Source organism: Poeciliopsis prolifica, unplaced genomic scaffold, assembly GCF_027474105.1.
Source record: "Poeciliopsis prolifica strain line A6 unplaced genomic scaffold, Auburn_PproV2 SCAFFOLD021, whole genome shotgun sequence".
NCBI lineage: Eukaryota > Metazoa > Chordata > Actinopteri > Cyprinodontiformes > Poeciliidae > Poeciliopsis > Poeciliopsis prolifica.
Window position 1 is genome coordinate 7,060,679 of NW_026562396.1, and position 249,375 is coordinate 7,310,053.

The 249,375-nt window shown below is 40.0% G+C and overlaps 7 protein-coding genes and 1 long non-coding RNA gene across 21 annotated transcripts; 4 read left to right on the forward strand and 4 right to left on the reverse strand.

The window, feature by feature from the left end:
• The first annotated feature begins 250 nt into the window (after positions 1-250).
• Positions 251-26,511, forward strand: csnk1g1 (casein kinase 1, gamma 1). Of its 3 annotated transcripts, XM_055044956.1 has the most exons (14): positions 251-450; positions 6,553-6,704; positions 7,343-7,748; positions 8,705-8,745; positions 9,353-9,422; positions 13,579-13,730; positions 13,818-14,052; positions 14,828-14,913; positions 15,549-15,633; positions 15,910-16,058; positions 16,140-16,247; positions 17,141-17,251; positions 18,563-18,666; positions 22,827-26,511. In XM_055044956.1, the coding sequence occupies exons 3-14, from the start codon at positions 7,568-7,570 to the stop codon at positions 22,879-22,881; spliced, it is 1,377 nt and encodes a 458-aa protein (XP_054900931.1). In that variant the 5' UTR covers positions 251-450; positions 6,553-6,704; positions 7,343-7,567; the 3' UTR covers positions 22,882-26,511. The 3 variants fall into 3 exon arrangements, with proteins under 3 accessions (XP_054900931.1, XP_054900930.1, XP_054900932.1); XM_055044955.1 differs by lacking the exon at positions 6,553-6,704; XM_055044957.1 differs by lacking the exons at positions 6,553-6,704; positions 17,141-17,251 and having other exon boundaries at positions 252-450.
• A 594-nt stretch (positions 26,512-27,105) lies between these two features.
• Positions 27,106-29,640, forward strand: LOC129369503 (40S ribosomal protein S17-like). Its single transcript, XM_055044958.1, has 5 exons — positions 27,106-27,189; positions 28,336-28,487; positions 29,098-29,203; positions 29,309-29,374; positions 29,525-29,640. Exons 1-5 carry the CDS (start codon positions 27,187-27,189, stop codon positions 29,600-29,602), a joined length of 405 nt encoding a protein of 134 aa, XP_054900933.1. The 5' UTR covers positions 27,106-27,186; the 3' UTR covers positions 29,603-29,640.
• Positions 29,641-30,592: 952 nt separating this feature from the next.
• LOC129369504 (cytoplasmic polyadenylation element-binding protein 1-like) lies at positions 30,593-41,939 on the reverse strand. 4 transcript variants are annotated; one of them, XM_055044962.1, is made up of 12 exons: positions 41,860-41,939; positions 41,457-41,628; positions 39,177-39,398; positions 37,969-38,198; positions 36,580-36,835; positions 36,368-36,481; positions 35,419-35,523; positions 34,488-34,624; positions 33,162-33,360; positions 32,975-33,069; positions 32,777-32,857; positions 30,593-32,040 (listed from the first exon to the last, which is right to left on the reverse strand). In XM_055044962.1, the coding sequence occupies exons 1-12, from the start codon at positions 41,872-41,874 to the stop codon at positions 31,930-31,932; spliced, it is 1,737 nt and encodes a 578-aa protein (XP_054900937.1). In that variant the 5' UTR covers positions 41,875-41,939; the 3' UTR covers positions 30,593-31,929. The 4 variants fall into 4 exon arrangements, with proteins under 4 accessions (XP_054900937.1, XP_054900938.1, XP_054900936.1 ...); XM_055044963.1 differs by lacking the exons at positions 41,457-41,628; positions 41,860-41,939 and adding an exon at positions 39,595-39,861; XM_055044961.1 differs by lacking the exons at positions 41,457-41,628; positions 41,860-41,939 and having other exon boundaries at positions 35,434-35,523; positions 39,177-39,861.
• A 3,030-nt stretch (positions 41,940-44,969) lies between these two features.
• On the reverse strand, positions 44,970-56,746 carry LOC129369505 (RNA-binding protein, mRNA-processing factor 2a). 4 transcript variants are annotated; one of them, XM_055044965.1, is made up of 9 exons: positions 56,632-56,746; positions 54,398-54,475; positions 53,172-53,210; positions 52,975-53,037; positions 51,895-52,045; positions 50,427-50,590; positions 48,473-48,545; positions 45,977-46,008; positions 44,970-45,884 (listed from the first exon to the last, which is right to left on the reverse strand). In XM_055044965.1, the coding sequence occupies exons 1-7, from the start codon at positions 56,683-56,685 to the stop codon at positions 48,480-48,482; spliced, it is 615 nt and encodes a 204-aa protein (XP_054900940.1). In that variant the 5' UTR covers positions 56,686-56,746; the 3' UTR covers positions 44,970-45,884; positions 45,977-46,008; positions 48,473-48,479. The 4 variants fall into 4 exon arrangements, with proteins under 4 accessions (XP_054900940.1, XP_054900941.1, XP_054900942.1 ...); XM_055044966.1 differs by having other exon boundaries at positions 45,972-46,008; XM_055044967.1 differs by having other exon boundaries at positions 44,970-46,008; positions 50,442-50,590.
• LOC129369506 (uncharacterized) lies at positions 56,325-64,368 on the forward strand. 2 transcript variants are annotated; one of them, XR_008606949.1, is made up of 3 exons: positions 56,325-56,576; positions 57,302-57,484; positions 63,888-64,368. It is a non-coding gene; the product is annotated as an uncharacterized LOC129369506 (long non-coding RNA). The 2 variants fall into 2 exon arrangements; XR_008606948.1 differs by lacking the exon at positions 56,325-56,576 and adding an exon at positions 56,746-56,875.
• Positions 64,369-78,386: 14,018 nt separating this feature from the next.
• On the reverse strand, positions 78,387-82,160 carry psma4 (proteasome 20S subunit alpha 4). 2 transcript variants are annotated; one of them, XM_055045256.1, is made up of 9 exons: positions 82,057-82,160; positions 81,637-81,662; positions 81,495-81,537; positions 80,865-81,027; positions 80,673-80,750; positions 80,472-80,560; positions 80,244-80,374; positions 78,776-78,899; positions 78,387-78,623 (listed from the first exon to the last, which is right to left on the reverse strand). In XM_055045256.1, the coding sequence occupies exons 2-9, from the start codon at positions 81,637-81,639 to the stop codon at positions 78,469-78,471; spliced, it is 786 nt and encodes a 261-aa protein (XP_054901231.1). In that variant the 5' UTR covers positions 81,640-81,662; positions 82,057-82,160; the 3' UTR covers positions 78,387-78,468. The 2 variants fall into 2 exon arrangements, with proteins under 2 accessions (XP_054901231.1, XP_054901232.1); XM_055045257.1 differs by having other exon boundaries at positions 82,086-82,147.
• Positions 82,161-84,606: 2,446 nt separating this feature from the next.
• On the reverse strand, positions 84,607-88,424 carry LOC129369537 (ubiquitin-like protein 7). Of its 3 annotated transcripts, none has more exons than XM_055045024.1 (11): positions 88,382-88,424; positions 87,847-88,029; positions 87,621-87,740; positions 87,432-87,517; positions 86,964-87,048; positions 86,824-86,881; positions 86,598-86,731; positions 85,646-85,695; positions 85,384-85,560; positions 85,153-85,266; positions 84,607-85,005 (listed from the first exon to the last, which is right to left on the reverse strand). In XM_055045024.1, exons 2-11 carry the CDS (start codon positions 88,019-88,021, stop codon positions 84,865-84,867), a joined length of 1,140 nt encoding a protein of 379 aa, XP_054900999.1. In that variant the 5' UTR covers positions 88,022-88,029; positions 88,382-88,424; the 3' UTR covers positions 84,607-84,864. The 3 variants fall into 3 exon arrangements, with proteins under 3 accessions (XP_054900999.1, XP_054901000.1, XP_054900997.1); XM_055045025.1 differs by having other exon boundaries at positions 87,847-88,078; positions 88,382-88,415; XM_055045022.1 differs by lacking the exon at positions 88,382-88,424 and having other exon boundaries at positions 87,847-88,364.
• A 577-nt stretch (positions 88,425-89,001) lies between these two features.
• On the forward strand, positions 89,002-174,284 carry cd276 (CD276 molecule). 2 transcript variants are annotated; one of them, XM_055044904.1, is made up of 8 exons: positions 89,002-89,217; positions 96,828-96,923; positions 110,447-110,797; positions 117,328-117,624; positions 144,492-144,629; positions 149,907-149,948; positions 156,010-156,048; positions 173,375-174,284. In XM_055044904.1, exons 2-7 carry the CDS (start codon positions 96,878-96,880, stop codon positions 156,030-156,032), a joined length of 897 nt encoding a protein of 298 aa, XP_054900879.1. In that variant the 5' UTR covers positions 89,002-89,217; positions 96,828-96,877; the 3' UTR covers positions 156,033-156,048; positions 173,375-174,284. The 2 variants fall into 2 exon arrangements, with proteins under 2 accessions (XP_054900879.1, XP_054900880.1); XM_055044905.1 differs by having other exon boundaries at positions 89,002-89,213.
• Positions 174,285-249,375: the final 75,091 nt, after the last annotated feature.

Genomic DNA, 249,375 nt, shown 5'->3' on the forward strand with positions numbered 1-249,375 from the left:
TGTGTTGTACTATTACAGTAGGAAAAAATGCAACTGAATTCTTATTTATTCCCGGTTGACATCCCCCCCTTATTGTCTCCTTACATAAACTGTGTAATGACATAATTCCTTATTTAGCCTTAAAAATATTTTTCGAACAAAATGTGCTACTTGTCGGCCCCAAATATTTCTTTCTTATTTTTAAGTACGATAAATAATTTGGTAGTTTCGGTTTGACCTGGAAGTGTGCCGCGAGAAGCGGGCGGTGCCGTTTTTCTCCATCCGGTGTGTTGGAACCTTTTCACGGCAGACGAAGAATGGAGAGAGTCGCTAACGGTTGTTAGCGTGAAAACCTCGGCAACAAGGAGAGCGCAGGAAAGCCTCACATGAATCCCCCCCAGCGCTCGGTTGAATTGGACCAAAGCGGAACACGAGCGGACTCCTGGTCGTGTGGATTTATCCCCCGTGAAGGTGAGCCCGTTGCGTTGTGCTCTCGCGGAGCCGGGGAAGGAGCATTTTTTAAAAGGTTTTAAGCTAATATTTTCGTTGCTAACGGGGCTAATTTCCTTGTCGCGCTCGGTCCAGCTGTCACCCAGCCATCACTTGGCCGTTTTTGTCGTTAACAAATTGTAAAGAAATATATATATATATATATATATATATATATATATATATATATATATATATATAAATCAACTATGTTTACAGGGGAAACAAATATTCCCACTCCGTTTTTCCCTCTTTTTGTTTTGTACTCAAAGTATATTTATACCAGAGCAACCTGTCGCTAAGCTATGTTTTGCTAGCGTTAGCTACACGGCTTATTATTTATGTTTAATGTTAAGAGAGGCTACATGTACTGAGTTCGTCCATGTTTATTTCGCTCCCTGCTCGGTCTGGCCTGGCTTTATGTCGGACTGCCAGTAACGGCTTTGTCCGGGACCCAGTGGTACACAGCTGCCAACACGTCTCCCCATTCTGGACCAACCGCAGGCCTCCTAAAGATCGATCATCTTCATTTTAACACGACTGAAGCGTATTTTTTACGCCCGAGCTGCTTCTCTGCTCTCGGTCTGTTTCGCGTAGACACCGGAGAGCTCGCTGGATCGGCACATTTCCTATGTCTTGAGTTAAGACGCTGAAGTTTTGTTTTTCTGACTTCTGTTTAAATGCACCTGCACATTTCCTTTGCTTGTGGTCAGGTGTTGCACCTCGACCTACATTTCCTTGTGTGGTCACACAGAAAGACTTCACAGCAGAAGCAGCAAAGCACAAAACATTACTCACATTGTCTAAAACATTGGATTAGAAGTCGTCAAAGTCAGTGTTCATTCAGGATCAGTCATGATTTCATTTTGCTGTGTGTTAATATATATATATATATATATATATATATATATATATATATATATATATATATAAACTGAGTAAGTTAAATCTAAATAAGATGAGATTTTCACACATTTTTTTTAACAAATATATAATTACAACTAAGTACTCTAAGTTAAACGATTATATTCTGCAAAAGTGTAGTTTCCACCTTCGAGTTATAATGGCAATGTCTAAAAAAAAAAAGATTTATTGGGTAGCACTCTTTGAATTTCCAAAACATAGTGAGGTTTATTAATTTCTTTTATTGTTGTTTTTATTTCCAAACAGACACATTTGTATTTCTTTATGCATCAAGCTGACCAGCAGTGCGCAGCAGGAGGTGTCTGGTTCATATCTGTTAGCCATAAGAAAACTCCATTTCCTCCTTTATCGTTTCTGTAAAACGACTTCAAACCGTTGAAACAGTAAAATAACAAGTTTGACACCAACTTTTTTTTTTCTTTTTTAAAGACTGTTGCTTGTAAACCCGCCTGTGCTGAGTCAAAATGTTTGCTCTAAATGAGATAAATGTCAAAAATTATAAAGCTTGCGCAATAGATTGAAATTAAAGTCACGATACTCGTCAGACACGATATGCAGAGATGCAGGGAAACAATAAAAACAATTCAGGACTTTAAAATATCATAAAATGTTGCCATTTGGAACCTTAGGCTTTATTTTTTACATCTTGATCGCCAGAGAAGTCAGCTCAGGCATCTAGGAATGACAAATCAAAGTTGTACACAAAAACTAATTCATTAAATGGAACTCAAGGGGGGAAAGAAGAAGAGTCTTATTAGAATTATGTATATATTTTTCTTAATCCAATGGCAGTAGCTCTTCAGCACGTTCATAACACTGACACACGTGAGATGGAGGAATTAATGGCCTCAAATTACCATGCAGTTGTGTGATTTTTCCGAGACATTTACAGTTTTGGCAGATTGTGTTCTCAACCATGCATGTATAAACATTTGCTTTAATAAGGTTTAGATGTGTTCATTAGTTCTGTGACGTTTGAGAATCGATGTATATTTGAGTAGTCAGAGTCTATATAGTGATGAGTTAGTTTATTTGGAATGATAGTCAGCTGGCACTGCCACAGCGGGGGTCTGCGCTGCTGGCAGGACCCCCTCAAACGCTGATCTTTCCACTGAAGGTTAATCACTATTCTCTGAGCATTCACGGTTTTCACTAAAGACAAAATGGGTCAGAAAGTATTTGTTGTAATGAATTCAGTTCAGCTGAAAGTGTTTAGCCGTTTACATTTGTTGAAGTTTTTAATGAAATATTTGCTATTTTTAAAAATATATAGTTTGAGAAAGTAAACTGCTGTATTTAACTCAAGGGATGCGTTTTGTTACTGATCATCGCTGTCATGGTGTTCTACTGTATTTTTTTTCACAAACTATTAACAGTCCTTTGCTGTTTTAGAGTCATTAAATAAACACTCTCAATATCATTTTCTTTATTTTACCAGATAATATTTATATCAGTTGGCATAATGATTTGATCAACTGAATTTAACTGCATTGCATTATAATTTGGGTTTAAAATTATAATAGTATCTTTAATCAGATACTGTTTGAATGTATTACGCTAAAGTGAATTTATTTTAATGATGACAATGAACAAATTATTTTGAATTGGATAAAAATTGGAGCAGTTTGGCTTCTTCATTTTATTGTTATATAGACAATTTGAAAGTCCAAAATTGCCATTAAATAGTGTTTAGCTGGGCTAAAATTCAATCAGTTACAAAACAAAACCGCAAGCCTCATTGAAACATTACATATTGCCATCACTAACAGGTATTTTACACCTTCATTCAACATGTGAGATACATTTACTACCCTTCGCCCTTGGAAAGAAGATTTTAAAAGTCTCAGAATATAATTCTCATGACAACATATGTGTACTTGTGTAAATTGACCATAGAATTAAAGCCAAAAATCTTGTGAAAATGCTAGCAGGAGCTAGTAAGATAGTATCATTATGTACAAGGAAACATGAAACATGTCCTGTATCAACATGGGCAGTGATAGGTCACTCAGCAAGGAGGAAACCATTGCTCCAAAATAAAGACAATAAATGCCAGACTGCAGTTTGTGATCTGATGAAAACAAAGTAGAGCTGTTTGGCCATTATAACCAATGTTGCGTTTGGAGGAAAAAGGGGGATCGCTTGTAATCTTGGGAGCACCGTCCCAACTGTGAATTATGGAAGTGGCAACTGCTGCATTTCATAAAGTAGATGACATCATGACGATAGAACATTATGAAGCAACCTCCGAAGACATCAACCAGGAAGTCGGAGCTTGGGGGCAGATTGGTCTTCAATTGGACAATTACCCCAAGTCAACAACTAAAGTGATTACAAAGTGTTTTAAGAACAAAACAGATGGTGCTCCAAGCAAGCTATCATGAGAAGCTTGTGGAAGGAAACCCAAAATGTTTGACTCAAGTCATACTCGGGGTTTCCTCCAGAAAACCGTCTGAGCCCTGTGGGAGGGCCAGTCCACAAGCGACTTGACGTATTTTTGTATTGAAAAGTGTTAAAAGTTACAAAAATTCGGAGGTGCACAAGCAGGCATCATAATTTGAAAATGTTAGCATGTAGGGAGCGTGTGGTTGGTGCGCACTGCCTCATGCCCAGTATAACTTATCAACTATAAACTTGGCTTAATCTGTCTCTACTGTATTAAAAAAAAGAACTATTTAAAAACAAGTAAAGCCTGGTGGCCCGCCAGGCTTATAATAAACCGTACATACAGATTAAGACGATATTCCCTAAGCAAAAGCATATAACCTTCTGAATTCTGAGAAAGAAATATAATTTGACATTCAGCAAATAGAAATAACTCCAACTGACATAAAAACAAGAAAAGTTTGGTCTGATTTAACTGCAGACAGCTGGAGGAAACTTACTTGAGTCGTGGCATTTGCAAGTTTCTTACAGACATGATAAGTTCTAGAATCCATCAGTCGATAAAAGGTCAAATCAAATGATTTGATGTGTTTTCCGTCTGAGGAATGCATTTTTCTCTAAGTTCAGCCAACAGGTGTGTGTCACGCAACACGTCCTCACTTTGTCTGGAGACGTGTTGCTTTCACAGGGACGAAGGCCGGGGATTCCCCACCGCTCATCAGGGATCACACAGTCCTGCTACACCCTTTACACAGTTCCAACTGAAAGAGATGTGCAGCACACTCAGTTTCTATTTTCAGACACCTGCTTGGCTTCCACAACACATTAGTTTGTGTCTTGACAATTTGCATGCTCAATCAGTTAAAATAACACAGGAAAACCACGGTAAAGATGTTGCAGGTTTTACCTCATGTTTACGTCTCCATGGTAGTCTTCTGGTAGGCATGTCTGGGCATGTCTGAGATCCAGAGTGACCCCAGCAATGCTGCGTGGATGAATGATGCATAAGCATGGGTCTGTGTGATAACCTGGAGTAGCAAAATTCACCAGGGTATCGTAGCATTTACACAAATATTTGGGATGGACATGCAAACCAGGGCGTAACAGAAATGCAACAGCTCTTTCCATTAAATTCAGTAACTAGACTGTTTTTTTCTTTTAATTTTTTGCCCTTTTTCTAGCCTTCTACACACAACCCTAAAATCACTGTAGCTGACCTCTCCCTTTATAAACACAAGTCATTATCTCTGTAACAACCTTGCAGCTGTAAAGTGAGCTGCGGTGCCTCCGATATAATCGTGCGGTGTGAACTGAATGAAAGCGTTTCGAGGGCCTGGCTCGTGTGTGTATGCGTGCGAAGATGAAGGCGCTCTTCCTCGGTCGCTAATCAAAACGCTTGGTTTAGAACGGCCCACAAATCATTATTTGACCAAAGGAAGCCGATTGCATCTTGGCTCTGAAAACGTATTTATTATTATTATTATTATTATTATTCATTATTATTATTGTTGTGTTATGCTCTCGGCTTTATGTAATAGCAACGGCGCTCTGTTGCCCTTGAGAGCAAACGGGCTGTCTTTGATGCTGAGATCTGTGCAAGCAACACTGAGCATGAGTCATCCAGAAGCCCACACACGCACGCGCACACACACACACACACACACACACACACACACACACACACACCACACACACACACACACACACACACAATACCATCAGCATCAGGCTTACCATGCTCAAGAATTATGCCATTGTGTTCAAAACAGTTTTTTTTTTTACACTGAATTTCTAATAGGTTTTTTAAATGATTTTTTTTTTCTTCTTTTGTGAAATGGATACTTTTGAGCAAAACCTGAATGTTTATTTTGCTGCAGTGGACCTAACTAGATGGATTGTAACACTATAAACGAAACATAACTTGTCATTATTACACAATAAAACACTGAGCTGTCTTCATCAGCAGTAATCAAGCGATTATTAGATCGGCAGTCGAGTGGAGGTAGTCGTGTCTTTATGTAACTGTTGACATAATACTCTCCTCTGGCGTTGTTCGGCGGGTTTTAGCTGTGGGTGGTGTGTGTAATGCCTTTGTGATGATATACTATGCCTTAAGCTTTGTGTTGATGCTAAAACTGCTCGCTGTGTTTTCTGTGACCACTGTGACTTGATCGCCATCTCTTAAGGACAGCAGTACTTTTTTAAGGTGAGCCACCGTTGACCTATTTGCGCAACCCGTGCTCATTTTAAAGGTGATGAATGAGTCTTTTTGTTGTTGTTGTTGTTTTTAATCGCTTTCTTTTCTAAGAACAGAAAAAGGCAGGAAGAAACGATATAGCCGATAGTTGAAATGAGGTGGATAGTTTAAATTTATTGTGCGATTAATTGATTTATTGTTTACCGCGACAGGCCTAAATATATATAGTCATATCAGCAGAAAACAGAATCCTTATAAGAATAAAAAAAACATCTTAAAAATTACAAAAGGAAAGTTGTTTTGATGAGAGAAAAGCTTAGATATCAGGATCTGATGTGACCAGATCCAAACAGGCTTTTAGTCCACTTGACACGGCGCAGTGGGAAAGCGAAAATGTAACAGATGTTGCGATTTTGGACACCAATCGAACCGAGCCTACCGGACTGTCAGGTGTGCAAAAAAATTGATTGAAAATCATAATCGCTATTGTCATCTCATTTATCACAGTTGCATATTTTCTTGATATTTTGCCGCCTTTTCTAAGGTTGATTGTTTCTGCCTTTTTCTTTATGGCGTAGCGTCGAACACCTGCACTCTTCAGGCCAGCAAACTGCCAAAACTGCTGCTCTCGTTGAGGTGATCGTCCTGTTGCTGAGCATTTTCTCAAGTTGCTTTGATTAGCAGCACATAGCCGCTACTTTTCCTCCTGCATGCTGTAGAAACAACAAGGGTATGCATACTTTTTTTTGACAGTTTTTCTACGTAATTCAATGTAAAGCAACAGAACTGGCAAAAAAAGAAGAAAAAATCGACAACAACGTGGAATTTGATGGGGTATTTTTTGATTTGTTTTAATAAGGCCTGTCCAATACAGACTTATTTTGAACATTGAAAATTATGTACTTTCTTTATGAATGAATTCTGCTAAGAAACTCTGTTCTGTTCTTCCTGTAAGTTTACACATACGCACACATGAAAGTTTAAAGCTTTAGCTTTGAACCTGATAAGTAAAGATATGTTTAAAGATATCTTTAAACGGGGTTCTTCTTCCTTGTTGGTTTCTTTCCATCGGATTCGTGTTCTTACTTTCTTGTGCTGTGTTTTTTTTTGGTAACAACTTAAGTGAAGTTGTCTTTAAAGAATTTTCTAAATAAATTTTGCTTAATTGCTGTTTTGGTGTTTAGAGGTCATTGCACAGTTTGCTTTGTGAATAAGAACTATTTAGGAAGGCTTGTCAAGCCTAGTTATTTTTTCCTACATTCTGGCCTAAATTTTTTTCAATCTACTATATTTCATCGTAACAATATAAGTTAAGCCCTTTCAGACACACATATCTGAGATCTAACCTGTTCTCTCTAATTTTTTCAGGTCTCTACCTTCCCTGTGTGACAGATGTCGAGGCCTAACAACTGATCTAGCTGAGAGGGCGAGGTCGGGGAGGCCCGCAGGTTAACAGCTCCAGTTTCTGGAGAGTGACTGTGCCATCCAGGTGCCACCAGTAACCAGGGCTGTGGCTGCTGCGGTGGGCCCGGCCCAGGAGGCCTTTTTTTGTCCGTCACTCGAGGCTCCCGCTGACCAGTGCTGCAGCACGCCATGGATCAACAAAGAGATAAATATGGCGAGCGGACGACTAGAAGCACCAAAGTTAATCAGGGAAACCGGAGTGGACACCGACCGTCGGGCTCCTCGAACACGTCCGGCGTTCTCATGGTCGGACCTAATTTTCGCGTGGGGAAGAAGATCGGTTGTGGAAACTTTGGGGAACTGAAGCTCGGTAAGTGGGGTTTCTGAAATGACGCTGAACTGAAGAAACAATCGCGGCATCAGTTGCTCAAGTCATGTTGAGTAGTCGAGGAATCTCCTGGTCAGGCCAACCTGATATTCGGGCCGGGTTGGACCAAAATTATCTCCTTGATGGTCTTTGGCACATTTAATAAGCCTACAATACACACAGCACAGATAAAGCGAAAGAGGAATGCGCAATGTAAAGCTGTGTTAATCTGCTTGATATGGAATAAACAGAGCAGCAGGCAGCCTGCCCTGTTGAGAAAAGATGGAAATGAAGGTGCAGACGTTCATTAGATTGATTTTAAATGTGCATGCAGCTCACCCTGCTCCACTCTCATCAATCACACATCCCAGATCATTTGCACCTGACTCACCCTGCAGTTACAACAAGCAACAAAATAGAGCAGGAAGATGTTTAAAAAAAAAGATGCTAAAAACAGGAAATATTGCACTTGTTAATCAAATGAATGGGCTACAATTAAAAGCAGTAAAAGCTTAATTAAAGTATTGTCTGGTTTGCTTTGGTCCTAAAATTAGTGTTAGTGTGTCGGATCGGTCTTGGTCTGTTTGGATTTTTTTAGGCCCAATCTAAACTCTATTTCTTAACTCCGTTTTTTTTCTACCTTCACCTGTACTTGTACACAAACTCTTATGCCCATTTACTTAAATATGTATGTGCTTGTTTATGGATTTATTGATTAGAACATAAAAAAATTGCTTAAATCTCAGTTTTTCAAACTAAATATTAACGTTCTATCGAATGGACATAATTTGGAATGGTCTTACATCAAGCTGTCCTGATTTGATGTAAGGTCTGGCCGAATCATCCCTAAAGTAGCCATCATCAGTGTTAAGGATACAGAATGGTGAAGGGGTGAAAAACCTACACCCAGTTGAAATGGCAGAGTTTTCATATACTTTTACTTTTCTGTCTTATTTTAGGTAAAAATCTCTACACAAATGAGTATGTAGCCATTAAACTGGTAAGTCCTCTGCACTTTAACATTTTACTCATTACTACTAATGTGCATGAATATTTTTTTAAAACCTTTGACTGTTTACATTTTAGAGGGGGAGAAAAAGGAATTTATTTTATTTAGATGTGCACCAATCAATTGCTTAGAGATCAGTTTTTGCGTTGATTAGCTTTACTCGATAAACAACAGATCAAATACCTAAATATGTGTTTGTTTGTTTTTTAGTAATTAGATGTGTTGTATCCACACTATCTTTTTGGCATATAGTTCAGTGCATTTGTTTGTTTGTTCAATAAAGGTGAGGGATATACGTTTGGATTGAAGTGGAGATACTCTTGCAATCTTTTGATTTTATAAATTTTTTTAAACTACTATTTTAAAAGTACCTGAAGTAGACTTTTCCTCTTATATGCATCTTTAGTACAAAGAGAGCAAAAATGGAATCAGACAAAAACAGGGTCAGACCTCAAGGAAAACCGACAATCAGTATAAAGAGCCTAATCAATGCTTCTTGTTTTAATAAGAGTTTTTTTGTGTGTGTGTGTGTGTGTGATTTGTTTGTTTGTTTTTTTACTATAAAATGAATGTAATCTTTTACGTGCACGTCGTGTAGGAACCAGTGAAGTCGAGGGCCCCACAGCTACATTTGGAGTACCGGTTTTACAAAAATCTTGGGACCACAGGTGAGATCAAAGATTTGGATTTAATTCCCTGCTGTGTTTATGTGTGACTGTATGATAATGATTTCATTGTTTTGGAAGATGAGGCCAGAGATTGCATCATTTCCACAACAAGTGATTACACATCTCCGAGCAGATATTGAGCTGGTTTAAGAGTTTGCTTTCATCTCCCAGGATATTGTGTGCAAAGAGTGCATGAAGGCCTACCCGTGTATTTGCTCTGTGTGGGATAGGGAGCTTTAGAGATGCCTTGTAGGGATAGTTTCTTTTATTTGAGTTGAAGTTGGGCTTCTTATTAACCTAGAAAGATACGAAGATTTTATGGTTGACTGAAACTTAAGACAGCCATTTTAAAGACAAATGATCAACCAAAAGGGAAGAGAATTTGGAAGTTTGCGTCTCGCTTGCCTCTTCTTGTTGTCTCCATCTCAGTTAGGTGTTAAAGGTTTCATCTGCCGTCTTCTTCGTTACAAATACTAGAAAATGAAATGGTTGGTCCCAAGGTTGTCGAGATAAAACCGCCTGTGTCCAGCAGAGACACTGTTTCCTTCCCAACCATTCCCAATTAATCCCAGTCATCTGTTCAAATTCCCCCCTAAAGTTTTAAACATGAAAAGCAGTCACTGATTTTCAAACTTGTCAGTAGCACCCTCAGCAGATTGAGGGTGTCACTGACATAAAATCATAGGTTTTCTGTTGTTGAGTACAGGCTGGTGTTTGTCAGGATCTCCAATTTAGAACCATTTTGAAATGCTATGATCCTGATCTGAACTTCAGCGTTAGATTTATGAAAGCCCTACATTTAGTTTTCAACACATGCTACAGCTGTTAGCTCATTTTTGAGGACTATTTTCATTCACTAGAGTGCTGCTGGTTAATTAGAAATGTTGATAAACCTCAAACATGAATGATTATGAAAGTAAAAGCAAGTTGTTGTTTTTTTTTCTTACATTATTATGTGCATAATTGTTTGGCAAGTATGTGAAAAAATAAAACACATTTTCCCATAGTAATTTATTATTTTTCGGTAAATAAAAATTTGACACAAACACTAAATTTTCCAATCAACATAAAAAAAAATAAAATAAAAGAATCTGTGAACAGTATGGCCACCCTCCTTTTCAGTAATAGTGTTAAGCCTTTCATTCATGGAGTCAATCAGGTTCTTGATCTGTTGATCAACTTGAAACTTTTCTGAATGGACTTTTTTGAAGTCCATTCATAAATTTTTACCTGCTTAGAAAGGTTTGTAGAAGCACTCTGTTTTGATGGGAGATTGGAAATTGTGCTGATTTTGTGTATTTCACACAAATCCTATTTTTATAACTCATAGCAAATCCATTTTTTGGTTATGACCTCAAAAGCATAATGTGTCAGTTTTAACCCCCCCAAAAATAGAGAGAAAACATGCCGACATTCAATAACTATGTCTGTTACAGAGTTTGATTTATAAATGTCTAAACTTATTAAAAAGTGAACAGGGCTTTAAAGCTGTTGGAAAGTTACGAATCGTGATGAGATTTTGGATTTTCGTAGGTGCACATGATGATCAGTCTGGGAGAATAATGGCTATTGTTTTGCAAAAGGCAAAGACTGGAAAAGGCCAACTGTGCGGAAACCCATTAAATATTTAGCAAGCAGGCCTTGCCTCTCTTAGCGCTAGCCCACCTCTGTCCGCTCCTCCAGATGGGATAATGTGACCTCATTTCGTCTTGGCTGCTCGCTGTACCACATTCCTCTCAGGCGAAGGGGTTGTTTGCATCTGTGCAGGCAGCATTTTTTATGAATTTATGCGGCTTTACTCTGACCCTCTGTCAGGTGTTGTTTGCTGATGTGTAACCAAATGTCCCTGGCTATTAATGAGGATGATTCCATCATGGCGTAAGAGTCGGCTTTCAGTTGCTCGACTCGAATCATACAGGAAGAGAGATGAGGATGGTGATGTTTGAGGAGGAAAGCTGTTCATCTAAGGGTTGGTTTACACAGAAGAGGTGTTAAAGGTATTATCTGCCACGTCATGAAACACTTCACTCTCCTAAGAGTGACCATCTCATTCTACAGCTTGGATTGGAATAAACATGGGAGTGAGCTTTCTGTGGGGTTTCAAGAACATCATTTTTAATTCATTAAAATCACAACTGATATCAAGGAAAGAATGGGTAAAAGGAAGATGTTTTACAGAACTGGAAAGAATTATAATCCTGTGTATTGTAAAGTGTCTTTACTTATCGTGACTGTTTTTTTCCATAAACCAATGCTCACATCATCAGTGATGTTTAGTAGCTCGCAAAAGCTTGACCAGCCTTGTTTTAACCCTCTCCACTAATTTATAGCGCGTCTTTTGTCTGAACAGTTTCTAGGCGTCCCACAGCCACCCTGGGTTTAGATCCACTCATTTCTGTGGTGCAATTAACAACCCACAGAAACTACATAATGGCACAGGATGCAGCGCAGCTTGCCTTTTTCATTCCCATGCGCCATCTACTGCCAAAAATGCCACTTTTCACAATTCATGCCTAAAGCACTGACTGAAACTAGAGGGCCATTTGGATGTCTGTCCACAATTTTCAACTAGCAGTAGAGTTCCAATCTCTGGTTCTTGAAAATCTTTCAATCTTTTTTTTTTTTTAAGCCACTTCCAGTTTCGCTTGAAGAACCATAAGACTCGCTTTGAAACTTCTCCTGGTCATTAGAATTCATTATTTATACAAGAGTCAGGGTCAACATCACACCGTGTGAGAGCTGTTGCTGTAACACAGTTGTAATATTTTGAAATAAGAACAAAATAGTTACATGAATGTTATTTCTAACCAACTTTGGGTTTTGGTTCGCATTAGCTGGTCAATAGCCTCTGTATAAAATCCCGATGTCTGATATCTGAACAGAAGTTAGTGGTTTTTTGTTTTTTGCAAAAGTTAGCATTCTTCACTCAACTAGATTCTGTTTTGCCATGTGCCTTTCTTCCCCTTGTTCTTTCTTTTTGCGCATCTGGCAGAGTGGAACTCTGAATTGTTGTCCGAATCCAAAAGTGAGGCCCAACAGGTTTATTTTCACAGGCCTTGCATTGCAGCTTTCACTGTAATATATGTTTAATTGAAATCGCTTTGGTTTTATTTTAAATGCAGTCCACACAAAGATGGGAAAAGAAAGGAGAATAGAAGAGTAGGGAAAAAGTTTAAAGGGAAACAAGGAGAGAAGTCTGCTCCTACACCTGCAGAAAGAGCAAAAAATAAAACTGAGAAATCATGGCAACATTAACATAAAGATGAAATAACAAACATAAAGATAAACATTTGTATTAACTTGTTATAATAAAGTTTATAACAAGTTAATACAAGATGTAGTTGTTGCTCCTCCATTAGGCAACTTACATATTTTTGTGAACAATTTTTAAAATCAAATTATCTTCCGAGCAAAACAAACATTGCATCCCTCGCTTCCCAGAGCCAATTTCCCAGGATTGACCACACCTTTGTTTGATAAGCTTTTATAGTAAAATGGAAGCTTTCTTTGAGCTTTCTTGGGATGACACTTTGAATAGGCACTGACTGGCAGGAAGAAGGGGTAAACTTTGAGTCATGCTTCCCTGAAGCCAATTACCAGTTTGACCTGATTTCCTGTTCTTTGAAACCACGATGCAGTCAGGATGACAGCCTCCGCTCACGGCATCTCTGCATGTGAATCCTTTGTTAAAGAAGAATTACTTTGAAGGACTTCACATGGAAGCTGCTCTGGCTTTTTTTTTTTTCTTAATGCTCTTCTGAAACAAAGAGCTTCAATGCCCAGAAGGCCACCATGACAAACAACCCAAACAGAGTAGTAAAAGGGCCTCATCTCTACCATCATTATAGTCACATTAGACTGCCCACTCAGCAGTAAACTGCTCATTGGCAAGTAATAAAATAAAGAGACGAGATGATGAATGCATGAAAATGTGAAGCAATTAGACTGAGTGGAGCTTGGAGGATATGATTGTAATGGGAGTTTGTGCTGCAAGTCTGTGAAACGATTATATTTCATCTGTACCACTACCCTCAACCCAAACCCCTGATGAGACACCGCGTTCTGTTTACTGTTATGTTGGGTAAGGGCGGGATGTGCCTTTAAACAGGTTCCTCTTTGTCTATCCTTAAGTCTTTGTGTCATTTCACTTGTCCAGCAGAGGGAGTGCCACAGGTGTTCTACTTCGGCCCCTGTGGGAAGTACAACGCCATGGTTATGGAGCTGCTGGGGCCGAGTCTGGAGGATCTCTTTGATCTTTGCGACAGGACCTTTTCACTGAAGACTGTCTTGATGATTGCAATTCAGCTGGTGGGTACCAAGTTGTTATTTTTTCCTCATTTGGAGGACGCTGGAATGTTTTCTGTGGCTGATTCCTCATGTTTCTCCCCACACCAGATTTCTCGAATGGAGTACGTGCACTCTAAAAATCTCATCTACAGAGATGTCAAGCCTGAAAACTTTCTCATCGGAAGGCAAGGGAATAAAAAGGACCACATCATCCACATCATTGACTTTGGCCTGGCCAAAGAGTACATCGACCCCGAGACCAAAAAACACATTCCATACCGGGAGCATAAGAGCCTGACTGGTACTGCCAGATACATGTCCATTAACACACACTTAGGCAAAGGTAAGACAACACCAAATCTGTGATTTTGTTGAAGTTTGATACAGTGTCGTGCTAGCACTCAACTTTTCCCCATTTTGTGTTCTTAACTTTTGAACGTTGATTTATTTTATTGGGATTTCATACAACAAAGTAATGCTAAACTTTTAAAGCGGAAGTAAAAGAGTTATGGTTTACATTTTTAATTTTTTTACAAATAAAAATCCAGAAATCATGGTGAGAATTTACATTCAGCACTCTCTACGCTAATATTTCTAAATTCATGCACCAATACGTAGTTTGATTGGTAACTTTATGGTGCGTTCACGCCAAACGTGTGGAATGTCAAACGCTCAAAACGCTTCAAATTGCGCTGCGCTAGACGCTCGAAACCCACCGCGACGGTCCTCAACGCACCTCCACATAGACTTTGAATGTAAACTGGAGGCGCCTGACGCTCAAAACGCATTTGGGGTGAACGCACCATAAGGTTTAGTGCCCTGCCCAGAGGCACGATGATATGTAGCAGGAGGAAGTTACTACTACTCTACCCACTGAGCAACAGTCCTCTGTCAAAACCTTTTAGTATTGTTTTGCTTCAACTTTACAATCATGGATTACTTTGTAACTTGTCACATGAAATCCCCAAAAAACACATTCAAGTTTGTAAATTTATCTTGACAAAATAAAGTTTCAAGGTTTACTTACAAAAGTTTTAAAAGTTGAACTTTTAAAACCTTGCTTTTTTGTAAACGGAATGTAAAAATGAAAAAAAATAAAATAAAATGTGTTGATACAGAGCAAAGCAGACGAGACGACCTGGAGGCTTTAGGGCACATGTTCATGTATTTTCTGCGTGGGAGTTTACCTTGGCAAGGACTGAAGGTATGACGAGGGAATGGCCATGTCGCCGAATCTGCCGCAGAATGTTTCATACCTTGCTTAGGAAAACATTCGTCATTAAAAAGAAAGGTGTCACAGTTGATGTAAGAGTGTATATGTTCATTTTAACCATTAGAAGTTGATACTTTGTCTTTTTTGGAACTGGCTTCACCAAATTTAGAAAATAACTAATAAAATGTATCTCTACTTTGTTGACTTATAGAGTAATGTCAATAAATGGCATAAAAACAAGACAAAAGGCTGTGCTTCTGGATTTTTACCCTTGGATCAATTTTGGACAGTTGTTGGGATGTCAAATCTTCATTCTATAAACGATGCAGATTTTGACTTGGTGTAGATTTTGTAGACTGGAATATGGGGGAGAGATGTGCAGCAAATTATTCACAATTTACTTCAAGGAATTCAGTGGGAACGTCAGATTTTCCAGTATGATGTCTTGTGGCATATTGGTCAAAAGATCCCACATTTAAAATGTTTTTTTTTTGTTTTTTCTTTCCATAAAGAGATTTCTCTAGCATGTTTATAACCATTTGTGTTATTCAATATAAAGTTAATATTTCAGATAACAGAACTGAAATGTTCTTTTATGATGATGACATTTATTTATTTATTTTTAGGCTGACACATTGAAAGAAAGATACCAGAAGATTGGTGATACAAAACGAAACACTCCTATTGAAGTCCTCTGTGAGAATTTTCCAGGTATGCTGCTGCTGATGAGTTTATGAATTCACTCTGATTATTAAAAAAAATAAAATAAATAATCTTTGTAATTCTTAAAATGAAATAGTATTTACTAGAAAAGGAAGAAATTTCAGTTAAGTTTGTTTTAAAGCTTTTGCTGTAAACACTACATTACTAGTGGGCCTGTTATGATAAACTTTTCCTGGACAATAAATTGTTTTTAGTATTTTCAAGTAATTATGTGTTAACCTGTACTCTACCCATATCAAACTTCTTTTTTGTTTCCTCACGCAGAGGAAATGGCCACCTATTTGCGGTATGTTAGGCGGTTAGACTTCTTCGAAAAGCCTGACTACGAATATCTGAGGAATCTATTTACTGAGCTGTTTGAGAGAAAAGGATACACCTTTGACTACACTTACGACTGGGTTGGGAGGCAGATAGTAAGTGAGCCGTGTTGTTTCCAAGGTTGTGCCTGAAATACGTCAATCCTCGAATTCAGCTCATTCTTTCCTTTCCGCCAGCCCACGCCGGTAGGATCTGTCAGTATAGACTCTGCTGCCTCTGCGGTAACAAGAGAGAGCCATCCTCACAGAGACCGGCCCTCGCAGCACGCTCCGGTTCGAAATCAGGTATGTTTCAGAGCAGAGAGTCAGTTCCAGTAAGGTAAAGCTGGTTAGCAACTTTACAAAGCCATGTGCAAGAATATCGAACCCAAACTGGCCTGATTTGATCTTTTAAAGGGGCAGAGTTATGTGATTTCCATTCACATAGTGATATTTTACAGCATAGTCAATTAAGTATGTTATGTTCAGTTGCTATAAAAATGTTACACATATCAAAGATGACTATAAAAAATAACTTCCTAATGTAGGGTTTTGAAATTAGGCCTCTGTCTCTAAAAACTTTCTGAATGATGGTTTTTAATGATGTGATACTTCAGAAAGTCAGCACATCATTACTCCTCTATTTAACAATAGCACTGTTACAATAATGAGACAAAATCTAAAAGTTCAAGTGGTTTGAATATTTTTTGTAAATCTGAAATCACCTTTTTTGAGGAGCGTATGTTAGTAACTTTTGTGCTATATCAAGTGAAGAGTTTAGTTCTAAGTATTTCAAAAGATTTTCATCCATATGTGGGGGGTTGAATTTCTGTACTCAGTTCGAACTGCAAGAGCTTCTGTTTTTTTTTTTTTTGTTTGTTTGTTTTTTGTTTTTTTTTTCCTTTGGCTTTAGTTCTCAGGCCTTGCTTTGATTTTTTTTCTTTCTTGTTTTAATTTATGGTTTTGTTCTTTTTTTTTTTTTACTATTTTGTTTTCTTCATTGGTCATGCTGCTTTCGCATGGTACCTTGCTTCACACACCCAAATGCCATCTTTTCTAATGCAATTATTCCATCACCCTCACCCCTCCTTCCCTCTCCCATTGCACCCCCCCCCACCCACCCACCCACCTCAACTCGTTCACCCCCGAACCCCTCTTCCCCACACACATCACTATGGCAACCCCCGACTCCCGAGCAGACGGCAGGCTCAGACCGACGAGGAGCATGGGAGGTGCAGCCCACGCGGCAAGCAAACTCTTCCTATTTGACCTCCCACCTGGCAGCGGACAGGCATGGGGGCTCAGTGCAGGTACACACCCCTTTACCCGATCAGCCAACACCCCCCGAATCCCCCACCACCACCACCACCACCCACAGTCTCCATGAAGTCAGATCTGTCTCATAAATCCAAAGTATCCCTGCACTTACAATGTAAACACAAATGATTCCCTGCATAGTTTTATTTCTTAGTGCATTTTTTGTATTATTATTTAGAGTTTTATGAGACTTTAATAAAGTCAATAAAGTATTTTTGTTGTCGTTTTACATAGTAGCTTTGCCTTTTATGTGAGACAGATCTACAGCGTTTTACTTTCTTTACCCCTGGCTGGGAAATGTTTTCTGCTCCACCGTATGCATGTGACCTGGTGCCACCCACCCCCCACATGTTCAGAGTGAATGTCCTGGTTTTTTTTTCTTTCTTTGGCATCTGGAATCCCTTTTGCATTTTGAGCTCTGGTTTCTACATTTAATGACTCTAAGGCACTTCTTTTATAAAAATCAGCACACCTTTTGCATGGCAGGATGAATTGACTCTGCCAAGGAAGTGCACGCTGGGTATGGTTTGTTGTTGCTCAAAGGGTGATTCTCGTTATTTTTGTTTATGTATTTATTATTTATTTATTTTTACCTTTACCAGGTTTGCTTAATAAGGTGTGAATATGTTGTGGGCAAATGAGAAATTACCAATAAAATTTACTTTAATTTTAGGTGCAATTTGTCAAGTAGAAATGTTTAAATCAAGTTAATAAAATATGGCTTAAAAAAAAAAGTCTACATTAGTAAATTTTTAAAAAATGTATTAAATTTTCAGCAAATGTGTTTTTAGTTAATTGTCTTTCTTTCTTAAATGGATTTGAAAAGCTATGACTTTACAGTGAAAGACATATTAAAACTGCTAAATATGTATTTTTATAGTATTTCACTAGTTTTTTGAATTATGGGGATTCATTATGCCCTTTAAACAAAGTTTAGTTTAATACTTGAGTTCATAATTGGAGCTACAAATACAGTTTCATAACTCTAAGTAGAGTTTTTTGGGGGGAGTTTTTACCCTTCATGTTAAAATCTTTGCTCAGAGTTCTTTTAGTCATATTATAAAATCTCTACCAGCATTTACCAGGTGTGTTTCTTAGCAATTACTTTAGATTGAACATTGTATTTGGCTTCTACCCTCCATGTTGTTTGGGAAGAAAACTCTTGGAAATGGGCTTTGAGACTCTGTACCAGAGCTGAGCTGCCAAAGTGTTTGTGTCTCGTGTCGTTTTCTGGCCAGCATTACTGGGTGAAACTGTGGCAGTTTCAAACTTTTAATCAGAAGTAACACCCGTCTTTGCTTCAGGTGGTCAGCTCAACCAACGGCGAGCTGAACGCAGACGACCCGCTGGCTCAATCCAACACCCCGATTACACCTCAGGCAGAAGTGGAAGTGGTCGACGAGCCCAAGTATGTATCCTGGAGCCTCCGTGCCTCTCTGCCATGTCCTTCTCTTGCTTTCCTCCTTCCAGTCTTCCTCCTTCTGTGCCTCTCTGTCCTTAGGGTGTAGGAATGTTACAGCCCAGACCTTTTGCTATAATTTACTGAACTTGAGCTTTTCTGTCATGTTATCTCAGTGAATTTCTCTTAAATACTTCAATTTGACTCAGATCAATTAATAAGATTCAAGTTTCTGTTGAGGAGCTTTATGTAGCCTTTGCTTTAAATATAGTAATTCAGTTTGACTACAAAGAACTCTGTACAAAAAGTGCTGCTGATTCCTCTTTCAGTTAGCGGAATATCTGTAAAGTTTTGCGCACAGTTTTGAATCCAACACAAAATAAAGGGATCATATTATTATTCCTATTTCGGTTTTGAAACAAATGTCCACAAAAACAAAACAAAACAAAAAACAATTAAGAAAGCAGCTCTTTTTTGTTTGTTTGTTGTTGTTTTGTTTTTTCCACATATTTGAGGAACTGTTTGTTGAAACTTGTTTAAGAAACAGGAAATATTGCTGATTATATTAAACAACTAGGATTCTGAGAATGAATTTGCTTAATGGAAACACTCCAATTTCAAATAAACTCACGTTTTTAAATAAATTTTTGAGCTAGGATAATTTAGTGCATTTTGCGAAACTGCAATGGAAACACTTTTTTCACATCACACACGTGATCAACAACTGGATGTTTCTCCTGGAAAAAGACAAAGACGACAACAGGAAGTTGCAGGAGGCCCGGCCTTTCAATGACTTGTCACATGAACAAACTTATTCAGTGTCAATTTAATTGTGTTTGATGAAAACGTGGCATTTGCAAAACTGCGTTTCCGCACATTTGTAATGGAAATGCAGCCGACATCTTCCCAACACGTAACCATCTTCACATTCACAACTCAAACACTGAAATAGAATTTTTTTGATAGTTTGTTTGGAAAGGAGGTAGGCAGAAGTGTAAACTTATTTAATCCTTTCTGCTGTACATGGCTATTATTCTTCACTTAAAGTCAGAAAAGAGAAAAGTTTACAGAAAATAAACTATTTAATGTCAATTACACTGACATACAATGGGGACAAATGTTTCTTTTCATTACTTAAGAAAGGTTACATTTTTTATTAGCCTTATCATATTGCTGTTGCAGACATCACTTGTCTTAGTTGATATGTATTTTACTTTCTTGAAAATGTGAACATTAAATGTACTTTATGTTACAGTGAACTAACAGAAGTACCAACAGAGACATAGATGAGAGGATTTTTCAGTGATACTGAGCTGATCACTCCTTTCTGAGTTACTACCTTCATTCTCAGGAGACAAACCATCATGACCAAAAACCTTCAGCAGAGGTTTCTCCCTTTTATTCAGATTGCAAGTCTCTCCACTTTGCTCGCACAAATCTTTAGCATGATGGGTGACGTATTTAAGACCTTATCAGATGGTGTGTTTCTGGTCTGCGATTAGAAACAACCTGCAATAAATGTAAACGCAGTGACCGAAGCAGCTTGGCTTTGCCTTTCGAGCTAATACCGTCTGTACCCATGAATAATTAAAACTGCACGTATGGATGGCTTTTTGACGTTTTATTTATTCATGAAGGAAAATATCATGAATGCATAAATAATCTCGCCGTTTAAAAAAGCGGTTTCCATTAGCGGTGCTTTGATTTGGACATTTCTGACACAAATTAGCTTGATCTTGATGTCCAACATTTCTTCTCATTTTAAGAACCATCAAAATGACATTGTGAACTTTTGACTTCTGCTTTTCCCTGGTAGATTTTTCCAACTTCTTGTTGGAAAAAAATCAGACCCGGGATTGGGTGGTGCTTGACTGTGCAAGTGTGGATCATCCACAATCTTCATTTTCCGTTGGATTCAAAACTTCTGCCTGCAACAGAAAAACTGCAGCATGCTTTCCTCTTGTGTTTAAAAAAAAACAAAACAAAAATTGGTCAAAACTAAACAAGAAAACTAGAAATTGATGCCATTTAGGAAACATAATTAAAACGCTCGATTCAGACTTTGTAACTTTCCAACTGCTCTCTCAAACATTTAGGAATAAAAACTTTTTCAGCAATATGCTGAAATTAATTGATTATGTCAAAAAAATTCCCTCTATATATCTCAAACTGCAGGAACTTTTCTTCCAATAAAATCCAGTTGTTGTACTTACTGTACTGGTTTCTCTCGTTTTCAAGATTTTGTGCAATTTGAGACTTTCAGAATATGAGTGTAAATGTGACTTCGACATGACGCACTAATCAGTTCAGCAGCATTAAATAAATCAGACGGAATCCTTTTGCTCTTTCAGACCATCTTTCCCTCTGTGTCCACCTGTGTTGTGTGTGTGTGCGTGTTTGTGTGGCGTTTGTGCGCCGACTCCCATAAACCTCGTCCTCCTGTATTAATCTCTTTCTTTTCTCTTTACATTCTTTCTTCTCTCTTCCTCTGTAGCTGCGTGAAAATGCTCAACCTGTGGTGAGTCCCTCTCTGCTTGTCCACATCATACTCATGGGACAGGGAGTGGACCGGCCTAGGCTGGGCCCAGTGGAGTTACTCACTAAGTTTAAGCAGACTCTCACTGGTACAATAGTGCCTTGAACCCAAATAAACAAACAGTGCGCTTTTCTATTGTTTTTTTTCTAATGAATTCAGTCATTTTAGCAACAAGTGAAGTTGTGCTTCTTCTTTTCATGATGATGTTGGAACTAGTGGCGGATCAAGGCAAAAATACTGAGCTGGTCTTTTTATTAGGCTTCTGTAGCTTCTTTACAGGCTTTAAGTATTTATTGGTTTTGGCATTATTTATCGAAAAGAACCCAGTCACTGTCCTATGTCCTGTCTCTGTGTGTCCGTACTGAGCGCTCAGGCTCGCCGTGTCTTGTGCTTTTCGTGTGCTTTTCTTTCAGCGCATAAAGGAAAAAGCGTCCCTCGCTTTTTATGCGCAGGTTTCGCTCGGTAAATGAGAGTGTCATTGAAAAGTCGAGGTCATTTCAGTCACTCGATTCAAAAGGCAGAGCCTTTAGTTGCTCTACACACACAGGAAGTGATATATCAAGCATTTGGTTCTGTTAATTTCCTATTATTACGGAAATGAATTAGGTCTGCAACTAATGATTGTTTTAATAATTGGTTGTCCTAACGATAAATCGATTAATCTGATCAAAATTGACGCAATTTGCAGATTTTTCATTTAACCACTTCAGGCTTCTTTTTATATAACATTAGAAATACATTAAAAGACACAAATAAATAGTTCACTGTCTTTTTTTAAATAAGAAAATAATCATTGTATTGCCTAAAATGCATTAATATGGCATTCAGTGTATATATTGCCCAGTTAGCGATTAATCGATTTGGAAATTAGTTGACAATTTTTTTGATAATTGATCAATTGTTTCAGCCCTCAACCTAATATCCGACTTTTGGAAACCAAACAAAATACAACCCGGTACTTCACCGACTAAACATTTTGTCCATGTATTGTGCAAATATTCTGAGCTCATTCGGTGGAGTTAGATCAGAATATTTGGTCGGAGCTTCTTTTGCATGTTTTAATGCTTTTCACGTTGGTGTGTGGAAGCTCTGGAAGCACCGAGTCCAGGCGAAGTGCACACTTTTTGAACGTCTACCAAATTTATGAATCGGCTTTTCAGAGTAAATGGCACTTTTTATTTTAGTACAGGTTTTCCTTCAACTGTTTGGTTCCAACTCTGGAATAAGTTTCTTTTGCAAGGACTTTTTTTGCTTAGCTTCAGTGACTATTTTCTGTACATCCATCCGTTAATTTCCTCATTTGTGAAAAACAAATGCACTTTTTAACACTTTCTGCATTCATTTCACACTTTGAAAGGAATTTCTGAAATAAAAGTCACTTTTTGAGGATATTCTAATTTACTGAGATGCACCTGTACATGAAAACCTTGGGAGAGAATAAGCGTCCAGACGCACAGTGGATGCCAGCGCCGACTTTCACCTTGTTCTTGATGCTAAAATGATTTTTTTTTTAAGCCACGGAAATCTTTAGCTCTTCCGTGTCGTAGCAGCGTTTCTAAGGCAACCCGCTTCCTCTGCGTCACGCGTTGCTGCTCGTACGTCCGCGTTAACGTCTCCCCCGTCTTGTCCGCAGGTGCTGCTGTTTCTTCAGGCGAAAACGGAAGAAGAACACGCCGCGGCACAAATGATGAGCCGGGGACCGGAAACGAACCGCTCCTCGTGTCCACTTAGAGTCGATTGTGATTTCAGAAACCTGGATGGTCCCACTCAGAATAAAAGAGGGAGTCAACTGAAAGATTCTGATTGAATTGTTCTCGGCCAGGACCGCTTTGACAGGAAAGAGAAAAAAAAGTGAAACACACACACACACACACAAAAAACCAAACCGTGGTTTGCGGAGATGTACAGGAAACATGTCTTATGATGGGAGTTTTTTTATTTTATTCCCCCCATTCCTCTAAGTTATATGGGATGTTTTACAGGACAGACGGCCCAAGATTATATTTTTTTTTTTCTCCGTGACAACCAAAATGTCTTTCTCTCATCATTGTTGCCATATTTCTTTCTTTTCATTAAAAAAAAAATTTTTTTTGAGAGAGAGGAAGAGACAGAATCTTCCTGTAGAATCTCGCCTCCATCGCTCCGTCAGGTCCTGTCGTTTAAACGCGATTCACCTCGCCAGGCCTCTCCGTTAGTTCACCGACTCGTTCGCTTTTTTTTTTTTTTTTTTTTTTTTTTTTTTACCTCTTCTGGATCATTTCCCGCTGCGGGACAAGCAGCTGAATACACGAAGGCGAAAAGGAGTATTAGCAGTCTCTCCGGTTCTCGCAGGACATCTTTTCGTTGAACCGAAATACACTACAGTCCCTCTTTTTACTGCTGGCGATAACGAGCAGCGACCTGATGTTTCTGCGTGGGGCTTGAAGGGGTTAGGGGAGAAATGCTATTTAGTTGCTACTACTTTTCCTACACACTGCATACACACTGAATGTATTGACAGATGAGTGAAATGACTGGAGCATTTCTATTATCTCTCCAGTGCATGGGAAGGAAGTTGCAGTTAAGAAGTTTAACAAAATTAGTTTTTTTTTTTTTTTTTTTTTTTTTTTGTCGTCATTGTTAAAAAGGAAAAAAAAAAAAAAAACACTGAGTCCAGTTCAGATTAGGAAGGGTTTCCTGGACTTTGTGACCACAGCAGCCATCAGCCGATGCCACCCTGGAAGGACAGCGTGCTCTGGAGAGTCACCGCCTCTGAAAACCGCTCTGTCCAATGCCTTAACCTCCATCCACCAAACCCGACTGACCGCCGCGTTGTTTCGCTTTGCTTTGGAGAGCAAGATGACAGCATGGTTGTGAGATTTTTTTTAAATTTTTTATTCTTTCTTTTTGTTTTATTTTTTTTGTTTGTGTGTGTGATTTCCAAATGATTAAACCCAAAGCAAGAGACTGTTTCGCAGCCATCGAAGGCCGGCCACGGCTTTTCTCTTCTTAACACGGAAATGTATTTCCCACCGAAAAGGAGGAAAACAAAAGAAAAACAAAAGCCAGAACCGAAGGCGCTCCCCTCCCACCAACGCCACCACCGCCCCTGTGCTGCAAAGAGATGTTTCGACGTCGGGGTCGCCGCTCCAACCGCGGACAGAAACTCTGCGGCGGAGGAATGCCTTGAAACAATATCTCACCTTGCCTATCATAACAGGAAAACAAAAACAAAAGATTTTCATGTGTTGTCATTCTATGCTAATGTGAATTCTGTCTAATGCAATTATATTTTTGTTGTTTTCATTCCAGTTAGCCATGGTTTTTATAGGGAAAGAGACGGGGCAAACAAAACAAAGCTTGATTATTACTGCACTACATTTGTTTGACCCCGGCTCTCCCAGAGGAGACCCTGCCTTCTTAAAAAAAACAAAACAAAACAAAAAAATCCACTTTGAACGTGCTTATTACTTTAATTGTAGCTGCCTCGTGTGCTGGTTGGGGAGGGCTCCTTGTTCGTCGTGGTGCCGTGGCCGCCCTCCACTCGGCCCTCTGTTCCCTCCACACACCGACACGTCGTCAGTGTGAGATGAAGCGACGCTCGGTGGAGCGTCCGCTTCGGCGTTTTGTGGACCTGCTCCATTAGAATGTTGTAGATGAGTCCGTATGTAAACCTGCTTCCTAGTTGTATTTACACTGTACAGCCCGGTTTTTTGTTGTTGTTGTTTTGTTTGTTTTTAAGCCCCGCCCCCCTCAACCCGGTGCGTGACTTTCTCCGGGCAGCCTAAGTTATTGTGTTATCGAAAGTACTTGAATATGTAAATCTATAGGAACACTTTTTTTGTTGTTTTTCTTTTCTTTCTTGCCTCTTCTTCTTTTTTTGCTTCTTTTGTTCGCAGTAGCTCCACGTAGAGGGTTTAATGGGGAAACAATGGGAGGCGAAGCTATTTGAATGACCGATTATTCATTTATTCGATCTGAGGTCAGGTCGTCGGTGGCAGCTGGATCCGCGTCGCTCCAGCTTCCTGCGCTCAAAAAGCATTCCGTTTATCGAGATGGAGTAATCCAGACTATTTAGCCTTCTCGTATCCCAGCCCCGGATTCCCCCGCCGAGTGCCATTTCCGAGACTACTACTGCTTTTACTACTAGTCCATGCCTTTTCCTGTGCCAGGAAAATATCAAGATGAATGTTTTCCTTTGTCACTCCACCCCCGTGTCCTTGAATGCGTCGCCTATCGTTTCTTTCTTCTTCTGCAGAGCAGCGCAGCTCGGTGCCATACCAGCCGGTGTTTTTAACGACTCGTTCCGTCTTAGAAAGTCCAAAAAAGGGAAGGGAGGGCCAAACCCACCGCCTTGTAGACCCACGCTTACGTTTCCCTGCCGAGTTTGTGACGCAGCATCTAGTTCTATAGCTTCTGGCTGAGCTGGTATATATGGCTATATTACTCTGGATTTGTCTTAAAGCGCCACACTCATTGTGAGGTGTCTCTGCATGGCGAGCGGTCTCTTTATCTCGATGTTGGATCCGCGAGACGATACAGCTTCCGCTCCTTGCGACCTTTTTCTCTTTTGTTTTTTGCTGCACATTCCAGTTCTGTTCATGTCGGTCACGGTTTATGGCTTTCGTGTGTATTTGTGTACGTGTGTAAATCAAATCAAAGCAAATGAGCGCATGAATGATCTTTCTTTTTTCTTGTTTCTTTTCTTTTGGGGTTCTCTGGCACTTTTTCTCCCCCTGCCCCTCGTTGCTGTACTGTAGGGTTGTTTGATTTACTGTACCTTGTTTCTTTGAGGGAGAGGTGGTATGTACTGCAATATTGTGTTGATTATTTGAATTGTAAATTGTACAGAGCCTCACAATTGTAGTCTTTGTTGGGAATTTCTATTAAAAAACTGATTTCTGATTTCTTTTTCTCAGACTGCGGAAAATCAAATTGTACAGCTCCAAGAATCTATCTTTCCCTCTGCGTTTTTTGTTGTTTTTTTTTTAAATAGAGCTGTGATTAAGATAAATCCTTAATCTGTAAATAAATAATATTGTGTTGAAATATGAATGTCACTTCAACAAAATGTATTTGAATGAGTTAGTCAAGGGCTTCAAGTATGAAGGACCCACCATTTCTCCTTTTTAATAATTTCATATATTTAAGTTGCAGAAAGGTAAATGGCCTTTTTATCTGAGATGACTGTTTGGTTTTTTTTCCCTTTGTTTTTCTTGGACTCATGAAATGGTGTCTCACACAATAAACCTTCGAAAAATCACTTTATTCCCTCCACACGTAAAGGGAATCTCCAATTTGCACCCTTTTTATGTAAAATAAAAGATCAGTCCACCTTTTTCAGTCTACTTGTGATTTTTCTTTTATTTTTATGACACTCATAAATCTGTGGTAAAGATCCGTAAATTGATTTCAGCCTGCATTTAATTTTTTTTTACCAGGGATGAACTCGAATCGACCTCGATTTCCTTAATTTTGGAGTCTGCTATGAGGAGAAGCTGACGTGACAGAACTGTCTACAAACTTGGCAAAAAAATAAAATACATTTTAAAAAGTATCTGACAAAATCATAATTGGCTGATCATGCTTTTTAAGCATGAAAAGTGCAATAGGTACACTTATAATTTATTCAGTTTGTTGCACAATCTTTCACACATTTTAGAGAAATCAAGCTGTTAATGTGACCACATTTATACAGTCGGGAAGAACTTTGTTGTTCCTCCTGTGAACAATTTTTATGTTAATAGTTTTAATTAAATCCCAGTCAGCCATAATTTCTTGCATGACCAAATCGGTCCTGTCTCGGTCTGACGTGGAGAAAGTTTTATTTTCGTTTTTAAAAGCGAAACAAACCTTTTAATTCCGATGTCCGCTGAGAGGTTTATCAGGTCGTTTCTCTCCTCCCACCACCAGGTGGCGGTGATGGTTTCAGCTCTGCAGCGTCTGTTTGGAGCTCCGACTATAAACATCCGGTGTCGCGCGCCGGCGTTTCTTTTCCACCGGTCAGAGCCAACATGGTGGGTACAACAGGGAACCTTTCACCTCGACTTCGGGCGCAATCCTTCCCAATCCTCCTTACGTGTTCACTCACCGAAAACTGACGACCACCACGCCGTATTTATCCATTTAAATGACCCTCTACGACCTGATTTTGTTGCCGTTAGCAGAGAGGATAACACATTAAACACGTCAACTGTGTCCCTGCTCTGATTAGCGACCCGGAGAAACGGCGGCACCTTTCGCTCCTATTTATAGTCATTTTATGTATAAAGAACAAATATTACGTACTGACAAAGCGACTGCGTCAAATGTTTACGTTGTGTTTAGTTGGTGTAAACACAAGGAACATGAAATTGACTTAATATTTATATATATGTACCCAGCTTGACCTAATTTTACTTGTAAATAAACACTTTATTTTACTGTAGAGTTTTATTTAAAGATCAGTTATAAGGCTGAAAATACAGCTGATCAAAATGTATTTTCTGGATGCATTTCAGTAAATTGGAATACAATATTGTGATTTTTTTATATTATTATTATTTAAAGAGTTAAAATGGTACACAGGTGTTTTTTAACAGCTAGTATAAACAAAGTTCAGTTCTCTAAAACATGTTTTAAACTTTGCATAGCCAGGCTGTTTTATGCAGAAATCGCACAATAATGGGGAAGACACTCAGGCCTCCTGTCAACCACTAAAGGTCATCACTATGCAAGCTGACTGGCGAGAACTGTATTGACAGAACGTTGAGTGGAAGAACAAAAACTGTTGCATTATCAAACTGACCTCACATGAACTCTAAAAGAGTCTGTGGCGGAAGATAAAACACCAGAGCCAATAATATTATCTACAGGCTGTAATTAAATCCAGATTTTTCTTGAACGCCTCAGCAGAAACTCATGTCATGCTGAAAGGGTGCAGTGAAAAAAAAAAAAACAGTTCATATACAAGCATTATTTTCAGCATGCTGTCTGTAAGCAGCATCAGTTTTTATGTAAAATTATAAAAGAGTATCTTTGTTAGCTGTACGCCAGAATCAACAGAAATGAACATTTGGCAGAAATCAATTTCTCTTGCAATAAATCCACATGCGTTTCATTTTTAAAAATTGAATTCTAAACATATCCCGTGTACGTGACGGTTTTTCATTTGCTCTCTTCAGGGACGCGTCAGGACCAAGACGGTGAAGAAGGCCGCCAGGGTCATCATTGAGAAATACTACACCCGGCTGGGCAATGACTTCCACACCAACAAGAGGGTGTGTGAGGAGATCGCCATCATCCCCAGCAAACCTCTGCGAAACAAAGTTGCAGGGTTTGTAACATTTGATCTATTTTTGTTTCTTGTGACGGTTCCAGAATATTCCCGGTGTGTGGATCTGTTCCTCCTTCTGCCTCCAAGCCTATTTACAATGTGAAAAATGATCAGGGTTGATTGTGGTGAGTTGCTGCACCACCAGTAGAAAACATCTCTGTAGACCTTCAGAAACCTGCACTTCTCCACTTCTCCTTCTGACTCTGGGACTTTTACTTCCACATAAAAAGCTGCATTTCCATTCATCCTCACATATGATGTTGGACCGGTGTGCAGTTAGACCAGGCAGGTGCAACAGGTCGGGAGTGGCCCAACACAAGGAAGGCGTCCATATTGTGGAGTTTCTCCAAACTTGTAAATGTTTAAGTTTTCCTGGAACAGGAAATTGGAAGAGCACACATTCAAACATCGTTTACTTTACGAGCACAGAAAAGATGGGTCTGCTTTGGACCAGCAGGGGGAGCAGTGGAGCATGTTGGTCTGAGCATTTTTTTTATCTTGTTGGACTGTTGAGGCTTAATATGCTGTGTGATAAATTTCAAGGTGAAGTGCAAGGTGCGTTTTATTTTCCAAGCTTCTTCCTGTAATCATGCGCTCTGCTGTGTCTCAGCTATGTGACGCACCTGATGAAACGCATCCAGCGCGGTCCTGTCAGAGGAATCTCCATCAAGCTGCAAGAGGAGGAGAGGGAGAGGAGGGACAACTACGTCCCCGAGGTACAGCAGCCATTTTGTCATAAGCTTAGGTCACAGTGGACCAGTGGTGTCCAAAGGTAGTCCGTTAGGCCCAGTGTCCTGACCAAAGCCTGTGGCGTGTTGCAGATTTCAGCTCTGGACCAAGAGATCATTGAGGTGGATCCAGATACAAAAGAAATGCTCAAGATGCTGGTAAGCCTGAAATCTGAAACCATATTGTTTTTCCAAATATAGATGTCTGAAATTTTTAAATTCTAGTTGTATGAGCAGCACATGTTGAACCAAAGTACTTCCCAGAGTGGAACATCGTAAGGCGATTCTTTGTCCTGCGTTTCTTCCTAGGATTTCGGTGCCCTGCCCAAGCTTCAGGTCACTCAGCCAACCGTGGGAATGAACTTCAAAACGCCACGAGGATTGTGAAATCATGTCAGCATCTGAATAAAGAGATGGAATTAGAACTGGTGTCTCAGTTTTATCCTTGAGAAAATTATAAAAAAATAAAATGCCTACAAGCAAAATTTGTGTGCATTGGATGCAGTTTTAAGCACAACTTCTGTGGGTCAGTGAGTCACAAGTGCTTCTAAAATAAGTTAGAACTTCTGGATTTCAGGCTGTTCAACTCTTCCAGATTCTGGGTCCTTGATTTGCTAATAAATGTGTACTTTCATCAGAATTTTGAGCCACTGAAACTGCCCAGTGCTTGTTCCTTAAATCTAGAATCTGCTTCAGGTTTTCACTTAAAAAAAATAACCCAGAGGTCTTAGATCATGTAAAATAGTCTCTCATTTTACATGATCTACCATGCAAATCATATGAACATGTCACCCACATTAAAAACAAAGCAGTTCTGCTAAAAAGTCTTGAAATCACTGACTCTTGAATCTCAAGCTCTTAAAAATGGTAGACTGCAGTTGTCCTGGTTACTTAAAAAGAAATAGAAAGTTTAGCTGTTCTTTGGCTCCAGCACCAAAAGGAAGCCGCTTTAGACGGTCAGCAGTTCTAGGCAATTTCAGTTCTGAATTAAACCAACTTGGGTTTAAACATTTCTAGAATTTAGAAATATTGCCAGTCAAAGTTGAAACATGTACAAAATCCTTTCACATGCAACTACAGCTAATGGCATCAAATTCACTTGAAAAAGGGTCAAAATATAAAAAACATAAAAACTACAAAGTATTGGGTTATTTAAAAAAAATAATTCCCTCCCATTCTTTCATTTTTCATTTGTGCCTCAGAGGGAAAATGAATTCACAAACTTCAAAGTCAGACGTAGTGAAGTTGCCATCTTAGAACGCATGCTCTATTTTTAGACAATTATAGCAACTTTTATCTGCCTTGACAAAAAAAAAAAAACTGACAATTTTGTAAAAACAAGAAAAGCAGCAAGCATTAAAAACCCAGACCAATCAGCAATGCTTAAACACCTTTATTGTGCCCAATCTGAACATACTCCACAACTGTCAAGTAGCAGCAAACTTGGCAGACCACAATGAGGTAGACTTTCAAAACTCTAAAAAGCAGCTGGGCTAAAAGACAACAAGCTCAGCATGACAAACCCAATGGATAAAGGAAAGACGCGTCGTCTTTGGCACACGGCTTATGCATTTTTGTCCAACTGGAACAGGAAGGCAAAATGGAATAAGAAAGCTCGGGATCATTCATCAGGGGAGGGAGGGTCTACTCAAGCTCTGGATAGTTTATCAGCTTAGTGGAAGTTCTTACACTCAACAGGAAACAAGCAGCTGTTCGAACATAAAGCATGTTCCCCCGCTGATGTACAAAAGTGATTAAAAACCACTGCCACCTCTCCACACGTGTAAATTAAAAAGTGCAAAAAAAAGAAAAACTTTATACAAATCAAACTATTCACTCCAGTTCAACTGGATCCATCAAGTGTTCGAAAAGTGATGGCTCACAAGTTGACATATCCAGTAGTACCGATTCACATTTAATAACTGGATCAACAAAGCAAGTTAAAGTAGTACATCCAACATTTTGTGCCCATTCAGCTGAAATTTGGGAGGGCAAATAAAAAAAAAGAAGAAAAAATTGCAACTGTATGTGGAAAAAAAAAATAAATAAAAAGGGAGGATTTTCCCTTAAACAGCCACCTGGTAGAATTGTTCAAAAATTTTCATGTCATGACTTAAAACAGTTTGTGTACAAATTAGTAAAAAACCGTAAAAATGTCTGAAATGCGACTGGTTAAATGAAGCCCAACGTTCAACTCCCGAAAAGTAAGAAACACCAGCTGGCTTGCACAGGAAAACAGACGCCAACCGGCCGAGGGGAGGGAAGAGGGGAAGAAAATAAAAATTTAAAGGCACTGTATGGCATTTGCCAATGAATGGCAATGAGACTTGCGTGATTGCTCTTCACTATGCAATACATGAAAACAAAATGATGAAAAAAAAAAAAATGAAAAAAATAGCCATTTTCATCCTCTTCTTAACCTTAGGCTGACTAACATCTGTGGCCACGCGTCGGAGAAAATGCTTTAAAGCGTGACGGGCCCCTTGTCTACTCCCAACAAGGTCACTGTGCATAGTGCCACTGTGAACAGCAAAAATGGAGCAAGTGCAAAAGTGAACATTTCCTACAGTGATATCCCCAGTGCCTGGTGGAATGCCTTGGTGCCCTCTGACTGAGGGACAACCCGGCACACGTGCTCTCCTCGGCGGGCGGCTTTCACCCCGCCAAGGGGGGTGCTCTTCCTCAGACTTCCTCAGAGTGTCAGGACTCCGGATTTAGCTGGAATCTCGGTTCTTCTGGTTGCGCATGAGGGGCCGGTGGTTGCTCAAGATGTCCATGGAGTGCTGCCAGTGCCAGCAGGAGCGGCAGTAGTACTTGAAGCAGGCCTGGGGGGGAGAGAGACGACCGACAGGAAGTGAGAGAACTACGGCTGAAACCATCGTTTATCTTATTGATCAATTAATCAGATGTCAATAATCTGAAATTCTGGACACTTTTCCATTTATACCTTTTTTAAATACTACCTGGATTGTTTATTTGCATCTTTCAACATATTTCTGATACTTTAACATTTTATGTTCTAAAATGCAACAACAGCCTCCCTTTAGTTTTGTAGCAGAGACTCATCTGCAGCTTAAAAAAAAAAAGTGAAAAGCTCAGGCCTTACTGCTTGACTAACACATTGTAGTATTAATCTGATTTTTTGATTAACCAAATTGGATAGCAAAAGGTACTTGATGAGTTTAATAATTTGAACCAGGTGAAGCAAAAACTGTCTAGTTTTGAATAGAACATTTTCACATCTTAAAGCAACAATTGAGACAAAATACTTACATTTGGGAACATACTTTCAGAATTTTTATTTTTTTTATGAGTCTGCATACACCAGTTAAGTGATTACCAAATTAGTTGACAATAACTGGCTCATTATGATCAACATCACAGGCATAATGAAAACGGGTAAAAGAAGTTTGTGTGACGGTTCCCTGGCATCCATATAGTGGGCGAAACAAAGACAGTTATGATGGGCCAGATTCGGCCCACGGGCTCCAAGTTTGACATGTTCTTCAAACAATTGTTAGAAATGCATGAAGAACGTTGTGCTGGTATTTTTCCACTGACCTGGTCTCTGCAGAAGAAAGGCCCAGGTTGACGAAGGCAAACTTGACACATGGAGTCTTCCAGGTAGGGGTCGATCTGAACCTGAAGGAAGATTCACAACTTAAAACCCTAAAAGTATAACAAGTAAATTGCAAAAAAAAAATAATAATAAAATCTTTAGTGAGGAATTTCTTAATTCTTTTAAACAGAGAATCTTACCTTTTTTGTAAACTTTGGCGTTTTTATCTCCACAAATGCTGCGCACACAGCTTTCAGATAGCTGCGCTGGTTGTTGAAGGTGACACGTCCAGAGCCTACACACACACAAACACACACACACCACCCTGGACATGAAACCTCAAGAAACCATTTCAGCGCAACTATTACCGACGGCAGCTGCCGTTACCTATGGGATACTTGTGCTTGTCCGTGTCGATGCCGGCATACATGACGCCCCCGAACAGGTCGTTCATGATGCTGGCCAGCGCCTCGGCGTTCAGCATGCCGTGCAGAGCGCCGACAAACACCGTCTTGCTGGGGTCCAGGCGCTGGGCGGGACAGCGGACGTAGTTGCTGTCAGAGATCACCCAGGGGATCACCTGCACCTGGAGCAGGAATAGACAGGTCAGGGGTCAAATTACTGAGAGCTGGGATAAAAACTCAGCTTAGAAAACTCAGAAAATCAAAAAATTGGGTAACTCAGCAAAAACACAACTTCTTGCTTCAATATCAGCAAAAGTGGGGTTGCATCTTTTTTGTTTTTGCAGCGAATTCTTGCTGCAAAAACAAAACCTCGCCAAGTAGTTTTGGTTTAGTTTCAGGTGCAAATATCTTGCAATACTTGAAATAAGACAAAAACTAAGTAAGTAACCTTTCACCAAGAGATAATTAAGTCAAATTCCTTCATTGCTAAAAAAATCTCATTGAAAAGTAGAATCTGTACGGAAACTGCAGACAGCTGTTCTTTCCTAGACATTGGGTCAATTTTGAAGTAGTGCTCAGAAGTAAACACCAATTCACTCCTCCAGGCATTCCTGAGGAGAACTGCTGCAGAACGACACTTTAGAAACTCAGCTTTTGCTACAGAGCAGAGAGACTAGTTGATACTTTTTATAATTCAACAGCATATGCCAAGCATTGCTGACTTTAAATAAGCCTCTATTTTTATTTAGTTATTGTAAATTGTGTATTTTGTAATTTTTTTTGCACACATTTCAAGCGTTCACACCAGAATATATTCAGCCTTACAGCAATAGATTCTTACACCCAACATCTGATTGTACATAGCGCTGGAAATTTAGGGAGCATCAAAATGATGTTACTGCTGCAATTAATCCAGTTTCCTCATGATTCTGAAGCCCCAACACAGTTCATATCTTCACAGTGGCTCAGAAAAGCAAGCGAATCACTTGAGTACTTTAAAGACAAACAGCTTCAAGCCAAAGAAAAAGGCATTGAAAGGTTTTGATGGAGTTCCACAGATTCCTTCCGAAGGAAAGAAATATTCAAAAATGATTGAAAAGCTAAAAATGACTGCAGTTTGAAGTGGCTCAAAGATGGAGGTTCTCTCCCGAGGAGCTTGTGATGTGTCGGTGTAGTTCATGCCGGCTGTTTACGGTTTCTGATGTGAAATCAGAACGTCACAAAGCAAATGTTTGATGCTAGAGCAGATTCTAAAGGTTTGTAAGATGTAAACCCGTCCAGCTTTGCGGCAATGCCAGCTCCTACTCACGTCTTTGCAACGCATTCTGCGGCTGGACATCTTGAAGTAATACTCCCGACTGTCCTCTGGGTGAAAAGGATCCTGGGAGCACGCCTGGAGCAGCGCCCTCACCGACTTCTCGTTTTCAAACACCAGGTAAACGTAGCCTGAAGGCATTAAAAAACTAAATAAATGGCCAACACTTATTAGCATCTTTGGTAAAATTCAACCACAAGACTACTTTCCCCATTTTGAAATAGACAAATTTGTTCAGAACATTAAATCAAAAATATGTTCTTTGCTTCAATTCCCTTCAATTTCAGAATACATTAAATACATTAACCTGATTTAACATTTTATCTAAACATTTAGCATGTCCAAAATCTGGAGTTCATGCAAATCTCCAATTTTTCTAAAAAAAAAAAAAAACCTGAAAAATTCCTATAGCAGGATATTGAGGTCACTTAAAAAAATTACAAGAAGCTGTGCAAGAATAGTCAAAATGCGAGAAAGTTATAATATGACTGTATACATAATAGTCATATCAGAACACAGCCATGAGTTGTAAGTCATGTGGTATTTTGTTATTCTCTACATTTTTATTTATTCTTAATACTCCATTGTCGTTTCCACACCAAACAGACCTAAGCGTCACATGGCAATCTTGAAACCCAGAAAGAAAACAGAAAATAAAATTATAATATGTGCAAAGTTAAACAATTTACAATCTTTACCACTATACCAACTAAAATGCATCTGCTTTTCCATTTTGATAAACTGTACTCTTTTAGAAACCAATTAGCTCCCATGTATCCCCACATTTGGCCCATTTCTATGCCTAGAGTCACCATCTAAGAGTGCCTGTAAAAGGATAAGTTCCCAGCATGCAGTGTGCTCACCACACGTGTCCACCCTAAAACCAGGAGGGAAAATGGAAATTAGCCTACCAGCTCGCGGTTACCTTTAGCCACATTACCTTTAGGCGGGCAGCGGGGATGCTTTCCATCCTTACCTGGCCACTCCACAGTCAGAGGGCCATACCCACTGAAGGTGTTGATCAGGCCAGCTGGACAAAAGCAGCAGTAGAGATGCCAGGTTTTAATCTGGTTAAATATGAGGGTTCACACACTTTCCCCATGGAATATACAAACGCTTTTCAAGCATCAACTTTGAGGCAAGTTTTCAAAGTTTTCTCCCTTTGGAGATAAAAATGCATATTTCCCAAGAAAGACTTTCAATTTACCATTAAATGTTTTCTATTGCCATTACTGCAGGGTCATGGTAATATCTGACTGGTCTGAGAACGAAAACACTAATTTAACCAAATTCCCCAATTTGAATAACATTGTTTTAAAATGTGACCTGCATTTTAATTACACTATAGACTCAGTGAGTTAAATATTCATCACTAAATAACATTCCTGCTCAAACTAAATGCTTAAATTCACAGTTGAAACTAGATGTTTTACTCAAGACTTTGTTTTTACCCAACCATCTGAACTTGGACCAAATTTAACTTGTTTTACATCCTTTAGAAACATCAAAACCATTTTCATTTCCTGAAATACCAGGAAACTTGGAGATCAGATTTGTTGTGTAGGTGTGCGAAAATATCTGGTTGCATTTTATTACAAAACTGTGCACTTTAAATAATTTAAGGACCTAAAGAAATCAAGCACTTTCCAAACCTTGAAAACTTCTAAGCATTTTTCAAGCACCCATGAGAACCATTAAATATGAATTACTCCAAGTTTAATCTCAATATCAAAACATGTATGAAGAAAAATGAAAAGTACATTTCACATTTTATTTCAACTGTGTTTCTGTGGAGTTCTATCCCACTGAAGGAGTTTAATAGAAATGTTCCATTTTGCAAATACAAAATGCGACTCGTTAATGTTGAGACGAACCTTCAGTGATGTCCCAGGGCACGCCACCAAGAAAGACCTTGCAGGAGTAAATGGGATCCTTGTTGTTTCTGGGAGGCAGCTGACCGCTCCAAGTGAATGTGGCCTCATTCACAGCTAATGCATGCAAAAAAAAAAAAAAAAAAAAAAAAAAGAAAAAGTTAAACAGTCTCATCCGATCTTCAACAGAGCTTTGAGACAAAAGAGCAGCGTACCTGCAGCCTGCCTGTGCAGACGGGCTTCCCTCTCGATGCTGAACGTGTCATCCGATTGGTCGAGCATATCGGAGCCGGGCCACGGGGAGCCGGCGCGCCAGCGGCGGGAGATGGTGGAGGAGGCGGGGCTGGCGCTGGGCGGCGGAGTCAGAGGGGAGCTCGTGTCCTGGGGGTCCAGGCGTGAGCCCAGCCGCAGCAGGTCCTTCTGCATGTTGGACGTCACGTAAGGCAGTGGAGGGGAGATCCGCAAATTAGACTGCAGAGGAAGATGTGGCTGGATTATTTCCGGAAGAGATTGAGCGGAATATTAGATTATTTACTGTGACTCTTTCTGGAAGGCTCTGGTTAAACAAAAGGCAAAAATAATCACTCTTTGATCAATGGCCTTTAGTCTACAAACCCTGAATGGGAATTTCCAGATTTTTTTAAATTATGCACTTAATGACAACTTGCTAAAGTTTCATCCTTTTACCAATGCAAGAAAAGAAAAACTCAAGTTTTGATAGTTTAAGCCTGGACGCTGTGAGGTGAAGTATTGCATTAACTTTACTGATCTCAAGATTAACAAAAAATCTCTAACAAGTAAACTGCTCAGGTAAATAAAAGCCCATTAAGCCAATAAATGTGGCAATTTTGAAAAAAAGAAAGAAAAAAAAACACTTGTAGATTTTGATTACGCTGCAAAAGTCAAATTGCTGCCCAGTGTTTTTTTTTTTTTTTTTAAAGCTCTGATGAAGAGGTCCCCTGTGTGCAATCAGAGCAATTCTTCCTGTGCTTTGTCTGCAATTATTCTGCCAATATGTCAAAGACTGAAGTCAAACCTCTGCTCTTCAATGAGGAAGGACAACCGCTCTGCTGAGCACAAAGTGGAAGAAAATACTAGTGTACTCTGAAGAAGAAACCAAGTGAAATTAGGTCTAAGCTGGAGGATATGCTCTTTCAAAATATGATGCTCATGATAATTTATTTCAGACTGACATTTCACCAACAAAAACATAAGACTTTCATGTTTATAAGTGTAAATACAATATCAAATAAACCACTTATTCTGTTACTGAGTCTGAAAAGTTTAACTTGTATAGTTATACCCCTTTTCCATTCATTAATTCATAGCATCAATAGTTTTCCTGTTACCACTATAATTAAAAAAAAACTGCCCAATAATAATAAACTATAATATTTCCTGAATCAGATGCAAATAATGCATACACCCACTGAGGGAACAATTTGCCAGCAACATTTGGACAAATCTGCTTGTCAGCATCAGCCAATGTCATTTGTTGAGCCAAATCCTTCATGAATATGCATATCAGGAAAACCCAGCTCGATTCTCGGGTGGAAAACTAAACTATTTAAAGTGTTTGAGTAAGAAGAAATGATGTGCCTTACCAGCATGTCGCAGAGGTGATCTGATCCAGAGCTGAACCCACTGGTCTCAGAGTCTTCAGGGCTGCTGGAGCGAGAGTCCAGGAAGGAGCTGGAGTCCAGCCGGTTCGCCATCCGTGCCATTCCAGGGAACTTCTCCAGGAAGTCAGCTGTCACGTTCACAGACTCATGGGGCAGATAGCCCGGAGGCTTCCCCAGGATGCTGCTGAAAGGGTTGTTCAGCATGCCCAGCACTGGCAGACGAGACATTCGGGGTGTTAAAGCAGCACAAGCTGAAGAGAACGGGACGAGCTTGCTGACTCTACAAGAACTGTTTCAAGCGGGATGCATAAAGTTTCTAAAAGATGCATCTTTCTTTCCTGCATTTTGCAACTGAACAAAGAAAAGAAAGGCAGTTGTGCTGAATTCACAGTTCAATGTTGATTTACAACAGAAAACCTGCAGTGAAACAGAGGCAGCACCAATGTGCCTACAAAGTATCAGATAAGCCAGCTGGGTGGCAAGATGATTTGTCAACCAAATTCTCTGTTTTAGGGGGAAACACGCTTTTCCTCCCCACCAATTTACTGCTTGGGTTTCCAGAGTGATATTAACCCACTCAAGAACTACTATTGTGTTTGAAGTTTCTCTTCATTTCAACTTTGAATTCAAGTCAACTCACAGAAGGAATTATTGGAATAAGTATTTTTGAAAGACTTTGTGCCATTTGTAGTTTAAGGGAAAAGGTGAGTGAAATCAAATTTGGTACAAGAAGAAATGTTAAAATTAAAGTTTATTTCTAAGCCATATTTTCCAGTCCTACTCAAAAGGACAAGGCTATAGAGGGAGAAAAACAGGTGTCAACAAATTATGGATAATCAGTAGTTTTGCTGATTATCAGGTCCAATAATTGTTCAGGTCCAATACAGATTCTTCTAATCAAAGCCAAAAACTACATTTTAAACTTGACCAACATTTAACAGCCGACTGTAGCAACATTACTGAGGTTATCAAAACAAAAGCGTGTTTTTGTAGCCCGTTCGCTTGCTACAGACGCAGCAAAGCAAAACTGCCACATCATCCTGAGCAATGCCACAGCTTGCTCCCACACACAGAACTATCACAAGTATTAAATGTACAGAAAACAACCTGAACGTTGAAAAATGAAACGAGAGAGAATCAACTCTGGAGTCTGGCTGTGAATCTTAGACGCACTCTGCTTTGCCACTTACTGGAAGAAGCGCTGCTCTGAACCTGGGAAGAGGGAGAATGCAAGTCGGCCTCCTGGCTGCTCCAGGGTCTGTCCCAGCCGGACAGACGCAGCGACTGGAGCCCGAGGCCCAGGTCCGTGACATCCGATGAGCCCCGGGGTAAAGGGATGTCCTGGGAGTTGGGTATGCTGCCGCAGTTGGGGAAAAGCATCCTCCTGCCGCCCAGAGCAGCCAGCTCCGATTCTATAGAGCCGGTTAGCAAAACGAGAGGAGAGAGAGAAGCATTAGCAAAAAAATAATAAAAACAGCAGAGGAGAGGACAGAACGAGGTCCATCTTTTTTCCCTGTGAAGAGAAAGTGAGAAAACAATAAAACTTCCCTCATCATCATCATCGTCGTCGTCACGTCTCCCCCTACCCTGGCTGACGGCGGAGCTAACCTGCTGCCTCTGTGCCTGGTGCGACTGCCATGCATCTCTGTCCGCATCACTGACCCACCTAGCAGCATGTGACATGGCTGCTGATGCACTCGCACACCCCTTCTAATGACATCAGCTTCGCCCTCCTCCGCCACCCCTGCTTTAACCGTGTAATGACAAAATTCCAGTCGAAGCTATCGGTTTGAAGATGGAAGTCCTCCCCCACCCTTTCCGCCCCCCGCTTCAGAGTGAGGAGGGCGACAGCTGCCACCGTTCCTGGCGCTGCTTACTTGGTCTAGTCTGATTTCCTGAGAGAGGCAGAAGGGGAGGGAGAGAGGGAGGAAGGGAATGACTCAGCAAACTTTTAGCTCAAAAGTACCTCACATTTTGGGACCCACAGGGACTTTATGACAAACAATCTGGATTTTGTGAATCTTCCATTAAAAAAACCACAAAAAACAAAAACAGAAGCAAATTTGCAAAAGGCTTGTTGCATCAGAAGCAGCTGACTGATCAGATGAGGTCTGTGCACACATGCGCTGCAAACTCCCACCCCTCCCCACTCCTCTGCTCTCCTCTCCTTTGCTGATTCCCCCTGATTCAGCAACGCCAAGCTCTCCGAGGCACAGGCCCCGAGCCAAAGGCAGGAGTTTTGCTATCCGTTTTGCACCAGGATCAAATTTACTTTTCTTTTTTTAAAACATTGCAAGTTGCAACATTTTACCTTTTGTGCTTCATCAGGAAAAAAAAAAAGAAAAAAAGGGGAGTAACAACACAATGAGTGCAGATGCAAAATTAGCAACTTAATTCAAGAAAGATGCTACAGTGAGCTTATTGCTTGGCTAAAATATTACTCCCTGGGCTCAGACTGCTGCATTGCTGCAGATCAGTGATTCAGCATGAATCAGCTCTTGGCAACTGAATGATGAGGTGAATAAGTTTCTATGCTTAAACGTCCAAGTAAAACTCCCATCAGCACTCACTGAACCCCAAATTTAAATATTTAAATTTAGCAATTTACACCAACTTTTAGTTTCTTCTTTAACTCTACAAAAAAAAAAAAAGATCAATACCAATCCAGGCTTCCTAAATCCGTTTTGTTTCTAAATTCATGCATTTTGTTTGACGGCATCATTTCGTCTTGCGCTTTAAAATACAATGAACTCAATTTTATGGCAAACAGATGCACATTTTATTTTGCCTACATATCAGGTTGAACCGTGGATGAAATGAACCCACTGTGAAATGAAGTACAATTCAATATTTGAGAGCTTACAGACAAGTCACATTTTTAAAAAAAATGGTACAAAAGCTACACTGTTTTCCTAGTGACTGAGTTATGCAACAATATTAAGAAATATTGATGTTATGGTTGAGTTAAGAGACTCTGACTTCTAGTAGATTTTTCATGGTGTGAAACCACAAAAATCTAGTTTCATTCAACATAAATAAACTTAAAAGCAATTAGCTTGACCTCCTGTACTTCCAGCAGCTTGCCCAACTTGAAGTCAGTTGCATAAGTCCTCTATTAATATTAAGTTGCATGAGCTGGAACTTTATACAACTTTATACACTTTTCTTTTAAAAAAACGCATTATTTGATATTAAGACCTAAAAACACATTGGTGGTTTCCCAATTTGTCATTTATAAAGCTAAATGGAGGAGGATGGGTTCAGTCCAAACTGCTTTTATTGCCAATCACCAACAAAAGTCTGTCCACAGAAAATCGGTGAATTCCAAGCTATAGTCGATTACCATTTCTACTCGATTGCAATGCTCCATTTCCGGGTTGCGGTTTTTTTTTTTTTTTTTGCACAAACACGTTGCATTTGAAAAGCCAAACAAACAGAAACAGCACCCATTGAGAGAAGCGTGTCTTTACCACAGAGCAGGTCCGGTTTGTGCTTGGTGCTGTTGGGCGTGGTGCACACACCGGTGAAGTCCAGCGCGTTGCCCAGCATGGTGTTCATCCTGCGGAAGATGTCCGCGTTGCTGCAGGTGGACAGAGCCGGGGAGTCGGTGTCCGGGCTCTCAGGCCTGCGGGAATCGTTTCTCTGCGCGAAGAAGCAGCAGAAACAAATGTGAACATGAGGGAAATGCATTGAATTGCTATATTTATGTTTCAATTTAAAAATAAAAAAAATAAAAAAGCTCAAATCTGTATTTATTAGTCGGTGCCATTAGGAGACCCGCCACGGGGTGACGAGGCGCACACAAGGTCACGTTTTACCCACGTCAACGTGGCCTTAGGTTTAAGCCGCTTCAGCGGCGGGTTTTTCACTCACCAGGGAAAACGCCATGATGCGGACAGACAGCGTAAAGGAAACGTCACAATAACGACCCCGGCCCGCAGCGCAGGGGCATCTTTATGAAGTATGCTAGCAGCTAATTAGTCCTAATCTGCTGAACGTGTGCAGGACGAATGAGTGGGCCTCGAGGGCCTCCGTCTGCTCACGTGCCCAACATCAAAGCGCTCGCCGCGAAACGCGACGACGTAGCGCGAGGCCACCGAGAATATTATGACGTGAGAACGGAGACAAAACGGTCTGTTTAGGTTTCATTTGAGATTAAATTTACGGGAATTTATAGAACAATATCTATCTATCTATCTATCTATCTATCTATCTATCTATCTATCTATCTATCTATCTATCTATCTATCTATCTATCTATCTATCTATCTCTCTATCTATCTGTCTATCTGTCTGTCTGTCTGTCTGTCTGTCTGTCTGTCTGTCTGTCTGTCTGTCTGTCTGTCTGTCTGTCTGTCTGTCTAGAATATTATTTTTCCATTTCTGTGTTAATTTAATTGGTTAGAGTTCAGGATTTTGTCTGTCTAGAATATTATTTTTCCATTTCTGTGTTAATTTAATTGGTTAGAGTTCAGGATTTTCAATTCAGTTTCACAAAATGTTATTATTGCTCAATGCAAATAAAGATGTATTATTATTATTATTATTATTATCATTATCTTTGACAATGTGAATTAAATGTGGTTGTTGTGTCTCTGAATCCTCTGTACAAAGAAATACATAATCCAAATATCAAAGTGCTTAATAATATTCAGAACGTATAGTGCAAAAAGTTTGACATGTCACTTTTAGTCCATACTTTACATCCAAACAAGAGGTACAACAATCAGGCTTTTCCTGGTTAATATAGATTTCTAGTTTTCTTAAAGATCTGAATCAGGATTTTTAACATATTCAGATTTTTTTTACTTTAAAGACCCTGGAATAAAACAAAAAAAACAAAAAAAAACCCTGTGCAGCCGGTCCATTGACAGCAGTTGAGGTCATGAATCCAAAAGAAGAGTAAATAACAGGATTCAATTCAGATTACTTATAAAGTGTACAAGTGCACTATTTATAGGAAGAGAACAAAGTTATTAACTGACTCAGCTGATGTCCCTCCTTCAGGACGGTCACAGCAGAAAGCATGAGGAGAAAAAACAAAGAGAGAACAGAATGTTAAAAGTTGAAATAACAGCAAATAATAGAAAACTGGAGAGTAGTAGGAGAAAAAAGTGGGGAAGAGTGTTCAGTATGTTGTCCTTAGCCTATGGCAGCGTAACTACATAAGAAGCTCAAGTAATCTAAGATGCTGTCTGTGATCTTCATGAAAAACAAGAGTTTTAAGTCTAGACTTAAAAGTAAACGAGCATCAATTATTTAAATTAAATTTTCAGTCACGTGTTTATGACTTTTGCCTGGTTCTCAGTAATGCGCCTTCAAGAATATGCTGACAATTAGTGCACTTGTAGACCAAAAAATATTCAAGCGGGGATGGATTTTGTGAATATGTGGGGGGAAAAAATCTAATCTGCTGATCTTTCTTATAAATAGCCCACTAACCTTTTAGTTAATGTTGTCAAGCACTAATATAGAGAAAATTGGCTCATTTGATACGTCATCGTTTCATTTCCTTCTTCAGTTCCTTATTATTGAGAACGGTCACTTTAATTCTTGACCAAAATACTTGATATTAATGTCCTCAGAGGGTGGGGACAGTCTAAAATATAATCATTTTAAAAAATGATCAAACTCACTTCAGTCTCCAGCAGGCTTGTTTATAAAAGGCTTTATGACTCCAGCCAGATCTTCAGTTGCGCCTTGATTTGTGACCAGCAGAGGGCGGCAAAGTCCGAGATGGAAAAGGGGGAAAGAACTGCTCATATTTCAGCTGTTTTTAACCCTGCCATCACTTTTTATTCAGCTGCAACAATTACCAATACACACATAAACACCTAATATAAGAAATTTTAAAAATCACCTCTTCCCTCCATCTGCTGTCTGCTTAATCTTTGCAGGAGGACCAACAGTGTGCATTTCTCCTCAACATTGCGCCAGGACACATCCTGAAGAGGTCGCCAGTCCACAGAGCCTCAATTCCCCACATGCATCCTTTAATGGTTAGTGTGTATTTTTTTTTCTTTGGAGTTCACTTGTATGTAGAATTTAGATTCTACATATAAAGAGCAATCTGCATCATCCATTATTTAAAAAACAAACAAGGAAACGTGAAATCCTGCAGCTTGGAATTCCAGTTAATTTCCTCCATGAGAATATTTAGAGGTTCTTGAATGAAAACTAAAAATGTATACAAGATGTGGCATGCGGCTATTGTCCTTGGGTGAAGCAGACCTCAGTCCATCTAATCTCTCGCACCACTTCATATCGATTTTCTGTCAATTCAAATATTCTGTGTGAGAGTGAAGTTAAATGACCTATTTTTCAGCAAAGGGCAAATGGCGAAATCTTCAGAGACCGTTTGCTTCTAGGAAGGTAGCCGTTGGGGTTTTAAGACCATTTTAAGTTTGTTTTACCAAGATAATTTTTGAAGTCATTTAGAAAATCCGTATGCTCTCGTCACTCCACTTTCACACCCCGCAACATTAAAAGGTTACGTCATGTGTGCATCATTTTGTTTTCTGGGGAAAAAAAACCCAAAACATTACACAGCTCTTGCCAAAAATTTTAATGAGCTGGTTGATCCAACCAGTTAAAACCAGCTTGGATATGCTAAATTGTACATAAATTTTAATGTGTGCACATTGAAATATAACCATGTTTGGTTTAACCACCAGCACAGTTTGGACGAGGCAGCTGGTTACACAGTACAGTCGAGTCCCTGGAGGATGCAGCATGGTTGGTTGAGCAGAGCATCCTCCCAGAACAGGAGAGGGCAGAGTGTGGAGGTCAGCGCCACAAATGATGCAAAGAGACACTAATGCAGTGATGCATTACAAATGAAAAGTTTGCATCAATAATTCACGCAAACATCTGATGGCTGGACACTCCCAGTTTTTTTTTTTACTTTTTATTGAAGTTGACCGTTTTAGCTTTGATTGGTCAGCAACGTGCAGAGAAGAAATGACAGATGCCAAACAGAGGAATGCATTCACTTATTTTATTCATAAGATGGGATTTTTTTTATTTTTTTTTTTTTACATCTTATGCACAGCAGATACAAGCACAAATATTATCTAAACCACAAACTAAATTCCTTCAGTCTAATCCTGCTAAACATTTCAAAATGCCCTCTTCCCCCAAAACCCTCCCCTTCCAAAAAAGCAACCCTTTACATTTTTAGTCCAGTTTCACATTCTGAAAGATTGCCATAAAGCAATCTCATTTTAGCAGAATGGCACAAGCCAATTCCAACATCCCTTTAAACAAATTGCACTTTTTAACTACTTCAACAGGATATAGGATCAAAAATTAACACCAAACACAAGAGACGACTAAACATCCAACTTATATAGGTTCATTATTTAGTTGCACAAAAATGCATAAATATACATTACGCAAAAAAGTACAAACATTTTTGCACTTTCCTTTGCTCAAATAATGACACACTGATAAAGAGGCCAAGGATTGTTCAAACGAAGGGGTGCATTCACAGGGTCCATGCGAGATAAGCCATTTATACAACAGCCTAGCTTACACAGAGGTAAGAGACCAAGAATCTACAGGAAGAAAAGCAAAACGTTTTGCTGTCTAGGCCAAATGGCAACATATACACGAAGAAAATTAGGATACACAGGAATCTGCACTTTAAGTTCATGCCAAAAAGACCAACATGCAAAGATTTAACACCTCTAAACCTCCCAGGAGAAGCGGCATCCCATGGAAGGACTAGCTTAACAGTAACTTCAGTTTTCCTCAGCAGGTAAGATCCATGGAGTCTGACTGGGTTTACATGAGTTCTACGTTATTCTGGAGTGCTAACGGTACCGCAGTAGTTGCCAAGGATAAGTTCAGATTGTCGACAGCAAGATTGTTTTAACTCCAACTCCCCCCAGAGACAACTGGAAGGAGATATAAATACTGTTTATAATAATGCACATTTGTCCATTAAATAAATGGGATTAAATTAAACGAAGAGCATGGCAAACCTCACTTCAGGTGGAGAAAGGTGTGGTTCACAGAGGCCTGAAAAGCACAGGGGAAACAAAGGTTAGTGAACTGAGAAAAGGGGAAAAAACAAAACTCAGATCAGAGTGTTACAATGAATCAGGAAAAAAATATTTACACATCAAAACTGAAGCCAATTGACTAATATCGCAGTCTTAAGTTGTGAACAGAGTTTGATGGGGTATATTTGATGCATCCGAACATTTAAGGAGAAAAAAATATTTTGATAGCTTGATTCTTAAGAGATTGGATGACAAAATTTGGATGTGGCCAAGAGTTTGGACAATAAAAAAAGCTCCAAAAAATTTGGAGTACTGCTGTGTTTCTAGTCTCAACAGTTCAATTAATTAAATCATCAGTTCAATGAATAATGTTCAGTTTGGAGGGCTTTTCCAACTTTACCTCAAACTCCACAAATCATAAAATTGACTTCCAGCTACACACAAGGTTTACTGCATTTTTCTGAAAAATGACCAGCTCCATTTTCAGTTTCAACACTTGTGTATCTAATAGGGGCACACCAAACAAATCCTCCCAACCCCCATTTCCTCAACTTTGGGTGATTAGCCAATATTTTTATGTGAAACCCATCTGCAGATCTCATGCTGCCGCAAAAGTCTAGGGAGAAAAAAAATAAATAAAAAAATCAGCTACTTTCTCCTTTTGCCCTGTTGTGAGAGAGGACTAAACAGACCCCACACACCACATCTAAACTTTGAATTTGTAAGGAGTTACTGTTGTTTCACAGGTCAAGAATCGTACGTCTGGTATTTTAAAGAGTGGCAATTGGAACTCCCCTTGTAGCGAAGGCTTAAAAGATTCAATTTGTGACCCGATTCTTTTTAAAATGATTGGGGGATGGTCTAATACTTGGAGCAAAAAACCTTTGAATCGAGAAGCCAAAACAGCCAATAAAATGTCCTCCTGGATTTTTTTTTGTGTTCACAGTCAACTCCAACCATTAAAAACAACTGAGCTGTTATTGGAGGGAAGGGGATTACACTTTTTGGTACCAAAACAATGAATAAAATTTAGACATTCTACCTTTCCATAATCTGAAAGTGTTTAATATTGGCTCCAAACATTCCTGACAGTGAGTTTTTCACTGAAGTACTTTCAAAATGATTAAAGGGAAAACAATCCTCCTTAAACATTGTGCACTAATGTGCACAATGTTGTGCACATTGTGCACCAATGTGCACAATGTTTAAGTAGCATTATCTAAAGAAAGCATCTGACAAAAGGAAAGTTCAAACCAGAGTCCAATATATTTTCCCACAGCAGCAAAAATGACACTTTATACATCCAGTTTCCTTCCTACTGCGGCAAATACTCATGTGGACCAATTCCACACCAATTACTACTTTACCATTTAAAAGAGTAATGTTTAGTTGGCAGTAGCAAAGCAGTCCTGTTTTAGGAAATGGACATTTTTCAAATATTGAAGAGTTTAATTCAATTCAGCAAACAGATTGGTGATATTTGAAGGATTTAGTTAAACTTTAAGTGTGGGTTACAGCCAAATAAAAACTCAAAATTCAGTTTCTCAGACAACTGTAAAGCACAATTGTTTTTAAAAATGAATGTTAAGATGCATGTTATGGCCAACACTATAATGCTAACTATTGACAATCATGGAGGCTCTCCACAAGGGCTTCCATGATTGTAAACATGGTCTTCAGAGCTAAAGAGCAGAGAATCCAAATGTGACGTTTCCAGTCGATTTGGACAGATTTGGGTTTTATCAAGTCCAAAGTTATAGAAGCCATTTGACAGGAAAACACTTTGTTTCTGTTTACAGTTTTATGAAGATTGATTCATTTTGAAGCAGGCTATCGCACTTGTCCATGCTAGCCCACCCAACCTAAACCCCAAAGAAGAATCAATGGCGTATTCTTAAGGAGAGTTGACACCAGAGCAACCATGAGACAAGCTGATTTAAAGCAAACTAGGCTCCAAAGCTTTCATGCCACAGTGCATTGTAATTCAAAATGCAAGCCCAGGAAATAACTTGTGATTATGTACTGCAGATAGTACTATAATAAGCTCAGGTCTGCATGAAAAGTGTTCAGGGTCTTTTGTAGTATTGAAAACAGAGACTGAATTGTGGGTTTTCATTGCAAGCACCAACAAATTTTTTTTTTGAAACATCTACATGCTAAATGTATGCAACAACTCAAATTAGATTGAAACACTTTAAATTAACTTCATTACCATTTATTCTGAAGCACCATTAAGTTATTGGAAAATATAATCTGTAAGATATTCCTTAATACAATTTTTGGACCAAGATGCAGAAATTATAAGTGCTCAGGTTATATAGTTGCTTAGAAATTGTTTACAGCAAATAACATTTTAACATTGGGTCAGTTGAATATTGCATTTCCAATTATTTATTCATTTATATTTACCTCTGGTTAGCAAAGAATTTAGGGACTGCTCAGGAAAAAAAATAATAAAACCCCCCAAAGAGATTACTCACTAAATATCTAACAAAACTGTCGGGACTTCCATCCAGGCTGGGAAGTCTCAGAGGGAGTAGGGTACCAGCGCATCTAAAGAAACACAGACAAAGTCATGTACACCAGACCAACACCAAGCTTTAGTTGCAACTCCTGCAGAAATGCTTTAAAAAAAAAGAAGAAAAAAAAATCACTTTGAATAGACACAAAAACAGAGGACTGCCCCTTTAAGCCCAGCTCACTGAAGCCATGGGAATGTGTAGCTGCTTAACGAGGACAATTGTCCAAGCAATTACCAGCATAGAAACGTGGAGAACTGAACCTCTGTTTGTCTGACATATTTACGTTCCAATAAACCCATCAATAACACGAGCCCTCAACTCACTTTCCTCCTTCACTACCACTGAACAACCTGGCAGATTTAATACCATCAGAAGCCATTTAGAGACTGAGTAACAGTATTATGGGAAGGAGTTAGTGGAGGAGCGTTTGGCGAGGCCAGGGCACTTTAAGGATCTTTCATCAGAATCCAATTAGAAGTGCAGCTACCCAGTCAGCTTCTGCGCCAACCAGAAGGTGGACAGTTAGATGGCACCTTCAGAGAAGATCAACAAGTCGGACAATTTCTCCCGAGTCAAATGCATTCCTCTGCCTCGAGTCAGGTGAAACGGGCTTTGACTCTCTACTCTGCAGAGCAGCACTACCCTGGAGGAAGCTAGCTGGCAGTGAACTTTGAATGACCCAACATGAGAAATATTTTCCATTGCTATTGTTACAAGTCCTGCCTGTTTCTTTATTGGGAGCTGCTGTATGTCTGGATGACATAATGCCATGTAGCTTTTTTCACACATGTAATGAGCTTATTTTACAGAAAAAATAAGATCCTAGATGCTGGCATGTCAAAACAGATGAAGTGCCACTTAAGATTAAATATACAACTATAATTTTAGGCACAAATACTTTGCTTTGTATTCCAGAAAGCTGTACTTTCAGATCAGGAAGCACAATTTTTTAACTCTTCAGCTGATAAGGTGGGTATGTGCAGCACTCTGTTAAAGAAAAATAAGTTGTATGTGCTCCAGATTTAAAAAAAGCATGAAGGAATTCAAATTCAACTGCATTGGAAGAAATATTTCTGCACTTCAGAAAATATATCACCCATTTTATCAGGTATACCATTTCATTTCTTGTCGGCACAACTGCCAAGTTACACAGCAGAGACTTGATGCTTTTAGACACCAAGTTGTGGTGAAGATGACTTGCTGAAGTTAAAGCCAATCAAAAAGAACCGCTTGATCTGCTGGTGGTCTAACAGAATAGACTGGCAGGTTGAGAAATTTGCAAATTTCAAAATAGACAGCAACTCAAACAATGACTTATTACAACAAAGATATTTAACTCATGTTGTTTGCCAATAACAGGGAACTGCTACAATTCAGACTCAAACTTTTCAAAAGTTCCAACATTAAGATTGTATAATTGGCTCCAACTGACAACTGCTTAAATGGCACAGCCTGCCCAAGTATTTCTGCCAATAGCTTTTTGTCCAAAGTGTACCCATCTTCCAATGGCCAGTTCCAAAACCATAACAGTTTTAGTCACTTTAAGCAGGTTCGTGAACATAGTTCACTGTACTTCAGTCATATCAATTTATTATGAAACATTTGGTGAAAATGTAATGATGGTGGATTTCCAGCTGACAAATCTATAGGCCAAAATTTTAAAGGGAGCGCTTCAAACATTTAGTCCGAAAAAGGTGGCCCAACCACTAGGTAGATGTCTAATAAAGTGACCGTGAGCATCACCCATCAGTTGAACGTCCACAAAGCTTTCTGGCTCATATCTATACTGGGCTCCACCGCAGTGGCCAAAAACCTGCAGAGCCTATTTGGATTATAGACAATTTATATCTATACACCCCCCCATTGTATTTTCAGAGTACAAAAGGTTAGTTTAAGAAGAAGAGGAACACACCGGTTGCTCCCTCACCTGGGCGTGGAGCGCTGCAGCGGCAGCAGCAGCTGCTGGGTAGGTGAAGGCTGCATGTGGGAGGCCTGGAGTCAGCTCAGTGGTGTAGAGCGGGTACGGAGTCCAGGCATCCGGTGATGCTGGGATCAGTGCTGCCCCTGTCAGATCATCTGGGGAAGTACAGGACGGTAGTAGTAGAAAAAGCTGACTGCACTGCTGCATTTGCTCAAACTATGAAGGTGTGCGTTTTCTAAAAATCAGTGGATGCTAATGACCAAATACACTGTCAAAGTGTAACCGAGTAAGTCTGATGTCCCTTACAGGGCTGGTCAATGGTACTGAAATGCCGCCTGTTTGTACTGCTGAAAATGCAGTCTTATTGCTGCAGGAATATGAAACTTTTGGAGAAATATAGATATTCACATATTTGTGAAAAGTTTCTTGTGGCAACATGAGACTGAATCTATAGGGGAAATAAAAGCTCCCATCCCCTCCCAGTGCTACTGCTGTCCCTTGAAGAAATTCACAGCTGCTGATCAAAAACAACCAATCAGAGCCATGCAGAGGGTCTTGGCGCTGTAAATCAAACACATGTACATGCTTCTAACTGTGATTATGAGAGAAACTGGAATGGTAAGTTCTGTCATGCTAACTAGCTTTAGCATTCATGACAGACTATCTGGATTGAGGATGTGCAACGTGTACACAAGATGATTAACAGTGTCAAGACCTCCTCCTGGCTTTGGTCGGATGTTTCTAGTTAGCACCAGCAGAAAGCAGATGAGTTTGATTTTTTTTCCCCCACATATTATCCATCTCAAGTTTATAGTTTCAAATGTGTAAAAAAAAATAAGTTGCATCATACTGCAGCTTTAAGGTAAATGAACCATTTTGTCATTTAAATAGTAGTGGTTATTCTTTGGTGCACTAAAAGCATAAATCTCTTTTTAAACAAACTTGGAAGTACATTTTTTAAATGTACCAAACCTGTTGAGTAAAGTATCTAAGATTTACTGTTTTTATACGCCAGCTTCAGTCTCCCCACTTGACCCTCCCTCCCCCAAAACCCTCACTTAAGGCAATCTGCCACACCACAACAGTAAATTTATCCAGGCGGGATCTGGCTTTAATGAAGCTCATCACTTGTCAACCACTACTGGTCTCAAACTAATGAATCAAGCAGATGTTTGGACAAAGAGCAGAGACGTCACTGCTGCCTAAAACCTGAGAAAGGAATTTTCCCCACTGTACAGAAGCAAAAAGGAACTGGCTGAAGAATCGAGATGACACATGCACGTGAAGGTGAGTTAGTCCTTTAATTTGTTAGAAAACCTGTCGCACCCCTCCTAAACCATGGAAGTTAATCCCATAACATCTGTAGGTCTTAAAAAGAGGACAACAAGGGCCACTGAGCACTGACACTACCAAGGTGAGTGTGGATGAGGGCCTAGAATAGTGAAGCCGTACAACTTACATGGGTCCCGTGCAATGAAGTGTGCTCCTAGAGCGGGGTGGATATTTGTGGGGTTCGGTGTGGCCATCAGCTTACTCTTTGCCATCTTCGTGTTGGCTTTAGCAAACTCTAAGCGCAGGGTCTGGGGACTTTCGGGATCAAAACGGATACCCTGAGAGGAGAGACGGAGGAGGGAGGAGGAGGACATATGATTGTAAGGGAGGCGAGCTGAGTTCAGGGGGGGCTTAGTTTAAGCAGTCTCGCCAGGACCCCCACCCCTTCCTGAAAGCGGTGTTTCAATGCTCAGGGTGCATCTTTCAAGCCTCTGACAAAGGATGCCAAAACACCATCTGAAGGATACACTTCTGGCATTTCGACACGCTTGCGTCTCCTTTTCCTCGTGACAAATCGAGAGCAGAGGCGACTGGCGGATGAGCGCGGCCTCTGCACGAGCCAGAAGGAGAAGGAGACGAGGAGAAGGGGCCGACAGCAAGACAGAGTGGAATTTCCTTTAGGTGGTCTAACCCTGCTTTTGTGTTTTGTGCCCTAAGCATTGTGCCCACATGCAGGTGAGTAGTATTTTGGTGTATGTGTTGTTTGTGTATGTGTGTCTCTGCTGGTGTGTCTAAGAAGTGATGCTCATAACGAATGCTAAGCTATGAGAGAGAAGTGTTAGATACTGCCAACGTGGGCTATCGAGTGAAAAAAAATGAGGTTACACTACCAAAGTTGTGTCCAAATAACTACACATGTGGCTATGAGACAGGTATTACAGTAAAGCAGTGATATGCAAAACTGAGGAAAGCTATTATCAGACTAAGAAGGATGTGTATCAAGGTCAAAGTAAACTACCGTAAGGCTACGGGATTCTGGCCTCTTTCCAAAAATGGCCCTGCCATTGAATTGTAAGAGACAAAACGGGTTGGCTTTGAGAGATTTCAGAGGGAGAGATGATGTTGCTCACAATCACATCCCAATCATTTGTGGGTTCAAACAAAAATAAAAAAGGTTAGCACAACACATGTAGAAGATGGAAAAAAACAGGGGAGCGGGGAACTGTGAAACTCTTAAAAGAAATGAAATCGGTGAATGAAAACTTACATTCAGAGCGTTTTTTGCAGCTTCGGCTCCAGAGCGACTGTCGAATGTTACAAACCCGACAGGCTGGAAGACAAAAGAAGTGCCCTGTTATGCAACGACTGGCCACAAACATGCATTTTAAAATCTAGTCAGTTGTAAAGCTATTAAGAATAAATCTGTCTGGAAGTTATCCAGAGAACTGATTGAGACCACCTCACCTGTTTTGATGTTAACTTAATCAGTGACCCTTCATAACCCTGCAGGGGAAAGAAAAAAAAAAAAGATAGCCAATTATCCACCATGAAGTCACATGAAGGAGGTCAGGCATAAAACGTCTCACTACATGAAGACCAAATCTGCCTGGACGCCATCAGAGCCATCAAAAATAAATAAAATGCACTTCACATCTGCAGTAGTCAAGCGCCAAAACTACTAAAGATAACAATTAGCAGAGCTTGTCAAAAAGCATGCTGGGATATATTCAATACTCTACGATTTTAAAAAACAGCAGGAGTAGCTGAGAAGGCAAAGATCATACAAAGTATGGTTCACTCCTGATTCAAATTTACAATCAAACTTTCCATTGCAAGTATCCAAAACTAAAATGGCCTCCAATAAACAAGGGAAACACCATCTTGGAAAGCTGTCAAGCTTTTTTTTTTTTTTTTTTTTTTTCGCCTCCCCAGTCATGAGGCCAAGTTGAAGCGACTTGCTTAAGCCGAGCTGCGTTTGTTGTGTGTTGAAATAAAAGATAAACCAAAAAGAAAAGTTACAACCAACTGAATAAGAAAAACTACAGTGGTTTCACAACGTGCAAATGTTTGGAGTGTATATCTAAATTTCCCTGCTTGTGTGAGAGCTGGGTCACAGAGCGGCTTGGCCAATCGGGAGAGCTACTCATTTACACATTCCACAGGACCATCCATGTGCGAGGGACACCACTTCCAGTTTGCTTCGTTAGGACAACAGTGGGGGGGGAGGTTATAGAACAGGACGGGGGAAAACAAAACGAAAAAAAAAAACTGATTAACAATGATGTGGCCTCATTTTTATATATGCAAATATGTGGTCTTCCATTAATGGAGGGACTACAGCTACGCAGAGATCTTCCTCCGGGAGCAGAGCGCTGGATGGTTTATGTATTACAGTGAAATGAAGAATGGCTTAAAAAGAAATGTACCTGCAATTCAGATGACAAATGCTTCCCAAATACTAAAAGTCTACCCCTCAGCACAGATAATCCCTTCACAACCACTTTCCATGACTCTGCTCCAGCAGCAGGCAAACAGCAGCTACTCCATGTTTTTCCTTTTTTTCCTCTCATTTTAAAGAGGATGGCAAATCAACTTTATTCCGTTTACACACTGAAAAGCTCGAGCTAAAAAAAAAAAAAAAAAAAAAAAAAAAGACCACCACCCTTGGAAATATATGCGCAGCAACTTGCCTTAAAAGGTCTGAAAAGAAGGTAAAGTTCCCGTGGTTTGATGTCAACCGGTAGGCCGCTGACAAACAGAGTTCGTACCTGCCAACGGAAAAAAAAACAAAAAAAAAAGGTTCTAGTCATCCTGTGACATCACAACAAAACAGATACATGCAGTTCGTCTTTTGAACAAATGTGTAACTTTCAGAATTTAACAAAAACAGTACTGCTAATATAAACCTTCCCCATCCATTTCTCACATTGAAATTTCTCCTTCGGCTTTTCCGAACCCTTTTGACAAAAAATAAAAAAAATCCCCCTCAAGTTCCAAGCCATCGATCCTCACAGTTCAATTTCAGATTCATTCAGCTTCATTTATTCAATTGAGGATCCCATTTAGAGTTTTGTGGTGTTGTTCCAGCTCTTTAGACTTACTGATAAACTGACAGATTTGACAAAACACTATAGACACACATGAAATTTGGATACATAACGCTTTATAAAGTATGAAGAAATGCTTGTGAAGAAAGGATCGGTCTGCATCAGCTGGAAGTGTAAGTGGCATATGGAGCCATTAATGCTGAGATATCCTTGAAAACACATTCTAGCATTTCTTAAATTACCCAAAGATGTGGAAGGCAAAATGGAAATAGCACTGGGAAAGACAAATCTTGACATCTTTTTTGTTCATCAGTAGAAAGGCTTCATACCCAAACACCGCTCAGCTGTCACCAAGCCGTAGGACACTGTCAGAACATATCAGCTTAATTTGGTAAATTTGAAAATGATCTGAAACACTTTTCACTGACAAATTTTAAGACCTGAAATTGTGTTTTTCCAGCAATCTGAACTGATCTTAAAAAAAAAAACTGGAATCTTTGATCCCGCCTGAAGGAAACAATGAACACCCCTTAACTGGACATTCAGTGTCTTTATTCCGGCGTATAAACAGGGAGGCCCATTAGTTGTCGGTCGGCGGGGAGGCCTGAAGTACAATGGAGCAGCCAGAGGAACAGCGTTGGACAACAGCGCACAGCATGACAGCATTTCCTTCCTCTGACCAGCGGCCCCGGCCCCGTCGGCTCTCCCGACATTTTTCAGGTGCTGCACAGCAGCAAGTCTTAGCCCTTCCTTTCTTTCTTTTTTGTTTTTTTCTTTTGTTTTTTCACATGTCAATGTATACAGCAGATTAACACCAGCTCAGCAAGGATCAAACAGTAAAGAAGTCTCAATTTATCCCACAGCAATGAGTGAGCAGCTGCAAATATGAAATTGAATAGTTGGAATAATATCTAAAAATTATTTAAAACACCCAAAATATTCTGAGGGGGCGGGGAGGAGGGGTATTACGGCAGCGTTTTAATATCCACTAAGATTTAGTCATGTCCATTTGTTTCTAAATAGGAGGGGGAAGGAAGGGGAGGTTTCAAGGCAAATTAGGAGCAAGAAAAGAGAAAAGTCAAGTGGCCAAACAAGGCTTTGTCATCGGATAATGGGAACAAAAGGAGGACCGACAAAAGGCCTGCTGCTTCCTTTAGAGCGTCTCCATGAGGAGCCATTAAGGAGGAAATAAAGCTGGCCACACAGAAAGCAGAGTGGCAGCTTTAAAACATCACCAGAAACATCATTTAATGGCTCAACAACTATAGGATTACTGTCATTTATAAAATACACCTGTTGGGCAAAAAAAAAAAAAAAAAAAAAATTAGATTCGAAGGTCAGGTTTTATTTTCAATAAAAGATATACATTTTTTTTAAAAGATTTGGACATTTTTTAATAAAGGTATTAAACAAGTTTGCTAATTTTTTAAATATATATGTATTGAATTTGCAAAGTACTTGTAATAACATAAAAGAAACTTTAAAAAAATACTGGAAGTAAAGAATTTTTTTTTTAATTTAGAAATTTTATTTGTTCACCAAAACTTGAAGAAAAAAAGGAAAAAAAAAAAATCACAGCATTTTAAAAGAAAAGGATTCAAAATGACAAGAGCCATGAAGGTTGAACACACCAAGTTCGGTTTTCAAATTGATTATAGGATTGAAAACAGTATTTTGACACTTTAACCCCGTGAAAACCCGTCACTTCCCTTTAACTTTGGCTCCTTTTCCGTCTGTCTTTTGTTTGCTTGAGGAGCCAAAACTCTGAAGCTTTAGACAGACTGAGGCTGGGTTTTGCGACCGGAAGCGACAACATGACCAGGTAGAACCGACAAGAACCAGAAAAAAAAAAAAACAACACTTGAAGTCGGACTCACCTCCTCCTCGATGGAAACGTTGTTATTCGGCTCAGAATCAGCTTTCAGACTCATGTTGGACGTCGCTCCGGCTGTGGCTAGGCGAGAGGAAGAAGAAGGGGAAAAACAAAAAAACAAAACGAAAAAAAAAAAAAAACACAGCCTCAGGTCGAGTGATGTTTTTTTCCCCCCGGCGGTAAGAAGCGCGTCTGAAGCGGCGGTGGAAACGTCCCGGTGGCGTCTGAACTTCAGAGGATGTGCGGAGGTGAGGGCGCGCGGGCGAGCTGTCCGAGTCCGGTTCGGGAGAACGCGGAACCATTCATTAAAGAGACGGGATTTTTAAAAGGAAAAAAAAGAAGAGAGGAAAGGAGGACGCAGACCGCGCTCTGGAAAACAAGCAAACGGAAAAAAGTTAAAAAAACAAAAAAAAAAAGAAAAGAAAAAAAAAAGCCAAAGGTGCGAAGGTGGATTAGGTGCTCCGTGTGTGAGGGTGAGAGATGAGGGGGGAAAGAAGTGCGCGTAAAAAACTGAAAGCGACTTGCGTTCACATCAATGCCCTCAGCTGTGTTGGGGGGGAACGGAGAGGGGAACTGTTCAGACGGAGAACAAGTAAACTTTTCTCATTGGAGCCTCTCTCTCCCTCTTTCTCTCTCTTTCTCTCTCTCCCACTCTGCTCCCGCTTTTCAATTAGGTCATCAATTATCGGAGAGTCTGCTGTGTGCTGTAATCAAGCTGCAGATCCGCCTCAGCTGTTGCGGGAGCAGCGGCCCCCCCGCCCTCCGTCGGTACACGCAACAACAGGGCCGGCCCAAAGTCAGATATGGCCCTCATCAGAATTTACACGTCACGCCATTACCTGAAAAGCTGTGAATAAGTAAGTAGAGCCGTGTTATTCCTTTGATTTACTCGTTGGTATTTGCAACAAGCTCTAAAGAGAACTAATTCGGTACCGACTAGTTGTTAAAAAAAAAAAAAAAAAAATATATATATATATATATATATATATATATATTATATATATATATATATATATATATATATATATATATATATATATATTGTGAAGACTTGTTTGCAGTTTCAGAGAAAATATTGTTGAATTAAAGTGCCATAAAATTGTGCCTCAACTTATGAAAAATTGTATACGTGTCAATTCTTTTACATTTCAACATTATTTAAATTTTATTTAAGTTTAAAATGATAAAAACTGTGGATCCAGTTTCAAAGTTGCATTTTTCATTTATTTATTTTTTTAAATTAATGTGATAACAAGCAACAGGAGCAAAACATTTACTGAGATGTATTATCTGAGAATGCAAGGAGTCTTGGGTGCCCCCTGCTGGCCTGGGTGACCTAAGAACCATATTCTTATATTTTGGGCCAGCTTATGTTTAACAAATAAAACTATTATTTCTTTCACATTTAAATAGCAAATTTAGTAATAATAATAATAATAAAAATCTATCCTATTCTTGCGATGACTTGTTTGACTGTTTTCTGCTTCTTCTCCTTGTAGACGAGATTTGATTCAAAACTCTACATTTTTAGATTACAATTTATGCATTGATCTTTGCTGACTAAACTGCTAAATAATGTTGCAAAAATAAATCAGTATAGGTGAAGGAATCCATTTTACTTGCATGGATGGTGTGAATCATGTAAAAAGTACTCAAATGAATGAGTAAAAGTCAAATTAAAAATATTCCCACTCCAAAGCAAGTAATTGCATTCAGACAAATTTATAAATCCCTCCAGTCTGATTGATTCATTTAAATACAAATAAATTATAACTCAGAATGATTTCTCCCAAATTCACTCGGTTATGAAAGGCAGAGAGAGTGCACACACATTCATCACAACAGACACGCCCGTTTGATCTCCCATGTTAAAATAAACCAACAGATAAGGGCGGATTTGTGACCAAATAACAAAATGCCAATGAAATATTAAGCTCTTAAAATCTGTTCTGAAAACATGGCGTTCGACCACAGCTGTGTGCAGCTCATTGATCAAAGCTGCTTCAGGGTGAAGGAGTTCAGCTTGCTGTCCTGTTTGACTTCACTTTAGGTAGTTATGGGACGATTTTGAAATGTAATCAAAACCATCATCATTATTAAATTGGAATGAAGAGGAAGTATGTCTAGTACGTTTCACTACATGCATCTATTTCGATGCAGCAAAATGCAGCTAATATTCTATCTTCATGGACATTTTGCTAGGCAACATTTCTCTCATAATGTATTTTATAATTCATGAAATAATAAAAAATACCAGAGATTACACCCTGGAAAATATTCATTATATTTTACCAGTCACACTTTAGCTTCTTTCCTGTGATATTATTCAAATGGAAATACTTTATATCAAAATTTAAGAGAATTCAGCATTTAAAGTCAGTTTTAGAGTAAAACTAAAATTTTATCACACACATGCAGTAATGCAGTTCTGCAGGTCCAAAAGGCTATAAAAAAAAAAAGGCAATCATTTATTTATTGTGTGTCGTTTCAAAGAACGGGCCTATCCGGACAAACGACTGCCGATAGGCATGAGATAGAAAGTGTCACAATAACGTGCAAAATAAACGATGTTGTTAGCGTTTGACTGTTTGCCTCCACGTCGATGTCAGAGGCTGTGTGGGTGGAGGGAGGCTGGCCGGGGCCGCGAGTTAAGGCTCGGCCCTGGACGCGAGCCCAGCATGCAGCGGGTTTCCTCACAACAACGCAGCTCTCAGAGGCCAGACGGTTTCCTGACTTTGTATAGGAACACAATCAGGACTGGAGGAGGAGGAGGAGGAGGAGGAGGAGATGGAGTGGACGGACGTGTTCCCACTGTATTTCTCCTTCGATTTTTTTTGGGTCTAAAAATAGCCACGATCTTGTGCGTTTCACATGTTTGAGAGACTCGGCCATGTACGTACATATATGGAGACAAAGAGGGACACTTTGCGAGACATGTTTCATGTTTCTGGAAGCAGCTCCAGCCTTTCCTTAAATGTCCGTCTTGCCGACTTCTTGGTCCATTTTTCAAGTGCAAAGACTAATAAACATGTCCATGTTCAGTCAGTTCCTCATAACTTTATCAACTCCTGAACCACTACTTACAAGTGCATATTGCACAATTTTCTTTGTAATATATATATATATATATATATATATATATATATATATATATATATATATATATATATATATATATATATATATAAAACACCACAAAAAATCTTTCATTTCTACATGTTTTTCTTTAGCTGAAACATCTGGTATATGGTACTAAGAAGGCTAGGAGGACACCACTTTTGGTTTCCGGCTCAGTCGAAAGCGTATAGGAAGAGCTTGTTTGACGTTAGATTAGAGTTTTAACATCTGAAAGTGAAGAACAGATCCGGGGTTTGAGCGCCAAGCGGAGATCTGCTTTCTGTCAGATGTGGAAGACGAACGTCATTTTACGCTCTGCTTCCCATTTCACCAGTGAAATGTTGACCGTGCCAGTGAGTGAGCGTCAACGTATCCATTGTTTGTGATGCACCTCGTGTTTGGAGACAGGAATCTTCACCCGATCATCTCTGTGTTCGTATTCTACTTAATAAAAACCAGCAAGAGCTTCTCGTCAATGCTGTAGGACTCCCTGCTTCTTGCCCAGAAGCCCCCTTACAAGAGACGTCAGCTTGAAAAAGCAAGACGCAATCAGCTACAAGAGAGCAGAGAGCAAAGAAGTGACTCACCGGAGCTCCAAACCTTTTATGCTCAGAGATGTCAGAGGCATTTTCACGGCCAAAGAAAGCCTTGTGTGGCTGCAGAGCCGTAAAATATTTCTTATTTATACGTCTCCTCGGTTGAATTTTACAGAACACTTCCAAGTTGTTTGGAGATAAAACTCCTCGGCCCCTTTCTCCTGAGTGCTGCCAAAGAGGCTCTGCATAATTGACATCTGGGATGTTGCCGGATGGAAATATCCGGAGATGCTCAAACTGAAGGCCTCCTGATTAATGAACACAAAGGGGAATGAAAGTGTTACATGAACATTTAGGATAAAAAACACCTGTCTCTAATCTCACGAGAATCACCTTGGATGGGAGGAATGGTGTGAAAGTGGAAGTGTGGCATTACAGACGCCGCTTAACTCTAAAGTCAAACAGTGAGATTGACACTTTATTTTATTTTTTTCAACCAAATCTTATGCTTTGAGTGGTTCAGGTTCTTTTGTTACAGTCATGCTACCAGAAGTTTACATACGCCCATTGTGGTAATGACTGTCGCGGTGATTCCAGGCTTTAAATGACAAAGACATTTTGGAGGGAGTGATGGGAAGCAAGAATTAGGTGAAAAAAATGTTTCAAAAAATTTTTTTTCTAAATCTGTACAGGATTAAAATTATACACACGGGCTCAAATATATGCAACTCAGGTTTTGGTGTAGCTGAAGTCAAGGCTTTCCAAGTGTTTGAAAAGCATTTGAAATTTGTAAAGAAAAAAAAAAAAGAAAAGATCAACATTTTTTGTTACCCATTTCACTTTCACGTTTCAGAAAGTGAAATTCACACAATATATAGTTCCGGTGCACCCAGCACAGCTAGAACAACTAAAAAGCCTTTCTTTCTTGTAACTTTGATGATTACGGTTTCTCAGTCTGTTTACGCAATTGCAGGAAAGACCGGTGACAGTCACTGACAGACGCCACCAGGGTGAAACACGAGACAATGCGCAGTCGAGAAGTCAAACGAAAAGAACGCCTCGTTTTCAAAATTGTTTTCCATGAAAAATCAGAGCTGTGAAAAGCGTCGGGATTTCGCCATACTTTACTCCGATGCCCTAAAAAATGCTAATAACGTTGAAAACACTGGTTTAATGTATCTTAAATTCACCCACATTTTCCTCTATTCAGATGGTATCAGGCCATCAAGTCTGACTCGTGATCGCACCCATAGGTATGACCTGAAGATGAACTGGCTGATGTGATTCACTGTGAAAAATGAACATTTCAAGTTCAAAGGAGGCACGATTTTCCCTAAACATAATTCCTGCTACAGCCAATTAATTCCCGTCAGGCAGAGAATTTAAGTCACGTTTTTGGGTGTTTGGACTTTATTTCTGAGTCCACTTAGTTCTCAATTCGGTGATCTATTGCTGCCGCTCACTTCATGTATAGCATGCAAGACAGATGGCTGAATGCATCCTCATACATGTAATTTTTTAAATCCATAATAATGTCTTTAAATTGGGGGAGAGAAATGCCCCTCTGAAAACAGATTTTAAAAAATAGCATTTAAAATAAAAGAAATCTGAAAGTTGGGTCACATGACCGATTGATTTCACACCAAGTAAACCGTAGCTCTGTCGATTTTTCTTTTCTTTTCTTACTTAGAGAAGTGGAGAAACTACAGTAGCGATAAATGCATCAAAAGATGAATAAAATTCATAGTCTTTAGTGCGCTCTTCCGATATTTAGAGCAGAGTCGACTGGTTCATTTGTCTTTCAGGGCCCCTGTGACCCCCCCAACGTACCCCTGCCTCCCTCTCTTTCCGCCCAAAAACACCTGACAGAAGCTGAGACTGTATAGTTCAGAGGCTCTGGATAAGCCTCATGTTTTATTTGCAGAAAGCGGCCCCATTGTCCCATAAGTCACCTCACACAGCACTCTTCTGCTTCACGCCACACTGAGCCCGTCTTCCTGCGTTAGCGTCACCCGCTGCTCAAGCACTTAGCTTGTGTTCTCCGCGTCCTCTGTGGTCCAGCCAAACATCCATTTGGAGGTCCGAGGAAACTTTGAAGCTTTTTCACCCACTCGCGGAGGTGCAGGAGGGGCAGCCTTTGTGACGTTTTGCGAATACTGTGTCCAATAAATAGCCCTCTTCATGAATACATTAAAGCTCCTGGAGTCTGCCAGCACATCCTTCTGAATTTATGGAAAACTGATTTCCTTTCAGCGAAGGGTCTTGCAAAGAAAACATTATCGTCTGTAATACTTTATCAACTGGCGATAAAACCATTTTACACGTTCAGGTGTGACATTTCCTGTTTTGGTCTGAAAGGACTGCAGCGGCCGGAGAAGCAGCTTCTTCTCTGGAAGTCGGCTGTGCTGCGTTCCTTTGACCTCCGAAGTTGGAACTGTGAGCTGGGAATGACATCACATTCATGTTAGCAGCACTCCAGTAGCATAGTCAAAGACGTCACAACTCTAATATGGCGATGCCCATGCAGTCATTGTTTGTACCTCTTACAAACGTTGTTTAAAGCTACACTTGCCACCTGCAAAAATTCACTTTTAATGTGTTCAGTTTAGAGTTGCAGGCGCTACATAATGTGACATTGGCTTTAGACGCACCGCTACAAGTGCATCTTGCAACATAGACACGTCTCCATCTCAGCCTGCTATTGTTGATGGGAGGAGCGGCCATGTTGGATCTCAAAGTCGGCGTTGGAGAAATTTTCAGACTTTTCGAGTGGAAACTTCGACTTTGGTGTGGGGGCTCTTCCAGTTAATTTTTTAGATTTGGATGTCAGAAATTCCAAGTTTCAACTACAAATGAAATGCGTGTTTTTTTTTGTTGTTGTTTTTTTTTAAGTTGAGGCTGTAAACAGGGTTATTGAAAATTAAAATATTGTCTGGTTATTAACTAATCAAATGCAAAAAAAAAATAAAATAAAATAGATTCACAAGATGCCCCAAACAATACAAATTAAAATTTGGTTGCTTTAACATTAATGTGCTGAAATAAATGGGTATTTGATACTGGATGCACCGATCCAACATTAGTATCAGTATCGGTATCAGTATTGAAAATAAACTAAATTGGGTATCAGAAGTGGAAAAATGCCCATTGTTTCATGCCTAATTTTTAATATTTTGGGAAGCCGAATTAAATAAAACTTACACTCAGTGTACACTGGAATTTTTCTTACCAGTTTGTCTCTGGCTGTGGAGCAGGTTGGATTCTTCAAAATTCAAAAATTGAATCTGAAGAGACGTCATATGTGTTGTTGACATTGACAACCACCTACACTAAGAGTTGTTCAGTTCCCAATCGTCACATTTTAAAGTTACCTTTGAAAAATAAAAACTGCTAATATTTTATATTATTACACACTGGGTTGAACAAAATCTCTCTCAAAGCTTTTAATGAGCTTTTGCCGAAAGGAGTTGATGCAATCTGCTGGGTTTCCTTAGCTAGGAAACCTTTAAATTTATTAGAAATACTTTATTGATCCCAAAAGGGAAGTTAAAAGTTGTTGTAACACACATTAAGAGTTATTGAGTGTTATATTCTTCTCTGCCCACAGAAAACATCTCCTGTAGCAGCCTGTGTTACAGCGAATCTGAAGAAACCCTGACTGAAGATGCTCCGTTTCATGAAGAGGATGGTCAGGGTTGTCCATCATTTTCTTTGTTTTATGTACAATTATTTTTGATATTATTTAACCATGGAATAAAAAAACATGAACTGCATTGTTTGATAACCAGGCTGAAGCTGGAACATTGTCATGTAACTTTAAATCACTCTGTGATCAGGTCTCATTAAAATCTCTCTCTAAAGTGCTTTAAGGAAACTTGTCTTGTGAATTAGAGCCATAATGTGAAGTGAACTGAATTGACTGTCAGCATACTTTTGGGGGGGATGATTTACTTGAAGTATTTTTATAGATATTTCTTACATTTGCAAGTTTTCTGGCATTGAAAATGTAGGCTATAAAGGGACAGGAAATAATCCTACAGTAATTTCCTTTTTCTTTACTTTGTAATAAAACCAACTTCTTTACTGAACTGCTTTGAGCGACTTTCTTTCTCTCTCACCTTGTGGTTCAGAGTCCGGATTCTCGCAGGCCGCTGACGGGTTAACATTAAGGATCCATAAAGAAAAATAGCCTGCCTATCTTTTGAACACAGTAACCCCAGTTCATTGCCTCCATCGCTCCAGGATTTCGCCGCTATTATGCATTTTAACAATGACAACAATATCTGTGCCAGCTGTGACTACGTTATTTGTTGTTTCACACCAAGCCGAAAACGAAAACTATGAGCTGAAAAATGTTCCCAAGGATTTGCCAACTACCGAGGCCGTGTGTGCTTTGTTGCTCTGAAACAAAAACAACCTTTACTCTCTATTTTTTTTAATTTCCTGCAAAGCTTGCGTTCTCGCAAGCCTCATTTCAGAATTTGGAGAATCATCAGGAGCCGAGACGAGTGTGGAAACGGGCTTATTTCAAAAGGCGCAGAGAAATGGCCCAGTCCAAGCATTCCTAGCAAGAGGAAATACTGGGAAAAAAAGGACCCACTGGGACCGTTTGAGCTGTAAGTTTCTCACAAACGCAAACCCAGTCCACAGAGGTTTTCTTCAACATGGGAAAGAATATGAAGCCCCATCCCCAAATTGAATAAAACATGTTAAAAAAAAAATCAAGCAGCAGAGATATGTAACAGAAAATAAAAATTAAAAATACTTCTCAAAGCCACATTGTCTCTGAGGCAGCGCAATATGCGACACGCAGTGAGTTAGTAGAGAATAAACACTTTCATAACATCCTCCCTCAGAAGTGAGGCCTTAACTTCCTGTTTGTGTACGCAATATGGGACGTGGAGGGTTATGCTATTTAAACCAAAGGGCAGCAGATTCCCAGCCAGCGAACGCTGATGGGATCTGCCAGCTCCTCAGGGGGACGAGGACTGGGGTGGGAAAAGGCAGAAAGCAGGAAAAGGAGGAAAAACAAGACGATCACACAAGAAAGGGGAAAGAATTGGAAGATAATTGCAGCAGGAGATGGGTTGTCGTGCAAGCGAACAACACGACTGAGTTTTGCACCAGTTCTTATCCGAAGAACCTGCAGCTGATTCCACAGCAGGGCTCAGTGGAAGTCTCTTACAGGCGTTTGGATTTTGCAGCAATTAAGTTTCTTTCCCCAACCCCCTGACCCCCTCCCTCCTCACGCCCATGAAAGAGTTAACAAAAATGATAAATGAGTGGATTCTTCCTCAGTAAAAACACAAACTCATGGAAGGAGTTCGACTCGCTCGCTTTCCTTTCTTTTTCAAGGGTGAGATCAGAGGATCAATATGAGTTTTGTGTCTGGGGATTTTCAGCTTCCAGCAGTGTTATGGAGCTGTTTTAGTGAAAGAGGCTCCCTGCACTTTCAGCCCGGTCTCACATCAAGATGTGTAGCTGCGGCGCTGCGCCCCGTCTCCCGTCTCGTACATTCAGGCCGCCACCAAACTCCAGACAAATCTGAGTCGCAGTCCTGGTGACTCAGATTTTCAGGCCAATCAATCACGCGATTGATTGGCCTGAAAAGAAGAATTCAAAATGGACAATGCTGCAAAAGCAGAATTTGCAAAGACCAGATCTGATGGATAAGCAAACTTGAAAGGATAATGGCACCCAAAGGGACCTGGACCAAAGCCTTCTGGGAGGAAACAATCTCTGTAATTAAGACACACCCAGTTTCTTTGTGAACTTTGTCATAAACTTGTGATGAATTCCAACATAAGTGGCTCAAATCAGTGCAGATCCTGCAGTGGAGACAAGGACGTAAATCCCATCTCATTATTAGGGGTGCGGGGGGGCTGTAAAGAGAAAAATGTGGTTTAGAAAATTTTTAAACCACATTCACAGACCAAAAATGACTAGTAATGCAGATCAAATGTGTTTTATCCTCAGTGAGCAACCTGTTGAGAAGTAAAACTGAAGTTAAATGTTGCTTCTATATGAGTTTTGTTCAGCCTCACTGATCTAATCTCTGCCGCACCTGTACAAAATCTTAAGCTTCTGAATAGTAAAGTTTTAATGAGTAACTGCTCTGAATAAAATTCCTCATAAACATTGATCTATTGAAATGGCTCCCAATACAAGTCATGGGCTGTTTTGTTAGGCTGCTTTATTTCTAAACCTTTTATAGTTTTGCCATGTCCGTGTTGACGGAGAACCAACTGGGGAGTTTTATAACTTAAACGTAACATTTAAAGCACCAGGGCTTACGTAGAAAAATATTCTGATTTTTTTTTTTGTGGCTTTAAAGGCTCGACATTGAAGACAGTGAGAAATAAAAGCACAGCTTTCTTTTTTTCCTGTCTGTTCTCGGCTCCCAGACAAGAAAAAAAAAAAAAAAAGAAGAGGTGTACCATAACCCACGTGAGACGTCTTTCAATGTCCAGTAGCTGATGGTCTGGTATTGGAAATTAATGGATTATCTTGGTGGCTCTGAAATTTTGGGCCTCCTCAGTTTTTCTTTTCTTCCTCTTTTCATTTTAGGTTAAAATGGCGAGAATGAAACTGCTAGTGGTAAGAAAATGGTTAATGGTTGGTTCTTAAAAAGTTTTTTTTCCCATAGTCTCAGTGCTCCTGGAACATTGGGATTATGTTTCATTTCTTTCATTTTGATTATTGATTAGAAATGAAAAAGACAGATCTGAGTCTCGTTTCGTATGAGACTTTTTTGTACCTCCACAGAGTTTACTCAGGAAAATATTTTCCCCTTAGAAAATGCAGAGCTCTGTATTTGTTGATTTTATGAAGATGTGATAAATATCTTGGACAGATTTGTTTGTGACCCTTACGAAAAGATTCATCTGAGTCTGGAGCTCAAGTAAACATACAGTAAGTCGTGGATACCGTCGCTGGGACTTTTATAACAACTGAAAATTACCTGAAGTTTTTCTTCTCCCTGAATTTGCAATTTTCTCCATGATGTGATTTGTTTCCACTCGTTTTAAGTACCAGAACATGCACATATTTCAGCATTTTCCCTCGTTCTCGTTCTGTTTTGGGGCTGCTTTGCTGCCCACAGTGACGACTCACCGTGACAACGAGTGGATCTCAGACGCCATAAATCTCTGATCACCAACCCCAAACACGTGATAAACACACATTCTCCTGTTCCTGTTCTGCTTTGCAGATCCTTGGTATGGCTCTCATCTTCTGCACCAGGAAGACGACAACAAAACCTTTGAGCCGTCTTATTGAAAAGAAATAACACTCAAATATTATAGGATACAATGCTTTAGGTGGGTAGATGAAATAATTAAGAGCAAGGTCAAATTATCTAGCTCCACTAATCATACATAAACCCAAAGCAATATTCCTGAGCGTTTCCCGTTGCATTTCCAGAAGTTTCCCTTTAAGGTTCAAAGAGCCCCAATAAGATCAGACTGGACAACTTCAGATTTTGCTGGCGAAAATGTCCTTGTCTCTTTGTTGAGCTCTGAACACACCCAAATCACAATGTCCGCTGTACATCCCGTTCATGTTTATTTTTATATTCGCGTGAGATAAGTAATTAGAAACGTTTGCTTCAATCCTCAACATTTCCCAAGAGTAGAACGTGGATTCGGATTCCCGCCAGCGACTTCCTGTGTGGTGTTTGAATTTTCTACCACCTCCTAAACCTTACTGGACAGCACTTAAATATGGGCTTCTTTGTAAATCCTTCTGTCCTTGCTCTGTGTTGACCTGTGATGGACTGGCAACTTGTTGTTGTAGTCTAAAACTAAATGAAATAGATGCAGACAAAAAAATGCCTTGCTTGTCTTTTGCATTTTGATCAAGCCTTATTAAAGCTCTCTTACTTTCTTCTGTTTGTGAGATCCACCAATGATGCACATCGTATCAGATTTAAGTTAATTCCAGCTACATGATTCCATTGAGCTGATTTTACGCGATTATACATGCTGTGTATGAAAAACCTGTGGTGCAAAATGAATATTCCTCCGTAGTTTTCTAAGCAGGATTTGCCATGGAAAACTGCTCCAATCTGTCCCTAATAAACAAACTTGTTTTTCAGAAGAAGAATACAAACTCTGGTTGCAGCGTTAAGCTGTGGGCATCCAGAAGACGTAAGAAGGCAGAGGCAGCGAGCAGAACTAATTTCATCAAATATTAAACCAGATTCTGGGTCTCGCCTGAGCGGCTCAAGATTTCAGGACAATTTCTCCAAAGCATGAGAGCTGACGACACGCGGGCCCGTTTAGTCATCACGGTCAGGACGTTTTAACATGTCGCCAACTCGCAAACACGTGACTCTATTTCAGACTTTTCACAACGTGGATTGTGGTTTTATTCCGACAAATTTGTCAATTAGAAATTTTGGGGTTAGGGGTTGTTAAATACAAGCATGTTTTTCTTTCTTTCTTCCCTTTTTTTTTTTTTACATTTTACTTAAGAATATGTTTGTAAAGGTCTGTCGTAACACTTGTGTTCCAGGATAAGTTTGTTTTTAGTTAACAGGTCTTAAACCTACCAAAATACTTTGACCAGAATTTAATTCAAGCTCTTGCTTCAGTTCCTGTTTGCTGTTTAGCGGAGAACGGTGATCCTGACCTGTTCATACGGATTAAGCTATGGATGAATATATAGCGTAGTTCTCATTGTTTCTGTGTTTTGGGAAAGAACTTTGATTCTCACTCTGCTTCAACTCGCTTACAGTCAGCGCCTCTCACCTACCGTATTTTTCGGTCTACAAGTCGCCACCTTCTCGCCCCCCACGCTTTGAACCGCGCGGCTTGCGAACCTTCTTCAGAGTGGCGGGCTGGCCAACCAGAATTACGTCAAGAACACGTCAACGACTCATCCAGGAAGTCACAGACGAACGCAGCATCTAAACGACACATGCCTTATTTGGCTCAGTTCAAGTCACAAAAGGGGGATCCTCTGTTTCTCAAACACATCGCGGTGATCTCCAGAAGTAACAGTGACGAATGAAACTAAGACCAGTTTCAAACAAAAGAGCTCTGAAGCATGCTGCATATGGTGATTCTGGTGCTGGCGAACGAGAACATGTCACATCACAGCGTTTTAAAAACGTCTCCCTGAACAATACTTAAGGCTGCTGAAGCCTTGAAGCTTTTGAACACCACTAGATTCTTGAAGTCAAGTCAGGTTTACTTGCACAGCACATTTCAGCAGCCGGGTATTTCAGAGCGCTTTGCATCTTAAAAGCATCATAACGTCACCAATATTGAAACAAGCAATATACATGACGTTTTGTCAAACATCCTAATCAAAATCATTAATACATTAAATATGTTGATCAATGTCCCATTTACTACTAATCAAAGGCAACTCTAAACAAGTGGAACCTCGCAGTTTTAGTTTCGCAGTTTTCTGGACGTTTGTTCCAGATTTGTGGTTTGTAGAAGCCGAATGTTATTTCTTGCATGTTTGATTCTGGTTCTGGTTCTGGGGGATGCAGAGGAGACCAGAACCGGAAGACCTCAGAGGCCTGGAAGACTGATACAACAGCAAAGTTGGTGAAGAACGCAATGGTGAAAGAAAGTTACCAAGAGACGTCAATTCTTTTAAAAAGTCCCGAGTTCCAGATTTTTGGGGTTCGTATTTTACAGTCGTCTCCTGCTCTATTCCCGCTCCAAAGAGGCGGTACGCGTTTTATTTGGAGAGAGTGGAAATTCTGCACCTCAGTTGGGCATTTTAAGGACATAATCAGTCTTGTGTAGCAAGATGGGGGTTTTATAATGGCAGAGCTGAATCAGAAAGCATGTTTTTCAGGGCACAAACCGAGTGCATTAACCACGACCGACCAATAGGTTGGCGCCATCCCATCAACCTCCATCGCCTCCGCCCAGCCCCTCCAGCTGAGGCGTACTTAGCACCATTCATAATGCATGGTCACCACCCCCAGCCCGCAAGCCTGTCATGGCTCGTTCCATTTGACAACTCGACCCGACTCTGCTTTTGCCCCTAAGAGGACGTGAGGGGCTGCATAATTTAGACGCCGCCCGCTGTTTTCAGAGCTCATCTCTTATCAAAAATGCAACAGACTGAGTTTCTGGGGGAGTTTTATCTAAAGGGGCCAATGGAAGACGCTCCACTCGAGACAATGGATGTAGGCCAAAACTTTTTCCAACTTTCAGCGCACAACTTTGGAGAAAGCCGGTGACGTCACTGAAATGCACGACTCTCCACATGCAGCCTCTTCCCGAAACTCGGAGTGAGGAACGGAGACATATTTGAAATATTTAAAGCTCAACTACCAATGAGGAAAAAAACCAAACCAAAACAAAACAAACCCCATTGCCTCCACTGAGTCATCTATTGGATTTCTTTTAATCAAAAGAAAATACAGATATATGGATCTGTTGTCGCTCTTTAGTTTCAGCTGCTGACGTAGAACGTCTATCAAAGTCCAGTTGATCCATATTCTTTACATTGCACAAATATTTAAACACACTTAATCTCAACAGATGTGGGGAAGGTGGGAAGTGTAATATTTTTAATAAGTCAGAGTACTGTTCCTGGGAAACAAAAGGGCCTATTGTAGGTGGCTCATGTGGCGGATTCGGACATCTGCAGCCGGGTAGGTCAAGGTTACTAGAGAGAACACCTGCACAAAATATCTGAAAGAAAAACAGGAGTTTACTGGATTTTTTTATTATTTATATTCTCTGGGCTTTGGGGAGTGTTTAGAAGATTTCCTTTGCTCTTCAGATACATTTTGCCAGTGTTTGACAGAACCTCCTTCCTCTAACCCATGGATATGAATCATTCAGTCATGAAAAGACGCTCAAACTCAACGTGCACCGGACTGAGAAGGTGGAAGAATCACGTGTCGGAACTTTGTTACCAGTCCCTTGGCTCATAGACGTCATTTAGTTGACTTTCCTTTGCTCCATTTGTGGAAAAAAACCAAACATGGCACAAGAATGTGACTTCATTGTTTCTCTGAAAAGCTATTTGCTAATAAACTGGTATTCTGAAGACGACATCTTTCCACTTTTTCGTTTGACGGGTTTGAGAGTTTGCATCTTTAAGATGCAGACTCCCCTCATGTTTCAGGATTTTATTTTACTTTTTGGCTTGATATGTTTTCTTATTTTCCTCAAAATAAGACTAACTCTTTAGTGTTCAGTGTCGAACAATCCACTTTCCTACTTTATTCCATATCTTTGCTATGTCCACATTTGACTTGTTTTACAGTGACTTTGCATGTCAAATGAAATCATATTTTAGTTTGTTTTTATTTTTTTTTGTCTTTATCACAAACAGAATAAAGAGCAAGTTGTGTTTTGAAACACATGAGACGACGACTGCTCCAACTCTGATTTAAAGCATTTTTATTCAAGTACCGTTTCCACAAGTCATCATTTCAATTTTGTACAAGAAGTACAACGATGTGGAGACACACGTTGTGAAAAGAAGTTGTAAAGCACGCGCTGCCACTGAGAACATAAGGTGTGCCCTCAGAAAGCAAAGACCCATTAAAATCTGTCATATGTTAAAAAAGGAGTTATTCCTTTCCACTGTCACCTCGTTCTTGCAAAAAGTCAAGTGATTGGCTTCCACAGAAAGATCACTTTCACAGTGAATTTGATTGCATTGCAGTATAAACTAGGATTACAGATTTCTATCTGAATGTGTACATTAAAAAGACAAAACTTGCCCCCGACTATGTTTTTTGCGTGTGCACCGAACCAGTTTGTCGTCAAATTACATGTGGTGTGAAGTGGTGAACTGAACCAAATGGAAATTTAAATCTCTAAGCAACTACTGGGTCATTTCGAGACTTTGTCCGACATTAAGACCGCCAGTGCCACTCTCATCTCCACCAAACCCCACAGTCGCGCTCCGTCGGCTACAATAGCTTAATTTTCCCGTCTCCATAATAGGTCACATCAGCAGCACGGCTTGTAATTACTGTTTACTGCGACTCGGCTCCATTTATGGAGAACTGTCTTGATCTGATGAGGAGAACAGAGTCTGCAATGTCCGGGATTTCAGGCTGCTCGCAAAATGAGTGTCATGGATGAGAAGTTTGCTTAATGTGCGATTCCCACTGAGGTTGGGATTTTGTACTCCAGTCAGTGAGTGGCCTTGGCTGAAAATAGGAGTGGATTGTGAGAGTAAATGTAAAAAGCTAAACAGGAGTTCCTTTGGAGACTTTAAAATTTCTCATTATTTTGTGGGGGTTTCTTAACCCGGTGTGGACTTGAAGTCTGAAAAATTATAGGCCCCACTTTATAAATACGTAATTCCAGGTAATAACAATCCAGGAAACCTCAATACGTTGCTTGGCTAAATCAGGCTGACATCCTACAGTGACACTTTAAAAGCTGATTTTCACCTTCCTGTAGAAATTCAGTTCCTGCTCTCGTCTCTGCTCAGAGTTTATCTGCACTGAATTCAAAACAGTTCAGGCACTAAAACTGTATTCGAACTCTGCGCCAAGCTACTTTTAAAAGAAACTTTATCCCCAGACTGCAGCATTCCGGCAGCCAGTCGTAATTAGAACAGAAGAAAATAAACAAAAGGTTGTGTAATGCAGGGAGGGATGCCTGGGAGCCAGTGACGATTCTCCAACTGGACGCGTGAATCTTATCTAACCCGACTCGGAAACGCGTCATGTTCGAGAATGAGGATGTCCCGGTTCACTTCCACCCGTCGGCCGACGTGAGGCTGTTGTCATAACGAATAATAAGCTGGACTGATATTAAATAATTAACTCTTAAATCCTATCTTGAGTGGCACTCTGCAATCTTTTGTTTTGTCATGCTTTTGTACATTTTTTCCCTCTCTCCGACCAGTAAAACGAGTTCCAGCCTTGTGAATGTGTTTTCCGTAACTCTCTGTTGGACTTTGCTACATTGGCATGATTCTCTGTGGAAAATGGTGGCGGCAGCATCATGCTGCGGGGGGATGCTTCACTTCAACAGAGACCAGGAGGCTGGCAAGATGGAGGAATCTGAAACACGATGGACGACCAAAACCCTTCAGAAGTGGAAAGATGTGGATATTCTCCTTCCTCCTGACCCGAAACATTACAACCAAAGCTTTAACCGGACTGGTTCAGAAGAAAAAACATTCATGTTTAACAGTTACCACGGTAGAACCAGCTGAATCTGAATAGAAGAAGAAGAACGTGGCGAGACTTCAACACTGCTATGCAGAAACACTCCGACTAATCTCACAAAGAAGAAAACACTTTATATATATATATATATATATATATATATATATATATATATATATATATATATATATATATATATATAGATTCCAGACAACTTTAAGGAGGTTTGTTCTTCAGTCACATTTAAATAAGGTTGTCATTTTCAGGTCATGGTGCCGGCACCCACCCACCCAAAAAAAAAAAAAAAAAAAAAAAAAAAAAAAAAAAATATATATATATATATATATATATATATATATATATATATATATATATATATATATATATATATATATATATATATATATATATATTTTTTTTATATATATATATATATATATATATATATATATATATATATATATATATATATATATATATATATATATATATATATATATATTTTTTTTTTTTTTTTTCAAAGCTGATGGCGTTACACTTAGGGGTGGAAATTAAAAATTTACAGGCCATTCAGACGTTTCACCGGCCACTGCTTTTTTTTTCTTTTTTTTTTATTAATTAATTTATTTTTATTCAAATGCAAACCCCACCAGCACAAGCAAATAACATAAAATACATTATTTTATTCTTAACTCCATAAAAACCAATTTACTGACAGCAACTTTACCATGCACATGTAAAATTTAACAGGGGTTCACTTGAAGCAATTACTAACGGCAAACTTTAACTACACGACATTCTTGCAATAATTTCCTGCGTTGAACATTTCCACATTTTGGATGCAAGTCCCCGAGATATTATTTACTGTCGATGTGTCTGGTCAGTTTCAGGGGGGGAGAAAGTACTCTAAAAATGTACTTAAGTGAAAGTACAAATATGCAAGACAAACAAATGCACTCGAGTAAAAGTAAAAGTACCACATTAACATTTTTACTTCAGTAAAAACAAAAAAAGCACTGTCTTTTAAACATACTGAAGTATTAAAAGTGAAAGTAATATTCCAGTCACAGCTTTAACAAGTTTTTAAAATTGTCATTATTTTTTATGGTTTTTTTAAATTATTATTTTAAATATTCAGCCAATACCATAATTTTCTGATCTGAAACATAAAGAAAAGTATTAAAAAAAACTATGTTGAGGTTGAAGGAACAAGTGTGTCTCTGCGGTTCTGTGGAGCTCGACATGCAGCAGGAGCTTTATCGCAGGTATAGATTAATCCAAATAGCCAGCAGTGGCATTAGCTGATGATGTGATAATGCAGCGCACAAAATCGCTGACTGACTTCCAGAGATTTTGCAGCTGAAAGTTTGAGGATAAGAAGATCGAGGCCTTTAAGAAGTCTCCATGTTGTGTTTCAGCTCCTCCACACGCTGGTGTTTCCCCAGTGGGGGACTGGATGGATGGATGGATGGATGGATGGCTGGCTGGCTGGCTGGCTGGATGGATGGATGGATGGATGGATGGATGGATGGATGGATGGATGGATGGATGGATGGATGGATGGATGGATGGATGGATGGATGGATGGATGGATGGATGGATGGATGGATGGATGGATGGCTGGCTGGCTGGCTGGCTGGATGGATGGATGGATGGATGGATGGATGGATGGATGGATGGATGGATGGATGGATGGATGGATGGATGGAAGGATGGATGGATGGATGGATGGATGGATGGGATGGATGGATGGATGGATGGCTGGCTGGATGGATGGCTGGCTGGCTGGCTGGCTGGATGGATGGATGGATGGATGGATGGATGGATGGATGGATGGCTGGCTGGCTGGCTGGCTGGATGGATGGATGGATGGATGGATGGATGGATGGATGGATGGATGGATGGATGGATGGATGGATGGATGGATGGATGGATGGCTGGCTGGATGGATGGATGGCTGGCTGGCTGGCTGGCTGGCTGGATGGATGGATGGATGGATGGATGGATGGATGGATGGCTGGCTGGCTGGCTGGCTGGATGGATGGATGGATGGATGGATGGATGGATGGATGGATGGATGGATGGAGGGGCTGGGTGGTGAAACTTCACTGACCTGAAGTGATGTTCTCCCTTGTTCCTGTCAGTTTCCCCTCTTTGAAACTCCTCTACTTCTTTATATTCAGTCCACTTTCCCTCCTCCTCTCATCTTCCTCCTCCTCCAGCGCTCGCAGGATAACATACCGGCTGCCTCTTGTTTGGATAAGTTAATGCTGAGATGTCAGCCTTGATTCTGATGTATACCACCTGCCTTGGCCTTCGGCTGACCTCGTTCTCCGGCTCCCACTGCAGAGACATTCCAGTGCCTTTTCTGGCGCTGTGTTTACACTGCAACAGATTGCCCCCCCACTCCTCCCCTGCTCTTCCTATCCGCTTCATCGCGGCGAGACGAACTCATCCCCAAAAATGCCCGCGCTTGTTTCGGGAAGATTTGTGAGAGGTTTCTGAAGGGCTCCTTCCAAAAAGGGTGAAATATTTGTATAAATGTATAATAATTGTTTTGTTTTTTTTTAAACAAGAGTTTGGGAGTGTTTCAGGATCTCGGGGAGGGGAGGAGGCCTGCGAGCAGCTTCGGTCATTCAGATGCCAGAATCCTCCCACTGAACGCCGCCAGAGCTCATGTGAACACCCTGACCTCACTTAGTGCGCCCTTTAAACGAGTCGGCTCTGACAATTTGCCCTCCAAGTCCAAAGAGACGCTCACAATGAGAGGCTGACATCAGTCGAAGAAACTTTTACATTTCAAGCGCCTTCATCGGAAATGTGGCTCGAGCGTCTCGCTGCTGAAAGCTGCCCAGAAATATGACTAACATATGTTTTTAAAAAATATCTATAAAACTATTACCTTATTGCAACTCAACTGTTTGTTTTCCTACTTAATGAACCTCAAAGGAAAAAAAAAATCTTTTGAGATGAGATTTGAAAATGACGTCATTGTCCTCCCGCTTGACGATTAGGTGCCACTTTGTGTCGGTCTGTCACATCACATCCCGCCATGTTCCGCTGAAATGGACGGTTGACATGTGTACTATTTTTTGTGTGTGACATACTCCTGTAGGAAGGGGCTCAAATTATTTGAAATTCCTCTCACATATATGTACCTGGGGTGCAAAGAAATATGGAGACAGCAGAGCGGAGACTCATGAAGTTTGATTCGCTCCTCTTCACTTTCTAGAAATTCCTTTAAGGCAATCTCTTATCTATCATACTAAAGAAGATCAAATGGCCATGATTCATAGTCGACTCGAGGTATCTTTTTGCTGCACAAACCAGCACAAACGTAGTTGAGTTGATTGACACAAATTTTGCCTGATTTTTTCTGAGGTGAAGGTCCGGTTGACCTTTTATGACCTCTAGTGACGTTTCTCAAAACCTTCGGAATGATAGCGGCACAAATGAAATCTGTTGCTGCACAAAGCAGCACAAATTTAGCACAAACGTTTGAGGCCCGTATTTGAAGAAGGTGGGGGTTCATTCTCCATGAAGTTGATGTTTCAGTTTCCTCCTGAAGCTTCTTCCTATTCCTGAATGTCTTGAGCCTCCCTGATTTCTCCTCTCACTACGCTATCGCTGCTGTCCAGAGCCTGCCTATTTCTTCATGCCTTCGTCCTATTGGTCAAAGCAGTTGACCTCCCTTGTTTCTCCTTCCCTTCTCAAAAAGTCGACTTCCAGTAAAACAGGAGTCATTCTTCTCGTTCTGGCAAACTGTGTCGATTGTAAATTCTTTTGCTTTAAATAATATGTTGCCATATTAATGCGTACCCCGTGAGTTTCTGTCAGGATTATTATTTATGCTCCTATGCAAAACTCATTTCACTTAATGCAGAATTCAGGAAAAAAAACTGTTTAAAAAAATTATTATAAGTTGGAATTGTGCCTCTGTGTTGCTGAACAGTGGTGAAACAAATCCTTCAGTTTACTGCCACACGGATAGCTGATACAGTAAGCCTTTTTTTTTTAATCCTCCACAGGACTCCCTAGAATTTGCTCAGGTGGCTTGAGGAATAAGAAATAATACAAATATTACGCTTTCACCAAAGGAGTGACAACACTCAACGCTCCCAGCAGCTGGTTTCGGTCCAGCCGGGGCCACCTACAGAGTAACTGTGTGTTTACGCCGCTCAGCAATACAACAGACGGTTTCTGTCACATTTACCACCTGCTCTGGACTCACAAAGTTACATTTTAGTTCAGGACACGTCTTAAAATTCAACAGTGACCCGACCTCTGGTTTACCAGCAGCTGGCCCTGGTTTGTGAGCACATGTGGGTCTTTTTCTCTCTCTCAGGGTCTCCCTGTCGCTCAAAATGAGGTGATGTATAAGACCGGCTGTCATTTCTGATCTGCTGTTATCCAGAAAAATATCAGAACCACTTTTTCCCAGACAGTGAAATTACAAATGCTGTATAACGCAAACACTATCGCCACCAAGTGGTAGTAGTAGTGAACGACAAGAAAGAAAAGCTCTCTAGGGTGTGACGTACGATGGTCTGGCCAAAAACCAAGAAAATTAGAAGACGAGAGATTTTAAGATCTTTTAGAAAAAGCCTCTGTCTTTCCTTTTTTGTTATCGTTTCTGTCTTTCTCAGCTTTTGAACATATTCACCTGCATATTCAATTAAAAACTCGTGAAGTTGTTGGCGTGTGATGCTGTTTCTCTTTCTTGAGGAACGTGTTCATCGATTTGTTAAGTGACAACGGAATGCAGCATCTCTCGCCCTTAATAGCATCCCTGGTAAGCATGTCGAAAACCTCCAGACAAATTTTCATTTTATTCTCTCAATATCATAAACTGAAATGGGAAAAAAAAAAACTTTTGAATGCAGTCAATGGCCAGTAAGTGTGATGTGTGTGGTGTATACGTCATAGTTTTTCCAACACTTCAACCGTCAAATTTCTGGGTTTCAGCCAATAGCTCAAATATAAACACATCTATTAATTTCCAAGCATTTATTGTAAAAGACAGAAACAATACAGGATTTGATGAGACAATGGAGGAACATTCTTTGCTTTCTTCTTATTTATCTTTCTCTTTCTGCTCCTTCTCCTTTTTGTCCTTTTCGGCTTTGGCCTCTTCTGCCTCGTGCTTTTTGATGAGTTCTTCCACTTCCTTCTGTTTCAGCACCTTGATTCTTGTTTTGCCATCTTCTCGCGTCAGGGTGGCGATCTCAACTGCAAGAGTCGACAAAGAGCTGCGTCACGGTGTTCAGAGGCTTGCCCGCATCATTTCGGTTTTCTATTCGTGAATTCCAAAGTTTATCGAATTTCGTTCCAATTTTAAATCAATCTGTTATCGGTAGTGAGTTAGTTTCTCTGGATCTCACCTTTCTCTGCTGAGAGCTTGCTGACGTCCATTGTTTTGTTGAGGACTTTGACAGCCAAAGCCAGGGCAGAGGACAGAGTCATCTCTCCCTCTTTGTAGTCCTGCTTCAGCATAGAAACAGCAGCCTGAAACCAAGACAAACACAATTAAATAGCATCCAAGGAAAAAATAATCCCTTGGATTATTTGAAGTTGTGCTTTTTTAGGGGTGCAAATCAACCAAGTTCATTTGTGGAGCACATTTCAGCAATAAGGCAGCTCCAAATGCTTCACATCATAAAAACACACAAAAAATGCATAGTCACAAAAACGCCACACAGACTATAATTCTGAAACATTTTGATGAGTGCCACCATCGAAATCATCAATACACATCAAATAGCTTGGACAATGTTCCACTTATTGACTTAATATTGGTTTGACGGATTATAATCAGTTCAGACTTTGATTAACTCATAGCATTCACTTAAACTTTCTGGTAGTAGTTTCGCCACCATCCAGCAGATGGCAGCAGATGGCACCACCTTAAGCAGAACCGGTTGATATAGAATTAATGACCCTAGAAAACAAAAACAATCCAAATGGAGTCTGGTGTGGGATGGAAAACGCACTTTATGTGATTCTGTTTTTATAAATATATACAATCCATAAGCTCCTTAAGTTTCAACAGAGCTTATTCAGCTGAGCTGCTGCATTACAGAGCAGAGTCAGCAGAATATAAAACATCGAGTCCTTAATGTTAAGGAAAGATGTCAGCCCTCTTGATAAAAGAGAAAACACGTTTTGTTTGTTTTAAGAAAACGGTTCCCTATCAATTAATAGTTAGTCGATTGATAAAAATCTAAGTAAGATTAAGTCATTAATCGATGACTTGCATCCCAAGCTGAAACCTTCACTTTATAAGGGAAATCCGTAGGAATTTAATCACCAGAAATTAAAACACAGTTTGCATCGAGTGCACAAACATTTATGGTTATAACTGAAGTTGTGCTGCCTCTCATCAACGTTCAGCAGAAATTTCAAACTTACAGTGGACTTGTCATGCTAAATTTTACTGGAAAATAAATTGTTCTAGAAGTTATTGCGATAAATAGTAGCATTGTGGTTTTGCATCCATTTTCAAGTAACATAATTGTAGCGGAAAAATAATCCAAGTACGCCCTCTCAAAGATAAATAAACTTTCAATTCTAATGATGCTTTAACACTGGAACTGGAAGAAATGTTAAATATCCAAAATAAATCAACAAAACGACAGATAAAAGGAATTATGAAGTCTCTGAAAACAAAATTGTTCATCAAAAAAGGGGTTAGTTGAGACCAATGAACCAGACCGGAGACTTTCATCATCCAATTTTTGGTATAAAGAGAGAGAAAAAAAAATCAATCAATAAACCAGGCAAGTGAAAATTATTGAGGTTATTTAAATTTATCATGAGAGTAATCGATATATTGCGACAGGCTTAACTTACAGCACTGTTGTTGCCGATACAGGTCGCCTTCCAGCCTCCGTAGTTACCGCTGGGGTCGCTCTGATATAACTGGAAGCCGTAGTGTTTGTCCCAGCCCATGTACAGCAAAGAGACGCCAAATGGTCTCTTACCTGTCGAGACACCAAGCGCCGGTGATCCAGTACTTCACTAAAGTCAACTTTATGCTGGGTCAGATCCACGTCTCCTTCAGTGACCTGAATATCTCACCTCCAAACTGTGTGTAGGCTTGCTTTATGTCACACAGAGCTGTGACCAGCTGTTCGCAAGGAATCGGCTCCTGGTACTGCAATAAATATCTGGAGAGAATTCAAACAGGTTAGGTACGGTTAAGAAGCAGCTTGTTCAGGATTTAGCTTTTTGAATCAATCACTGGCAGCTTTGCAACATTTTTTTATGGTCGACGCTGACCTCTGTGCAATAAGTCGCAGCTCATTTGTGAGTACGTTGGCATCTGATGTGATCCCAGCAACACTGCAAGCCATATCCCTGAAAGAATAAACACATAATTAGCTTTCCTCCAACAAAACCATAAAAAAAATGAAATCAACAGTTTTTGGGTTTTTTTTTTTGTAAGAATGGGAGTCGGTGTGTTTTCCTTACTCGTTGAGCTTGTAGATCTTCTCGGAGAAGAAAACCTCATCAAGGAGTTTGTGAATGTTGCGTCTCTCAGCTGCTAACAGCACTCCGTCGTTTGCGAGAATCCCGAGGCACGTTCCGGCGTGACCGATCGCTTCCATGGCGTACTCCACCTGGTACAGACGCCCTGCAATTTATGGGGTAAATTATATTAAAACACTGAGATAAACGCTACTCCAAAGCAGAGTTTCTAGGTCATTTGGCTAACACAGGACAGGTTAAGGAAGACCCCAAGAACTAAAATGTCCTAGTCATATCAAAACTTTTAACACAGAAATAACTAAAGCTTTAATTGTTGCTGTGCTGAATATTGTCTTCCTAATGTTCAAAATAGTGTTCAGAAATGTCAACATTAATTTCTTTGCACAATTTCTTTAGTAGCAGAATACACCAACAATAAGGAGTGGATTGATCAATAGATCAATCAATGGGTAGGAGATTGGGGTCGTCAATTTTTTCCTGATTGGTGATCAATAGATCAAATACTACAAAACCCCTCACCACTAGGTCTAAAACTCATCAACCAACACGATAATTATCATAAATCGCAATAAATCTCTTCCAAACCCTTTACAGAAAAGGAACACGACTTGCCTTCAGGTGAGAAGATGGTCGTCCGAGAGTCATATCTGCGTGACTAAACCACAACAGCCATTAATTAAATAAGTACAGACTCATTAGGTATGCTTTACATATACATGACATTTTGAATGTAAAAAGCAACTTAGCCACAAACCATTTTCCCAGGTCACTGGAAATATCCTGGAAAAACAGAGACAGGTTTTAAGCAGCAGAGATCAGGGACAAACAATGATGGCGACCGCTAAACGTTAATCTAATATTGCAGATATTGCGCATGCAGTAAGAAAAAACATGTAATATTTTGGAACAAAAAAGGCTCACGTGTGACTCTTGAGTACCATAATTACGCTTAAAACCGAACCGTCTTATAACATCCACTGGCAGCTAGCGGGTAGCTAACGAGTGCGACAGAATGAATCTGCATTATCGCAGCATGCTAATGTCTTAGCCAGCTAACTGGCTGCTTTAAATGCGTAAACGTCTACCGGATGAGCGTCATTTACAGAAAAGCTATGCTGGCGGTTGTCAAAACTAACATACTGAGACGCAAAGGCAGGCACCGACTTATTATTACCTTGAGTTAAATTCTTAAAGTCGGCGTACTTTTGCTTAGGCTTGGAGATCCAACACTTTCAGTTTGCTGTTTCCGCCTTCTGACACCGGCGTTTTGCAGCAGGGATGTCGCGGCTCAGCAGCGCCACCTGTCGGCAGGAGGACCGATCAACCTCCGGCTCTGTATCATTGCACCGGTAGTGATGCAGAGCTCCAATGGTTGCAATGTCCACTCAAAAACAACAAATAAATAAATAGTTAAATAAATAAATAAACTTTTCAGCGTTATCATGGCATTATATCAAATTGCATTCGATAAACACTTTTGATAAATTCCTACTAAAATTCATGGCTTTCTGCAGGAAAGGAGAAAAATCTTTTATTTTAATTTTTTTTACACTCAAAGGAAATTTTGATCCAGTATATTTTTCTCAGAACTGTTTTGCTGACAGTTCTGAAATGGTTTGCTCAAAAGTGTGAGCAAACCATCCTCGTTTAAAGTGCTTTCCATTTGGGGGCATCAGGTGGATGCTCCCATATTTCCCATATTAAGTACCCCTGAAAGTCCCCATGTTAAGTCCACCTGTATTTCCCATATTAAATCCTCCTGGATGTCTCCCCATGGCGCGCCAGCTTTTCTACATGGACCTGGAGCTCCAAGGGCGTGGTCAGCCAAGCTCAGTGTGGCCCTGTGGTGCCTGAATCCAGGCTAGAGAACCTCCATGAGTGCCCCTGGTTCTCTGGAGCTCCAGGACCAGGGTCTGGTTCGGTCAGAGTCCTGTTTCATGGATGGTCCTGGAGCTTTAGGGGGTGGTCAGTCAGGACACGCTGGAGGGACGATGTTTCTCGGCTGGTGTAGGAACGCCTTGGGATTCCCCCCCAGAGTATCTGGAACATGTGGCTGGGGAGAGGCATGTCTGGGCCTCCCTTCTTGAGCTGCGACCCCTGCAACCCAATCCTGGATAAGTGGAAGAAGAGGGCTGGGCGGATGGATGGACAGATGTTTTGCTCTCCAAAAGGCTAAATTATGTATTATTTCCCAACATGACTTATTAGAGTCAGTGAATTAGCAAATGTTTCTTGTAATATCACATCTGATGTTGTTGCTCCTAATTTCCGAGTCAAAGACTCGGATGAGTAAAGTACTATACTGCCATCTAGTGGATATATTGGAGGACAACATGAGCGAATCCACTCAAAGGACTCAAGTTCCTGTTGAGCTCAATGTGGTGGAGAACGTTCACAAAAACCTTTTAAACCACAGCAAAATGCACATTCAGCTTATTATAAAAGCAATGTTAGACAAACAACCTGCTGATTCTTTTTTTACTTCTATTGAATCACAAGAGAATTTACAATAAATGACCTGATACACAAATATTCAGGCTTCGCTGCCATTTTCTCTTTTAATCTAAAGAGAAGTCCGAAATTATTGCAAGATGTAAGATGTAATAAGATCTCGTCACAGATGATACATGAACTAATTAAGCAGACTTTTATATATTTTTAAAACTAGATGGCACATTGAACGTTATATACAAGCTTCTGGTATTTATTTACTTATTTTATTTTTTTACTTTTTTAAATTTATTTATTTTAAAATTGTCAATACAGTAATCAAAGCTCGAGTGAGAAACTGCTGGATGTGATCATAAAATGATATAATAAAATGAAAATAAATGTTTGGTGCTGCTGCACTAAACATTTTTCATTTAAGAAAACATAGGCTTATTATCGAAGCAAGTAACATCTTGACACATCACTGTTTTGTATATTAAAAAAAAAAAGTCTCTGTGTTTTGGCCCAGAAAAACAATACTTGGTTGAATGAAAATTAATCTCAATATGCCAGGAGTATCATTTTGGACTTAACATGAACAGGGCATGTTTTTTTTTTTTGCTATATGTTGAATAATGTAAAAAACTTTTGTGAAGAAATGCCTAATGGTGCCTGTTATTTGCTTTTCAAGACTTTAAGGCCACACGAAAACAAAGTCTCAAGGATACTTAAAGGGGTGCTTGGCTGTATTATGCATTTTGTAGGCACACAGCGCAATTTTAAAGCACATTCAAGCAACTATATTACCTTCAGTTGTAAAAATGATGTACGTATTAAAACAGAAGTAATTTAATTTCAGTGTCTGTTTAAGAAGCTCCTACCCTCTCTGACATCATGGCTAACACTCATCTATTATACTGTTTATAACCATTCTTAGGAGTGTTGGATAAAGGAGCAGATGTGCAGTTCATCAGATGTGCAGTTCCACCAGGTGTTTGGTAATTACTGTAGCTCCAAGTCTGGAGGAGCTGAGAGGAGCGGGTTTTGGGGGGAGGGCAGCTGTGTGGGACTGAAGCTTGATTTGGAGGCTGCAGCACAAAGAAGGAGCTTTGTGGAAATAGTTGGGGCTTTGTGAAAGTTCATATGGGAGATTCATAGATTCTTCAAACATGCAAGAAAGAATCAAATCACACACTTGAAGTATGTTCTTAATGACAGAATAACATAAAAACATGATGCAAAGCTTAAAAAAAATCAATGTACATAAAATCCTTTAAATAAGATAAGGCATAGATAGTTTTAAACAGTTTTATTATAGCGCATTCACATTTGTAGAAATGATCAATCAAATCAACATGGTCATCAGTTTGTACAATCTGTGGAGCGTAATTTGAACTGCTGATTAAAACCAAACGGTGCAACAGCAACGACGACCACACAGTGCAAGTCGTAAATGTCCTCGTTTGCTGGCAGTCAGGGAGCCAGATGTTTTCCTGCTCTCTCCTCCACTGTGGGTTCTGTCCGTAGGGGGGTCCTGGTGGGAGGTAAGGGCTTAGAGTCCGGGGCCTCCAGCAAATATGAGCTCCAGGGCAGCCTGGATGTCGCCATCTGTGGCCTGCAGCGCTCTCAGCATCAGCTCCTCATCCTGGATCCCCATGTCCCTGAGCTGCTGCAGCTGGGACTGCCAACGGCCCTGGCAAAGCAAAAGGAAGAAAAAAATAGAAGAAAAAAAAAAAAAAACGTGTTCAGAAAGACTAACCTTTTATCCAAATGCCACCTGGTTAACATTTTGTTTCTCATTATCCCCTAGAAGAAATGAGCGCACTGTGGGTTAGCTCACCTGTAGAGCAGACATGTTGGTTGCCTGCAGAGCTTGCTGCAGAGCCTGGCTGAAGAGATCATTACTGACTGGTGTGCCAGCTGGCATTGGGGCTGCGCCACTGGAGGGGTCCATCTTAATCAAAGAGAAAGATAGAAAAGAGTCGCAAAGCTGCCAGGATTCTGTAGAAACGAGTCTTCTCCCCTTGATAAATAAGAGGCAGCAAATCCAGGTCAGTTGTCGCTGTCTAACCTGACTCGTCGTTGTCGGGGTAACGGCGCTGCTGTCGGGTGTGCTGGCCAGGGCCAGAGCCGTTGCGAGTTCGCTTTGCGTTATCGGCCGAGGCCCCGTCGCTCCGCTGTGGCCCAGAGAGACGGGGCGCATTCCTGCCGGGAGCCCGGCTCGGCTGGAGGGACCTGCTGGACTCCCCTGTCGAAACACACTCGAATAATCAGCCCACATCCGTATTCATTACAATATCCTGTCTTTATATGAGGTGTGAGAAAAGACTTACCGAGTGGAATTCCTCCTCATCATCTGACATGCCTTCAAACATGAAGCCGCCTGCCAGAAAAGAGATCCGACTCATTTGTAGGGATGAAACGATTAATCGGATTATTCATGACGAGTCAATTACTCAAATAATCGTTGACTAATTTAGCAGGTTATCTGCGGGTTTAAGAGGGTCCAATTTAAGACCTTTTCAAAGCCACCTTGAATGAAATTCAAGACTTAAAAAACTAGACATAAAGAAAGGTTGTGGGATCCTGCTGGACTCTAATCAAGCATAACAAAAACTGGGAAACTGGGAAAACTGGGAAATACAATTGGCATACAATTGAAGGTACCTTCAACCGCCTCGAAAAGTCCCATGAAGAAAACAAACAACATATACAAAATTAAATTGTCCTGGCATTATAAAATTTAAGACCCTTGTTTAATGTATTTAATATCAACTTAGATTTTGAGACATTTCAAGGACTTATTATAAGTCACATCGATTTAAGACTTTTTAAGGATTTGCGAACACCTTGTTTAATAATCCTTTGCTAAAAAATGACTTAAATGTACTGCGTTATTGGATTTTGGGCAATAAAATGTTTGTTTTATAAATTAAAAAATGGATTGAATATTTTTGTTTATTTGAATCTTTCAATGTAGTTTTAATATTTTCTGAAGATACTGAAGTGGTTAAATGAAAAAAAAAAAAAACAGCAGAATGCACCAATTTTTAAATTCAAATCATCGATTAGTCGTCAGACTAACTGCTCACTAAAATAATCGTTAGCTGCAGCCTTGCTAATTCTAGACCATTTCAACATACACAGTGAAAAGGTTACTGTAGTCATATATATATATATATATATATATATATATATATATATATATATATATATATATATATATATATATATATATATATATATATAATTTTTTTTTTTACACATATTAATCTCATGGCTCACCTGGCATATCACTGTAAGAACCGGCAGAAACATTTCGGGAGGAGCCGGCAATGGACTGGGCCGGCATACTGCCGGCCACCGAATGCAGGACCAGGATGATGGCGTTGACCAGGGCCGGATGTGAACTGATTAATCTGCAGCAGAAAAAGCACTGCGAGTGTCATATCATTTGTCACAAAGTTGTGGGATCCTGGAAAAGATAAATAAAGCTAAGAGTCACACTCACACGTCCAGCATGTTGGGGTCCGTGAACTGTACAAAGAGATCTTTGTCTTGAAGCACTCCTGAATGTTTAAAGGGGACATGTTACAAGTTGCAATATGATGCAGAGCTATACACGTCTTGTGGAGTTCTGCTGAGTCTTACCTAGAGCAACAGGGTCCGACCTGAGCCCGGGAGTGGCTACGATGATCTGATCCAGAGACTCTTTGTTTGTCAGCATTTTATAAACCTTGGAGCAGAAGGAAAGAAACAGACATCAATATCAGCTAGGATGTTTTGTGATAGATTAGCAAAAAGGATGGGAGTTTGTGCCCATTCTTCTTCACCAAATAGCTTTATTTCATATTTAGATCAAATTACAAACAAGTAAGACGCTTAATTGAAGGGTACTGGAGGAAATGGCGCTAACGGCAAAGTTAAACCACAATTGCTTTTTGTTTTATTTGTGGAATATTAAAAAAATATAAAGCATTGTGTTTGTTTTTCTTTCATTTTGCAATTATGGGCTCCTTTTTGTTGCTCCATTACATGAAACCTCAGTAGAAAAACCAAAATGAAATATCGGGAACCAAAAACATGTAGCTGAAGCAGTATTTGTGGAAATCTACTCACCGAGTCTCTGTAGGCAGAGTTGAGCGAGTGAAGCGCAGCGTGAAACACTCTAAACTCTCTGGCTGCTGTTGCTCTGTTAACAGGCTCTGGAGAAGTGATCACACACGCATATGCATTCACAATCAGATCTTCTGTGTAATTTCCAATAGGGATTTGCCATTGTTCATTATCGATGCAGCATCCACGGACCTGGGTTGCCCTCTGGCTCCGGCCACGTCTTCTTGAGAATGTGTAAGGTGGAACCTGGCAGAACTCCACAGGCATCCAGTGTAAGATCATCCTTCAGTTTCCTCCCGCAATGAACCAGCTCTGGACAGACGGGACACTTTAGATGGGATTTACACGCGCGATAGTGTTGTAGTGTCAGTGAAGCCCAGAAAACGAAGACATTCACAGTTTATTTGTTCATACAGACCTATTAGCTCAGGATCTGGGATCGAGTCTGGAAGCTGGGCTGCTACGAGCTGCTTTAACGTGGCCACTCTGTATCCTCCTGGTGGGACGTCCCCGGGCATCATCTCCGGGAAGTGGAAGGTGGATTTGGGCTGATCCACCAGCTTTAACGACAGGTGCCAATCTGAAGAGGTCATCTTTTTGACTTGCGCACCCAAAATGCAACCACAACGCAGATTAGCAGATGACCAGCTCTGAAGACACATCAGATAACCTTACATTTAACTGACAAGCTGAACGGCTGTCAGTGCAAAGTAAAACGTTGCCTTTTCGCATTGCTTTTGACCAAATTGTTAATTTATAAATCGAAAGTCGTGCTAGCAAAGCAGCTGAGCCGCTGTTAGCTGATGCTACATAAAGAAACAATTTTAAGAAGTACAAGTGAAGGTTTCGTAATATATGATTTGTTTTTTCGCTCCAGCCCCTGTTTATAACAGATAAACACAGGTCCCGCACAGCGGCTTTTAAATGTTACAGTGAAACAAATGCACACTCACCAGTTTTCTTGTGTACAGACACCGACTTCCGGGTTTCAACCACGTGACCTGTGCTACGTTCACATCGGCCACGTGAACAAAGAAAATTCTATTTACGTAGTTGTAAACGCAAATCTATCTATCTATCTATCTATCTATCTATCTATCTATCTATCTATCTATCTATCTATCTATCTATCTATCTATCTATCTATCTATCTATCTATCTATCTATCTATCTATCTATCTATCTATCTATCTATCTATCTATCTAGATTTAAATGATTCTATTTACGTGTTGTTATGAATCTAATTTGGTTTCAGAGTACTTTAAAAGAACAAGTACTGCTTTATTTCCAGTCACACAGAACTGAATTGTAATTGTATTATATCGAAATTGTATTATTTAAAATAGTATTACTGAAGGCAAGGTCATAAAGTAATGCTACAAAAAGGAATATTACAAAGATCATTTTAGATGATGACTAAAAAAAAAAAAAAAGAACTATCAGTACTGAACGCTTGCATGTCTTGTTTCTTTTGGACCTATCGTCTTCCAGGCTGCTTTCACTAAACGGTTAAAGAGTGAAGGAGGGTCGGTACGGCGGAGCCTCCGCATGACATCACCGCTGGACAAAGCAGCAAGGAGTGGTTTCTTCCTAGGGACCCCCCCCAAATCAATGAAACAACCCAACAGGAGAAAAAAAAAATTAAATCCCTGTCATTTTATCTGCCGTCTAAATCAAAGCGCGTGGACTGCGTTTCTAGCGGTGCTTGGTCGTGGGAGAGGAATGAACCGCTCCGGAAAATAACATCGTTTGGGCAGAGGAGAGAGAGCCACCACCGCTGGACGGTCGGTGAGTTTTAACTTTCGTCTTTCTAAGACACTGAGCATGAAATGTGTGTGAGCTAAATAATAATAATAATAAAAAAACGAACAGGGAGCGTATCTCCTGTTTGCTTAAGACTCATAATAAATAACAGTAAACTTTGGTTATTTTGGAAGTAAACGCAGCACCAGCTGTGCAGCAAATGGAGCCGTGAAAACTTGGGGGGGAGATAGAGCCCGTCATAACCTCAGCAGCTCCATTCACAGGCTCCAAAGTCAGGCTTAATCCGGGTTTTTCACTCCGAAGAAGTTCAAAGCACAGGGTTCTGTTCAAAAAGGGCTAATAAGCTAACGTTAAATAGAACACGCTGCGCCCCCGCTCGGCAAAAACCACCCACTGCATCTATCAACAAAAAGGTTTGTTTGAGGCAACAGCAAAAAAAGACTTTCTTAAAAAGCAAGACGCAACAAAATCAAAAGGAAAACTGTTTATTCGTGAGCAAGCAAACGGATAAAGAAAGGGATACAAACACATAAAAGCGACATGAAACCCAGAGGATAAGTGAAAAGATGAGGAAGGTAGTTTAAAGAGATGCTGAGCAAAACCAATGATGAACTTGGAGCATTAATAGTTACTGTATACTCGGGCCGTCTGTCCTATTTTTCTTTTCCCTTCAACCTCTTATACGACTCTTATCCCCTTCTCTACCAATTCCTGAATTCCCCATTTAATTCAGGCAGTGGTCAGAAGATTCCAGACACTCCCTCAACAAGTATTTTCACTTCTCACTAATATGTACAACAGAAAAATACGTGACTTAACCCTCCCCCATGTGCTGTGTCAGCAATTAAAAGTCTTACAACACCAAATGTTTACATGCTTGTTAAGGAAAAACAAAAATGTGTTGTGTGGTTACACAGATCTATCAACCAGACTGTTTTCTTAATGGAACAAATGACGATTTTTATTTTTATATTGTAGGCTACTTAAAAGAAAGCATATACTGTGTCTTTATGTGTATAGATAGATACACATAATATAGTTGGCAAAGGTCAAGAACTTTCATGCTACCCTCATTTTAAAATAGAGCACTAATTAGTAGTGGTGCACCGATTTGTAGTTTTATGGTCGATCTTTGAAATCCTGACCTGCCAATTCCGATTTTGACTGGTAATGAAATGTTGCTAAATATATCGACAAAGTCATGAGGTTGACAACATTAAAGTGACTATTGTTAACTTTAACAACAGTTAACAATAGTTAACACCAAACAGACCTGGTGGGCGGTTCTGTCTTTGGGAAAGATGTACCGACTGGCCAATTTATTGGTGAACTCCTACTTATTAGTAGGATAAGTACTCAATAACCAGGACTCCCTTGGGAAATATGTTTCTTTAGTTTTAATGGAATATACCAAAACATAGGTCAAATAAAAAGAAAGCATTCATGTGATTAGCAACACCTGCTTATGATATGATCTCTTTGGTTAATAATCGACATGCTATTAAAGTTGAACCCATTTTTTAAATAGTTATTTGAGTTTTCAATCTTTGCTGTGATTTCAAGAAAGGCTCTAGGCTGCAGCATAACACCACCTTATCCAAAACAGACACACACAGCATGTACTTGTGTATATATATTGATCAAAACCAGTGACTCTCATACTTTGCATAACCTCACTAATTACTCAATTATTCAGTTACCTACAGTCAAGAGAATACTCAATAACTTTGGTCTCAAAATTCAATATGGCTGCCAAGTGTTTAAAACGTTGTGAAAGGAGTGATAACAAGCATTTATTTGAACTTTTGGGAGTTTGTACCTTGGGGATTCTTTCGCACAATTAAATAGATGCAAGCTGTGTTTAATTAGTCTGGTCACCGTGTTAGGCATCGGCAAATCTTTGTGATTGCTGGCAACTAGGACATGGTTAAAATATCTTTGGTGCTGTCACCTCTTATACTGACACTTATTACTGCTTCTAATCATCTCTTCTTAACATATTCTTATATTTTCTGTTTCATGGCTTATTAGCTTGAAATTAAATATTTGATACCAAGACATACACTAAAAGTCACCACTGGTAAGTGTACCACTGTTTGAGAGCCATGTATCTAAACCATTCCTAAAGCTTTACGTTTGGGTTCATTGTCTCAGGTCTTTTCCCCTTTACTACCTTTGTCCATCCAACCTACTTTGACCACTTTCAGTGTCCCTGCCGAAGAAAAACTTTCCCCTTCCTTTACATTTTCCTTGTGGCGTGTGATTTCTCCTGTCTTTCTTTCAATGGCTTGTTGATTGCTGATATTTCCCACCTGAGCAGTGGATCTGAGCAACTCCTCTAGAGCTTGCAAAGTCGTCTCGTCTGCTTCTTAAAAATAATTCTCATTTTCTTCAGCCTGGCAGTTTAATTAGATGATGATACGCTGCTTTATGAAATGTCAAAGTTTGGGTTGCTGTTTTATAAGCATATCCTGCTTTGGTTATTAAATTTTCATCCTTGAACCATTCCTGAAGCTTTTAAGTACCACCTCTTCACTAATTCTGTGATTTCTGAAGGCAGTTCATCTGACTAGATTTCATTTAGGGGTATGACATTGGAAGAGGATCAGTACATGAATAATTTTTTAACGAGGGTTGCACTGATTGCAGTTTTCTGTCCTCTTGCCAATCACCAAAATGCCTGATCTGCTGATTCCAGATTTGACCAAGGCCAATTTTTCTGTCTGAAAAGTAGCTAAATTGGTTGATTTTCATCCCTGTGCAGAGGTAGATAAGATCCAGGGATAAGATTGGTTTCACATGTAAGTATAGTAAAATTAAGGAAATTGGTACCAATTTATTGATTTTTTACTGACATTACCTACTTTGTTTTGCTCTATTACATACAGAAGATTTAACCTCTAACTTGACAAATTTTGCACATTTTCAATAATGTATTATGTATGATTTCTTCTTAAAGCAAAAGTAATATATTTGTGCACACACACGCAGAAACGTATGGAAAATAATGCCTTTTGTAGCGTGAAACCAACAAAACACAAGACAGGCCTCAGTCCATGTACTCTTAAAATCACTGCAGCAAAGGCTCTCAAACTATATTTGGGGGGAAAATGATAAAGTTTCAATCTGTTAGCCAATCTGTTAACCAATTAGCTCTGTGACAGACCTGATCAACAGTAATCCATTTGTTGCTAAATATAAACCCCCATCTTCAAAGTTTTCTTTGTTACGCAACTCTTCCGATTAGATACTCCTTTCATTTTGATGGCCCATTGTTTAATTTGACAAAGTAATATTCCAAATGACTTGAGTCATCCTGAGGGCTCATTAAATTTTGGTGGCAGTTTAAAGTGCTCGTTTTGCAGATTAGAAGTGTCCCTGTCTTCACAGGGTCAATAGTTTCGAACAGTTTAAGGAGCTTGGCTGTGAGGCAGCTCATATGCCTCCACGCTGAACACTAGCCATATTCATTAGGTCTATATTGGGGAAAAAAGAAGTGGACTAAAAAGAAGCATGGATACCAAACTGATGGAAGAAACCTAGCCCTCTGTGAAATTTCCCTAAAGCTTACCAGAGTGCCATGGCATTACTTTAAATCTTAATGATCTGTGCAAACTCCCAAAAAAAAAGTGTTTATCTTTTTTTGACCTCTAAATAAAGTTTAATAGTGCTTTACATTGTGACAAGATGAAATACATGGATGATTATGACTCATGCGCTGACAGCCAATCTCCGTAAGGAAGCCACACGTTCAGGGTGTCAGTCTTTCAGCTACTGCTTTCCTCTCAGACGTAATGGGCTTTAAATGGCACCATTATAAGCCAACGCCAGCAACATCCCCGCAAGCTGGTCATGGTTTTGACACATTGGCGTACAGCAGCGATAGCGACTATTTTCCCTGATCCTAAATACTGACCTGATTTTCTTCCGAGTTTTCCACTTGTGTGAGTTGATTCAGCTTTTTTTAATCACTTCCACTGAGGTGAGTGGTGAAATGAAAGGGAGGAAAGAGGACGCACGCTGGCAAGGTGGCGGCAAAGTGCTTGACTCATTCAGTGAAAACCCCTTTGTTGGCTTCCTGCTGTCTGGCCAGCCTGAGTCAGACTCTGTGGTCCGTTATGCTGGCAATTTTCTCCTCAGGATAGTTGTGGTATGCATCTACCCTTTTCTGTCATTGACTGTTTATTCCCTCTTCTGAATCTCCTCTCAATAAACCTTTTCCCACCCTCTCTCTGGTGGAGTTTTTTTTATTTTATTTTTATTTTTTATAATCTTACAAACATTTCTACTTGTCCTTCTGTCTGGGCCTTTGTTGAACAAACGGCAAGCAAAGCTGTGATGGAAACTGAATGCCGAGCCCAAATTTCAGCCCACATCCTTTCTGCTGAAGCTATAAAAGGAGGCGCATGGAAAATCCTTTGGGTGAACCATGGGGTGGAGCTACAGAGCTGAAATGATTCATAGCACCCAGCCATAGCAGCTGATAAGCTGAATATCCACCAGGCAGCACGTTGGGCACCATCCCAAGCAGACAGTGGTTATAGCAGCTGCTGGGTGGCTCTCGTCTTATAAGAAACAAGCCTCTGATGTTGCTGACATGTATTTATGTATGTACAAAGAAACGCTAGAAATTTATTTCTGTTAATGCTGGAATTTTTTCTTTTTGGTGCTGAAAATATGTTGCTTTTTATTTTTTCTCTTTTGAGAGATTCCTGTATTTTTTTACTTACTCAAAAATAAACTGTTTAAGCTATGTTGATATTCAATTTTGCCTGGCCTTAATATTGAATATTCTACATATATATATATATATATATTTGTCTTGATAAGAAGTTCTTTTCTGTTTAATAGCCCTCATGTGGTATGATTATGCAACAAATGACTAACAAACAGCAGGTAGGTGCATAAGTTTTAATGTAATGTGGATTTTTTCCCCATTACCCAAAATTAAACTTTGTATATACACATGCACAATAATATTTGGTTCATGGTTGCTAAGCAGGTCAGAAAGCAAACCGAATGCTTTTTGCTCTTACTAACAATGTTCTAAATATTTCATTTGATTTCTTTCCTGACACACCCTCAGCTTTTAGGTGAAATCCAAAAATGTTTCATAAAGTTGGGGTCTAGATGTTTAATGTTAGCTCGTTTGATCCATTTCTAAACTTTCTTCAATGATATTTTGTGATCTCTTCTGTGCTGGCACATTCTGTTCTCTCCAAGTTAAAACCAGTTGGAGATAAAGTCAAACGATTTGTATTTAGTCGTCTTTTTTTTTTATGAAGGTGTCCTACGGCTGTCCAAGGTGTTCCATTCTCTTTTAGTTTGTAATAAATTGCCCGAAATCTTACCCAGTGAGATTTACATAAGAACAGACCTTTGTGGATTCCAGTGTGCTTTTAATAAATTCATTAAACCTGGCTAAATACAGCAAGCATTTTCAAAGAAAGTAAACCAAATCCTGTTCTTACAGCTGAGGACAGACATTTCCTTCCCAGCCGCACATGAAGATTAATTTTCAAACAGACTTGTTTGCTGATGACTGCTGTGCAACCCTGGATGGTCCAGATGGACGCAGTAGTAGATTGTTGGTGGACGGCCACCTCGTCCCAACATGGCTGTGACATCAGCAAAGAGGTGGTGGAGTCATGCTTTGGACCAAAATCATGAGGAGAGAATCACTGTTCGGCCCCTTCAGAGTCGCTGAAGGTGTGAAAATGACCTCAGCAAAGTCAGGGACTTTCTGACTGATCACTTTCTTTCATGGTTCAAAAAGAAGAGCCGGACCCTCATTACCAAAATCATCCTCATGCATGGCGATGCACCATCTCATGGTGGAACACGGTGTATATTCTTTCCATTTTTACAAAAGGTTTAAAAAAACTTCTATGGTAATTGTAACATGTTGACATTTAGATGAGAAATTTTATTCCTGACCTATTGTCAAAAGGAAGATGAGCGAGGTCAGGTCGCTGTCAAAGCAGCCTGGACCTCCTGAACTCCTCAGCACATTCAGGGTGATCTCCTCCATGCCACGCCACATTGAATTTGTAATTCCTGCAAGTCATGCAGGAATTATTTGGCTCAACCAAATACTAAGTACATAAAAATGAAAATACTTTTCAGAAACCTAAAATGTCCTTTTTTTATTGATGTTGGGGAAGATTCTAATTTTCTGAGACACTGCTCTTTGGGTTTTCATTATCTGAGAGCCATAATCATAAAAATTACAAGAAATGAAGTCTGCAAATATTTCACTCCATGCATAATGAAGCTATGTAATTTATGAGTTTTAATATCTGAAAGGAATGACAGAAAAAATTGGAGTTTTTCACAATTTTCCAATTTTACTTTAGATGTATCTATACAATGTAATACACTTCAGAAAGAAGGAACTACTGAGATATCCCAAGTGTTTTTGCTCTCTCTTGGTTAAATGATGACTTCTTATCTCAGGGAGAGAGAAAAAAATCACAGTGAAGATTTTCCTCTTAGTAATTTATAGACAAACAGTGACCTCTACCAGTGTAGCAGAGATGGATATCGCATAAATATTGAATATATTCGAGGGTGGAGAAGAGGGAAGATAGCCTTTTCTATCTCTGTTTCCTCTTAAAGTAGTGTTTTTGTTTTTTGCTTTTTTTACTTGTAAAGCAGAGAGTGTGACTTGGCTGTTTCCACTCAACTTTGGAAGTCTCCATTTGTCATTACAGCTTTTTTGTCTGAAAGAAAAAGGAAAAGCCTAAAGGAAGCCAGAGAAAAACAAGCTGAGGTAGTCACCTTCAGAGAAACCTTCAGATCTTTTTCTTCAGAAAAACAATTTCAGCCTTCAAAGATGTTCATACTGGGTGGTACAGCACCATAGGCTTTCCACATCCTCCACGGACTAACGATGCATCCAGTTCTTTGCATGACAAAGTCATAGTATTTTTTTGGGTGGAATAAACAAAAATTGATTTTAGGCTTCAGAAGTCGGTGTAGTCTATGTTTCACTAATATGTTTGTGTTATCAGCGCTTGTGTCATCCTGAGGTGACCCATTTTTGTGTATTTATAAGTAGAGTAACGTCTCTTAAATCTAAATTCCATCTTTAAATACTTAATGTTCAGTTTTGAGCAGTTTTTAGACTTTTAACTTTTATAATTAATTACAGGTCAGAGTCTTTGAAACAGTGATAAAGCCCCTTAGTTCAGCACCAATGGGAAGTTAGCCGTTAGTTTTAGCTTGGTGGGCGGCTAATGGTAATCATGTTCTCACAGTGCCTGCTTGTCTTTTAGAAGATGCCTAATATGCTACCAGATAAATAATTTCAAAGAGGTACAGAGACCTCTTCATGTAACCAAGTGTTTCAGTAGGATAGGCGATGAGACTATCGGGGAAACAACTCAAGAATGACTTCCCTTTAGCCTTCAAAATAAAAGTCTCAAACATAAATACATGTCAACATTAAAGCTCTCACTTTCCATGAATGGGTTGCAGTCATAGCTCAAAGTACCTATAGACGTTTTTTTTGCAAAATCTTGCCCTGGGCCACACTCTGCACCACACTTCTCACCACATTGCCTTGTTTCTGTGTTGTCCTAATTATTTCAACCTTTCTCATATTGAATCTCAGTTTTTTTTCCCTTCTGCAGTGCTGTGTCTGAAGACGTGGACCCGCTGTTTGAAGCCATCCTGAAGCATCATGCTAGCCCTCCTGCTGCTTGCAATGCTGGCCATCCAGGCAATGGGTGGGTGTCTCCACTTCTCCTATCCTTTCATTACCATTGAGGGAATTACAACCGTCTGTCACCAAGCTGTAGGCTTGTAATTTTTTTTTCTCAACAAAGGCTTCATTAGGCCAAACAGCAGTTCAAATGAGGGCACTCTTCACTATAACATGCCTGTAGTCTGGGAGTCATAAACCTCCCTGTTCAAACTCTGTCCGTCTACCCAGACAGGTCTACAGAGACTTTTTTTTCTAGTCATACAGATGCGCTCGCTGTATAAGTAGTGGCCTAGTTTTCATGGGAAGCCATTTGAGTTTAGTTTTTACAGTGTTTTAAATCTTTGACATTGAGATGTTTTCTTTTTATGACTTTTTATGATTTTTGTAAAACAAAGACACTTTGACCTTTTCTGTGAGATGCAGTGGGGAGAGCTTGATGCCCTTGACGAGAAATGCTGGAAGTGCAGTTTTTCTGCTGCGACTAAGAAAGTGCAACGAGGAAGTTATCTTCTCGTACTTCAAAGTAAAAAAATAGTGGCAAGGCTGAGACTTATGGTGCAACTGAGTATTCATTCCTCACTCACACAAAGATTTTACTCCAGGAGAAGAGCTTGTGTCTTCATAAAAAACAAGAAACAAATGGCCTGGATTGGTTTGATAGCATTGCCTGACATGGTGAATAAAAAGAGACTAAGTATGTCATCATGAGGACGAAGAAGGCATAACTTTGTAACCATAAAGTTTTTCCCAGCTGGTCTGTGGCTGACACATCATCAGTCTTTGGCGAGAATACAAAATCTACAAAGAAAGTTTTATCTTTCAAATTCATGTCATTTTTCACCCCTTTTTTTCTGGTGGAATTGGCACAAGCTCCTATTGGCCATCAGCTGCACATTTCAGTCCTGACTCAGTGGACCTAAGTGTCTTCAGTGGTTCATTAGGGACCTATTCTCTCCCAGCACAAATGGGCCTGTGGCCTGCTCATTACTTGCTGCCTGGCATTCAGTGCCTAACTCGTTCTCCACACTGGGGGGGAGATGGGGAGATGGGGAGAAGGTGTCGTGGACTGATGGAGCTCTTTAACTCACAGGTAATGGGCTATTCTAGCTCACACAATGATTCACTTTCTCTCTGCTAACTGGAGCACTAAGTGAATTAGTTGAAGTCAGGTTTGATACTATAGACTTCCCTTGTATCACAGTACAATGAGACAAAAGGTACATGCAGTGTGAACCTTGTTTGGGTTATTAGAAGCTGAAAACATATCCCATCACACATTGTCAAGTAACACAGACGAATTCAGATCTTCATCTATTGAAGTTGTGGTTCATAAAATAGTATTACAATCACTGAAAGGGTGAATAAATGGTGGACAATACTGATTATCTCTACATTGTGGCACCTGTTAGTGGGTTGGATGTATTGGGCAGCTAGAGAACATTTTGTCTTCAAAGCTAATAGTTAAAAGCAAACAAAAGGATTTGAGACAATTTGACAAAGGCAGGACTGTAATGGCGAGATGACTAGGTCAAAAACATCTACAAATCTGTAGCTTGTGAGGGATATCCTCTGTCCACAGTGGTACTATCCATCGAAAGGGGACAAAGAAAGGATCACTGGTAAACTGATTACAAGTTCATGCATAGCCTTGGGTGATGTGCAGAGGAAGAAACACTTCTTCTGTGTGGTCAGATCTTAAGTAAATGAAGATCAAATTGCTTAAGATCTTGAGGTTGATTTTTATGAGAAAATACATATTGCATTTTGTTGTGTATGGGGCTACATAGCTGCAGACCAGTCAGGGACCCATGTGCACAATCCAAAGCATTAACAATTGGCACATAATCATCAGAACTAGACCAGGGTGTAAAGGGTTGACCTGGTCTGATACTTCATTTTACATCATACAGTGTCTGGGTAAGTGTGGTAGACTAATTATAAGTCTTACCCTACCCTGATGAACACCAGGGTATCACTGCTGCCTTGCAGTGATGGTGTGATAGTTTGAACAACGTTCTACTGCGAGTTTTTGAATCCTTCCATTCATGTGGACATCAAATTAGCATCCACTTAAGATCTAGCTCAGTGTGGTTGTCAACCATGTACAGTCTTTCAAGCAATCAGAATTGCTTGATGGTGTTAGCATCTTCCAACACGTAATGTACCCTGCCACAAAGCAAAAAAGAGTCAGGGATGATTCGAGGGGCACAAACCTCTGTCCAATAAAGCATCTGTGGGCCGTGCTGGACAAGCAATTCTCATCCATCGAGATCCCACCTTGTAACTTATAGAACTTAATGGCATTTGCTGCAAGTACCTTGGTGCCAGATACCACAGCACACCTTCAGAGGTCTTGTGGAGTCCATATGTAAACAGATAAGGTGTGTTTTGGCACCAAAAGAGAGTCTAAAAACAGTTAACGACTGGGTAGGTATTGAATTGCAATAAGAATGTGCATTTCTTTGTTTTTCTGCTTTCAGTCAAAGCCAACAGTCATTATCCAGAGGAATAACTAATAAAGGTCAAATTGATTATTTTTTCCTTGCAAGTCAGAAAATTGCATTCATATTTTTATTTGGGTTACCTTCTCTCGGTTATGGATTTCCATCAACCTTCTCTGTATTCCACTGTCATCATAGCCCAATAACTTCAGTGCATCCTCATGTCACTAGATACGATTTCACTTTGCGGGCTTTGTCAATAGTCACATTGTAAGAACAAAACTTGGGGGAGAAAAACAAGTAGCAACACATGAGTAGGATGTCATACAGTAAGACTCAGCCTAATCTTACTTTAGAAACCAGCCTATTAAATCTCCCTCAGTAAAACTCTTGTCTAGTACTTACCTAGTACTGCACACAGGCATAGTGGAGAGGAACTGTTGGTTTTTGTTTAAACTAATGCCGAAAAATAAGTGTTGCATTGACCTCTGACCCTTCTTAACTTTTAAAAAAGCCCAAGAGTGATTTCATCAAACATCTCCCTATTTGTTGTTATGAGTGTCAGCAAAATGGACAAAATCTCATTGTGTTACAGTAATGAGTGAGCCACAACAGTTAGCTGAGTAAAGTGATATCCTTGGCTCACGTCAGCATAACACACGGCGGTGTCAGCCAGTGGCACGGCTAACAAGAGGCTGTCTAGCTAATTGCTTGTTGTTGTCATAGTGTGTGTTCACTTAGCTCAGACGCAAGGCTGCCAGAGCACGCTGTGTTGCAACTCGTGGTACCAAAAACAGTCGAATTCATGCAAATGTAGTAACAGAAGCCTCATCCAGAAAAACGAGGGGAGTTCGAAGGTAATTCAAACCAGCTAGCATAATTGGAGAGACTGCATCTGGTGTAGTAGTGGGCAAGCAGACGGGCAGGCCCCAGAGCGTGAAAATAGCCCTCTCATGCCTTCATCTCAGGTGTACTTTTTAAAGGTCTGCTAACTATGAATACCCTCTCCCTGCCCTCCTTTTCTTTTCACAGCAATTGATTTTGCAAAGGGGGGGACACTTTAGCCTGTGCAGAAATTCAATTTAGAGTTATTACCCCGTATCAGTGATGTTCTTGCTAATTTGATTGCGTCCAGTAAAGTATCCTTTAAAAACAATCGAGGACAGGCTCAACAGAGATTGGTTTCGCTGTAGTGCATACATAATGAGCTGTCTCTGTTGGCTTGCCTCTGTATCGTTGGTTTTCAGCTTCTTTTTTTTTCACACCACTTACTCATTGAAGCAAAGTGCATTACCCAACAAGCAGCTCATGATTATTTCAACAAGTTCTAAAAAGGCTGCCTTGTGGGATCGTTAAAATATTGATACGGATTATATACTGTGATTGTTGCTCTGACCAAGGAGAAGGGCCTACAGCCATATGTTGATCTCTTTGTGTGTAGTAGGCTGTGATAAAAGGAGTTGAATGGATGCTGATCTGTGCTTGGAAAGTATCACAGCTTCCCTCTCGCTGCTGGAGCGTACCAGCTGCATCCACAGGTAGATTCCTACCTGCCGGGTAAAGTAACGCCATAATAATTAGAGTTCTGTGATTGAGACAGATCCTTGACAACAACTAGATTGTTTATTTTGCATCTCTCAATGCACGGACAGATCAGTAACTAAAAATTTCTATGTTAAAAACAATTAAGGGAGCAGAGATTAAACACATGACTAACTCAAGCCTTTTCAGCTTTAGGAATTTTGAAGTTGTTGACGCAGGTAATCCACAGTTTTTATATGGCTCATAAAACAATATGCAATGTCAAGTATTAGAAATGTAATCGTTATATTTCAAAAATAAGGTAATGAAAAAAAAAGGTTTCCATTATAGTACAGCACTTCATCAAGTCCGAGGGCTCCAAAGTGCTTTACGCAAGTCATTTGCTCATTCGTACGCACATTCACACACTGACGATGGTAAGCAAAGTTGTAGCCTGTTAAGAGTTTGTACAGCTTAATATTTCAACAGTGACTGAAATATTATCAATCATTGATATTCCCAATGGCCAAAGCTGCATTTCTTGTGAGTGACAGAAAGATGTCACTTTAAGGCAGCTGACTAGGAAATACATTGCAGTTTTGTATTGCTAACCTGTTTAGACCTTGGAATACCTGAATCTGCATAGCAGGCCGTGACCATATGAGCTTACAGCCTGTATAGTTTATGAAACGCACAATTCTATATTAACATAAGCCAATGCATTTCCAATTCGTCTAGTCTTTCTTTCTGCTTTCTTATTGTGCTTAGTGTGTCTCAAAGGAAAAAAAGAAGGGAGTTAAAACTGAGAATGCATAGAAAATGATATTACAATTTTTGCAGATTTTTCCGCTATAGAAACTTGAATTCTTTCTCAAATATTGTAATTTTAGCTATTTTGAGCCTAGCATCGTTTTTTTCTTTGCATATTGTAAACTCACACTGGCTCTTTGGAAAAACACTAGGAGATCCCAAAGTAATTTACACTTTCTAATTAATTACCTTCTGTTCATTGTCATATTTTAGCTCATAAAGTATGATTAAAGAACTTTCACATTATTATTACCTTACAAACCCTTGAGAGAACTCTGTGGCTCTTTTTATTAGCCAAATCTTGCGTTGATTTCCACTCAGGCATGTTCATTTGAGAATTATTCTGGCCCATCCTTCACAAACTCAAGCAATCAAATGGCACTTTCAAATGCAATTCTGGGTTTGAAGAAAATCAAAACCTAGGCATATCTTAGTTTGCCTAAGCAAACTTTTGCACACACCACAGTTAATTTAAATTATGTATGGCTTGTCATTGTTAGAAATTAGTCGCCCCCAGCTCTGACTGACTCCATGACTCTGCTGCTATATTTGGGTGCTCCAGTGTTCGTCACCCTTCTTTTCTGTCCTCAGCTGGCTGCTCATCAAAGGCTCTCCGTCCCTCAGGCTTGTATGCCAGAGGCTTGCCTTTATCTGCCGACTTTTCTTCTGCAGACACTTGTACCTGAATGCTAGAGTCCATTAACAGCTTATTGACGGGATATGAGATGGCGTGTATCCATGAAGAATGAAAGGCGAGGGATGGGGGAGCTGTAGAAGGGAGCAAGAACTAAAAAAAATAAATAAAAAAATAAACTTGAAAATGAAGAAGTAGCTTGTTCTTTTTATGGGCCATCACCTGTATTTCCCTTTGAGTGGGGAAACTCGCACTTCACAATGGGTTTTTTGGGAGCAAACCTGGAGGTAACTATCTTCTGTTCTTAATGTTGAGTTTTACTTTTCACACTGCAAAGGGCTCGATTATCGCACCCCTACTTTGCCTCATCACTGAGGAGGCATTTCTGCCTAGAATGCAGAAAATATTCTGTGTCTAATTTTGATCCACATCATACTAGCTAAGCACACCCATTCTTAATGATCTCCAGATGCTGCTTCTCTCTCTCCCTTTCTAGTGTTGGCATTATCTAGACGTCCGCTTTGGACGACATGAAATCAAAACCCAGTTTTCCCTTTAGACCTACACAGCCATTGGATATATCATAAGAATTATCAGTATGAAAGGACTCGCAGTTCTTTTGAGCAGACTCCTTTGAAGTGTAGCTGGTGCAAAATGCCCAGAATGACAGTGCGCTTCCCTGCAGTCCCGCTGCTCAACAGATGGGGGCAGTGTCGTAAAAGCATTTTTCTTTTTGCCCTTGCTCTTCTTCTGGCTTAACTCAAACATACGTCCATTGCAGTCTCAGTGTTTCACCTTACATATTCGTTTGCTCTGCTTTGTCAATATTGCCTCTCTAATTTGCCCTCCAATGCTAATGTTTGATTTCCTTCATGTATAAAATGCTTGTGTTTCCGACTCTGTTGCTTGCTCTGATGGAGGATGTACATACATATATGTGTATTTGCTGTAATAGACAAATGGCTTCACTAACTGTCCAAATGGAGCCACTCAGCAATTAAACGGCTTCAATTATTTTATTTATGAAGAAAGACTTGAAGGTAATGTCCTTTGTCTGGTTCAATGTTATTGAACTGATACTGAGGCTGAAATGGGGTTGCGTCTGAAGCTGGCAGATCTTCGTATCGAATTGCCAACTAAAAGATGAATGCATGCAATGCTTACATATATCGAACATACCTGCTGAATAAATCAAAGAGCTGTCAAAGTAATTATATGCTTACACGCATTGCTAAATTAAACAGCACGGCAAGCTTCCCTGTGCTGTGTTTGTTTTTGTGTGTCAAGGACAGTGCAAGGGCCCCAGCACCTGTGTACCTCTGTGTATGCGTGTGTTTGTGGGGTGCGTGCCTGTGTGTGTGTGTGTGTGTGTGTGTGTGTGTGTGTGTGTGTGTGTGTGTGTGTGTGTGTGTGTGTGTGTGTGTGTGTGTGTGTGTGTGTGTATGGGGCTGTTGCTCGTTGTGATTATGGAAGCTCCCTGCTCCAGAGCAGCTTTGTAACAGCATCTCCATTGTAGTGTCAGGATACCTCGTGTCCAATTCCTCAGACAGTGTGATGCTGTGGAGCTGTCAGCAGTAATACAAGTGTGGAATATCAATGTGCTCCCTGGCCTTTGGGTGTCTGTTTCTGCATGAAATTGGGTGTATGTGTGAGTGTGAGCCACTGTGTCCAAAGTGGAATTTTGTTAGCATTTCCTTGATGCCAGTACAATTTCTGCTTTATGAAGATAAATACCTAAAGATGTATGTTTTTTTTTCTTTCTACATTATGACAGTGGTAAGTGGAGATATGTCATGGTGTCCAGAAAGGACTTATTACTTTTTTTGGTATGCAGTTTTTTTTTTAACCTTATTTACGCCAAAATTTGCAAATTTTTTATATGTATTAATTCACTTGTTAATCCTTTCTTTGTTTTGTTTCGTCCCCACATACCAGGTGGACGCTTCTTAATATGTAACTTTGCTTTCCCTTTACCTGCTTAAATCTTTGCATTTCTCGCTCATTTACTCCACTCTTTATAATAAGGAGACAAACTTTTAAATTGCAAAATTAAAAAGATAAAATTAATATACTTATTTTCTTAAGTGAGCCAAATATGTTAATGTTGTAGCTTTGTTTTAATTTGATTTGTGCGCTTCCCCCAGAAAACTTCCCATGTTGACAGGAAATTTGAAAATGTCACTAAGTAGTTATATGTTATTGGGATACATTATTAACAATACCAAAACACCAACCATACAGTATTACTGGTTTGGTTAACATTACAATGTCCCAGTATGTTATGCAGCTACTCTGGTGTCCTTAAACTAACTCACTAACAGAAGATGTAGCCATTATTAAACTTACTAATTGCACCTTTACATTGCATATTATTAAATGTGAAGTGTGCTTGCTGAGAGGCTTTTGAAATGTGTCTTGGTTCATGCAGTGGTGAAAGCTGTTTAGGTAATTCAAACATCTGTAATCCTTTGAGAATCCCTCTGTGAGTGTATTCAAGTCCCCTTAAGTTATTATTTTTTTACTGTACACATTAGAACCACAAATTTCCACGTAGTTTATACTTAGAAATTATTAAAAAAGCATGACATGCCTTCATTTTCAGCCGCCCTCTTCAAGTCAATGTTTTGTTGAACCATATTTTACCTCAGTTAAGGCTGAACATTTTGTTTACTAACAAACTGCATTATGAGAATGAATTTCTATGAATTAGAAAGGTGAGGGATAAATTTCACCTTGAAAAGGATCCTAAACATCCAGCTACAATGGGATGGTTTTGAGCAAGACACATTTGTGTGTTAAAATGGTCCAATCAAAAGCATCAAAGTCCAGACCTAAATGCTTTTGAGAATCAAAGACTATATCCAAAAAAACATGCTCTTCATCTAATCTGATTGAGATTGAGGTATTCTGCAAAGAACTGGCAACATTTCAGTTTCCAGATCTGTAAAAATGGTGGAAAAATTACCCAAAAGACAAGCTGCTGCAATCCAAGCAAGGTGGCTCTTAAAAGTATTGATTCAAGGGAGCTGAACATCCACATAATTTTTTTACTGTTTGTTCAAAAAAAATCTTTACCGTGCCAAAATGTAAAAATGCTAAATGGGCACTGTAGTAACTCCAAGTAAAATTAAAGGCCTTGACGTCAGGAACTACTTGCTCATCATAAACCACACAGCAATAGGGTTGGATTGATTGTCAACCTAGCTCAAAATCTCTAACAACTGAAATGATCGAACCACTTGCAATCCCGCTTCCAGTAATCGGATGTGGATACTCATACTGTAAACATAAATGCACGAGGGAGCACGCGTGTGCACTTGCATGTCTACATTTCCAAGGTTAATGCCAGGTCATTTACTGAGCAAATAGCCTTGTCCATTTCCTTGCATGCAGTCTTTCTTTAATAGCTCAGATGCACATAAGTGCTGCCTTGCTTGAAACCCCGTTGCCTCTCAATCTTACAGTCAGCCTTCACACTCATCTCATGCAAAGAGAGCGGAATGGAAAAGTCCCGTGTAGAGCCAAATCTGGCAGCAGCCATGTCTTGCATATCTAAGGCTGTCAGGATGGCAAGAGCAGCTGATATTGACAAGGTGGTGGGTAGCCATGAAAGTACAAGTGGAGCGCAGTGTGAAGATCACTTGCAGCCTTATTCTAGCCGGGCCCGAGTCTGGCTGGCGAGCGGGGCCCATTGCCAACACTCGCAAAGGCTGTAATGAGTTTATTTCATGTCGGCTGTGAAAGTGCTCGTCTCCGTCTCGCAGCACTCAGACAGAGTTGAGGCCCATAAACGCAAAGTGCAGCGTGTAAATCCCCTCCGCCTGACGTCTCCCAGCCGGCCCTCCATGGCTTCTGAGCATCTCTTTATTGGGGTGAGGGAAGGAGACGCAAGATCCTCACCTGCCCCCCTGAGAAGACTCCACGGGCCTCCCTACAAGCCCCCTGCTAAAGACCACCTGTGTTGTAATCTTTAATCTCTCCGGCTCTCGCTTGTATCCTTGGAGAGAACATGTTTTTTTTGTGTGTGTTTTCTTTCCTAGGTTACCAGAGCAGAGCTGATCGCTCAGCGTCTGTACACGACGTGCTTGTTGTAAACATTGGCAGATCAAAAACAGCACACTGTGATTTGCTTTGGATCGTGGTGTTTCACCTCTGACGAGCGCATTTTCCATGACGTCTATGATCTCTGCTTGTGCGTCTGTGCTGTCCGGTCTCTCGCCCCTCCATGCAATGCAGTCTGCTCCCTTCTGTTCATTTTAATTTAGTGATAGGATTTTGAGGAAAAGACTCTATAGTTTATAGTTGTTGCCGTTTTTGTTTTTATCAGTATTTTTCCCATGTGAACAACTAAAACTGTTGTTGAAGGCCATTGGCTAAACACAATATTATGTGTTTATTTGTAAAAAAAAATATTTATCTTATTCTGGTAACAGTATTTTCTGTGTACCTTAGACATAAAATAATATCTTAAATATTGCCATAAAAACAATCTGCATTTGCATATTTCATCCCATTTGTATGAACAGCATTATTAAAGTCAACACCTAACTTAGAATAAATGAGGCCTGGGGTTCATAAAATGTCCCGGACTGTTGAAGGAATACTTTTTAGGGCCTCTCACCTTTTTTAAGGACAATCATTTCTTTATAGTCAGCTGAGCTATTTAAACTAGGATGGAATAGCAGTAAAGTAAATATACCTTTCTATTATGAAGAGACAGACGTAAATAGTCCGACATATATGACTTAAAAAAAGTCATATTTGTTTTTTCAATAGAGCAAAAACAAAACATCCAAACTAGTGATAATAGTAGACAGTAATAAATCCATTCTCTCCATTTATTGTTGTAAAATCTCCTAATTTTGTTAACAAAATTTAAAATATTTCTGTCTTTCCTCCAGGTGTTGATATTTGTTCTCACATCAGTCCAAGTGATTTTGCAGTAGAATCTCCACCACTTGCCCTCATTTTCTCACACAAATAGTGTTTTCCATCTTGTTTTGACTAAAACAAGGTGTGGTTGAATTTCACCTCCCACCATATTTATACTGTACCAGCATAGAAAAATACACTAAATTAAATGAAACTTTCCAAGATTATAATCAATTACCCAGGACCACAAGATTTATTTTTCCACAATTTGCCTTTTTTTTCTGCTTAAATCGTTACTGATGGACAAAGATCAGAAAAACAAGTTGATACAGCATTAACCTTTAACATGAGATATGACTTTTGATGCAGCAAAAGGCTCCAATTACACAGACAGATGTAACGTCTTTAAAAGCCACTTATAAAACAGTGTCATCAGCATACATGCGTAGTCTAACTGGATGATCTAGTGTCATTCCGGTTTTGGGTTAAGAAAAATGGGTTGTTCACTCAATGAATTAGCTGCTTTGCCAGTGCAGGCCAGGTTATCTGCTAAAGATCCGTATGTAAAGGTGCATCCTCTCAGGCCCATGTAGTCAAGACGGGGTCACCGGTTCGAAAACGCGAAGGAGAATGCAATATGTTTACCAAAAACGACGAGTTTCTAACCCTCCCTCTCTCTGACATGGCTTTAGTCCTGGTTGAGGGATTAGACTGTGAGCTTCCATCACGCTCTTTGTTGGCTTGTTTCTAGATATTATCTTTAAGTGTGAGCTCAGCGCCAATCTTCTCTTTTCTATTTCCCTCTCCCATTCCCCTCCCACCCCTCCCTTTGTGTATGAAGTCAGTGGTGTGAGTCATCCCAGGCTGCTCGGGGAGTGATTTAATTGCTCTCTCCCCTCCTCCTTTCAACATGCGTGCCTCGAAGAGGGCTGTCACTGACCCTTCCGCTCCTGTAAAAAAAAAACAAACAAAAAAACAAAAAAACACTTGCACAGCAATCTTTGGGCCACCCTGAAAACGCACTGGAAACATCAACTCGGCGTGCCCAGGCGATGCCGAAACAATGCTGCGTCTGCTTTGCCTTGCTGCGATAACTTTTTGGTATTGTGCAGCCCTGCTGAGTGAGTGTGAGCACAATATGGGGAGATAACCCCCACAGCAGCAGAGGAGCTTTTGTAATTGCAGTTTAGAAGTGGTGGGGAATCTTTAAGTCACTTCTACTTTGGAAGTCAAGAGAATTGTTTTTTTAAGTTGGCGCTTTGTTGGTATACACACTGTGATTTAAGCTAAAATCAAGTCATTTTAGCCCCTTCAGAGGGAGATTTACTTTTTTTTCTTTGTTTTCTTATTTACACCTTTTGATTTTATGTGTAGACGGAAAGAAATCCTTTTCTCAGACTCGGAGGCTTCCCATGAAATTGTAGCACCCATGCTGCGAGCTTCACACACTTCATCGTACCGACATCTGTGCGTTTTTCCCATTCTCCTCTCTGCATTTGTGAGGTGAGACGTGAGGTGGCACTGTTCTCGCAGACGAACAGGTTGGTGTCAGTGAGGGTGAGAGAGAGGGAGAGAGATAGAGAGTTGCCTCATTGTAGGGAATGGCAGAATGTGATTAAATATAGGGGTTTGCCTTGACTTGGCAAAACCCATTTGTAAGAAATCCTTTCAAATGGAAGAGCTGTTTGTTGTTAATGGGGGAAGTAATTCTCACACCTCTGCTGCAGCTGAATCTCCTTCACGGCGATGTGGTCCACTGCCGACATTGGCGCCAATATAGACGGAGCTCAAAATGGGGTGAGGAGGCTAAAATGCCAGCGTGATTACAACAATTAGGGAGGCTGAGCAGGAAGTAGAGTGCATTGCTCCGAGGGGTCCGCCCCGAGTGGAATTTTTCTCCCCTGTGATGCTGATGAGTGTCTCCAAGTTGTATAACAGCAGACAGGGATCAATGGAGAATGCTGACTCTTGAGAATACCATGAATGTACTCTAGCCTGCCTCAGATGGCTACTAATTCAGAATGATTATGCAGTGTGGACTTTGCTCTCTCGTCCCAGTCTAGACAAACAGTACACACAAGGGCGCACACGCACATATGCGTGTGCAAGAAGAAGAGAAAAAAAAGATTGCACATTTAATGCTTTTGATTCACATGTCTCCCTGCACCATCACCACTTTCCCAGATTTTTTTATTTATTTTTTGCTAGATTTAACTAAAGATTAAACTAAAGCCAAACAGATGTTGCCTCCGTCGCTGAGTTTTACAGCACTGAGCCATCACCAGGAGGCAAAGCTTTCAGGAATGCGAGAAAAGTCCTGATGCTTACTTTCAGATCCCCTCGCTCCTTCCCTCTCACGCTCATTTCAACTTACCCTCTTCATGCTACTGTGCCGTGGCAACCAGACGGCGCATTTGTGAAGGAGCCACAGCATACATCTCCAAATGCTGCTCTGATTTTTGTGTTCAAAGGCTCCCAGATATGTGTAGGTGTCAGTCAGTCACATCTGAACAGCGCACACCAAATTAAAGCTGTGATTCAATGAATACTGTATGTTTACACTCTGCCTGGGCCACGTGGTATTTGCTTGTTATTTATTTTATATTTTTGAATTCTTAAAGCTGCAGTATGTTACTGTTTTATAAAAAAAAACTGTTTTTGTTTGCATATTTGTTAAAGCTGTCGCTATGTTGTGACAGTATGATATCAGACAAATAATCTGCAAACATACTGAGCTCTTCTTCCTCCTCCCTGAGTTGCAATTGCCATATGAACGAAGGCAACCAGAGCCAGGAAGAATGTCTTAGAAACAACTTACTGTCTCAGGAAAACTGTCAAGATGCTGTAGGAAGCAAAGGCGATGTGGGGTATGAATGATGTGTACACAAGCTTGATTGTCAGCACCAGGATCCTCCTTTTGGCTCTGATTGGTTGTTTCTAGTTGGCACCAGGAGAAGACAGAGGAGATCAATTTCCTTTCACAGGTTTTCTGTTTCACATCATACTATCACAACGTAATGATAATTTCAACAAAAATTTATTTTTTTGTCTATACATTTTAATATACATTTGTACGTATATAAAAGTTACATACTTCAGCTTTAAGTGTCAAAAAGATGATGTAAGGTAGTAATTGATAGTAAGGACTTTTAAGCACCAATGAACTTGTAAATGAAAATGCATTGACCATTTTGCATATGAAATGATTGTCTACGTGATTGATCTTATTGATTAAATCTCACGTGTGCCTCACATCTCCTCTTGTAGCTAAGCTGGAACTGCAAGTCCCAGACCTACCAGTGGTGGCGTTGCATGGCAAAGATGTCGCCCTCAATTGCTCCTTCAGCCACACAAGTCCCTTCAATCTGTCCGACGTGACTGTGTTCTGGCAGCTGACTGACACCAAGCGCAGCGTGCATGGGTTCTCCATGGGGCAGGACCAGCTGATGGAGCAGGCAGAGAGCTACGCCAACCGGACCAGCCTCTTCCCTTCCCAGCTGACCATGGGCAACGCTTCACTCCTACTACAAAGGGTGGCGGTTGCTGACGAAGGCAGCTATACCTGCTTTGTCAGAGTGCAAGAGTACGACAGCGCTGCCTTGCTGCTGCAGGTTGCAGGTGAGTTGAGTTGTGAGATCTGTGACCGATGGGGATAGGGGGGCTGCATTTTCAGGAGCAGTGTGATCATAAATGTACTGGTGATCAAAATTAAGATCAGTTCCTGAACACTTGACAAGAGAAAAATCAGAAGTTGTAGGGCTGGACAATAAATCAATTATAACATATCACTATAGAAATGCGTTCAGTATAAATAGCTGATAGAAAATTCAATATTTTCACTGAACTCCAATCCAAAACCGCACAGCATTCTGGGGAACGTAGGCAGAAGAAAGGCTCAACCTCTCTAGGTTGGTAGCTTGTTCTTTGGTTACCTAGCAACAACCTGTCAAGTAACTTGTGCAGCAGCAGTTTCAAGTTTTGCCACCAGGCTTCAAAACTGCTTAAAAATAAGAAAGAATGATGTTTACTGCAATGACACTGACAAATATAGGAGACTTCTTTTATTAAAATCAGAATACAACGAGCTCACTACTAGCAAAATAGCAAGTAATCTATTATGGTTAAAACAATCATATTATGATCAGGGTGAGAAGGCAGGAAAACTCTTGGCTTGGAGGCTTAAAAAGTTACAGACAAATCGGGCCATAAATTTAATCAAATTAAATAATGGTGAGAATCTGGTGGATCCTATAAGTATAAATGATGCTTTTGCAAAATATTATCAAAATTTATATACATCACAATATCCAGACAACACAAACAAACAGAAGCATTTTCTGGACCAACTTCAGTTTCCAACCCTGTCAGAAGAGAGTAGAAAAAATTTGGATGAAAGGCTGAGTGTTGAAGAACTTAAAATGGCTTTAAGCCACATGAACTCTGGTAAAGCTCCTGGCCCCGATGGCCTTCCAATTGAACTTTATAAGAAATTTCCAGATAAACTACTGCCCCCTCTACTCGAAGCGTTCAATGAATCTTATGAAAAAGGCACCCTACCTCCATCATTACGTTTGGCAACTATTTCTCTTTTATTGAAGCCAGGCAAACCCCCAACAGAAATGGGCTCATATAGACCCATTTCTTTAATGTCCTGTGACACAAAAATTCTATGCAAAGCTTTGGCTCGAAGGATTGAAACGTATATCCCTAATTTAATCTCAAATGACCAAAACGGATTTGTTATTGGGCGCCAAGCCTTTCACAATACCCGCCGATTACTTAACATATTATATGCAAAACAGTTTGCTATGGATCATGCCTTTCTGTCATTAGATGCTGAAAAAGCTTTCGATAGGATTGAATGGAGTTACCTCTTTGATACCCTTAAGAGATTCGGCCTAGGAGGAAAATATTTAAAATGGATTCAGTTATTATACACTGAGCCAGTGGCTAAAGTTGCGACAAACGGTCAACTGTCAAGATGTATAAACCTCTGTAGATCGACACGACAGGGATGCCCACTGTCCCCCCTTCTTTTCTTGTTTGCCATTGAACCGCTTGCCATGGCAATACGTAAATCCTGAGATCACCGGCATTCAAATTGGGGATGTGGAGCACCGATTGTCTCTTTTTGCAGATGACATTGTTTTGTTTTTAGCTAATCTGGAAAAGTCTATTCAAGCTGTTGATAAAATCCTGAAGGAATTTGGAGAATTCTCAGGATATAAAGTCAACCAAAAGAAAAGCTCCTTGTTAATGCTGAACAGAAATAACCCTCCAATACAACGCAATTCGCATGTACCGATGAGGGCTTTACTTACCTAGGAATTAAGATTGACCGAGATATAGAGAAAATGGTTTCTATAAATTATGACCCTTTAGTGCAGAAAATATTAGTTTCCCTAGAAAGATGGAGCGAGATGCCAATCTCAATGATAGGTCGTATTAACATTATTAAAATGTCCATTCTTCCAAAGTTCTTATACCTTTTTCAGTCCATTCCTTTACACATTCCAGCTTCCTTCTTTTCTTCTTTGGATAAAGCCTTTAACAAATTTATATGGAACAATAAACGCTCCAGATTGCGACTCTCTCTTCTTTATCTACCTTACGATAGAGGTGGGCTTAGAATGCCGAACATTAAATTGTATTATTATGCTGCGCAGCTTTGTGCTGCTTCCTGTTATTTTTCAACCGGTGACATTCCCTGTTTGGGTACAAATAGAAAACAACTCGGTAACATTACCTTTGACATCCTATTTTTACTCAGCTGAACTTAAATATTTATTAAAACACCAAAAATCCTTTTCTCAAAAACACAATATCAGTTTGGCACTACTCCCATACAATTTTAGATGAGGTGTCCAAGATCTCATGTCTATCGCCTATTTGGGAAACAATAGGTTCAAACCGGGAAGAGCAGACAGGGGGTTTAGAATATGGATGAATAAAGGCTTAAATAAAATAGGGGACCTTTATAGTGAAGGAGTTTTGTTGTCCTTTGAACAACTGGTAAATAAGTACAGCCTGCCCCAAAAGCATTTTTTTAAGTATTTACAGATTAGAAGTTTTATTTTTGCCTCTCTGAAATCTACGACTGAACCTCCACTCTCTACCATAGAGAATATAGCTGTTCACCATAATCAGAGTAGAGGCCTACTTTCCAAATTTTATAATATTTTACTTTTAGCTTCAAAAGAAAATAGTCTCTCATATTTACAAGCCTGGAAACTGATCTGCAAACGGAAATTCCTGAGGATGAATGGAGTAACTCATGTTTAATGGCACAAACGCAAACTATTAACACAAGATTTAGACTATTGCAATACAAATGGTTATTTAGAACGTATATCACTCCTGTAAAACTTCATCATTTTAATTCAAATATTCCTGATATCTGTGTTAAATGTAATATAGATAAGGGTACTCTTTTCCATTGTATGTGGCAATGTGTAGAACTTCAAACTTTCTGGAAGGAGGTTATTATGTTCATCTCTCGTTTGATCGAACAGGACGTTCCAATGGACAGTAAACTTTGCTTACTGCATTTTTCCCAGATGGATTTAGAGGTCCTACAAAGAGACAGAAGCTTGTGACTTTTTGCCTCTTGCAGGCTAAACATTTAATTGCTCTGAAGTGGAGGAACACAGAAAGACCAAAGATAAATGAATGGATCAAACTATTGGGCAACAACCTGGCAATGGAAAAGCTGACATATTTAACAAAAGGGAAGCTTGAAGACTTTAAAGATATTTGGTTTCCTTTCTTACATCTTGTCAAATACTGTGATATGTAAAGCTAATTTTTCTTTTCTTTTTTTGTGTAGATGGAGTGAGCCCTGGGGTTCAGTGTTCTTTTTGGGTGGGGGGAGGGAATGCGCTGTATGTAATTTTTTTTTTTTTTTTTTTTTAGGTTCTGTTTGTTTTTGTATGTCTGTATAACAGAAAATCCTAATAAAACTATCTTGAAAAAAAAAAAAAATAAGAAAGAACGGCATAAAGTGAAATCTGGATAAAACAGAAAAAGTCAGGCCACCAATTTGACAGTATTTCAGGTGAATCAATCTGAAAATGAGTCAATATTTATTGATATCGACCAATATGAAATACTTTTTTCATGCATTTCCAACCTAATTAAATAGGCCATCTGGGGTTGGATTGACGAGCCTGGGGTTTTTGCCTCATGTCTTCTCCCTGTCTCTCTCACTGGCCAATTTCTGTCCGATTACTGTGAGTAAAGGCTACTAGAGCCTCACAAGGTCTTTATTTCTAAACAGCATCTTCATTTTGCAGCAATGACTGTGACATGGAGAACAATTACAGCTAAACTACCTGATGGATGGAACAATCAACAATTAGTCGAAAGTGTACAGGTCCTTGCTTTGAATAACCTCAGCACATCTCTAGTCTTGGTTGACCGTCTTATTATTTACGTGTTTTCACTTCCAAGGGACTGCTTTGTCTGTTTTGCTATGTGACAAACTGTTTTTCTCTGCCATGTAGATAAGAGACCCAATGCCTTTTGCACAAAACATTCTTGAAACAATAACCCTTCTACCTCCACCTTTCACTTATTTCTTTAGACTTTGTGCTCAGTCTTTTTCACAAACAGAATATTACCTTTGTGACCCAAAAACCATTACTTTGAGTGCCAAAGTAAACTTTAGATCAGCAGTAACTTTCAACCATGCTAACAAGCCAATGATAACATCATTGCACTCTGTTTCTGCTGAAATGACTTGTGAAACTCCCCTCCAACAATTCATGATTTATTATTAATTTTCTATGAATGCCAGGGAAGTCAGATGTACTACTTTTCTTTATTCTAATCAGTTTTCTTTCGTTGATGTTTTTTGTTTTTACATGGTGCCACAAAGTATGTGCAACTTAACAAAAACGTTTTGTTCGTTTCTCATTTTTGGATACTTTGGAATACGACTACAATGTGATCTTGACATTTAGGAAATTCTAGGTTGTTAATTCTGATCTCCAGAATGTAACAAAAACCTGCAATATGAATCGGTTAAATCTAAGGATACAAGAATAACTCAGGTGACAAACTTTGCGAATGCCAATGAGGATGATTGTGTTTACAAAAACAAAACATATTTTCAATTAATTAAAATTAGAAACGTATATTAAATTAAATTAATTTGGACTTTTTAATCAACTATTGAGGGCACCTCCAGATATTTCCAGCCCATAAAGTGCAGACACAGTTTCTAAGATGTGTTCACTAAAGAAACAAAATAATAAATTTTTAAGAGATCATTGCTTATTGTGATTTCTCAGACACATACACACTTATGGCGCAGTTGATTTAGGATAATTTCTTCCCATAAGAAGTAAACGGGTAATAAACACCTTCCTCTGGGCTGCAGAGGATTGTTTTTTTTTTGTCAATACGCGCTGATTGTGGTCCTTGTCATGGTCAATATGTGCTGACTTTGATTATTAGCTGTTGTCACGGTCAATCAACCATCACTAACATCTTCCGTGCTGAGACCACACTGCCCCTCTTCACAGCTGAGAGCCTTTTATTTATTTATAATGATATTGTGTGCCTTCCCTTCCTTCTCACATTTCTATATCTGTTGTGAGATTGCTTCAGATTCTCCCAGGAAGGATGTGTATTGGGAGGTGTGGATAGCTAACATTTTTTGATCTGTCAGTGTGTCCTGCAGTGACAAATTGGTTTGATTTTATGGCGCGCATTATTAGATGTTCTATTTTTGGGCCGCATTTGCGCTTAGTACTGCAAACTTTCTTCACGCTGTGCTGAAAGAAAATGAAAGCGGGCCTTGATGGAAATCTGTAAGTCAAATGCACAGCTGGAGTCGGCGCTCATTCTGTCTCAGTGTTGAGAGCCCCACTTTTTAAAAAGCAGTAAAGACAAACTTATTTAATCTCAACTTCAGCTTCTTCAGCCTTTGGTTTGCTTCCTTTCTTCCTTTTTACTTGTGTTTTACCTTTCGGGGTTGTAAAAAGATTTTACTCTCCAAGTCTGACAAAAGATCTTTCACCTCCTACCTTCTACATTTTTGGTGGCATGGCATGTGCAGTCTCAGAATCCAGATGAGATATCCATTTAGTGTTCTCCCAGGGATTGCCAGCCCTCTTTTTTGCTTCTGTTATGTGTCTAGAGGGAGCATCTTTGGAGTAAAGCAGTATGGCATTACTGCTACCTGTAGAGGTCTGTAGGATCTGAGGTTCTCTGATACACTAAGTTCCTTAAATATAATTAGAAACTTAATTGGAATCATGTCAGGCAATTTTGAGGGTGAAACTCTCTCAGACAACCTGAAAAGAAGAACACTGAGAAGGCTTTTCTGCTGTCCTTTGTCTCAGTAGACTGTTTCATAAAAGAAATGCATCACAGGTCTGCAAAAAGAAACCCTTCTCTAAGCTGCCTCTAGCAGTTTTGTCCCACAAACATGAACTTTCACAGTTGAACCACAACCAAAGGAGTTGGGGCACAGCACTCAGCAGGGTCAACTCTGTTGTTTTCTAGTCAAATTGTATGCATAATATTCTGTTTTTGGATACATTGTGATGCAAACATGGCTGATAATCCTTTTGCAAATGTCACATAAGTGTGGCACTCAGACACATGAAGACATGAGGAGGTGGCCGATTAAGAAGCACATCCAGGACTCGCTACAGAGAAGATGACCACACTATATGTAGACACGCTACAACTAAAATGAAAATGTCTCCTACAACATACAGGAGAAACTAGTTTACATGTTTTTCTCTAAAGGTGGAAGAAAACAAGCTGGCTGTTCCTTGCCAATGTCAAAGAGAGGACCGTTAAGCAAATGCTAGTGAAGTTTTTCCCTAAGAAGAATTTAGATGAAGGTACTGATGAAAAAATCTTGGGTCACATCACATCAATAATTCATTTCTAATCACAAGAGCGACAACTGTTTTGGTAGTTATCTCCAGTAACAATAGAGCTGTCTATTTCAAAATTCAGTCACCTTAACTAATGACAAATTCAGTGTCTGTTTGTGGCAAGAAATGATGCTCATGGCACATCTCCGGAGTCCTGATATGTTTTTATCTCAGACAAACCTGTCACCAGATCCTACTTGCCGTATATTATTAGCCGGCTAACTGTTAGCTATTGTTTGTGCTCTCCTCCTTCAGCTCCTTACACCAAGCCTGAGGTCACATTGGAGCCTGAATCCAACCTGCGGCCTGGGGACGAGGTGGCCCTGACCTGCGTGGCCTATGGTGGGTATCCTAAGGCCGATGTCATATGGCAGGATGGGAGTGGACGCAACCTGACAGACAACATCACAACTTCAGTGGTGGCCAATGAACAAGGGCTGTTCACCATGACCAGTGTGCTATCTGTCGTGCTGGAACCCAACAGCTCCTTCAGCTGCAGACTGATCAACCCGCTGCTTAGCGAGGAACGCTCCATCTTTGTCACAGTCACAGGTGGGTAAGGGTTTTCTCAGCTACTCTGTACTGCTTGGTGTGCATGTTTGAATTTCGTCACTGCAGAATCTACAGACCAGTCTTGTTTCCAGTGGAGCATTTCCAGAGTTTCTCATTAAAATGTCATACACTTTTGTAAACCGGTCTGTCTGCCGAGTTTTCCTGCTGTGGTGCTTTAACACTGTGTAATGTTTTTTGAAGCTGCAATGAAACCACTGGGAAATAAAGAAAATTTTTCTTGCACTCCAGTAAGCTTTACCTGTCAGCTCTTTCGCATGGTTAAGTTAGATCAGTGGGGGATATTTTCTCTAAGCGTAGTCAAGTTGCTGTTTATCAAAAACTTTAAAAGAATTAGCAGCATAATGAACTCATGCAAAAAGGAAGTGACTGGTTCTCTAGATGTTCTCTACACACATGAAGTAACCTGTCAACCATAGATCAGTTTCACATGTTTACCTTTCTCAAATCATTCATACTCTACTTGTGATGATGTTAATGGTCTTTTCAGGCTCACCTCAAGGCACCACCCAGCCGTGTCTCCCTGGCCCTGCTGGTGTATTCTCTGTGTTAAATGTGACGAGAATGCCATGTAAGGGTGGGCGAGGGCTGGGTCTCTAATGGGAGCAGCACTGTGTGAAATGGCTCATAAATAAGAGGTGGCCCAAGCTGGCTCTCTGGACTGTAGCTGGTGCTCGGCCTGTTGAGACAGAGGTCGAGGCAGAGGTCAGGGAGTGCTGCTCCACTGGGCTGGGAAATGACTGTGCTGTCTGGAAACAGGACGGCCGATTGGCAGGACTGGACGGCTGAGTGAAGGTGGCCTTTCTAACAGTTTGCTTGGCCTCAAAACAGGACAGATAACTGGTCAGAAGGACCAATAGGGAGGTGAGGGGTATTAAGCACACAATGACAAAACAAATATAACTGGAGAAAGTGTCTTGGTAGAGTGTTGCTGTGGCTACCTTTGGTTTCTCCATTTTATTAGCTTGATGCTCTTCTGTAGGTATGGCTGTACTTGTTTAGTACCACTGCTGTGCCTCTCATTCATTTAGATGGCTCATTTGTAAAATTGTTGAGTAAATAAATTAGTGACAAAACTATATTTAAACATTTTTTAGTCAACTTAATTGTGGGGTGTGTAACTAATTAATTAATTGCATTATATTCAAAAACTATATATCGACTGAGCAGCATTTTCAATTGAAAGGCCAGCTAAATTGTTGCATAAATTGACACAACAAAGATATTTATTGTTTTTAATCTGTCACACAAATACAAAGGTTCTGGCCAGAACAGAAATGTGAGTAACTGCATTAAAACTTTTATCTGTCTAATTAATTAATCGAAACGAACAATGATTTAGGTAACTTTGCATTTGCGCTGGTTTTTAATGCATGATTAGCACAGAGATTGTAAGCATGTCAAGCGAAACATTTTCCCTGTCCAGGTTTGGTTCCTTGGCATGGATGTAGAAGACACCAGTGGTGAACAGAGATACGATTCAGGGTCTTAAAATACAACAAACAATCATGGCATAAGCATAAAAGAGTCTAAAATGGTCAGCAGGAACGTTGCTCATTTTTGTTGGAGCGACAGCCAAGGGACACGCTGGAGTGGCATCAAAGGACACAGATAATCAAATATATTACTGCTGCGGCTCATAGGAAATTAATGTCATTACCTTTAGCCTGAGTGTCACGGGCCTCTTATTCCTCTGACTGATTTATTCTTGAAATTGAAAAAGAAAAATTAAACATCACAAATCATATCCTAAGAGTTATTGGTCGTTACTCTTTCTTTGGATTCAGAAGCAGTAGGTGTTAATATTTTATGTAGTTCAAATTTGACAGGCACCGATTCTTTCAATCTGATAAACTGATTCCATGTTTGACTGGTTCAGATTTTTTTCATCCAAAGAATGTAAAAAAAAATACAATAGAAATATGGTGCATGTTCCTCATAGAGTTTGTGATGTTGAATCCAACCCCAAAAAATGATTTCAATTTTATCCCCATTAAAGGATGTGTCCATTATTACCATTATGAGAGTCACTGAGCTTCAAGCCAGTGCATACAAATATTATGCATACTGTCAACCGTTGTGTTCATAGAAATCTGTTCACAAAATGGTACAAATTCTTAGTTTGATGCCTTTTTATGGGGAAAAAACTGATTGCAGTGTTTCTAATCACAAATCAGAGCTGATTGCAGGAAGATTTGCTGAGCGTAAACTCTCGCTGATTGACTGGGGGGGTTAGTTGCTGTTGTGTCTATTTGCTAGCTTAATTTCAGTGTGGTAACACAAAATAAAAAAAAAAAGTAAAAATCCAGCAAAAGCCTCATTCACAAAATAACAGATATTATTTTGAAAATAAGTGTTTGATCCCCAAACAAAACATGTCTTAGAATTGGGCAGTCAACTTTTTTTCTGACTGATAAGCAGATGTTTTACACACCTTAGGATGAATTTTGATCAACTAATGTTTTCAGAAACTTCAGGCGTATTGTTGCTTATTGACATGACTTCCACAACCCCAGTTTATTTCTTCGTTAGCCACTGCTTTGTTACCCTGTCTTGCAATGTTGTTGTCAGACTGAAAGGACAAAATCATAACTCATCTTTAGTCTTTCAAATGAGGGAAGAACATTTTTGACCAAGAGTTTTTTAAAATAGTGCGTTGAGTTCACTCTGTCACCTCTAGTGATGGGTAATATGAACTTAAGTGTTCATTGTGATGTTTTGTGTTATTCATTCCAAAAGTGAGAAATGGGATGATAAAACGTAGTAGTTTGTATAGTAATAGATGACCAACTTTCAGACGATTATATAGACTACTTCAGGACACAAACATAAAAAAAGACAAAATTTTATAGCAATTAATAGTTATTGCCACTCTCATGGAGCCTACATAAAATAAATGAAGACATAATAAGTAACAATCCCAATGATACATTTAGTTTTTTGAAGCTTGCTGTACATAATCGTTTCCTGATAATTCAAGATTCTCATGATGACAAAAATAATTCGCTGTAATAATAATTTTACACCCTTGGTTGCAGCCACTTCTGATGCCGTCTAAGTCACACTCGTTATTTCTCCTCCTACAAATGGATGGGTCAGATTGAGCTCAGTATCGGTATCATTCAACCACATCACATTCCCTCAAGCTGAATCACTGCAACGTTGTTTTGCAGAGTTGTAGACAGACATGCGTATGTTCAGTACCCAAAGGATGCAAGGTGGCAATACATTACGGCGCAGCGTCCTACCAGCTGTGTTTTGGTGATTGCCTTCATGGTAATTACGAAGCTCCTCCAGTGTTGTTACAGATTGAAAAATCTCACATGGATTTCCGGGTTTTAATAAGCAACAGCTTTCAAGCCTTTGGCAGATCTACTATCTTGTCCCTGACATCCTTGGTCCATTGTGCTGGAGAGGTTGGAGTGGAAGAAATTGATCCAGTCAAGAGGTGTACTTTAGTCACATAAAGAGTTGTGATCAGGCGTATCTGTAATTGATTTGAATTATTGATCTTTGTGCTGCATGACGACATTCTGTCTTATCGGTAGGGGGTCAAATACTTGTTTCATTTTCATTCATACCACTTTAAGAAATGGCTTTCTGTTTTTTGTTTTTTTTTTGCTGATATTCTCTCTCTTGCCATTAAAATGAAACTATTAGAAAACATTGAAACTTTTCCATTGAATAAAAGCAAATTGACAAAATAAAAAATAAAGACGCCAAGGAGTTTTCCACCTCAAGTAATCAGTTCCTATAAAACAGGCCTGTTTGTGTATGAAATGATAAAGAAAATCAGACTAAATTGCCAGACTAGGCTAAAGAAAAGAACCAAAAGCAAAGTGAAAGTCTGAAGAGAACTGAAGCTGCTTAAATGTTATGCAGCAAAGACTCTTTAAAGGGACGGCAAAGGAAACAAATCCACAAGTAGACCTTGGGAAAACCTGTAATTAAAGCGTCGGTGACTGTGGTTTCCTGCAACTGGGTGCACATGAATAAGAGTCATTTCTCAGCTGGAGTGCTGCAAGCGCAGCTTGATGATGGCCCAAGCTGTTTGTAAATACACAGAAGATTTATAGTATAGCGTGTGGCAAGATACAAGGGGGGCTTGTTTGAAATAAACCCACGTTTGCGTTTGTTTACAACAGCTGGTGTGCGCTTAACAGTTTCTGTAATTAATTTTGACCGAGCAAAACTCTTCTGCTGGAATTGCTTGGTTGGTAAAAACAAATTTGTCTGCGGTATGCACTATAAAATGAACACACAAACACACTTTCCCAGCCTCTCAGGCAGTGGTGAATCCAAATGTGGGCGTTGATGAAATCTGCTTAACATTCTGAAGAGTCCATGAAAGAAGGAGGAAAAACTGAGAGAAACTGGAGAGAGAGAGAGGGGCTGAGGCAGGTAGAGAGGGAGCAAGCATGTTAAAAATTTCACAGTCTTCCCAATCTCTGATTGAAAAATTACAATTCTAATACCAATCTCCCCCAGGCAGAACAGGAGTTTGACAAGGTTAATTCTGAGAAAATGAACCTTTTACCCATACCGAGCGGAGCACTGTGTGGCCTGCGAGTTCAGTCAACGGCAAGTCAACCAAGTTAATGTCGCCCTTTTTTCCCCCCCCAGAAGTACCACAAGTTAAACTGGTTGGCTATATCATCACGGCACATGCACTCAAAAGTTTCCAGTCGGATTTGTGAAAACGCACTGTAGAGTGCTAGTCAGGTTTTCATCAGCGGCTTGGAATGGGAAGCGTTTGTGTGTTTGGTATATTGATAGCTTTGCAGAGGGAAGCGAGGCTTGGATGCGGGGAGACCCACAGGAACAGCTGGTATTAATGGAGAGTTGAGTGATGGAAAGGAGCTGCTTCGGTCTTCAAATGAACCGTGGCCTGTCTGCATGCATGGACAATGTGTTTGAGCGCCGATTCCCTCCCTTCCATACACCCTCCGGTCTTGTGCTCCGACCCCGTTCTGAACATTTTCCTCTGCTTTAAAAGAAAGAGGGAGAAAAAAAGGCCAATGGGAGCCTTTAAAGATCCAGGTCTGCACTCTATGGGTTTTCTAAATGCGAATTTTTAATGCGTTTCATCTACAGCTGCAATGTGAATGCTGCAGTGAGCTATCTGACGGCTTGGGTTTCAGGACCTGTCACTGAATCCCCCCCGTCCCCTTTTCCCCCCCCCCGCACCAACCCCCTCCACTCCGTCTGCTTCTTCTCTCAACGAGGATGGCGCCATTTCCCTAGCATCACTCTGCTGGCGCAGCATTTACAGTGAAAAGTGTGTGGATGGAGATAGAGTGGGGAAGGGAAGTAGATACAGAGATGAGCCGGGGCGATACAGAGTGGGGTTTAGAAGAAGGAGAAGTGGATGACAGAAAGCAAGATGGAGACAACGGCATTTGCTGAGCACAGAGCTGTGATACGATGGCCTGATGGGCTTCAGATAGACTCGCTGATGAGCAGCAAGACCACCCGCCCTCCCTGCCAGAATTGTAACTGAATCCCACTCTGTGGTTTGCTGTATTCCCGCTACAACAACTTGGCCACATTTGTCCAGTTTTTGTTTTTATGTTGCGTTTTTCAAGGATATTAGTCATGCCAGTTTACAACTCAGTGTACAATTTTTGGTGACTGTGGCTCTGTGGGTAGAGTAGTGGTCTTCTGATCACGTCACATGTCAATGTGCCCCTGGGCAAGGCACTTAACCCCAAGTTGCCTACTGTGCTGCGTATTAGTGTATAAAAAGTGTGTGCGAGTGGGTAAATGTGGCTCTAGTGTAAAGCTCTTTGATATGTCAAAATGATTGGAAAAGTATTATATCAGTTCAGTCCATTTACCCTGTATTGTGAGATTCCCAAGGATTTTAACAGGTCGAAGCTAATGTGATCACTCTCAGTAGATTTACATAACTTTTTAAAATAAAATGTGCAACATAATCTAATTACTTCAATTAAAAACATAGCTTGTTACACAAATTTGAGCAACAAATTGATTAAATACAAATCACTTTAGTTTTTGAATGCCTTTTACCTTGACTGTTCAATAATTTTTTCCATTCTAACACAAGTAACACCAAGCCGACAAAGTTGGGCTAACTATTTAGCTGAGCTACTAATATCTTGCTGGCTAGGCCAACTAGCTATCCCGCTACATTGAGCTGATGTACCAGAAGCAGGTGCCATAAATACAAAATCTGTTAGTCCTTGACACAGACTGCTGCATGTCTTCCCGTCTTTATCACTTTGCCTGTTTCCTGGCTGATTCCTGTGAATAAAGGCTAGTTTTGCCAAAAGGTCTTGGAAAAATACAAAAACCCCAACATTAACTAAAGAGGAATGATGGGTTGCATCCTTTTCCACAGCATAATTGTGTTTTTCTCATGACTGGAAATATTTCCAGACAGTGTAATTTGTGTTTCTTATAAGTGCTTCTTTTACCCGGCTCGTCAGCAGTAAGCAGCGACTGGTGAGGGAGGGGCAGCTCTGCTTTACTCTTCACCCAACAAACTCCTGTCAGTCTAGCACGTTCTCCGGTGTCTAATTTTATTGAAACACAAATTTAAATAAAGGTTTTAGTTCATACGGGAAACTGACGTATGCTTTGCAGTAACTAAATGTACAGAAAATTAAATCAGGAGCACCTTGTGGCTCACTTGTGCAGTCCTCAATGGGGCTATCCTGAGTTTGATTCCCGGACCAGTCCATTTACAGCATGTCTTTCTCTCGCCTCCCCTCTTCTTTCCAGGTATGAATGATTGAATAAATAGCACTAATAAGGTCTAAAACTAAGGTCTGCTTGGAATCCAATAATTGTTGACTAACATATTCTAAGTATATTTTACATGTGTAACATTGCGTAGTATTAATTCTGTGCTAAACAGAATCTCACTTTGATGCACTTTTTTATCATGCACCTTTAATAAATGAAGAGTTTACATGGCTATTTTTTCCAACCTTTGTGATGCTCATTTCTTTTTTCAGTGAAAGTATATCAAACATGTTTGTACAAGGAATTGATTGCACTAACTAGTTCAAACTTGCACAGACTAAGCTACCTCATTAGCCTGTTTCCATTACAAATGCACGCAAAACCTTTTTGATGTTCTGCCAAAAAAAAACAAAATCTCACAATTGTGGTGTTTTATTGAATGAGAAACACAATTTCCACTTGAAGAACATTATTAAAACTCTGTTGTCTTTGTCTTTTCCGGTTGTTGATTGTTTTTTTTTTTTGTGGTGTGAAAAGTGTTTCCATTGCAGTTTTAATAGCACACTTTTCATCAAAAAATGTGTGTTTTCTTAAATTGACGTTTTCGTTAAGCAAATTTATTTTCATAATTCCAATTTGTGGCACTATGTGGTCAATGGAAGTGCTGCTACAGTCATGGTATTTTATGTGCCTCTTTAACTCCTTAACTATTTGCAGTGAAAGCCAAGCAGCATGCATGCAATATATTGCATGCATGCTGCAATAACACCATTTTGGAATATTAAAAAACTTACTGTGTTTCAGAGCTAAGTCAGAAATAGCGTTTATGGATTTTGCACAAAGTAGCAGCTTTTACTGCAGTTTTTTGAGGTTTAATTTAAAAATAAACTCCAGGAAGACAGGAAGTGGTGAGCTCATGTTTTTTTGAAATCAAACGGATCCAATATTAAACATCGTTTTTGCAATATTTTTCTAGCGCGTGTCGAACGCTTTTCATTCCTCTGGTCCAGCAAAATTATTACAGATTTAACACTCAAACCCAGTCGGACGCTCCCCACCCCTTTGAGAGCTCCTACCAATGAGCCAGAATGCTGGTGTTGTCATCCCAGAGTTAATTACTTTATTTTTAGAATTTCACCTTTCGAAACCCCTTTTTGATAGATATTTCCACAGAACACATACATTTTAAACAAGCCTTCACTCGTTAAATCAAAGTGAAAAAATCAGCTTTAATTGCCGCAGAAACATTGACCTTTGTCTTTCAGATACATTTCAATGGTGTGTAGTAATATATATTTTCTCTCTCTCCAGTATCAAAGGTTTTCTAACTTCTTCTTATCTGTTCAGAGTTTAAATCTGAAGTGACTTTACCTTCTAAATAGCTTCTGTCGTGTTATGAAAACCTTGTGTTTATGTGTTAAGCCAGCTGATTCTTCTCCAGGTAGTTTATTCAATGCAGATGAAGATGTGGGAACATAGTAAGAAGAAGTAGATACTCTAGCGATGGGTGACGTTATCGGCTAAGATTGTGCGGACACTGTCCTGAGAAATGTGCGTCCACTCGTAGAGTATCCGTACCTCAACAACTGTCTTTGGTTCTTCGCCCGACAAACTCTTTCAGTTCCACAAAGTCTTCTAATAACATTTTTTAGCAGACATTATTCTTTTCTCCTTGACACTGCAGATATCGGAGGAGAGTTTTAAACATTTATATGTCTTAAAAGCATTGCTGTAGCAGCACAGTCTTGCCAAAGGGCCAAACAGAACAATGCTGAGCAACTGTTTGGCAGAGCTCTCCGCTGTTCTGTTTGCGCACTGAGATTTACACATTCAATATTTTACAAGCATATTTGTGCCTTCTATCAACTTAGAGGCTCTTCAGTTGCACAGCCTTAGATACAAAGTTTATTTATTTATATTTTTCCCCCTTCTCGTTACCGTGCCGGTCCATGTTCTCCCTGAACAAGGACTAATTTAAATGCAATTAACAGAGCCTTCAGAGAAACAGAAAACAGCAATATAAATGGATCTGTTGTCAGTAGAGCAGCGAGCGGGCAACTTTCTCAACTAAGCACTGTATTAATTAGGGGCTGGTGAACAAATAGGTCTTGTTTCGCTTGCTGAATACAGCCTCTGTCTTATCAGGAGGCCAGCTAGGAAAACAACCAAATGGGCAGATGAAGTAATGTGGAGCATCTAAAACAAACCCAAGCAGGCAGCAATGGCTGCATTGTAAGCACATTAATTCCCATCAGGATTAATAAGTGAGGGTACTTGTAGGTGTCACTGGTGTTAAAACGTTTTGAGTGGCTTTTCCTGAGCTTCCATTACAGGAAAGTTTTATCTTTGTATTACGGCCACAACAATGCCATTTATCACAATCCCAGTTTTTTGTCCCCTGTAATTTTTGCCAACAGCTCTGAGGGACTGCTGGGTTTGATTCAGTTGTGTTCAGTTTGTGGTCTGCAAGGCTCTTTTGGAGCAGAAAAGTCAAAGAGATGAAGAGCTTCCTCTTTTTTAGGCCGGGATTTACTCTCTCTGATTATTCCACAACCATTTGTCCATCTCAACATCGAGTCTCAAAGCCTTCTGGCAATGTCTCCCTGTCAAAGTCATTTCCTTGGCACCACTCAAAGCTGAGTTCAGATTAAGAATGTTTTTGGACATTTAGCGACATATTTGCAAAGGAATTTGCATTTGTTTCAAACTGAGATCCAAGAGCAGAGCTGCTGCAACAAAGACCTCTCTACAAGTTACATGAGGCAATATGTGTACATGTTATGTTTAAGCCAAATTAAATTGATCCAGATTCTTAAACAATCACATGTGACAAATATTGTGACAAAAATATCCTCTGCTGGAAGCGGATGACGGCCTGTTTTGCAACTCTGCAAAGAACTTGTCCGGGATCTCTTCTTGTGAGCTCTGCCTAATATTTTAAATCTGATTTCATCTCAGTTCAGTTTTTTTATGTGGTGCCAATTCACAACAAATGTCGTCTCAAGATAGACATTTACAAAGAATAAATGCTGAAATTCAGAATACAAATCTTATGATTGTGGAAAGATGTCAAACATGGTGAAGACAGGGATCTCAATCAACTTAAGTCAGAGGAAACGTTTTTATTGTTATGAATGTTATGAAATCTTGTTTTTTGTGTAGACTACATTCACCATCTTGTAAATTAATGAATTTTAACGTCAGACAAAGCTTTTTATCTCCAAATCAATAAGTTAAAGATCAACTCAGTTTCTCCATAAGGGATAATTTCTGATATAGAAATCCCTTTATGATTCTCCAGTCAGATGTTGCTCATAAAGTTTTCAAAAAGACATTGTCAAATTGGTTTCTCCAAGTTCTCTTGTAATTAAAGTGATATATGCATGTATAATAATGTAATAAATCAAATCAAATTTCATTTGCACAGCACATTTCAGCAGCAAGGCATTTCAAAGTGTTTTACATAATAAAAAACTAAAACATGACATTAAGTCAAGTCATCATTAAAATTGTAATTGATTACATTTCAAATACAACTCTAAACAGGAGGGTTTTTAATCAATTTAAAGAAAGTCAGTGTTTCAACTGTTTTACAGTTTTAAATAATATCTATCATTTTGATCTCTTTTGCATGGGTTGTGTTTTCGGCTGAGGAACTGCGACCTGATGCTAAAGTTAAAAAGTTGGAAGTCATCTGCTCGATCCGATGGGCATGTTTGAGTTGGCTTGTATTCTGTGCATTCTGCACTGCGGATTCGTCTGTACAGGTTCATCGAGGAGTATCTCATTTTGGGTCATCAGCTCCTGAGTACAAGGTCTAAAAGAGAATCCATCTGCAGCAGTGGGGTCTCACCCTGCGCGGTTCCTCAAACCTCCTTGTGACATCTTTATGTCTGTTCCCAGACTAATGGAAAACTGCCTCTCTTTGTCCTCCCTGACTCGCCTTTTCAGGAAACTGTATTTACGATGCCAGTAAAGGCACAAAAGCCGTCTTTTTGTCGCCGATCAGGCTCATTTTTTTTGACTATCACTAGGACCAGCAGGGTCCTGCAGCATGCATGTCACATGGCTACCTCTAAATCCTGTAAGAGGGATTGGTTTCAGGAGGTCTGGCATCAGTCTTGGCCTCACAATATGAAATCATATTAGCTACAGCTTCCTCCGGTTAGGGTGAGGATAGCCTCAAACGAACCTCTAGGCACACCTTCAAAGTTTGGTTGTTTAATTATTCAGCCCATTCATTTGATGTTTAAACTACCCCAGATAGCACTATGACTTATTGTCCTGCGAAGGATGTTTGCACACTCCGTAAATTGCTTTGTTCTGTGCATGCAAAGAGTTCAGATTAGGGCTTAGTTTTACAAAGAGACCATTGCTCAATGCTTTAATGTGGTTTTAATTAGGAGGTGTTGAGGCATTTACCTTATTCGCAGCATAGGTGACTCTTTCTGTAATAGCCACAGAAACCAGTAATTGATTGCCAAGTGGGAAATGGAGGTCAGGGAGTCGAGTATTGCAGTCTTCCTGGGCCGGAAGAGTTTTGAGGAGGTTTAGCGATTAGCTTGCTCTCCTCCTTCTACCTGACAACTTAATGCATAAAAACCTGCAGAGATATGACGTACGAAACTCGCCCACCATAACAGCCCTTAGTTTTAAGCCCTGATGTCAAATATCACAGTAGCGACTCTGGTTAAGCTGAGCTGCAGTTGTGCTCGTTGTGATACTAGTTTGAATGCATCGCAGTCTGTTTTAATCTTCAGGAGGGATTAATATCTTCCCGCTGGTTTGGACTTTATAGCTACGCCTGTCCTCCCTTTCTTCCCCATCCACATACGCACGCACGCACGCGCGCACGCGCGCACATGCACGCACGCACGCACCTCCAGAGTCTGACAAAGTAGTGCTCATCACAGACAAACTGCTCCACTTACCTTTAATAAAATAGTCACCTGTGTTTAATTTCATCACCAGCCTTTTGCATGAGCATCGCAGCTGTAAGAGCAATTTCCCTTTCAATGGCAGACAGCTCAGTGACCCACGCCACAAGAGTGTGTCATATCCATAATGCGTCTGTCTCGGGGCTTCCACCCACTTACTCCTCCAGATGAGGAGCTGCGCTGGCTGTGGATGTGATTTTGTTTGTCCGATTGTTGTAGTTAAACAGGGGTGCGGTCTTGTGAGTGTCTCAGACTTGCATTGTGTCGGGAAATTGCTGTCCTTTTGTCTAAATGTAAGAAATCAACTTGCAGGCAACTCTAAACACCATGCTGTAAAACACCGTGCTAAAAAAGAACAATAGGTGTCAAGTGATGATTTTCTTTTTTCACCTGCTTTTGTGCCCACCTAGAGATATTGTATGTCAATTCTGGCAGACTGACGGCATGATTTGAGTCTTGGCTGCACATCAGAAGGTGCACAAAGTGTAGAGGAGGATTTTTCTTCTTTTTAACTGGCTCCATAAAAAACACAGCAATGAGTCATTTTGCTTTTCACATCATTACGTCACTTTCACGGTCAATCAATCCTAATTTCAAAGACTGTTTAAAGAATCTTGAGACACCTTAACATGCCGTCTTGTGTGGAAACACATGAAATAAATGAAAGACCTATATTCTAGAACAGGAACTAAAAATTAGTAAAGCAAAATAGATGTTAAAGATCACAATATTTCTGATGGAATGCAATGAAAACAATACAGTACAAAAATAAAAGAATAAAAATCACTTCCAAGTTTCTACACCAATGAATATGAAAAGAAAAAGATACAAATAGATAATTACTGACTTGGAAGAATAACTGTGTACCAGACTGCAGAGATGCTTTTAGTTTGTTTTTAATAACATCAACGCCATCAGCTGGCCTCGGGTCATTAGGAAGGGATCAAAGGTCAGTGGTGTAATGAGAGAAACTGTTTTAACTCTTACTGTATTTACAATAGACCCCAGGAAACCTGAGGGGTTTAGGAAAACTACAAGATAAAATTAAATCTTGGACCAACAATGATAACACAGAAGCTCTAAAACATGAAATTAATCACTGCAATTGTTGGAATAAATTCAACAGAATCGTATTAAATCTCTGTGTTTGAGTGAAAAGGAAAGCTTTAGCAATATTATTGCCCTGTAATTTCTTTGCTACCTCTTAATGACTCAGTTTGTATTGAGTGATGGCAACATAGAGCTGAAAATCAACATAGTTGTTAAAAAGAACTATATCCTCTGACAGACATGTGTCTCTATAAATCAAAATGAGTGGTACCTGAAATTGAACCCCGGGTTGCTCTTTGTCGAAAAAAGAAGAAAAAAGTCAAAAAAAATTTTAAAACTTTTTTTGTTCTGTATTGTCATTTCTTCTTTTCGTCTTTTCAAGATTTTTGTGGAAAAAAAAGGCGGTGAAAGCAAAGCAAGCCATTTTAACTGGGTCTCAGTTTCATCAGCTTTTATTGTTAGATAATCCATAGAAGTGTCTTAATATGTGTTTATGCTGATATGTTTGTCATCTCCCTTCTTTTTCTTTTGAGAAAGTTGCAGCCCATGTGGGACATTGGTGGGAACATGCCGTCTTTGATTCCTTTCCCAGCCCGAGGCTGAGCGTTTTCTCAAGCTAAATAACTTAGCTACACACAAGTTGTAAGTCTGCGATTAGCTTTGTTCCACTAAGGGAGATTTACAGAGCCATTCTCAGTCTGTCCAAGACACCATATTTTAAAAGTGCTTGAAGGAAACAAAGTATATTTAAGCAATAAGCCACAAACAGCTGTATTTGACAGCGAGTTTCAGAACAGCTTCAAGGCATTGTTAGATTTATATGAAGGAACTGACCTTCAATGGCCTTTTTGCTTCCTTCAAATAATTCCAATAAAAGCATTAATGTAAATGTTCCATAAATGTCCTAACTTAATCACTTTAATAGATTGCGATACTGTCACTAAGAGGGTAAAGGACTTCTGATTAAAACAGGCATGTTTTTTTTTACAAGAATGGAATTATTAGTCAATTAGAAGAATTTTACCAGATGCGTGAAACAGGAACAAAGCGCCTCTTTAATGATTAAACTCACTAAATGTCATTTTCAACAACAGTGCCTTTAATCAGAGTTGGCTTTACTGGCCAAGGGAATTGTAGCAGGTAGAATCACTCTGGTAATCCTTACGGACCCAACTAAGAGTAAAAGTTTTGTTTCATCCAACATTAAGCAGTACAAAAAACAAGTTTAGTTGTACAATAACTAAGGCAGACTGTAGCGCAGGGCGTTCTGGGTAAATACGACCCAAACAAATGTGCTAGTCTAGCAAACCGCACCAGCTGAAAATGTAACAAATGTTGCAATTTTGATCTTCAATCGAACACAGTCTGCCGCTCTATCAGGTGTGATTAAGTTTTGAGAAGCTAATGCTCAGGTGAGCTATAACTGTAGATGTCATGAATGTAAAACAGCTGCACATGAAGAGCAATTGGAAGAAAGTTTAAACCATGTCTAGTCTTTGGCATCATAAATGCTGAAGTGCTGCCAAGGATTCATGGGAATGTGTACATTCCCATGAATATAGCATGCTAAGAACTCGGGCTCTTTGAAAAGGATCATGTGGTTCTTTAATGTTTTGGGTAGACCTTACACTTTGTTTGTGATACAGGGTTTAGCTGAGATATATATATTTGACCAAAGAACATATTCCAGACTTCTGCTTCTCTCTCACTGGTTTTCACACTGAACCGGCAGACAGATCCTGCAGACAGGGCAGCGGCAGGAAAGTAGGCGTGCTTGTTAACAAGTGGGTTAACAATAGACATGTTACCCTGAGAGGCCTCTCTGCACTGCAGATATTTAAGCACTACCAGCAAGCTTTTTGTCCAGGCAAGTGACTCAGATAGGCTAGCTGTGTTACATGCATGTGACATAAATCAGCTGTTGACACGGTGCCATGACAGAACCACGGTAATCTCTGGAGATTTCACCTGTCACTGCTGTAGCGTGTGCTTTCCAACAACATGTCAGGAAATTATGTCTTTATTTTGTTTTTAGTCAATAAATTATTCTGCAGTGCAACAACACGTCTCCCTATAGCAATCATTGAGATGTGTTTCGGTGAAGTACAACTCGTTTCTGCATTGTTCTGTCATAGTCCTGGTAGAGGAGACGTATAGGGTTAATGGTGAGACTATTAGAACTGGATTCTATTATAGATAAATTCATGCTCACACCATGGAGTTGTCGGATACCTGGACAAATATTTATCTGCGCTTCAGGAGGCAGTATCTCTTCAAAAGAGGAGCATGTGAACACTACTCTGCAAATGTATTGAGCCACATCACATTTATTTATATATAAATATGTATGTATGTTCATTATATTAGATTTCTGAAGACATTTGACATGTGTTGGCAATGTATTAGCACATTGTTTTGTTGTTTTATTTCCCCCCAGAATTTAAATGCTGTACTGACTCTTTGGGTCTTACATTGGATTCATGTTATTTCAAAGACAGAAGATGGTCAAAATCATAAACATTTTGCACTTATACAACCCAATCAATACTATTTGATTGGGTGATTATTTCATGTGGTATTGTAATCCATAGAGAAAGTCTTAACTACACAGATCAAATTATTCATATGCTCAATTTTTTAATGTGTTTACAAGCACTTTGTGAATTCTTCCAAAATAAAGTAAGTTGAGCTAGATGCAAGTTTGAGAGCAAGATTCATCAACACCATATAAGATGGTATTAAAAGACTGAAAGTGTCAAAGAGAACTGAATCAGAAATTATGTGAATGGATTCAATGAAGCTGTATTCAGTTGCTCAGATGTTTTATTCCCATCTGAGCAACACAATAAACAGTGTGAAAGTTTGTTTGTGTTAATAAGATCAACGGCTAATAAGTCTGATTCGACCTGCAACAAAGTCGGAGCGTGGCCTAACTTGAGTGCTTTGAGGATATTCATCTGTCTCTCCTACATCCACCAAAGACTGCAGCTGAGGAAAATGAGAAATGCTGTTTTATAATGAGAGCCTTAGGCAGAAACATGTCTTTTTAAAAATCTGTCATTATATATTCTCCCAGTAATACCGCAGTGAGGGAAGCATACTAAGAACTCGGGCTCTTTGAAGAGGATCGTGTGGTTCTTTAATGTTATGGGTAGACCTTACACTTTGTTTGTGATACAAGGTTTAGCTGACATCCTTGCTATTTTGTATTCTGAGATTTTATCAGGATGAAATCTCAGAAAACAGGCACACCTCCTGTTTTTACCAGAAACGACCACTAGTCCTCAAATGCATCAAAGTTAGAAATTGGTTTCAAACATTTTCCATAAATGTAGGAAAATTTGGGACAGAAAAATGGTCCAACAGTTGCTGTGTTGCTGGGTGATAAGAGCTTTGTAGCACAATTAAGAAAACCCAAATTCAACTACTGGTATTCCAACCTAACCTTGCATGGATGCTTCAATTAGTATTATTTTAAAGTTGAAATTTTGGATGATATTTCACATCCTTTTTACAGTATCCTGATGGAAGTCTGATGCAACGTAGGGGTTGTTTCAGCAATAAGGTGCACATATAACAGTGTCTGCAGAGTAGAAAAGACCATTTTAATACGTTCAATGGAGATGTGGCTCATTCACACTGAGTGATGTTTCAGTTGCTTAACTCTGAATAATTGAAAAAAGTCAATTTATAATATTTCATTACCGGTACTTGAAGTATATTCTTTGGTGTTTATAGCACTATTTATACATGTTGTAATTCAAGGGTTTAAAGCAGTAAAAATAAGTAAAAGGAACAGCGGAAAAGAAATTTCCCTTTAAGAAAAAGAAGTATATTGAAAAACCCAAAGTAAAATTTACTTATCATGTTGGGGGGGAAGGGAAGTAAAATGCATGAAACAATAGCTGATCAGATGACTTTTGTAGAAAAGCTGCAACAGATAAAAATAGTTTTCGTCCGAGCTTAAAGGAGTCAAATTTCTGCACATCTCAGGTTTCCACATCAGAAAGGGAGAAAATAGACATAATGCAGCTGATTTCATCATTGCAATATTTACCAATACTACCACCATCAGAGGACCTTCTAATATTGTGCAGCTCTCGATATTATCTGATTTCCTGGTGTTGGTTAGAGCTGCAGCTTCCAGATTGATTTTGCAATGACCAACATGATAATCTGGCCCACGAGAAATAATATAATTTTAGTGGGTTTTGGCAGGAAACACATTTCTCTAGCAACTTTTTCAAAAATAATGGTAGTACCCTCACTGAGTCTAATTAAATGCTTTTTGGGACCAAAAACAATGATTTCTCTCTCTTTTTTTTTTAAGACCGGCGTCTCAGAGTGCTGACGTGATCCGACTGAAAAACAATTTATTTTTAAATCGATGCAGCCGAAGAGTTTTCACACATTTCGAAATGTGCAAATTTAGATTAGCACAACGATGAACTATCAGCACAAAACCACTATAGGAGCATGCTTTATCACAATTAACCATCACTTCTAAAGTGGATGTATGACGCTTCTGTTAGAGGAACTAAATGGGCCTCGCATGTTGCTTCAATCCTTTCATACCTTTTTGTCTTTGACACTTCAATGTCGGATCCTCTAAATGGCAGCATCAACCAGCCAGATAGGCTGTTTTGGCTCAGAAAGCTGTCACTAATTGTCTCCTCCACGTCGTCCGCAGCACCCTTCCTGGGCATCTCTTATTTTCAAGCTAATAAAAATTTTATACAACACTTCATTGTAAAGAGGTGATCACACCAACGCCTGACCTGCCTCGCAAATCTGGCTCGGTAAAAGAAATTGAGCAACCCAAAAAAAGAAGAAGGGGGAAAAAAAAAGATCAATAGTCCACTCTGCCTCCAACATCTTAATGCCACTCTCGGCGGAGAAGGATGTGCAAAAGTGATGGACTCTCTGTCAGTTACTTGACATCAGAAGAGTTTTTAATTGAGGCCCCAGCGGGGCAGAATGTGACGAGAGGGAGGCTGGGAGACAGTTAGCTTGGCTGGTGTTTGATGAGGTGGGCAGGGTGTTTGTGAGAGTATAAAGTCATCCACCGACAGCTCAGTACAAAATTTATACAGAAGTGTATTTTCCAAATTGATGGTAATGGCATATGTCACGTTATGTTTTTCTCATTTCATTTGCTTGTGCGTGTTAAAAGGCGAAACAAACTCTGCTGCAAGACTAATTGCATAATTACCTAAAGTTAGAATCGCTTATGATCTGCAGTCTCGGTTTACAACAAATGTAGAGGAGAGCCAGCTTGCCAAAAAAGCTTATCACACTGTGCAGCTGACACCGAGTGTGTGTGCATGCGTGTCATTTGCACCCTTGGTGCACTACAAATGTGGAATTTATTTTTTGGGTTAAATGCTTGAAAGTCTTTTTCGTGGACCAGAAATCAATGTTTTTCTCTTATTTTTTATTTTTTTGCTATGTGCTTCCACAGCTGACTTGTCCTATCATTTGGACGGGTCTGCCTGCTTTCTGCTGCTTGTGTGGCACATTTTCAAATAATCTTTTCACTTTCTGACAGGTTTCCTCATTGCTTGATCACTCAGTTGAGCTGTCTGACTCAATTTCTTCACTTGGGCCTTTTTTTTCTTTTTTTTTTTTTTTGTTTAGCATATACGTGTTTGTTTTAGAGGGAAGCTGTGCCTTATGCTCATTGGGTGACTCCCAGGGAGTTTATTCTCCTGGTGCACTTTTACGTGACATTTAAAATCCATTCTGTAGCAAAACAAATGGTGTTTTCATATCCAGATCAGGGCCTGCATCTGAACCAGTGTGAGGTTTATTTTGGTTCTTCTGCCCACTTCCACCTCAGGCTAATGTTTACATACTCCACAGCAGAGCTATTACACATTTTCACAGCCCTTTCCCTGGAACGCACTCTCTGCCCTGCTAACACAGCAGCCCTGCAGTTGTCTTGGAGCGTTATGTTCAGATAATTATCTAGTCTTATTTGGTACGTGCTTCAGTTCAGCTGTTGAGAAAATTGACCTCAGCCATGAATCTGACATATCTGTCTTTACCTTCACATTATTTGTACCTGTCTCTCAGCTGCTGGCACAATTTCAATTAGACGTATCGGTCATTCTTTTAGTGTTTGTATTCACTTAAGTAATAGAGATCTCCAGCATAGGTCAAAAAATCTCTTGGCAGAACGACTACCCGTTCCAAATCGGGCATTGATGGAAAAGCAACTAGTGTATTTTTTATTTTATTTTTTTAAATAAAATATTTAAAAAATATATTTTTTAAAATTAAGACGAGGAGTATAAAAAATTTCAAGGTCGTACAGGGCTTGGGAGATTTGTCCCGTCAGTCTGTCAATTTCCATAACCACACACACACACGCACACGCACACCCACACACACACACACACACACCAAAATAGCTAGAAAAGTGCACACGGGGTCAGTGTATGGTTAAATAAAAGTTTTAAACAAGCAATGTCAGGAAAACAGCAAACATGTTGAAGAAGGCGAAAGAAACGTGACAATTTTGTTTTCCTCCATCAAATTTGTAGCAATTTCTTTTGATTATTTGTATTGATTGTTGGCCAGAGGTCGAGTTAACTGAATATTTTCTGTATTAAACTGTTTATTTTTTTAAACGACGGAAAAATTTGGAGCCCCTCGGTCACTTTGACAGGTTATAATTCACGCCCCTTGACTGGTGCACATGCGCAGACCTTATAGACTTTATGCAAAAAGTTCATCGCAGAATCAACTAAAATCACTCAATAAAAAAGACCTTTCTGAATATTATCTCATGGACACTGAACTAAAAGCATCTTTCTGACCGGCAGCTGGCAGCGTGTTGAAGAGTTATGGACTGGACCCTTTGGAGCGTCTGGTTAGGAAACTCATTCCAACCACTGTGAAAACAGTGGTTGGAATGAATTTTTTCAATATTGTTGGTCAAGATGACGGAGAACAAAAAGGTCTAGCCCGACCTCTGACCTTGGTGTACCTTTCGTACCATGTTGCTGTCCAGCAAAACTTCTTAAGTCTGTTTAAAGACACCACTTACCTTCATCTGTATGTTTTTTAAATGTGGGAGGGATACGCCTGACCTTAAACGGGCAAACTCCACTCAACCTGAAAAGCTGTCAGGCGACATTACTCACTTCGCCACCTCTTAATGTCCCGCTGCCACATTGTCTTGTTTTATATGCACACACTGCAATCCTTTAATTCATGTCTGGGCGAACTTGCCAATCGGACCTCAAGTTCATTCGATCTCCACGTCTCCATTTAGGCATCTGTTAGTGCCGCGGCACCCTTGAACAGGAGAAAAAATTCACCTGTTGATCAGCCAGATTAAAGCCTGTCTCCTTTTATTGCTGCGGCAGCCTTCTCACATCAACTCATCATTCTAAATCTATAACCCTGCACTTAAGAAGCGCACTGCTTTTGGAGTGCAAGCCAGACTTCTTGCAGAAAAAGACCAGCTAAATGAGCCTCAGAAACAGCCTCCAAGTTTACAGTCACACCAAAAATTACTTTCTTGATCGAGATGCATTCCAGCATCCAGGCGGTCAGTCTCCTTGCTAAGCGCCATGCGGAAACACAGTTCTGCTTTTGTTTTCGTCTGCTGGGGTCACTAGGTCATTCACCCCCTTATCCTGTCCCTTCGACCTTCATGGAATCACTAACTCATCCTCCTTACTCCCTGGTGTACCCTCCATCACTTGCCCCACCACCAGCAGATGGCTTTTATAGTTCTCCCGCTGAGAAAAAAGAGGGCTGTTAGGAACTTTATTCCTATAAATGCAGAGCCATTACTCTGTTTTAATGTGCAAGTCGGCACATCACACACTCCTGTTTGCCTCAAGCCCAAAGCTTCAAGGGAAGGGCAATAATGTCAAACAAATTGTGTAAGTAAATGGGCGGTGGGTTGTCCTAGAGATGAGCACATTACCTCTCCGCATGCCAATAAGACACCAAGGTAGCATTTCACTGAAAAGCTATTTACTGAAATGCAAAAAAAGAGTGAAGGCTTGAAGCAAAGATGCTGACAGGACGGAAACCTGTCGTCATCAATCTCAGTTTGCCAAGTTTTCCCCTGTTCAAGTCACTTCCTTGTCCTCTCCGCACAAGGAGAAGTGTTCCAGACATTACGGGAACAGCTGGTGTGCGTGGCTACAACGTTTCCACACTGCGCCTGAGTGGGGAGGACACCTCTGAGGTTGATAGTACAAGTTCATGACTAAAACTGAAGCTATTCAATGTCTGTTGACACTACGGGTATTTTTTCTATACCTTCTGAATGTTTATGACCACATTTCATGCTACTATTACACAGAAATGTCTGAGAAATTGCCATGTGACTGATGACAATTTACAGCACTGGTCTTCCAGGAAGCATGAGCCCTTTAATAGGGTAATGGCCTTGTTCAACTTCTGGGCTAGCCCCTGGTATAGCTTGCTTTTCTGTGATCAGCTTGTCTCCATTTGTATCCACCTTTTCTTTTCCTCAACTTTAACACATAGAAATGGTAAAACCAGGTTGTTCATCCTGGCAGTGAAAGAGAAACCTAATTGACTCTTCTTTCCTCTTTCCTCATCTTTTCAGCTTGTCTGCAATGAGCCCTGAGGCCTTTCTTAGCCTGAAGCCATCCTTCTGTCAAGGGACATTATTCTCCTTTGGTCCCAGCTTAAGAGGCGCGGTTTCTTGTAGGCAGGTAAAACTGGGGTGACAGAGAGAAAACAGCTTTGATCTCTCCGTCTTCACATCACCGAACCAAGATGACAGGCAGGGGAGTCTTAGAAACACTTTATTCCACCAAAGGTGCTGGAGAGAAAACACTCAGGCTTGTAAAAATGCCTGCAAAGCTTGGCTCTTACATTCACTGAAGCCCAAACAATACCGGAGCTGGTCCCTTCTCTGTCCCCTGTAGTGTCTTCCAGAGACTAAGAAAGCTTCATATCGGGCTTTGTGTCCTGTGTTAGAGGCTCCATATGGAAGTGGTGTTTTATCATTCTCATTCTTGCTCCCCCCAGTAAATATATCTTCCTTTTTTACCATCTCAGTCTTTTGTGGGCTCCTATAGAGCACAAAAACTACCCTTCCTTGTATAAGACATAATCGTCAAGGACATACTCCGGGTGGTTAAAACAGCACATAAAGGAGGCTCCAAATATTGACTTGTAATAATAACCCATTAAATCTTTTTCTATTTTTAAAATAAAATTGACAGTGCTCGATAAAAGGCGTCAAGGAATGGACACGACGAATCATATTTAATGTCGGGTGGAGCGAAAAAAAAAATAGAAATAACACAGCCACACCATTACGTATGTTTGGAAACTGCTGCCTCTTCTCTGCTTCTCAGTTCTCAGTTCTTGTAAAACTAAAGTGAACTGTAAAACTTCAGAGCCTTTGAAATCCAAGGACTCTGGATGGCTGCGATGAGCATTAAACGCCCAGTCTTTTATTTTTGTTTCCCAAGGAAAGCTGAATCTCTAAATTCTCCAGCTTGTATCTCTTCCTTTTAGTCACACGAATTAAAAATCTAAGCAGCATATTGTGATGGGGTGAACAATATTATATATTCTTTGATTAGACCAGCTGCACAATAATGTTTTGATCCTGTAAGACCTGTGGGAAATCCCCCAAGTACCTAGTTTATGTAAATCCTACACATCTAGGCCTGACACAGTAAGTTGTCCCAGAGGTTATTGTGACAAATGACAAGTATTGTTGTTTTGAGACTATTTTCAAGTAATAAAATGGGAATGGCATGAATAATAATATTATAAAAACACATTCTCAAGAATCAATAAACTTTAAATTCTAATGAAAATTTAGCACTGAATCTGCAAGACATTTTAAATATGCAAAATAAATAAACAAAACAGAGACAACAAATAAATGAACTATGGAGTGTCTGTAAGCAAATTTGTCCTTCAAAAAAATGAAAATAAAAAAAGGCTGAGACCAAAGCAAAAAGCTGAAAACTTTTTATCATCCAGTTTTCTGCAGAAAATTAGAGAAAAGAGAAAAATCATGGAGCATGCAAAAGGAAATGATTGAGTTAATTTTATTTTCTCATGCGATTAATTGATGTATTGCTTATTGCGACAGGCCTAAACATGTCATCGGCCAAAAAAAAAAAACCTTAGGGAAAACTAAGTCTCTGAATGGAAAGCTGTGGTTCAACAGAGGTCAAGATTGTAGGACTAACTGGGGAACTGGACTGTGAGGTCCACATGGATGTGGAGCGGGTCGTTCAGGCATCAACGCATCAACCTAGAGGACTCGATGTTCACTTGGTGTTTAATATATCGCACGCACTAATAAATACAACGATGAAGGGTTAATCAGTGTTACTCGCTTCACCTGTCAGTCATAATGTTATGCCTGATTGGTGTGTAATGTCATTAATATCAGTGCAGCTCTTACTGGTTTCACATTTTGTCAAATTTGTGTATTTTGTACGGACACAGTGAGAACTTGCACACAGCAACGTACCGTTGACATGCATGTAGACGTGTGGTGTTAGCAAAAACCTTCAGCTGCTGCTGCACAAGCTCACCGTTTCCTTATTATCAATCCAACAGCTACACCGTCACTGAGCAGTTGCTGCTCTGTGTTTTTCTTTCTTTCGAGGTTCTTCTCTCCTCTCTCGCTGACAGAGTAATTTTCCCTCAGTCAGACAAATATCTGTTGCAGTTGTTGTACTCGTTAGATGGCTTAACAACAAATCGGAGCAAAGAAATATGCTTCGCCTGATCTTTCTGCCCTCTTGTCTCGGACCGTAACTACCTGAAGCAGTATAAACAGGAAATATACCTTAATATTCACAGTGGAAACAGTCTTTGCGCTGCCAAATACGTTAACATCTAAAGTCTTCATTATCTCCATTTTTAGGTTCAAGTAATTAGCGGCAGAGAAAATGGACGGTGCTCTTAGTAGCATTTTCTCTTATTTCTGAAAATATCCACAAGTAGTCACAGTTTTTAGTGAATCATGAAAAATCCACAAATGTGTGAGTCCACAGTTGATGGATATTGTGAGTTCTGGTTATACTTTATGTTTTCCATTACATCTGGACCCTTTGGCATGATTTGCCCGTTGGCTTATTGCCCATGTGGTTCATACGGTACATCTGGACTAAAACTAACCACAAGTCCTGTCACTGAAAACACGTTTTATGACAGAGTACACAATGCTTCAGTTAACATCAAAAACTGCAGACAAGTGTGGAAATGTGTCAGTTGCCACATTGTGCCCAGTCACTGCTTGAATCTCTTCTCTCTGAACGATGCTATACATACCAATGAATGATAAAGGTGAAGTTATTTCTGGTTGAAGCGGCTCCTTAGGTCTGAAGTCTCTGGATAATGTCACATTGGAGCCCAAAGGACTCCATTCTTCTCCTGGCATAGAGGGAATAGGAAGAAAGAGGGGGGAAGAGGATAGGTAAACAGAGCCATTAGAGACAAATCTATTTCTGAAGAAAACAAAATCACATCATCAAACAAGAGAGAAGGAAAAATATGACCCTGCAGCCCTTCGGGCCTAGGCATTGCAATGATAGCAGACTATGGCATTTGTCTTTATCAGTCTGCCCTGAGGGAGGGGAGGATGGTGGGAAGGTGTGAGAGAGAAGAACTGGGAATGAGAGAGACTGTGAAAACAAAAAGCTCTGCACCTTCTTTACTCATCACAAAGTCGCAGACACATCTGTTACACCTTCGAGTGACATGAACAGCATGGGTTTGACTATTGCTCTTTCATACAGGTTTTGTGGCTTCGCTGCTTGTGGGGCTTTCAGATGGTCATTCTTTAAATATAGCATAGTGAAGCACTCACTGGACAGAGAGCCACAGCCTCATCAGTCATGGCTCGCCTCGGGAGTCTTGCACAGTTTCATCAAAATGACAGGATTGACTTTCCAGATTTTCTCTTTTCTCTCTGACATTTGGTTGTTTATCCTGCTTTGCAAGACCAGCACCACAAAACACTTCATTGGATCATGTACGCACCTTAAAAGAACTCTGTCTCAGCTAACACAGGCCAGAAAGAGCATAAAATATACAACGCTGTGTGTATATTGTTTTTTCCATTTGTCTCTGTAAATATTCCTACTAAACTATTTTAGTCTGACATACTGTTAGACAATTTTGCCTCCTTTTGGTGCCCAAATTGCTAAAAGTCTGTGCTTACTTTTTCTTTGAGAGTTAATTTCTGTCATTTGCTCCTTTCACATTGAAATACATCTGCCTCTGGATACATTGGGAACATTGTAACCCATTTTTTACAAATTGAAGAAACATCAGACAATCCAAATGGATTTTTTCTCCTCCTCTCTTCTCTATTATCTTACAAAGCTTTTATCAAAGAATCAGAGTGCTTCTTTGTCACGTTTTTGTGATATCCCACAAGAATAGCAGAACTTTTAATGGAATATTAATAACTGCTATTTTACTTTATTTTTTACCCCTTTAGACCCAGCAAGGAAGCAACAGATGCACCTAAGAAACTGGGTACAAATGATAACAACGAAATACATTTTCACAGTGAATATCCTGTTCTTAAGGAGTAATAATAACGACTATGTTCTCCCGGTATAAAGCTAACAGTCGCAGTTTTGCAAGTATTTATGAAACCCACCACAGTCGCACAAGTTGAAAATTTGATCCAATGTTGGCATTTGAGGGAAAGTTAAAAGGAATTAATACGGTGAATTTCATAGCCTTCCACTCAATAGGTTCCGAGAAAAGTCAGGGGCAATCCACCGACTCCCCAAAGTCATTAGGATTCATTGCAGGGAATCAGAAATGTCAGGGCAGTCCATCTAATAGTTTCTGAAAAGAAGACCAAAGGGCTGAACAAATGATACTGCCATCCCCAAAAGGTATTTGCATCTTTCCTTTTATTTTGCATCAAGTGCATTTACATCATAACAAAATGGACTGTGAAGATTTATTATTATTATTATTATTATTATTATTATGATTTTTGTGCATGTTGCAACGCAATCTGTTCAGAATCAAAGCTGATTCCAAGGTCTGGCAAATGCCTCATCATTATGTCTCTCTAATGTCATCCATTTTTTAGATTTTTTTCCCCTTCTGCCTGGAGCAAAGTAACTCAGGGAGACTGTATGCATCGCATCCCGACCCATAGCTATTTAGTGGCTCTGCTGTTTTCTGCCTTTCTTCTCCCTCTGTTCGGTTTGAATACCCCTGGGAAATTTGGCTGTGTCTGAAATCTTTTTAGTCTTGCTGACCGGGTTTTATTTCCCCTCACCAGTTTGCAGTTTGCCAGGGCGCTCCAACTAACTTGGACAGCTAATTGTCTTCAAAAGGGATGCGAGCAAAACTCCGTATTGCTGAGTGTTATCTTAATGTTGTATGGTTGAAAACACACGTGCATGTGAAGATGTTTTGGTTTGTTTTTTATTGTTTTTTTTTTTGTAATTATTTGAGGTGCCTCCTTGAAATAATCTACTGCACATAAACAAGCTAGACAACATTTTAGTCAACCTATTTGGACGAGTGGGGGAAGAGAATGCAATTACAAGCACCTTTGCTTTTTCACAAAATGCCCAGGTTGTGCTTTCCACAAACTGCTGTGGGGATATTAAGAAACGGGAGGATATTAAAGCAGCAACATCAGAACTTACATCTGACATCTGAGCAATGTGTAGCAGAAGGCAGGGGGTATGATAGTGCCAACATCATCTGAAAGCTCTGCTAGTGCTTTCTGAGTGAAAGGACAACACAGCCTTGTGCGACTGGTGAGCTATCTGCCATCTGGACACAGTTACACGACTCAGAAGTCTTAATTAGAAACTCTTTCTCTGTTCACATTAAACAAAGGTACCCAGGCCTTTGTGGTTTTTGTCGTTTCTTGCTCGTCAGGTCTTCTGGAAAGTGCATGCAACATGGATATGGAAGCTTTCACCAAAAGCCATAATTCATATCCTAAAGTTCTGCCCTGCAAGTTTCGCAGGATGGATTATTTATACATTTCTCGCAATTTCAGCTTTGAAACACTGCCAAGCAGCAGACTAATGGTGATGGATGTTGTGATAGGTGCACTCTTAATTTAGCTCTGCAAGACTGAATAGAAAGGTTGTAATTTCTCTGCCTGTTTCTTCCCCTCTGCCCTCTTCGCTTCAGGTCAGAACGTTGCTTTCCCTCCGGTGGCTCTGTGGGTTACTGTGGGCCTGGCCGTGTGTCTGCTGGGCCTGCTCATCGCTCTGGCTGCTGTCTGCCGAAGGAAGATCAAGGAAAGCTGTGAGGAAGCCAGGAGAGAAGGTAGGAGGAAAAAAAGCAGGTGCAGGTTTAAGCCCTTCGTATTTTTTTTCAGTTTACTGTTGATGATAGAGTTGAGATTTGGTATGAAAGTCATTATCTGGGGGGCTTCTTTGCTACATTCCCACAGCAGGCGAATGCAACTCAAATCAAATGTTTTTCGGAGCCGGCTAAATAGCACCATTCCCACTGCCACCCCCCCCCAAAAAATATAAATTGAACATCAAGACCTGCTGTGTGAACGTAGCCTTAGATTAAAGTCGCACTTAAGTTGGAACAGTTACAATAAGTCAAGTTTCAGCTTGAATTATTAGAGCTGATAATTGGATTAATGTTGAAAATGTTCCAATACAAAAAAATCTGTGTCATGTAATTGAGTGAAAGTGTCGCAGTATGTGAGCTGCAGACAGCAACCCAGCCAGGAGACAACTCTTGTTGAACATGATTAAGTTGAACATTCTGGGGTGAAAACGATTAGTCGGCTTAATTGTGATTAATCTATTACTGAAATAATCGTCAACTAATTTAGTAATCGATTACAGGTTAACTGGAGTATACAGGCTCAAAAAAGATAAGTAAATAAGTCATATCTGTACAAAAATATAAATCCAGTTTACATTTAAAAACATTTGTCTGTCAATTCATTCTACCTCAAGTCACATAGTTTTATGTTCACCTGGTCCAATTCTGTAAAATAAGTCGCAGCAGATGCACATTTTGCTACAGATGATCAATCATTCACTAAAGCAATGCTATTTTACCGCATTTTAGGCAATAAAGTCCTTTTTTTATTTCAAAAAGAAAGTGGATTGTTTATTTACAACTTTTAAAGTATTTCTAATATTTAAAAAACATAAAGCTTAAATAAAAAAAACAGCAGAATGTGATCTTTTTTTAAAATCAGATAAAAAAGATAAATCCATAGATGACTCAATAACTAAAAAAACAAAAGAGTCATGTGTTGCAGCCATACAGCATTCGTTCAAGTCCTCCAGTGATGTGTCAACAGTTCTTACACGCGCTGCGGCGTCGGACGAGAGGAGCACAAAAGACGGAGCTGTAAGCAGTGATGAGATGTTAGGCTCTCAATCTGAGAATCCACAGGGAGTTTCGCTTAATGCACATAGCAGGATTTCGAATGGCGGGACACGTATCTGTGACGGGGGAGGAACATCATTACCCGGGTCCAGTAATTAGCATCGCAGAATAGCCGAGTGTCCCCGCAAGTGCAGAAGGAAAAAGTTTTGAAATGAGATAGATACTGCAAAGCCACCAGCTCTGCTGTAATGAGTTCTGCTCAGAGTGGAGGAGACATTTAAATAAAGGTCAGCCAGAGTCTGCACCAGGGCCCAGAGGTTTAAAAATAAATATGAAAGTGACACAGACTCAGAGGAAAGAGTAAATAGCTGCACGGAACATATGAAATCAAATGAAATGGAAAGAGAGAAATATAATGCAGTTCCTCCCACTGGCGAAGGCCTCCGAGGGTTGTAGGGCCCCCTTTTCTTCAGCGGACTGGATGAGGTGCTGATTCCCTCGCCTGCAGCTCGGACACTGAAGGCGGGATTCATTATGTGGTCATCCACTCTCTGCCTTATTGAAATGTTAAGTCTTTTCTTTTTTGTGTGTGTGTGTGTGCCGGCAGCGCTTCTGGAACCATAAGGGTTTTTCCAGTCACAGACCTGAACACGTTCTTTACAATCGCGCAGACTATTATAATCCGGATGGGACGGATTGCGTATGAACATGAAAGGGCAGAACGGGCTCAAAAACACACATCCAGCGCTGCGGCGAGGCGCAGCACAACACAGACGTGCAAACTAATTGTGGTTGTCTCATCTTTTAATGGCATTCTCTAGCCTAACCAGATTGAAGTTGACTCTCTCTTCACTGAGACTGGATAGGGAGGGCGGGAAAGGTCAGTAAACGTAGAGAAGTGGGTAAGTCATTTTTCTTCCCTGTCATAATCAATGTGGCGCACCAGAAAGGGTATCATAACAGAGCAGAGCAGCTTGTGGTATTGCAGTTTTTCCCCGAGTCAGTGTCAGTGTGTGTCTGAGCGCCAGCATGGCTCTGTTCTCTTAGATATTCTATTACCTCCTTGGACATCTTTATATAATGACTGTGTAAAGGAAGCTGCGCGTGCCTCCGCTGGCCCTAACCGAAGTCACTCATCCATCACTCTTAAGCTCTTTTTACATTCAGACAAGCATGTGATTTAATCAAACCTTCTCTTGGGATCATGCAGAATCGACATGGGACAGATTCCCCCCTTTTCTCCCCCGTGTGAGAAAAACAGCTCATATCGAAGGCTGTGTTTCCCCCCGCCCCGCTCCCCGCACCCTGCTGGGGGCTTTTAACAATGGGGCACACATGTTTCACAGAGGTTAACCTTTTGGTAAATAAGCTTTGCTTCGGGCCAAATGCTACCGTTGATCAGCTGCGTGTGGATCTGACTCAAATGGAATAACTAATATTGGTCGTCTGTGTCATTTCCGACCGAAACACTGGCTAAAAAAATTTTTTTAGGAAAGCAACACATGATTATGTCTTTGTTTGCAAAGAGCTGGTTTTGAAAAGTATATAATTATGCAGACATGCTGCTCAATTGCAGGATTCTTAAAGCTTTGTGTGCAAGAAATGATTGGCCGAACCTCAAATCAGTGTACAAGGCCTTGTAAAGCATTCAGACTCATTGAACATTTTCCATGTTCTTTCCAACTTTCTTATTGTGTTGAGACTTATTTACAAATTACAATCTGAAATTCATATCTAGGCCTGTCACTGTGAGCAATAAATCAATAATATTTGTGTGATAGATTCAAATTTAGCTCAATAATTTTCATTTGCATGTTTTATTGTTTTTCTTTTCTCTCTCATTCTGCCATAAACTGGATGATAAAAGTCTCCACTCTGGTGTTTTGGTCTAAATTAGCCATTTTTTAATGAACGGTTTATATATTCTTTATATTTGTTGTTTTGTTTATTTTGGACATTTAAAACATCTTCCAGTTCCAGTGTAAAATCTTCATTAGAATTTAAAGTTTAATGACATTTGAGAATATATTCTTGCACTGATATACCATTATAATACTCGGAAATGATGTCAAAGCAACAATATTATCGTTTATCGCTATGACTTCTGGGACAATTTATCGTCTAACACAGTTTGTTACCGTGACAGGCCTCTCCGTGTCTGTACTTCACAGAACCATATGGTGCTGCAATTACAACTCAAAGTCTTTGGGGGTGTCTCTCTTCCAGCTTTTCCATGTGCAGAGTGACATTTCTGCCTAATTTTCCCTGCGACGTAGTTCAAACTCAGTTAGATTTGAAGGAGAGCGTCTGTGAACAATGATTCTCAAGTCTTGTTCCAAACGATCAATTTGATGCAGGCTTGAATTTTGAAGAGGCCGATCAATTACTTGGATTTATTGAAACTGCAGATCAGCAGCCTTCAACTTTAAGAGCCATTTCTGCCTTGTCTTACCAAATACATTATGTTCAGCACTGTTTGGTCTACTTACCATTTGTTCTATGACCAAATCAAGAAAGAGCAGCTACATTTCTATTTTTAGATCTTAGGTTTTTTTTTTTTACAAAAGGAGAAGAAATGCATCGTCTTGAGCTCTAAATTTATGATAAATAAACAAAAAATAGTTTGTGATGTAAGACAATGTTAAAAGACCACGAGTTTAGACCCCTGATGTAGTGCGTTTAGAAATGCATCATTCTACTGGAACTTGAATCTCAAACCTTTTCAACCTCTAACAAATTTTATTTCATGATCACCTTGTATTCACTTCATTTCATATTCCCATTAACTCTGAGCTGCTCTCGTGAAGAAAAGCAGTCCCACGTCATGATGAGACCCCCGCCATGTTTAACTGTTGAGACGATGTGTTCAGGGCACGCTGTCTCTCCAACCATATTTGGTATTTTCTAGGGTTAAACTTTAACTCTAGAAGGCACCAATTTAGGAAGGTATATTTATTAACTCGTGCTGCCCAGCGTCAATATTTAATCAAATGAAAATCATACGCAGAACGAAGGATGACATTAAGACTCTTCTGGCTTCGGCTAGCTGCTGGTTTCCTTCCTTCTGACTGTCCGTTTGTTTATGCATTTCGTCCGTCTTTCCCACTCGAGCAGTAGCTGCCTTCTTTCTCGCCGCCGCATGTTGAAAATGCAGCCAGCTGGGGTTTGAAGTTGTTTCACTCTGTGTAGGACGGAGGCAGCTCTCAGTCACTTCTCTCTGGCTGCCCTCATATTCACCCTGACCTTAAGGTGCCTCTAAATGAGCGTCACTCTCCTGTCAAAGCGTCGTCCCCTGAGGTGCTTCTGCCACTGCCTCACCGACTAAGATGGTCGGTGGAGCGGAAAAGGCTTCATGCATCTGCTGTAATTTTACACTGCAATTCCGAGTTTGTGAAGCTGTGTGTGTGCGGGGCATTGTTGCATTTATTTTTCCTCTACAAAATATTTTTTTTCTTCCTTTTTGCACTAAAGTTGCAAACATTATATTGGCGATACTTTTTTTCCAGAGAACTGCACAGCTCCACGTTAGAATCCATGAACCTGCAATATTAACACTGCGAGGTAACAATTTTATACGGAGCACACAGTGGAAGACGCTTTAAATACATACATGCACAGGCTGTTTGAATCCCGAAATGCAACACTTTGTGCTGCCGCTCTCATAACAAGATTTCTTTTATTAATTTCCCAAGAGGACGCCGGTCTCGGCAGTCGGAGTTCGAGGAAAATTGCGCTAAAATGCGTCAATGTTAAAACTCATACATTTAGTTGCTCTGGTATTTAGTTTTGCTCTGTAAGGAGTTTATTCTGAAGCCACAGAGAATGCAGATCCATGTCTTGAACACATGTAGGCAGATATTTTTAGCCCGTATCCACATGCATGTCCTGTGACAGCCATCACTACTTGGGTTACCCCCCCTTACTGTGTTGACAGTGGGTTTTCTGAAAGCCAGCAGCTAAAGTCTAATGTGATTAGAGTCTTTGTGAAAGTGCTGGATAGGAGGTTAAAGGCTGGACGTGACTCAGCGCGCACGTGTGTGTGTGTGTGTGTGTGTGTGTGTGTATGATGTGCTGGGGAAGCATTGTGTGGCGGCATCATCATTGTATAGCTCTTTTTATCACAGCTTGTCCTTAGAGCTGCGAAGGATCCGCTCGCTGTTGACTTGCAATGAAATGATGCCGTGGTGCACCCGGCTTTGTGCTGCGGCTCCCGCTGATAATGGAACCTCTGTCTCCCCACAGCCGAAGAGGCCAAGGAGCTGGAAGAAGAGGAATCAAAGACAGGTCAGTCCATCCCTACCTGGTCAAGTCTTATTTTCTCACGCGGCTCTGCAGCTGAAGGGCGCCTGATAAAGTTCTACGACTTTCGTTCACTTATTCACGCACCTACATTTACGCAACCTGCACTTTGCGTGGTGTGAGATGGGACAAACAGAAACAAAGAAAAACATTTAAGATTTGTATTTATTGTTAGCCACTTTGCTTGACTTCTTTCCATCATAAGAACCAGTGAAGCACTTATCTTCTGGTTCTGGTTCAGACTGAGTTCCTTTAAATCAAGCCTAAAAACCTTTTTGAACCATAATTAATGGAACAACGACCAACATGTATGATGGATCGGTGACTGTATTATGTTTTTATCACGTCTTGTTTGTGTTTTTATGATGTAAAGCACTTTGAACAGATTGATGTTGAAATGTACATTACAAACAAGCTTGATTAATTGATTATCCAGATTATATGGTTGATTTAGTAAAAAAAAAAAAAAAAAGATTCAGAGGATAAAAATAGAACCAGGTAAGTGATTCAATCTACTGTTTCCAGCCCTGTCATCTGGAAAAGCTGAGCTAATCTCTGCTTGGAAAAGCAAATTAATAGACGCAGAAAAACATCCCATGTAATATGTGAAATCATGCGAGTAGAGAAGGAAAAAAAACAGACTATTGACTCTGTCAATTTGTACATGTGAATTCAATTTAATATTTCCAAGAAACTAGCTAATTAACAATAAAGAGTCAGAGAGAATGAAAGTCTGCCTTTTCTGTGTAGTTAATGGCAATAACTCTAATAAACGTTTGAGATCCAGACCACAAATCTAAGATTTTGTCATTCTGTCTGCAATGATAGAGACATGTTTTAGTTATTTTAGTCTTTATTATGACTGACTGACCTGGTTGAACATACAGAGATGGTTCCTGCATCGCTTCTTACTTTAATACTCAGTATATGAAGCGCTGGAGGAGAACTTTTATGGACAGTTCAATAATCTGTTGCTTGGTTAAATAAATTAACAGCTTTGTGAAAGAAATGATTAGAAATTAAATATTACTTTGGGAAAGTTAGGTAAGTTTCAGAGATAAGGAAGTGCTAATTGTCCTGTTGAGGTCTTAAGTATTGTAGAAATGTGCGAAAGTCACCATGGAAACAGGGACACACAAAACTATTCAGACTCACGCCTCCTTTGATTAAGCACTTGGTTTGCAAAAACTCTGGGGTGAACTGACGGCACCACCACACAGCTGGGCTTCTTCCATACTGATAATCAGAGCACAATTGCACCCAAATAAATGACAAATAGTTTATTTTATTTTTGAAAAGGCTACACAAACACTCAATAAACCCCCAATCGCAAACCAAAGATGAGTTTTCTGTTTTCAAGAAAGGTAAGGCCAGGTAAGCTGACTAGTAGTTCGATTAGGTAGATCTGCCATGCAAACAAAAAGCTGTGACCGTTTAAATAGATTAGATTAAACACCAAAATGCCCAAACATTAAGGCTGGACATGCATTTTGTGACAACTGTCATATAATACAGTAAATAATTGGAGAAAAGTACTTCCAGAACCAAATGAGAAAACGCAACACAAATGAATATGTTATGGGGAGAAAAAGGAAAATCAACAATGTGATTCAAGGAGACAGGCTGCAGTAAAAGGTAATCAGTTTTACCCACCATTGATGCTCAGTTCAAACAGAATCCATCTGTCCTTTTGGAGGAATCTGTCGATAGAAAAGCCAAATCAGACGGGGAAAAGCCAAACCACTGACCAGAAAGCCCAACCAGGGGCTGAGGAGCTCAACCAGGGATTTATCTGCAAATTAGCCAGAGGCTAGAAGGCTTATGTATTTTAACACTGACTGTGTGCTGCCCCTGACCACATAAACATGGCTGGAAGAATAACCCATAATTGTGTTGCCTTAAGATAGCTGCCTTTGTTCTAGTGTTCTTTTGAAGCTGAGTGAATAAAAAAACAAAACAAAACAAAAAAACATTTCCACTTGCATACAGCTTACTTGACCCGGACATTTCCTCCAGCAGTAGCATCTCCGGAGAAAAGCAGAGACTGAGAACCGAGTTCATTCTTTCCGAAAAACAGCTAGCAAAATCCCAACTCGATGAACTTTTTAACAACACATCTGTCTTTAAAGTAAAAACTGAAGTTCATGACAATTTTGACTTCATTCTCATGATATCGTTTGCACCTCTTGGTATCTATTAGCAACTCTTTTTTTGAGGTTTTTGAAAGTCCTGCTAACTTGCTACTGATCAATATCGACACAAATATTTTCACAAATATTTACCTTATTTTTACCCCATTATGGTTAATTGTGACAACTTCTACACCAGGTCTTCCACATTATTGGATTTTTCTTCAAAATCAATTTTATGATGCAGATTTCACAGAGATGCAGAAGCTTATTCAAATGAAAATAAAAAGGCAGCAGGAAAATGAAGATTAACTTTTAGTTGTCTTCATCTGGTAGTGATTTTGTGTTAGCCCTCCAATAGTTTTGGCATATGATTATTTGGGTTTGTTTTGATTGAGAAGAGCTTTAATATGTCCAATGTGAGACATACAATATTCAGGGAGGAAACGTCCAGCCTCTAAAACATTTTCCCAGTTCTCTCATTAGAGCTGTGCAAAGTAACAAAGACGTCCAGTAAAATTTTAATATGGGATTAGTGGAGAATTTTGATTTCAACATTGCCACAAAAAACAAATCTTAACCAGCCGCCTGACAATTTCACAGAAAGGAGAAAAGTTTACTGTACTTCACTAACCCAATAATCCCATCTTCTTTCACTCTTTCTGACTCCACATCCCAGAATCTGACTCCCTTTTTCTTTTTTCTCCCTTGTGGCATTTTGCCTCTGCCAGCAGTTTACCTTGTAGCCAAAGGAAGAAGAACATCTAATTTAAACTCTCATCATGAAAACAGAATCCTCCTTTCAAATCTCTGATTTGCTGAGTATTTACATTTGGCCTCTTAGGAGTGCTGCTGAACCGAGACAGGAAACTGCTATGTGTGCTTCTTTTTGCATGATTAGGGTGATTGTGATATTTTGCTTGGCAGAAATATGACCTTATGAGTCCCGAATTAATTTTTCCATTAGCACTGAGGGCGAGCCTCTTCTGCATTACTAGCTTCGGTGACTAACCCTCCCGGTCTTGGAGCAGAACTCCCTCACGTATTCATGTCATTAGAGTTATTCACTTGACGTTTTTTTTTTTTTTAAATTCTGATTGAATTATTTAGCCTTTCGGTGAACGCCAAAGTTAATACCATGTGATTTTAATAAGCCGAGAGGTGAAGGAGAGTCTGTGAGTGAAGGGGGACAATGGCTTTTATTCTCCGCTCCCTCTCTCATGAATGTTTCAGAGGGGAAATCTGTGCAGCCAGGAGCAGGGTCAGCCATCCCACAACTAGTAAGACTTAATATAGTTCAGCTGCAGCCGAAGGCGTCCGCACGCCGCTGACGCGACGCAACGTCGTCGCCGCGCACGCACCTGCTGGAACCAGGTGGACACTGTGGGCGGCGAGCTTGTGAAGTCAAGCTAATGGCTCTGTCTTCTGAGATCACTGTCTAAGCGATTCAGACAGGCAGCTTTGTTTCGCCATCTGGCTTCAATTGCGCTGACAAAGCCAGAGGTTCCTGCGCGAGACAAAGGAGCTAAAATGAGCCTCACTTTAATAAACCCTGGATGATGGGGAGCCACGTTTGTGTGTTATCTTAATGAGCTGTCCAAAGGAGAGTGCGCTTTCCCCTTTCAAAGCCGGCCTGATTGGAACAATAACCAGTGATAACTAGGGACCTGTGCTCATCCATTTGCCACGGGATGAGATCCCTTTGTTGCATTTACAGCAGAGGCAAATAATGTTTACCAAACACCGTAGCTCACATTCCCATCTATATTTTCAGGCACAGCACTTTTCAATCCCACAACCGCACGGTCGATTGTAGGAAGGGCGCTCAAGATGTGCGGCCAGAAAGAGACTCCTCTTGCTAATTTTCATGCAGATGAAAAGTCATGCACCAAACGCCTCTTGTTTCCAACACTCCCCCCACCCGCAACTTCATCCAGACATGCACCCAATAACCTGAGCGCGTCACGTTGTTTAGGAAACGGCTGCAGTCGTTGCAAGCGAGGCTCTTATCAGAATCTGAATTCAGTTTGTGTGCACTTCCCCGTGGAAGGGAGCGCGAGTGACCCAGTTCTTTCAGACACAGAATCATTGGTAAAAGAGCAATTTAACATGCCCTCTAAAAAGGAGAGCAGAGCGGTAAAACCAGTTTTAATAACCCATCTTAACCGAGGCAATACCCTGAGTAGGTGGAAGGTTAAGGAATATCAAGCCTCACACAGCTTATGGCATTAGCAGCTCCGGCCGGCGCTCGTTTCTGACTCCTTAATGCTAAGGCCACCTCTGGAAGGCAGACAGCACAGGCTCAAATCGCACTGAAGCCCGAGGACCGGCAAGCAATCAGGACGAATGTTGTAGATTTTTAGATTAAAAAAAGAACAGGAAAATAAAAAAAACAACAACTGAGGGGATGAACAGCTGTGACCAAGTTACATCTTGGCTCATTTGTTTCACCTGTTTGATGTATTCTTTCAGAGTTGGAAATAAAAGTACCGCATAAAGATACACCTGAATAATGTATGGCTTAACCGTTGAAACAAGAGGCGTAAAGTACAACTTAACAACCCTTTAACTCCCTTAAAAACCCTAAACAGAAAAAATATATATATATTTTTTTATGTTGTCTCTGTTCAGGCTGTAAACGTACCAATTAAAAGTATAAAGCCACAGTTGAGTTTGAGAAGTCCCTGGGAAGTGTCCCAGGTAGCTCAGCTCAACGTTCTTTTCCCTTTTCATTGACACTGCACACCGAACAAGCGGGCTCTCCCACTGGTCGCACATTACCGACTAAAGATATGTAAATAGAACATTTGTGTTCCCTTCATTATTAGATGTGGGTCACTGGATATCTTCAAGAATGCTAATTAACAGAGCTCCCTGAACACCACTGCTTAGCGGTTTGCACATATAATAAGCTCACCGTTCACATTCCTGGCTGGCTCAGCACCGCACCGAGAGGAGCAGGTTTTATTTGTGTGCGAGCCTGCTGATCTTCCTTGCGCCATCGATTGGATAATAACAAGCATAGCAACTTATATTTACATGCTTCAGACGATTTTTAATCTACACCGCATGAGCTGATTGCATACTAATAGACTCTCCCCACGCGTGACGTTTCTTGATGTTTTCGTCGCGTTTGATCGAGCCGGTTGTTGGAGAAACGCTTCTCCTCTCTTGGACTCAGACTCTCACGAGGCATCTGCCGCGCACTGAGCTACTCCTGCGCCCGTCGCAGGGGTTATCTTCTGGTCCACGAGGAAAAGGCCAACGGACCAGCTTGAGACGAGACGGGGGGACGGGAGGGGAGAGCAGCCTCTAAATCATTTGGAATAATGAGCATTGTCACAGTTAATAAAAGCAGTCGATGGCAGCTTGTTGGCGTATTAGACGAAACCATCGGCGAGTGCTTTTGAGGGAAGGCTTGGATATTTGTGGAGTTAAAGGCAATCCATTTTCTGGGATGAGTCCCCCCTCCTCCCTCCTTCACCCTGTACTAGCTCCATTTTCATCTTCTTGCCAAACAACACCCACTACCACAGCCATCGCCCTCCCCCAGCCCGCTCCCTGTCATGTAATCTGTGCTCCTCTGACAACCCAGCCAAGGCCCGGTGGGAGTGTGCCTATCCATCTCACTACCCCAATCTACCTCTCCTGTTTGGTTCCACATGAGCACTCAGCTGCTGTGACTAATTAAATAAAACGTCGTGCCCTCTGCTTCCTGTTAGCCACGGCGATGTTGGTGAGCAGCGGCGGAGAGGGAGGGCTCGTGAAACAGAATTAGGTCCACATCAGTGTGCACGAAGGATGCCCTTTGTTGCGTCTTTCGTTTTCAATGTAAATATTTGCAGTTTATGTGCTGATTTGATGTTTTGAAACCATGTCATAATGTGTGTTTTGTTTTGTTTTCTTGCTTTCTCCAGTGATGACGCCTCTGAAGAGCTAAGAACGACAGAGCGAAGGTGCGTGTCGTTTTTCAGTCTCTTCCTTCAAATATATTCACGTGTGTGTGTGTTGCTCTGGTGACAGTTCTTTTTTTCCCCCCGTCCTTTGTTGTCATCACCGTCTTGTACATTCTTTGAAGGACACAGTGTCTCTCACACACACGCACACACACACTGGAGGTTATTGGTAAGTGCTGCTGTAATGAAGATAGGCTGCATTAATTTGGGAGAGAGTATGGAATATTAGAAGTCTTGACATTATCGTTTCAGAAATCAGAAGGTCACCGTCTGATATGAAATATCTGCTTAATTTGATCTGTTAGGCGTTTCCTAGTCCTCTCAAAGCCAGGGTCATGGTCTTATTAACGGTAAATAGGTTGGGTTTGAGTCGCATAGGCTGTCTGTCTCTCTAAAACATTTCGAAAAATTTGGAAAGTTGCTCATTTGTAAGGATTTCCTGGTAAACTTGAGATTATCATGTGAATATAAGCAGTGGTTTCATTGTTATTGTTTTTACTTAAAAGATGTACGTTTCTGAATCACTTTATCTAATTTCTTCCCTTAAAACAAATACAATAACCCTCCATTATTATTTACACTGCTGCTTAAACACTCATAATTGTGAGTTATCTTAGAAAAGAGAGAGATGGGTTTTGCTCCTTTTAGATGGCTTTTGTGATTTGAAATCCTGATAGAAAAATGACATTTCTGTTTCTGGGCACCACTGATGAAAAAGTATCAGTTCCTCTCACTTTCTTTTTTGCTCAGCCCTGAGAAAAGCACCTTAAAGCCTGACCTGTCTACAAGCCTGCAATTGACACATTTAATGCTGCCTTTCTTGGTTCCTTCAGAGTGCAGCACACTATCTGCTCTATTGACTACTTTCTGACCGTTTCAACACATGCCAATAAATCTGTCAGTTCGAGAAATGCATGGCCCCCAATACATCATACGAATGATTAACAGTTTTGCTTTTTTTTTTTTGCAACCTTTACCTCTTCAGTGTTGTTGGGATTTGTTTGTTGCAAACAACGGAAAATGGGATCGTGATCTGTGCGTTTTTATTTTCTCATGAAACCAAAACGTCAGTGTTTTGATTCCTACGCCACTTAATCGCCTGTCTTTTTTTTTTTTTTTTTCTCTACATGACACAAACTTCACAGCTGCGTTTCCTTACCTTGTCCTGACAGTCCCTTTTCGCAGGCTTCTGATGGACAGTTCACTGGGACGTCCATGACCCCAGTCCTATCCTCCTGCAGAATGTCGGTCTGTTTTTGAGGTTTCTCTTGGAGAGAAGTTGCCTCTTAAATGCCCTTCTGGGTGCCATGAAAGCAAACTTTCATGCTGCCATTGCAGTGCAACCATTAACCCTCCGGGCTCCCTGAAGCTTTCGTCAAGAGTGAAACATTTCTCCATGTTGTTCTTTATGATTTGATAAACGGTGGATTTAGCTGCAGGTTTAAAATAACCAACTTATTGACTGTGATGCATTTTTTGATTCAAAGCTGTGATGACAGCATGTGTTTCATTACAAGTAACCAGTATCAAAAAAGAAGAACGCTTTAAAGCAATTTGACCTTTTAAAGAAGCAAAAAAAAAAAAAAGAAATTGCTGACCAACTTTGTTTCTTGTCTCCTAACAACAAACCTTCATCACTGCCGCCTCTTCATCCCTCGTCTTCGTCAGCAGATTGGAAACACATTCTAAGAAAAGTCCAAGCTAGTGAAAAAAATCTTCAATTTTGTTTTGTATTTTAATGTTTATGCCGCTTTGACAAAAACCTTGTAAATAAAGCTATGTGGGTCAGTGTGGTGGCATGAGGTTTGCAGCTACTAAAGTTTGCATATTATACATGACATTACTTTGCATTTCGGACCTGTATTTACTGTTCAGACTAAGTCCATTCAAGTTCTTTATTGTTACAGCATTTCTGTTCATCCACTGCTGCAGAATTGGTGGAGATGCATTGAGAAGAAAAACTTAACGACAGTTTCGTCAGTTCAAAAGTGGTACATTTAACTCTCTGCTCTTCCTCAGAGACACGTTTTGCAAGGTCACTTGTGCTTATATTGTGTAGTATTCACCGCGCCTCTTGATTCTTACTTTAATAACCAGCAGTTTTGACGTCAGTTGAGTGAATGTTTTTTATGACGAGTCGGGACAGTTACAGCTTGTTTTTATGACACCCTGATTGGTCATTGCCGTAAAGCTGCAGCTTACACAGTGAGTGCAACAAGATGAAAGGTGTGGAAAGTAATTTCCTGTTACCAGCCAAAATAAAGTCTGACCAGCAGGAGTCAAAGAGAGGACATTTGTCATTACTGGAGTACCCACTGACCTTCACCAAGATTATTACGCCGCGCTAATATCCTGCTAGCCCCCCGGACCTCCTTGCTGCTGAATCACCCCGGATCAATTATTCTAATATTTCTGTGGCAGTTTTGCTATTGATTTATGCATTTATGCAGAGCGCAGCATATCTTCTTTAATAAAGTAAGGCTCTGCATTTAATTAAGTCCTTTCAGAGTCAGGAAGCACTTTGGTTATAAAAACCTCTTCCTTATCGACACATGTTTACATGTGACTGATGTTTAGGAATATGAAAAAATGTGTTATTACATTCAGCACACTCAGACATACATTAAAGTGGTCACTTGATATTTTACGCGCAGTGCTGTCAACATTAGTGGCCTGTCCACGTTGTCTGTTATAAGTATAACTCACTAATAATATTAGATTTTTATTTAATATTAACCATTGGTAAAAATGCTGTGGCGTCACATTAGATACATCAAAACAAATATGCTAACAAGATCTAGCTTAGTTAGAGCAGCAGCGTTTATGCCTAAAATGACAGATTGTACAAAGTTGCATCTCTTTTTTTAATCTCTAAGCTTATATTGTTTTCCCTTCCTAAAACTTTCAACTCTTCTGAAACAGCTTTTCACACAGTGTAGTGATGTGTGCATTAATTTTTGACCACTCTAACTTAAGTCTATTTACAAGGTGATGTTGGACAAGAAGGACCGAGTCGCGGTCTCTGGTCTAAGTCATCCCAAAACCGTTCAGGACTGAAGACATGCGCATCGCAACAATGAAGCGGTCAAGCCATCCCAACATATAACGTAGTTTGCACCAACAGGCTCACCTGTTAAAACTTCTTAAATGCCAGATAAACATTCTTCAACAATAAATTCATCATCTGAAGTGAATATATATCCTGCAGGTGACGTTGTGCAGAGAAACCTCACTGCTATATTTTTATGAAGTGGATGGAAATCTCTGCGACGGATGGACGACCTGTCCAGGGTGTATCCAGTGAAATGTCTCCCCTGAGATAGGCACCTGCACCCCTGCCGACCCTCACTGGGGACGAGGGTGTAAGAACAAGTATGGCTGGAAATCCCTAGGTTCATAGTTTCTCTTTAATCTAATTATATATTAAGGGAATATGGAGTCGTATTGAGGCTTGGCATGGCCAGAGATCGCTGCAAATGAGTGGAGAAGAAATATTGAAAATGTCGGCATAAAGGGAATAAAGAAACCTCAGTGAAATAAGGAGCAGCATGGGTGCTCAGGTTGTCTACTTGAAGAGTTTCGGTGAATTCTAATGAGGGTGCTGATTGCATTAGAAAATGTCCCCTATAGGTACAATTAGTGCTACATAACGACCCCCTAGAAGGTTCTTTGGCAAATATGGGAAATATCGATTCATTTTGCTCTTATATATTCACTTAATCGCTGGCCTGTCATGTTGCGAATACATCTCATTGTTATACTTTTTTCCCCCACTGTCACAGCTCAGGCTTTGCTCTGTCACAGTTTTCTCAGTGCATTGTGCATCGCTGCGCTATTCTCCAGGGACAAGAGAGATACAAAAATGGGAGAATGCAAGGAAACCTAACCTAAGTGTATTTTGAGAAGCTGCAGCTGCCAGATGTACAGTAATCAATGAGACGGGAGGTTTTTTACTGCTACAATAACAGTGAAAGGCGCTGAAAGCCCCGTTCAGACCAGACTTTTGTTTCATTGTCTTTGCGCTGACAGAGTGAGGGTTGGGGGTGAAGTTAACCTGTAGGTCGCAGGAGATTTTGATGGACATAATCACATAGGTTGATGATGTGTAGAACAGGGGTGTCAATGTTAGTCCTCTAAGCAGTGCATGTCCTGAAACTTTTGTTTGTGTTGGAAGTCCAGCACATCTGAATCAAATTTCTGAATTACCTCCTCATTCACCCAAATTCTACAGAATCCTGGTATATATATATATATATATATATATATATATATATATATATATATATATATATATATATATATATATAGCTGACTGGATAGCTCAATACATAAGGCATCAGTATATCACCCGAGAGGGCAGGGTTCGAATCCAGTCTGGGTCCTTAGGCAAGACCCTTCAAGCTACTGCCTACCTCATACCATGAGAGATACTAAGTTGCATAACATGCCGGCTCAGACGTCGCCCGGCCAAACAAGGTCTGCGTCAGGTGTTGGGGAACCAGAGCACCTTGATGACAAATGGGCTACTGGAACAAGACGGAAATGGGCGAGAGATGAAAATGTGGATCTGTTGGAATGCTACTACTCAAGTAACCCTAGTGAGAGAGGTTACATGCAAAGACTGGGGAAGGAATGGTTACTTCGACATCCCCAGTCAACACTAAGCGCTAAACAACTAGTAGCTCAGTGTTCCAACATCCGCAAACGGCAACTGCTATCACAACTTGAGATTGACGAGATACAACACAAATGCTACGGCAAAAGGGAGGAACCCGGATGTCAGGACTGTGGGGACTTAACTACAAGTCCCCACCCAGTGAGGGGATACACGGCCCCAATGAGCGAAACAGAGCTGAACGAGACAGCTGCTGACCTGAGAGAGAGAATCATGACCCGAATGACAACCAGGCCTCCCCGGCGCCAATTACAACGGCTGAGTGAAGTACCATCTGAAAGTCTCATTGAGAATGTGAATGCAGCATTGAGAACGATCCCTACCAACACCATAACAGAAACCAATGAGCTGATCTACAACTCAGCATCAGTGATCCTTGAGATACTTGGCTATAAGAGCAACCATGAGACCCAATACCCACCATGGAAAAGACGGTTAGAGGCTAAAATCAAGGTAACAAGGAGGGAAGTGAGCCAACTGTCAGAGCTCCACAAGGGTGCAATGAAAAGACCAGTACCCAGAAAGTACAGGCAGATGCCCATACCTGAAGCACTCGAGACTGCCAAACAGAAGCTCCAAGCCTTGTCCAGCCGCCTAAAGAGATACACAAGGGAGAATGAATCCAGAAGGATTAACCGGCTCTTCTCCACTCAACCAGCTAAGGTGTACTCTCAATGGCAGGGTAACAATAACAACAGAGCAGACCCACCAAGGCTGGAGACGGAACAATACTGGAAAGGCATATGGGAAAGGGAGGCGTCCCACAACAGCAATGCACAGTGGCTGATCTCTCTACGAGAGGACCACAGCAACCTCCCTGAGCAAGCCCCGGTAACCATCACTGTGACAGATGTCCAAGAAAGAGTCTCAGGTATGAAAAACTGGACAGCACCAGGGCCTGACATGATCCATGCCTACTGGCTAAAGAAACTCACTGCTCTCCATGAGCGAATGGCAGCCCAAATGAACCAGCTGCTACAAAGTGGGACTCACCCTGAATGGTTAACTGAAGGGCGGACAATCCTAATCCAGAAGGATCCATCAAAGGGTCCAGTCCCACCCAACTACCGACCAATAACCTGCCTCTCCACAACCTGGAAGCTCATGTCAGGCATCATAGCGGCCAAGATAAGCAAACACATGGATAAACACATGAGCACGGCACAGAAGGGTATCGGTGTAAATACCAGAGGAGCCAAACACCAACTCCTCGTAGACCGCACAGTTGCCCGAGACTGCAAAACCCGACACACCAACCTGTGCATGGCTTGGATTGATTACAAGAAAGCCTATGACTCAATGCCGCATACTTGGATCATTGAATGCTTAGAGATGTATAACATCAACAGGACTCTGAGAGCCTTCATTGCAAACTCGATGAGGCTGTGGAAAACCACCCTTGAAGCCAACTGCAAACCACTTGCACAAGTGTCCATCAAATGTGGCATATACCAAGGAGATGCTCTGTCCCCGCTACTGTTCTGCATAGGCCTGAACCCCCTCAGCCAAGTTATCAACAAGACTGGCTACGGATACAGACTCAAAAATGGGGCCAATATCAGTCACCTACTCTACATGGATGACATCAAGCTGTACGCCAAGTGTGAGCGAGACATCGACTCACTGATCCACACCACCAGGATCTACAGCACTGACATTGGGATGTCATTCGGACTAGAGAAATGTGGTCGGCTGGTCACAAAGAGGGGGAAGGTCATCCACACAGAAGGGGTCTCACTCCCAGAAGGAACAATAGCAGACATAGAGGACAGTTACAAGTACCTAGGTATACCACAAGCAAATGGCAACCTCGATGAGGTCACAAGGAAAGGAGCCACAGCTAAATACCTCCAACGAATAAGGCAAGTCCTGAGAAGCCAGCTCAATGGCAAGAACAAAATCTGTGCGATAAACAGCTATGCCTTGCCAGTAATCAGATACCCTGCTGGAATAATTAGCTGGCCAAAGGAGGAGATAAAAGCCACAGATATTAAGACCAGAAAGCTACTAACAATGCATGGAGGGTTCCATCCCAAATCCAGCACCCTGAGACTGTACACGAGCCGCAAGGAAGGAGGCAGAGGACTAGTGAGTGTGAGAACCACTGTCCAGGACGAAACAACTAAGATCCATAAATACATCAGGGACAAAGCCTCAACAGACAATGTGCTCAGTGAATGTCTCAGACAACAGGGAACGGAGGTTGAGGTGCCAGAGATACCATCATGGGAGGACAAACCCCTACATGGGATGTACCACCAGCAAATAACCCAAGTGGCTGATATCAGTAAATCCTACCAATGGCTGGAAAAAGCTGGACTCAAGGACAGCACAGAGGCCCTCATCCTGGCAGCCCAGGAACAGGCCCTAAACACCAGAGCAATAGAGGCCCAGATCTACCACACCAGACAAGACCCAAGGTGTAGGTTGTGCAAGGAGGCCCCTGAGACAGTCCAGCACATCACAGCAGGGTGCAAGATACTGGCAGGGAAAGCGTACATGGAGCGACATAACCAAGTGGCAGGCATAGTGTACAGAAACATCTGTGCAGAATATGGACTGGAAACCCAAGATCAAAGTGGGAAACACCCCCAAAGGTGGTGGAGAACGCCAGAGCTAAGATCCTGTGGGACTTCCAGATCCAGACAGACAAAATGGTAATGGCGAACCAACCAGACATTGTCGTAGTGGATAAACATCAGAGGAAAGCCGTTGTGGTAGATGTAGCAATACCAAGTGATTGCAACATCAGGAAAAAGGAGCACGAGAAACTAGAGAAATACCAGGGCCTCAGGGAGGAACTGGAGAGGGCCTGGAAGGTGAAGACCACAGTGGTGCCTGTGGTCATCGGTGCCCTCGGGGCAGTAACCCCCAAACTGGAGCAGTGGCTACAACAGATCCCAGGAACAACATCAGACATCTCAGTCCAGAAATGTGCAGTCCTTGGCACAGCCAAGATACTGCGCAGAACCCTCAAGCTCCCAGGCCTCTGGTAGAGGACCCGAGCTCAGAGGATAAGAACCACCCGCGGTGGGTGAGAAGAGAATTTTTTTTTTTTTATATATATATATATATATATATAAATAAATGACAGTTATTTATATGTTTTTCAAATTCTACTACTTCTCACATAGATCAAATGCTCTTCAATTATTCTAAAGGTAATGAAGAACCAATGTTTTACTCACCATAAACCAATATATTGGAGGATAACAAATTTGTGTTCTTTGTCTTGTTTTTCCCCAGTCAAAAACTTATTGAAGAGTTCACATCCTGTGAGATTACACAAGGACAGGCTTTCAGTGGAGCCAATAACCAAACGCAGTAGCTCATATTTTATAAAAAAAAACTGCAATGGACAGTTGTGCTGTGTAGTAATTTCTGGTGCTGTTGAAAACCTTGGCAAGCATCTACATCAAATAGTCCAGTCAAAAAAATAAAATATAAAACGTGTCATGTCTGATCTACTTGTCTTGCCTTTTGTAGTATTTTCTTAAGGGGATGAAACTTGGTAATACGGGAGCTTTGATGGGAGTTGCACAGTGACTGGATCCCTGATCAATGACAGCTAATGAACGCAGCGAGAGTTCTGCTCCGCTTGCCTCTCGACAGAGAGCCGACTTCTCTAGAGAGGTCCTGTTTTTTTACAGAACGGCACAGGAGCCTTCACTGAAACCAGCTGCCTGTAGGCTCAATTAACCACTATAGATTAGTCATGTTGCAGATGAGAGGGGAGATACAAAATTAGCGGTGTGTTGATGCTGAAATACATGAGTGTAGAAAAAGAAGTTCTGGAAAGTGGACATGAGACTGGACTGCAAGCGGCAGCAGCATATAAATGATTAAAAAACCCTGCAAACTCAAAATAGGGACTATCCCTAGCAGAATAAAGGATTCCTAGATTTATGTAGCATTTTGACCTTTGCTTGTTTTACCCTCTATATTTCAAATTCAAGGTAACTTATGGAAGAATGGCATAGTACCACGTTTGTCCCAGTGTTTTGGATTGGGAACAGGAGAGTGTGTTCTGAACCATCGAGGCATCACACTTCCCCACCTTGCAGAGAAAGCGTTCTTACTAGGTGTTGGAAAGGCGGCTCTGACTCTTGTTTTCGAGGCTTAGATTCAGGAAGACCTGTGTGATTTTCCTCATGGCCTTGCTGGCCCAGGGTCTTTGAAGACTTGGTGAGGGAGTCATGGACTGGACTTTGTTGGTCCAGTCCAACATTGAAAGTCTTTTGACCGTGTTTCCTTTGAGTGGAGTTGCAAGGCTACAAAATGCAGTTGATCTTTTTAACCCTCCTGCAGACTAAAGAGACCGGGTCCATTGAATCCCACAAGCTCTATACCCTGTGCACTTTTTCAAGTATTTATTTATTTTGTGTGTGTGTGTGTGTGTGGTTTTGGGAACTGACGTTCTGACAGGACACCCTGGGCACTTCCCCGCTGTCCGAATGCGACGTCTGTTGCGTTCCTCCTGAGCGTCGCACTAAGACTGCATGAGGCTTAAGTTCTATGTGACTTCTGTACAGTCAATTGTGTCCACAAATGTTTGTTTTTTACACGAGCGTGAGACGTGGATCATGGCCGAAAGCACAAGATTCCAGATCCTGATCCCGAGTACAATCGGATGAAATGAGGATCCCCTGTATGGATAAATGGAAAACACACAGATAGTAAATGGTTGTATTAAATCTCCAGCGTTAATGACATTATATACTGTTATTATCGTTGTTATATGAAGTTGCGTTGCCTATCATTGCTCTCTCAGGCAGTTTACTCAGTTCCTCTAGATGAAGAGGACATTTTATAAAAAGTTGTGTGTGATTGTTGCTTTGTCAACATAAAAAAGTGAGTTTTCTCTTGGGTGTTAAAAACTTTTCACATCAAGCACGATACGCCTGGCAGACAGGTTCTTAACCGAATGAAGTCTTATTAGTTTGAAGCTAATGTCAGCATATTGTTTACAAAGCTGTGGCCTATCAAAGGGGATTTGTTCCACACAGGAGAATTTAAAGATGGCAAAACAAAAAAAACGAACTAACTGCTGAGCAGCCCCCCCACCGTGATGGGAATATGCAGAACATATTGCCCAGAACTTTCATGGTTAGCTTTCTGAAGTCTGCAAACATCATAGCGTGGTCACAAAACCCAGAGAGAAATTTGAACACATGCAGATGGAGCAAGCTGCAGTGGCCATATTTGCTATGCACCTCAGAGCTTCTTCATTAACTTAAGAGGAAGAAGCATCATTATGAGAAAGAAAAAAAAAAGGCACCATTTCTTTAGAAATCCGGTGCTCAGAGAGGCTGATTATTCGATAATGAATCGAGGCTGAATTTTCGCAACTGAGTATGTAGCAAATTAATCTCTTTTTACACGGCACTTTTCATATAGACAAGTGTAAATAAAGAGTCCTTTGTTGAGGAGGGTTGAGATAGAAAAAGCCTACAGATGATTAAAGCCAGGTAACAAAGAAGACGAGGAACTGAGGAAACTGGCAATGTAATGTAACACTTGCTGAAATTGGTAATTAACAAAATTCAGTAACATTTTAAATATTCAAATCGAAGCGGTCAACAGAACCAAAAGCTACCCTTTGGTCTAGTAAAACCAGTGGTGAAGGTTGGTTCTGATCCATATGAAAGGAACTCAGTGTTTCAGCATCTCCGCCGTTTCCTCTGTTTGTTCCAGATTTGTGGTGCATAGAATCTGATCGATCCTTCTCCGTGTTTGGTTCTGACTCTAGGATTGCAGCGTAGACTCTTAACTATTAGCTCTGAAAGGTTAATAAAACAACAACAACAGATCTTTAATGTATTTTAGAGTTTATGAGGTTTTAATAAATTAAGAACATGCTATCCTAAAAGTTTTCTCATCCTCAATTAGTTAAGAAGAACTAATTTTATCCTAATATCCTAAAGTGACCTGTGCATTCACTTGAACACACTGCATTTAGTTTGTGCAGCCTGCTAACAAGAGCGTAGCGAGGCAGTGGCTGTAATCTAATAACAGAAGTATTTTTAATTGAACAAAAGCTTTTATACGCAGACTTCATGTAAATCACAAAAGGTCCTGTCAGAAACCCCAAACCCTACAAATCGTGCGTTCGTGTCGGGCTGAACTACGCCTCTAGCTGAACGTTAACTCTTTGACTGAACTTCTCAAAGTCACTTGCTCTCGCTCATTTCATCTTAAAAGGTGACACTCACCTTCACGCCGCATCTGGGAGCAAATCCATCACAACACAGGTGGGAGACGTCTGCTGCGCCGTCCTGTGTGACTCTAAATATTCATCCAGATTAACACGCTGACAAAATAAGGCCCATAAGGTAAATGATTGACTTGCCTGAAGAGGTGGACAGCATCCCAATATGTGCGCTGAACAAACAGGGGAGTCTTTCTTCTCTCATCCCGCTATCTTCCTTCAGGTACCGAGTCACCTCGCCTTTGGGGTTTACCACAGGAGTCTCTTCAAATGATCCTCTAGTCTAAAGTGAAAAATCAAGATTAATGCACTTCCACGTCCCACCCAGGCTCAGAGGAGGAGGCGGGAGAGGGGATCTCATAATTAACACCAGGGGGCTGCAGAGTGTTTTTTAGAGACAGGCTGGGCCATACCATGTTGGGGGAAAGAAAAAAAAATAGATCAAGGGGAATGATTTTTTTCTCTCTTTTCTTTTGTGTGTGTGTGATACATGCCGCTGCTTTCGAATAACACTGAGGCAACAGAATGAACTGTCAGACGCCTCACTCTGGCTTAGTGTTATTGGGATAAAGTGGAAAGGCCTGTAGCGGGAGCTGCTGCATTACTCCATCATTCAAGCGGTGATCATTGTTATGTGTTGTGACCTATGTGAATTATCACTGCTCAAGACTCTTCCTTCTGTTTGTTTGTTTTTTTTTCTCCCGCAGAGACCTGCTCCTGCAGAGTCTACATATTTCAACGGTGTTTCCTGTTTCCAGTAACTGCCTGCCACATCCTCTCATGTTCCTGTAAAATATCAACCCAAGGCACAAAACATGGAGGAGTGGCTATATGATAGGCTCCAGTAAACAAAGGGGCATATAGAATCCTTGCCAAAACACAAACTTAGATGTGTTTTGTAGGGATTTTATGACCAACACAAAATTGGGACGGTCATCTAGGTGGGAAAAGGAATGCATACATTTTTTTGCTAATGAAAATGAAAAGGTGTGGCGTGTATCACCCATCACTGCACTTACAGCGGCAAGCCTTTTTGCCCATTCTGCTGTGTAAATTTCTCAAACATATTAAAATTTCATGGAGATATTATCAAGGTTATCATAGTTAACTAACACCGTCTCATCTAACAGGTGAGTCTTGTTTTTTGTTGCATTCTTCCGTAAAAGCAGCATTTGCCAGCTTACAACACGGAGTCGTTTTCTCGACAGGTTCTCCCACCTGAGCTGTGGATCCTTGTAGCTCCTCTCGAGTTACCATGAGAATCTGTCGTTGTAACATGACAAACTGTGAGACGATTTTGTCAAGTCCTCTGTGTCTACTTTCTTAATGCCAAAAAATCCCCAGTCACCCCTGTTCCTGTTATATTTTCCTTCTAATGAGCGAGACTTTCACCGGTCTTTGATCCATAGTTTCTCCGACTTCCAAAACATCCTTTAAAGTTTTTCTTCTTTGGACTTCCATTATATATTTTCTCATTATCAGTCATGTATTCGGCCAATACTCAAACAACGAACCAATTATATCGCTGCAAGCCTGCCCCAAATTTCAGCAGGCATTTTGTTGTGGATTCTTTTAATACATGTATGAGTAATAATGCTGTTTGCAATTCAGTAATGGTATTTTTAAAGGCTTTGTTGAAAGCTTGTCCTACAGTAGATGATCAACTAAAGGTTTATGTGTTTCCTCTCCCCTGTTGCAGGTCATTACTGAATGTTATCCCCCAATTTGTTAAAAATGAAACTCTTAGAAATTGCTCAATAAAGGAACTCTGGGCCCTTAGAAGCACATTATGAAACAATTTGGATTAGCATAACAATTTTCTGCAGTGTTGTACATCATGGAGGTCTGATAAATCACAACATTTTACAGTTGAATATTTATAATTGATTTGTTTATGTCCATTAAAAAAAAAAAAGATAAAAACTACAATTTGATATGAATTTTTTGGTCGGTCCTGATTCCCGCCTGGCATCAGCTCGTAAACCTGCCGTCAGACCCGGCTCCCCGTTTGGATCGTACAAACCCTGCATTTCTGTTTTTTGACTGGAGAAAGAGAGCTGGAGCGGCTGCAGTGTTTCTTGTGCCAGGACCTTATAAAAGCATCATCATCATACAGTTTAGTGTCAGTCTTGAGTGAAGACCACCTTCTAATGTGAGTGACTGCAGCTCCTTTGGGGCTTCGCTGCCTCGACAGTTCATTTGGAGTTCATAGCCACTGACACTCAGAACACATACTTGGATTTAGAAAGAGATTTCTGGAGCCTTTCCAGAAGTTTCCCATAGGACTTTTAAGATGGAGAATTTGAAAATATTCTCCATTGGAAATTTTCTATTGAAATCTTTAGAATTAATTGAACTTATAGCAAACACAGATATAAACATTTTTTGTTTAACCAAATTCAAACATCCATGTGCTAATTTCAAAGTAAAATAATTAATTACCATATGAAAAGATATATTACTGTAGATTGAACATAATTGCGAAATAAAATAATACAAAGTAACTTTTTTTGTTGTACTCCATGGGCGCAAATGTGTGGCTTAAGCAAACTTGTCTACTGAGTTACGAAATACAAAAGTTCACGTTTGCAGGTTCTTGGTTTAGCATAGATGTAGCAAACCCCTGAGGTGCTGCAAATGTTTAGGTATTCTGATTAATGAGAATCTAGCTTTTAAACCTCACATTAACAAACTAGTTTCTAAGGTAAAACTTAAATTGGGATTGCTTTTTAGAAACAAAAAGTGCTTCTCACATCAACTCAGGGCTAGAAAGCTACAAAATGTTTGTTTTTACTGACTGCAGACTTACTCACTTGCTGGTTTTGACTATAAATGTATCTTTGGGCGTCTTCCTACATATTTATGCTCACGTTTGTCTAGAGAACGATTAAAAAAGTTATCTCTTATCTGGAGGTAATTTAGATAAACTCTAAAGGACAGAAAAATCCAATCACTTGGCCCTAACGTGTGATTGTGATTTTTCTTGGTTATGTATGTTGTGTATTTTGTCTTGCATCTTGCATCATTTGTTATAAGTTTTTTTGCTGCCATCTTGGCCAGGTCACGCTTGGAAAATAGTTTTTTTTTTTTTACTCTCAATGAATAGTTTTTTCCCGCTAAATAAAGAATATATACAACTAAAAATAGCACCCTCTAGTAACACAAAATTACTTATCGCTAAAATTCAGAGGATTTAGCAAAATCACTTGATCGTACCATAAAGTAATATATTTCTTGTCAGGAAAGCCTCTCTCCCAACACCTTAGTTAGCAAATCTGGAAGATCGGCCTAAATATTTTTCTCCATGAAGGAAATCAGGCTCCTAAATGGGAGGTTTCAAAACAACTATGATGGCAATGTTTATATTCCAGGTGTCACTTCTAAATATTAATGTCTAATATTAATGATAGGTAAACATCTCCCCTGCTAGTTTAATGCCAATGGGACTGTGCAGCACCACAGTTTGCTTGGCATAGTGCATTTCCATGCGTGGTTAAGTCTAATAACAATTGCCTATTATATTTCTTCCCACGCTGATGAGTCTAACCACCGTCTAAATATATTCCACACCTCTCTATTCGTGTCCTGCCAGACCCTTGGGATCCTATTTTCATTGCAAGGCTTGTAAAGGTATCTGCTTAAATGTAAATGTATCCTTAAAGGCAGAGCTTGTATATCCTCTGTGAGCACTGTGCATTATACTTTGTAATTATCCATTGTGTGCAGAGAAACTGCCATAATGTTTTTTTCATCATCAGGTAATCCTTTCCTAAGTATCACTAAAGTTTAGCAGCTTCCTCATTATGCTGACTTCGTCTTCAAGGTTATTCCCAGTCATTTGCTTTCTGAGAGCGATGCCTGGCGTCTGGCTTTGATACTTGCTCCGATTGTTGTTGTTGTTTCTGTCAAAGTCAAAAACTATGGCTGCGGAGGTGTTTATTTTTTATTTTTTTTACAAGTATATTTTGCTTTAAGCTGAGCTCAGCTACTGGTGGAGGTAAAAAAAAAAAAAGGAAAAAAAAGTAATTTTCATTTTGATGTAAATGAGGACAGACTGTGGTTTTTAACGCTTTGTTAGATTAAACCCATTGCACCGTTCTTGTAACCAGCCTCCTATATCCTTAGTAAATTAGCCCGTGGTCCAGTTTACTTGCACTAAATGGATCTGTCCATCAGCTTGTCTCTGAGTTGTTAGGGCAGAGGTTTCGTTGTTTCTATCATGCCTGCTTTGGATCCCCTGACTGAGAGAAGCTGATTGTTGGAAACGTTGCAAAGGATTTTATTCTTTGAGTCCTTTCAAGTTATTTTAGAAGGCGCCAAATGGCTCTGAACCTCTGTGAAAGTACAGGGAGTTTTTTTATTTCTTTTTTCACCTCTGACCCTCTCTCACTCAACCAATCCACTCTGAAACACTCTTACTTAGTGATCTCTCGAGGGACATTGAGGGATTTGAATGTGATGAACAATGCATGTGTGAGAATTGCGTTGTATTCATTTGGGTGACGGATAAGACGGCAGGTCGGATTGCATCCTGACAGGGAGCAAATGGAAGCCTGAGTGTGTTTTTTTTTTTAGCAGATAGTTTTTCTGGCAGGTTTTTTAATTTGCGCAGATTTCCATCGTTTGCAACGGCAGACTTTCTTACTGCGTCAGTTTTTGTTTTGACATTTTCAGGCAGTTAGTGGTGCCTGTAGGGTTTTCATCTAGAATTAAACCGCATTGCATCAGCTCTCATGTGTAAAATATAATAAAGGGATGATAATTAGTGTCAGTTATGTGCTACAAACAGCTTCCTGACCAAACTATAACTGGAATGGATTATGAAGAGAGTTCTTAAAAGACGAGACAAGACAAGAACAAGACAAAGGAATGATGACAAGTGTAGACAGCTGACATCCGAACACAACACAAACAGATTTTCCCTCCATCCCAAGTCAGATATTATTACTTCCTCTCAGATTACATGTAGTATGTGCAATATCTGGAAACTGAAATGAATCCTCTCCCTGATGACCGGTTAGACGGTAATCATTTAAAACTGGTTTCCATAATGCTAAACGTCAGAGCCTATAGCTATAGCTATGTTGCCTTTAAAAGCTTCAAGTAGGGGGACGTCGTGTGTGACACAATTAAATTCCACCCGAGTTAATTCAAACTGTTTAATGATGCAAGGAGAACAATTTCTTTCTCAGTGGGGTGGTCCGCATGGGCTACGAGGAAGGAACAGTTCAGAGAGACGCGCAGAGAGGATGTCTTGATTTAAAGAGATGTGTTGGTTGTTGGGGTGTTGTAGCTGGTAATTTTATGATGTTAAATCTGTGTGGAGTGCATTTGTTCCAATTATTTCACACACCAATCAGGCATAGCATTATAACATGCCTAAGAGTGTGTCGCTCCCTTTTGCTATGCTGGATCCCTAAATGTGTGCTGTGATTTGTGGCACCAACGTGCTAGCAGCAGATGTTTTAACTCCTGTAAGCTGTGGTGTGGCTCCTCTGTGGATTGGATCTGTTGTTTTGTTTTGTTTTTTCCTGTGCAGATGCTGGATTGGGTTGAGATCTGGGGTAATCTGGAGGCCAGCGGACATCTTAAGCTTATTTTTATGCACTTCAAACCGTTCTTCAACCAGTTTTAGCTTGGGGCAGGGCTCAATACCCTGTTTAGAGAGCTTATCAGAGAATACCATCTTAATGAGGCAGGTGGTCCATGTCAAAGTCACAAAATGACAGAACTATAGATAACAAGTCACAAGGGTTTCCAGAACATTGTCCAAAGCATCACACTACCTCAGTAAGTTTGCCTTTTTTCAGCAATGCATCCTCATCTTCTCCAGGTCAAGAAACACTTGCACTACTGTAGTTTTTTTCCAGGCTGGGCTATCTTGCTGGGAGAAGTCTCTGCATTCATGGAATCACCTTTTTTACCATCCCAACATTTACTTCTTAAACATCTTGAGCCACAGTAGCTCATCTGTAGAGTCGCTCCATACGGGGCAGCCTTCGCTCATCATGTGACTCATGGGACTTTTGGGGTTTACTGAGGCATTGTCGCTGTTTTGCCATCCCTCCTTCTTTGAACCACTTGAGTTGCAGTTTCCTCTGACTTAGCCATCTTGCCATTACAATTGCCCTTTAAGACATCAACTGTGAGGATAAAATGTCTACCTTCTGCTTAATATATGCCATCCATTAACAGGTACCATGACTCAAAGATAATCAGTGTTATTCACTGCAGACCGACCTCACTGTAGGGGTGAGTGGTGGTAATCTGACGCTTAATCAGTGCATGTGGCTGTAATCTCTACTGCAGATACGTTTTTTTTCTTCTATATAATAGGTTAGATTTTTATTTTTTACTTTACTCTGGTTTCTTTCTCCATGTTCTCGGCTATAAAGAACCCAAAGTTATCTGTGTGTTGTTGTTTTTTGTGTTTTTTTTTCCAGAAGTCGAGGCCAGACAGTCGGGGTGGGAGAAGGAGGAGATGAGTCTGGCGGGTAATCCCAGTCCACCTATCCATCAACCTGGAGACTGTTTCCAGCATCCCCTGCAGAATGTCAAAGCCTCACTGAGCAGAAGATGAGTCCATCATCTCTTTTCTTAGTTTCCCTTGAGTTCCCATCCAAACACATAAACACATCATGTGCCATTAGTTTCTATTGAATCCCTTTCATTCTCTCAACGGAGACGCGCAACGGCGGGTAAACGCAGTTGAATGAGTCGTGTTGCCTGCGACACGAGGAGCGGCGGGCGCTTTTGAAAACGACAGGATGTGACAGGATCCTTTGTCTGTCACTGACATCACTCTGCATGCGTTGCGATGGGGCGTGTGCCAGAGATCTGCTGTCTAATAGGAAGTGAGACACTTAAAGAGATGACCCTGCTTCAGTTGCCAGAGAGAGAGAGAGCGCGAGCGAGCGAGCCCGGCTCTCCTATTACTCTGCGACTTGCTAATTAGCGTCTGTCGCTGGAGTAACTTGTACCTGTCAGTGCGCGCCGCTCTCCTATATTCAGTAAGTCGAGGCAATTGAAAGTGAAAGCCAGCGAAGCTCCAACAAACTACAAATGGCGGATGTGAAACACTCTGATCCCTCTCCCTGACCTGACAGCTTTTACATGTAAGAAATTGTTTTTAATGAAGAAAGACAATCTCGGCTAGTTTCTACAGCTGACGCCGAATGTTTTATCTCTTCCAGCCTTCGGGGCTGTACATTTTGTTTAATTGCATCCTTTTGAACTATTTCAGCGAGTCCCAGTGCCATATGCCTATGTCTGAATACCAAAGCTATTTGTTTGAAATAAAAAAAAAATAAAAACAACCCCAGTGCCTATTTACATTAAAGAGACATGGTGAAACTGTCGGCTCATTGGTAGTTATTGGTTTTGTTCTTGGGTGGGGGACACTCTATCTTCATTCAGCCGGAACAAGGTCGAGTTTCTTACAGACGTTTCTTCCCTTCTACCGCAGGATTAGCCAGGCTGTTCAAATTCACCCTTCCACATTCCATTAGGTGATTTATCCGCCAACTACACTCCATAATGAGCAAAGCGTGAATTACGGTCAAAGTAATACAAATATTTCATTTACATGCAGATCAACTCTGACGTGCTGAATTGTTCCCAGTTAGACGCAGTCCTATTTTGGGGCTAATCTCTCTCTGTTTGCAGATGCTCAGTCATTGCAAACATTTTACTCGTTTTGAATAATGGATTTTCTCTGCGAATGTTTGTTGCTGTCATGTGCTGAATAGCTACCTTGCATCAAGTCTGACTTCAGTAACCATTACAGAAATACCTCTCAGCCTCCACACAGAAGCACATTAAACACATAGCACGCCTTTCTATCTTCACAAGGACTTTACATTGACTTCCAGTCATTTTTTTATTAATTTCTATAGCCTTACCCTGACCTTAACCATAAACCTACTCAATACCAGAACATGCATAAGCCGAAATATAAAAACTCACACAAACAGTAATTCTTGCTAAAGGGCCCAGGATTTGGGCCCCATAAGGAGGAGCGGATCCTCATAGCGTAGCATTTCTTGGAGATAGGGGCCTTGCAAGGTGAGGATTGCTAAAACACATCCACACACACTCACAAAACACTCACTGTCCTCTGTTTAAGCTGTGTGAGTGTTGATCAAACCCCAGGTTGTGCCCAAACATCCAGATCTCTGTACAGTCGTCCTTGACCTTGGTCTGTGTCCTCACGCCCCAGACGCCTGCGTGAAATTAAATTACAGATTAGTGGCTCCAGGCCCAAAGAGGGGTTTATTTGGTTGGCTCTTCTCAGAGAAGCGCTCATTTTCTCATTCAGGAATTGGGAAGGAGTGAAATGCACTGGGAATTAAGGAAGAAAGTGCCAGTCTTGGAAGATATTTTTGTATTCTGAGAGCGAGTGATGCCCAAATACTGAAATCTCTGCAAAGACTTCTAAATCTCATAGGAAGAGGGGATAGATGCCCAGTGGAAATGGGTTTTTCAGTTGTATAAACTGGGTGCTTGGAAGCAAAAATAACACTTGTCTGTATTTGTGTAGAAATACTTTTTCTCCCTCGTCAAAAAGGACAAGACTGAAAAGAAGCATCTTTTTTTTTTTCAGCCCCTGGATGTACAGTCTGGGAAATTAAAAAATTCATTCTCGTGAGACAAAAGAAGAAGACGGCAGGCTCTGTTTAATTTAGAAGTCTGTCAAGCCTTTCGCAATCCTTAATTCCAAATTGTATTCACCTTGCATAGCATTCAAATACAAGTGACCCACTCAGCTGGCAGTGAAAAAGGGTCTGGTGGTTGCTACTGCATCACAAACAGTGACTTAGAAAACACTTAGAAAAAGTGTTTTCTTAAAGATCCCCAAACCCCCCCTCCCCCGCCCCCCCCCCCCCCCCCAAAACAAAAAAAAAAAAAAAACTCTCAGAAACAAAATGTAACAGGTTTTATAACTGTTTACCTTTCATTATGTTCAATCTTCTGGCTCACAATATTTATATTTATTTTCACATCAAGAATCAAGAACAGTATGAACAAATCACACATAAAGTTGCAGCTAAGGAAGCAGCCAAAAACAATAATAGTTTGTTTGAGGCACCAATGATGTTAGGGTTATTTTGTTCAAAACACTAAAAATCTGACATTATTTAAATGTTGAAATGTTTTGTTCTTCTCTGATGTTCACTAGCAAAACCCAACACTCTATTTGCTTTAAATTGTTATGAGCTGCCTGGTGGTGCCCAGACTCTAACATGTACACAGATCCCACTTTTTTGCATATAATCAGCCTTATAAGTTTGAAACTGAACTACATTATTGGAGCTTTTTGGAGGACATTGCCAGTCATGTAACTCAAACCAGGTTGACGTTAGTATTCTCCCAATAAAATGTTAAATGTGTAACATTTGTCATTAACCATATATGGTTGTGCCTGTCTGATTTAGAGGGCATGGCTCAAATTTTATATTTCTATGTGAAAAGTAACTACGTTATTTCATACTTTTTTTTTTGGCTTTATTAGTATTTTAGGAAGTAACACATGAAGCTGTTAGGGCTTTAATTTCTATAAAATGGCAGACAAGCTGGGTTTGAAGTTGTAGATGAGCGTATAACTTTTAAACATACGTATTTAACATAAATGCTTTCCAGTACTTGTGATGTTTGCAGGTACACGTCTTCAAACTTTGAATATAAAATGTTCGTGAGCATTAAATAACCACACGCAGATGCAAATTATAGATGTGTGGCATAACTCCATGATGGAAAACCTTCCCAAACAGAAACTACAATAAAAATAACACCAGTTTGTGATGTTTAACTTTTTTTTGTGTGGTCAAAACAGTTTTTATGATGTATGTATAAAAGTTTACAGTCACACAATTTGTTTTTCCAAAAGTTTTCCTTTTTTTTTTTAATACATAATTTACCACAATCTGCCTCACACTGCAGTCCAAAGACACAGGATATTAATTATAGCCATGCTGCATTTAGCTTGATCCAAACAAAAGGCGTCATTAAAGTCATCGGTCGAATTAGGACAGCTTTGCTCTTTAATTTTTAGTACGTGATGATGCTCTGATGAAAATATTTTTTCCCCCTCAAACTTTATTTTGTGCACACTCATCAATGTGAGCCTTTTAATGCTTCATAAACAATATCCGATCAAACGGGAGGAGACAAATGGCAAGTTCTTCTCCGTGTGGATTTACACCTGGCCTGCATTCAGCTCGCAGTGGACCACCTGAGGTCAGTGGCTTTCTGGCCAGCTACTCTGGAAAAAGAGATTTGTTTGTTTCGGTTGAATAAAAAGACTGATTCACATCAGACAGCGAGCGAACGCAATTAAGCAGATGGTAGTAAAGAAAACCAGGCCCTGGATCAGGGTTGAAGGTGGCTGTGCAATTGGTTGACAAGAGGAAATACACAGCTACTCTATCACAACTTATCAAGATGGATGTACATAAATAGCTGTGGCTGCTGGTGGGTCAGCTACTTGGAGAACAGATGCAGCGAATACCATCGGTTCAGCTCACCGTCTACATTGTTACTTTTTTTTTTTAAAAAAAGGAAAAACTGTTTTTTGTTTTCTGTCAGAGATTTATGACCGTTCATGATGGTGTGGAGACAAAAAGACCAAGGAGAGGGAGTGGATTTGCATATAATATGACTCATATAAACCTCTGCTGCAATGAGCTCTTAATTGAAGTGTTCAACAAAGGTTTTCTTTTCAATATTTTAGATACAAATCCCCAAATGGGCGAACTTTCTGAGAATAATCTGTAGTTTTGTTCCACAGAAAAGTCTACGAACAGGTGAATACGCGGACATCGAACTGCAAAGAAAGTGAGATAAAATAAAGCTGGGTTTCGCAACACCTTTTGGCCGGGCCAATCTGTCACTTGCAAAAATCATCAGAGGTACGGTGCGGTTATATGCACACAAAAGTTAATACAATACTGTTGTGATTGAGAGAACATTCACGCCACACATCAAACTGCTGACAATATCTCTGTTTTATTCGCCTCACAAATTCCAGCAGCTGTTCCGCGGTGGTCTACATGCACCTCAGAGCCAATGGGAGAGCAGCTGCTCGTCTGATTGCTTTTGTCATTCATAGACTGGACTTGATTTCCTCTGAGGTCGCCAAAATTGTCCATTGAAATCTTGGCAGCTGTATTTTAAGAACAAATGTCACACGAGCCACAACTCTAGAAGACACCGAGACCGATGATGCATACAGATCACTGCCAATACCTCTGCTTTGTGCTAATACACATTTATACACAGCTATGAAAATACACAAATCTGCTGTGAGACGCGTGACAAGTGAAAGCCATCAGAATACCGCCAGGCAGCATCTCACTCCAAGCGTACTTTGAATGCAAAGACTTTTGAAGCAAAGGTCTCAAACCCCATCCTGCAACTTATAGAGGCATTCATCCCTTGTCCAACACACCTGAATCAGATGAGCAGTTCATCATCTGTGGAACTGAATGACTAAATGCGGATGAGGGAATTCAGTCATTTCATCTAAACAGAGGTGTGTGTTATTTAAGAGTGCATAGTTAAGAGAAAACTGTTGGGCTTTAAATGATTGGTTGAAACGCATTGCGATATTGTACCTTGTAATAAGCTAGGTTGGGTGTTTTTTAATTATGTGTTGAGCATTTGCAGAGACTGGGAAATATCTACTATTTCACTAATACTAAAAAAAAAAATCACTAACGACTTTAGACATTTTGCAATTATTTCTCGTCACGAAGCACTTTGCCTCACTTCTGGGTATCGTTTTTTAATTGGTGGGTAACTAGAAACCATATTTTGCATATAAAATTAGGAAAGAAGTGCTAAACTATTTATTCTAAGCACCTAATTAGCCTGCAGCACACAATAGTTTCGATAACAATACTTTTTACAAAATCTCCCTAACACATCGAACATAACAGGTACTGTCTTGTTACATTTGCCTTATCGAGGTGAGACCTGATACTGACTTGTACGCTCCATCACTGACGGAGCGTACAAATCAGACTGATAAATTTAACTCCAAGTCCATTTTTAATTACACATGTTTTATAGTAGTATAAACAGGTCTCAGTGTTTCAGACTACCGGTTAATTAAGGTCAATTAAATTATAAAACATGAGCGAAAGCAATCCTTTTTCACATAAATTGATGCCTTTTAAATCTATTGGTTCATTTACTGGACCATTCATATGGTTTTGCTTTTTATTCAGAGTTAAAGTTTTGGTCCTCCATACAAAAGCACCATCATATATTCTACAACAAATGAATAGAAACAACTGTCCACTACATGCCAAAAAGCAGTTTTTGGCATGCAAAGATGACTTGTGCCATTTTTTAAGTGGCAACTGATTTAACTCTCAGGATGTGACTAGTAAAATTTTGAAATCACCAAACAAAAAATTTGCTCCTTAGAATCTTCCTAACATCTGATAAATCACATTATTCATTTTGAGGTTATTTTTATGTGGAAACTCTAGCGTACGACTTGACTTGAACGCACACTGGGCATAAAGCACGTCGGTAAAAAGTTGTGCTGCTGGTGGCAAAGCACATTTAGGCCAGTGAACCGCTGCTGGACACAACACAGGCACTGGCCACTGATCTGATTAGTTCAGGAAACAGGCAGATGGCTGCAAGCTCCAACTCCAGTGGCATCCGGGATTCTCATGCCATCGGGAGTTCGTTTTTAAACACTGACCGCTAACCCAGCACTATGCAGCCTTAATAATTAAAAGAAAGAAAGAATAAGAAAAAAAGAAATGAATCCAACGCTTTCATCGCCTTCTCTGAATTGCAAGCGGCTTTACCGGGTATGAGATGTTGGCGTGGGGGGATTTATCAGCGTCGGAAAATGAATGTTTCAGTTGCGGGGGCAGACATGCTGGGCCGCAATAAGGAGAAAAAGACAATTGAGATGCTAAGCATGTAAGCCTCCAACAAAATTTTCAAGAATATCAGCTCTGACTATGTACAAAGACTTACTTTGTTGGGGTTTTTACACAGCTGCAGCCGTCAAATCTGAGATTAAAAAGACAACAAGTTCTTAGGCAAGGGATGGAGGATAGGATAGGATCAAGGGCTGAATCAGCATTCTACCAAGCTTTCATCAAGAAGAAGGAGATAAGCCTAAGGGAAGAGTTCTTAATGTATTTTGGATGTGCTTGACACTATTAAGCCTACACAAGTTTCGCAGGAGTCCCAAGGATTTCTGAAAACAGTTGCGCTGCTGCTCTTTCAGAGCCCCTCAACACGAGATTAAGACCGCCCTACGCTCTCTGGGATCTCTGAACGACGCAGGATGACAGCAAATTCAGAAGACCTGATTTTAGTCAGTTTAGCATCATTAGCACTCTGTGACATACTGCAGGTCCATCCTATGACATGACACAGGAACCCCATTTGAACTTTAATGTTTCTCAGGAACCTATGTGAGTGTCTTAAAAACCTAAAAGGCTTGTTATTCATGTCAAATCGCTTAAAGCTGCACAATTCTCCAAGCTCGCATGTGCAAGAGTGTAGTAAGAATGAGCTATGCAGACATTTTTGTTGGTCACTGAGTTAAATGTAAGTTGTTGGGTTTTTTTGAGTCGTCCAACAATCCTCACTATTTTTTATTGTTGACCTCAGTCCACTTTAAATCTTATGTTTTAAACTGAGCCAGGAATTGTATGACATATATTAGAAAACAGATTGATAGCTACAATATTATATGCAATTTTATTGTTATTGTTTAGCTTGTTGAGACAATAATGCCCTTTGTTTCAGCTCACTTCTAGTGCATCTGACAAAGACATTGATACAATTAAATATTTACCTTCATGCCATTAATTTACATTGAATCATTTTTTGCTGTTGAGTAATGTTTTACTTCTAGGAATCACTGCTGCTTATTTCCCAAGAGCTTGCGCTCTTCTAGGTATATACAAAAAAACAACCACAAAAAAAAACAGCCTACTAAACATAGCGGGGCATGTCATCAAAACTCTGTGATTTGCCAAATAAATGAGTCACAGCAACATTGCCTTGACACTAACATGCAATTTCGTCTTGCTATTGCCTGGGCTGATCAGTAAAATTGCACCATACCTGCAGTGATGCATCTGGCTCTCGATGGTAGCTGTGAAGGAAAGGTCAGCAGCTTGTGGTTTATTTTCGAGTTGCAACATCAAAGATTTGCGGTTGTGATTGATAGGAGTGTGGGAGCTACACCTTGTGAACACGGAGAGCCAAGGCCCTTGATTTGGGATCATATCTGCTCCAACAGACCGGGAGATCCTTGATGAGAACAATCAAAGTTGATCGAGGCAGAGGACCAACGACAAAGAAGAGACCTTGTGTTGTCATATAAAAAGAGATTTATCGGTGTGCATTCATTATTCGATGACTAAATGAAACCCGGCGCCAAGTTATTCACTTTACTGCAGGTTATATGTCTCACTTCAGAGACATTTGTTTTGTCTATAAAGCATATTTAAAAACCTAACAACGCAGCTTTGGCAGCAACCTGCTATCACAGAGAAAATGTTGTTCTTAAACCTGCTTTGAACAAAAAGAATATTTCTAGTTGAAAAGTTTTGTGGCATACAGTTGAATCCAGATATTTACATAAACTATACCACCAAATGTTTTCGCTCATCTGCCTTCGCGTATAGATTAATAAATCCAATAGTCTTACCCTTTGAAATTTCTTCTGATGTTGGCCAAGCCTTTACACGTGGTACTCAATCATCCATGTTTTTATCAACCTTATGCAACATTACCCTGTTCCCAGAAAGTTGGGAACGTGAAATGGTCCAAAGGCAACATTTACAGTTTGAGAGTTGGAGCAAAGAGTAGCACGCCGGAGTAACCTCTATTACGATCGTCACCGACATGCCAGCTGGTTGTTTGGAAGTGCTTCAAGTATTTAATCATTCTCTCTCTTTCCATGGAAAACAGAAACATGTAAAGCTGACTGAACTGTTCTGGTGCTTAATATGAAATTGTGCGCTTTGGTCAGATGAGAGAAAAAAAAAAAGACAAACATTATATTGGTGGCTCGATAAACACGTGGAAAAATCACTTCTGTTTCTTTTGTGAAGCATAAACTTTTCCAAATGCCCTGGGAGCCTTCTCCTTGTGTGGGACGTCATAAACTCTGTTTTTTTAAATACGAATCTGCAGAAAAATTAACCAAATCATATGGCCAAATCACACTGACCTTGCCTGACATAAACACAACCATCTGCCATCGGCATCCTAAGTCCCAAATGATCCATAATGATCAGAGAAAGAGGAATAGTAAGGATTCTTCTTTATATTTCAAACTAGTTAATGAATACAGGAGAAGACTTACAGCTGTCATGCTGGCGAAAGGAGTTTGAACGAAGCATTGAAACGAGAGTTACTTAAAACTGTGAAATAATGTTATTTATTAACAAAACAAAAAATTTAAAGTTGGAATTCAGTGAGATTGTGTGACTGCAATAAACAAAATCTACTTTATTTTTTAACGACTGATGTTAGCAAAAAAACATTTCTTGCACCATCATTAAAGTTTAACTGTATTAGCCATTTCATACTGGGGGGAAAAAATGCCTTTTCATCCAAATTGGCTCTTCCAACTTTCAGTCGATAAAGTAAAACAAATTGTTCCAAAGGTGGAAAAAAAAAATCTAATTGGTTATAGCTCTAGATTGTTGTGGGTTCATTGAATAAGGCTTTTTAAAAATGTGGTCCTCTTCCCCCAACAAAAAGCGAAATAAAGGAATCCGTGATGCAAATGACTGTTCAGTCGCTGCAGCGGAAGCTGAGGGAGGCATTCTGCCGCCGCAAAAACCCTCTGAGCGTAGGTTGGGAGGCACATGATCATTAAAAATGTATGTGTGTGTTAACTTTTTGTTAGCCGAACAAGTAAGATCTGGCAGAAAAAAACAACTGACACCAATTTTACATTACAGTCAAATCTGACTCTACAGAAATCACTGTGGAACAATAAGGGTGAGAGTCATTGTCTCCTTGTGCCAGAAGGATGCTGCATTTAGTCACTTAAGGCTTTTAAAACACTGATTCTGGTAATGAATTAAGATGATAAATAGTTCTTTCACAAATAATAAGTTTAAATATCTTCAAAAACTGCTGCAGTTAATAAAAAAAAAAAAAAGCATTGATGTCATTCCTCCTTCTTTTGCCCCAAGAGCAAAACCTTTGATGCAAAAGCTAGAAGATCAAAATGTCATCACTGCATCAGCAGCTTTCTTGTGTGAAAGTTTAAGGTCAGGGATTGATTGCACACCTGACCTGGATTTTAGGATTGGAGCTGAAAGATTTTGCTCAAGTTTAACATTGGAAAAAAGAAATTTGCCAAAGACCTTTAAGAAATGGGTCAGGTATAATGAAATTATTTTCTGAGAGCGAGAAAAGGAGCGAGCTCTTCGCCACAGGAGAAGCGTAAGGTTTTTGGTGCAGAAGAAAGACTGAGGAAAACCTGATTGTTTGCAGGCTGTTACACAAACTCAAAGCTTGGCGATTCGAAACCACAGACTCAATAAGTGGTGCTGCGTTGCGTCTGAGAGTGCTGGAGGAAAATGTTGGATCCTATGTCAAAAACATGGGAGTTTAGCCAGAAACAAAGCTGTGAGCAGAGATAATTTTTCTCACAGAGATAACAAGCTTGTGAGGGTTTCAGCCACAGAGGAGTATTTCTGATTCAGAGAGAACCCACTGCTTTCTGGCTGAAAAACGTTAGAAGTCCACAACCGGCGTGCGATTTTACCTTAGTAACTTTCACAAAATTGGACACTACTTTCTTAAAATGTTTAGGAAGACACTAAAGTTTCGGTAAAGACTCAAAAAAGCACCTGAAAATTCACTTCAAATATTTTGGGCTTTTCCCGAAACGAGGTAATTGAAGTCTGTAAAAAATAAAAAAAAACATGAATTGCAAGCTCTATGAAAGCCTTTGTGTTAGCTAAATGAAAGAACATTCACTTTAGCTCCCAGAAAGCTGCTGATAAGTTCTAAGAAAGTTTCAAAGGTAATCTTTATGACGCAGAACGACGAGGCTCAATGCAAATATGTTGCTCTACCTGTGAATAAACTACACCGTGTTTATTCTTATCAGCTACTTTACTCTGTAACTAAGGTCAACGCCTAACAACCACCGCTCTCAGTAAACACTTCTGTTCCCCGCCTGTGTCCATGTACAGCATATTGAATGTACACAAGACCTAAATTATATTTGCCTCCCAAGTTATTCCGCTTTATGTCCCCTTTGGACACGAGCGTTACAATGAAACTCATATACGGAGCACACTGAGTACTGAACTCTTACCCACGGTTGGCCGGACCACGGTTTTCCCCAGAAATTAGATTTAATATCTCATTAGGTGTAGTAGGGATGCACTGACATTGTGCTATGTTCCCAGAACAACTCCCTCAAAGGTGCCGAAGAGGGAGAAGTCTTGGGGAAACACACACAAAAAGGATAAAGAAAAAGGCCTCGCGCGTCGGCGGAGGCTTATTTTAGCAACAGGAAGCACGTGCGCTGTTGTCAGACTCGGTGGGTCGAGGCCGGGCCTAATTAAAGTGTTCTGCTCCGCGGAGTCCCACGCCGGTCCTGAGCGCGCAGACGCTCCCTTATTCTTTCCATCCATCACATCTACTGTAATTACTTTTGTTTACAGTGGAGGAAACGGCAGCTGTCTGATTAGAAGTTATTGAGGAGATAACTCACAGGTAATTTTGAAACGGCGCTCGGCTTCTTTCTCTCCAGGATGCAGATGAATCATTTCCTGTGTGGTGGAGGGGATGAGAGTGACCCAGACAAATCACTGCGGGGCTGTCGGATCTCTGAGCCGAGTTTCCTCCGGAGTTCTTCTTCTTCTTCTTTCTCCCCCCTCAGCTTTTCTCCATGGCTTTGATCGGTTTTCAGTGCAGTGCAATTAGCTGGATTCTTCACTGAAGTATGAAGAATTAGTACGATTTATTTTATTCCAAATTTGTGTTTCCGGTTATTTTTTTTTCTAGAATCGAGACGTTTAAAAAATGTACTTATTTTTTTACCTAATTGAGGCAAAAATAAATAATATCGTGCCGATAACCAACAGTGACCCAGCAGCACAGAGTAATGCGTGCCATAATTCATAATGTTTTTGTGTGTTTCTTCTTACAATTTGCACTCGTGTCGATATAGCACAATGGAGTCATCGGAAGAAATGGGTTTTTCACTGCTGATGAAGAAAATGAATGCGCGCAATATCAAATGTGTGATCGATACAGCCGTATCCTCCTCCAGTAAAAAGAATCAATAATGTAACAACAATATGACAACTGTTTTTAAGGCCCGCAGCAGATCCAGGAAACTCTAAGCAGAATACGGCAAGTGATTTTACACATTTTTTTTACTGTTTTTTTTTTTTTTTTTGTATGTTCAATAAATGTAATATGTTATTTCTCATTTCAGCTAATGCACCCTTAAAAAGGAAAAATAGAAAAGAAATTGAAGGCTTTCAAAACAAACTCTTGTACTTTATTCACTTTTCAAATCTATCTCGGAAGAATAAAATATTAGGTTTTGTTTATTTTACTAATTAAATAAGCATAAAAAGAACGTGGATTCATTTTACACAGAATCATGTGTTGTAAAGGGGCAGTATCATGTTCAATCACATTATTTTGAGCTTTCCATCATGTTATTCCCTCATTGAAAAAGTATCTGGAGTGTTGCCTTGATTCTTTTAAACATGTTTGAGAAATCCTTTAGTCTCTCATGGCAACCATTCAACTATAAAACATGCCTGGTTGGACAGTTTCTGAGCTTCTGCATTGCAGAGTACTCCTCTCCTTCTCAGCTCTCCTTCAGACTAGCCAGCAGCCATTAGCAAACACCTGATGGTATCTGCTGAGCTCATTATGCTAGCTGACTCTCAGTGCAATGCAGTTAAAAAGAGTTATTAAAATAGAGAAGTGATGCTGTGATGACTTCCTGAAGGCAGAGCTTCTGAAGGAGCAGGAGTTTTTAAAGAGACAGAGGCCTAGTTTCAAGTCATTAAATCGGTGAGTAAAATTTTCTTTGAAGCCATATTTCATACATATAGTGAAGGGTATATGATATGATTTTATAGCACTTGATAATGCTATAAAATGGCACTATGTGTCCGGAAAACTCATAACAATGCCCCTGTAATCATCTATTTCTGATCATGATGCACCCAATGCTGCATTAATGCATCCTGGCATTGAGGAGACCAAAGGAAGCCCTGGTTGGTGACCTTCAACTTTAGTGTCTCATCTTCCTCTTAACACAGCTCCTCCTGGGGTTTACATCGGGCTGGTTTGCTGGCCAGCCGAACACAGACAGTGACACCGCGATAATTACAGCAGGTGTTTCTGGCAGAGTGAGCCTGTGTGACAAGTCCTGGGCTGGAAAATGAAATCGGTATATCCATGAAGCTTGTCAACAGAGGGAAGGAAGATGTGAAGGAAGACACAGTGGAGCAACAGGTGATGACATGGCTGCTCGTAACAGAAGTGACTGGGGAACTTTCAGGCTGGACCTCAAGCTGTCCTTTCCACTGAGCGCCTCTCCACTCTTCCACCAGACTCTGAATGCTGACAAATCGTTTTCTATATGTGGAAATGCTAAATCTGTTTTCATCTGAGCAACAAACCCCATTTTATTTTCTCCTTAGTGCAGGTGAGAAGTGGTTTAAAAAAATCTCTCTGGTTCAGGCTGTACTTATCCCTGACACCTTTTCATCGTTTTCTAATTAACTTTTTCCATCCACTTAACTTTCCACCAATATACTTATCTGAACAGCCAACGTCTTTAGAAAAGATCTTTGGCGGCTTAAGCCTCCTTTGTTTGAAGGACAACATAAATTGGGTGTGTTAAAAATTATTTTACTTTTAGTTTCATGTCAAATTCTTATTTATCTGAAAAAAAACCCTGGCATTTGTCTTATCTGTAAGTCATAATCTCTGTAATTAACAGAAATAAACGCTTGAATTGTATCTTGCCGTGTGCAACGGCTCACAATGACGCCCTACCTGAGTTTCGAGCTGAAATACAGAAACAAATGAACTTTCAATGATACCCTAATCTATGAAGATGCACCTATAGCAGCGAGTTGGCTGTACCGTTTGAAATCGACTGGACTGCTGTTTTGCTAATTGATCAAGGGCAGTGAAATGAGCTCTTTGTGGTCTACAGTAGCCTCTGTCCTTGAGGACTGATTGGGTTCACTCAATTAATGGCTGTAATTGGACTGTTTGGAATGTCAGCATAGCCGGTGTTACTTTGACAGTGATGTAATTTGACATGTTAATCAATCATCAACATGGCTGCTGCACACGCGCACCAAGATGTTAACAAGAGCTACAAACGGGAGTGATATTGCAAGGAGACCAAGGTGTTGCGATTCGCCTGCACTTCATTTATTGATTTATTTTCCTTCTTCTTCTCTGGACATGTTGCCAGGCGTCTCAGCGGTGGGACAAGGAAATGAAAGCTAATGTGAAAAGATATCTCGCTAATAAATTATTGTGTGCTTAACATGAGGCCTGCAGTTCTTTGAATTGCCTCACTTTAGACCCCGTGTGCACCATTCATTTGTTGTTTTTTTCCAGTGCCTCCTCATGTACAAATATTAATACTGTGAAAACCACTTTAGTGGACTTGCTGTTAGCATAGCAGATCTCCTTCCTTTGCCAAGGTGTTAGATTAATTACTTTGCTTTAATGGGCCCCACTACTGGGCACTAGTAATTAAAAGATAATGATTGGTCTCTTTGAATGTTACAAATAAAGATGCACAGACTCATTTGTGTATTTCAGGTTGTTCAATAAAAGATTAGGCCCGGTGTGAGGATGTGTGGGTGTTGGGGTTATTCGCTATTTCTGCCAAACTGGCCGTGCTTTCCTTTGCAGCGTGTCTCAGGAATCCACACAGGAACAACCCTGGACACGAATAATGAATAGACACATCTGTTCAGTGGTATCAACCTCTATATCCGATGGAGAGGTGGCCAAGGTCTAAGTCTTTATCTTCCCACCTTTCTTTATGCGTTCATTTATAGGTCCTTTTCAGCCATTTTAAAAACTCCTACTTCACATGTCTTTAAACATAAAAAAATTGCTAATAACATACTACTTTACCTGATATTTGAGAGGCCAAAGGCTGAATCCCATAAGCCACTTAAATGCTAAATGAAACGACAATCAAGCAGAACAGCAAAAGTGTGTGAAGGGTCTCGTCCACTGAAACATTACTTTGTTTTACCAGACGCCAGCTGCATTTCCTTTACAAATGCAAGCAAAACTGTCCATATTTCACTGATGTCAAAAAACACTTTTGCAAATGGGTTACCGTATTTTCTGGACTATAAGTCGCTTTTGGAGTATAAATTGAACCAGCCATAAAATGCACAATAAAACAGGAAAAGACATATATAAGTCGCACCAGAGTATAAGTTGCATTTTTAGGGGAAAATTTGTTTGATAAAATTCAACACCAAGAACAGACATGTCACCTTGAAAGGCAATTTAAAATAAAAATAGAATAAAGGCAACAACAGGCTGAATAATTGTACCTATGCTAACGTTACATGACAATCAACAAACTGAGAACGTACCTGGTATGTTAACATATTAAGAGTTATTCAGATAACTATAGCATAAATAACATGCTAACAAGTTTACCAAACCATCCGTGTCTCTTCAAATCACTAAATCTTCATCCTCGGTGTCGCTTGTAAACAACTCCACTAACTCCGCAGGTAGCTTCTGCCACACACATTATCAAAACAGGCCGAGAGCGCCCTCTTGCGGTTTAGTGTGAAAATAACATGTGATATGATATGATGTGTTAATAAGTTCACACATAAGTCGCTCCAGAGTATAAGTCGCACCGCAGCCAAACTATGAAAAAATGCCGACTTATAGTCTGGAAAAGTTATTAAGTTTTGTTCAAGTAAAAAGTCATTAAAAACATGACACTATGATCCTCCAACTACTTCCTGTTGTCTTCTTCTTTGTGGTTTCCAGCAGTGGCGGCATCTGGTTGTTGATCGCACGACTAGTGTGATGTGAAAAAAAAGTGTCTCCATTGCAGTTTTGCAAAATTAATCAGCAAAAAAAATAAAAATAAAATACTACCACCAAAATGTTTTATTGTTTGACTTTTTAATTGCAATGCTTCCAGTTGGCAAATTTATTCTTAGAATGTCAAATTGCATTATTATGCATAGTCATTGCAAACGCAGCTATCGAGATGCGAGATAAGATAATTTTATTTATACAGCATATTTTCAGTTTGAAAGCAATACAAAGAGCCTTATGAATTAGAAGAAAATACAAAGAAAAAAAAGAAACCAAAGGAAAGGGCAAAATATGAAGAAAGAAAACAAAAACTATAACCCCATGTTTAAGAATAAGTAGGTTGTCATTTATTAACCAGTAAGTGTTTCTCTGGATTCTTGTTCCAATAATATTGATTTAAGGTAATGAGTAGTTTCTCTAGATAAGATAATAAGAGTTTCGCATTTGATCATCAGTATTTGATCAACATGACTATAATAAAAATGTAACTCCTATCCTAAGGTCACAGCTTTTCATTTATAGCCGTAGTGTAGAAATCAATGACATTACAATTGCCAGTGATGTAATACTTGTGAATAATACAAAAGTGTTTGTCGTTTAAAATGTAAAAAAGGTCAATAGTGATTCGAATGAAGATTTGGCCTCTTGGGTACTTGGTTTATTCTAATATTGCCACTTTCACAACTATACTGAACTAACCCAGCTTTCACTCTCTGTCCACAGGAGTATCCAGCAAGACTCAATCTGGTCAATATGAACCGACTTTTCTGAAGAGTGTTTCACATGCCTTGTTGAATCCATGCCATTAAGAATTAAAGGAGATGTGAAGGTAAAATGAGGATCAGCCCAACCCACTTTCTGACCAGAGTTCAGGTCAGAAAGTAAGCATAAACTGCAAATTTCGTGCACCTCAGCTGGAAACTGGCCTGACTTGCCAAGGCATCCTCTACACACCTGAAGGAGTGCTGTGGTATCAGGCATCAGTTGCTGAGTCTTCAAACATGTCTGATAGATGGCTTTGAGAGAACCGGGGAATTCGGAGATGGAGCCAACAAGTCAAATATGTTGTTGTTGTGGTCCTAAAATCATCGCTGCTAGCATTTTGCATAGCAACAACACACATTACCTTGCTCAAATCGCTGCGGGAGAAAGAAGTCTGGGTCATTTTGCTTTGACCCTCCACCCCCTTGACCTGACCCCAGATTAAGTGGGACGGATCACTTTATGCACAACTTACTGCTACTGAGTCAGGAAGTTTATACACTTCTAAATAATGCAAGTAGGGGGGAAAAAAAGTTAAAGATTTCTACATTTTTACAGAACACATTTTCACCTTATCTTATTTTTTTATAAGCTAACATCTCTGACTAATCCCCTTTTAGTTTCACAACCGCATACATACCTCAAAGTGCTGAACTCTTTCTGGAATGTAAAGCTAGAGCTCTGCTTTACCTTACCTGACACTGTTTGGGTCTCTGTGTGTTTTATCTCTCATCCAAAGGAAGGAATCCTCCATGTCTTAAGTTTTTGTGGCGCTCCTGTATTCCAGTGTTCTGGAGAAGGCCATCCATGCTTCTGCGAGTTCTAAGCTTAATTATTGGAGTACCTTCTACGTCGGCATTAACCAGTCTTCTCTGATAAATGGCTTTGAGAAAACATGTTTTCTTAACTGTCTTATGATCAGTATTATATGTAGGCCACATGGTTTTATTTTCATTACATAGATGTATAGAGACAGTTATCCCAATCACAAGGAATACATTTTATGACACAGAGCTTTAGGTAAGAGTGTTTATCTTCTGCCCAATGATTAGTCATTTCATATTTGTTCTATGTTCTTTTATTCAAATTAAAAATTGACTTTTCTTCACACACCTCTCCCAGTCTGAGTAGTGCAATGAAAACAACAAAGTGAAAAAAAAGAAAGAAGCAAAGTTAAACTTAGGAAATGTTTTAGATAAAAACTGCTGGCATGCTGACGCTAACAGGGTGTTATGATATATTGAAATGTTGTTTGCAGCTGTATATTCAGACAGTTTTGTACAAACCTTTTAAGCTACGTTTGTTTGTTTTTTTTCACAAAAACTTCCAATGAGACTAAATAATATTTCTCCAGAATTCCTCCAGGGTTTTTTTGTAGCATAGCTTTCTTGTGAGCTCGGTTGTTCTTGCAGCTTTTTCTCTTTATTTTCTTTCCGGTCCTTATTCCACGGCAACATATTTTGATTTGAGTTTAAGGGGAAAAAAAACAAGTGGAGAGGTGAAGGAGAAATTGAGAAGTGTCATAAAAACAATTAATCTATAAACAATAAGTAATAAATTAATCAAGCTCTTTTAAATGTACCGTGTTGATACTATGCGACAAACTGCGTCTTGGTGGAAACCTGCTAATTTCAAAGTCCCTGAAGATCCAATTTAACTCTCTAATGACCGGCAACGTGTCATTTTGTGTTGATTTTTGGCGATTGAATATTTCCGCCTGATAAAAAGCAAAGTGGTAGCCCACCCCAGTAATAACAGCAACAGGAGAGACAACAGTTCCCATCAATATTATCAGAACTTATTTTTTTGTCCTTCATTCTTGCATGTGTCGGTTTGTCACATTGACCGGCAGAGGCTCAGTGTTTGAAAGGAGGCGAGGGAACAGAACGATGTTGAGGTGCATTTGTTTGAGATCTGCAGGTTAAACACCACTACGGTGGCAGCAGCTGGCAGCAGGAATGTCCAACTAAATGTCAAAAATACAACCGAAACACGAAACATTTGATCTGAAAATCAGCTGAACACAACTTAATATCAGTAATCCTATTTCATTAGTGATGGAACGCCTGTTCTCTATCTACATGCATTTCACTATTTTTCCTAACTTAGGCAAAATTGATACATTTTATTAGAAAAAGAAACTAATAATAATTTCTCAGCCATTCTTCTACTTTTCTCAAACCCATTTGCTCTAGTTTAGAAACTGACCTGTGTGTGTACACAGCTGAACATTCTAATAAAATGACATTGTGATTAACATTAATACTTTAACATTATGTTCGGAAGGCAAATGTACAAATAGTTGACTAAAAATATGTATATTTTAAAAATCAGCAGAAGTCTAAAGGAAAAACCTAAAGCAATCAAAACTGGTTCAATGCTGTAATTTCAATACAAATATATGCTTGTATTGCCTATTGATATGGTTAATTCTCAAAAAGTGAATTGATTAATTAGTTCTCTAATTCATACTCCTTTCCTTTCCATGTCTACTCTGCAGTTGTTTCCGTACCACAGACCCAATATTACCATGAAATCCTTTCCTATTTCTGTTCTTTCTGCCCACAACTACTGGACGAATACCACAGCAGTGTTTAACACAACAGGGGGCATTTGTTTCTCTCAATGACTGTTATTCAAGTGAAAGTTGCACATTAAGTGTTCTCCTCTGGTCGCCTCTATGAGCTGGCGCGCCGCCGTTTCCGCTGCAGCCGTTTGGCTCCTGTGCAGTTCCTACCTGGATGTTTTAACGTGCCTCCAGATCTCGCGTTGCCTGCCACGTTTCCATTTAAACCCGCATTCTTTGCATAACATTTCAGACAGCGGAGATTGTAAATGACGTCTTTTTATAGACACCCTCGACCTTGAAGGCGCCAATTAGCTTCGATTGTGGATCTCGTTCAGTTGTCCAGGTTCAGGGACATTTATCCGCCTTTCAGTTGATCTTTTAATGTTTCTTCACCTGCATAAATAATCTCAGAGGATTTTGAGGATTTTTAATGGGAAAAAAAATATCAGAATGATATTTGGAAATGGCATTTTTTTAATGCTGGTGAAATTTTGGTAATCATTAAGCAAATCTGTTTTTAGGCTTTATAAACAACTATAACTATCATTCCTTGGTATTTTTCCAACACAACTGCATTTCTCAGCCCTCTACTTCGATTACAAAAAAAAAGAAATAGACAATAGACAGAAATAGACAATAGTAGAGCTTATAGCTCTACTATTGCTCTGCTCTCTCCACAAACTTTGTTTCTTCTCGAGTTCATCTTTTTTGGGCAAGTAAACAGCAAAAAAAAAAGTCCCTGCACAGATACATCTGTCAAAATTGTACAGTGACTTTCTTGGAGTCATCACACCACAAATTGAAAGACACGTGAATACTGATGAACGTAGTTGAAATAAACATCCGGACAGAAGCTGCTTCCTGGCATAGAGGTTTTGTTTTTATTGCTTTAACTCACAGTTCTTGAGATCTATCAGAGTCTTGATTTTTAAACTTGAAAGGTCAGATTTCTCTTTTTTTTTTCCACCAAGCAACACCTGAGCCTCCCATTTATTGTTGCCTTTGAGCATCATCCTTTATGTACAAAACTTTGAGCAAATCTGTCCATATGTCTTTTTTTTTTTTAGAAATAACATCTCGCCGCATTTTGACACCCTTCATGATGAATGTTTGTCAAGTTTGGATCCACTAGTTCTGGATCACGTCTCCAGTCTTGCTGAAAGTACTATTTGTGAGATTTGCTCCCCCCGCCTTCTTGCCAGCTTGCAACGAATCTTCAATGAGGTCTTAATAAAGTTAATTTCTAAAAAAGATGTGCCACTTTTAACTCTGGCGAGATCTTACAGGAAAGTTTGAACATTTTGATAATGCACCAAAAAACTTTTGATGGTTTGCATTTTAGACGCTTTATGCCAGTGTGAGCTTTCGCCTTGACGCTTCCTCTTTTGCATCTAAGAGGAGATGCTGGTGCTGTACAAACGTTCTGGACTGTTTGTTTTCCCTGGTTTAGGCTGCAGTAGTTATATTTAATATCTAATTGGGGTTTCCTACATTCTTTTCTATGTGGTTGCAAGGGTATCAAAGAAAATATTGCAAAAGGTTTACCACGCATTGGTTACACATGATTAAAATTTCTGTATCCAAACTTGTGAGAACCTACAAGCAAAGAAAAAGAAAAAGGAAAAAAAAGATTAAAAAAAAAATCTACTCCCAGACCCCCCAGAAAACTAAACCAGCTTTATAAACCAAGCAGAAGCTTTTGGAGGCCCCTGGAGCTTGTGCAGAGTATATTTGAGATATTCAACTGCTTCAGGCGTAAACGCGCTCTCATTGGGTTTGGGGTTTTTCAGCACGGCCCCAGTTGGGGGTTTTTCACCGCGCAGCAGTTTGAACATGCAAAACCATGTGGATATAATATCTGTGAGCTCTTTGAAAAGGATATGATGAAAAATGTGTGCTGCTCTGGTCAGAGTAAATCCCCTCGTTGGCAGCATGGGTTGCTTTATAATTTAGGGCTTTTAAAGATCTGCTTAAAGTTTAACAAATTTCCAAACCAAGAATTGCCTGGGCTTGAACTTATTTTGGAGGGTCAAAATAATTCATACAGGGTCAATATTGACCTGCTATTGAGATAATGTCCCCTAGCAAAATGCTGAGGGGTATTAAATGGTTGTTCTTGTCAGAGATGGTATGAGTTAAGCATACTATTTTCAGTTCTTGCCACGGATTCCCTAGTGAGGTCTGGACTTTGACTAGGCCACTCTAAACATAAATATTGTTTGATCTGAGCCATTTCATTGAATCTCTGGCTAAATCATTCAGGGCTATTATTTTCAAATGAATGCGACACTCAGATTATATGTGCCTGTCAATGGAGCGAGATCAGTGGCTTCAATGTTTTAAAAAATAAAATGATGGAAGAAAATTCAGGTTTAGATGCCCCCATTTTCTGGATCCAAACAAATCAAATTTGTTTCCTTGAATTTCCAAAGCACCAGTTACTTCTGGCTATGGAATTTGAAGTAGCAAGCACAAATTAAATGTTAGAAATAATTTCTGAAGTTCTTGTTCTTGCCATCATAATCTCCTCAGTGGAAAACCAATGGGGCTATTAAAAAGAAAGCTAAAGAAAATAAAATCACCTAATCTCATTCAACTTTTGTTTTAATAGGTCTAAGAAAATGCAGTACAGTAAAAAAAAAAGAAAAAGAAAAAAGCTTTTCACTGCTTTTACTAGCAATATTTAATTATGTGTGTTGCACCCAAACACTCATAGAAACAGAATCCCAAGGATGGTTTTCCTACTAAATCTAGCTGTGAACTCGGTAAACGGGCTTATTAATCGCCATAAAACTGACACCGGCGCTCTTCACTGTTCACCAGGGGTTTTCTTTAATACTTTGGCACCTCCATTTAATGAGCTGCTGATATTGTTGGTATATGTTTATGAAGTATTAATGCTTTATATTTTTCCAAATACTTCCCCAAATACAATCACTCGGGCACTTTATTCGTGATGTCTTCAAAAATAGCTTGAATTTTGTGAATGTTGTGGCATCAGTAGTTTACTGTTGGTGTACATTGAATCAAATGTTCAACATGCAGTATATTCTTTTGGCGCTTATTTAATAGAAATTTAACAATGTTTACATTGACGTTTTGATCTTTGCACATTTATTTTTACGTTCGCACGGACGTTTTAGGTTTCCGTTTTTCAGCTGTTTCTGCAGATGCACTGCTTGAAAAGCGAATTGACTTTTCTGCTGTCGCCGCACAAGACTTTAAGGTAAATGCACATTTTACATTCGCCGTGTGAATAATGTAGGACCACAACAGACCGGTCGTTTCTTTCCCGAACCAAGACGGCGTCCTTTGTGTCCCGCCAGGACATTGTGGTTGCACTTTTAATTTCAAGCCTTGGGTTGAGAAAAAACATGGTTAAAGAAAGTCAATTTGAAAACACGGCTTGTGTACAGGTAATTTGTGGATAGCACTCCCCAAGTGCAACCGTAAAAGCCTTTTGATTTTAACACCAGGCAAACAAACAGAAGCTTTCCATTAACAGAAATTGACAAATCAACATCTTGAGGTAATTATAAACATGTTTCCAAGAGAAAGTGCTGTGGGGTGGCTAGACAGCGTGTGCTGATAATTACAAAGTGGATAATGGACAGAGGATTGTGGCACATCGGAGGAGGTGCCAGACCCAATGGGCCATGGTAATTAACCAAAAACCTAATGACACTGTTGAGCAAAATGATCATACCCCCCGCCGGCGTGCGTATGATAAATATTTAAATGTTTTCTTCCATTGACGACAGCAACGCAAAAATGCCAAAACTGTCAGATTTTGGTCGATGTGACGTAATTTGAGAAAACTCAGCTCCAGAAGCAGTTTCTGTCAGAGCGCAGTTCTCTCGCCGCTGACAGGAAAGGGAATTGTGGGTAGTGCAAAAGCGAGAGCTCACCCCAAGCAAATCAGTGCTTTATATATTTCAATGAATGTTGATCACGTTTAAATTTAGAGGAAGTTAACTCTAAATTAACTTCCTGTAGAGTTAATTAGATAGTACAAGAACTATCAAGGAAATACTTTTGCTATTTCTACCCAGGAACGTGAACCGAGAACTTACTCCCCTTCTCTGGAAGGGCAGATACCATTGACCTCATCTTGACTTTAAATTAAATCCTTTCGCTTTTCCAGCAAAAAGCTATCAATACAAGAAATCTTGAGACAATGATTCACTGCAGCGATTGGGAAAAAGAAACCAAACCAAAGCAAAAACAAACAAACAAAAGAAAAGGTGGTAACATTGCATGAGAACGGTGTCGTTCTTCAAGCCTTCAAAGAATTTTACTTAAATAAGCAACAAGGCAGAAAAAGTGAGGCCTTGTTGAATGCGTGTGTTACTTTGCATTCAATGCTGCGTAAATTTAACATTTATCAACCCAGGTAAAATGTCTGATCAAATGTTTTTTTTTAGAGGCAATGGATCAAAATAGAAGCAGATTTCAACAGATCTGAAAATGAAGTATAAAATATCATCCATGAAGATAGGACACAATTTTAGACATGCTTTAAATGCGTTCAGGCTATTAAAGCAAACGTTGATTTAGTAGCCTTGATAATCAGGATCTTCATTTAAAACAACAAGGCTCTCCTAATACCTCATATTATTAGAAAAGATGTGATGGAGAGGAAACAAGTGAGGAAGGCTCCAGAACTTTCTTTCTTGGGTTTTCTTCCCCAAACCTTTTGGTTTCTTTTCAGTATTTGTGGTCAGATGGACAAAAAAATAAAAAAAACAGCATCCTGTTGAGAAGATAAAGTAAAGCAAGTGGCAATGTACAAACACATTAGTCACGTTATCCTGACCACCTCGCCTCTGTTCAGGCTTGCTCTACAAAGTCAAGAAATCCCAGTTCAATTTCCATCCTGCCTGTTTTCACCCACACAGACACCAGAGGGAGTGGTGATCAATACACTGTACTTGACTATCATTATCAAGACTTATATCCCCTTCAGTTCAGGGCCCGTTAAATCAGAGGACCACATTTTTTTCCCACCCAGTGTCTCACCAAGCCTCTTGAGTCACATTAAGGTCTGATTTACGCATTTTTAATGACGGGGCACCCTTAATTAGCTGATGGGGCAAAAACGCAGCCACTTGTGAAAAGGATGACCATCTAAAGCTCGGGAAGATGCTCGCTTCAGGCCACTTTTAATCTGTCATCAGCATTAGGCCACACTCACATTATGGAAACGGCTTCCTCTGATGGCTGTGGCCATAGCTCATATGTTGAGAGATGCCAGAGGCGGTAATGAATTCCTGCTGAGATGCTCGCTTTCCGTACATCCGTCCAGGGAAGGGGGATATGTGAGGCTCTCGGTCTGCAGCGATATCTCTTCCCGAAAGTGTCCGCTGTCAGACAGATCTCGGTTTCTCCCCTGCTTGCGTTCGGTCACGTCCCATTGGTTCAAAGCCTGAGAAGCTGTCGGTACCATTAGTAAAAATATAATTTAGTTAGTTTAATGAAGTGACTTAGACTAACAAGTTGTTGCAACAAGAGTACCCTGAAGTGACTTCAGATGTATTACCACAGTAGTAGCAGTCGCTCATTAGCTCCTTGCAGTGTTATTGCAGTTGGGCTCTTATGAAACCTGCATAATATCCACACACGGCTGTAAAATACAGACGGCTGATAAATTGCATAATAACCAGATTAGCAATTTGTCACTCTAAGCCCCTGGCAAACAGCAAGGGAATTGGGAAGATTTTGCCCTCCCTGTGAGATGAGAAAGATATAAATAGAAACTTAGGAGTCCAATTTGTCAAGTAACACGAGCAGAAATGTCCCCTTTCCACATCACCCAAAATACACTCGGGTCCTCTGAAGCATATTTCACGGACTCATTATAATAATGTCGAGGCTTTTGTGAAAACTGACAAATCTGTGGTCCAGACCTGACTTCCTTTTAATTCTGTGATCTTTCATGAGTGAGACCCTTTTCCCCCCCAAGATTAAACAAACATTGGCCACTGAAATGTGATAATGTGTTCTATTAGGATACATTATGTGTGATTATTCAAAATGGTAATTTGGTTTCAGAATTGGATTTGAGTCATAAAGTCTTCCCAAAACAGATTACTTGTGTTAAAATAAGACATTTGCTTTTGATTTATATCTTTATACATGTGGTAGATTTCATTATTTCATTTGACTATTTATTTATTTATCTATTTATTATGCCCTTCACTCTTTGAAGTCCTAATAAAGCGGCGGTGGGATGACTGGAAGCGGAGTTCAAATGAAGTTTTTGTAACCAAAGTAAAACACCAAAAACGTAGATATGATTAAATCTGAGTTTTACATTTACAGAGTTGCTGATATGATATAAAACAGGAAGGTATATAAGTTTCTTGTTTGGAAACAGAGAACATTAAAGTAGATTGATCCGTCTTTGTCCGCGTTGTTTCCATCGTGATGAAGAGCACTGCAGGTTGGTTGGCACGCGCTCTCTCTTCTCCGAGGAAGCCATTCAGTCCTTTTCCACCAGGCTTAATAATAGACCATAACATTTTGGGGGGTGGGGGGGTTTGTGTTTATGAGTGACTGTCCTCTGGTGTGCCCTCAGGAGTCTGCATTGTACCTGCTTATCATACAGTAGTGCTGATTGTAGCTCAATCCTCTCGCTGTTCACAGTGGACATGCACCATCTTTGTTTTCTGTGGGGCAACGAATGAAAAATGCGTGTGCTCCAGTGACGTCGCAAGCAAGCCGAGCCATGAATTTAGAACGGGATATTGGCTGGAGGGGAGCTGTTTGGAAAGTAATTACATCAAAGACTGTTGTGGGAATATTTGCAACACACAAAAAAATGCTGCTGATGATAAGCAAGGACCCACAAGGCACTAGTTAGGAGCTCCTGCATAATGGCATCGTGAGCTGTTCTCATGCAAGATTCAGATTTATGAACCTACCTATCCTGAAGAACCTTGCATCGCACCAAAAAAATATGTACGATCTGCTTGCGGGCATAAACAGAACACTATTAACTAGAAAAATAGCCAAAGTGTGACAGAAAGCGTAATATTGCTGTGGGGCTTAAATTCAGAAACTTCCATGTCGCAGATGGAGCTCATTTCATATTGACATCAATGGGAAGTCAGAACTGCATGAGGTCGAATATTCGCAATGTATTATGCCAGAATATTATGGTCAACTTATTTTTTTATTTTTTTCCTGTTCTGCTTTTTGTTGAGTAATATAAAAACAAAACAAACAAAAAAAAAACAACCAGATATTTGCTGGTTAATGAGGTCGTCTCTGCTCTGGCAGTCAGCTGACTTTCTCCCTGTAGTTTTAGAGCACAGTTAACTCAGATTGGAAAGATGAACTCGTTATTTTTAATGATTACCTTTTGTAAAAGTGTCATCTTGCCAGCAATAACGTTTTAAATTTAAGTTATGAAAACAGGAGGATTTCAGAGTTTAGTTGCCGCGCTCCCTCTGGGCGCCTCGGTCGTAGTGAGGCGGACAATCTTTCTCGTTTAAAAAACGATCCCTTCAGTGTGTATGTGGGTCAGGATCATACAGAGCCAAACACTACACCTAGTGCAGTCATCATTATCTCTCTTTTTTTAGTAGCTATGCCTACTTTGACCCTGTGTTGTTTTTTTTCTTTTTTGAGAAAGATAGTTGTTTGTCTTCCTTCTTTGTAGTAGCGCATATCGCTGCAGCGATGATCCCACAGTGGGCCTCAGAAGTTTTGAGAGAAACTGCCCTTGAGTTTACCAATGTCATTTCTCTTCTTAATTGTCTTAGAGGAGTTCTGCTATTAAAGGTAATCCATCATTATCTTTTTTTTAAATAATTTCTTTTCATAAGGCATCATTATGACTCGGTTGTCTTTAAGGATGACAAAGCAGTTTGTGTCAAAGCTGTGGACCCGTCACTCCTCAGCTGAAGAGAGAAAATGCTCGTTGAAAACAACATCTTTGTAGCTTGACTGAAGGGCTTCAGTGCTTTAAAAAAATCTGGACTCCTAAATAAAGCTGAAATTGTCAAAGCTGAACTGAATTATTGTAGCTAAGAACAGATTCTGTTGGACCGGTTTAAATTGAGAAAATCTTTTGTTGTTTTTCAGAAATAAAACAACAAAATGTTTATGAAAAAGACCTTCATATACAGAGTTCAGTTTAGATAAATTTGAATGAGTTTTTTCTTTTCTTTCTTCCACTACAGAGCGACGTGTGATGCTGTGGTGAAACACCACATGCAGAAGTGGACCAATGATGAATTTATTAATCCTTTCTCTCTACCCATTTCATTTTCTGTGTGATTTCTGTAAACAAAGACCTCAAGGGCCGCAACAAAAAAACAAAAAAACTTCAATGAATCCGTCTCAGTCAGCATGGAGTACAGCAGGGTGAAGGTTTGTGGCAAAGGTAGACGATTAGGACGAGAAGGGATGGCAAGGCAATGTAAGATTCATAAACGAGTGTAACCTCCAACCCAGGAACCCTGTCTGGTTTAAATATGTGGGGCTGCAGATATTTTCAGATCACAGCCAGATCTCACAACCAAAAAGTCAACAGAAGACAAATTCAAGCATTAAACCGTTGAGGTAGGCTGCCAGGGAAATATATTTCTGCAAAAACACATGAATGGGTCAGGTTGTGGAGGCTCTGCGTTGCAAGGAGGATCTGCTTCACAACACCCTGCCCTGTGCATAATGTGCACGCCGCGGTTAGCGCCGCGCGATGGGTGCATTAGTGTCACATTGTGTCGTTCTGCAGAGCTGAGGATATAAGTTAAAGAGACAGAAACATTTTAGGAATGGGGTTCTGTTCTGTTGCAGCAGAATAGTTGAGGTGCTTATGACGCCAGATTGAACTGGACTGGTCTTTATCCAGAATATTCTGAAAGCCTCTGAGAACTTGATTTTTGACCGAAGAGATGAACATTTTAAATTTACCTTTTAAATCTCAGGACACACTAACATATAACACTAAAATGAAGCAAAAAATTTGCTGCGTTTTGTAGTTCTTGTTTGCAGTTTAATTTCTCTTGCTTGAAAAGCAAGAGAAGGAAAAGCAGGAGTGTGACTTGAATGACTACTGTATCTTTTTAATTTTTTCTTTTTTTGTTGCATGCAATGAGAACGGCTGAAATGGAAATTGACATTCTTTTGCCGGACACATTTGTATCTCCGTCTAGCACAGTGTGGTTATTATTTCAGTCTTTACATAATCATGACCTCTCCCTGCACCTGTCCTATGTTTAGCCCTAATTTTGTCGAGGTGTGTGTGTGTATCTGCTCCTCACTCGGTGTGTCAGGGAACAAGTTGCCTCTGCAGTACGCAGCAACACCTTCCAAGCATATAGAGGCTGTCAGAGATTGCTGACCTACATAGTCACTGTTGAGTCATAAATGCTGAGGTTGGTTTTGACAACCTCGTACAGTTTCTGTCGTCAAGAAATGCTCTCTCATTCTGGTGGCCAAAGGGAGGGAGCGTGGGGATGGGGGGTCTTTACATGTGACTGGGGCTGCAGTGCATAAAATAACATAACTAATAGAGAGGTAGAGTAAAATGCCATCCGACCTATTTGCACCTTACGCTATTTGCCCACACACACACACAACCTTGTTAGATAAGACAGCCCACAGCTGTGTGGTGTGCCTGATAACAGTCAGAGCATTTACAGTTGTAGGGAAGACAGGTGACTAAATATTCAACATGACAAACTGCAGACAGACTGTAGATTGCAGCTGGAAATATGTGTGAAGGTGTCACTCTTCTGCACCGCAAATGTATGTGTTGTTGGGCGACCTGAGAAAAGGTGAGATCATTCCATGTTTTCATGCAGAACAGGCAGAAAGATAAAGGATAAGGATACTCACAATGACCTCATCTAAACAAACGACTGAAGGCTCCGAATGGGAGCTTGTATTCTGTTTTTTTTTTTTTTTTGCTGAAGTAATCCACCCATAACTTTTAAAGAATCGGGAGATTAAGAATATGCAATGGTTTTCATACATCTGTGATAATTTTTTATGTCTGAGACGGTTCAAGTAATGGGAATGGTGAGCCTTAAAGTAATGCATCTGCAGGGATGAGTTGTAATAAAAAATAAGACGCGTCAAAGAATGAGAGGCTCCATGGCCGTCTCCTCTAAGATGGGCAAAAGTTTTCAAACCCAAGACATTATCACCTCTGAGGATTGGAAAGCTAAGAGGGATTTTGCAATATACATCGACCAATCCATGGTATTGCAGTAAAAACTGACTGATCAGCAAACATCAGCAGGTGATGGGATGGGCAGAAGGCCAACAGGAGCAATCGATCCACTCATGGGAAACGTAGGCTGGACTGCAGCCGGTTTCAAGTCTTCTTTTTCCTAGAAGATCCACTCTGACTGTGATATGAAAATCATTTTTGTCTCCCAAATTCCCCACCTGCCCACTTTCAGCATTTGGGATATACAGGTTAGATTTAAATTAAGTTATTTTTTTTATCATGTATTGATGTTTGCAAAGCACTAAACAAAGAGATGTACAAGTTTTTCACTTATTTATATATATTTTTTTACAGAAGCTGTGGCCCTTCAGTTATTTAAGTCAAATTTAATCTTAAGTTCTTCATTGGTAGTGAAATTGTTTTCAAATGCAAGTTGAAAACTGCATTTTGTATTGACTCAGTATATCTCTATGTAATTGTTGCACATCTTTGTATTTGTTTACATTGTGATTTTTTTTTCTTAATTAATTTTTCCATTTTCAGTCCCTTAGTTTTGTTTCTCTCTGTAAACCCTTCTGAACAGTAGGTTGTTTTGAACTTAAGTGACTTGGCCACAGAGTCGGGAGGTGGAGCGCAACAGTCAAGTGCTGAGACTCATTCGGTCTCAGATAAAAGGAACTGAGACAGAGACCAGGAGAGGAACACTGGGCTGAAGGCAGTGCGCACACTTCCCCCCAAGTACAGTAGCTGCGCTTGAATCAACGTTAGAGTTGAACAAATTGAAAGTACGAAAATAAATTCTCTTAATGGAAACATGCCATTTAAAAAAATAATCTCACATTTTATATGCCAAATGCACAAAAGCGTTTTTCCAGCCGTATCAAAAATAATGCATTTCATGAAATTGCAATGGAAACACTTTTGTTTTCCGTCATGCGAGTCATGTGATCAACCGCCTGACGTTACTACTGGTAAAAACGCAAAAGAAGATGACAGAAAGAAGCAGGAGGATGATGGTTTTTTTTTTTGTTTTCCTTTGTTTTTCTCTTGGACAATGAACAGCCGGCAGAGCGCTTATGGCATCGCACAGTTCATAAAAAGTTCTCATTTGAACATATTGGATGCATATTTCCTCAAACGCTGCATACATAGCCGCTCCCAAGTATAAGATGCTTGTCTGAATAAGACAGCAACATCTCCTCTGACTGATGGTTGAACACTAGCGCCAGAAGTAAATCATGAATATATATCATGCAGTGGTTTTCATCCCCTAAACAAGCTTATTCACACTGGATTTTAATTTCATTTCTTATTTAATGGAAACACTGGAATTGTGTGGGTTTGTTTTTATTTCAACATTAGGAGAATATAAACAAAGATTTGTGTAGATTTTTAATGGAAAGGCAGCTTTAGAGAACAGTGGCTGCATTGGCTACTGATAGCCAGTGCTGTCGCCATAAAGTCAAAGTTCCTTTATACAAGGAACAAAACTTTAAGCTCCTTCTACAGGGTGGAGCAAACTAGTCAGAAATCTGAAGAACAGATGCTACACAAAGTTGAAACAGATTTTAATGGAAGGGGGAAGTATAAAAAAACCCGGCTTAAGAAATCCCCAACAAATCAGGGAATCGTCTTCTCCAGTCGTTAGAAGATGGTTCTACAGTGAGAGTCTCCTGCAGGGAAGGAACCTCTTGGTTCTTCACTGCCAGTTCCATCCCAGGAAGTACTGCTTTGTTCCATGGCGTACTACCCCCTCGTTTGCTGGCTGGCACACAGCTGGTTCTCCTCCGACCCTCCGGAACGGTTTCCGCTCCATGGACGTGTCACGCCTTCCTCGGCGCAAGTCAGAGGCGCAGGCAGAGGTCACCTCTCTGCCCTTATCGTCAGTGCTGGGTTGTCTTACCATCGCCAGTGGTCCTGCTCCTGGCACATCTGGTTTCTAGAGGGGAACGTATTTGCCTGTGCTGGCTGCGTCGCTGTCATGCCAGTGTTCCTCTCTGGCTTCACGGACTGAGCCCCTTATATACGCGGCCTGCTCTCTGCGCTACACCTGTGCACCAGCAGCTGATTGCTGACAGTCCACCTCCAGGCACGGCAGTCAAGTCAAGTCAGTTGAGAACAGTCTGCTTTTCAGAGCGAAAAAAAAACTAAAGAAATGCAGAAACAGAGTAGAAACACACAAAGCAGAAACAAATACAAAGATCTAATTGAAATATTTCACACCGTGCAACATATTAGTAGAAGTTGTCTTGACACAAATACAAGAAACCAGTTTCATTCTGTCCGGAGCGAATTACATTGACAACCTGGAGGTTTAGGACAACAGCTTAAAACACTGATATCAAACTTCTAACCCATGAACCGGTTTACACTGAATCCTGCAAACCACTTGAGTTTTAACGTGAAGCGTTTACTTCAGGAAAAAGTTGAACTTGAATTCAACTGCCTCCAGTCTCCAAACATTTCAGAAACAATGTCATTCTGTGAGGATGAAACGATGCTTCTTAGAACATTTTTTTTGTTCTTATTATTCTGAGCTCCGTTGCCTAATTACACACACTGTCACGGTTCAGGTGTTCTATGGAGATGTTCTGTTGATGATGGTCCATCTCTCATAGACATCACATATTTCCACTGCAGATTAAATTAAAAAGCATGTGGGATCATTAAAAACGAAGATTATTACTTTATAACCTTCTTCTAGAAGTAATTTAGAAGTAAAGATAAAAATAGATCAAATAAAATAAATTCTGCTGTGAAAGACGGGGAAAAAGAAACTGCGTCCTCAGACATATTAAAAAGTGTCCTCCTTCGTTTGCGTGAGCGCTTTGCCGGCCTGCTTGCATGCGTGTGTCGGCTCCTGTGCTTCAGAGTAACGTGTGCATAAACATGGGACTGGAACTGGGATGTGTCTACAGAGGCAGATGTTTTCTCAGGGGGTGCATGGTGTGTTCATCAGTGTTTGGAAAAGCGTGCATGCTGTGCTCACTGTAATTGGTGCATATGTTAAAGCAATCCATGGTAAGGTCCCCTGTGTCGTTTGCTACCCTACATCCTCACAGTCTTCCCAGTGGATCTGAATCCAGGTCATTGCACTGCAGACACTGAAACTTAAACACAGTGGCTAAAGATGAAAAGACAATGTTCCTCAAGTGTTCATATATGTATATATATATATTTTTTCCAGGTTGTTATCTGTGTGTTGAGCACTTTACTGTGGAATTCTTCATCATGTGAGCCGACGGTTTCATGAATGCTTTGCGAACGATGACGTCGATTGCGTTAGATTGTTTTTGAATCATAGTCTGCCTGTGGTTGTAGTTTTACAATGGCAGCAGAGGAAGTGCATGTAGCCATTCATTCTGAGGTGGCTGCGCTGCCAAATATCGAGCGACTAAAGTTCTCTCTTCAGAGTGGGAGATGGTTGTCCACTGTCCACACAATTTCCGGTAGACATCACAGAGCGTGGCTTCTTTCACAACCGAAAATACCCTCGCCCAGATATAAATTTCTTTGGCCGTACCTGGTAAATAGGGACCCGCAAAAGTCGTTCCGTCTGAGAAATGCGACTTTCACTTACAGAAGTTTTTGGAGCTCTTTTAATTTCGGTTGTTTCAATTAACGCTACTTTTTGAAAGCCGCACCCCAACTTTCATCATGATGTACGACAATTAAAATGCTGCAGCTGAAAATACTAAATAGTCTGTAATCCATGTAATCTGAAAGAGTGAGCTAATGTGTTTTTTTTCTACTGTTCACTTTTATTATATAATGTTGTAAAAGACTAATTTCACACCTGGATGCATATTTTGCACAGTTTTTGATATCCTGCTTATATTTCTCTTTCATGTTTTGTTTATTTTACTCTTGTTTTTAGCTTCGTATGCCAAAGTAACTGTGACAAATGCAGTTTTCCTCGAGGTTGAAAGAAGCTCTGATTCTGTTTTGAAAAATGACAGCATGCAGTATTATGAAACAAAAATGTCTCCACCTCATTCTCTGTGCAACACTTACCCCGCAACTATAACCGTATGGAAACATGATCAATTACCATCGGCTAGGATATATCTTCAGATACAAAGAAAGTGCCACATAGGAATTTCTTTGTTTATGTTCTGCAAAATTGTTTTACTTTATCCGTTATTCCAACAGAATTTGTGTTCTACCATGAACACAGATTTTCTTCTGTGTTCAGACATATATTGTGTAATATTTTAGATATTGCATATATATGTATATTTTTATGTTTACATATGTATTTTTCCTTGGTGCATACAACACCAATTTAACAGTTGCTATTAAATTGTCTATAAATGACAAAGGCCTGGGCAGTTGGGCCGAGGTTTGTGTGTTGGATGTGTGTTTGTGAAATATGCAAACAAATAAGAAGCCAGTTGTATGAGGATGATCATAATCCTGCAGCTGGTGCATGGGTTCGTAGTCTCTGCTTTCACACGTCGTTTGCATTGGATTCTTCCTCGATAGTTTCTAACAGAAACAATCACAACATATTCACGTTAAAAGATCAGAACCAAATTTGTGCCTGCAAGATGTATAATTACTGCATCTATCAGAGCAGAACAAATACTTAAATATGCAACACATGAATTTTTTCTCAAGCGTATGTGTCCACACAAAGGAGAATAACCAACAAATTATGAACAAAATTTCACTGGTTATGACGGAGTTGACTCTGACACCGACTCGCATGTTCTGTTTTTATATGATTACTTTCCGTGTTTCTTTTTTATCAGTGTGTGTTTGTTGTACTCGTTGTTCCAATTCAGGGTAATCAGCGTGCATAAATTAAGCTCCAAAAACACTCTAATGGGACAGTGGGACATAGTGGACTAACTGGTTCATTACAGCACCTAAAACCACTACAAGGGAAAATGTCCTGAAAGGCAGAGCAAGGGAAAAGGGTGATATACTGTCGCCCTGCTTTGTTTTGACAAAAAAATAAATACAACAAAAATCACTGAAAAGAATATAACAAGGGCTGTTTGCATTCATTTGAGTCAGTGACATATCCACACATGTGCTGTAGTCTTGCAATAGAAAGGTGATTTATGGAATGGTGCCTGTGAAATATGGATATTACCCACAAAAGCCTCCTATGAGATGTTAATAATGGGAATATGCTTTGAAACAAATAAAGGATTGCTTTATGAAGACATAAATGAGCAGGAACGTGGACAAAACGGAGATAAAGATAGACATTTGGAATAAAAGTGGGAGCAGACTGCGACTCTAAATGAAGTGAAACCCAAAGGCAATATGAGCAGGAAAGCCATTTCTGCAATGTGAGCTCAGAGAATACCGGCTGAATGTGTCACACTAAAGGGCAAATTATTGAAGATTCCTTTATATTTTAAAAAATGAAATAATTAGATACAGTAACATATTGTAAAACAGTACCGAAGGAGTGTTTGTTGAGCCAATGGAAATCTCCATGAATGCCTCTGGGATGCTCCTTTAGGAATCACAATATTACTATGTAGTAATATCAGGCTATAGCCTCATATTTTCAGATTTAATTATGCTTGTTGCAGCTTCCTGGTCAAGATGTTCCTTCTGTGCTTGACAGATTATTAGCCTTTCTCTGATTAGTAGAGACTCACCAATCAGATATTTCCTGGCCAATAACAAATTTCGTTTCACTTTGAAGTCGGACCTGCCAATTACAATTTAAACACATCAGATTTTTTGATCTCAGAACAAAAGAACAAAATGTGCTGATAGAGGTTCTAGTTTTAATAATAAAAGGGGTTCCAAGATATTTCACATTAATGCATGAAGTCATGTTTTGAAATTATTGAAAGAAACAGGATTTTTTTTTTAAATGAAATTCAATAAGTGTATTAAAAGTGCATGGAGTCGTTGATTACATTCTGAAATTAGACATAGCAGTATTTCTTCGTTTTCAATGCATTTAGTGAAACTGACAGAATAATATTTTTTGAAAGAAGCACTTCTGCAAGAAAATAACAATGACATGACAATGTATGTTACATTTTACAATGTCACATGCAAAATTTGATCTCTTGATATCTGGGACATATAAAAAAAAAGTACCCATATTGGTGCCACAGCTTACAAACTTTATATAGTAAACATGTTCCACGTTTACAGAAATTACATTTTCGGATAAAACAGCACTTACTTTCTGACTCTACGCTAAGATGCTCTGTCATTAAGAGGTATTTAAGTGTAGACCTTTGAGGAAAATATTAATATGACACAATTTTGTATAAGGCTGTAGTGTAACAAAATGCTGTGAACATGTGGATGCACTAAATCAAAACGTCCTTCCCGGCTGTGTAGTTTCCAGCTTTAAAAATGAGGAGAAATCAAAACAAAATAACACAAGAAAACATCCCAATGCAAAGTCGCGCCAAACACAACACAACTTGATTTTGATCTCTGACAGCTCGATTGGTGGACGTCCAATAAAAGAAATCATTCAAGGCAACGTTTTAGCATCGTTATGCAGCTCGTGAATAAAAGAGGCAGGAACTGGTAAAAACAAGAAGAGTCATTTTTAAGTGTGACATTAAAAACAAGAGGGGGGAAAAAAAGCCAACAAACACTTTTTCTTGTGTTTCGACGGGAGACATTGTCCCATTTGAGCTACAGCGAGTGTAAACGTTGTTTGTGTCCAATAAATATTTCAGTCTTCAACATGATAACCCCCTCAAACTCTGAGCTGTTTCTGCAAGGCAGGTCTTTAATACTGGATTACTCCATGCTCAGAGATGTCATGATCTGTCTCTCTCTGAAGCGCCGTCCAAGTTTACAATAGGCTGTGGCCGACTGCCATATATAGCTCAATAAAATCACATCTGAATCATGCAATATTTATCGCAATATTCACTTAGGGGCTTCAGTTGGGAATCATAGCTCTGCTTTCATCGGATATACAGGAATTTTATAACATGCTTCTGTGGACAAGTAAGTGCTACTTCAAAGAGGCTTTTGGAAAATGGCAAAATTTATTGAATGAAAATTTATTTTCTTATTTTTTTTAATTGTAACTTATTTGGTAGTGCACATCAACATTGGCCAAGTTATTGTTTTCCCAGATGCGAAAAAGAAAATTGCATGAACTTTATCTACCTTTAAAAATGTAGAAAAGGATATATTCCTTAGTTATCCTTAAGGAATAACTATAGGATATAGGATGAAAAAAAGTGGACACTTTTAGGCTGGTAGTAACAACGCCGTGCCTGATTGGCTGAAATACCTTTGCATCGCTCATGTCCACCTGTCCTTGCAGGGTCTCTTGGGGCGTGTAGCATGTTCATCCAGCAGTCATTAGGCCAGAGGCAGGTTGCATCCTGGACAAGAAACTTGTCAATTACAGGACAAAGAAAAACATAAATATAGCATTTATTCTTTCTTTATTGTCTTCTTTTTTTAAAGGGTTGTATCAAAGACAATGTGTTTTACCTTAGAGGCATACCATTTAAAACACTTAAAATAGTACACTTTGACAAATATTCAGATACAATTTCCTAATTGTGATGCTTGCGTTCACCAGCTCCTCCAGTCCATATCTGTTACCCCTGCAGCTTGGAACAAGGACCCGGCAAACTCGGGGTGTATGGGTGAATGCCCTATGGGCTAAACTCTTAAGTCGCGCATCTGACTGCTGAGCACTTCTAGGAAGCCAACTTCTTACCCTTGAGGGGGAAAAACACAAAAATGTTGCCAACAGTGCAAGATGTTGTGTAGTATGTGCTATGCTATAGCACTGCTGAGCCACTTAAAGTTACCACCGGGTAATTTCGAACATTACAACCCCTACTAGCAACTGAGAGCAGTGGGGAAACCTAATGAGGCAGTCACACACAAGAATCTGAGCCGCTGTCAGTAGTAACTCTTACTTCCCGCACTTATTCTACCTCTTTTCCAGCCTTTTCAGACCATTAAGTCAAATCTGGAGGAGCTCATTTGTGTCATCTGTCTTAAAGGTAAATACAGAGAAAATGCAAATAATGTCACTAGTACGGAGTCATGCCTTTCCAAAAACAAATTAATAACTTTTTTATTTGTTTCTCCAACGTTTTCACCGTTTCACTTCTAATTGCGATCTGCACTGCTGAGGGTCAGATTGAATATTTGCTGTGGCTCATAAATAGTGGACCTAGAAAGCGCAAAGCCCAGCAAACGAAGGTATGGCACCATCTGTAAAGTGTAGCTGCGGCTCACTACGTTCATTTTGTAATGAGACACGCCCTGAATTGATTAGAACTGAGCTGTTGTGAAATATTTTTATACTCCATCCTACTTTATTTTGCAGTAGATGAAATGTTCACACGGCTTTTATGTTGTCCAGCATTAGTGGGACGGTTTGCTGTTAAGCTTGAAAGAAGCCGAGTTATAAAAAAAAAAAATAAAAAATAAAAAATGTGTGTAAGGGTTTTTGATTTAAAGAGCAGTTGCCATAGTGATGTAGTAGCACATGAGCCAAGGGAGCTGTGTGTTGGTTTCTATGGGCTGTAGGATGGAGACTTGAGTAGCCAATGAGCAGCAGCGTGAGGAATGTTGATGAAGCTGCTCATAGACCTGCGCTGCACAAGCTACACCGGTGATTAACTTGTATTGATTCTTATCTTCTGTCATAAGAATAAAATAACAATGCATGAGCCGAGACTGCGATGATTTAAGGTTCCAGATGAGCATCTTTGATTTCTGTTGCTCCCAGTTTACAACAGGAGACCACGCTAAACCTGAAGATCTATACGTCTTCAAATATTAAATATGTACACCATTTGATGAAATATTCAGTCAACTAGGGGTTTCTGCAACACTAAGTGAACCTGGTTTTAAGAACGAAGCCAAGCTGCTTTACTTATTCTGCGGACTACAAGAAACTGTCTCAAGACTTTCACAGTTGTCAAACTCCAGTGCTGGAGGCCCACTGCTCTCCAACTTTTAGATGTGCTTCTTTTCCACCACAACTGAATAGAATAATTAGGTCTTTAGCAAGGCTCTGGAGAACTTATCTATACAAGGAGGCGATAATCAAGCCATTTCATTCCTGTGGCTCATCTAAAAACTGCAGGACAGCGGCCCTTGAGGACCTCGAGGACTGGAGTTTGACATCCCTGCTCTAAGTAAATAATGCAGTATTATTTTATAGCACGGTCAAGTAACTATGTTCCCTGCACTTGTGAAAATGCTGTGCATAAAACAACCTAAAAGAAATCTGACTTTGTATTTGATGCCTTGAAATTGTCCTCTGTGTCTTTAAGAACCTCCTGCCCGTTATGACAATCCATTGATGCCGTCTCCAACCATTTTTGTGAGCGGTGCAGTTTACATAAGCTCAGCAGATGCACAGTGCCACCAGATGTTTGCTAATTGCTGCTGCGGCTAGTCTGGAGGAGATGAGAGGGGAAGGCGGAAGCTTGACCAAGAATTGAGAATCCAAGGCAGACCTTTGGGTAACTCGGCAGCTCATTGAATGAGCAGAGCAGGCGTTCAGGCTACAAGAGATTAAAAGATTTACGAATGAGTCAAAGCTACTTTCCAGATATATTTTTAATTAGAGCATGATATCAAGTTGAAAAATGTCATAATAACCCCCTTTAAACTTCCTGTTGTTGTCCTGGCCTTTATTTCCTGTCAATTTTTGACGATCACCGGTAAAACGTGACCAAACAGTCCAGGTTAGGTAATAAAACAACTGCAACTCTATACAGTTTTCATTTCCTTCTCAATTAGCTTACATGTTTTGATCTCAGTTTCAGTTCACTCCATCAACTTTAACCAGGCCTTGTAACTCATTAATACAACGTAACATATAATTGAAAATAAATGTACAATTATCCAGGAAATGGCAAATTGACAACCAGCTAGACATAAAAAAAACAAAAAAACAGGCTGATATTCAGATTTTTTTTTCCTTTTAATCTTACAAACTGACATATCCAGAAAGCCTAATTACCAGCCCACTTGTTATGTTAATTATGCCAAGCCAAAAAAAAAAAAGAAGAAGAAAAAAAAAGCTGAAGTGTTAAATTAATTCACAATGCTGTGGCCCACTGAAAACAAAAGGCATTTTGAACGTTTGAAATGCAATCACAAGAGACTTTTTAAAAAGCAGTTGCCTTGATTTTTATCCTGAGGTGAGAAAAAAAAGAGGAGCAAATTTATACCCAGGTGGATGCTTATCAGTGTTCGCCACGAAAGATCGGAAAACACTTCACTAGACTCATTAAAGAAGGACACTTTGTAAAAGATGCAGCTCAACTTCTGATAATCGCAACCCCGTGTGAGGAATCGCTGTTCTGATCAAAACGATGACAAACCGTAAAGTGGCTCCCGTCCTGTAGTTCACTTGCTCCATCAGAGAAAAAACCGTATCAGTTCTGCGGGTTGTTTTCAAAAGCTTCTTCAGTGGACAGCAAAAGTATCGAGTCGTGCAGTTGCTGAGTTTGATTACGTGCTGCTCTCAATCATCCATCACAAGTTTAAATTCGAATATTTATTAATTCCCTTTGGATTGTCTTGATGTAAATCAACAGGAATAACCACTTATCAGAAAAGTCAATTTTCACATGTGGCCCTTGTTCAATATAATGACATTTAGAGACAGTTTTCCTGTTTGTTTGGTGTTTCTTCCTGTTCTGATGCTGGTTTTGTATTTGCGGCTTCTTGCTCGGGTTTAAAAAGTCCATTGAGAATTACTCCATTTTTATCCTCTGTTAGCCGTTCCAGCACAGTTTCCCGCAATGACAGAGCATGCAGCAAATGCAGTTATTGTGTTACCTTGTGGTATGTATTCAGACATGTGCGACGTAGACGCTTGCAGGTGATGTTCATCGAAAACGCAAGTGAACAAGGAGTCGTCCCCGTCTCAACGCCTGCTTTTTCATAAAGGAGTAAAATGTTTCCAAAAGTTGAGTCAATTTAAAAATGTAACGAGTCACAATTTTTGTATTCAGTCAGAGTATCTTTGGCTAATGGTGGATTTTAAAAACAAATCTGATCCAAACAGAAGAAATCCATGAGGGAAATATTCAAATATATTGGGTATTTTTACAGCACCGCACTTTTACCACATCCAACACATTTGGCCATCCCATTTCCAAATCCCCTGGTTCCAGATTATGTGTGTGCTGTTAGGAAAGGCCTCTGTCTTTTCTAAAAATGTGGTCGATTAACAGGAACGTAAATGAATTAAATAAAATGCTTCGCTCTAAGTACTTTGTGCATGTAGCTCTTTGTGACTCAGAGAAAAGGCTAAAGAATCTCCATAATTCATCCGTTATCTTTCATGTTCATTTGTTTGGAGGCTGAACATGTGTGAATCTGTAATATAATATTATTTCTTTGCTGCAGCCCGGCGCCTAATTAATCACTCCAGAATAGAAGGAGAAAAAGAAATATTTGTTATGAAATGTAATTAGCCTATCTGCATGCATAGAATTAAATTAGAAAAAAAAGCTCTTTAGTGATTAAAGATGATTTATTGGGACTATTCGAAGACAAAATTTTAAAATGGCTAACGTACAAGACATCCAGTCTTTTTAAAACTTTAAGAACACACTTCCTAAAGCTGAACTTTTTAACTGATCAAAAGCTATGGACTTGTATAACGTTTAAGTTTTAATTAGGCTTTCTAGATTTTTTTTTTTACAGGATTTTTCTTTTATTGTTTTCTCTGTAAACGCAGCATAACCTCAGCTCTAGCTACTGATTGAAAATAATCAGCGACAGCGTACTCTTGATCGCTTCTGGTCGACCGCACAGTGAAAACTCACAAAAATGTTTTGACCAAACATTGGGTGAAAAATGTAGAAATGTAGAAGCCTCATCGCTCTTTGGAGAACTAAATATCCACTTGTTTTAGGCGTCTGTTCAACCGACAGTTCCTGCATTATGAGTTTACGTTTTTATATGCATTCATTGACTGGAAATGCAGCAAAAACACTTATTAGCAAAGTAAGTGTCAGGTGTGAAACCGTAGCACTGAAACAGACTGAATGTTCTGTTTTTTGCGTGGGAAATGTTTCTGTGTTTTCTGGTGTAGTAGAGCTGTTTTCAGTCAGTTGCCATGGCAAGGGATGCTGCGCTGCTATGACGAGACGTGTTCTTTGTAACAAGTCAAAACCTTTCTGGATTACGTTTACGTTTGATGCACTAAATTAATAATATATGCATCTCCATTTCTCATTTTGTGTTCGAAATTTCCGGATGTGAACAATAACCCTGCAACGTGTCTGTGTAGCATCTTTGGGATGAACTAAACAGTCTGCAAGCACAGAATTTGACCTGACAAGTACTCTCCTTGAAACTGAACCCTGCAACTATGGGAAATTTGTTTAAACACTCAGAAATCTTGGGGAAAGCTTTTTTTTTTTTTAAAGAGTTTAAGCTGTTAAGGTTGCAAAAATGGACATGCCAAGTACATTTTAAAGGAATTTGATTTCAGTTCATGTATTTGTAAAGGCAAGCACTTCAATGTTTTTTTTTTTTTTCCCCTCACAATATGCATCCCTGCTGTGGTTACCTTGAAAAGTCAGCAGAGAAAAACTCCTCGCCCCTTTTGAAAGAAGACCTCTGGTTGACTTTGATGCACCTTTCATGGAACATTATGCAAACTGGCAGCTTGAAAGTGGAGGGTCTTTTTTTTTTGTTGTGCAAATTTCGGATTTTTTTGCACTCCAAATGTGTACACCGCCACTTTCCAGTTAACTGCCTTCCCTGTGGAGTCACAAAACTTTATTGGGAGGAAGAATGAATGAAACGCGAAAGAGACTCGACCTGAGCTTTAATGGTTTGGAGCTACGCAGCGTGCGCACGACAGTGAGTAAAAATGGAGACGGAAAAGCGAGCTGAACTTAACTCCTTAAATAAAAGAGGGCTTGGCTTTTAAAATACTAATGGGACCTCAAGCAGGAATAGCGCTTTGAAGAACCAGCAAAAATGTTGCAAAGGATTGTAATGCACGCAGTTCATTGTGTTACTTCAAGCTGCTGTTTGTGTGGCAGGATCAGATATACTCTTCCTCACCTTCATTGATTCCTCTGGTACCTGACTGCAGCTGTAATAACTGAATGTTATTATACCCTGTGGCCTTATCAAGTATCACTGAAACCCCCTGTCCAACGCCACAATAAAGACGGCTCAAGGCTACAAAAATGTACGATGTGTATCTCACCTGCCACTTCCTCAACACAAAGTTGATCCATTATAGATTGTGCATAATAAAACGGCATAAAGTTTATGTCGCTCGTATCATGAATACCACCAGCACTTATGTCCAACGATATTTGCAAATGCATCTCAAAGAGAGCAGCACAGTATGCCTGTGGCCAGGGAGGTCATTTCTGATCCCCAGCCTGTGCGTGTGTTAGTGTCCTTGGCCGAGACCCTGAACCCCACATTGGCCCCTATACGCTCATAAGAGAGATAGTTGAGAAAATAGCCTTGCTTATACAGAGAGCAATATACTCTGTATGAGATCAGAGTGAATGTTTTTGTGTGTGTGTGTGTTTTGAAGGGAAGAATCAGGAGCACAATGAAATTTCAAGTGCATTGAGAGGCCCTGAAATGGCTTTAAAAAGGTGCCATAAGCGCAGGCTGTTTGCTGTTTACTGGTGTGCCAAATACTGGACAACGTGGCCAAAAGAGTTGAGAGCCGCGCAATCGGACAAGTATGTGACCGACCGCCTTGTTGCACGTCAAGAAGTATCTCTTAAACCACTTTTATTCTCTGTGTTATGTCCAAAATGTTCAGACTCACTGAGGATGTTGGTCAGTGCAACTTTGAATCAGAGTTTCATGTGGAACGTAGACCTGAATTATTATTATTTTTTGTCATCTTTTCAATTTTTGCTAAAACTGACACTTCAGATGAGCCACTGTGCCTCTGTGTATGCAGAGACCTTAATAAGTCAGATACAAGTATATCTAGCTTTATTATGAATTGCTCTGCTTTGGTTTGATATTTTAGCTTCTGTATTCTGCAAATGGGATCTCTGACACTTTTACACGGTGCTGAGTGATTATTCGTGTTATTAGTTACACTCTGCCTTGATTCATATCATGCTACAGCCTCCACCTCAGCAAATGCTTATTGAATTTGGGGAAAGTAGTTTTGAAGAGACAAAATTCTCCAATTATTGCTGTTTATTTATTTATTACTTCTAAGCAGTGATGCATGTTTTAATGGGTTTTTAGCCTATATATTGTTAGGATGGTTCTCTGGACCTTGACTGTCTTTATTTCAACTCATTTTCAAATCCTTTCGTCGTTTTTTAAGTGCCTCTTTCTAATGGTTGTTAGAGGGGGCCAAATGGGGGGGTTACACCATGGACAGATTGCCAGTTGGGACACAGGATACACATGCACCCATGTACTCATCCCTAAACACAATTTAGAAAGACCATTTAACCTAATAGTCATGCTTTGTGACTTTGAAAACCAGATCACCTTGAGTATGGAAGAAGTGCCTGCAAGGTCGATACAGACCAGGATTCAAACCTGGGATCTTCTTGATAAAAGGCAAAAGTGCAGTTTCATCTGACTCCTTTAGCAGTTTATCGGTCTTTAGTCTTTTGACTTTTTGTTTAGGTGAATCTATGATAAAATACCAAATTTAACAGGGTAGAAGTTAGATTTAGCAAAGGTCATTTTTACTTCTTTTCCAAACTAAAAGGACTCAAATAAATCACCTGCCAGAAACCTAAAAGACCAAGTCAAGTTTACAACCTTGAGCAATCACCCTGGACCAAGCAACGCCTTTGGATTTATTTCATGATAAATATCTTATAGATATAAATATTTACACAGCCGAGTCAGAAGTATTTTCAGTTTTGCAAAATTTGCCAACTGTAAGTTGTGACTAAGCAGATGAGCAGCATTTCAAAAGAGCTCATGTTTTATGAACAATAATAGTCCTTGTTATTAAATGTGTGTTAAAAGATGAACGTTTGTTGTTGTTTTTTTCTCTGGTAACAAACTGCCACAAAGTACTTGCACTTTTGTGTTGAATGTCTGTTATATAATATATTTATCATCAATGTCCAAAGAAATAAACATTTTCTCTTTTCTGCAAATTTCACCAACTGCAGAATTCTTAGGTAGCTAAGATAAGTAGCATAAGTAGAAGAGCAGACCATGTTTTTTGTTAATCTGTGGCTAAGAGACGAGTGCGTTTTCTGGTAACCAAGTGCCACGGAGTAAACGTCGGATTTTCACTTAATTATTTTTTTTATTTTCTTATCCTTTTTGCAATTTAATTTATGCAGACAAATCAGATCTCCTGTCAGCATTGTGTGGGTGTGCACCAGCTGAGCTCAGCTGACATCCACTTGTCATGGTAGATTTTGTTGGTCACCTGCTGAGTTATTCATTTAGTTTGGTTAAATCCACATGCTCTTAATCCTTGATGGGGAGTTGAGACACGGGCAAAGGAATAAGCTGGTGTATTTTATCTGGATGCTTTGGTTGAAGTTGTTTTTAGTGGAGGATGTGCTCACTGCACTCACATTTTAAAGCGTTGTTTTCTTTGTGCATCTGTTTCCAAGCTGCATCTTCGCAGTTTATCTCTCTGTTGGCAGCTTCTGCACTCCCTGCTCTCCCTGGAAGTCCCTTTGTATTTAGTTTATACATTTCTCCTGTACTTGTTATTTGTCTTTCGTTTTCCATACTTCTTCCAACATATACTCAGCATCCTCGGTTCGTGCCTTGAACATTTGTTACACGTTGTACACGGTTTGTTCTTTCTGCCTTTTGAGAACCTCGCTGAAGGGTGCGCGAGCCTTTGCCTGCTTGCTGTATTCATGTTCGGCAACTAGGATGTTTTTGTTCCCATATCAACTTTCACGTTAGAATTTGCACCTTGTTTTCATCGCAGCCTGTCTCCCGTGGCCCCACGCTGAATCCTCACAAAATTTCATCGGTGTAAAGGTGAAGTTTTTTTTTATTTTTTATTCTCTTCAGTTTTCCTGTCTTGAAGCATTTGTGACTTTATCAATCCTATATTTAACCCCAAGAGATTGCATAAACACACACACACACACAAAAGGATAAATGGACAATATTTTTGAAGTATTTATTTATATTTCTTTCAAAAGTAAATCAACCAATGGAGTCGCTGCAGCATGACATCAAGCACCTGCTCCTCTATCAGTGCCTCTGATTGGCAGAAGAGCCCCATTGCTGCGCTGAATCAGAGCGTGAAACTCAGAGGAGAGAATGTTGACAATCGAAATGCTTGCAAGTTCTTATGCAAATGGAGACGTTTTCAATCACAAGCTAGCCAATCATTTTCAACACTTCTAAAGGAAAGCTGTAAAAAACTAAGTTGGTAGAGAGCATTTTGGTTTAGGTGCAACCGCCGGAGCTCTTAGATCTCGAGCACTTGCATCATTGGGTTTATTTCGGCGTTAACAAGTAAGCTGTGACGTGAAGAAGTATTTTCTCCTCACACATTTAGTCTGTTTTTTTTTTTAATTAGTCATGGTATCTTTTGACAGCCCGAGAAAATCCAAAGTTTTCGCATGATCGTTTTTTTTTTATTTAGATAGAAAATCTTTTCAAACCAACCTGACCCTAGAAAAAGTAACAATTTATCAAAACAGAAAGACTCCCTGCTTATGCAAGTTCAATTTCACGACTTTGTGTTTCCTACCTACCAGGGCCGTGTGCATGCACATATATTTAGAAAAGAAGCAAAGATAGACCAAGTTAATAAAGTAGAGTATGTGTCCCAATGAGGCCTGTCGGTTAGATTAAAAGTGCATTTTAATAACAACCTTCAAAAAGTATTAAAGGTTTGAACAACCTTCATTAAGCAGGTATTAGATATACTTGTCATTAAGCCACATAAATGGAAAGCCATCACAACACATCACTGTGTATTTAACCTATATAATGTGCCTCACTTGGTGAACTGAGTTTCTGAAATAAAACAAAAAATATTCATATAATAATATCCAGGATACAATAATATAAAATCAGCCAAAATCAAGGATCCAACATTAGTTGTTGAAACTAAACGTTTTTTTGTTTTTTTTCCTTTTTCTGATCACATTCACGGTCCTTGGAATATTTTCTTTTAACAAAACTACTTCTTAAAATCAGTATTTGAAAATCATCAAAGCAGCACGACTCGTTTTGGTGAAAGATTTTTTTACTCAAATGTATCACCTAAATAATAACATACATGGATCTTTTATGCGACTCAGTCATTTTAATTATTGCTGTTGGTGTCCCTAATGAAACACAACCTGACAGTTTTACTGTGTAAGTAAAACCGTCACGTATTTTCATGTTATTTACGACTGAAAACAACTTTCATGGTAAATAGACGTCATAAAAAAAGCATTATTCTCAGTGGTTTTGCTCTAAAGGAAAGTCCTTCATGTTGTCTGTAAGTCATAATTTGTCTTCGCTTGAGCCGCATCACAAAACCATAAAAAGTTCTGGAATGACACATTAACAGGATGTAATTTTAATCTTGGTATGGAAAGTTTTTGTAATCAATCTGGTTGCTTGCATTTGTTCATTTAATCAGTTATTGCCTGAAAAACCCGTGGAGAGAGCAAGAAAAATCCGACTTAACATCAGTTGCACTCAATCAGATTCTGTTTTTAGTGTTAAAATTCTTGATATCCGGCTCACTATCAAGATGTAATTCGAAAACGTCCGTTTACGACGCGAGAGCGCGCCGTTTCTTTAATTCTGAGGAGCTCGATGCATCAGAGGCTAAGTTGTCTTGCACTGAGGAACTGAATCATTTACTCTCCTAACACGCTCACAGCTGCCTGAAGATAAGGCTTTGTCTTGTGTCTTAAGCAGATATTCGACGCGAGGATGGCTGTTTTCTGCGCCTCAGAGGAGAGAGCAGTAAAACGAGTGCGGTAAAAATGGCCAAGGTTGACTAAGGACAGATAAGGATTCACAAATTTATTATAATTACACAAACTGCTCCAGCCTCTCAAGCTGTTTCTCAGTCTACTTCCATTTACCAACAAGGAGTCGCAGAGCCTGGGAAAGGAGGGAATGATAAATAAACACTGGGCAGCTACCAATGCAGAAACATGAGAATTTAATGCATAATTACATCAATATATCTACAAATTCACCTTAAATGTTAAAGCAGCAGGTTTCCATTGCTAAAAGTAAATGCAATATATTTTAGGAATCCAAAAGCACAACAAAGTGTTTTAGGACTCATATAAAGCATTTAAGTTCTTAATGCAAACTTTAAAAAGAAGCCAAGAAACATTTCTCTTAGCTTATTAAAACCAAGTATGTCTGGTACACGTATAAATAGCAACAAGTAATTAATTTCACATATTAAATCTCAGTTTTCTCATCTTGTCCCGATGAGCGATACAAAGATTATAGCAGCGTTGTTCGCTGGAGAATTAAGCCTTTTTTCACACAATCTTCTGTTCTACATAAATTTGACAACATATGGCCAGGCAGCAGTCCTTGTCACATCCCATGAGTGTGGCTCATTGAGCAGCGATGCTTTCACACCAGCCTGCATTTGCCGCTTTATGGCTCTGCTGTACTGGTACATGGCTACCGCTTCCGTCCAAGCAGAGGCGCAGCGGGCTGAGTTTCAGCGTTCGTTCACTGCTGCCGTCAACATGTCGCCGTTGAGCTTTCAGGTTTGCCACGAATCCAGGAAAGTTAAGCTGTTCAACAAAATTGTCATATTAACTGTCTCTACAGAAGGATGGTGGCATATTGAGCTTTAGTTGGTATATGAGTTTTAGTTTATACGGGGAGTAGGGCTTTATAAAGACAAACAAACAAAAAAAGAGAGTCGGCAGTAGCACGGTTTAAATAATTCAAAGAACCTTTCCTTGGACTCATTATTTAATCCAACAAGTTTTAAGCGCCAGTAGAAGTAATAATAATGAATGATAACGTACTGTACTTCTTTCACTGGAATGAAAGTGAGTACTTTGTTCACCACCAGCACAGAAAGGAGAGGAATGTTGAGAACCAGAAAACCAACGCTCGGGGCTAAGACAGCCAGAAAGGTTTAACATCCAACGGCGGTGATGGTTTTACATCCGACAGCGGCCACGGTGGCAGGAGTTGGTCCCGTAAACCGCTGCCTTTTCAGGGTGGCTTTGTCCGTCTCAGTCAGTGTCCTTGGGCAAGACGCGTCACTCGCCTTGCCTGCTAGCGGTGGTCACATTGAAACACTGCTAACGGAGACACTTCAGAGAGACCTGACAGACAGATTGTAGCTCTGCCTTTTGATGCCGAGTTGCACAATGCCAGCTTTGTGGGATGGTGCCATCCATTTCTTTGCTGGTTACATCAAATTTTCCTGACGTGAAATAGGCTGGGACATGAAGCGTGATTTGAAGGAAGAACCTGCTTCCCTGATAGATGATTGTTCAACTCCAGCCCCCCAGGGACGGTTGGCCTGAATATTTCAGATATGTCCTTTTTGAGACGGCTGATTCTATTGGGTGCATTACCTCCTCAGCATGTCGCCTGGCTTCGCAGAGGCATGCGATCGACCCATTCAGTCGATTCAGGTAGGTTGGAACGAGAGAACGTCTGCAACATGCAGGGCGCCGGCCCCCGAACACTGACTCTGAACAAAAACTGTTTCAGTGGAATTAAATCTGTCGACTGCTGTACAAGCAGCACTGCGCAGTAAAATTGCTAAACAGGGAGCATTAACATTCAGAATTTATGTCGCAAATGCAACTAACCCACATTGTGGTCAAGTTTAATGCTTGTTTCATTCATTCTAATGAACTGTATTGTTGACACTGCGCCATGTGTTGTTTCATTGAGAACATATTTCCTTATTTGTACCAATACTAGTCCCTCTAATAGGCATACTCAGGTATCATAGTGTCTTGCGATCATCGATACAGATCGGTAGTTCAGTGACTGATTTATTATTTTGCTGGTTAAACAGCAGTTTCAGAGCCCTCTAAGTTCCTAAAACCTCGAATTTTCTTCTTTTTTTTGGTTTTTACAGACGGCAGGTGAACGAGAACACTCAAAGTCTGAGATTCCCCCTCCACTCTCTTTCTGGTGAGCTTCCGCATAGCATGTGGAATACGTGCAAGTATGGAATAACGTTACTGGACGAATTTATGATCGTCCACGTACAATGCAACTTGTTCTTGAGCATTTAATTAAGGAACGTCCTCTACTCCCTGTCCATTGACTTCGTCTTCATCTCGTACTTAGATGTGATTTTGAAATTTAGAGGGAGGAGAATCACACGTGCGGAGCATTTCTAAATCTACTTGAATATTTAAAAGGAGGGATTTCAAGGGAAGTGTTCTGGTATTCCCTCATGTGCGCTCGATTTCATCTTGATCTGAATATAAAAGGAAATGTGCCTGGATTCAAAAGAAAGTGCAGTTTCATACACCTGGAGTTCTTTGCGCAGAAGCCGATTTCTTGGTTTAACTGCATACAGCACATCTTTCAGAAGAAAATTCCCACTAAATTTACATGAGGCCACTGGTGAGTTGGATGGAAACATTCTAGCGGATGCAGACCAAAAGACATAAAAAAATATGTGCTCAGTCCTTAGAAAACTTTGGTCCAACAGTGTAATTGGGGCGCGCACGCACCTCCAGGCTGCGTGGATGCAGGTCTGTTTAAACTGCAAACCCGTCCAGTGACGACACAACCGTTCTCTGAGAGGAGTGTGTCTGAAATGCGCCTCTCCAGTGTGGTGGGACTGGGGCAGCGGAGGAGAGCTTGGAAATGAGTAATTGAGCTCAAGACCTCATCAGCAATGTTGTGATGAAAACGAAGGACGGTACAGCAGTTCCGGTGGAGCGATGATGCTGTGTATATTGGCGGCGCTCGAGAGAATTCGGCAACTCAGCAGTACTAACAAGAAACAGAGCGGGCAAACCACTGCGCCGGGGTAATTGCATGCCTTGGTTGGTCTGGCTGTGAGTGTGGTTTTTGTCTAGTTATGCGTTGCATCTCTCTCTCTCTCTCTCTCTCTCTCTTTTCCTCTGATTCTGCAGGATTTAAACTGAACTCTGGGAGGCATCTAAATGTCTCCTCCTCATCAATGTGCAAATCGTCTAACCTTGCCAGGCTACAAACCCCCCCCCAAAAAACTGGCTTACAGTTTGGCTTTGATAAAGTTTAATTTACCCTTGCCCGAGGAGAATGACATTGTGCTTCATTTTCTTTTATCTTGTTTTGTTCTTCTGCTTCCTCAAGTCATACATAGTTAGGAAGACCAATCTGAGAGGCAGACGTTGCAGGTTAAAGCCGGTCAATACGCTACACAATGTTTTGGCTAATAGTAGCCATGAAAGCTCGGAGGAAAAAAGTCTGTGCTAGTTGGAGGACGGTTGGGAAGGTATGTTGGCAGAACAACCTGTGACTGTCAGAGGGAGTGAAGACACACGACTATAAGAGTATGAGGGGAAAAGACCTGGCCCAACTTCAGTCACACTCAGCTCAATATGATGTTTTTTTTTTTTTTTTTTTGTCAAACTTGAGCACTTTCAGATAGTTTGAAGTGAGAACCGACCCAACCGTCATCCATTCACATGCAGCCAGTGACAAATTGAGAGGATACTTCACCTGAAAATGTTCTTATTTTTACCTGAAAATACATTAATATTGACATAATCACAACTACTTAAGTACAACACAAGAACACTTTGCTGCACAATCGTCATATGGTCGTTTTATATCGTCTATTTATTGATTCTCTGTCACTTGACGGAATTTATTGAAATTGAAAAACTTTTAGATTTTAGCCAAATGTTGCTATTTGATTAAAATGTGATCAGTCACGATGAATTAGTCACAAAGCCTCCAATAATCTGATTGTATTAAGCATATCTCACCTAAAGTTAAAACACTTTAGCTTTGGAACATACACTTAAAAACAGATTAAATTCAAATCTTCCAGTTATTTATAAAATACAAACGGGTTATTTTGTCTGTGTATTAACTGAAGCTTAAACCCCCTTTGATTTTAAAGAATTCAGTTTTAATGGACAGAATATTTAACACTTTAAAGCAATATGTAGGCTATCACAAACTGGACATCCAGTCAGTCAAGTCTAATCATTATAGTGTTGTATGTTACAAATAATATGCTGATTTTGAACAAAACCTACTAACAACCGAAAAAAATTTTATTCCATTTTTTTTATTTTGTCGGGAGAATAAAAATAATTACATAATCTAATGAGAAATTATGAAATATCATCTATCAGTGCTGCATTTAGTTGGTTTGACGAATCCTGTAGTGTGTGAGCCCTCGGCAGCTGGATATGTGAAGTATGTGGTCTCTGCTCCTCCAGTCGTGAAGCAGAAACTCGTTGAAACGCGTCCGCTTGCGTGAACTCTGAGTCCTTTTTTGAAACAATCTGCGAAAGTCGAGCAGTACGTCTTCATCTCGAAGAGAAGCACGAAAACACACATTTCAGATGAAACGCAATCAGAACTCAGCATGTGAACTGCTGAGTTGTGCTCCAGGGGATTGTCAGTTCACGGCATCTGCCTGATTAAAAATAATTTTTCATGAACTAACGCGATCACCTTTGCGCTCTGGCCCAGACATATTGATCATCAGTGGGTGGAATAAACACTGAGTGGAGTATCGGATGATACGTGGTTGGTGATGAAAGAGGAGATCCCCCACGTTGTCGTGAATGTATTACTTTCAATTGCCATAACACAGGAATGGCTAGAACTAGAAAGTTGCAGTGAGTCGATTTTTCATACATAAAAAGAGGAGACTTTCCTCCAATAAGCATAAATTTGTTCTCAATCAACTTCTGAATAATTTGGCTTTATCAGACAGGACTGTGTTTTGAACACAAGTTATTATATCCAGCCACATTATTAAAAAAAGAAAAGGTCACTTTGTAAATGAATGAATAAACAGGTCAATAGCATGGATAATAATAGTGTCATTTTTACGTTCATTTCCAAATACCTAAAATAAAATAAAAACAAAAAAATCCATAAAAAAATACAAGTGTTTATGCTGTCCTCTCGATTTATTCAGCTTTGTTAATTCAGACTGATTTCAGTGCAACCAAACATATATTTTAGTTCATATTTATTTACACTGGTAACAAGGATGTGACGCATAGCGCTCTGGTTTGAGCTATTTAAAACAACCAGAGCTCTATTTACTTCTACCGTGTGGTTCTTGTACCAAACCGAGCGACGGCGACGCTTCCCTTTGTTTGGCTCGAAACGTTGCATAACCTGAGACCTGCGAGACATAAGGCGATATGTTAAAACAGAACTTGTCTCTGCATACAAAAAGCAACGGGTTTCTCGGATGTCAAATTCCAATCGGGCTGTGCCCCCTTTTCTCTTTCACAAAAGCAAGAAGCCGCGTCACACTCACCCGCTGAGCGTCCGCCTTTACCTGAAGCAAAACAGTGAGTCGATGCAATATTTTGGCATGTGGAGCAAATAAAACAAGGGAATAAGCTCACTTTCCATCTCTGATTCAGGTACAAAATTGATAGGCAGCCCGTGACAAGATGACCTAGATGAGTTTATCTATAATAATCAGAGCCAACAGAGAAGCTGCAGAATGAGATGCGACTGAAGCGAACACCTGCAAGGATGATGAAAGACGGGTAACGGGGCGTGCTCTCGGTGTCAAAGGAGAATTCAGCTTTGTATTAGGAGCACAGAGTCTTGATTGGCAGGTTTCACAATCTACCAATATCAGATGAGGATGAGCCAGAGAGAAAAGCCTCTTCTGCCATAAAAAATAAAAATAAGATAAAAAAATATCTTGTTTTAAATTAAACAGCAAACTGAGCTCATAAAATGGCAACATTGCATAAGGCAACATCTGTATGTCCTTAAACCAACAGAGCCTGTGATGATTTGTGACAGAAAAAAAAATGAAGAGACTAGCTGGGACCTCACTGGAAAACCTACCATCTATCATCAATGACTGATTATTACACAAAAGGTCGGACCTGTTTATAACGAGTCATGCTCGTCTCTCGGGTCTCACAGTTGCACAAAATTCTGCAGTTCAGCCAATCAGGCTTGTTTTTAAGAACCGCACACTGCAAAAATACGAAATCTCACAAAGTAAGATTTATAAATATGAATATCTTTGCACACCTGAAATAAGACAAAGCTAACTTTTCAAGACAAAGTTGCTCGTTTCAAATCGTTTCATTAATAGTGATGAAAAAAGTCCCGGTTGCATTGGCAGTTTGTTTCAATTAAGAAGAGATTTTTCCCCATGTTAAAAGTGAAATCTGGCAATGTCACTTGTAGTGACATTGCCAGTGTCTTGCTGAAAAATGACTTGCAAGTCAAAATGAGATCCTGCAAGCTAAAAAAAAAAAAATTGCTGCATTTAAATCAACATCATAATTTTACATGCGACACTTTTGGATACGAGTGCTCGTTTTTACAAATATGCAAAAATGAACAAATATGTTTCTCTAACTCTAATTTGCTGGGGTTTGGTGCGCACGTGTAATGTGATAAATTGTGTCGGCACATTCCCAGGCGTTTCACTCTTCAGGGAAGGGATAAAAAGCTCAACATTTAAATTAAAACCGAATGCAATAGTTTGCTCACGTCTGTCAAGGTTTACCAGATGTGCTCATTGTCGTGTTTCCCCTTAGGCCGAAAAAAAAAAAACCTAAATGAAAATTGAGGCTGATGGGATTATTCAGATTCAGAGTGACACGCTACATTTGCTCTGCGCCACTGTGTGACAGGACGAAACTTATTCTGTGTTTTTCACCTTCTCTCCTTTGGTCAGTCTTAATGAAACAGACGCAGACGTACAGAAGAGGTTGAATTCCTCTGTCCAGATGTTATGTCAAATCGGATGGCTTTAAGCGCCTACAAAATGGATCCCATTACTACAGGGTTCTTGTCGAAGCCTATGGAATTATGTGTAATTGCGTAACCCACATTTTCCTGGCATGGAGGCTCTGACAGAGGCGTGCCATCTGCCCTAAGCCGCTTTTTTTGAGTCATGATGTTGAAATGAGATCCGGTTTTAGCTGACAAAATGCTGAAACTAATATAACAGAGAGGGGTAACTAAAAAAAAATAAAATAAAAAATCATCCCTTGTTTCAGCCGACATTTTGCGTCAAAGGGGGCCGACATGAGCAGCCATCAAGATTCGGGAAACGGAAGTCGCTCCCGTCTCTCACAACACCGACTAAAGTTAGAATATGTGGAGTTAAGTAACATATAGGTTCATACGTTAGGGGTCATTTCAAAGCGAAGACTTCGTCAGGTAAAAAAAAAAAGCAGACTCATTGTTACAACTTTAGAAATTCCCCTGGTGTCGCCCTCCCCCTCTCCCTGACCCAATAATCAGCAGCATCCTTGGCTGTGAGGTCTAATGCCTCATAAATGTTTTACAGCCAGATATGATTATGCTGCATCATATGGCCATTCAATGTCAACCTTAACTCTGCCACTGAAATAATCTGAGAAATACTGGCTGTCTCTCACTCAGAGTATGTCTCAAAACAGAAACTGTGTATAAAAAAACAAACATATATATATATATAATGTTTAGCCTACGTTTAACTGGGGACATGAATGCATTTTTGTTTTCTAGTTAGCCGTTCATCCAATAAAGGTGTCTGTAACTGTGCTAACTTTGCATCAGTTTATTCCCACGACTGGAAAGAGCTATAAAGGAAGTTCCTAACATTTAAACAACAATTACAATATCACGGCTTTCCTAACATAATGGAGGGAGGCTGGTTTTGCTTTGTGAATTTGCCTTATTTTGCATAAATTTTGACGCAAATGAGTATTTTTTATTTCTTATTTAGAAGTTAATATTTCTTGTATGGACTTAATCTAAATTCTGATTATGTTTGACAACTTTAGAGTTATCAACATATCCTTCGCTCCCTTCATGCATCACTGAGTCTCGACTGCCCATGAGCAAACACTCTGTCCGTTCGACACCAGCTTCCTCCCTCGTCTGCTGCAGATTAGGGAAAGCTCACCTTGGCTGCAGTTTTCCAGACGCTCTGACTCAGCTGTTCGGCCATCACAATTGTTGGTCGAACTCACTCATCTCCTCCAGTCGCCCGTTTCTGCCGTTTCTGCCACAACAGCTATGATGGCACGAATGATCACTTGCCTGCCTTATGCATCCCCACCGCTAATGGAATCCACGAAAGAGAGATAAACGGCGTTATCTGTTGGTGGTGTTAACGTTACGCCTGACTGGCGCACGCAGCAGCATGAAAGCATCATTTCTCAACATGAAAGACAAAGAGGAGACATGGTAGCTTTGCTGATAAACACAAAGTGTTTTGAGATTTGTAACCTGCAAACAACAAATTAAGGAAGAATGAGCTCAAGAGCGTTACGTGTCTGTTTCTGACTGTGCATGTGCAATGGCGGGGGGTCTGAAATTACTGTGGATAGAAGCAAATCTCTCGGCTTTGATCTTTGCAACCATCAAAGAGATCCGTCCTCCAAAAGTCAGACGCCGGGCTGCATGTGGCGGCTCGTTTCATAAGCCTTTAGAGAACGCTAGACGAGCCTCTCCACATTTCTCCTCCGGTGCCTGCCCAGAAAACTCACTAACGCTGACCACTTCACAGACAGTTGACTGCTAGCATGCAGCTAAGATAATGGTGATCGCAAAGAAAACATTGTGTTGCTTTATGAGGGATGTTGTTTTTGTTTCCATAGAGGACTTTATTTTTATTTTACCAATTTCATTGCTATCCTCTAACCTAATTTGAAATTCACACTGAATCTAGCAAGCAGCTCCAGCTATTCTTATAAGAAACTAGTGATCAGTCCTGAAATGTGGGTGAAGACCTGAACATTCAAAGACACATAAAGACAATTACAAAGCCGCCCTTCTATCATCTGAGGAACATTTCTAGGGCGAATGTCGCGACAAGATCTTGAGAAACTCATCCACTCGTTCATCTTTAGTCAAACTGGTTACTGCAAAAGCTTCTTCAAAGATCCCCATAAAAAAAATTTAAAAATCAGATGGCTGCAGTTGATCCAGAACTGTGCTACTTGTGTTCAAACTGAAACTGGGGAGCCAGAGCACATCACCCCGGTTCTGATGTTCTCATACTGGCTTCCTCGAGCTCATGGAATGCACTTTTGTTAGTTTACAAATTAGAGAAGGGCTCTGCACCAAAATATCTTAAAAACCTGATGTCATTATATCAACCTTCCAGGGTCTGCTGGTCTGCTTTGTATCCCCTGAGTCAGAACCAAACATGCGGAAGCATAAGGCAGGCAAGTGATCATTCGTGCCATCATAGCTGTTGTGGCAGAAACGGCATTTAGTAATCATACTAAATCTGAGTGAAGCTCGATTGGAATTTGTTCCTCAAATCTGGAACAAACTTCCAGAAAACTGCAAAATTGCTGAAACACTAAGGGCCTTTAAATGGAGGCTAAATCCCCCTTTGTTTAGAGCCGCCGTTTTTTAAATAAGTTTGATTGTTTAACATTGATGATTTGTAGCCTGGATTGCAAATTTCCTTTATTTTCTCTTAATTTTGTCACTGCAATAATTATTTTTTGCTTATTGTTTTATGTTTTATAATGTAAAGCACTTTGAATTTGGCAGAAAAAAATAAACTTTTAACATTTCACTCCTCTCTAGAATCATGAACTAACACGAAATGAATGCATCGCTGGAAGACCTTTAAGTGAGGGTCTTGTTTCGATATCATTGTTTTGGGCTGAGTGAGATTGCTCTGTCACATGGAACCAGATAATCAATAGCATACTTTTAAGTGACTGAAGGTTGATCGATTCTTATTGAGCTAATTGATTAGTTGGCGTAGCACTTCGACATATTCTTCTTCAAGACGACTTTTAGCTCGGTTAAATTTTTTTTTCTACAGATGAACCAAATAATCTCCCAGAGAACAACAACAAAAAATCCCAAACAGTAAAAAAATATTTTTTTCTGTACTCATTAAAATCATAAAAGTTAATATTTCTTTTGTTTTTAAATTAACCTATGACATGTACTTTAATGCACTTATTTATTTTTTTAGTGTATAAAGGTTAGGGACATAAAACAGCCTATCTGAATTTATTATTTACCTTTCTCAATTCTAAGTCATTCTGCATATTGACAAATGATCATAACAGAAATTATATGTTCCCAGACATTCGGAAACAAGAAAATAAGCTATCATTAAATTTAAAAAGTGCTATTTGTGAAGAATAATTCATATATCCATATTTGATGGCGTGAAACTGACAAGACAACTTATCAAGTTGTGTGTTTTTATTCAAGAGAGACTGGAGTAGAATGTCTGTCATTTATGTGGAGTGATTTAGATGTATGTTTTTCTGTTTTCATTGGGATAATCTTCATTTTCTGTTAGGTTCAGAGCTCCTGTCACACATGGCTTAGCACCCGTAACACAATCTTACTCTATTTTGTGCTACAGCCCCGGGAGTAACAATTGAGCCAGCAGGTCACACCTAAAAAGAAACTATGAACTGGTATTTTTCAGGAAAACCCTGATGTCTACATCATTTTTTTTTATGTCCATCCCTAAACGGAGTGACAAAAATATAGCAGTTCCTCGTTGACCTACCAGTGATCTCTTTTTTTTCCCCCAGTGTTTTTTATTTTACACCTGTATCCTTGTCAAAGTAACTCTGCTGTCAATTTGTATATTTTACATGTATTTTACCAAAGGAAACTTGCATGCTCACCAGATTCCCCAATTGTTGCTGTTAACGCCAAACTTAACCAGCTTAAACAGCCGCCTCGATGGCGTTTAGACGTCGTGACGAGGAATCGTGTGACCATTAAATCTCATGCTCTTCATGTTGCTTCTGGTGTTAAACACCTCGTTTTGTGGAGGCGACGGGAAATTGATATTTTTCTACCACGTTTCAGCCGTTATGCATTTCTTGTTTAACTAAATTGCAGACATTTGTGCCGGTTTCTGAAATGTTGACAGCAAGAACGGCACCTTTTCAGCTCAATGGCAATTTAGTCGTTCAACAACTTGAAGTTCAAAACTTCAGCTGCACAACCCATCTGCATTTACAGCCGGTGACTCAGCTTGTGTTTGTGAGACTTATTCAAATTTTGTTTTGCAACTTTCCCAAGGTATTGGCTGCAGCCTGCCGGCAATACTAACGCAGCGTGAGCCGTAGAAAGTGATTGCTTTTTTTCCCTTCCACAACCGAGGAGACAACTAAGTGAAGAGACATTTAAAATTGATCTGCGTGCTAAGTAATGGAAATTCAATCCACTCCAGGATTCAGCTGGTTACTTGTTTACCTTACATGCTCTCCAAGATGCACACTAATTTCATTACTCGGACAGTTTTGATATTCGTAGTCATTCCCCTTTTTCCATAGCTCCACTCTGGGGTAGTCATTGTTCTGATCCTGAAGGGAAGACTTGATAGTTTCACACTCTTCCTGACATTTCAGCAGACCAAGATGTAACAGTCTTGCTTGGCGTCGCCGGTTTGTGCGTAGTAAAACTGCACAGCCCATCTCACAGAGGTGTCGGTGCATCAGATTTTCTCCCATTTCATAAACACAATATTTATTGTACCTTTTGTTGGGTGCTAAAGTCGTCTACGGCTGGATGCTCTTCAGTCTACACAGATGCAGTGCTGGGTCAACCTGCTGTAAGTGTGGCATGAGGAGGCACCTGGTGCGAAACAAAGAGCAGAAACGTCACCCCAATCTTGCAGTCTCTTCTGATGCCTCTTCCCACTCTGCCATTAAAAAATAATCAGCCTCAAGCAACGGCGATTGCCGACTCTGCACTCGAGTACAGCGCCGCCGAGGGCAAACCCAGTTCAAATACCTCGTCAGTATCTCTCAGCAGCCACTAAATCATTTGTAAAGAAATATAAATACATGTAAATTCAATTACCCCCTCTATGTTTTTGAAGGCATTCATGCGACGGAGGGTGTGCACACATGGGAATTTGTTGTTCAGGAGACATTGATTAATTATGCCACACACAATTAGCCCACCAAATCGAGTGTGTCCTCCTCTCCTGTGGAAAGGTGATGTTAGAACGCTATGGGGCATTAAGCAGTAACGCTCTTTGTATCCCTCGCGGAGCGCCAGGGAGGAAGAGGAGTGCAGAGGCTGGCATTTTTTATTTGCCAGCCTCTTTTACGAATAGGGAGTTATGGAGCCTGCAGGGCCAGAGGAAGGCCAGCAGATCCTTTTAGACCAGCGTCAATACCGATCGCCATCGCTGTTTGCACTCCGTCTGCCTAGATGTCTGCAGCTTCCTGACGATTGAGAGAAGATGCGACAGTGAGACAAATTAGACGAATCGAAGCTCTCTAACAGGGAGCACGGCAAGTATTTCATACACTTCATCAAGCCGCTATCATTGTCCGTGTCTCGCTTTTTATGTAGCTCATGCCAGCTCTAATCGCCAGTAATCCATTTCTCTATTTTTCTGTTTCCCGTTGACACAAAGTAGTCCCGCTATCGTCTTGCAAATGTACCGTCATCATCCAGCAGCAATTTTAAAGATAACGTTTGATATCTTGGAGGAGCCATCGACAAAGAATCATTGACTTTGTGCTGCTTTTCGCTTCAAAAAGAGAGCAGAGCTGAACCTGGAGGTTAGCTTTAGTGTTTCTGATGCCATTATGTTTGGAAGCAGTGCCTTCCCAAGACTTGTCGCTGTATTGGTCGCTTCACCAGCGAAGCTAGTGATTCTTCATCGACTTGAAAGTGACGTAGTGCTGCCGTAGTGCTGCAGTCGCTGTGGCAGACTGTTAAAAGTAAGTTTAGATCGAAAGTCACAGTGGCTCTTTTGCTTGTAAGTTTTTAACGAGTTCAGTAATGATCCGCTGCTGTGATTCATTAGATATTAAACCATTTTTTTCCTTTTTTTTAAACTTCAAATGACCACTGCAAGCAAATGTGCCATATTCATGTGTTACGTACCAATGAGGAGACCATAAAAGAGCATTATAAAATAAAGTCTAATAAACTTCTCAGGGATCTCATAACAAAATGAATAAATAGCCGTAGAGTTTTTAGGGTTGTGCGACAGCAGATGTTTGGTTACTAATTAAAACAATGCAGTAACATAACGGTTGCGTAAAAAAGGGCTAAAAATAAATAACTTTTTTTCTTTTTATAAAAAAAGAGTCTGTGTTTATTTACGAACATATTATGCCGCAGTCACTTTGAAAGTCATTGTTTAGTTCATCGGGCTGAATCTCGTAAAAGCTTTTTAGTGAGAACGGCTTGCTTTGAGACAGACCAGCAATCTGCACTTATTGGCTCTCCAGGCGATGAAAGTACAGGAAACCGCAGAACCGAGTTCAAAAAAATAAATAAAAAAAGTTAGGGTGAGCTATTTTTCAACCTTCTTTCCATGGATCAATTTAAGGGAAAAAGACAAAAACCCAAACCCCTCCTCCCCATCTTTTCGATCGTGAACTTCAAACCTCGAAAGTGCACACACGATATGCGGTGGCGAAAATATATTTACAAGGAACTTCAATCATTCAAATCGTTTTGCTAGAAAAAAGACAAAAAAGAAAGAAAAAAAAAGATGAAAAAAATGGCGCTGATGTAAGAAAGCCGAGATGTGGGCTGAACCTTTAGCCCCATTACTCCTCGCCGCTTTCTTGCGGGGAAACTATTGATTCACCCTCTAATGTGAAACACGGACCTACACCTTTCTGTGTGGTCAAAGATAATGGCTTGATGAAGTGTATGTAATAGTTGCCAGGCTCCCTGTTTTAAAGAGCCGTGATAAAAATAAATAAATAAATAAATAAAAAGCCCATGTGCAGAAGGATCCGGCGTGTGCGAGCCGGCCAACGCCGGTAATCTTTACAATGGTATTAAATTACATGCTCAGATGAACGCCGGATTTTATGGTCACTCTGTGCGTGGTGCTTTCTCTTGTGCAGATGGCTTGGAGGGATAAGGTCTGCTCTGGTGTCAGGGGGGAATAGTTACTTCATGTGATAAATGCTAGTCCCTTGTCATTATCATGCTAACCCTTTTCAGGACAGAGCAGCAAGTCCCCCAGGTTAATGCATGCACACGCATGCCTCCTCAGATTTGCAACCCCTGTTTTATAGAACATGCTTACCAAAACACTAATAGACCTTCCTGGATCGTTTTGACCAACGGTGGCGTTTGTTGCTGTGAGATATACCATAACACCACAATCTGATTCCTCCGGGGAGAGCTATTGATTCTAAACGGGATATGCAGACAGGAGGAGATGATTGATCATATTTAATGAGATTTTAAAGCAAAAAACAGTCGCTTTGTGTTTTATTAATGAGACGCTGCACATCTCAGTAGTAAAGCTTAGGGTCTGAAACGGTTGTTTACTGCTGCGGTCTCCACGGCAAAGACGGCGAAAGATGCGGCAGTCAGTGAGAGTGTAAGGTGGGTTGAAATGGCGCAGTTTTAATCCTCAGCATGAGCCCAGAGTCAAGTTCCTCTTCTCCTCCAATCACAGAGAACTCTGCTCCTTAGTATTAATGTCAGCACCTAGAACACATCATTATTTAATACCAGCTGCATTGCACTTTGAGCTTCTCTTGATATGTGGGGATGTAAAACAGGCTGTCCATAATCCTGCGTGGAAGAAATAAAAAAGAAAAGTGCCTTAAGTATTTTATTTGTGTGTGTCTGTGTGTGTTTCAGTCATTAAATTTAGTAGTTGTTGAAAATGAAACAAACAAAAAGAACATTTGTTCCTCCATCTTATCAATTTTAACCAAACTCTGTAGTTAAAACACTGCATTTTCTGCTATCGATCAAGTAACGTAAACCAAGTAAATAGATGCATGCATCGCCAACGTTGGTCCCTTTAGAGTTTGACGTAGCGTCAAACTTCTGACTCTTCAGAGTTTCAGGTGAATTTGTATCTGCAAAACACTTTAATACACAGCATTGATTTAAAGGTGGATTTGAGAAACCGAAATACAAAAATAAAACAAAATTCCAAAAAGGAATCATTGTCATTGATATTCTGGAAGTCCACTTACATTTATTCTAATATATTGTGAGGTGTGTTGTTGGTTTTCTACCCCAAATAGAGCTCCTAACTAAATCAACAAATGCCTGATTTAGTTAGGAGCACAACATGAGTCTCGGGCCTGTGCAGCGTCTCCAGTCTTATCCTGGGCGTCTTGGCTGCTGACGTTTTACAACCTAACCCTGCAGCCCTGTTTTAAGCTTCTCCCTGACTCACCTGCTGTATTCCTATATCTTGATGACATACAATTTTTTTCTGAAAAAAACAAAAAAAAAACAAACACCAGCAACTAAAAATCTCTGAGCACTTCACCGAACACCTGAACTCATCCTTAGATAAAATCAATTAAGTATCTTTGATAATAAATATATCTCTATAAATATAAACTTCACGCAGTGGAACTGAATGCTGAAAGAGTTTAGTGTTTGGAAGACATGGACATTTTCCTACATTAAACTGGCCTTTCTCTGTCTCTCTCTGTGTGACTGCACAGACTTTTTCACTTGCCCCGATCTTCTTCCGCACATAGCAGGGAACAAGTGTGTCGCTCTGAGACCAAGGCATCGCTCTAAGGGAAATCTCGGATCCGTCTCAAATCATCCGTTACAGAGATGGGGAGACAGAGGTCAGTAAATTCACAGTTGCTGGGTTTTTTTTTGTTTGTTTTTTTGACAAATCTGTCCTTCCACTTACCTACATCCATCTGCCCCTATGGCCCTGCCCACTTAAACAAACTAAAAGCCTGCAGAAGGAGAGGGCCAGCAGTTGTCTGGGTCAAACTGTGGATTCTTGTTCTGCTTCATCAAGGGCCTTCAGCTCCCAATGCAACCTGTGATACCAGCCCGAGGAGCAGCCAGCTACTGATTTACACTGTGAGAAAGATTCACAGGGCAATTTTGACTCTTGTGTTGTCTGAGACAACACGGTTTGGTAAGAAGCTCATTAGTCATGATGATACATGTAAAATACAAAGTTTATTAAACTTCCTCTTGAGCCCCAAATCGGCTCTGGATGAGGAACCCAGAGGGATTCTTACCAAGCTGCTCGGATGATGCAAGTTTGAAGGAAGCATCTGGGTATGTTCAATAATTGTCAACCTGTGGGAGCGTCACATTTTAATGGCCTTATTTCAATGAACAGACGGAGAACCGCAACAAGTCTAAAGGTACCAGTTAACACATATCATTAAAAAGCCGGGGGAGAAATATGTTCCCTTTATTTGCTTTAAAATATGAGAAGTGGGATACGTTTTAGGCACAAGAGGAAGGATTAAAAATGTATTATTCTACAGAGTTCTCATAAAAGAAGCTAAGCCAAAAGTTGATTGCCTTCATAGGAGTTTAAGTCTTCATGGTTGCAGTTGAAACCAGATATTTGCATAGACGATAAAAAGACACACACCCTTTTACACTAAGTGACTGACGGAGTGATGTTACATCTTGTTACTGGATTACCAAAATCATTTCTATTTGCAAAATATTAGTAATGAGTCAGAAAACGTTAGAGATTTTCTCATCCAAGTGCTCTTCAGGATTTGTTAAGTTGGATCCAAAATGTTTCCTCCTTAAGCTTTTCACAATAGTTTTGATGGAATTTTGTTCCAGTCCTCCTTAAAATAATTGTCCATTTCCTGGAGTTCAGTTATAAAATATAATCTGTCTTTAATTTTGCTTTTACGTTGTTGAGTTCTCTGATTGGCTCTTCAGACTATGCCAGGAAAGGACTTGTTTAATTGTTGATAATCCTCACTTCCTGTTTACTTGACTTATTTAGATTTTTCCAGGACGTCACACTAAGGAAGCGGGGATTTTAGGAGAGCCTTAAAACACACCCGTTATCTGCACATACATGAAATGTTGTAAATGAATCCATCAGAACTTAACTTTGCCAAATCACCATTCTGGGCTTAACCTAATTGCATGTGGAGACACCAGATGTATAAATGTACATTTCTGAACTTTAAATAATGTACAAAATGTGTAAAAAATATTTTACTATTCTGGCAAATAAATGTTTTGTTTATCCTTACAATGTAATGCAAATATCCTTTATTATCCCACAATGGCAATGTTTCTTTCCAACAGCAGCAAATGGACAGGCAATCAATGCAGGTAGACTCACAAAATATGGAACACAAAATACGTAAAATCAGAATAGAGGATGAAAATGCTGCACACCAAGGGCAAAATTTCAACTTCCTGACCTCATATGGAGGGAAAAAAAGTTTAGTTTCACTTAAGGTCAGAGAGACAGTGACGTTGAAGAAACGTTGAGCCTTTTCAAACACTGGATATAAATATCCGGCTTCCGAGGCTTATTTTCACCTGACACCGCAGGAATATCTTGGTGGGCTACCCGATGCTATTCTGCACATTTGCTCTGCTGCAAAACAATACAACAAAATCAAAACGGCATCTTCACCATGAAGGCACGACTTGGGATCCCGTAATCAGTTTTTTTCTTCTTCTCCCTTTCTTTATGCCGCATCCAGGCTTCCACAAAATGTGTGCTGATAATCAGACGTGGGGCCACCGCAGTGGGGCACTTGAGGAGCGTACGATGCATGATGGAGACCTTGAAGAGGAGTAAATAGCTGCTGAAGTGTTGCCTCCTTGGGTGGTGGTGTAGCTCAGGCGCTGGCTGCAGTTAGCGTTGCACTAAACAAAGGGTGAAGTGCTTGTGTGTGTGTGGGGGTGTGTGTGCGCGTGTGTGTGTGTGTGTGTGTGTGTGGCGGCGAGCTGCCATGAAAGGCAGATGGATTTATTTCTTTGTTTACCCTGGCTCTCTGCCAGAAATAGTCCTGTCTGTAATTTCATTACCAGTCCTTAGTACATCTGTTTATTTAGTGACATCAGGACTGGAGTTTACTCAGTGTGCAAGTGTTAGACGTTGGCTCTAACTGTGATTTTTAATAAGATGCACACTCAGTTCCTGTTCTAATTAGCATCACGCAGAAGCCCAACCGCTGCACATTCGAGCTGACACTGCCTATATGATTTAAGATTACAGGTTTTAATAAAACAGCCTCTTCATGCTTCGTTTAAACTGATCACCAGCTGCTGGGTCAATTGAATATTTGGGAATTTAATTAAGCTTCAGTTTGGATCACAATCTTTCTACAAAGCCGGGCGCTCATAGTTTAAGCGTCAGTAGGAGATATCAAAGAAGGGGAGGGATGACGCTCCAAGTATGCATTTTGAGATGTGAGCTCTGCGATGGGAAGGTCTGGAGTGGCTTATCTATTTGATCTCTGAATGCTTTTGTTCGACTCCACAGAGTTGGACTGCTATTATCCCGCTTGTCCGTATTACGCTGCAGATTCCAGCGCAACCCTTTTTAGGTATGCAGGTTTTTCCCTCTGGATTGCTCTCCTCATTATTGCCAGCATGTAATACAATAGTTGCTATTGACTTCTTGGGACGCTGTCCTCATACTGAATTGACTGGGTTGCTTTGGTCTTAAAGTAGGTTAATTTCACTCAGTGGTACAAAGTAAATATTGTATGAAGCTCCTGAGCTGTGCAATACGACAACATCGCTGCCCTCTGTATGCGTCTCCATATGTTAGGACATGTTTATGGCGTGTACAGAAGCTATAAACCGTCGGGATGCTTGACGTTGTGTAACTGAAGAAAGGGCCGGATGGTCTGCCAACGAAGCGGTCCGCGCAATACATCAGATTATTCACGAATCGTTCTGTTGTCTGCTACACTGAAATCAAACCACAGTGGCATAAAAGAAGATCCTACAGAAATGTTTCACTCCAGAAAACAAGCTTCTAAGGACTCATCCACACGTAGCTTGTTGTCTAGGAAACTCGAAAGAGATTGTTGCGATTTGGCCTTTCATCCACACGTAAACTCCGTCCAATATCGCTAAAAAAGATTGTTTGGTAAAAACTTCAAGCAAAGAGGAGATTTGAGAATTTCCGCTATTGCCGTTTGTACATAGGAAAGAGGCTCCTGTGCATATTGCAGTTTGCGACAAATACTGCGGCGCCGACATCACTATGTCATTGCGTCGCCATGCAGTGGAGGAAAAATGACGCTATTCGACAGGTACCGATTTTTACGCTGGTTCAAACACTTTTTGCCTGTGTTCACAAGCCAGACTGTTCCAATACACAGAATTGCGGAGGAGAAAAATGCTTGTTTTACACCAACTACTCCAACCGATATGGAGGCGCGATGCCGTTTCCACGTCCGCACTCGGGACGATTCCCAATTGACGTTGTCTCATGTCTTATTAATTTTATATTCTAACACTGCATTTTAAAGTAGTTGAAGCTATTTGTCTGTCCAAGCTAGTGAATCTCCTGGCACCAGATTGTTAATCAATCAATCAAGCAATCAAATTTTATTTGTATAGCACATTTCAGCTACAAGGCATTTCAAAGTGCTTTACATCATAAACACAAAACACAAAGGCATGCAACATAGAATAAAATACTAAGGTTTTTTTTTTTTTTCCCTCTTCTTTCCCTTTCTTCCCCCTTCCCTTTGACACGGAATTTAAGCGCCTGTTACCGCCGGACTCCGCCGTCCGTTTAACCACGGGTATTCGCCGGGCCCCGTTGCCCACAACAGGAAAAAAAAAAAATTACATACATATCCACAAAAATCAAATCCATACATATTACATTTCAAATGCAACTCTAAACAGGTGCGTTTTTACTTGAGATTTGAAGGAAGTCAGGGATTCCGCTGTTTTACAGTTTTCTGGAAGTTTTCCAAATTTTTGGTCCATAGATGCTGAAAGCTGCTTCTTCTCTTTTGGTTCTGGTTCTGGGGATGCAGAGCAGACCAGAACCAGAAGACCTGAGAGGTCTGGAAGGTTGATACAACAACAGCAGATCTTTGATGTATTGTGGTGCTAAACCATTCAGTGATTTGTAAACTAACAACAGTATTTTAAAATCTATTCTTTGAGCTACAGGGAGCCAGTGGAGGGACTTTAAAACTGGTGTTATGTCTCTATCTTCCTGGTTCTAGTGAGAACGCGAGCAGCAGCATTCTGGATCAGTTGCAGCTGTTTGATTGATTTGTTGGACAGGCCTGTGAAGATGCTGTTACAATAATCAATGCGACTAAAGACAAACGCATGAATGAGTTTCTCTAGATCTGGCTGAGACATTAGTCCTCTAATCCTGGAGATGTTCTTCAAGTGATAGAAGGCCGATTTTGTTACTGTCTTTAACTAACAGGAAGTAGGGGTTATTTTGATGGACTTTGATTGGCTGACATTGGGTTTAGCTTTGCCCTCCACTCAGTAGTGAAAATCAGTATGTTTGTGTGGATGAACACTTCTCTTGAACCAGTAATGTTGTTTCAAACGATCTGGTGAAGATTTTAGTCTTCTTAAAAAGTGTACTAGACCTAAAGGTGTAAGAATTAACATGGCTTCATTCATCTTATATGTAGCAGGAAGTTTGGGGTGATATTTAAAAGAGTCATTAACACCAACCATCTCGTAATTGATCATGCTGCGACAACTGACACTAAAATATGCAATTTATTCCATCTGTGTATTGCAACTACGATGTCTAGGACCAAGACTGAGTGTGTATGCTTTGAAATATTCTATAATAACTATTACCATGTCCGCTAATTCAACAAGAATCCAAATTATAGCTGACAATGTGATTAAATGTTCTCCTGTAGTGCACGATGTGGAAGTCATAAATCCTGACCAGACAGATGAATCGGTTATCTACTTTAAAACATGTTTAGGGTTTTTTTTTTTTTTTTTGGTTTTTAAACAGAAAACGGTACTTGTCTGGTCAGAGACACAGAATACAGTCAGCATTCATGAAATTAACCGTTTTAAGAACTTCGTCTCGGTGTTGGAAACCAGTTAAACCTGGTGCCTTTAAAGCCGTGTCTGCTTTTAAATATATATGCTTAAAAAAAAACTCATTTCTGAAACCAGCCTGCTGTCTTTACAGCTTTGACTTGTTTGCCTCAACATCACAACTGGGTGCAAATCTCATAGATTTTTAATGCAAAACTCTAAAAAGTATATCATTTTGATTATTAATATTAGCAATTTTCCCACCAACATTTTAAAAGAGCAACTAACGCCTTTTGTTAAGATGTCAGTTCTCAGATGTGTGTAGGTTTTGTTACACACTAAAATCAAGTAACAAGTGCCTCCGTTGCCTTGCCAGATGAGTTCTGGTGAAATTAATTGTAATGGTGTTAAAATTCTAATGAACCGACATTTTATCATTTGAGTTTTTCCAGTACTGGAGCGTACTGTTAAGTAAATTGCTTCGTGCTGTCAGGCTTCCATTTATTTGTAATTTTATTGTCTGGTTCAACTTCGTGTCAAAATCGGCTGCCGTCAGTACAGGCGCTCCCTTCAGACACACAAATACACACACGGATGAAGATAAAGCCTCCCTGATTTACTGCTTTGTACACATTGTGCTGACACTGGAAATCACACTATGCATCACAGCACCTGATGAATAGGCCCGGTGAGAAGTTATAGTTGGGTTGTAACCCCGTGATATATGCAGGATACAAAGCTGCATGAAGGCTGCTTATGCGTAAAGTAGTATATCTGGAGCAGCGGCAAAAAACTTGACTGTCTGGGGGGGCTGAGCTAATAACAAACATGCTGTCAGCTCCTCCGGGGCCTGGATGCCGGAAAAGGTGAGACCTACCTGTGGAAATGTGACTTCCCTTGGTAAAATAGCTGGATTTTCACTCGTGCTCCTATTCTTCGTAGTGATGTTTCATGTCTTCACACTTGTTTAATGCAAAATAAGCAAAATAAAGTTTTCTTCGTCTGAGAAATCCTTGACTTCACAGTCATTCTGGAAAACTTTACCTCAAGCTACGCCAGTATTATTTATTTATTTATTAGTGGAGCTTTTATGTTGCTGAGACATTTTCTGAAACTGGTGCCTGGTTATGCCAAGATCTGGAAACTGTCGAACCGTTTTGGTAATCTCGTTCCCACGCCGAAGGTGTTTCGATGAGATGCCAGAAGTTGCTCCGCACCTTTGTTTTTCCGAAACGTTGCCTCTCCATCTGGCATCGAGATTCACTTTCTCTTTGAGAACAAGGAAGACTTTTGGAAATGATCTCGTTATGACAAACGTGGACAGTTTTTTTTTAATTATTTTTTTTTATTGCCGTCTTAAATCTAGAAGCTGTGAGCTGCATGTCTGAACGCTGACCGCAGTCCCGGGACAAACGAAGTTAGCGGCGCAGCTTGACAAGGTGCAAAATAAGTATTCTCACCAGCCTTGTTTCATGTACTTTCATCAAACTCTAGTTCATTTGGGCAAATGTGGTCCAGGCCAAAATGCAGAACTTTGGTCCACCTAAAAACCTAAAATGTGACAGCACTCCACTTTTTTCTTTTTACCTTTTATAAGAAGGAAGTCGTGGCCATGTCCAACCTTCAAATCCAGCAGGTGTTTATTCCCCTTTTGTTGTTATTGTTCTGCTCTAATTTCTACATATAAAACTGTTTATTGCCTGAGTAAATATTGTTACTGTAACTACTAAGATTTTAGCATCACTGGGAATAATTGGTTTTCTCTTTTAGACTCAGTTAGGCCATTTAGTGTTTAATTTTTGTGATTGAATGCAACGTTACAATGAAGCTGTTGTTATGTTAATCTCACTGCGGGGAATCTCACCCAGGCCCATACGTAATTTTATTGCGAGTTCAGTTTTGTCTCTTGGATTTTGTTTGATTTTTTTTAAAGCCGCATGCACAACGGCAGCAAAAAGAATATGCCTGATTATCTATTTCCAAACAGCGTACACTCTTGAACTAAAAGATTTGAAAATAATAGTGCATTGCAGATTAGCAGAAATAAAGATTATCCTGGCAGCGGGGGATCATGCGGGGATCCTGCAGGCTCGTGCTTTTTCTTCTCTCGTGTTGTCTTGCGTCAGGCTGCAGGTGCACACACTTCCAAAATTGGTTTTCCTCTGTCCAAAGTTTTCGTCAAAGCCTTTTCCAATGAACATTTGTGAGGTTAGTTCTCAACATGTCTTCCAAAGCCTTTTAACAAAGTGTGTTTGCAGATTTATGTAAAAAAGAATGTTCTCCCATTTCTCTCGCTGAAACTCTTTAAGTGCTAAAAAGTATTTGAATGTTGCAAAAGCCTAGCTAACGTTTGTCTCTCGTTTCACAAAGCAAAACTCAGACTAATCAAAGTGAACTCTTTCAAACTGTCTTTTCATGGCATGATGACTCTGGCGTTCAGTTAATGAATGCCCCGAATTCAATTTCTCCAAAAATTAAGATCCTGTGAAAATTTCTGAAATCAGAAGCTGAGGGTGTCGCCGCCTAATCAGCTAATTAACTCAAAACACCAGCCAAGGTTTCCTGAGCTTGTAAGTGGTCTGAGTCATAGTCATGGATAAGACTGCTGACTGGATGGATGTCAAAAAGGCACAAAAGGTTAAAAAAGCTGCTTGTTCACAGACTGATGTCTCCCAGGACATTCACAGAAAGTAGATTTGAAGGAAAGGTGAGCAACAGGGATAAGTGCTGCCTTAAGAGGACGGTCCAATCAAAGCCGCTCAAGAATTTGGGGGAAGGAAGCTTGAAAAGAAGTAGCTCTATGCACAGACAAATCCTATGGGCTCCAAATGTCACGTTCCACTTGTAAACCAGAGACGACGTCAGACGCGTCTCACTTAAGGTGAAAAAAGAACCTGGACTGTGACTCAGTGGTGCAAAGTCCTATGGAAAGATTAACATTTTCTTCGTCTTTGTAAGTCGAGGTCCCAGAGTTTGGAGGCAGAGTGGAGAGAGACGGAATCTATTTCGGATGAAGTGTCCAAAACCAGAGGCGGTTTGGGGTGTCATGTCATCTGCTGGTGTGGCTCCGCTAAGTCTGCAGTCAACGCAGCTGGACGACCAGCACATTTCAGAGAACTCCAGCCTTATTTCTGCTGACAAGCTTAGTGGAGAAGATGATTTCATGTCTGGCACCTGCCGACACTACCAAAAGTTACCAAAAGCAGGTTCCATGACGTTGGTGTTATTGTATTTGTAAACTCCTCTGACTCGAGGGACGCCATCAAAGCAGCCAGAGATTGAATTACACTTCAGCAGGACTGCAGGCTGACAAGATGGTCACACGTTGTCACAATATAAAACTTTTGTACTTGCATAAGAAGTGCCTAAAATGTACTGTTTTCTCCATATGATGCAGTTTTCAATAAGTACATTGTTGGAGTAGAGGCCTATATGCTGCACAGATAATAAAAAATACCCACTTCTGTTCGTAACAGTGTTCTTATAGAAGAGTGTCAGCATGACCTGACACTGCTTTTGGATTTTGCCTTCACTGTTTAGGACAAAAAAAAATCTCAAAATTTTATTTATTCATTTTTTTGTGCTTCCAATGATAAGCTCATCTGTCAACGTTGATTAAGCTGAATAATGTCAGGAGTGGGTCTGATTAATATGTTGCTTCCCCACCCCCCCCCCAAAAAAAACATTATATATCAATTCAAAACATTATATATCGATTCACTTATATATTCACATATAAGTGAATATATGTCATAAGACATATATTCACTTATATGTCTTATGACATATAAGTGAAGAAAATATGGAAAGAGATTCACAGTTTAAATGAAAAAACAAATGCAACCTTGACACCAAAAGGTGAAGTTAAAAAGTTCACTTTTTAGCTGAGGAAATGGAGAAAAGGATTCCTGTTCAATATCGGTGGTCTCCGGTGAAATAAATAACAGGAATAATCAGGTTCACTTATCAGATGCCCCCTATTTTCCTCCCGTTCCAGTTCGCCATATTAGGCTTAAAATAAATACAAATGCACTGTATAATATGCGAGGCTTTATTGTGTTGGGTTGGCCATGAAAGTTGTATTTTTTTGTGCCTACACATCATTTAAATAACTATATAATGGTGCAGCTTTCGGTCTGAATTTGTCAATAAAACCGCGTCAAAGGCTTGAGATGGGCAGCTGCCACACGGCGTCCAATCCACCGTCCAGGTAGAATACAGACAAAAGAGAGAGAGAGGGGGGGAAATGTCAGAGAATAATAGGATTTTGTACCTGAAAGCACAAAAGCATCAGTGAGTCATCACACAGTAGGACGGAGAACCAGATTGTGTGTTTCGTAAATTTTCGAGATTTTAGGAATATGATTTAGATATACACCTGAAAACAACTTTTAGGCTTAAAGATGAGGTGAATGTGACGGTACGTTTTGTGTTTTTGGGCGTTTGCGGACGGTCTGATCTGGCATGTGGATCCATTAGGTTTGGAGAAACTTGTGCGACGACAAAACATCTTCAGAATGTGGCCACATTTTCCGGTCACAGCCATCTAGATCTGTGGAAATTACATGATTACATAACTGGCTTTTTTTTTTTTTTGACCATATGACAGGAGGTATGCACAAATGAGTCATTGTAAAAAAAGAAAAGAAATTCTTACTTGGTAATAATAATGCATCACCTTGAAACAGCAGCTGAATATAAATCCCATTTAAGTTTATTCAGCTGCTGCTGCAAGTCAGAAAACAAGCCGAATAAGACGCATCATAACCCATTTCCTCACGATTAGGCATGCTTCGCAGTCGCTAAAGGGATTTAAGTCACGATTATAAAGATAAAGAAAAAGACATTAATGATTTTGTTATGTTAATTAAAGGCAAGAGGATTAACAGCAACATAGGAGCTCTGTAAAGCAATAAACACACATGAGGCTATGATTTTTTTTCTCTCTCTCTCTCTTTCTCTTTTTTTTTTTTTCCAAAATCATTAATAATAGATAAATTTGTTCCCTGCTGCGATCAAAGAAATTGTACGGGACAAAGAAAGGAGTAATAATAATAACAATAATAAAAATGTTTACATTATCAGTAGACTTAGGGAAGGAGGAGAAAACTAAAATGATTACTCCTGACTATGAGAAGTCTGGTGGAATTAGTATTCAACTTGCAGTGAGTCCGTGCTAAGTTCTGGAACATCTGGGTTTTCAACGGGTCCGACTCGTCAGCGCTGGCATTCAAGCACAAGGCGCTGCACTTATCTGAGGATGCCGCACTCACTTCCATGAAAAGCCCGAGACAAACCAGGAATATATAAAAGCTTTAAACAAGTACCTTTGGCACTCAAACGTCTTTGAAGCACTGCACACAGATAAAAGTGATATTCTCCGAACAACAAAAGACTTTTTTTTTTGTTCTAGGAGAAAAAAATTGGCAATAGTGGCACCGCTAGAACTTTGCTTTCTACAGAGATCAATTTGATCCAACTAAAAAAAAAAAAAAGAAAAAAAAAAGATGTTTGCCAACTAACTTATAAAGAAAACAAGGCAGCAATTTGAGTAGGATGTGCTTTTTTAAAAGTTTTTCCCTACTCAACAGCGAGCATCAGCACCGACCACAAAATGAACGTTTTGCTTCATTTTAATCAGCATTAATTTCCATTCATGTGTGACAGACGCAGCGACAACCCTGATCATGTACAGTTGTGGACTTGGTTAAAAATAAATGATGTTCATTAAGTAAGAAAATGATTACGTCCCATTAGTGAGGTTACTAATCAGGCCTTCAATCCAACCTGCAGCTGTGCCTCTGCTCCCCGCCTGCCTGGATGAGCCGCTTTCTGCCTCTCCGGCAACGACTTTTTCACATTCAACAAAGACACGAAATGCTCAACTCTTTAGAGCGCTGTAGAAATGACTGCTTTAAGGATCTTTCCTGTTGAAAGCAACACTTTTGTCTTGGTTTTACATTAATATCAGGATCCAAGACCAAAACACGCCAACTGATTTTCGGTTGCCATGTTTTTCTTGTATTGCTGGCACATATTTGGCATTTGGGAAGAGTTGTCTCTTTTCACATTAGTTCAAATGGCTTTACTGGACTTTGTAATCGAAACGAATTTGTCATGTACGAAAGGATCTATCGGACCGGACTGAATGACTCCATCGGTTGTCGCGCTAAACAAACATCGTCAAAGTGCCTGTCATTACATGTAAAAGGTTCTGTTTTATGAACAATCTCATGTTCTCAAAGCTTTAAAATGATCTTCAAGCGACTGCAGATTCCAGCGTGGATCGTCAAACGTCGATTGCAAATCTTTCTTTTATTCACTGGGATTATTGCGTTTGAAATGGTAAAATATAAAAAAGGCTTCAATTATGCTTAAAGTTATATCGGTCAAGTATAAGAAGTCTTTCAGACATGTAGAGAAAGTGTTTTGAAAAATAAAAAAGAAAAGAGATTAGCAAATGCGCAATAATTCTTAGTCGGCTTAATATTATTTTGAAAGTTAATTTCCTCTACTTTTTTTCTGAGGTTCTTTAGCTTAATCTGTGTGCAGATTAATAGGTTTGGTGTGTTTGTTTTGGTAGTGGTGATTATTACGTTTTCGTTTAAGCTAATTAGCGGAGAATTGCCATTAGATTGATTAAAAGTACATTTAATTCTTGACCCCTTAGATTACTGCCTCTCATTAGGTCTTCATGAAAACCTTTTGGGTTGAAGCAGCGATTCTCGGTACATTCCAATCCAGATTCAGGGAGCCTGGGCTTTTTCTTTATTATGTAAGAGAGATTACTCTTTGGAAAAGCGAGAAGATCGTCCTTCAAATTGCTTTTGATAGATTATGGGGCTTTTTGATTTATGAATGCTAAAATTATTTAATATAGATTAACAGTGCTCCCATTTCACCAAACTCGTTCTAGGAACAATCCTTTCTTCCTACTTGCTTATCATGTTTTTAAATCCTGTTTATAGTCTATGGTTTTATGTGACCCACAATAATAATAAAGAAAAAAATCACCTCTTTGTTCAGTGAGTGTTAGTTAGTTGCAACTAATTTTGACTCCTGCATTGCAAATTGACTCGCCAAGCAGCCGGCTTTGACACCTTTGGTAATCGCTGTGCCATGGTTCCAGCTGACGCACACACTAATGTAACAGATCATTGATCTTATCAGTTACTCCTGCACTTTTCCCTCAACCCGCCCCCCGCACGTAATAAGAAGCAGAAGACGAAGAAGAAAAAGGTCCGTTGAGTCTTAAAAGGTTAATAATGAGTGTCAAGACATAGATGTTTTTGTGGACACTCCACCTGTGGCTCTCACTGCAGCACAGCTATGGTCACGGTCTCTGCTTTGAAGGCAAATGTCATGGAGGGCTGTAGACAAATGAAGGACTAGCTGCTGGAAAATGACGGTGTGAAATAGGCAAGCCCCTGCAGAATGTGCTGTGTCATTGTTGCCTGTGTGTCAGATGTTGCTATATCATTGATTTAGTACTTTCTTAAAATGTACAACATTTTTTTTTTACATCTTTTCACATTGTTGTAACTTGGTCCTATGCAGATAAAAGCTGATAGTTTCGTTTGACTTGTAAAATAATATCTAAGCACTCTGCCGTCTCGGATCAGTAAATGCACCGTAATTAAAAGCTGCCACATCGCCCCGGCCGACACCACTCTTTAGTGTAGAAGAAACGCTTTCTCCATATCTCTGGAGATTAAGTTCAGTTTGTTTCATCATAAATTGTCATTTTCTACCAGATCCACACAGTCTTGACGCAGCGGCAGCACCTACCTAACATGGAGATGACGCAACGCTGACAGGATACCTCTGAGACAGACCAGGACCTGTGTTTATTTGAGCTTTTTTGAAATAGTGATTAAACCTCCAGTAACAATACGTCACCATAATCCTCATCTTGTGCGTTATTTGTGAACGGAGATTAGTGTGAACATGTGAATTGTCTTTTCTTAGACAGTATCTCAGGAACAGAGAGTTAGAACTCATATTTTTTTCAAAGGTTATTAAAGATGTCATGTTGAAATGCAAATCCACATTCAGATGGATGGAAGGCT

Excerpts from the sequence above, each read along its gene's own strand:
- csnk1g1 (XM_055044956.1), top strand. The coding sequence starts at position 7,568 with ATGGATCAACAAAGAGATAAATATGGCGAGCGGACGACTAGAAGCACC. Across the intron at positions 14,053-14,827 it reads TAACACACACTTAGGCAAAG|AGCAAAGCAGACGAGACGAC; the intron begins GTAAGACAACAC and ends GTGTTGATACAG. Across the intron at positions 18,667-22,826 it reads GAAGTGGTCGACGAGCCCAA|GTGCTGCTGTTTCTTCAGGC; the intron begins GTATGTATCCTG and ends TCTTGTCCGCAG.
- LOC129369503 (XM_055044958.1), top strand. Across the intron at positions 29,204-29,308 it reads GGGACAACTACGTCCCCGAG|ATTTCAGCTCTGGACCAAGA; the intron begins GTACAGCAGCCA and ends GGCGTGTTGCAG. Across the intron at positions 29,375-29,524 it reads AAGAAATGCTCAAGATGCTG|GATTTCGGTGCCCTGCCCAA; the intron begins GTAAGCCTGAAA and ends GTTTCTTCCTAG.
- LOC129369504 (XM_055044960.1), bottom strand. The coding sequence starts at position 39,669 with ATGTCACATGCTGCTAGGTGGGTCAGTGATGCGGACAGAGATGCATGG. Across the intron at positions 34,625-35,418 it reads TAAAGGTAATGTGGCTAAAG|GCTACGTTTACCTGGTGTTT; the intron begins GTAACCGCGAGC and ends TAATGCCTTCAG. Across the intron at positions 32,858-32,974 it reads CGCCAAAGTTTACAAAAAAG|GTTCAGATCGACCCCTACCT; the intron begins GTAAGATTCTCT and ends ATCTTCCTTCAG.
- LOC129369505 (XM_055044965.1), bottom strand. The coding sequence starts at position 56,685 with ATGAGTCTGAAAGCTGATTCTGAGCCGAATAACAACGTTTCCATCGAG. Across the intron at positions 52,046-52,974 it reads CTGCAAAAAACGCTCTGAAT|GGTATCCGTTTTGATCCCGA; the intron begins GTAAGTTTTCAT and ends CTCTCCTCTCAG. Across the intron at positions 48,546-50,426 it reads CCCAGGTGAGGGAGCAACCG|ATGCGCTGGTACCCTACTCC; the intron begins GTGTGTTCCTCT and ends GTGTTTCTTTAG.
- psma4 (XM_055045256.1), bottom strand. Across the intron at positions 81,028-81,494 it reads GACCATCTTCTCACCTGAAG|GGCGTCTGTACCAGGTGGAG; the intron begins GCAAGTCGTGTT and ends CATAAATTGCAG. Across the intron at positions 78,900-80,243 it reads GTATCGGCAACAACAGTGCT|GCTGCTGTTTCTATGCTGAA; the intron begins GTAAGTTAAGCC and ends TCTTGGTTTCAG.
- LOC129369537 (XM_055045022.1), bottom strand. The coding sequence starts at position 88,090 with ATGTGTCTTCAGAGCTGGTCATCTGCTAATCTGCGTTGTGGTTGCATT. Across the intron at positions 87,741-87,846 it reads CCCAGATCCTGAGCTAATAG|AGCTGGTTCATTGCGGGAGG; the intron begins GTCTGTATGAAC and ends CCGTCTGTCCAG. Across the intron at positions 85,006-85,152 it reads CCAACATGTCTGCTCTACAG|GGCCGTTGGCAGTCCCAGCT; the intron begins GTGAGCTAACCC and ends TTGCTTTGCCAG.
- cd276 (XM_055044904.1), top strand. The coding sequence starts at position 96,878 with ATGCTAGCCCTCCTGCTGCTTGCAATGCTGGCCATCCAGGCAATGG. Across the intron at positions 96,924-110,446 it reads GCTGGCCATCCAGGCAATGG|CTAAGCTGGAACTGCAAGTC; the intron begins GTGGGTGTCTCC and ends CTCCTCTTGTAG. Across the intron at positions 149,949-156,009 it reads AGAAGAGGAATCAAAGACAG|TGATGACGCCTCTGAAGAGC; the intron begins GTCAGTCCATCC and ends TGCTTTCTCCAG.